Here is a 243,793-nt window from a genome sequence, read left to right as displayed (position 1 = left end):
TGGTCCTGCATTTTTAGAGGCCCCACAGTACACAGTTTCATTCCACTCACACCAGGTTTGGATCCAGTGCTTTCCTAGGGGAGACTGTTAGTAAAGTGCAAGGAGGGGTAAGTCAGGCAGATGAGAGGAGTCTGCTGGGGGAAGGATGGGAGAGCCCTCACAAAGCAAAGCTGCTGTGGGTGACAACCCTGGTAATGCACTTCCCTTCCTTGCACCTCAGTTCTATAAAGCAAGGTGGGCTTAAGAGCCCCCTATTTTTTGGGACAAAATTCCATCTTGATGGCCTTCAACAGTATCCAAAGGAGTACAGCTCTGCTCTGCCAGCATGAAGGCACGGAGCATTTCACCCATGAAAGACTGAGAAGGCTTCTGTTTCTCCCTTACCCCGTTTCACAGTGTGGGTGCTGTGTGAGGTGCTAGGGATCTAGCAACGGCACTGGGGAGGGAAAACTCGCCCAGAAAAGTTGAAGGCAGCTGGTGGAGGGGTGAGAGGGCACACTCGGAGCAGCGATGCTGTTAATGAAGCCGTATTTGTGATCCTGTTCTGCTGTTCAGGCACGCTGCCAGTAAACTGAAAGCGGTGTGTCCAATGACTACTGTGTACGTGAAATGCTGAACATGAAGCATTTATTTATGTGAGCAATACTTTAACAAGTGGCAAAGTTATACACTAAATTTATGTAGAAATATATTCCTCCCCCATTCCAGAACACCAGTCAACTGAATCTGGGCAAGAACTCTCAGTCCAAATACTGTTTAACAGCTACAGCATACCACGCACTAAAATAAACTTGCTTCCTTGCAACCTTCCTGAACCCTTGCTTGAAGGCCCTGATTTTAAGTACATAGTTAAAAATAATTAGCAGTGTTTCATTAATTACCTGCCGCAGCTACAGGTTACTAAAGACCTTTCCATCTGCAGCTTAAAGTGGACAGTGTTTTTCTCTCAAGAATTAAAGTGCATAGTAGCAGCTGTGTCTATTTGCTCAGCAGGAGGAGCTTGCCAACATCTAGGTGTTCCATTTTCTTAATAAAAATAGTTCTCCGTGCAGACTCTACCACCAGTACATCAACTGACTTAGAACCACCACTTCTGGTGCAGACATGTATGGGACTTGTTCTAACCTACATATTAAGGAAGCTTCTTACGCGTGTGAGGGGCTACGATTCATATGGCTGTTTACATATATACAAAATAAATTCAATTGTGTTGTCATTAGGGACTCGGGCCCGTCTGAGAGGTCTGTAGAATTTATCCAGCTTCCACTGAAGCTTGAGATGCAGTCATACTGCTGGACAATATCAGGGCTATTATTTTGTTTTTAGCAAAAAAGTAGATTAGTAACTGTACAATAGGTAAAAAGCAGTCTTTAAAAAAAATACAGAAATTACACAAAAGGCTGTAGTAAAGTGCCTAGCAAGAATATATAAAGAACAGGGGAATCAGTGCAAGCAGACAAACACTGCATCCTTCCTCCCCTTACCTCTTTGCAAATTCTCCTGCGTGCATTGTAACAGCATCAATGCTCAATGACAATATGTGAAAAAGACCCATTTTCACTTTGCTATATAAAGTATTAGAGAGCTTAAAGCCAAGAACATAGTAATATCAGAAATTATACTTTGGAGCACGATTAGCTCACTTTTGTCCATATTCTACACAGTCAGAACTGCAAGGAACCCTCAAAAGCCTGTCGACAGTGCTCTACACAGAGGCACGGCTCGTGACCACCCTGAGCACCGCTGCAGTTACAGCCCTCCGGCTCAGCTCTGCTAACATTTACTTCAGAGCTACTGTCATTTCTCTTTCCCCTTCTCCCTTCGTCAGTGTGTTTCCCATGCCTCCATCTGTCTTCTGCTAGAGGGACAGCCTCTGGCTGCATCGAAGCTGCAGATTATTTAGGGCTATTGTGCTTTCCAAGTGCTTTCTGAGACATGGAGAAGCCAGGCATTTCTTGATCCTTTATCCCTGCCCTTTCCCTACGTTGTCCCTAGCCTTACCCAGAGCTCTCAGAGCCCTGGACACAGCCAGGGAGCCTGACATCTGTACTGGAGGGATCCATTTCCATTACAAGTTTTGCTGGGGAAGAAACCTGTACTTTTTCTTTACATAAAAACATGGAGCAAGTAACACTGAAGCTGAATTTCAACTTTTTACTCAGTATTTTCACAGGCACGCTCCATGACAAACCACCCTGTGACTAACTGCTTAAAAAACAAGACTCTACAGATGATAGAGAACCTGAAGTGTTAAAAAAATATATTTTCCCTCTCCCCTGATTATCCCTTGACAAGTTAGCCTTTAAACAAACACTAATACCAGGTGTAGCTGACAGAACAATACTGAATAAATAGCTGCGAAAAACTTTTGGTTGCTAGATGTCTGCAGGCATCATGTAAACTGTATGCTACCTTCATGCTAGTTTAAAAAAGGTGTTCTATGTAAAGGGATCCACACTCTGGCACTTCTGGCAAGAAACACGTGTTTTCAGGCTGGTAAAATTTTGAGTTCTTTTTTTTTTAAAAAAAGTAAAATAAATACATTTTCCCTCACTAGGAAAAAAAGCCACATTTGTGCTCCAACAGCTATCACTTAAGTTGTAAACCCAGGAAAGACAAATTTTAAAGTTATCTGCCTGTAGAAGAGTTAATGGTAAGACGTTTGCTTTCTGAGATTGGTCACTTAGTCCTGCTGCCAGTTTTCTTAACAAACAATTGGCATCTTTACACTGCAAGCCAACCTGCTAAGTAACTCAGTTGATAACAGAAGTACTTTTCTGCTCCAACTGAACTAAGCTTAGTCTGAGAGGTTTTCACTTTTTTTTTTTTTTTGACTAGTCTCTATCTAGCCACCTAGAAAGCATAACAAAGTTCCTCCTAAAGTTGTTTCCAGAATAACAATTTGCATTTAAATGTAAACACTGATACCATAAATGTAGTGTATACGAAAGGCACAAGACAATTAGATTTGTGTTGCTGAAAATTCCTTGACTTTTAAAGTTGGTAATGCTATTTATTATCTGGCCATTAAACTCTGATCCTAAGAAAGCTGCTACTTCCTAACTTAACTGAAGGGGGTTTCCTGTGTGCAGCAGCTTGGCTTTTTGGTATTGCAATCAAACATCTGTTATCCTGTAAATGCAAATATCACAAGTTATAACAGTAAGTCTGCTTGATTTTACAGGATATTCATTAAGTTATGCAGTAAGAAAGGCAGTGTCTTAATAAGTGGAAAAAGAAATCTGAGACAACTACTGATTAATAAGAAACTAGGATTTTGAAAGACAGTGGCCCTCAGGAACATAGGTTGGTAAAAAGCCTTTTGGATCAAAGTTATGTGCCAACATTAATTTCCTGAATGTGTTAACGGCTCCAAATGAGACAAAAAAATCCCCGTTTCAGCACTTCCCTGTATAGATCCCATCAAAATCCCCAGCTCGCCAGCTTCATTTATATATTCCCTATCTGAATGCAGGCTTTTTATCGCTCCACTCACCAGTGACCCACTGTAGCATTCAATTAACAAAGGAGATTTTTTCCCCTCCACAGCTTTTCAAACTATCGATAGTGCAGATCTGAGGGAAAAATTGAGCTTTTGCAATGTTTTCCAAAAATGTTCCAAAAATAGTCAGACACTTCACTTGGGTGTTCTTATCTTCAAAAGTCACCTATCAAGCACTCCAAAGAAAATACAGTCCACTAAACCACTAAATTATTTCTGATCAACACTGGCATTCTCCCAGTTCATAAAGCCAGTAGTGCAAAAATTTGATTTTAAAGTAAACTACTTACAGCAATTTGAATTATCAGGTGAATTTTCAAAACCAAGGCAAGAACATGGACTGATACATAAGAAGGTCACATCTTGTGCTGAATGCTGAAGTAAAACCAGCCATTGAATTTTTACAACTGTAAACTCAGACTCCATTTCTTTGTTTTCATTTCCTAATACTCAGTCACCCTTCACCATTCAAAGTCAGTAACTTTAAGTTGAAACATTTTATATGGTTCAGAAATAGTATGTTTAGTTTCATGTTTCAAGCAGTGACATGGAGACAGCTAATCATCTGTCAGTTTGTTTTCTGAGCACATCCACACAGGAGCAGACAGGAGCAGCTGGCCAACAGGGCTGATATTTGGAAGAATCTGTTTTCCTCCAGCGACAGCTTTTTCTTGAACTGGAAGAGAAAGTTCGTCACAAAATAAGTTGTTAGAATTGAAGAACACTTAAAAATTAAGTTATTGTAATGAGTCTTATCAGCTCGAAGGGGAAAGTGAACAACAGCTGAATGAAGGGAAACACAGACCGTTCACAGTTAGGTTATTAATTCACCTCAGGATGACAGTGATTAAAAACCGACTACATAGCAAGCAGGCCACCGGTTTATAATATGAAGTGAGCTATTTTTACAGTGCTTCCAGGTACCAATATCATTAAAAATTAATTCTCAATTACATTAATGTAAACCACATCTGGCAATCTCAGTAATTAGTCCCCTGATTAACTATAAAGCATCGCAGGTTACAGAATGTTGAACATACCCTTAGCTGGGACAGAAATTCAAATTTCTAATACACTGGCAGGGGCTGTGGCCTGTGTTTTTCATGTCAAAGATTAAATTTGTTTGTTTTGTTGTTGTGACTTCAGCGTCTTTATTAAAGTATTCTATTCCCTCCCTAGGAACAAATATAACTCAAATACTGACAATAAAGTAATGAAGTTAAATGCAAAGTAGTTTAAAAAAAAAAGTAAACCAGTTTTTATATAAGGGCTCTTATTCCAGCGACTGTATGTCAGATATATATAGAAATATATATATGTATACATACAGTAATATAGGTTTTTTGTTACATCTCCAGAGTCTTTTAAGTGCCATATAGACAGAGCTAAGGGTACAACCAATCTCAAAGTTTCATTCGCTCGTCTGCTTAACTCTGTTCATTTGACTCCCACGTTTTCAACACTTTAACACTTCACACCATCATCAAGTTTGTAGATGTACCTATATCTGGAACCATCTGTGTCTTCATCCACCACTTAGCACAAAACCAGAAAGTAAGGCTCAAGAATTTTCTCTGATGAATCCAACTGAGCTTTTGGGACCTTTTTGGTCCAAGCTACAGGCCACCTGTTAGTATCTGCACACCTACTATTTTCATGATCTGCCTTGACAGTGCAATACCATGCCTGATGGGTCTCTAGTAATGATCACTGCAGTTCTCTGATGGCTTTCCACGCCTCCTAATTCCTCCAGGAGTGATCGAGAGCAACCTGAGAGCCATGACAGCATGTCCAGGAAGCAAGTCACACACAAATGAAGGACATCCACTTGAGACACTTTTTCAGGCTGACTGATAAGCGTGCTTCCAATAGCAAAGATGGAAATGACCTCGCTGGAGTAACTCCTCCAATGTTGTTGGAAAATAGTAAATTACTTGGTATGCTGAAACTCTTAGGGTTGGAGTAAAAGCTTTTATCCAGCTTTAAATATGAAATAATTGATTTCCATAAGCTTTGGAGGTGTTAGAAATCTTCAAATACTAAAGTGACTATGATGATCAATTGTGTTCATTGCCTGCAACCGAGTTAAGGTCTCCTCTTAGGTATGTTAACAGGATTTACTAGCTGCTTGTCAAACCTGCCTTCTATGAACTCTGTGCTGCAAAATATCAATGCAAGAAATCAAATCTCAGCTGGTTTTGACAATAGGTGACTAAATACTCAGCAAGTCATATGGACACATTTTGTCTTCAGTAGGCAACACTTTGTGATTATTAAATAGGATGCAGCCAAGTACCTGGCATAGAAGAACAAGCTTCTAATAGCTTATGTATTAGAATAAATCTTTTTTCTTTTTTCCTTCATCATCTGGTAGACCTTTACCTACTTTAGAAGGCTGAGTTATGACTGTTGTGTTAAGAACTAACATCATTTTCAGACTTTGCTTTATAAATATTTGCTGGACAGCTTGAATAGTCACAAATTCATTATTGTAAGGAAAGGAATAATAGTAATATTTTTGAATATTACCTAAAAGCAATGGGTATAAAGGTCAAACTATCTTGCAAGCATGACACATCAAGAAATAGGAGGTTTAGTTTAAAACTATGAATTCATCTGCTACTACTCATGGTAAAAAGAATTAAATAATAAATAAGAAAACAGGAGGTGCTTTAGTAATTTTCTTTTGTGCATTCTTCAAGTGGTAAGAAATCATGGAATAACATATTGGGTACAGAGAATATTAACATACCTTTCCTTACATATTCACATATTTCTTTTAAGGGAAATTAGGTTTCATTTTCCATGGTTAATGCAGGATTGCTCATACCTGTAAAGACAAACAACGATATTTCCACAGGAAAAGGTTCATGCCTAATTCAGCAAATAATGCACCCTAATTTAATTAACAATCCATCTTAATTTCATTCCACTATTACCGAGTCTATTCCTATCCTGTGTTCATTACACAGCTTTTCACTGTCACAACAAGGTGTCATCATATCCTGGTATATGCAGTTTGTCGCCAAAAGAACTATCAGACTCAGCCTAAAACGTAATCAGCGTCTACTGGTGTTAGTGTTCTCAGTATCTCTTGGTCAGGTTTAACTGGGAAGGGCACAGCAGCATGGTAACATGGAACTTCCTACAAACATGCGCTTAAAATAAGCTCCTATGAATTTTGGTTCATGAATGCAAGCCAAGTGACCTTGGTTGTTTTTATACTATATCCTCCAAAACTAGTTCATTACAAAAGTAATTATTGCAACATAAATCAATTCCTTACCAACTTTGCCCTTTTCAGCCTTCACACCAGTTTCTGACCAAGACGGTGTATCTGTAAGCAGGTGGCTCTGGGAATCACGCAATGGCTTTGCAGGGAACAGGTGGTTCTCACTGTAACGCCAATAAAAAGAACATCAGTAAACTACAGTAATTTTTCATTATCTTACCACACATTACAGTTTGTTGTACACAGCATTTTCCCCATCTTACCTTGCTTCTCTTCTGATGAATCACTACACTTTTATCATTACATACATCATTACACTGTAGTTGTCACAGATGCAAGCGCAATCTAAAAAGCAACTCCCTAGCTCAGAACAGGAAAACATTCTGATTTTTTTTTTTGGACAGCTATTATATAGTAATACATGTACTTCAGTTTGAAACGCACTCTATCCATATTCTCTCCCATTACAACAAACCTGACATAATAAATAGTGGAGAGAACATCTCCAAAATCTCTTGCCTAATATAAGTTATGGATGACTGAAGTGAGATTTAAAACATCAATAAAAAGCTAGCTGAAACATCATGTAATTCTCTTATGAAAAAAAGACTGTCAGCATGAGCCCATTATGATTTCTTAGTCACATATTCAAGTCTACTATACTTATCACACGTCATCACATAAATGTGGCAAAGTTGTTACAATATGAAATATTAAACTACTATATTTATTTATTTAAAGGTATCTGCATACTTTTTACACTAAAAATGTCATGTCCATAAAGAATAAGAATTGAGAAAATATGTCCTATTATCAGCAGAAACAACACACATGTATTTAACATGCAGCTTCCTGTGCTTTGGCACAAGTGCTGAGGCCTGGGATTCCCTCATGCAAAGCATCTTTCACCAGATATGACAAAGCCAGGCCTCCCCCGAAAGCCTTGCAAGGTGACACATGCATATCAGAGACACACTGACTAACTGCCTCTGATGCAGAACAGAATGTTGCTGATACTGAATGTTAGGCAGGTGTGGAAAATTCAGGTCCTGGGATGCCACTAAACTGAGGCAAAGCACATGGGGGGGATGGGGTGTGTGTGTGTGTGCATAAAACCCCCACCTTATTTCCATAACTTTAAATAGAAATCTGAGCATTAGCTGAATTACAGTCTAGCAGTTTAAAATCCGACAAATCTGACTTGTATTTATTAATAGTACACTCTTCATTTGCTTACCACTTTTAAGTAGCTTACACATAGTTCTATTTATATGTGCACAGGAAAAACCAGAGTATCGACTATTTAAAATGAGTAACAGAGAGCAGATTACTTTTTGGATGTTGAATTAAGACCAACAGGTGTGGAAGCTTGCTCAGGATCCTGATTAACAAGGCAAGTTGGGAAGGAGCAGCCATCCCCTAGACTGAAAAATTCAGAATTAGTGTCGTAATTAAAAAAAAAAAAAAATTTGAAGAACTTTTTTCTAAAGTGAATATTACTGTATTTCAAAAAACTAACACCCGCCCTCCCCCAAACCCTGCAGATCCTGATTGTTCAACAGTTTCAACAAATGAAGCATTAAAAACTGAGCGTACCTTGAAAACACAGGTAGCAACCAGTATTTCTTCTCATCACCAAACACCTGCCTTAGGTTTTTGCTGAAGCCCAAGCTAAAGCCATTCTTGTCTGTTCTGTGACGAAATATGGGAGCTCTGAATACCTCTTAAAAGCAAAAAAAAAAGATTAGAGCTCTTCGCAAGATGGCATGTTTAATTTTCACACTGATGTTTAGGCAATTGCATTGATGATACATACCATCATCCAAGAAAAAAGGCTGTACTGCCCAAATAACAGAATGCTAGTCTACTCATGAAAGCCAGTCAGTGCTCACAGTTACCATGCGTGCAGAGGAGGTGCTAAGGCTGAGGAAGGGTGGAAGCCTTCTTCAGCCTCCTCCCTAATCAAGGCAAGGAAAAGTGAGGAACTCAATTTTTAAGAAGGCTTGACATGTTATATGAAGATTTCAGCATGTGACTATACCACAGTGTTCAAGAAAGAAAAATCTACACAAAGGGTTTACTACAGAAAGAGTCGTGGAAAAGAAGAAAAGCTTAACCTACTTTAGTAGTAGGACTAGCTTATAACACCCTGGGGTATGAAAACATTGTGTGTTTTTACAGCTGCATAAAGAAAGCACTTTACTCGTAGACCCAGATTATTCCCCATGGACGCCCAACCTAAATTTCCGGAGAAGAGAGCTAAATATAGCTTCAAGTGTTGCAAAGTGCCTGAAGCAGAAAACTCATACACTTTCCACCAAGTGGCTGATTTAGTTCCCTTAACTGGATATATATAGTAGGCAAACCACGTCCTGATGTCCTGATAGTACAGCTCACACAAACCATGCTGGAACCATGCAGAAACTGTCCTTCTGAACTGCTAGAAATTACCTTTAACATGGATTATGCTTCATTTACAAGGTGTTTTAAAGAAGGGGGAAGGGAAAATAGCAATACCCTTTCAGATGCCCGTGTTAGGCTAGGAAAACAGGTCCCAGGATGATTTAAGCACTCCCACTTAAAGCTGTCATGGCTTCGTTACTAAACTACTGCATGTGCAATAGTTTAGAAGAAGAGAGGGTCAGGGGTGGGAAAGTAGTGCTGGAGGCACTGCCCTGATTGAGACACTGCATTAAGAGGACTCTGACCCGGGAGCTGAGAACGCCAATCAAGAAGCACTTGTGTGAGCATGCATTAATGTGTCAAACACTTATTACAAAGTGTCCTCAATTTTTTTTTTTTCCTGTTTATTCAGTTTCTGTTAACAAGCTGTGAATGGGAGGAAATGGAAGGAAGAGGCTAAGTTCATTAACAGCTCGGCCCCTTGGGGCAAGAGGAAAAGAGTCCAAATTTCCAGGGAGCAGCAGAACTAGGGAGTCAGTACTGGACATCGCCAGATCCGGGCACTTCTAACCAGGATCCAAGGAACTTATCTCTATAGGATTGCCTGCTTTTTCCATTACCCACATACATATAATATACCTTTATTATTTACTTTTTGCTGTCAAACACAGAAGCATCAAATCTATTTACCTAATGTAGACTTATTCTTGCTGACAAGCCAACAGTGATAGCCAAAGAGAGAGGACAGACTGACAGAAAACATTGCTGCAGCAAAGAATAAAAACATGATGTGGAACTTGGCTTGAGTATCAGGAAGACCATTCTAAAAATAAAATGAAAAAAAATCATGCCATTAGAATTGGGGAAATAGCTGTTTAGTTGCATTATTAATAACGCTGTATTCAGCCATATCAAATCAGTGGAGACACAAATGTACTACACGGCAAGAGTCTGAATAAATGATTTACACACCTTCTATGTACCTACGGCCACGCAATTAGGTTGGTGATAGCATCTAAGTTAAAGAAACAGGCCCTTTCTTGATGAAGTATAAATACTGGCAATAAGAATCTGAAATTTGGATCTGGTTTGAAGTGTCTTTTAGTGAAGAATAATTTACCTTTAAAAAACTGTCTTGTTTAATTAGCCTTTTCAGAATATTCATAGCAAAAATATTGCAAATCTAAGAAGGTAATATCCTAATGTGTAAACCCAGATAATCATAATCAAAATACTAGAAAATTTCTCTGAAGCTTTTTCATAGCATAGCATTAAACAAAGTTAACAAAACCTATCTATAATAAACATTCCCTTGTAAAATAATTGCATACTTGTTCTATGCAGCTTCAGAATAATGAAGAATCAAGTGAAATTTCATAAACCATGATAAATAAAAAAATAGACAGCTATGGTTATTAGATAAAATTTTGTACCTCATATTAGGAGATACTAGATTACAATGTATCAGGTTGTAGAATTCTTGCACTTTGGTAACTTCACACACTTAAAGACAGTATATAGAATAGGGTACTTACTGTCCAAAACTTGATAAAATACTGTAAATCTGTTGCAGCAATGAAAAGGCAATACAGTAGCGAATAAGCCAAGAAAAGAAGAAAAAATTTGTAATTGGAGAATCCTACACAGTTGTTCACCCTGATAACAAAAAAAAAAAAAAAAGGAAAAGTAAAAATGGAATGTAATGGAAGTTATTTTCTTTGCTTTCACTCAATGTAAAATTAAACTTAGTTACTCTAAAAATTTTAGTATCAGCATGTAAATCAATTTTTGCTTCCTATCTCTGGTGCCTCAAGCTACTGAAATGTATTTAGCTTCAACTCCCAAATTAGTAATTTTAGCCAAAACAAAAAAAACCAACAAAACCACCAAACCACCACCACCACCACAAAAACCCAGAGAACCCAGAGAACTCTATCAGGTAATATCACTTTCAACAGCTTACTGAAATTCAGTTTTCACTTATGGTATGAAATCTGTTCCCAGTACATCAGATGTAACCAGATTGCAGTTACAGTTCCTTTTTTAGTTTGTAGGTAAGTTTAAGTATCCATGTTTTACCATTCAGCACACTGCATATAACTGGACAGGTACAAGCCAAGAATTTGAATCTCAACTGAATTTGGTGAAAATAAAAGCAGTCTTATTTAATTCACATAATCCTTCATTAAGCGTACTACATACTAAAACTTCTCAGTAAGATTTTGAAGAGTATTCATAGGAGATTCCTTAAAATACTTACATTTACACAAAATAATGAGAGAAATACTACTGTTGAATAAACAGAACATACTCCATATCAATGGCAACATGACAGCAAATAAAAGAGATTAGCAACATGCAAATACACATCCAAATGTTAAAATAATTGTCATTTTATCATTTCTACTTATGGGCTTCAGGTTCACTTGTTTCCAATTTTTTAAAAATTTATACATGATAATGAGCAACTAGTATACACTCATCAGAAAGACGCGATTAAGGTCTATTTAGTACCATAGCATCTTCCCATTAGAGACAATACATTATGTATTGTGAACTTCAGAGCTCTATTAAACATGTAATTATATTACATCTACCAAATTAAAAATACTGGAGAACCGCCCACAAACAGATTATTGGTAAACAGCTTCCTCTTCCTTTTATTTGGTTGCATTAAGAAGCTAACCACAGTTATCACCACACGGCTAACTTTGACATAACTCTACATACGAATTAAAGAAAAATAATACTGTGAGCCCACAGCAGCCCTCCCAGCGCTGCGCTGGTGTTGGTAGCTGGGAAGGTGGTGATAACACACCGGTGGTTTGGCTGCTGCTGAGCAGCGCTCGCACAGCATCAGGGCTGGCTCTCCAGCCTCCCCACCAGCACCACCAGTAGGCTGGGGGTGGGCAAGACCTTGGGAGGGGACACAGCCAGGACAGCTGACCCAAAGTGACCAAAGGGATATCCCACACCATGTGACACCTGCCCAGATATAAAAGCTAAGAGAAAGGAGGAGGAAGGGGGGGCATTTGTTATTTATGAAGTTTGTCTTCCCGAGCAACCACTATGCGTACCGAAGCCCTGCTTCCCGGGAGGTGGCTGAACATCACCTGCTGATGGGAAGCAGAGAATAACATCTTTTGTTTTCCTTCACTTCCACACATGCAACTTTTGCTATTGCTTCATTAAACTGCCTTTATCTTGACCCATAAGGATGATTCTTACTGGAAAGTACATTCACAACTTTCCACAGTGAAGTGTTCTTTTTCATTAAGCATGTCAAAGTAAGCAAAGCCATGATAAGCTGCAAGCAATTCAGATTCAAAGTTTCTATGATAACCCTATTTTCCTTTCATGGTATTTATTTTAGGACAGTTTTTACTTTATGACACTGTTTAGTATGAGAAGTATGAAGTGAAATGTTATTCTCCAAAGATGAAACTTCTTGAATCAAAGACAGATTTCTTTCTCATTGTTCTTTCACACTACTGCATAGAGTACACATATTAAAATGAACTTTCATAAATTATTCTGCTCCCTTCAATTTTGAAAAAGCCCCAGACTGAGGAGTTGTTACTGGAAGAGAAGAGTTCATAGGTAATTGTAATTGCACTATTTGAACATACAGTATCAAATCATAAAACCCAAGAACAGTGGTTAGATTTGAAGTCTAACATTTTTGATGAAGAGTAAAATGGATAAATGTACTGAAAACTGACTAAATAACGGTGTGCTATTGCAGTGAAACATTCATACAGAAGAACAGTCCAGGTTAACAATATCGGTTACAGATAACATTTTAAACACTTAATTTTTAAGTAGAATAAGAAGAAATACCCTTTGTGTCTCAAGAGTTAGCTTACTGAAAATGCAGGCAAAGAAATAACTTGCAAGGCACTGACGGTGATGCAACTCAGTTAAAAAGCATCACAGAACTAAGGAGATGCTAAATTATTTTCAGATGACTCAAAAGACAAAGGAAAGATGTTTCAAATTATTCTTAAAGTGTTCCTAATGCACCTTGTTAGTATTAGAGTTGTTACACACAAATTATATTTTTGGTGATGTCTCAAGCCATCACATTCCTGTCTGCAGCTCCATCTATATTATAGTATGAGTAGCAGCAGCACTAGCATAGAAATCACTAATGCTTTTATTTCTGCATCACTTAAACATTTTAGTGTAGTTAGATGGCCGTTAGCAATAAGTATTTCCATTTATCACAGCACTTCCATTAGCACAGGCGCATAGCCAATACAAAGCCTCCTAAAAAGCAGAAGATAGCTGACCTGGGGCTAGGACATGACTACCAGCTTACTATATCTGCCTTCCCAATGTTTCACCTTACCTTCCTTAGCTTATTTTTACCCGTCCTCTCTCCAGAAATGCTTCTTCTAGCAGAATGTTAAAATAGTGTAATTCCCATTAATGTCTGCCTGCTCTCCCTAAGCATTATACGTTTTTTTTTTCCCACCAAACTTGCTCCAACCAAAAAATCCCAACACGAAAAGCAGAGGTGGACCTAATGATGTGGGGGTTTTTGTGTGTGTGTGTGCTGAAAACTACCTATTGTACAATTTTCACCCTTGCTTTTGTTGGCAAAAGAGCCATATGATATTTCCCAAAGAACCTCTGAACATGAGTCTTTATTAAAGGAAACTATAAAGGATCAGTTCTCCATCAAGAAGCATTACATGCGTTTCAAGTATCCTCTCAATTTCTGTTTTTTCTTTTTGCACCCATTGCTTATAAGATTAAAAACAATGAGCAATGTAAAACCTCCCTCAACTGGATATGTTTATGTTGTTTGGATACGAACAGTCTGTAAATACATAAAATAAGCAAATGCCACTGAGAGGAAAACTGGGTTTATTCTTCTAGAAGTCTATGCCCTAGTGAAATACCACTTCGCTGTCCCTTTACACAACACTGAAGTGCTCTGTTTATGATTTGTTATTTGATGCAAAGGTTTTTTTATTCTGAAATTGAAGTTTACTTCATGGGTATTTTCATGTAGTATCCTAAGGCTGGACAACCCAAAAAATCCTAAACAGACCATAAAGCTTGTAAGAAGTGTGTATAATAATGAATAATAAAAGTAATATTAAAACCTTTCACTGATATTTTATCAGGAATAGCCTGACAGCTATTTTTCTTGTAGCTTTCTACAAGATGGTTATAAGAGAGCCAAAAAAAGGGAACAGCTGTTTTTCTTCTAAAAAATTTGTTCTGCATTCAACAATTCAACAGTTTTTTATCTGTTTTGGGGTTGGGGGGAGGGGGGGGAAGTTGGGATGTGTGTGTTTTTTGGCTTTTTTAAGAAGCACACAACTAATACTAAGCATCATCAACTTTCACATGCCAATATCCCTACAGCAAAAAAATATGTAGGAAGGAACTCTGCCCTATATTGTTAAATATTTAATTTCAATTGTATCTGCCATGCAGCTGCCAAATAAAGGAAGATTCTTAAATCATATTGCATTATGTAAGAGGCTTTAGTCAGAACCAAGAAAAACAGGAGGAGCCCAGCAGCCTTTCCTCCTCACAGGACAGAGTCTCCTCTGCCCAGAAATTTGATTTAAGAAGGTGAAAACAGCTGCTTAGAACCATCTACTATTCAGTTTGACCAACACAGGAGATTATTCTTTTCTGATCAGTTTCATGTGGTGAAGAACTGCCATCTGCCACTTAGTCCTCTAAACTGGGACCTTACTAAACAATTGACTTTAATTATTTCTGTGAGATACCTGCCAAACTGACATAAAATGTCACTATGAGGGTGGTGAGGCACAGGAACAGGTTGCCCAGAGCAGCTGTGGATGCCCCATCCCTGGCAGTGTGCAAGGCCAGGCTGGATGGGGCTTTGAGCAACCTGGTCTAGTGGAAGGTGTCCCTGCCCATGGCAGGGGGGTTGGAACTGGATGATCTTTAAGGTCCCTTCCAACCCAAACCATTCTATGATTCTTTAAAAATTTATTACATATCCTGTCTACCCACAATGTCCAAGGGCTGCTGAGAATAGACAGGTAAACAAAACCACTGCGCAGGCTGACATAGCAGCAACATGAGGGAGGCTAGGAGGGAAAGGGGAGAAAAAAATGAAAGAAAACAAAGAACCCATAAAACCAAAAGAGCTAACCTGCTGTTTCCAGCAAGCTCACTCAAACTACCCTGGGAGCTTCAGTAAGGGGAACAAAGCACAGCCATTCCCTTGGGCTTTTAACATAGGACAGCATTTCAACATTCAATGCAACTAAGCCACAGTAATACTCAATTTCCATGAAGAAGAGATGCAATTCTTAAAAGAAGCTTTTTTATTGACCAGAAGTCTACCTCATCCTAAGTGTAAAAACAAGGAGTTATCTAACTCAAAGGTCTAAGAAAAATTATATATGAACTTCTTTCCACATCTCAATGCTAGGAAAAGAGGACATACAGTAAATAACTCGAGTGGTCCTGCAAGACCAGTACTTTCACATAATCTTCCAGCTTCACTTATCTAACTCTAGGAATAGAGAAGCATCACCTTCATAACAGGCTCATCAAGAGTTCATTTTACCAAATCAGAAAGTAGAGAAAAGAAAGCCAATAGTACACTCACCAAGGGCAATGATGATCCATTTTCAAAATGCATCTTAAAAACACCCCAACAGAATTCCAATCATTACAAAAGGGGAGAAAAAAAAAAGTCAGAAGCACAATTACGTGTCAGATTTAAATTATTCACATACAGATTAAGAATTACCCATATGTACTATTGGTTACCTAACCTATTTAACAACGTTGTCTATGTAAATTCACATAATACAATTTCCCTAAAGTAAACTGTAGGTAACCCAAAATCAAACATACTTGTTCTGTCAAGAACTTAGTGATTTAAGAAAACACAATCTATGACTTCAGCTTTAGGATTTGGTCCTCATTCTGTATAGGTTTTTCAACTATTGTTTATCCTCTGACATAGCCTTAGAAATTGGGCTATTTCAATTATTATATACTTAGTGATATAACTAAATATGTTTGCAAGTACATGGTTTGCTTTTATAGAAATACATACAGATGCACATAAAGTTTTTAAGAACTTACCTGATTTGAAAAATGCCCAAATATTTTTGCGATTAATGACTCTCCATTAATAAAACATGCACAAGAAAATCAGATATAATTGAAGCAAGGGAATATTAACAAGGTAATGACAAAATTAGGGTATTCTGCAAAATATATTAACTAATGGCATCCTGCAAATTTCACTCACATCTCATAGGATAACAGAGGTCACCCTTTTTCTCCACCCTCTTCAGACACAAGAATGTTCCTATCTTACATTGCAACCACCATCCCATACAACAAAACCGAGATCCTCTTTCTGCCTTAACTCAGTTACTCTTTCAGCGGCTCTGCTGTCTCCTGCCTCACAATCATGTTGGAAGGTTTGATCAGCTGAAGTGTATGTGGTACAGCATGAAAGCTAAGAATAAATCAGCCTTTGAGGAAGCCTATTCTCTTAATGTTTGAAATCTAAATCACTGAGGGCAAGAGCAGAGAAACATACAGACATCCAAGCTAGCTGGAGAAAGGTCAGAGAGAACAGCTGAAAGAAAGATGAAATTAGAAAGCAATTACACTTCTGGGGAATATGAATGTGGACTTCCTTTTGTGTTAGACAAACAAAAACTTTATTTTACAGCTTCAGTTAGAAACGGGGGATGCTTGATTGTTTCTTTCTTTGAACAAAAATAACCTGCAAGTTATCCAATGAAAAATAGGATATGAAGTTTATTACCTCAGATAAGATGTAAGTGACACCATGATTAGATTGAGATGGTTAGTGATCTTTATTCAGATTCTAACAAAAGAAGCACATTTTTGTTTATCAGCTATTTTTTATTATATTCTTAAGGAAATTCTTTACTAATATTCATAATTTTTAACCATTATAAAGAATGTATAAGACCATGTAATCCATGCTGGCATCAAGAAAGCCATCAAATGAATTAGAGTAAGTTACAGACTTCCTTACAAATAAGTAAATAAAAACTAAATCTGAAAAAATTCTAAGGGAAAAAACCCCACTTATCTGCCAAAACATTAAACCTGAAAAACCTATGCATAAAAAAATAAAAGCTTCTGTGTCAAGACAAAAATTCATTAAACAGAAAATCACTTATTTAAAATATTTTCTTACTTGTCGCATACAGAACAGTGATGGCAACGATCTGGTTTTACAAGATGGCATCTGTCACAGTATCTGATTGCTAAAGAAAAAAGTTCCAAGATTAGATCTCAATGTACAGTTACACATTTTGATTCCTGAAGTCTGCACAAAAGCAAATACCAGCAGCTCAGCCCAGCAGTACCCCCAGGAATGCATTTCAGCATGATCAGAAGTAGTTGCAAATATTGAAGCATTCTTAAAGTACTTGCAATGCTGAATCTAGCAGAGTGAACCCCAAAAGCTCAGTTTTTGCAATCTCTGCTAATTATGCTAATCAGGGTTTTTTCTTCCAAACCCCTCAGCTCTGCAGAACAACCAGTGAACCAACAAAACTCACAAAACCCTCACTAGACTGGAAAACCTTTAAAGACTGTTCAACAATATAGCTATTTTAAGCTATTATTCTAACAGATTTAATCTACTATATAAGATTATCTCTTGGATTTGCTTAGCTAGCCAGCATTCACAAATTTACAATATCAGTAGGTTAAGATTAACTCTTCGTTTGGAAGAATTTTTGGTCTTGCAACTGAACAACCAGCAAGTAAACCGATAAGTTTCTTACTGTGATCTATCTACCGATGCATGACATGCAGAGAGTGATTAATTTAATTTTTTTTCATATATAAGAAGAAATCTATGCAGTTAAACACTGCTAAGGCCTCTGCTGTAGTTTGTTAGTACTACAAGCTATCTGTTCATGTCAGTTTGCAAACATTTAGCAAGGCATTGTCACTGCATTTTGAAATCTTAAATTGTATGCAGCAATTTACTTTCCAACAATTTTTCAACTGAGTAAATGTAGCTGCATAAAACTACATTAAAGTTAAGTTCTTGGGTCACTTTGTTATTTTATGAAGTATAAAAAGCAATTCTTCCCTACAATCCAAACCCTTGAATTTTTTTATTTTATTAGTTTAGGTAGCACACCCTGTCTCTGATGGTCCCCTGAACACCTATTTACCTCCAGACATTGTCCGTGTATAGATAGGAAGATCCTTGGCTGCCCGTCTTAAGACTTCTTGCTGGGATTCACCTCTAGGCTCTCTCTCTAGGGACTCCTTGTCTGAGTATGATAGATGAAACTGGAATAATTTTAAAAATCAAAGATATGTTAGCAAATCTCAAGTTAAGTTAAGTAGCTATAGAGATGTAAAGAGACATAAATATTCATTATATAAAGATGGATTATTAGCATCTACAAGGTATTACAGCAAATAACCTGTGTTCCTAATACCACTAATTTGTTTATGGCAACTGAAGACAAAATTAAGATTATTTCTGATTTGGTATTGATGCAATGCTGAATGCTTCCAGAAGTAGTAAGTGACACTGTTTAAGGAGAGGATCAAGAGCTTACCATTACTTTGAAAGGTCAGTTGATTTAATTCTGTAATACTAAATATTAGCTAGTGAATATAAGTGAGGTATGTCAGTCTTTAACCGAAAGAAAATACGCTACTAGTAATAGCAGAAAAGATAGTTTTATTTCTCTTCTGGTGTCTGTCATCCTCCCTTTTATTCTTTGCCACTGGAGAGTTGCTGTTCTCCTCATGCAGGTCTTAGCGTGTGTTTTTACTTCAGAGATGGCTGAGAGAAGGAAGAGACGGGTGTCCTGTTTGACAGAATAACCATGGCTTAACATCTTCCTGAATAAAAGGACAATTTCTGTCACTGCCCAAAATGGCAACAACAAACATTGCTCTAGTAAGAGCTGAGAGGGTAAAAATTACTGAAAGAGATGCACGGTATAAATGAAGTAGTCCAAATTTCTTATACTCTGAAAGTCCTCTGCAACACAGCAACATAGTCAGCTTTGTCACTGTAGCTTCTAGAAACAGGCAGATACAGAAGTCTTTGGTATCTCCATCAGAGAAACAGGATACAAAATCACCTCTGAAAAGAACTTTGTATTTGGCAGGAAAAGTGCCTGTCTCTGACCTGTACTTGAAACAGAAGCCCTCTGTGTAGCATTTATGTCTACAGAAAGGCTAGTTATTACAATAATTTTTTTTTTTTTTCCTAAATGAAAGTGATGCATGTAAAACTGAGAAGAAACATACAGTTAGGAGCCTATTCTCACCTCCATAGAGGAGGCACCAGTCTGCCTTTCTGACAAAGTTCACAATCTTTCAGCAGAAGCTGGAGGTTCACTGTTTACTGTGAGTTTCTTAGGTCACCTTTCACTTTTTCCCCAGCAAGAACACACTCTTGCCAACATCTGAATTGATTTACATTAGGATACATAGGATTTCTCACTGCAGAAACTTAGTTCAGAATACTTTTTTTCCTTAATGTTTCCTGTTTGATGTACACAGAGCTATTGCTCCATCATTTTGTATTGGTTCTCAGAGTAGTCCTAAGTCTACAAAACCTTCCTGCCTGGGAAACCCATCTTCTCTCCCACCTTCATGCAATGCCTGTATATAGCTGGTACACACAGGTATAGAAAGGCACACACTAAAGTGAAGTCCCTCAAAGTCTTTTAAAGATAAACTGCAGCCAGAACTTTAGTGCTTTTCATACGTGAAAAAAGTTGAAATAAGAGAAAAAAAAATATACAGGCTATGTGGTTTTTACCAGCTGCAGTATTCATGAAAACAAAATGCAGAATATTTATCTGGTTTTCAGTCTTCAAACCAGTATTTGCTATAGTTGGTAAGTCAGTTCAGTTAAGCTGAAAATACATCCTTTTACATTTAGAGACTTCATTCTAGAACTGAAAGCCAAGCAGTAACTTAACATTACAAAATACCCTAATTAAATTTTAAAAATACTGCTTTAGTAGATTAGGAAAAAGACATGGAACAACAAAGATATGTCACTTACTGCCAGTAACATTGTGTAAATTCAAAGAACACAGAAACACTACACATTGCTTTCTATTACCCAACTTAAATACTTTTAATATCCCATTTCAAGTTCCTCAGTAGCATTGTATGATGGCTTTGGAATCCCACTATAATTACTAAGGATTTGTCAAAATGTTTTGGAAGTCTTTTATTGGCATCAGCCCCGTGATTTGAAAACCCTTCCAATTATCTTTTTATTTTGCTCCTCTCTTCCTCGAGCTGTATTAAAGACTGCAGTGTGAAATTCAAGGAAGCTGCCAATTACTTTGAATTATTTACTTGTTTCCACAATTACATATCTTATTAGTGAATGAAAACTATTCAGAAAAGAACCTGTGCACAACAGACAGTAGAAATCACAAGCTATTTATTTTGTTGTTGACATGGTAGTTACATGAGCTAGAGTTATGAGTCCATGTCAAAATAAGTATTGGCTTTGTGGATATTTCAAACTTCAGAGCAGCCATAGCATGATTCATTTTGACATCAGAGGTTGTGTAAATTTGCACCTACTGAGGATTGTGGGGTTTCTGTACAAAGACAGGATGGAAGAGGCCAAGAAGTTATGCTGGTTGTACCAAGCTGCATGGGGAGGATTTTCATCAAGGCTACTGACAGTTTTCTTTTTTTTTTTTTTTTTTTTAATATTAGAAAGAACGTGAAATTAAAATTAAAAATAAACAATACTGTACTAAAAGCAATTATCTTGAGGCTACATCATGTTGAACTTGGTTTTGTACCTTAATATTCTCCAAGGCAACTGGATCCTTCTTTAACACTTCTGTACAAGCTGGACTTAAGACTTGGGGTATACATTTACTCAGATCTCTTTTCCATGCAGCTGTACTATACTAGGTCTCATCGTGCTTAGCCATTTGTGGCTTCCCAGCATCAGCTTACCTGTTGTATGCTCATACCACAACCCCCAAGTTCCTTCATACCGAAACAGATGAGGAAGCTTTCATTCAGAGGACAATAGACAGATGCTGACAGGCAATATAAGTCTTAAACGCACAGAAATACATTTTTTCCCCCACACAAAAGTACTATATTCCCATGCAAAGATTTAAGCTGCTAGTTCAAGTAACTCATATTTTCAAGTGGAGAGGTTTTTTCTTCTTAATATCATGAATATTATCTAATTTTAAAATGCTATTAAAAAACCTTTAAAACTTTGAGAAGGTGTAATTTTTTTTGTCTTGGTCATTACACTGTTTGCAATCTGACTTACTTCTACTAAGAAGCTGTAACTACCATCTGTATTTTTCTACACAGTGTAAAACTACATGAGATCAGAGTCTAAGTTACTCAAATACTACAAAATCCGGCATTTGATTAGTCTATTTCAGAAACAAAATTTAAGTTTATCTTACTTCTTTTGAAGGATTCATTGGTAGCGTAAAGATTGTTTTCCAATATGACCAGACGAACAGCATGAAAAATATGTGGTAAGCAACCAGGCACACAACTAAAATCAAAAAGGAACAGAATTAATACAAACAGACCAGTGATATTATAGTACTTACAAACGGATGCTGTACATATCACAAATAGTTACTCCAACAGATGTAAAATACAGAGGCTCTGCAAAAGCTTTGCAACAAAAATACTGCACTGCAACTTTACATGAGACAAATACAGACTGTGTGGGGAAACTCATGATACAGGCTACATGTATTACAAAAGTTTGAAGGGAATGGTTAATAGCCTATTAGAGTCCCATAATCATTTAGCAAGCACTCTCCCTTTATGCATTTGTTAAATACTACTTAACTGATGCATCTCTGCTTTTTAGCTTTATAAGCCATGTAGGGAGACTGCTAGCCATGCAAAAACCCCCAAACAAACAAAAAACCCACCAACACCTCCACACACACCCCGACCCACCCCCACCTGAAAGAAGTATAGCTACCTAAAGAAATACTAGAGCCAGGGGAGCCTTTGAGTGGATATGCATACAACACCTAAGCAGTAACCATAACCAGTTAATTTGTTTTGCTGGATGCTTAAGAGGGAGGACAGTAAGTAGGGTGGTTTTTAAAAACCTGCAGGTTCTTTACATTCAAATGTTCATTCACCACTTTATATTCTTCACAGCCACTGATTTATTCTTAGACTTTTTAAAAATAGATGCCAATCAACATTTACCATGATGAGTAGTTTTACTAGAATATAGAAGGTAACATTAACTTTTCCAAACAGCCTGCCATGGATGGGTAGGTGTTTCCATTGAAAACCTCTTACTGTACTAAGCAATTCACCCCAGTAAATAGTGAATCCAAAACTCATATCCCCTGATTAACTTGCTCTAACGCACAAGGAAGAGTATTTCCTTGGATTTTTCTTCCTCAGTCAGGAAAGCAGCAAATAAAGGACAGCTAGGAAAGCAACAGTGAAAAATATTTCCCTGCTATACAGATGAACTCAGATCACAGACAATTCAAGATTATAAGGAAGCTACATGGTCAAATAGTCTTTATATAACTTAATTTGCAGGATAGTCAAAGAAATCATAAAGGGAAACGTGTACTTTCACTACACAATCTGATATACTGCCCTCATATTGTTAGTCCATGTTTTTATATATGTAATGCTATGCAGTGCTAGAGAATTTTCCATAGCACATGCATGATGGTGTGTATAAATACAGGAACAGTAGCTCAGCATGTTCTTATTTTTGGTAATTTTGCCTCAAAAGTAACGCTGAATAAATGTTCCTGGTGTTGAAGTTTGTTTACTCAAAAAAGCAGCAACGCAGTAAATATTTATTCTTAGTCACTAGGCAGTTAAAAAATTAATAAACAAAAGCTAACGAAATCTGAGGAGCGACACTGTACAAAGCTTTTGGGATGACAGGGGAAAAAAGCCATATGCCATGTCTATAAACTGAAAAAAATCTCATCAGTATAAGTGATAGAACTGGTCTCCACATCAAGCACAATACACTAAATGACCATGTTGCTATTGCAAGCGTCTGGCAGGAACAGTCTACATTTTAATGAGAATATTTCTGTCAACTCTAAAAAAAGCTGATTTACTCAAACTCAAAAATCGGTACTTTTAAAACAACAGTATATTCATGGCATAAAGTGAGGGCAAGCTAGGGCAAGTTACACCAGTTCTGTACACTACGCATTTACTAATCTGCATCTATATTTTATTGTTGTAAGAATAATGGTAACTGAGATTGATAAGAAAATTCCTTTTTCATATATTAAAATAAAAGACTACTGGAGGAAGAATTCTAGCCTAAAGACATTATCCCCTGTTTCCCCATTAAAGTCTGCACACAACTTAAGCTCTTCTTGCTTGCTCTTGCATCTGTCTTCCAACCTGGCGCAGGTCCCAACTGGTCACTTCTCCCAGGTTACCTACAAACCAGTTTCCCTGCACCACAATGGAAACCCTAGGTTCCCTAGCTGCTCCGCTGGGTCTGTGGGTGTTGAGAATCCAACATATGAACCTCAGTTCCCTTAAGACAGATAAATAAGAGCTATCCACAGCTCCTTAGGCAGAAATCCAGTTTTATACTTTTTCTGGAAAAAAAAACCCAGCCCCACCAAGCAACCAACCAACCAACCAACCAACCAACCACTGTATCCCTTGCTTGAAGGCAACCCATTTACAAATAGCTAGCGTAGCTAGAGTTGTCTGGAAGTTTGCAGCAACCTGTAGTAGGGCTGAGCCCCATTTGCTCAGTTTTCATCCCTGAAAACACTTAGGGCAGAAGTACAGCCAGGGTAAAATTCTCCTGACTGGCTGAAGCTCACCAAGGTTTGAGCAGCTAAAAATAAGGAAATTTACAGTTCCCCAATGCATTTTGCTGATCTCCCCCACACACTACGGAGCAGCAAGAAACTAGAATTATTTCTAAGCCTGCAGGTGATGAAGTTTGCAGATAAACTTATGCACTCATAAGGGGGAAGAGATCACTGAACTGAAAAAAGTTTTTCAATCAAGTATTTCCTAATTGGGAACTACTTTTTCTAAGTGAGGGAGTCGTAAATGACTTAATAAAACCTGATGGAATTACACAAGCATAGTTTGCCTCCTAACCCCCAACCCCTTCCCTCCAAAAGCTCCACAGCCTCACACTTCACATTTCCATGTTGTGCTGTAGTATTAAAATATTATCTGCAAAAGCAATCTAAACATGCTACAGTCTTGGGGTAGAAGCTCTCATAACAGCTAATCAGGTAGTTTTATTATTTTTGAAAAGGTTAGGTATCTGAAGGATTCTTCTGTTTCTTCAAAGATGCTGGTTAAAAAGAAACTGCAGAAAAAATTCACCTCCCAGTTAAGTTTGTGCAGAGTGCAACATGCACCTTGCTCACCTTTAGAAGTCCTGGTTTTACAAGAGTCTTCCTTGTTATGAAGAAAAATTTTTAAAACCAGAATATAAGGATTATTTTAATTGACACTTCAGAAAGCCAGTAAGAAGAGTACAAAGTTCTAATTTTTCTCATCTTTATTTGGAATGGTGAAAGCAATATTCAGGAACAGCAGGATAATAAAAGGAGCTGAGGAACACAAAATATACACTTATTTAAAACAGGTTAGGTCTGTATCTCAGTTCTACCAGTAAGCTACTATATTGCCCTGATATATAAATCCCACTTATAAACAGCTAATAAAAATCTTACCTTTTTCTCCAATATTTGCCATTGTCACTGAAAAATGAGAAAAAAGGAAAGCATAAAAATGATGTTTAAATAGCAAATGACATAACTGAATATCTTGAACTTTTGTTTTTCAACCAAAGACAGAAGGCCACACCATCAAGCTTTTATGCTGTGTACATTCATCACAAAAATAGGTAGACAATACCAATTGCTTACAAGGTATTTTAGCTCCCATTCCCAGGCTTGGTTCCTGAGAACTAGCACCTTCATCTATCTAATGCTGCCCAAGCTTAGCCCCAAGAAAAGCCACCTCTGAAGAACAGTAACTTCTTTAACTGAGGTTGTACAGGTTTTACTGTTCATTCTGTTCTTGAGGTGGAGGTGTCAGACTCCAGAACTGGTTTTGACAGCAGTACTTTTTGATACTTTAGATCGCTAAGGCATAAAAATTGAAAGTAGACAAAAGCTGCATTTCCTTTAAGAAACTGCCTACAGATTACAGGATTCAGGGATAGTAAGAGAGTAAGAAAGATGCAAATATGTCAGACATGGAGTACGCTGGTATCGTGTATCAGTCACTGCATTTATGAAAAATAATAAATCTTTTTCTTACACCTATATTCCACTCTTGGTTACATTATTTAAAAAAAAACTAACCACCCCACAACAGATATCTCTGAAAGATCAGAAACTCCGAAGTGATCAAAACCTCATGGTGCTCTTCCCTTTCCACCCAAACCACTCCACCACACATTTATCCATCCCAATTAAGAGGCCTAAAACCCATAATATGCTGGCACCTACGGCTGTGAGCGAGAGGAGAGTACCTATATGGATCTCTCATCCACTCTTGCTTTCCTAATAAAAATGGCTGCACAAGGCTGGTCTTCAAACAGCGGCCACAAGGCAACTCCTACTGAAAGGCCAAGCAGCCACGCCATCCTACTTTGATGTATTAAACTTAGGCCTTGTTGATAGAGTGAAAGTCACTAATGAGATCCAGCACAGTCCCAGAATGTACTGTGGGGCCAGCGCTGCTCAACACCTTAACTAATGCTCTGGAAGAGCAAACACTCATCAAGTTTATAGGTGACACCACCCAGGGGACACCAGCTGAAATGCTTGTGTGCAGGACTGCCATCTAGATGGACCCAGACAGGCTGGAGGAGTGGGCCAGCAGGACCCTTACAAAATTCAGCGAGGGCAAAGGCCAAATCCTGCACCTGTAAAGAAACAACCGCCTGCAACGATACAGCCTGGGCACTGCTGGGTGGAGCAGCTCCGTGGAAGAGGACGTGGGGGTGCTGGTGGGCAGCACCTGGGCAGCTGAGAGGGCCACCAGCCTCCTGGGCTGCATTAGCAGAGGCACAGCCTGGGAAAGGAAGGGCTTATCCCCCTCGACGCAGCATTCATTAGACCACAACCAGAACATCGTGGGGCTTTGGGCCCCCCAGCACAACATAAGTCCTGGGGAAAGCAACCAAGCTGGTAGGGACCAGATCACTCATCCTCTAAGCAGAGGCTGCATGGCCAGGGCTTGTTCAGCCTGCATAAGACATAACTTTGGGAGGACCTAACAGGACCTCCAGGGAGGCATCAAGGAGGTCGAGACAGTTGGGTTCTTCATAATGGCACAGGGTGGAAGGACAAGAGCCAGCATGTATAAGTTGAAACAAGAGGATCAGATTTGATACAAGGGAAAACTTTTCCACCATGAGAACAGTCCACCAGTGGAGCAAGCTGCCCAGCCATGTTGTACAGGCTCCATCCATCTCTGGAGCTTTTCAAGCCACAGCCAGACAAAACCCTGAACAACCTGGTCTGACCTCACATCTAACCCTGCTTTGATTAGGAGGTGGGACTAGATGAGCTAAGGTCCTCTCAAATACAAATGAATTATTCCACAACTATAATCCTAAAATAGGTCTAGTAAAATGGAGATCTGACTGTAGCTCTAGCAAAAAGAGCATCAACCTTACCTGAGGGAAGATGGTAAATAACTGTGTTTAGAAAGATCTTTACAAAAACCAGAAAGACGCCACAGAAGTTGCATAAACCACTGTAAAGAAAACTCTATTCTGCCCTCAGTTTTCTAGTTCAGCTAAGAGAAATCTTTAGAACTTGGTAAGCTGAATATCCATCTAGACAACTGCAGGAGAGAAGCTGATGGAACATGTATATACATTTGACTCAGAGAAGCAGAAATGCTGCAGTACAATAATGCACAAGAACTGTAAAATTGTAGATAAACAGTCATTCACCAGAAAAAAAAGAAGACATCTTGAGAGCTGATATGTAATCTAAAAGTGCTGGAGCTCTCAGATTAGGACAAACTAGCCACTACTCAAAATTCTGATTTTCTTCCTCCTTGTATGGTCAGCAAGGTGTGCAGAAATTTTGCCAGTCGTCTTGGAGTAACTACTCTCTGCTGATTACAAACCCATAGCCAAGCATACACTGCAGAATCACCAATTTCAAACTAAAATCTACCTAACCAACCTTTCACAACATTTTGGGGTATTTTTCTCTCCAAACATGGGAATGGCATAGAACATTGCTGTGAAAGCAGCTGTCATATTTCTTCCTCCTTAACGCTGGATAAAATTTCTTAATTAACGTGCTTGAGACTTTTAACTTTTCCACATGTCTGTAAGTGGACCAACACAACTAATAAATCCATGATTTAATAACTTCTAACTGACTGCAAGCCTACAGCTTTTCAAATCTTCTGTTCACCTCTGAGACAAATGCACTCTTTGGCATCTGCACCTGCATGGTGGACTGTCTTTTCAGCTTTTGCGGCGTCTGGCTTGGAAGCAAAGTGCTTCTGACAGTCAGGAGCTGCAGACCATGAAGGCTGAAACGCAAATGCCCAAAGATGTCCAGTTAATCCCAGCAGAGTGAGAACTAGGGTTTTTTGATATATCTTGTTGTCATTTTAATCTCTTTTACCACCTGAATATAACTTAGAGTTATTTCATAAGCTCCTGAGTTGCAACTGCTGTAAGACACCGAAGTAGAAGAGGCAAGGCTGAACAGAGATGTCAAGTATCTTCGATCTTATCATCTTTTTTTCTCCACATTTACTGCAGCTGGTGTTTACAAGGAGACTGGCTGCGCTGGTGACACAGGGGAACATCCAAGATATCCAACAACCTGCAGCTTTTCACAAAGTGAAGTACTACTCCTCCTGCTTGTGCCTTTTTAAATCACCTTTGATGAAGGCTCCATGAAGGAGGTATAATGTGTGGGAAACTATTGGACAGACATCTGCAATAACACAGGACCAGGGAGGAAATAAAGGGGGTTTTTTGGTTCACTTCGTTTGGTTTTGTTTTCTGTTTGTTTCTTTGTTTTTTCACAATTGTAGCAGAATTGACCAGCAGAAAACAAAATACGAAAAAGCAAACAAACAAAAAACCTCTTATAAATCATACTATCTCTTAAATTTCTCTTAAAAATTAAACTTTCTCTATTTATAGAATGACCATGATACAAAGACATTTTAGGATAACCACCATATGCTTATAATTCTAAAATCACACTATTTAAGTGCATGGAAAATAACTTTCTAACATAAAAAAAAAAAAATCCTTTAATTTTGGACTTGATCAAAGAAACGTTTCCCCACTTTCTGAACAGCACGTGATGTATTTATTTAAAACAAATTTTACATTTTTCAGTAGATTCAGTGATACAGCTTAGCTATATTATTCAATAGTATTTGATGATATAGTCTACTGTGAATCATTTATACCAGTCTTCCTGGCAGTTTTCTCATTTCTCTTCCAAGGGGTTATATTCACTGCTGGTAGTGCACAGAAAAGTAGGTCAGACTGTGCATCCTGTCATTAATAAATATCAGCTTACACGCTGCAAATTCACTTACTGGTAGTCCAATAGCATACAAATAATAAGGGTAAAAAGCATTTATGTCTATAATGACTAAAATAAACACCAAGGACACACCAATCCCAACTGTTAAGCAATTTCTATGATCAGGGAGAAAACAAGGTAAAACTGATTGAGAGAGGAATGGAATGATACTCCCATACATTTAGAGATGGAGATAATTATAAAACCATGACCTGTCTTCAAGAAATCATTAAAAAGTTACAGTTCTGTTTGCCTGAGCTACTGCAGGGACCAATTTCATTAAGAATCAGCCTTCCACTGCTAAAGCATCAGGATGCCATTTACAGTTATAGCCACTAGCAGACTATCACATAATTAGAGCCTCTCTGTTTCATCACACAGCTTGCAGACGGTGCTCATCAGAATCAGGGATCAGGCTGGGACATATGCGGGACTTCAGCCAATGTAGGTGCCAATTTCCTGAGCCAGAAACATCATTCCCTGCTTGCCCTGAGCTGCAGGCAGCCAGAATCAGGAACAGCACATTCAGTAGTCAATGCTGCTAAACTGCCTGCGCTTGCAAAAAACAACAGTGACTGAGGACAGAAAGTTGTGTTACAAAAGACAGGAAAAAATCCAGGATGGAAAGGACACCCAGAGAAGCTTGGGGGATTCATCCCACACTTGCTCGTAGTCTTCCTCACTGGGAGACAACCAATGCAGCACTAGGAATGCTGCCTTGGCAAGCAAAGAGGCACCACAATATCTCAAAACTGCCTGCTACCACTCCATCACCAAATCAGTTTGCCAAGAGGAGCTACATTGCTAGGCACCTTGCACTGGGTCAGACCTTAATTCAGTGACAGAAATGGATTTGCCACTTCTTTAACTATGGCTAATTTTCTCTAGAAATCTTTATTCTCACTCACCCATGGAAAAAATTAAGTAGGCATCTGTCTCCATGTAGCTACAGACGTGGTAAGACACATTGCTACCAAAAAAACCCAAAGATTCTGGAAGATAAAAATCCATGTAAAGAATTTGCATTCGTTTTCTAATATTAAATTTTGCTTGACTTTTAAACCCAAAATCAAAGTTCCTGAACAGTAAATGTAATGGTTAGATTGGGGGGGGGGGGGGGGGGGGGGAAGGGGGAATAAATAAAAAAATAAAAAAATTAAAAAAAAGAGAGAAAAAAGACTAGAGAAACGTTTTTTTTTAAAAGCAGCTTTGATGGAAGTGAATATAAAAATTCTTGCTTCCATATTTTATGCACATTTTTTAAGTACTTAAAACTTTGGAATGGGAACATAAGATACATCTGATTCAGAGACTCTGCAGCCACATCCATAAATAGCTGTTTCTCTCAAACTTTTACACAGTTTAATATCTTGGACCTGATTCACAAAACTAAGAGTGTATTTTATCTTTATAGCATATGTGAAGCTGTAAGCCACTGATCTATAGATGCCATTTAACTCAGCTCTCTACACATACAAATGTTTTATAGTTATAAGTGTTCTATTGTTGTCTGCAGTATCAGTGCTTGCAATAAACACCACCGAGACTTTGCCACCAGTGCTTCGCTTCAGAACAAAAGTAACAGAAGTATTTCTTGGAGATTTAAGGTTGGCATAAGTAGTCATCAATAACCCATACATTTGGATTTGACAATATTTGTGAATGTTTCAGTAAATTCATTTTAACCCTGTGCCCATCAAGCTACGTTACTGCCCACCTACTGAGCAGCAAGCTGCTATTTGGTACCTTTCAAGTTAAGCACACAAACCCACTCCTTTTGATTTGACTATGACTAAGAATTGAATAGTTCTTCTTTACGAACTTCCCGTTTACTTTTTAAGTCACAAGGACTAACTGCAGAGCAAAGACTACTTCTAGAGAAGCTGTATAACCAGATACTTTTTAGCAGACAGAGTACACCCTGACAAGAACATCTATTCTAGTCACTATGTATCAAGCAGTGTTTTAAATCTTTAACTGAAAACACAATCATATATAGTAAGTAATTGTATCTTCCTAACAGACCTTATGTTTTCAACTTAAAGCCATGGTTTAAATTTCAAGGCACAAAACCTATAGGTAGTACACTTGGCACTACACAGAGAGATAATCAGTCATACTTAACACAGGCTTCAATTCAATTTCAGAAGTGGAGAATGGCAGCCGCCTCTGGAAGTCTGAGAAAGAAATCAAATGAAATTTGGGAAACGCACAGGAGTACTGCTGGCTCAAATTCAGAAGCCAATTTTACTTCAGCAGTCAGTTTTGAAACTTTTCATAAAGTAACCAGGGATCTCAGAAAAGGAAAAAACATAGGGTTTGCAAAATACTGTATAAAAATACAAATTTGCTTTGACCAAAGTCCATTGCTGCCTTAGCAGCCAATTTAAAGACAGGGTATTTAACTGGTATTTGACAACAGCCAACTGCAATATTATATTTGGCTATAGAAATATAAGTACATTGTAAAAAACGTAGGTGATTACAAGACATGATCAGCAAGTACCATAAATCCTTTGATCCATTTGGAGAACATACTGAGCAAAGAGCTCAAAGCCAAAATCCAGCTGACCTAATCTTGGGCCTCATCTTTTTTTTGTTTTTTCTCCCTCTCTTTTTTTTCCCTCTATCAGCTTCTATCTTCACATTTTCTCCCATTTCTGATCCTCTGATGATACTGTGCCATGCCTACAGGGCATGCATTAATTCTGCCTCTACACTGTGATGAATTAAGCAGCTTTTTATCCTGCTTTAATTCCATTCCACTGATGTTACACAGACTCAAAAACTCAATTCAGCATTAATCAATCTGATCCTCCAGCAAAAATCTTCCATGACTATTAACATCTTTAGCAGCTGGATGTCATTCCATGTTTTTCTGTTCCATAATGAAGGTAGCTGTGGACAGATCCTCAAAAACAAATATGTGGTTTATAAGCTCTCCAGACTGTACTGTGAATGTCTTGTCGCCCTCTTCAACTGTGCTGAAGTCACTAACTCTTTCCCAAATGAGGCACATCACTCACCAGGTGGCAATGGTTCCTCCCTTTCCCTCCACTGAAGTAGTTCAGAAAATGCTTATTGCTCATTTCTATGTTCCACAGGAAATTTATTTTCCTTCTTCAAAATTATAAACTCAAGCTATATTTTCAGACAGGATTCCCTGAGCAAAACCTTAAAATTAAAATCAGTGACATGTAATTATGGATCAAAACTGAACATATACAACTAATTCCTATTTATTGGATAACCCTTTCATCAGCCCAGTTGGTATTTTCACTAAAAACATCTGTCACAGCACTGTCAGATTTTCACGCATTCCTTCTTACATGCAATTCCAAATCACAAACTGGCAGGAAAATAAAACAAACAGAACAAAACCCCCAAAAGGATCTCAACATCAAAGTTCATCAAGAACAGTTCTGACAAACAACTGTCAGAAACTGCAAATTACTACTGATTCTGCCTTTCCCAAAGCATGGAGTGGGTAGCTACTCCAAGTCCATTACAGTTCTACTAACCGGAGTTAGAGACACCCAAGAAGGAAGACGTAAGAATAATTATTTTCTTTGCATATAGTTTACTGAATTAAATTCATGTTTTCTGAGTACAGACATGTGGATGCCAAAGGAAAGAATTCCATTTGCACTTCAGGTTACTGTTGTTCCATATATCCTAGGTCAAAATTTGAATAGCTTCAGCTGTCAAAGTTCAATGTACTCACTGTACATTGCCTGTATTTCCTCATCTTTTTTAGAGGAAGAACAATAAATCTGTAACCCTCAGGTTTTGATAAACACATTAAAGATTAACACTTAAAGGCCCATTAATTTTAAACACAGAGGAAGTTATTTGGGTGAAAAAGACAATTACTACTGCCAGACAGGGGTTGTGAGATGACAGTACCATCAAAATCAAGATAATGGAACTAAATTAGAGAGAAGCAATTTGTAGTCAGGTGTTTTAAAACCAATTCATTTACACATTTAACTCCAGTATTCTACAACCAGCAGGAAGAAAACTGCTTGCTAGTGTTCAATAACTTTCTCTTTTTCCTTAAAAGGTTAAAGCAGCACAAGCACTTAACCGAATCCACTAATAAGAGACAGAACTCTAGACATAGTAACACTACAGTTAAAGTCTGTGAATTCCTTTTTCTGTTTCTAAAACCTTTTTGTTTCTAAAATGCTGCTCAGTATTGTAACTACTCGGCTTTAGGGAAGAAAGGAAACACCTTAGTACTTTTTCTTCCCTTCTAAAAAAAGATACAATGTCTCTCCTACAACACTCAGTTGAAATTGCAGAAAATATTCAAAATACTACATTTGAAACACTTTCTCATTACTAAAAGCTCAAATAGACCACCTGCGTTATAACTCTGTGGAGTCCCAATGCACAATGGTTAACGCTGTTTCCTGTACGTTGTCGTTAGCGTCAATGGTAGTAGATGCAGTAAAATAAGCAGCTATATACGTCCTCTTTAGCAGGCAGTGCTGCAGGAATAAAAGATGCACTGAGCAGACAGGCTGGCTTCAAAGCACTGAAATGCTTACAGTCTATTCCTGCCGTTGGCTTTCGTTCTCAGAGTTGTTAGCTATTCCTTCTGTTGTTTACACTAAATATTCATTAGTAAGACAAGACGTAATTTTATTTTATCTTAATATGCCAAAACCAAGGGAAAACATCCAGATATAAATAAAAGATGGAATTAGTGGAATTTGCGGACAACTGCTAAGCTGAATTCAAAAACTGGTGAGCCAGGCAGAATGGGGAAGGGGGGTGGGATGAAACAAACAAACAAAGAAACAAACCAAAAAATCACCTATGTCCATAGAAAGGAATTAACTAAAAGATGTTTTAGCAGAGCCCCAGGATTCCTTCTTCCTCCCCTCCCATTACAGGCCTTTTGCTTTGAGCAGTTCTCAAGGAATTACAGCACCACGGTTTATACTTTGAAGCCGGTTTCAAGCATGCCATTTCCTTAAGAGGTACTCACTTTCAGGTAAGCTAAAACTCAGAATTCTGTTATACAGAATCACACAGAAGAAATAATACAGTAGACCATTCAAACAGTAGTGCCCAAATCAAGCCTATTGTACTGTGTAAGCATCACAGCGCCATGTACGTTAGGACAGATGTTAACTATAGGGTCACTTTGACCCGGAACATCCTTGCCCTCCTCATGTCAGCTCACAGCTCCCCTTTCCAGGCTTGCTTTGTCAGTTTTTCCCACCACCTTCCAGAAAACTCACTTGCTTGTGCTGGAAGTAGACACTTTAGTCCTCTTCTCATGAAGGCACAGCAACTCAAGACCCAGCTTCTAGTTGAAAAGCAGCATTTAAAACTAACAGATCTGATTGCTGTTAGTGAAAAGAAGACATAAAAAGCCAACCTCCAATATAGAAACCACATCAAGTCTTCACAGCTCCCTCCAAAACAGAGGTGCTAGGCCTGGCAATCATTTTTTGCTTAATGTCTCAACTGCTCAGCCAAGCATCTGTGAGACAGAAATTTGATCACAGCCTTCTGTTAAAAAAACCCAACAAACAGTAGTCCAAAATTAGGTACCAGACTGCTGAGATTTTCGACACGAATAGCTGAAGTCTGGCCAAGTTATATTGGCACATAAATGCACTCAGCTTGACTTGGGTATTTTCCCCTCACCGCTGTTCCTTAAACAGATGCTAAATGACCAGTAGCCACAAAGAACCTCACCTACAGTAGAAGGGAAAGGGGAAACAACAGCTAACTCGTATTCCTTTGTGCCATTATTATAATACTGTTCATGAAACATCAGTATGCTGTGCATCAGCCTCTAAAATTCAAAGATTAAATTGTTTTTCTACCAGCTATATACCGCAACTGAACCTAAAATTAATTCCAGCGAGCCTAGTGAGCTGGTCATTTAATAACTCCTTCTGGCTCAACAGCTCAAGTTCACAGAAATACTCAGATCACAACCCATCTCCAGCACGTGATTCATTATTTGCCCGACACCGAGGACCCGCCAAGGTGCACAGTCAGGATGACTTCTGAATGAACGGCAGGCCGCTGATGCCAAGGAAGGACCACGAAGTTCTGGCAGCCGGGCATTTTCCAGAGGACTGAAGAGCGGCACGGGGAGAGACGAGGATTTCGTGTTACCTGTTCTGGCTTCCACACCAGCTGGCAGAGCACCCTGCGTGCGTGTATGTACATACGTGTATGCGTGTGTGTATGTACATACGTGTATGCGTGTGTGCCGTCACCCAGGGGAGGAAAGCCAAGGGGCGGCTAACTTCGCTCACGCCGACCTGCACCGGGAGCCCCTGCCCGGGATGGGACGGGACGGGACGGGACGGCGCACGCGCCGCGGAGGAAAACTCCCGCGCGAGAGCCCCCGTGCGCGCGGCTGCCTCCTCGCGTGGGGCTGGGGACCACGCGCGGCCGAGCGGCGGAGGGACAAGGCGGTGAGGAGGCCCAGCGTGACCCCGGCCACCTGCGGCCGACTGGGACGCGGGTCCCTCCGCCAGCCTCCAGCCCAGCCCAGCCTCGGCCGGCAGCGTGAGGCGGCGCAGCCGCGGACCCCGGCCCCGGCCCCAGCCCCAGCCCCAGCCCGGCCCGCGGGCGTGGCGGCCCCGGGCCAACGAACAACAGTAACCGCCGCCCCGCGGCCCCGTCCCGGCAGGAGCCCGGCTTCGCTCCGCCAGCAGGTGCAGGGGCGGCGGCGGCGGCGCCCACCCCCGTCCCGCCGGAGCCCGCCGCGCCCCCCGCCCGCCGCGGCGGCACTCACGCAGGCAGAGCTGGGTGACATAAGCGTAGTAGGACCAGCAGAGGATGCTGGAGATGAAGAGCACCGGCACCCAGTAGAGCAGCCGCTGGCAGCGCCGCCGCACGCCGCCCCAGTCGCCCGCCGCCCCGGCTGGCGGCGGCGCCGCCGCCATCTTCCCGCACCGCATCCCGGCCGCTCGCTCCGGGTGCCCGGGCTCCGGCCGCGCACCCCGCCGGAGCCCGCCCCGGTCCCTCCCTCCCGCGCTGACAGGGCTCTCCGGCAGGGCCGCTCCTCCCACCGCCCGCCCGCCCGCCGCTCCCCCCGGGCAGGGCAGGGCAGCGGTAGGCCGGGGGGAAGGGCCGCCCGAGCGGCCGCAGCGTCCCCTCGAGGTGGGGCCGCGGGGCAGGGGCGCTCCGGCAGCCTGCGCCGCCGTGAGAGGGGCCGCGCTCGCCCCCGCCGTGGCGGCCGTGAGAGGGGCCGCGCTCGCCTCCCCTGTGGCGGGGCTGAGGGGCCTGAGCAGCCGCCGCCGAGGGGCAGCGCCGCCCGCCACGGAGCGCCCCGAGGCACGTGCGGCAGCGCCGGTGCGTGGCGGGGCGGGAGCCGCCCGGTTCCTTCCCTCCGGCACGGGGCGGCGGCACCCAGCCGCCCCGGGAAAGGCCTCGGCACACTTGGCTAAGATAAGTGCTGCCCCGCCGGCAAACACTGCTTCAGGGCGACGGCGTAAGGCACCGAGAGCGCGGCGGGCCGCGGTGGCCGGGCCTGCGCCCCGCGGGTGTCGGGCCAAGGGACAGCGGCGTGGGGCTGTGCTGACTCACTCTTTCCCGAAAAGGCATTATGTTGCGGTAATGAAACTTTTGTGAAACGTAGTAAACCCAGAGCACGTTGCAGGATGTACACCAAAATTGTTGCTCAATTATCCTTCCAGAATTAGAAATGCCGAGCGCGGCCGCAGCATTGCTGCAATCTGCTCATCTCTGGGAGCAACAGCAGCGTGGCAGGTAGGACGGAGCTGGTTGATTAAAATGTGTTTGGACTTTGAAAAAAGGCTTGTGTAGTATCTCACATGGGAGACTACGCATGGAGCAAAGTAATCACAACCTGGAAGGCGTATGACTGCTGTTGGTTAAGAAACAAGCTGTGAGAGAGAGGAGAAAAAAAAACCAACAAACCGGAAAATATGACTAAAACGGTAGTAGGTGTGCTGCCAGGTTCCACAGTATGAAGCGGAGTTGCTAGCATGTTTATTGAAGAGAGGGAAAAAGAAGTTGACCATATGGCTGCAGCATTTTTCTGTAATGCAGAATCATGCACCCCTCATTATTGTAAGTTTAGGCTGAGGAATTTCCGTTAGCCACGGTGAACCGGGTGAATGAGCAATAGAGAGTGATGTATTGAGAGGAATATTACATAGCCCATGGCAGTAAATCATCTTCGCCTATGCAAGAAAATATATCACCGTGAATGGCTCAGTGAAACATCTCTGCAACGTATAGCTATTATAGAAGAGAAACGAATGAAATATGCCATAGAAAGATTGGACTATAATAGCTTAAGATTCTGCATAATGGGGAATTACATATTATACGTTAAAAAGGTGGAGATACTGTGAATGGTGCTTTAAAAAAGAGATCTGATGTTCCTGCATACTGTATTTCATAAAACAAGAGGAAAGGACCAAACCCAACATGACATAGACAATAAAAGCACTTTATTTTACCTGAATTAATTATGCAAGTCACTGCTAAGGCCAACATTTTAATAGACCATTTAAAGGTTATTCAAAACAGATTTTAAAAGTATAAGGAACAAGATTACTGCTGCCTGAATGCATACTCTGTGCTTTACTGGCAAAAGTGAAAAGAAATGAAGGCAATTGATTTCATTTGATGGCTTTTCTCACTTATTTGGAAACAGCTGACAGTGACTTCTCTCAGATACAAAGGATAACGCATCTAACTTGTTGTGTGTTTCCAGGGATACGTGGCTGTACCATGAGAAGTTAGCAGCTGGATGCTGTACATATAAGGATGTAGGTTTTGCATCGCACCTGGGGGCTATGAAAATCTTTCTCCTATAAACCATTTTAAAATGCTGTATGTGATACGGGGCTTATTAACAACTACACATGCCAGGTAAACATAGTAGAAGTTAGAGAAAACTCTTTAGTATAGTAATTAATTATTTGAAATAATAGCTATTATACAAATTATGTATATAGAGAGGTGGCAGTTTGCCAGAGAGGTGAGAATAAGAAAAAAAATCGTGTGTTACTAAGACCTCAAATTATATCATAAAATATCTGGTCAAATGAGCTTGAGTAGTCCAGCTTTCTAACTTTCCCATGACCACTACCACCTTCTTCTCACTGCTAAGATTTCACAATAATCAGAATTTTCTTATTTAGTATGCTAATAATTACATTAATGATAATTATAGCATACTGTTTACCAGAGTCCCCAAATCATTGTCATTCTGGTTCAAAATTAGCCTGTTTAGTGAACTAAACAGCCAAACCTCACTTTAATTTAGTTGGGACAAAAGAGCCTGCCTTGACTGATGCTCCCAATTACCTTGGAGCACCCCTTGGTCAGAGAGCTCTAAAGAATCCCTCTGTCCTCTTGAGCTTGTGGCTTTTCCCCATGGACATGGGCTCTCTAGCTCGCCTTCGTGCCCACAGTTCTTTGCTATTCCCTCCACGACTCTTATCACTGTCCAGATGGGTCATGAGAGACCCTTTCCTTCTGTGCCTTTCTTCCTCTCTCTGTGGTACCACCTGCAGAAATTTTACGTAACAGCAAAAAAACCTCAAGAGCAAGCATATTCAAAGGATCATCGCATTATGGCAGAAATAAATTCTGGGATGATCTAAACCATTCATGGACAGATTTCCCAAATGACTGTACTGGGGCAGCCTCTCTCAACAATGAGAGAGGTTATCTGGGGCACAGTTTATTGATGTTTGTATGAAATGTTCACAAGAAAAAGAGGAAACAAAGGTTATTTACAGGCTTTTCTTGTCAGAAGCTGGGCTAAAGGTAGCTGGGGTTTGAGGAGGAGGCTTGAGTGTTTGGCAAATCAAACCAAAATGTTCTTGTCATAAGCAGAACCACTCAGCTTTTCCCCTCAGACAAGGTATATGCAAGGTGTTGCTGGTGGATTTTATTTTTTAAGTGTCTTTCCTGGAATCCGTATGGGTACTTCTAACATTACCATGTCTGACTATTTTCTGTCTCGGGTTCTGTGACCTAGGTAGTGAGAAGGGATGTTACAAGAAGGGGCTGCCACCTGCAGCTCTGGGGCCAGGCATCCTCTTGCCAGGCAGCTGGAGCCCAGCCTGGGACCTGGTGTCTCCATCCCAGGCTGTTGGATGTGGCCGCTGCTTTCCTGCTCAACCAGTGGCAACTTGAACAGCACCTACATACAGGACTCACTCAAGTACCAACATCCAAGTCCCTTTCTCCCCTTCAGCTGTCAGGGCGGAGGTACACTAGTGAAACCACGCACACACACCCTCCTCTCTGTGCTCACAAGTACACATGCAGTTGCACATCCCCGAGTATAGGCACAGCCTCCTTGGCTGTCTGACACCTCTGCCTGAACCCCCGGCCCTCTTACCTGCTCAGTGGTCCCGTACTCACCAGCTGGTCCAGCTTGGTGCTCCCTGCATTTTGATAAGGTCTTTGTCCAGCTGATCTGGCTGAAACAAGCATCCTCCTGCTCCACATACCCTTATTGATCAGTCTGGCTGACCAGGGCTGTTCCCTGCTGTTGTCTCTCTGAGCATTGTTTGGTTGGGTTTGTGCCTCTGCATGTTTGGCTTCCTCCCTTCTCCTCATCATTCCACTTGACAAGGTTCTTGATCAGAAGCTGGTTAACAAAGCAGGTGCTCTCTCCTTCCACATGTACTGACAGTTAGATTCCAGCTGGGTTCAGATACAGAAGTGGAGAGTGGAAATAGCGCCTCTTTCTGAAGGAAAGCATCTCGGTACCCTAGCATGCAGTCCTAATTAAAAACTCCCCCTGTGCAAGTCCAGGGGGCTCTGCTTTGTTGAACTACCTTTAAATTGTAGTTCTAATTGCTGACATTAAAAGTTCTTTGCTACTTATAGTCAGATGCTGCTGCATTTCCACAGTGCTCACTGTATATGGGTAGCAGTTAAGAGCATTTTGGTGCATTTAAGAAGTAAGGAACTAATAGGAAATCTGATGTTAGTAAACAGTAGTAGAAGGTTCACACACGTCTAATGAAGTTACACAGATTTCTTGAATGTATTTTCTTAAGATGTGACAAACAGTTCCTGATAATCAACTTCATAAAATAACAGTTGCAAAATGGAAGGAAATTTAAAGCGAGGATGTTTAACATATGGCAGAGAAAAACTGTCTGTTACCTATAATCTAGCACAGTGAGTCTCTTTGGAGCTCAGTTTTGTACCAGTTTGAAAGGTCATAAAATTTCAAAACAGTAAGAATAAAAAAGTAAAATGAGTCACAAAAGAAACAAAAGAAAAGTGATTATGAAAATAGCAGTGTTCTCCTTAATGTGCAGCGAACTGAATACCACAGTACTGCAGTTAAGACAGCATTTGTCAAGGAATTACTTTAGCATTCATCTAGCCTCTTGTGGATTTAATATCCAAGGCTGGCCAGAAACGTTCACGTTTACCGTCCATTCATAGGTTATGATCAGTAACTGGAAATACTCTATGTGTATCTAGCTCATTACACTTCAGCTATAAAATTACACTCAGCTCATAAGGCTACCCTTACGGCAACTGACTGTGGAAAAGTAAGTCTTCATGTTGTTACATCATTTTAAGATGTCTTGGATTTACTGTACTAGAGTAGTTTGAAAATTATAAAGCATGATTCATTTTATACTATCATAATAACCTTCTGATCATTTTAAGCACAGTATTTCTTTCATTATTTGGACAATTAAAAAAATCCCGAAGTAAGTATATGCAGAATACAGTGAATGATAAATAAACACAAATGAAAAATGGTCTTAATTTAAGAACTATTTTTCAGACTAGGCACTTGGAACTTACAGATTCTGAACATCTCCTCTGCGCAGGCAATCTGATATGGTGGAATACTTTCTCCCCCACCACATCCCGCAAATTCAGTGGAGCAGCAAGAGGAGGAGGGACAGTACACCAGGAGTATAAATAGTTGCTCTCTCACACAAGGGCAATACACAGACCAGCAGCTAGAAACAAGCATACATGTAGACACAGACAAACAGGCATACGGCGCTAATTAGGTGAACCAGTGGCTCTAGAGGGATGCTCCCTGACCTTCACAGTGACCACACCGCTTGCTTCTCTCCAGAATGTTTGGATGTTGGACCACACTTACCACACACAGAAAAAGAAAACTCTGCAACAACTCTGGCGTGATACCACTTAGAAAATAGATGTTGTATCCCAGCTGGAGTCAAGTACCATCTGTGTATAGTTTGTGGCTCCCAGCTACATGAAAACAAGCAGCTTAGTACCATCTCCAGTCCCAGTCTAGCTGGCAGATGTATTTTGATTGAAGGGCTGGCCCAGCTATACTCATCCTTTTGCTCTCCCTTCACCCTAACTAGATACTTAATTATTTGCAACTGTTTGGATACCCAAACCTAACTGTTGTTGTATGCTTGTTTTTTGTTGTTGGTTTTTGGGGTATTTTTGTTTGTTTTTACTTTTCCACAGTATGGAAATTTGCCTGGTTCTCCACAGGAGAGGCTCATTTAGCTCCTCTTCAAGTAACAATGTCCTTGCCTGGAACTTTTTGGTTCCTACCCCTGGATTGATACAGCACTGTATTTATCAGTCTGCCTTCAGGGAAGCTGTTTAAAGTCCTATTTGGGCTCATTATCCACCCACTCTTCTGTCACTTTCAGCAGTAACTTTTTCATTGTGTTGTTTTTTCCCAGATATATTAATCTTAAGAGTTTTAATTCCACTGCTGCTTCCCCTTTTGTCACTTAAGGTGGGAAACATGGGAAATCAAACCAGTACTAGTTCTGGTGCAATGGAGATCTGTACAGTGCCCCAAGGCATGCCTCTGCTTAGGCAAAAAATCATGATCCCTGGAGCAGAAAGCCCCTAAAGAGCTGTATGTAAGAAACCTTATCTCACCTGGTGATGTCCCATGCTCTGTGCACCAATCCTGGGCTTTCTGCCCTTTGGTGCCGAAGTTATGTGGCTTAATGGTTGACTCCAAAAGCAGGCATCTAAATGTAAAACTCTCAGTCCAACAACCTGGGTGGTTTTTTAGATCACGTAAACCCTCTTTTACAGCTAATGCCTTGAAATGCCTCAACAGAGCTGAGCCACTCAGTGCCTTGGTCATACATCTAGGTTTGGCCATTGTCCAGGGATGATCTACCTGCCCATGTTCATGCTTTCTATTGCTGGGGATCCTCAGAGCATGTCTTTGCACAAAGTGCAGCAGCAGCAGTCACAGTTAATTTCTTTCCACTTCCCATGGAAGTGTTTTAATTGCCAATCTGTAAGCCAGTTCTGGAAATTTGTCCACTCTCATTATGAAATGATACAGAAAAGGATGCAAGATTCACAGTACCAGAGAAAGACGATGTATTTCCACCCCTTCTCATGCGCTGTCCACAGCACTTTTGTAATGGGGAGCTGTTTTCATTGAATCACATCTGTACTACGTGTGTGAGGTTTTTGGCTGTGTTCCTGTCTAACTGAGCCGTCTCACCCCCCTTCACAGACATGCTACTGGCCATGAAGGAAAGCACGTGAGAATGCACAGCTCCCAGGAGCAACGGCTTACGATGTCCTGGTTAACTTGCTAGTTTGCCAATTTAAAACAGTTTGTGGCATTTCTGGATCTCATGCAATTCTCTGCATGCATTTTTTTGGACAGCCCAGGTGATTAACTTCGTATTTTATTGCAGAGATTTGAATATAATTAAAGCTTATTTTTATAGCACTACGCTCATTTGAATCTAGATTGCAGCTTCTGAATCAGGGTTAGAGCAAGTTAAAGTTCATTGTTTTAAACCAGAACATACAACCTTAGGCAAATAACCTAAATGCACTTAACAGTAAAACTACTTATTGAAAAAAACATGGCATACAGGTATGGCTGCTTAAAAAGGAGAAGGATTATAAATGTATTGTCAGAAAAAAAGTGTAAATGAAAAGTTACTTGCAGTGGATAGCTATGAATCAGGAACTGGAAAAGTTCCTTTTCAATGATATTGATTTAATTTAATTTCATTTATGTTTAAATTATAGAGGACATATAAATAGGTAACTCAGCTCTATGTACTTCTAAAAAAACCCTCAGGAGTAATGGTTTATTTGATTATACTGAATAAACAGAAACATATTACTAAAATTAAAATACATTTAATATGTTGCTGTTTCTATGAACATGCATATATATCAAAATTAGGTATTTTATACTAATATTTTCAAGCAGGTACTAACATTTTTATGGAACACTCCTAGCTAATAATAATGTTCCTCTGTGGGAGGAATTTGTAAGTCAAACTAGTAGTAAAAATTAACATTACCCATTCAAGATTAAAGCACACCCTTATGTATTTAATTGTGTGTGTAGGAAAAAGAATGTAATATATCCAAGGGCACCATCTGCTGACAGTTTCAGGGTGCCAAATGCTTTCATGGATTTTCAGATACAGGGAAAAATACTGTACATTCAGACCTCACATATATTTAAAAATATTCGTATTATTTTGGCTTGGTTTTAAGGGGAGTCCAAACTTGGTATTGCTACAAATTTAGGTTCAGATTAATTTTTTAATAGTGAGCTTGTGGTCTGATTCTTTTCCTTCTGCAAATATTAGTCTGCTGTTCTTTAGCTAGAAACTGTCTTGAAAGTGGCCTCAGTGGGACAAGAGAGCAAGACACATTGTTACATAAAGGATATTATGCCATGTCTAATCGAAGTGATTAAATATATAATTCCTCTATAATTTTTTTTCCCATTTTATTTCAATGCATCCTTATCCTGATATTTAGGTGGAAGAGATCAAGTAACTATAGAAACCAGGCAGCATAACCATCAATATGTTGCAAGTCACTGTTAAATAGCATTCCTTTTTCTTCAGGCTGGTACATTTCCGTGTCATACAACACAAGAATCTGCAGTGGAAGTAATTTATATTGACTTACTGCCAAAATGTGTAAGGAGGGAAATTGCCACTGTGATCTTAAAAATCAGAAGAAGATTAGCAGGGAGCCACTTGCAGTACAGGATATTCTCCCAGGAACTAGTAATTCATCAGAGATCACACAAAAGTTCGTTAGTATCACGAAGTTACCCCAAGCTGTAGGTTTAATAGTTACCATTTTATCACAATTTACAGCTGGTCTGGGCATCAGTGGGCAGTTCCTAAGCATCCTCTGAGTATCTTCTTACATTATTAGAGTTTTGTTAACTTACAGAAGAGAACAAGAGACTATTTTTAAAAAATCCTTCATTTATGCAACTTTTTCACATAATTTAGGTGCAGCCCACACATTTTTTTTTTGTTACCAAGAATCTGGCAGATTTGGAATAAGGTTTTATTGAGCACAGTAACTGCTGCCTATCCGAGGGGTGCCTCTATAGCAGATGGCATGCCCCATTACCCTGCCTTGTTTTCACCTGTCTGTCCTTGCACTTCTAGCTCTTTTATGCAGAATTCTGTGGCAGAAAAGCAAAGCTATCTATAGAAATGACCAAAAGAAGCAAATGAGTCTATTTTTTTGTGATGGTGAGATGCTCTAATTCAAAGCGCTTGTACATTCATGTTATGCAAAAAAAGATTTTTATATGAAAAAACAGAATGAGTGACATACACTGCAAAGAAAACTAGTTTCAACTGCATTTATTTTGAAATAACAATATTATATGCATATATTCATATTTATATTAAATAACTTATTATTAAACATGAGAAAAATACTTTTAAAAACTAATCTGACACTTTCACATTCTATTTTATATTAAGTGACTACAGTTATGAAATATATAGAAAAATGATAAAATTGTCTCAAGCCAGCCATAAAAGCAAAGTGCACTATTGCCTAGGGCAGGGGAGGAGCAAAACGATGATGGTACTGCTTCCTCCCAGGACAGGATCACCATGAGTGGGCAGTAGCGAATGAAGAGGAAGGACAGGAACCCCTTCAGTAGTTCCCTAGCTTTTCTTCCCTTTTTTTGACCTTCATCACTGAAGTAGCAAACTGAGTTTTGCATATGCTGACAAGAAGCAGTGAGACAATTCTGCGTACCAAGACGATACATTAAATACAATTGATTCCCTAAATGATCACACAGGGATTGCAGCTTACCCATGTTCTGTTGTGTCAATTCAAGAACCTTTATCCCAATTTATTTGACTTTTCTTGTTGTCAGTCGTTTAAGGACATCAAGGTGGAAATTTCCTAAGTATTTATCATGAAGTATTAAACGAAGTAGCATCCTTCAAAAACTTTCTGAACTGGCTTTTTCTCAGATAAAAGCCACACATTTTTTCTAAAATTCCCAGTGTGGAATTTCTTAAAAAAGAGCTTCCTTCACGTTTTGTTTTTATTTGTTAGCAGAGATGAATCTCATTATAGATCAAGCATTTCTAAACTTAGGTGTACTTAGATACTATACATCTTTTCTGCTCACATGTGAAATAAGATGGTATTTGAGCATCATGTGCACTAAATACAATTTTGAAAAGTTTGCTTTCATGTATTTAGAGTAATAAAGATTTAAAGCTATTATTTTAGTTCCATTTTAATTGTCTGACTCCACCAAATATATGCCTTTCAGATAGTGATTTATTGACATTAGCGTGCATGTGTGTATTCAGCTATAAATATTTCAAGGCACAGCTTGTTCCTAAATAGATACAGACTTACTTAATGCCCAGTGAACCTTTCCAAGAAGGATACAAGAAGTATGTGTTCATGTTTGTTTGGGTTTAATTCATACCACCTAACAACAATCTTGCAACCGAGTAAGGAAAAACACTGCTACTGAACAGCAAAGAAAAAAATTAGAGGATATGAAAAATTAATGTAACAGTGTCCTTACCACTGTTGCAGTGACTCTGCATGGCATGAAAGGGCATAGTGGCTACTGATTGCCTGTAGTCTCCGAAACCTTTGCAACGCCTAACTTATGTCCACTACTTGATGTGTAATATTCAAATAATATTACTTAGTGAGTGTTGCTTTATACTGCTGCATGCATTTGTGTTTTGTTTTGCTTTTTTGTTTGACACAAACACGTTATTTAACTATTTTTCAGATACTACATTCCAGAGTAAAAAATTAGGCAACTATAGTTTCTACTCAGTGCCACTTCATATAAAAGTGCACTGTTCACAAGAAACACATGAAGTTTTATTCTACCAGAAACATATCAGTGAATTTATATGCATGGTGATAAAATTTATATTAAATATTACAAAGTGTGTTTTACTTAAAATGAATTCAAACATTTTGACTTTTCTTTGACATACTGCTTGTAAGACATCTTAAAATCTGTGCTATCCTCTTCAAAGAAAAATTAATAAACATAATAGTAAGACTTGGAGAATCTGAACTTTATAGTCCATACAGTACCTTTCCTAGGTAAACACCTATCATTCACATTATAACCTTAACAGCTTTATTCTTTTTAAAACAATGTTTCTAAGAGTTTAATTTGTCCATTGAACTTGTATATAATTGTTACGCTACTTAGTGTATTCTCATTCCCAATTTAGCACAAACTTTTATTAGTGCTCTTCTGAAAGCAAATTCACAGTTCTATTGATGATGCAGGCAGTTTCTCTTAATTGCCAAAATGTTTGCCTACTTAATAAATGTAAACCTAATTTTTGTTTTGCTTTAAATGACAAACATCTCGAAATAGTAAAAAATAATTTTCAAAATGTATTCTTAAAAAACCCCGCTTTTGCCAATCAGGTGATAATTAGTTTGTCATTTAAATAAAATACATACTGAAAAGCAGCTGTAAGAGTTGATGTTCACTACACTAAGTGGAAAAGAAGTCCCATGTTTTCTATTGCAGATGGAAGATACACAATTCACCTGGTTTAGTTTGTTCTTCATTAAGAATTCATAGGGATAAACAGTTCCCTCCAGTGCAGATAATCCTTCTTCCTTCATCTCAGTGTATCTCGTCTCCGAAATTGCTTCCATAGATCTCTGAGATGTTCACTGGTTACAGTCATCACACAAGAATAATATTCCTTCCAACCATACTTCGGAGTCTCCTGTTAAAAGTGAAAAACATACAATTGGAAAAAATACATCATTCACTAAATTCCTTAACACTACTTTAAATTTTACTCAGATTCATACACACTAGGTGTATGTTTTAGTATTAAAATCATGAAAGATCAAGTACTTCTATAGCTCAGAAATACTTTTGTAAAATGAAGGTTATAAATCCATACACAGGTTAAGTACGCAAAATGTATTTCACCTCATAGCACACAATTAGCATTCAACAAATAGCTTATTTATATTAAAAGCTGCAAGAAAGGATTTTATCTTTTTTTCAGGTATGTCCTGCTCTCTCTAGTTTTGTTTCTTGCCCCTTTGAGTTGACACTGTACTAAAAAGTTCACCTAAAACACGAAATAAAAAGCATAGAAATATTGATGTTCATGAAACTGAGGCTTTGGCAAAAGCCAAACTCAATAAGGGCAGATGATATGAAAGCTTCTTTATACCAGGTTACCTTAATTCTAAACTGCGCGGTAGTTCAGTGATGTTAGGAAGTGCCCCTTGAACGGAGAGGAATACTAACCACGGGCTGGCCTGGGAGATTCACTAGATTCATACTGGGAGATTCATTATCTGTAGTTACCACTGGATCTCATTATTTCTTCCACTGTTCCTAACTTCACAAGCCTATTTTGATAGTAAGTATAGAAAGATGGAGAGAGACTAAATATTAGAGCAGCTGGGGCAAGAAGCTAAGGGAGGAACTGGAATTATAATTTCAGAAGCATTTAGAAGTAATTTTAATTTCTAAGATGGATTACAACTGAAGTCCAGTACCTGGAGGCAAACAGTTACAGTGTCAAGGTGTTGTGGTTTAACCTGGCAGGCAGCTAAAGACCACGCAGCTGACTGCTCCCCCTCCCCCCCGCCCCCAGTGGGATAGGGGAGAGGATCAGGGAAGGAAAAAAAAGTAAAATTTGGGAGTTGAGATAAAAAGAGTTTAACAGGACAGAGAAAGAAGGGATAACAATAACAATAATAGCAATAACGATAAAAGAATTAAAATATACAAAAGAAGTGATGACGACCGATGCTCAACCAGTTCCTGAGGAACAGCCCACGGCCAGCTTTCCCCCTAATTTATATACTGAGCATGGCGCCTTATGGTATGGAATATCCCTTTGACATCTGGGGTCAGATGTCTCGGCTGTGCCCCCTCCCAGCTCCTTGTGCCCCCCCAGCCTGCTCGCTGCTGGGCTGAGGTGACGGGCAGAGAAGCCCTTGAGACTATGTGAGCACTGCTCAGTGACAACTAAAAACATCAGTGTCTTACCAACATTAATCTCAATCTAAATCCGATCCACAAGACTATACCAGCTACTAGGAAGAAAATGAACTCTATCCCAGCTGGAACCAGGACACAGGGTGAGAAATTGCCTGACAGCTTGTTTTGGTTGAATCGAGTGAGGATGTTAAAATACTGCAACACTGCAGTACATTAAACCCAACCATTAGTGAAGCCTACATCCATTTATTCTTATCACTCATCTTGTATAATTAAAAAGCACAGAATCTTATAGAGAGGTTGTAAATACTCAGAAAACAATCTAATCCACACCAGTATATAATACACACTTTAAATGAAGTACTAGAAACAATACTTACATGAATGCACAATTTGAGATTTATAGTCAATCTTACGAAAAAAACGCATTACTTGCAAAATGCATTGCATTATTTAGCTAAAGCACATTCAGTTGATTAACCAGTGCTTTAAGATATGCATTTCTTTTTTATGAAACACGTTGAGAGAAATGTTCATGAAAATCATTAAAAGAAAAACTGAAGTATATTAACTGTTCATCCACTTATTTCCAATGTATGCATTGTTGTATCTATTCTCAGTGTACCAAATCCATAGAAAGAACATTGTGTCCACAACTCCGCAACGCTTTCACATTTCACTGGAACATTTTCCTCTCACTGTATCCAGGCATGTTTTTAAGGTTCTAGACAGGTTTAGGATCAAAAGTCTGGGTTCTGTAATTTCCAATTATTTTTGTGAGTCACTAAGGCGTACCTGTCACACACTCCACACTTTATCTGCTTTAGAAGGCGAGGTAAGCAACAGTCTTTTCAACTAGTCAGCAACAGCCTCTGCTTTTTTTTTCAAAGCTATCTCTTATGATAGATGTATTCAACTGCTGTGAACTAAAGCTCACAGTATGGAAATTAAAAGCTTTCAAAATTATACTACATGACAAATTTACTCTCACATGGATGAATGAATGAAATATTTACAGAAGACAGCAACGTATTGCTGGAACATGGTTGGAAATGAGGTTCAGAATCTATGCCGGAGTCTTTCACGTCTTTCTCAAAATGAAATTTCCTTCCTCAATCAGTCCCAAGATACCGGTTTTAACTATTAACTATTACTTCCTAAAAACCTTTAATCAGAAATTTAGAAAACCCACAAACCTCAGAACACCTAGAAAACAGTTCTTTTAATGCAAAAATCGTATGATTTTCAAGAAATTACTGGGACATCCAACTTAAATCTCTAGATGTACATTTGTGACATAATAATTACACTTTAGAAGTCAACAAAATCAGACTCATAGCTTAATTATCTAACTCCTGTGCACACAAATAGTTTAGCAACCAGTACTTTCAGATGGACTCGAACCCCTCCTGAACTGGTCTCTAGGATCCCTTTTCAGAAATTAATTCTGGAAGGACTTTGTTAGACATTTCCTAGATAACCCTTCCACAAGGCTTTCGAAGCAGCGTTAGCTCTGCGAGGCGGCTCTCAAACGTGTGCTCTTTTCTCTTCTCCCCGCAGTGTGCGCAAAGCAGTACCTGCTGCTGCCGGGTCGGGCTGTGTGCCCTGCAGCTCCGGAGAGCCCTGCTGAAAGCCAAGCTCTCCAAGAACACTGCCAGCTGTTCGGACCACACACAGCTTGTACAGTTGTTCCCCAAGGACAGATTTTCGTTATTTATTATAAGGCTATAGTAAATTGCTTTAGTGCAATTTAGAGATAGGTAACATACAGCACGATGTGCTGTTTATCCCTTTTCAGGCCGCAGATTCAAAGTACGGTATAACCTGCGGTACGTATGCCAAGTATCTTAATCTCTTTCATCAGAGTTCTAAGTTCACCACAGAAAGCGTATCAAAGCACAATGATCTGTACATTCATATTTGGAACAAATAAAACCAATAGTAATTGTACTGCACCTAACTTTGGGATGTAGTTGCAGCAGATTTTTGCATTTCACGTACATTTCTGTGTTTGTACATCAGACTGAAATTTCACTACCCAACTGAAGTTGTTCAATTTCAGTTATCCAATTATTCAATTTTTATTATCTTTTCAATTTATAAACTAAGTGGAAAATAGTTATTTTTAGAATTATGTAAATCCACTTCTACTCCTCTCTGTATGGCAAAGACATAACTATTTCTGTTCTCCTCCACAGTAACTAACTCCAAATCACTTCACATGTATTTTGGCTAAAGTTTCCATTTCCATTAACCGACACTTGCAACAAACTTTAATAGAAGTTTACAACAAATCTGAAGAAATAATGTAAATAATTTTTTTGCACAAAAAGGAACTCTGAATAGCTAACAAAGGGATACGTCACTGTAATTCATGTCAAAGAAACAAGAGGCAGTTGCTCAGGTGAAGAGCAGCAGCTGACTAACGTGTTTGCAGGGAAAAGGGGAATTTTATATATATATCTATATGAGGCTTACACTGTATTTATTCTTCAGTGCACCGGAAACAGTTGACACAGACCTACACAAGCAAGTTTAGGTACAAGAAGCATTTCTGAAGTATTCAGGAGCTTCACGTGGAACGAAGAGCAGCGTAAATAACCAGCAACCTCTACGCTATGTCAGTGAGGCTGCCTGCAGCCAAGTCTACGCACTGAGGACTAACCTGGTTTCTCTGCCTCCCAGCACATGGTGTACACATACTTGAATTTAATTTTAATTTTTTTTCATTAGAAAGACTTTATTCAGAGTGAACAAAATCTTATTTTTTTTCCCAGTTTACACCATCTCAATATATGAATTAATTAATTTACTGCCTAAATTCAGATCTCTGCCAAGGCGTCGATGTGTGTCAACTTGATGGTTTTACCACAGTCTCTCTTTCTGCCACCAAGCTAATTTTATTAGGCTTGATAATTAGTTATTGGATTCTTTTGTGTCACTGCATTTTGTTTCACTTGATCACTTACCCTGCACTGAAATTATTAGGGAAGCATCATGACTGTGTGGCATTTTGCCAGTTTTCTGGAAGAGCTGTTCCGTATCTTGAAAAGTTTACGGTTTAAACAATATTTGATATGCAACCACAAAGTAGGTTGTGGCAGAATTGGTGGGGACAAAAAGACAAAGTACTGCTAAAAATGATTTTTAAAAAGACACAGGAAAAAAAAGAAAGGAAGCTTTAAGACGCAGAAGCTTCAAAGAGGTGAAGTTACATAAAATTGATCTAAAGCCGTGATTTTCCTCTTATGTGACTGGTGAGTTAGATTACTAAAATGTTGTTTAACTATTTCATTAACCATTAACACTTTCCACTAATCAAGTGGAGAAACCAGGTGCTTTGTTTGTTAAGATCAAATTACCTGTTCTGTTCCTCACACATTAGTATAATACTTCAGGATTTGGATTATACTTATAAAGTATAATTAAAAAAAAGTTAAGAGTTAATCAAAATAATAAATAAATAATCCTATGGCTGCTAAATGTTATATGTATGAGAAAATCATATGCAGATCAAACAGAACTCTTGTCTTCCTTCAGGGAGGACAAATCGGCTGCATAAGCCTGGACATGCCCTAAGCCATCTTTACTGCTAAATTTCAAAGAACCAGCCTGTTCAACAGATGTGACACTTCACTGAAAAAACACGGTCTGAAAAGTTCCAAAGAACACAGTTTGTGATACTTGACATGTTGTGCCACAGGAACAGGTCAATTGTTTAGATATATTCCCTCTCCCTTACTGGTCTTGCACAGGGGTCTACAAAAGAAAAACATCAGTCAGGATGAAGAGCTGGTGGGCTGCCACCCCTGGGGAAGGCACCCCACCTCTCTTCCTTACAGCCTTAGATTTCACACTGTTGCTGGAAGGCAGCCATCACTCCAGATAAACAGGATCCAAGTTTCTTCACTTTGCTTTCCTGCCAGGCTCTTTCAGAATTAGGGAAGAAAGATTAAAACCAGAGGCCCAGCATGCTCAGTGGCATACAAGTGCTCAAAGAAGCGTATGATAGGAAAGAGGAGGATTCAGAAGGTCAGAGGGCAATATGATAATGTAGGGAGGCATCGAGTTATTCAACAAAAAAATCTCAGCTTCATATTGTGCCTCAGAACTAAAAACAGTGGGGGAATGACAGTCAACCCTCCTGGCTCAGGAGCACGAGGTGTGCTGGCTGCCCCATGGAGTCCTCATACCAGACCACTGGCCATGGGGACTTGTTTGTCATGGTGTATATTTCTTTGTTCCTCCCCTCTGCAAAGTAATACACCTGGGACCTACATTAGCCATTAACAGCCTTTGTGGCAACCACTATATAAATATAAACAGGAAAAAAGTGCTGGCACCAAAACCTCAAATCGCAAGCTCTTGCCCTACGTAAGAACAGAAACATCTACGAACGCATTTCTGCTGTGTCCACCGTGTGACAAACAGTTCCACAATACGGCTACAGAATACGCACACCCCAGTTTTTACACTGAAACCCACAGTACGATCTAATTGTAAGAATGAATATTCATGTAGTGGATACACAGCAACAGCCATGGTAACATCGGCAACAGTGCCAATTTTTGAAAATTGCTGGTATAGCATTAATCAAGCAAAAAATGTGTTATTTTTTTCAAAACCGTAACTGTATAAATCAAAGTAGAATCAAGTTACGAACAGCATCTCAGGAAGAAAAATCTGCCTCTAGAGTCTTCATTGGCAAGTATTTACTAGCTATAGGTACCTGAGAAATTATCTGAAAAGTGGTCACAGGACAGACAGAAAACAGCAACAGAAACCATGAAAGAGAACTTTTCCTTGTTTCAAACACAGCACAAAATTGCAGCTGGCGTACAAAACAGTGACAGTGTGAGTCAGCCATTGCCAACTCCAGAATAAAATTCTACTGCTTGTCAAAATCACAACATGACACTTTGAGCTACTACGTTGCTCACAGTCAGGTAACCTATTGCTGAATCTTTGGAACGGGAAGCAAAGCAGCAACAATTTAACATTCAGCCATTCCTGTAAGCATGCCAGCACACTCAGACTGGGCAGCTAACACATACCGTCATTTATCTGCTATAGAGCTCCTTCCTCACGCAGGATTTGAAAGTAGTATACCTCTGTATAGGTTTGTAGCCCTGTGGAGCAGAAGATGGAGAAGTGCGCAGATGCAGACGACATGTGAAGGCAGCCAGAAGTACGCATAAGACAACAGTACCATGAAATTACAAAAAAATGGCTTTAAGTGACGAATAGCTAGAAGATACAGTATAGTGTGTACTAGGTAAAATGTTTATCATTTAGTCATTAAGTTCCAAATATTTCAGTTTAAAAATGGAATTTATATAGGAAAGGGAATGTTCTTTTATATATATATATATAATTTTTTTTTAAAAAAGGAAATAACTATTTTAAACCAAACAGCAAGCAATAATAAAGCTTTTCATGTCTGCACATTTTAGTAAGTTCATGGTAATACTCTGACTGACCACTTGATGGCAGCTTAATATACTAGTTGGTTTCAAATTATTAAAACCAAAAAAGGTTTCAGATTATAATACCATGTTCCAGAAGGAGACACATTCCATTTGACAAACTCTTTAGGACATTTACTTTTCCAAAACCATAACTAAAATAAAAGTTAAAAATTAATATTTTTATTACATTCCTCTAAGGGGCAGTACCTGCCCTACCTCAAGTTTCTGATTTTATAGCTAAGCTTTTAAATGGGACAGAGCTGGTAGGTACTGACCAACCTTTCAGAACTCATGTTTCACTGGAATTGTGTAATTCTTTGCTCTTAAATATGCTTGCTTTAGTCAGACTATATAACTACAAAATTCCCTTTTCTAAAATATACGGTCCTAGTACCAAGCTCTGTGATGCCCTAAAGATTCTTCTGGGCAAACATTTTAGTAAAACAACTTTTAAAAAAGCAGAATTACTAAGTATACGATGTTAATTTAAAAATCACACTTCAAATCATAGGCCTATTCTAAACTGTTATTTTTAGATGTTTTTAGAGTGATAATCAAGAGACTACATTTGATTTGGGCAGACATTAATTGTAGGATACTTAGCATTAAAATCAGGCATTTACACTTTATAAACAGGTTGAAATTTCTCACGGCAAAAATTTCCATATTGCTACAAAATACTGCATATAACGTTCTTTTATCTGTATAATGGAACTGACCAAATATTAATATGGATTCAAAACAGTAATTAACAAAAAAAAGATTAGTGATTTGTTAGTTTTGATTTAGCACAAGACAACATTTGAGCCTTCCACATTGTAGCAGGAAGAAGGTAAATTTTTACTTATTTCAGCCACACCAAATACTGTGTAACTTTTAAAGTACAAACATTAGAAAGCAATGAATGACACTTTCTGCCAATTTGTTCTGGGCAAAAAGTTCTTACGTGTTTTCTTGTGGTAATGTAATTGTCTTGGAATACTATTGATTAGTGAAGGGAATGCATTTTTCTGAATAATCTAAGAAGTCTGCATGTAGGCATGTCTGAATGTAACTGACTTATAGGATCAAATCATGACCATCTCCTATGCAATCCAGGAGACAGATCTAATTAAAACTAGATGTATCGTTTGTTAAGGATGGTGCTATTATTCTAAACATCCACGGCTATTCTCTATGGTTCTGTTACAGTCCACTGGCATATTTTATAGGGGCCTAGGCGAAAGAAACATACATGCCTAAGACTGAATAGTGGTGGATGATATAGATTCTTAAGGATTATATGAGATTTCTGTCATGCATTTTGTGAAATAGAAACATGTAATACATTTACAGGAATTACTTAGTAAGCAGACTGTTTTCTGGTTAAATTAACATACACTGCACACTTACAATTAGTAAACAATTAAAACATATAGCTGAACATCTTGAAACAGTTATGAAACAATCAAAATTCCCACACCATAATAAAAGGAACTGAGGACCAACAAGGAAATAAGTTGTTACAAATGCAGTGGTTGTTATCCACATTTTATGTTTGATCATAATACTACAAAAATAACAAGTAAACTATTAGACTCAACACCACTTAGTAGAAAGTTCTAAAATCATATATAGGAAGCTAACTAAAAATGACTAAAATTACATTACAGAAATAACATACTGAAATGTGAATTTAGGAACCATAATACACTTTAAGATTTATGTCTAAGTGATTAGGTTGTCAGTAAGAACACTATTTTACATTTAGTTAAATATGTTAACACCTGATGTATGAACAAAAAAATGTGTCTTTTATTGATTATGCTCTTCACTAAAACTTTTTCTGCTATTACAGAATTCCCCTGTACTACACAGAACCTGAAGAGGGCAGCAAGGCCTATACGTTCACCTAAAAGGCAAAGCGTGATTTACAAGCTTGTTCCCTATGAAAATTTTCTGCAAGTAATTTCCTGCCCTCTAGCTTACTGTAATTTAATATATTAGATACAGGGTTAAATTATCAAAAGCAGCTTTGAACTAGAACATAGCATTGTTCAGCACCACTTCACTAATTCTTTATTTGAAAATTAAAGCTATCTTCTGCTGCAACTCTTTTCAACAGTCCTTATCAATACTTGGTATTTTAAATAAGTTTTAGAAGAGCCAGTGGCTGACCTTTAACTAAACTGTCCGAGTTTGAGAGAGACAAACTCTCTTTTCCCTGCAAACAACCCGGACATAATTGCTACCCTTGTTAAAATTCTTAATGCCAAATCTATCAGTCACACAATACAGAAGAAATGACAGTATACAGAGGATTTCTCATCTCCATTTTGGTTTGTGTATTACAAAGGTACATTATGTCCTCTATGTATTAATTTCTAATTAAAAAATCAAGAATTTGAGAAGCAATTTATCTTACAGACTGCTTCAAGATTTCTGTAAAACATATTTCTTTAAACATATGCACTGATGGTTTGCAACCTACTCATGCTATAGGTGCTGAAGTAAGTAGTGGCAAGTAATAAAGTCAACTAAGATAACTATAAAAATTAGAATCCTTACCCTAAACCCTCGATTGAGTCTGTCTTTCATAATGCCGATAAATTCTTTATAACTCAATTGGTCATCTCTGTCAACATCAAAAATCTTGAACACTGTGTTCACCAGATGTGGTGAAAGCTTCACACCTGTGGCTACATACACAGCACGTTTGAATTCATCTGCATAAAAAGACACCAGAAGAAAAAATAAAATATAAAAATTTCATCCTACTTTGTAGACAACATATTATGAAATACAAGTCGACTTTTAACTTCAGTTTTCACATTTAAACACTAAATAAGAAAATGTGAAAATTAGGACTGTTTCACAGTTCTAAACCAAGTAGTTCTCAACTGATATAAAATGATACTGCTTAATTGCTGTCAACTCTTTTACACAACACAACAGTCCATATACTACACTACAATGACAGAATTAGAAAATCATATTATAATTAAAATTGTTATATATATACTGATGGACTCAATTGACACATAACAGAACCTAAGAAACAGAGCGCAGAGAAGCCAGCATACTGCTTCGGCAAGGCTATGTAAGGAAGCACTAGGCTGGTGTTACTGTGTCAGACCCATGATGGTGCTCCTTGAGGAGAGCACAGAAGTCTGACCACTTCACATATTGTTCACCTTGCAGCCCCCAAGCAACTCAACTGTTGTATTAAGGATTTTAGGCAGTACACACCTACCTAGTTCTTTCAGTACCCACTTACTGATTTGTTAAAAACAATCTGTCTAATCCCTCTTTGGACCTTCAGACACCGTTTCCTTCTTGCAGCCTTTGTAGCAGGCCAGATTCTATATGCCCACTGTGTAAATAAATGCTTTTGTTTGCTTTAAACTGATCTCTTATTGGTGTCATCTAGTGCCTCTTGACTCTTGTATGGTAGGATCTGGTGATCAACTATTCTGCATTCAGCTTATCCACGTCTTACGTGACTTTGTAAAGCTTTATTGTATCTCTGACAGTATGACCAAGCCTTCTCCTCTCAAAGCTGGAGCCCCAGGCTTTTTAGCATTTTACCTGAGGCATTAAAACTCCAAACTAGAATTACAAAATATTTTGTATTTTTGTCAACAGTTCTCTATCTTTATCAACAGATTTTTATAATAATATAAATACTTACCTTGACCTATGGAACGACTTGCAAAATTATACATTTGCATTGCAATTGTGAAGTCTTCTAGGTTGTTCAAGAATTGGAAAAATGATCTAAACTCATCAAACGTGATACCCTAAAAAACAGAAGAATACACACCGTAAGAATTATCAGCAGTGATGACAACTGAATAAATACACCTTGCAGTTACATATGTCTACTTCAATTAAGAATAGATACTGCACACATTGAAAAAATACAGATTTGTACTGAAAGTCAATAAAGTAAAGAACTGGGAGTCTCCTGAGGAATGCAAGATGTCTTCCCTCTTTGCCACTGCAATGGATAGCAATTCTTACCCAAAAAGCAGTCAAAAATATTGTTTCATTGCTTAAGGCAATCTTTAGGAATTCCAGGATTATTATGATACAGCAGTTAATATTGAGAGTAAGAGTCTAGGATTGCATGATTATTGGAGCATGCTTACTATTGAAAACCTGCAAACCACTATTATATATATGTGAGTATGTGCACTCACATAAATACATTGAATGAATTCATAAATATAAGTTATGACCTAACTTAAGTCCTCTACTTTAAGATGAAGTTTTTACATATCCAGATTTAGATACCTGTCTCTTCAGCTGATACTCCACGTATCAGGTATTGCAAGGTTTGTCCTGCTTTTTAAAAAAATCCTTTTGCATTTTAACCAGACTTCAGGGAATCTTGTGAGAAATTTTCTCTGAAAATGCTGTTGTTAAAAGGCCTTATTTTTTCTTCTTCCTTTAAAGATACTTACTTGTTCTGCTTTTCTCTCATCTTAGCTACAAATTCAAAGACCTGATAACTACCTCTAAATCAATTTTGAACGAGACCTTAAACAGAGACTTTGAATTAAGCCAGGACCACTGCCTGTATCTCATTCTCCATGGTCTGTCGGCCATTCTGAACATGGGATGGCACTCTTTTGTCAAACCTTGATCTCCCTGGCCTCCCTTAAGTATCATTCGTGGCTATTCTTGTGTCTGTTTTTATCCTTTTGTCCTATTGAATTATGTCTCTCTGAAAACAAACCTGAAGATAACAGAAAGGCCTGCAAGCCTTTCTGTTCAAACTGAAGTCTTGACCTATGTCTCTCCTCCAAGATATACACAGTCATCACAGTATGGCGGAATATACCGCAGGTTTGTGGCAGAGCAGAAAGTGGCAGAGGTTGGGCACAAACCCATATAAGACAGCAAGCAGTGTGGTAAATGTGGAGAGCAATATAATATTGTTAAAATAAAAGATTTTAATGGGCCTCCAGACACTTGAGGTGTAAACCACTGCTTAAGTGATCCTATCTAAGCTCTAGCTAAGATTTTTAAACAGTTTGATTGGAGAGCTTGACATATCTCCATCATGAATTGCTTTTCTCAACAAGCATATTTATTCTCTGTTTCACCCTTTGCAATTGGGAGGAAACTCTCATAGACACCAGCCAAACCACCGCCCTATTCTCTTTAAAATTTTTATCTTAACAGCTTAATTTACTAATATTAACCAACACTGTCTTCTTGTTTTGTTGCATTTGACATCTAATATGACATCAAACTTGTAAGTCCAAGTTCTGTTTCTTGCACTGTTTAGACTGAAAACTCGCTGGGGTTTTTGTAATATATTTGTGAAATACCAAGATCAGTGAAACTTCAGTCCCCTGGTGAGGACTCTCAGTACTATGGCAAAACAGCAATAACAGAAAACGGCCATCAAAGTCTTGAGCTGCCATTTTTAAGTTCACAATAATCTTTACAAATCCTTAATTTGCACCAATTTGTCTGTGAAGTTTCTGAATGTGAGAGATACTGTAAGAGGTCAGGCTACTGCAAAAATCCTGGCTCCTTCCCTGTAACTAGGCAGGAGATGACCAGTCTAGATGGAATGTAGCCCTTGTGTAGGAAAGGCTGAGAACTGCTGGTCTACAAACAAGCCGTTGTGCTTCAGTGTTTCTACTTGTGATGAAAACTGCTGCCACGAGTTTACGCTGGAGATGAAGCAGCAAAATAAAGGAGCCACACCTGCAGTCCATGGCTAAACGGTACAAATTCCAAAACATTTTAGCAATGAAAAAGATCTCTGGCTTAATTTTAGACTTCTACAGCTTCTGCTGAAATCATCTGTAACCATTTCCTCTCAAGGAAAGCCAGCAAAGGACACAAAAGAGGCAGAAGGGCAGACAAAATGACACTCAAAGAGAGTTGGGCATACAGCATTCTACTGTCCCTCTCCTTTCCTAGGGCCATATTCTGTTCAACTGGTAATTGTAAAAACATTTATCAATTTGCCATATGTTTTGCATTTTGACATAGGAAATTATCTATGTGTAGATAACCCAGAATTTTCCTACTGGAAACTATTTCTTTTCTATGTAAAAGGAAGCCAACTTTTATTTATTTGGACAGATTATATTTTACTACAGCGAATAAAACTGTTACATTAATGCACCAACACTGTTAGAATGCGTAGACTTTCTTTAGGAGCTGATATTTGTAGTAATTCAATGTGCCAGCTTAAATGAATCACTGCTTGGCATCTAGTTAGTAAAGGGAGGAAAACATCCTGTGAGCAGGCAGCCTGCCAGCTGAACATTTTAACGTGACTTCAGTACACCAAATGATCATCGTGTTGCTTTAGAGGCTTCTACATACAGCGCCAAAAAAGATTAACATTTTCAACTGCAAAAGTAGCTGCCTATTACTTGACAGGCTAGGCTAAATTTTCTTCTAAATGGAATCCTCTGATTCGTATTAGTATTGCAGCATATCACTGTAATAATGAGGTTTTGAATTATAATGTTATTACAAGTGTAACAAAGTGCAAACATATGAACACCACCTCCATGGCAATAAAGAGGCAAAATCCCATTCTCAAAAGCCTGGGGCCAGCACAAGAGACGTCACAGGGGTTTACTTTTTCCACTGACAGCACATTTACCAAGCCAGTGATACGGAGCTACAGAAAATGGCAATGTCTTGTTTTACTTAATGGAGGTATAGCATATGACATACAGCTATATGGCACTGGTCAAGTGCCAGGATAGTCCCCAAACACACCATAAGCAAACCAGTAACTGAGACTGCCTTCTATGTGGAAGTTTGCTTTAGCTGGTGGTCCCACCAGAGACCAAGAACTACTGTGGAAGACCTTGTATCCGAACAGTGGCATTGGAAGCCTTAAGAGAGGAACTTCAAAGAATACTTCTTTGTGTTTAAAAGAAAGTCTGTATTTATATTTACTTAATCGACTTCATTTTTGCCATTCAAAGAAGTATTTCTCTATACCTACAACTGTCATTATTTTTCAGTTACCCAAGTTATACTTGTGTCGTCGTTACACAAGCCTCAAAGTTTGTTGTGTTTTTTTCTTTTTCAGACTTACCCCTAAACAAAAAACATCTGGGAACCATGCCAAAAGGGCTTTATACCACTTCTGTTGCACTGTCTTGGCTTTGAATATTGAAAGCTACATATGCCTTTTAGAGTAGTTAGAACTGAGCGCCTCAGTGGCTCACCTGGGAACTCAGAAGGGGTCACTGCACAGGAACCCTGATCCCAGTTATTACCACTTCATCTTACACCTAAACTGGTGCAAAAAAGACAGCCCTGATTTCCCTTTCTACTCCACAGCTATGTTTATCTCTCAGTGGACCTAAATGCTGTACAACCATGGGAAGAATCAAATAATCCAGGTATTTTAAGAGAAAACTGTTGATTTTCGGAATGTGCTTCTATCGGGTCAGCTGATTTCTCTTACTTTGTAGACTAAAATGACAACGTAATTTCTCAAATAAAAAACCAACACAAAATCAAACAACAAAACAAAAAAAAACCCTGTCCAAACCAATCTATTACTTTTCTTCAAAACTCTGCTGCCAATGCTATTAAAATAAATAGCTATTGAAAAAGTTACGATTTCCAGGACAGATTAATCTGATCTCGTTCTGTAAACACAAACAGGAGTATATCCAAAACATCCCTTTCAACATTATCCTATTGATTTCCATTGATGCATAGTTGCCACGACATTTCTCTCAGATACACTTCTGACAACTCATTTGTTGTGAAACAAATGGACTATCTACCTCATGACGTTTACTGTTTTTATTATCTTTTCTATCTCTTCAGCCATTAATAATATACTATATACAAGTGATCTGTTCTTAAGACTATAAAACGACTCTGTAAGAGGTGTCAAGGTTATTTCTGAGGACGTGCTATTCCAGCGGCAGTGCAAAAGAGAAGAAAAATAGTTCTTTTAATGCTTCATTGTTAGAAAACTGTTCTTTATCAAGTCTTACAGTTTATGGTGTTTAAATTGAAATGCCATATAGTACAAAGCTTTGTCACCTAAACTTCAAAAATACTACTAGCTACATCCTATGGAACCTAAGTCCACGCTATTTACTCTTCTACCTCTATTCAGTAAGTAATCTGAAAAACGTGACAGACACAGCTTATGATCAGAATAAAATCCTGGTGGTAGTTAATTCAGTGACAGAATCTCATTCAGTCCAACAAGGCTATGTTCTCATCTTGATGACACTGGGACTGGATGCTGTGGCCCACTGCTGTTCTAGCTAAACAATTACCTTTTCTTCAGGAATCCTGCAGCGCATGTTTTCCAGGTAACTTGATGTATTTTCCACATTTGTATACCTCAAAAGAATATGGGCAAAGTCTTCCTCACTGATGGTGTTCATCCCATTAGAGTAGGAAAGAAATTCTATCTCTAGAACCTCAGTTTGTAGGTTATCCATAAATCTAAAACACAAACATAAATATGAATAAATAATAATACCTTGTATTTCTACTATTCATGTCCTTAAAAGAGTCGTAGAATATGAAGCCGAACAGCATTATGCAAGTTAGTTCCCTCTTCATAGCACTGATGGCAATTTTGGTAAATCTCTTATCTATGTTGACACATTTTCTAAACAATACATCAATCAACTCAAAGATGAAGTGTTTTATTAAGGATTAGAATGACTTACTACTTACATTTCTGATTTACTTCTAGTTTGTGTTTGCTTCATTTTCTTCTTCAGTGGGTCACTGATATTTACTTATGTCAAAAATTCCGTCATGGTACTAAATTAATTCCCAAAATTTACTCCCCATATAGCTACTTACAGATTGCAATCAAACCTTACCTTTCTCTTCTTAACAAGCTAAGTATGACGAAGTCTTGCAGCCTTTCTATCTAAACTATTATTTTTTTTTAATACTTCACTATTCTTGTGATTTTTCTATAAACTCTTCCCAACTTAGCAACATATTTAGTATCTTCTGGACACCAAAATTGGTTAAGAGGTATATATAAAGTATATATAAAACCAGCTACATATAAAAAGGAAATATAACTTCCCTGATTCTGCTTGATGTTCTAGTTATACAACCAAGGATGAAATAAGGTCTCCAGTCACAGTACTGCACCGGGAGCTCATGTTCATCTGATTGACAATCACAACCTGTGACATTTCCCTGTTACAGGTTCTCAAGAGTCCCCATCCTGTAGACATTGCCTGCAACACTCCCTCCTGATATATAACTTGACTTCTAAGAACTATGAGGAGCTCAAATCAAAGGGATGTCTAGGCAAACGTCTAAGTGCAAGGTAAATGTACAACCGCATTTCCCTCACCAGTCCATAGTTTAATGATCTTTTGAGCTGGTGAAGTAGTGAATAAAACTTGATGGATCCCTCTTTCATTAAACAACTGCTAGGTTTTGATCTCTTTAGCATTCACATCTTACAGCAATAGCTGTACATTTTAACTAGATGCCTTTTGAAAAAGTACCTTCTTTTCTGGTTCTTGTTTTGAACTCACATCATGATTTCACTTGATGAGATAGTTTACATATAATGTGAAATACTGAACACTTTTCATGACATAATTTTAAGGCAAAGTATTTTGCAAACATCTGATTTATTAGAATGCGTAGTTAGGTGGTAATTATAAAGACAATATGTATTGGGAGTATTTACTGAGGAAACAATAACCAAATACCATCTCTTTCAGTTACACAAAAACATACAGTTTTATGGCTCTGTTTCTATGGCACTCTCCCTATATTTTTGAATTCTATTTTAACTGGAGTAACGATTAAGCCAATGGCTTCCACTGTGTTTTCACTTTTTCCCAAAGAAGCTTGTTCTAGGGTGCCTACATGGTATCTTCAGAAAAATTGTTACATTTAAAGATGTCCCCAAGAGCAGAGATGCACGCACAAAATTTTTTTTAAAGCACTGACAAACAGGGGAAACAATAAAAATAATTCAAAACCAAGAAGAAATTCCTACATACCAGTAAGAACAGGGTTGGGGTATAACCTCTCCACCCCAAGCCAACTACGCACACAAGTGCTATCAAAAGTTGCCAATGCAGCAGCATTAGTACAGGACTTTTTCTTGCTGGTCCACTTACTGTTTTATTTTGCTCTTTGCATATAACACACACAAAGGGAACATAAACTATTATACATGCCTGCATAAACTATGTGTATAGTAATACAATACACATTAAGTGGAACAAGCATGCAAGTATTTTTTACAAGGAATTAAATAAAATTGAGACTCACCTATAAAAATCTTCAAAGTTCAGTTCAGCTTTTCCTCTCTTGCCGAAAAAGTGTACAAGCAGTGTAGTATCTGACAGTGAACTTGACATATCATCAGTACGCTTAAATATTAGAATAAAAGAAATTAAAGGCCATGATTGGATCAGTTACAGAACTATAATCTGAGAATGCCTATCCTCACAATAGACCTTTCTATTAGAAGAGTTCATTTTATGTTTGCAGTCTTAAGAAAAACTTCAGCATTAAAATCCTTTAAATTAATATAGTCATGCAATTTTCACACAAAATGGCATTAGGTTGTTAATTGCATTTAGTAGAAAACACTTACAACAACAATATAAAGGAAGCTGCAATGAAGGGGGGGAAGCATGAAAAATAAAACCAGAAACTCTTGAGAAAAAGAATTTCTAGTCATTTCTGAAAACCATAAAAATAACTCCATTCAGACAAAATCTCCTTTCCCTTCTAATGTGCAACTACAAAGAAACTAAGGGACATTACTTCATATACTTTTATTTTATATTTCAAAATTATTAATATGGGATTGTATTCCAAAACTACTCACATCAGTCAGGTGTACTTTGTATGATTCTCTTCTGTAAGCAGCAGATGTCTACAGTTTAAATTTTATTGCCCAAATATATGTAAAATAATAGAACTGAAAAAATTTTGAAATCACAAAGTAATATTTTGAGTCATTCTCTCAAGAACGTTCCTTATCCACTAGGTCTGTGGTCTATGCATCAAACAAGAATCTCTGAACATGTACTAATTCTCTTTCCTTAAAAAATATCGACTTTGAAGGCACAGAATTAGAGTAGTAACACCAACTAATTTTGAGCATATGTAATAGCTCAAATTGTAAATAGGAAGATATGCATATAAACAGAAGTAACTACCACCTGATTGTGCAACACTGTACTTTTTTACTACATATTCATTATCCATAAGTGTCACGTATGTGCATTGATTTAAGCTCTTTTACAAAGAGTCTCTTGATATACTGAAAAGCTAGAAAAATAATTCAGTAATATAAGGCTCCTAAGCAAGCCATAGTATTCCACCATGGCAATGTCCTTCTGGCATTAACATGCATCTGCCAACATTTGAAATTGAAAAAGTAACACATTTAGTCTCCCTGCTGCACATGCCTAGGGAGAACCTTCTGTCTGTGCTCTCATTTTTCTTGCAAAGACAAGATCCTACCAAAAGCAAAGAGTGGGAGCCAGTAGTTTTTGCTCTGCCTGTGCAAGCTACCACCCATCAGCAACACCATATTTTTGTGGAAGTGTGCCTGCCAACTCTACTGTGAAATGTACAGAACAGAATATACAGTACGGCAACCTAGTAAGTATACGGGAGATGTAGTAGTACTAATTTATCACCATAACGATAGTTTACAAACCTACGGGATTTATTCTAAGTATAGGAAACAGTTTATACAGATCTATAAAGATCTGCATATACAAACCTGCAAGCTGCACTCAAAGAGTCCTTTAGGTCTGACTTGATTTCATAACTGAAGAGGCTATAAATTTATAACAGATGGAGAAACTCTAAATGAAGAAACTAGGAAGACATTTTGAACACTATGCAGCAGTTCAACGTCATGTACCATGAAAAACCATTTCACAGCTACATTCTCTGCAATATACTCTATTAATTTCAAATGTACACACTGATTTGTAAAAAATATAAAATGCAATATCCATTAAAAGTATTTCTGTATCAACAACAAGGAAAAAATGAGGCAGTAAAAATACTGATCCTTTCAACATCCAAGAACTAAAGAAATGAGAGAGACTTTTCTGTACTTCAGTATAATCAGTTCAGGATTCTCAAGATTGTATTACGTGTGCTCTAGCTTCCTCTTTATTCTCATATTCTTCTCCAGGGAGAAATAAGATGACATAGTGTATATATAGGTAGAGAGATATTTCATGTCCTTCCATTAAGACAGCACTGCTCTTCGAGTGAGCAAACTAATTCAGAAAAGTAATCACTATTTGTCTTTTAATATTGTTACCCTCCACTACAGAACACAATATACTGAAATGCAGATACCCTGATTTCTTATGTCTTTTAAGCAATTAAATCCCTAAGCACATTCAAACAATTTCCCTCAAGTACACTGAAAAGATATCAAATGTTAAATTACAGCCTTTCATCTTGCAAAAACATTTCAAAACCTTAGACTTAGGTTGCATTCACCCATATCTAAAGAACCATTTAAAAAAAATACAATCTGTAAGTCTTTTCACAATTCCCATTTGGTCAGCCTCACTAAATGAAACAAACCCAAACAAAAACCTCACCCCAGAAACTCAACCCAGTATGCTTCTCGGCAGAACCGCAGGCAACTGAAAACTATTCCTGTGCTCCTTCTGCATTGATAGCATTAAAGACATTCTCTCTCTTAAGGGGTAAGGATAAAAATAAAAGCCTTAATAATTTAAAACTATTATTTACTGTTCATAATAAAGTGAATTTCGTATTTTAGATCAGTGAAAATGAAATGATCACACCTATTTACATATATAAAAATGTAAGCCTCTATTTTGATCTAATATATTCTGCAGTCATTTACATAAGAATAAAACCCTGCCTTATTTATCTTTACACTAACTCTTAATACAAATACAGGTAAAGTGTTTCAGTTGCATTACTGGCTTGCAGCATAATGGCAACATCTTTTCCTCTCAATTTCCTAACCTGAAGAGAAGGAAATCTATTTTTTTAATGTATTTTCTGCAAAATTAATTTCTAGCTTTTGATTAAAGAGGGTTGACTAAAAGGAAGTTATACTCAAGAACAATGGTCCACTTGAAGGAACATATTCTGAGAATAAAGTATGCATATAATGCGCTAAATTAAAAAGAACTTTCTTAGTGCAAGTCCCTGATTTTTCAATATTTATAGCAATAAATCTACTCATTTCCAGTTTCACTTAGTAATTTAAGAATAAACCCACAAACTGAATTCAGCAATAACTGGCATATTCCAACAGGATGGTGTAGTTGCTAAATGAGAAATAGCAGAAACAGCACTGTAAGCTGTCCTAGAAAGAAACTGGATGTGGTGAGTAACTTCTTTTCCCCCCAAAGAGACCTTGTAAGTTGATCCCCACAATAACAAACTTTATTTACTCTCCTTTTCAGTTTACACACGGCTTTCTCAAAAGGCTATGAAAAAACACAGACTTTAGTGTCACCTAGCTTTATGCCACTTTCTTAGTACAGATGGCTATATTATTATTCAGATGTGAGAGTACCTGGGAGAGATAAGAATATGGATGAAAGCCAGCTGGATCAAACTTAAACCAAGCATGATAATGATGATTATGGTGAGAAGTGAGAAATTGTCAGTGGAGCAAATGCAGGACATGATCTTTCTTCGTAAAATTATTTACAAGTGAGCAAAGAGACTTTTTATGCATTTTACAGACATTTTAAATCAATGCTTATTACAGCTGCTGTTAAACCTCCACTACATTGTAGTTACAGATACTAGTCTGAGGTATCAGATGTAAATTAAGACAGTTAATTCAGAAAACTCAGTGCCCCAAGCTCCTTAAACAGTCAATGAGAAGAGCAGCCCTGTCTCCCCTTTACATCTCCCTTAGATGACTAGACAGGAACACTGATGTCCTGGGGTTTAAAATCTGGTGGCATAAATAAGGACTGATAACTGGACTAGTAGTTTAGGAGCTCATCACTTTAAAAGCAAGGGAACAAAGGTTGGTTATACTGCTTTATTGCAAGATCACTACAAATGTATTATTACTGTGAATATTGCTACAAAACTCAATTCTGTAACACTACATTTTGTTTTGTTCAAAGGCAAATGAACTCGAGCTGAGAGGTACAGAGAAGGCCTATTTGATACCTGGGTTCTAACTTAAGAGAAAAATCAAAGACCTTGTTGTGTTCAGCCTATGAAAATTAAAACTGATAAACTGGGCTATGACTGCATTTATAAACACAACCGTAAGAAGATTAACACTAAAGAAGAAAAAGCCCTATGAGAATTAAGGGACAACAGACTGATATAAAGGGACTATGAGTAAATGTAGCCTGGAAATTAGAAAAAGCCCATCCAAGTCCTCAGGTTATTCAATAGCTTCTGCAGAACAACAGCAGGGACAAAATGCTAATTACTTTTAATATGGAGCACACATTGCTTATGAAGCAAAGAAAAAGACTGTTTTACCCCAGAGGTCGGTTTCAGTTCCTTGTTCTTTTTTCATTATGATCCTGCTTATGAAACATGGGACTTGAGACCAGAGTCAGTGGGGAGTTGCTGTATGTCCTTTAATGCCACAACCAGCAGAGCAATCACCCTCACTGTATGGGGCACAGAAAAGCCTCAATGATCTAGTTTTCTGACCCTCTTAAATGATCAATAAAAATAAATGTCTTAATTATCTGAAAGCAGATCATGAAACAAGAATCTTATCGGACTTTAAAGCACTATGGAAATCAATTTCACAGCTCAGTGATATTACTACTTCTCCATAATGATCATGTAATATTAAAAAAGGTTGATCAATGTTTTGGTTACTTTAAAATTCCTGATTTAATTCAAGAATTAAAACAATCTCTGCATGACACTGGTTTTGTGAAGATAAGCTCTGATAACATACATAAAAAGCACATTAAGGACCTAAAGCTTAAAGGGCTGCAACTCTCACTCAAGTTGTCATACCACTCGACCAAGCTTAAATTACAAAGGTTTCCTGAATTACTTCTCTAACTGTGAAATATTGTCACTACTAGCATTAGAAAAATGTTTCTTATGGTAAGGAGTGAAGAGGACTTGATCTTCCAACTCTTTCAAAATACAACTTTGCTTTTACTTGGAAATGACAACTTTCAATTATCACATTGCACAGAACCAAATCCATTTCATCTGAGAACTTTAAGGTTTAAAAAAATAATAGTTAAAAGAAAGAGAAGAAACAAAGTGCATAAAACAGGAAAATAATCAGAACATAAATAAATAAAATAGCAGTCTGTTTATGGACCAGAGACAGAGGTTGTCTTATACCTCCGCAAGGTCCGAAAAGAGTGCTTGGCTTGTGCTACGTCTCAAAGTATCCCAATAGCTTCTGGGGACAAGGTCCTCTCCTTCTGTTTTAAGAACCTGCAGAAGTTTCAAGAAGCACAATTGTTTGAAAACCAAAAAACAATAAAACAACCACTACAGACTTTAAAATCTTTTTCAACTGATCTTCAAAAGCATGCCTTGATTCTTCTGCTTCTACACAGAGAAATTTCTACCCAGCTACATGACACTTTGTACATGAAGGTAACACTGGACTATTACAGATACTTGCTTATCACTCATAACTTGGCTGTGCCAAAAGTATCACCAGACTCCACTCTCCCAAACAAAATAGAGAAAATGTAAACTGAAAATATTAAAAGTATATGTGAAAATGTCCATCTAAACTCAGTATATTGCTGTTGTTTTTTCTAACAATTCTGTTGCAAAAAAATATTAAATACTTATGAAATTTGTTTTCCCATTGGTCAAAATAGGTATCACCATACAACTAGTTATATAAAATTAATTTCATGCAATAATCAGGATGATATTCTTGCACCGATGCAGAAATGCAAAAACCCAAGCCTAATTAAGTCCAGCTTCAACTGTAATATACTTATCAAGGAAATGCTATGCCCACCAGATGATCAAACTTACCTTGTTTAGATAGAAAATATGTGTTTAATCTGTCCAAGGAAAATATGCTTACCTTTTTGCTCTGAAATGTTTCATTTTTTGAAGCCTAAAAAATTTTCCTTTTTAAAACAGGTCTTCCCTTATCTTGCAATTAGTCTTGGAAGAGATACACAATACTCCCCCACCACCCCGCCAAAGAATCTTGGGGAGGTGACGCTAAAGGCAGCAGAAGGCTATTTTAACTTGGGTAGGGTTATTGCAACTGAATGGATTTTCCCCTTTCTCTCCACAAGTTAATCTAAACTACAGCTACTTTCACAGCTCCCCTCCCATGTCCATCTGGGCAGGCAAGACAAAAAAATGAGTTTAATCTCCTAACTAGAAATTAAACCCATTTTTTTTAACTCAGCACATATTGTTCTCTCAGAAGATTTACACTGCAATGTGTAAAATCAGTTATCATAAAGAAGACTGTTCAGAGTTGAAGGTTTACTGTCTCTACGTATTTTACATTATGTCAACACATTGTATGTACTGCTTCTAGAAGTTCTGTTACATACTTCCTCACTAACTAATTCAACTCAGCTCTTTCTGTAAATTGCCATCACAGAAACATGATAAAACTACCAGGAATTATACCCACGCTTAATGTGTATTATACTTTTGTCTCACTTTTGAAAAATTCTGGTTTTATCTTTCTGTTCCTATGTCGTGGCCACTGTACTCCATACCATCCTAAATTGCTAAACTTAAACTTGTTTACTGGAGTGTGTGCAGGATTAGGTCCTTAGCAGTTTCTCTCTTAGACTTATTTATCCCATTGATGTTTACTGGGTCATGTGAATAAACACTACCTCATTCTTTTATGCATACAATTCTGCAATTATCTATTTTAAGTAGTCACTGAATTTGTTCTCTTACTGGAGATGTACTTTAGTCAATGAAATTAGTACTTCTGGGCGTGCACATTTCACTTTCCTTACATGCATCTCCCTATAACTATCATGTTCTGGTTGGCATTTGGCTAGTGAACGCACTCATGCAACACATGCTGAAGTAGCCTTAATACACAAATACACTATGCACCAGAACATGATTTGAAAGAATTAACCTATGCAAATAAAAATGCAAAAATATTTAACCTATTTAAAACATCACTGTATGCACTCTATGGCTTACAGACCTTGACACTTCTCAAAAAATTAGAGCTGTTCTGAAGGATGAAGTGAGGAGAGGGGCCCTCAGCATTTCAGATCACCCCAGACATTTTAGGGTTCCATCTCCTTGGTCTTGAGTATTTTCAACTCCCCAGGACATCAGGAGAAACTGAAAAGGCTGCTACACTTCTTGTTTCAGTAGGAGAAATAGAAATCCCAATTTTCCTGGGGTGGGGGATTTGCTGGATACTGTGAATTCCTAAACACCTGAGTCTCCTTTGCATGGAGATCTCCACTCAGGCAGCAGGAGGGCAGAAAAGGATGGTGCACACCTGGGCATCATTTTGACAAAAAGTCTGGATGCGGCTAGTCTAGAAGGTGAATTATTTACTTAAGCTGAGAATTACTGCATGAGCAGGAAAGCCTAACTAGTTTGGTTTCACTGTAAAACAGGTGGTAGCAGAGGAATATGGCAACCACTGCACAGCACCTTTCACTGCAGCAAAGCCTTACCTAAAATCCATTTAATCTTAAGGGCTCACACCTCCTACTACATGGTTCTCACAACATTGCAGCACCTACATTGTATCACTGCACCTTTTCATTCAACAGAATTCCTTTCTGCATACTGCCCAAATTGTGGGTGCTAACTTCACAGGAAACAAACCTGTGCGTTCCTGTGAACGACTATATAAAGAAACAGACTTTACAGCTGGAAACTCACTAGTCACTAATTCTCATAGGTTCCCTCCCCTCACTTTGAATATCACGACTATCATACCAAAACAAGTTTAATTCTTCTACTTTAACATAAAATCATCTTTTATTACCACAGTTTTACTTCTGCTGTGTCCCAAAAATTAATCAGGCCATGACGAAAACATAAAAAAAATGCAGAAGACCTCTCCCCTTGCTGATTCTCTCTTCCAATCCTTCAAAATGATTGAAAATAACTTTGCTGTCACCTACATAATACAGGGACTATTTTCTGTAAAATCCTATTCTAGGTCATTGCTGAAAGTTCTTACTTGTTCTGTAAGTGAAGCACCAAAATATAAAAGCTCTCTTCTGGTTTCTTTTTTTTGGGGTAGGGGGAAACAAAGAGGTGAAGGATTCCTTTCACTATTACTTCACATTATACACAAGGAGACAAGACAGACCTGGATCAAATGACTCATGCAGGTTGATTTAATTTACGTACATTAATTAAAAACAAGTCCGTAATTTTTTAAGATACATTTTGTCCTTTCCCTTAAAAATACTGTTTCCTTCATTTTATATAAATACAGCAATCTTTCCTCCTGGTAGGAATTCATGTTTCAGAATCCGTGCAACAAGCATGCACAATCTTTTATGCAAGTAAAAGATCCATCACATTTTTACTGAAGCAGAATTTACTTGATGAAAAAGATAAATATAGTAAATTTTCTTATAAAATATTGTTTCACCTCACTGGTTAAGACTGCATAAATTGAAAATAATTAGAGTACATACACTGTTAGTAGAAGTATGATATCCATAAAGTTGAAGACGCTGACATACAGCAAGAACAGGCCAAGCCAAGTATCACATGTCAGAGTGAAGTCAAAAGAGGGGGGGAAAAAGAAGACAACAGAATAAGTTACAATAAGCAAAGCTTTATTTTATATATTATTAGATTTTCTCATTTGCCTGGTTTTAAAAAGACAGTGAAGAAAAAAATGGTTTATCTTCAATCTCATTCTTCATATTTTCAAAAGAGAAGTACAGAGTTGCACAGATTACTCTGAGGAGAAATGTTCCATTTTGCAATCTTTACTTTTTCCAAAAGCTCCTCCTTTGGGTGTAAGTTCCCTTTGTTCAGCATAGTCAGGGTGTGAGAGGTTCAACAATTGACCTACAGTTTTGAAGAGTTGAGAAGGACAGGTCTCCGGGTGGGAAGAAAAGATCCCTTTTTATGTTTAGGGAAGGTTTAAAAAGTATTAATTCTTGAAATTCAAACTTCCTATGGTTTCAGGGATAAAGATCTGAGATCAAGCACGTATGGTCCCAAAAGGATAATGGGCACTATGAGAAGCTTTGCAAATGTGTCAAAAACAAAAAAAGAAAAAAAAGAGGAATTTTTGCTGTAAATACACAAATCACAAACAAACATATTTTTTTCCGTTGTGGGCTTGACAGGGACTTGTCCCTGATTTTTAGTTGTCCAACAGTAAAATAAGTTTCTGCTACTGCTGCCATCCTCCAGACAAACCATCACAGACTTGTCTAATTCTGACTTACCTTTCTTATACACATCAGAAATGCAAATTTAACATTATATGAGCATTCAATATTCCACAAAAATCTATTTAGAGAATATAAACAATAAAAACATTTTGCATTGATCATAAGCAGTATTTAATAAAAAAATTAAATCTGAACATAAAATTGAAGTCAACTTCTAACATTTCATCAGTTATTTTAAAACCACTATGTTAATAACAAGCATCAGGATCAGTATGTCTACATAAACAGCTTCAGTTAGTTATGAGGGCAGGATTATAGTTTGGTCTTGCCACTGAGATCTCTCACTCTTATAGACAATAATACTGGGTCATTACTATTCACTTTTTCCTAAATTTATAGCCTCCAAATGTTAATGTCATAATATGCAATACAGTATTCAAATGCTATTTTTTTCCTTTCTATAGACCACTTGACTATTTTTTTTTCAATAGCTGCAGTTTAGGCTAAATATTGCTTTTTTCTATATATAAAGTTACGAATATTTTGAATATTTTTTAATGATATGAATTTACTGTTTGAAGAAAACATTGAAAGTGAAATATATACACACACAATTTTGTCCTACATCGAAGAGGACAACCCAACTACCAGCTGCAACTATTCCGATTTTACTTACCAGCAGTGCACGTTTTTCTTCATCTCCTTTCCTTTCTCTCTTCTCATTTTTTTTCCTGAAAATCTCTTGTAGCTAAAAAACAAACCATTTTATTCTTACTTAGTTTTCAAGCTATTTCATATGCATAACAATCCTTCATCACGAGAAACACTGAAAACTATTAAAATTTAGTTTTTAATTAAATTATCAGTGTTTCAATGATGCTTTATTGCTCATATTCATGCCTGCATGTTCACTCTGTGACCTTAACCATCACACAGAAAAGAAAAAGGAAATATATCTTCCACAAAGTAAGGTTAATAATCCTAATTGGGAGCACAATAGTAAGAACATCATTATGTAGCTTTACATTTTAGCCAATCCAGCCTATACAAAAAGAAGGAGTTCCAGCATTTTTCACCACCTCTAGGCACATCATTTCTTGTAGGGTACTAATTAGTACCTGTGTGCCTATGTAGTCAGCTGGATCAATCTTTTTCATATTGTTAGTTTCCACTAGATCAGGTCTTACTCCTGCTGGTACAAGGGAGGGGTGGAAACACCTGGTGGGGGTGAAACATTCCCCTTCATCAGCAACAAACTACTACTCCAGAGTAATTTATCAAGCGCCCCTTTCTTTTTTCAAGTCTGTTCAAAGAATACCTCCAGGTCTTGTAAAACTTCTCTACGTTAAGAGCTTAAAACATGACTTCTGAGAAAACCTCAAATACGAGACCTAAAACATACAGATTCTTGAGCATATTTATTTTTTGAAATTATATAAACTCTTCAGAGTAAGGAGTGGTCTGGACTTATCTTTCTTTGTAAGTATCTGTTTTATCTAGATATTTTTATTTATAGTAATACTTATTAATATTCCAAACCATTAGAGAAAAGTGTGTTTACTCTTCACATAGTATTAACTATGGTGCCACCTGTATCTCTGCCAGTGGACTTCAGCTTTTCAAAAACTGCATGTGAAAAAATGTACTGCCACTTGCAGCATTTGCTAATCTCAAAGTAGGCTGCAAAAAAGAACAAACACCCTGGCTGACAAAACTGTCCTATCTAGAATACAGTATTTTCAGAACCAAACATCATGGTAGACAGACACAATTGTGGCAGTGGTTTCAAAGACCTGATTTTACCTACCAGAAGTCTGTAGATACTGTAGATATCCACAGATAAAGACCTGATACTCTAATGATACATACAGAACTCCCTGGGATTGGAATGTGAAAGGTAAAGTAAGTGTGATAAATTTTGCCAGCAAATTTTCCAAATTTAATTTCAGGGAAGGCAGATGACTAAGACAAAGGGATCAGGCCAGCTCTGCTGCAGGGGTATGACAACACTGAAGCAAATGAATACACTGTTTAGTGATTAAATAGCAAATGCATTTATAAATAACATTTTATGAATTTTCAAAATTTACTATTGTGTTCTAGAATTGCCTATACAGCAAATACAGACCAGAATATTGTGTGTCATTGTATCTATTTTTGAGTACGGGATCAATTTACAGACCTTGGTATGTTTTTTCTAATTCTTTGCAAACCTACAGGCACAAATTACTGTAACCTATGCCGACAAGGAAAAAGTCATGATAAGACATTTAGGTGGATGGTCTAGAGTACTACACAGTCTGCAATTCAAAACTGTGGAAAGAAAAAAGGTAAATGAAGAGAAGTAAAAAAAAAAAAACCCTTGTGAAAAGTGAAGTGACAAGCCATCAACTAGGAGAGAAGAGTGGCAGTAACTGAAAAACCAAAAAAAAAAAAAAAAAAACAAACACCAAACCAGTAAAAAGCAATGCATCCTTGGATGTATTTCCCCTGCCACAGAGGCAAAGGGAGTAAGATTCTGTTGCACTCATCATTAGAGCACTTGCTAAACTTATGGAAATGGATCTTTTGTTCAGAAGGAGTGCTATAGGATACCGGGGAGTAGAAAAGTGAATACAAAAAGGATTTAGGAATACTTTCATAGGAACACTGTTTGAAACAGGATAATGAGATTGACTGCTGAAAGCAGGAAAAACAAGATCTCCTGTAACAAGGCAACACAATCCTTCTGTTCCCTGACCTCACCCCTATGACATAAGCAAAGAGGAAAGCGCAAACACCATAGAATTAGGTTACAAAAACACTAAACCTGTTACCAGAAAAATTAAGTATTTTTTGACTCTTCACTACCCCTACTTCTCTCTACAAGAATCACATAACATGTGATCCCTACACCAATCTCTTCAAACTCTCTTTATTTGCAAAACTGAGTATTATTAACAATACTTCAAGTATTATGACAGCTGACTGTAATCAGTGGAGAAGTATTTTGCAAATGCTGGATATTGTTCAAATGGCAACACTTACAATCTCCTGCTTCCAGGCACACAGGAGATGATGTGTACCCAAGCAAGGTCACTCACTACAGATGCCAAATGTATGTTCTGGGCCTGGGTCTGTCACAGCTCCAGCATCACTGAATGAAATTTTATTTTCATATTTAGTTTTATTTACACAGACATTATCAATTTACCTATCTATCTATTTTAGTCTTTCTCAGTTCAGATCTACCATTCCAACTTATGGGATTTGACCTAATTTTTAAAGGTTCACTGACACAGTAATCAAGCAGTTAGGGTCAGGTTTAATCTATACAAATTTGTTAAATAAAATAGGTGGAGAACAGTATAGCTAGTGTTTGCAAATTCTCCTTTCTTTCTTCTATCCATCAAATCTGGTAACAGAAGAAGAATAAGAAGGAGAAATTTTTATCAGGGGCCATGACAGAGAACAAATAAAAAGTAGGATGTTATAAAAAAAACAAATAAAAAGAGGAATATAAAAGCATAATTAGAAAGAAAGATGCAATATCCATAGTTGAATATTGTCTTTGCTTCCTGCCTTATATACCTATTTGATTTCATCTGCAGCATCAGTTTTTGAAAGACAAAACCTCCTGCTTCAATTTCCTCACACTTAACTGTTGTAATGGAAGCCTTTTTTTTTTTTTCTAAAGTTGTCAGTCCACCACATTCCATTTTATTGACTCATAAAAGACTTTTTTTTTCCTTTTTTTTCTTTTTCCTCTAGTTTTCCTTTGGCCAATTAATCCAATCTTTGCTGGCTTTTTCCCCCAACTGTAGGACATAGTTATTAGGAATTAGCAAATATAAGGATCTGTACATTTAGTATTAGAACACAAAAAAAAAATGATCAGCATGCCACAATTTGCAAGTGGTTACAGTTTCCAAAATAAATCAGACCTGTTCTGCTTCAGCTATGCCACCAGAAAACAAGACCCCAGATCTCAGATCTCATTTCATTGAAAAGGAGACTTGAGGGAAGTTCACTGTGTTGAGGACAGTTTCTTTCACATTTCAGTTTTCTTTAGGTTAGCACAGCTTACCTAAATCAAGGCTTATAACTTGATTTGAAAACCATTAAGAAACAGCACACAGGAAATTAGGGTGTCTTTGTTTTAAATAAATTCTGGTCTGACATTTAAATCAGTGTCTGTTCCATGTGTCTGTTCATATGTATGTTTGATTCCTTATATTTTGCTCCATCTTCTTCTTCAGTAAGGCAGTGGGCTTTTTCTCATGTATTTACTGTATTTATTTATAAACTCAACAACACAAAAGACATATGAAGATAAAAATTGATGTCTCCTGCAAATACCTTTTTTTACAAACATCTGATTCAATTCTTATAATTTTTATTCAATTAGTCACCTGTACTTGATCAGTAGAAAATAAAGATCTTGTGCTGTCTTCAGAAAGCTTATCTAAACCAACAAACCACAAAATTTTAAATGTTCATTTCTAAAGATGCATCAAAACCTGTTTGCCATAACTGTGTGTTTCAGTGTAATCCCAGACATCTGCTGCATATGGACATCACTAATTTAGAAAATTCTTGATTTATACTGTATACTGCAGTTTGTTAATATAAAGCCACGTAGTCACTGTAAAATCAGAAGCCCTAATGTTGAGTGAGTGTCCTGGTTTTTGCTGGATAAAACTAGTTTTCTTCTCAGTAGCTGGTACGGTGCTGTGTTCTGGATTTAGTATGAGAATAATGTTGATAACACAGTGATGTTTTAGTTGTGGCTAAGTAGTGCTTACTTTAAGTCAAGGACTTTTCAACTTTCCCATGCTCTGCCAGTGAGCAGGTGCACAAAAAGCTGGGAGGGAGCAGAGCCAGGACAGCTGACCCGAACTAGCCAAAGGGATATTCCATACGCTAGAACATCATGCTCAGTATATAAACTGGGAGGGTTGGCCAGGGGCCACTGATCACGGCTGGGGGACTGGCTGAGCAGCTGGAAAAGATTCTTTTGCAAGTCCCTCCATCATTATGGTAATTAAATAATTCTGCTGACCATTGATACAGCAGTATTACTTTAATAGCCTAATTATCTTTGAATGCAGTAGCAACTAAAGAGATCCAGAATAAAAACTGGAATTAAGCTTCAAAAATCATAATATACGACACACCTACACATTGTAATAAGAAACTACTATTTACCATTTACATTACACTAAATTTACTATTTACACTAAATAAAGGAAATAAACAACTGCACTCAATGAAGAATAGCTTATGTTCTCATGATCATTGAAATCATCATGAGTCCCAATCAAGAAAAAAAGATTAATTTCCAAGATTACATCAAAATGTTCAAAGACTGAAAATTATACGTACCACTAAGAACTCCTTTTTGTCCACCATCTCATTGCCATCAGTGTCAAACATGTTGAAAGCAATTCTAAAACCTGCATGTGGCTCTGCCAAAAAGAAGCCCATTCAATTATTTATTTCCTTGGAAAGAAAGCAAATATAAATGTCTAAAAAGTTATTTAGTGTCTATTTATAAAAGGCATATCCACAAGTAATTTAAATTGGCATGTTTGTACACATAGTAAATGCAAATCATAACATCAGTAAAACAGTATTACCCATGTTACGAAAACAGAAGTCATGCTCACAAATTCATACATCAGGGGAAATAAGACAGTAGAAATAGAATATAAAATAACCAAGAAAAATATCTCACAGTAATGGCTGGTTGGGTAGTTAAGAGTGTTAGTTCATAACTAGAGTCCATGTTATGTTAAAAAATACAAATTTGTAGAAAATTTTCTATGAAAAGACTGTTTGAAAAGACACTTAAAAGTTTTGCAAAAAAAGTACAAGATGCAACTTCTGGTCAAAACAAATCATGTGTTGAAAGAGACCCAGATTTTTCTTGTTTAGATGCTTAGAATCATTGACATTTGAGATCAGGTTAGAACTTCAAATTATTTCTGAAACGTGGGGACTTTGAAGGTCACTGTAAGTGAAGCCTTTAGGAAACATTTTGGTGATACTCAGTGATTTGCAATATGGATGAATTATGGCCAAAAGTTAGTCAAGATAACAAAGAAATGATGGAAGAGTATCCATTGATCCAGCAGTTAGGGACTTAAGAGTTCACAGTCAAGCTCCTCCTCTGACTAAGAATCCAGATCATGTCTCAAAAAAACCCTCATGAATCCAACAGAAATGTTTTAATTACATACAAATTAAAGACAAGCAAAACACTTCACTCCTTCCCAAAAAACACCTCTTAAAATAACAAAACAAAGTCTGTATCAGGCTTAGTTTAAGTTATTCTACTTAGTTTTTATGGGTGGTAGAAGAATAAGTATTCAATTTTGTTAGTGTTTTCTAACATAATTAAACATTTACTTTAGTCTGACGGATTTTATATTCTGTATTTTATCATTGTCTCATTGGTGTCACGCATTATGCACTAACTGGTGAAACAAACCAGTAACAATGTCTATCTTTCTCTTCTCTATATTCAGCGTCCTCCATGAACTTCAGTAAATTCAGCTAGAAATTTTGTAGGAATTTCAAAGAAAAAAATAAATTTAAGCTCTTAACTAGGTTTTAGCTAAAGTGCATGGCTCAACTTTCTCAACAGTCAGTAAAAGGCGTTCTAGATAATAAAGCACTTAAAACATAACACAATATTCCAGTAGGGGAGTGGGACAGAAGAGGCTCAAATAGCCATAAGAGATGCATGACACATTTTTTTCCCCTGGGATAAGCAGGAGAGAGGGAAAAAAAAAAAAAAAGAAAAAGAAAACAAAGAGTATTGTAATCTACAGTAACACATTGTGATTAGAAACTTGTAAGGATGTTTTGGGTTTTTTTTCTCCAAAAATACTTACTTGTTAAAATACATAAGAGGAATAAATATTCTGTGTAAGATATCACACCTGAAGACAAAAAAAAAAGTTATGCCATATTAGTTGCACCTTGTCTTCACATCTGAAAATTGAAAACATTAAATCTATGTATAAGAAGGAGAATATTTGTACATGTGCATATGTACATTCATACTTGTGTACATGTGACTATTCAACCTGGTCAAGTAATTATTTGTCTAAAATATTGATCTATAGGGTGAGGAGTTTTTTTTTGGGGGGGGTGTGAGTATTTTAGGGGAGGAATACATTAAACATGGCAGATAACTACAATCAGCAGAGAATGGCTCATTAAAAGCTGGCTAAATTCTTAAAAACTAATATAATTTTTTTTTTCAAAAACCCAACCAATAATTCATGACAGCACTCTCTTAACAGTACGAGACCATTTACCCTAAGAACATTAATAGTGCTCCCTCCTGAAAGGTACCATTTGAATACAGTTCTTGACTTGTAATATGCGCATTGTAAGCGCATGTCCTATATTAATTGAAAACTTGTCCTCATGTTACTTATGAAAACAGATCTGGGCTTTTGAGTTGTTTTTATATGCACATTTTCATAACCTTCACCTGAAATTTATATTACAACCCCTACTAAATAAATGTGTAAATTTTGTTAAATATTTTTAAATCCTGTTAGAGACATTTGTGGTGTCTGTTCTTCTACATTCAGAAGATCTGTAAGGAATATATTCTAAGATTGCCAATTTTGGTTAGATGGCAAAAGGCGATCACATTCACAGAAGTGTCAACTGGCACTTCCTTTTCTCTTCAGAAGTGATCTTGGCAAAGTTTAAATTAGAACTGAAGTCAATATCCAAATAATATATCTGGTACGATAAGCTGCACTTCTGCTTTTCTAGCCCTGGGGTGAATAGGCAACCTTGCAGAACGCCCACAGTACCAATGGAAAGAAGCAGCTTACAGTTCAGTAAGAACGAAAAACAGTGACTTGCCGCTCTTCCAAAAGCCCTTAGCTCTAATGATCTTTGAGGCTGAACTAGCAAAACTGGTTCCTGATTTCTAGCAAGTTGATTTTGTCTGTCCTCCAAAACCTAAAGTGTTAAGTCTGTCCACAATATTAGACTATTTCAAGAGAGTAAAGAAAAAGTATTTAGATGCCTGAGAGTAAAGATGTCTATCAGCTGGGATTTTCAAAAGTTGCTGGCTGTCTCCTTGATTTCAGTCCAAGTCAGGTGCAAAAGTTTTTAGAAAAACAGCTCATCTTTGGATATTTAAATATCTTTTAAAACCTGACTTAACTGAATATGTGACAAACTATGTAAACAGTAATCTGATTTTTTTTTTTCACTGAAAAACCTGCAAACTCAAAACATCATTATTCATGTGGATTTTACAATTATTGAACACATTTAACATCAACACTTCCAACACTGCCAAAGCAAGAAACTTTGGCATTTTCAACTAGTATTTACAGCACAAAAAGTTCTAAATTAATTCTATTCTGAAATAATACTCAGGAGGGACTTTCTGTCCTTGTGAACAGCTGAGAGATAAAACTCTCAGCTATATTTCTCTTGGATCTGTCCAAATGCCTCCCCAAACCTTCGATCATACAAATTTCCTTCCTAAAAGCCAACTGTCCCGAAAGAGGAGCACCTTCAAGAGAATCAGGTCTCCTATCATTAAACACAACAGAAAAAAATAACCAGCCACAGAGATCTCCACAGATATCACAGAGACTGGAATATAAAGGCAATACAAAAGAAACAATGTTAACTAAATTGTCTTTGGAACCAAATGACATACTATAAAGAATCACTAAAACCCTCAACCTTTACCAGATGAAACGCTGCCTTCCCAACTTCCATTCCATTCATGGGGGAAAAAGAGGTATTTTTCCATCTTTTGATTCAAGAGCAAATTTAAATCTTCAGAACCTAGATTTTACTACTGCAAGTACATCTAGTTAGGAAGGCTACTAAGAATTTTTAATACCACCTATTCTTTTCCTCAATTTACACATAGCTCTACACTGAAGATTAGCAAAGATTAAATGCAGGCATTTAAGTAACACATGCTCTACGCTTTATCTTCTTGACTTCATACAGCAGCTTGCAGAAATTTTGTTTTCAAAGGCCTGCTTGAATCTGTTTGGACAAGCAGCTATCAAGAAATCAGATACCTCAAAGGTTCTTATTCAGTGATGTAAAATGTTCTTTAATAGCCAGTCAATAAATGTAAATATGTATTTTTGTTTGTTTGATGACACCTTCTTTGTTGTAAAATGGAGGAAGAAAGTGTGGTTGTCAAGTAGTCCATCACTGCTATGAAGACAGCAATATAAAAGGCCTTGAAAAAGGTCTCTCCTTTTGTTTGTACTGGTATATTGTAGCTGCAGACAGTTCTGGTTGATTGCTCTGAGTGTTATGGGAGAGAGGCTCCGAAAAGAGGACTGAATGGAAAGAAAAGCTTACCCCAAGACCAGAAAGAAGAGAGGGAGGTCACCCAAGGGTAAAAAATAAAAATAAAACTTAAGGACAACTGGCATAAATCTATGCGGCTCATCCGATTTAAATAAATCTACAGCAAAATAAATAGACGTAGCCTTTAGCTATTTGCTTCACATTAAAATGTGCATGTTTTAAAGAAAATGAGTCAATTAATAATAAAAAAAAGCTACTAGATTAGAATTAGGGACACCTGAATTCTATTCCCATTCCTTTTACTGGCTTACTGAATGATCTTATCAGCTTTAACATCCATCATGTTTTCTCATATTGCCTATAAAATGGGATAACAGAACTCACTTTCTAGTAAAGCATGCTGAAAATCTACATAAGTGCTAAAGTCTATTACTAATTTTACCAGCTTATTATACCGGTTTTGACTCCTCTTAATTCTATCAACTTCCGTAGAGTTTACTGGCAGAAAACTGGAGTAAGATACTGTTGAATCAAGACTGTACATGTTGCAGACATTTTCTTACAGACTTAATAAGCAACATCCAGGTTATATTTTTAAACCAATAATATATTGATTTAACAGATTCTGAAGCTGAATTTTTATATAATTTATCTTTCAAAAGTCAGCTGTTCTGACTATATATAGAGCAGCCTAGAGCAAAGATATACAAGGAAATAGAGTGCAAAGATGTGCCGGTTTCTGCCCCCATGCGCTGCAGATTTGAGCCCAGGACCCTCCTCTGACAGTAGACGCATACTTACTCCTTTAATAAATTTGAGATGCCTTTGAATTTGATTCATCAATTACATGCACATGTTTGCTTGGAATTTTGTTGCTGGCATGCTTATTTTAAACATTCATAAAATATCTTTATTTTATACCAAATTCTTGTGGCTGCTTTTAAACATATTTAAAATGCTCCATCACAACTTTGCCACTCTGAATATAAGCAAAGGAATATGTGGATTATTTATCATAAATAATATAGCTTTAAAATGTCTACATACAAGCCATCATAGGTGGGTTTTTCTGCGTTTTTTGTTTTTGAACTAATAGAACTTATTAAGGGGGAGGGAAATAAGAAAAAGGAGACCAGGAGTGGCTCTTGGCTCTTCCTTTACCAATAGTGTGAGTTTTACAAGCCTCATCTGCAGAACTTAAAGATATATATATCTAGATATATGTAGCGTTTCTGAAACCATCTCTTTGTGTTGTCAAGAAAATGCTTATTCAGTGATCTAAGATACAATTACTGTCTTTAAAAATAATCGCATCACTGAACGTATTAAAAAAGAGATAGTGTTTTTATTAGAATATTCTATCTATGGGCTATAGAGCTTTCTTCACTACAATAAACTGAACCTGAAACTTTCAAACATCAGTTTAACAAACTCTTAAGATACCAATTCACTTAAAAAGGCTAGCTCTAAGACGGCATGATTAAACACTGCAGAGACTAAAGGGAACTTTTCATGCTGCAAAATGTAAAAAGCAACAGACATTTTTTATCTTTTTGAAGATGTGACTAAGATTAAAGTACAACACCACTTTAGCCACAACAGGTTAATATAAGCAATAATTCAGTTTGGGAAAATAAATTTTTATCCCTCACCTTTCTCATTAAGGTTACGGAAAAGTTTGGATGATCCTTTCCAAACTGGTGGCGTCTCCATAAGGATCTGATTCAGTTCCTAGAATATAAGATTAAAAAAGATAAAAGTATATATTTAAATATTTAATGAAGCAGTTAACAGATTAAATGCTAGCATATCAATATAAAACACAAGGAACGGCATACAAATCTACCAGCTAATTTAACTTCAGTTTGCAACAATGACTTTGGAAGTCCTCAAGCACATATATAAATTTTGTACACGTAATTATTCCAAAAATTGCTCATCTGCATGAATGCTAAGTGTTTGCAGAGTCAGAGAGACACGTGTAACATATTTGTTGCTGAAATTATTCACCACTGCTCATACTCGCTGAAGCCAAGGATAAGTCACCCTGGATTTCAGCAAGGTTTTCATACAAGCTCCAAGCAACTGTTCTTTGAAATCTCTCAGTCTGAACTAAGGCAAACTTCACCCACGAATATGAATGTACTTCACTTAAAATACAGGGATACAGACACAGTTCTTTCGCAGTTGTACAAATGTTAAAAAAAAAAATAAAAAAAAGAGGTAAGAGGCACTTAAACATCACAAAAGGTAGACAGTGGGATAAGTATTCCAGGCAGCTTTAGATACACCTGTAGGCACTAAAGAAACTCAGATACAGGCTGAGGAAGGAACTGACAAAAGCTTGAAAAAGTCAGTAAATCCAACATAACAGGCAAAGCTGGTCAAGTATCTTTGAGATTCTGGATTCAGCTGAGTCTTAAGTGACAAAACGAAAGAAATTGAAGTCTGTCTTTTTTTTTTTTTTTTTTACTAAAGATGAAAAAATTCTCTGATTTCTCCCGTGACTAAGTTTACATCATGAAAGAAAGTTAACTATGGTTACAAGACAGTACAGGAACTATTGCCCACCTGCTTTGAAAGGGATCGCCACTTTTTAGCACCTGCAACCAAAGACAAAGTCATGAATTTAGTTATGTCAGTGTGGTGTCACAAAAATTTGACTGCATCTATACTGTGTTTTCTAGCCAAAGAAGAGGCATTTTCCCAACTTCATCAGGATAATCTTCAACCTGGTTCCAAAAAAATTCTCTTTACGTTATTAAAAAAACAATTAGCTTAATACATACCTAAACTCCTAACTTTAAAGAACCAATTGAGATGTACAGCTTTTAATCCAGCTCAGCTTCAGTGAGAGCAAAGACCTTCTTCCTCCAAAATACACCATTAAAACATTACACAGGAAACAGAGGGCATTCATGTTAACCTGTGGTTCAATATTCTGAAATGATTATTTCATAGCAGTAGCATTACCATGCAGATTGTAGGGAGACCTGGATTCTGACCCTTGCTTGAGGGACTACTAACACCTTTTTAAAGCAAATACAGAAAAAAAATACTTGAAACTACACTGGGTGCTAAGACTCCCTTCAGCCATTCCCAACAACTCAAGATTCATGCTTCCTTTTACAGCCGCTGTCAGGCTCACTTTTTTGTAAGTAGTTTTAACAGAGCAGCTGCAGAGGGCCTCCAGTTCAGAACCGGAACTGCTTGCTAACACTAAAAACTGATGAGCAAGGCTGAGCAGATGCTTTCTTCCTAACGCTTTACATGGCAGACTCCAGGAGCAGAGAAAGATACTCTCGTTCGACAACAGTTGTGCGCAACCATCCAAGAATTCAAAACCTGAGGTTCATTGCCACCCTCACAAGACAAACATTTGTACAGATTCACTATTAAGATAAAGCACTGTGAACATCAGAATTCACAAAGGTACAAAAAGTGGCACGGTATGTGGTCGCATCCCTAACTTTTTGGTTGGTAAAGGCTCCTTTTTATAGAGCAAAACACTCTGTGGTATTAGAAATCCCTTCCTCATTATGAAATCCATGCTCCATTAAATAATTGTCATGATACAGATGCTACTCACTATGCTCTTTCATTAGTTCATGTTAGAAACTCACTGAAATTTTACTTTTACATCTTGGTAAAGGTCAGCACCAAGACTGTCCGCAAATCCCACTCTAAGTATGGCGGAGTTCTATCAAGCAACATCATTACACGAGATAACACATTTTCATATACTTTTCAGTTTAATTTTTTAATGTCAGTTAAAGTATTGTCTCAAAATACTAAATGAACCCCCCGCCCAAACAACCTCATTTACTATACAAATTCATATATGTTTATGCCTATAATAAGAAATTTGGGGAATAAGTATTTCTAACTTTCCAATCAGGTAATTTTCCAGTCTCATCATTACATATAAGTTTTCCTTCTAGACAAGCAATTGAAGATTTATGCGTTTATACATACTTCTTACAGCTCAGTATTAGGCTAAAATTACTGCAGTTAGAGCTAAAGGGAACAACATCTATTTCCTCTTCTCTTAATTTGCTTTATAAATACATAAAAATATATTCAGGTATACTTATCAAGCATGACTGTTAAAAATATTGTACTTCTCCAAATGAAAGCCTGCAACATATGGAAAGCAGCAACAAGTTAATTATAGCATTTATTTTATATTTTTTATAATAACTGCCTGGAGTCAAAAGTTATATTTTATAGAAGAAAATATACTCCTACAGTATTAGTTAGTGTTTAATCAAAAAAAGGAAGTGAACACCCTCTTGACTTTTGTAGGGTTTACAAGATTTCCAAAGTAAATCAATCACAATAGACGCATTCACTCCATCACAAATCTCATTCAGGTCTAGTAGTATTAGCTTTTCTATAAAGCAGACATAAAGAGCTACTATTATTACCCTTCAAAGGGCATTTCTGCTTTTTACAAAACTCAAGACCTTTCTAATCTTCATCCATAAAAAAATACAGGTGTATGTTCTGGAGGTTTTTTTCTGCAAAAAAACAGATGCTCTAGTATGTCAGCCTGGATGGACCCAATTATTTACAACTTGCAACTTATTTACAAAATGATTCAAAAATACAAAATAAGATGTTTAGAATGTATCATTTCATTCAGAAAAATATCTTCCTTAAACTTACTACCTTCAACAGAGCAAACCAGAAAATTAAGACTTGCCTAAACAGGCAAAGCGGTACTTAGACAAAGCTGAAGTACAAAGGTTAAAATTAATATAGTCAGGGATCAGAAGCTGGAAGCGGTAATCTGCAGGTCAGCCACTTCACCTATTACTTCCTACTTGTTCAGCCTTCTGTCCAAATGTCCCAGACAATATGACTTTCAATATAATAACATCATCCACTTCTACTTCAGTTACAGCCTCTTAAAATAGTTATCTGAGTCATGCAATCTCTGATACTGTCTATAAAACTAAAGGACATCCAGGTTAGTTTTGCTTTCAGTCTCAGAGATGAACTGGATGCATGGGAAAGATTTTGAAACAGACAAGGTTTGCTGAACTGAACTCAGAAGTATGCCTCACTATTAAACCCCAGATCACTTCTCCTTCGGCATATGAACAGAATGTCCTTGTGAGCTTAGCGCTTTTTGGTTTGGACTTGTTTTTAAAATTTGAATACTCGCTGTGAGAGAGAAGGAAGCATACATTTCATTAGCACGGAAGTGTCTTAATAGCAAACCACATATACACTGTCCACAAACCAGTCAAACTGTCATAAAATGGAGTTAAAACAAAATGTTTAAGTCATGTCCAGTATGTGGCACGAATGCTTCACGGTGAAACCAAATTCCACAGTAACAAAAAAAGGAAGACCTGGAGATCTAGGCAGAGGAAGTAGCTATAAAGTGCTGATGTGTATTTGTATTAACTTCTGTGATAAGAAATCTGCTTCCTTTCTTTTTAACTGCAGAGCAAAAAGAGAATGAAGATTTGCTTTCTGGTAACAGTTTCAAAGTTTCGCAAGTTTTCACCACCTAAGCTCTATCTTCTGCCTTCACTGTTACAACAAGATTATATCTTTACTCAAAAGTTATAGAAGTTTTGATCACTGATATGCCATGGCTGAATTCTTTCCTCTTGTTTCATTACTGTTAAGAGAACAAAGGGGAAAAATCCAACATCTGCACAGAGCTTTAAGCTCTTCTCTGACTTCTGGCTGCTTTTGACTATTCTCTATACTAGCTTTGTGGGGTAGGCTTTAGGAAGAAAGACCTAAGGTGAGTTATTATACACATCACACCTGAGCAAAGATACTCACTTTCTCCAAAAGTTGTGCACTACTACAAATGCACTGCAAGCCTGAGGGCCAGGAAATCAAACCAGATCAGAAATGGATCACCTTACTATTTAGTCGCTCTTTGATACTTAAAGCAAAAATTTTACAGTAAGAGAACTAAAGTTGATAGTTTATTTTTCATTAATTTAATTAACACATAGTGCTAACTCTGGCAACTTTTAAGTGTAGAAAGTGTATCCCCTGGGGGACTGAAACTCTTACTCAAAGCATGTTATTTAGAAAGCCGTGGTATGGTTATAAAATCTCTGTAGGGCAAAAAAACCCCAACATGATAGCAAATGACAATTTAAGATGGCAAAAACTGCAAAAAAATCTTATCCTAAATTATTTAGAGAACTCATATCTTGCCTGCCAGCTTACACACAAACTATACAGAGGAGGAGGAGGAGGCAAGAGTTTTACAATACTGGCCTGCTTAGAAAGAAACCGTAACTGTAACTGTCGATGCAAATGGTACAAATGAACTCCTTCTCTTTCATGCCTGTTGAGCTGTCTATGACCTCTAAGACAAGAACATTTAAATAATTACTAGTATGCAGATATTTACAATCTAATAACAATCAGGATACTGATTGTATGCACTTGGATACCATTTAAAAAAAAATTCTGGAAGATGTAGTACGTTTTTACCACAATCAGGAACAGAAGGTAGTTATCAAAAGCAAATGGAAAAACAACATACACCACTGTTTTCCCTAGCGATTTTATCAATATAAAACTTCTGCTTACGTTTGGGTTCATCACTTGTGACAGCCTGAATGAAGTCATATGGAGTCATATATAGCTGTCCTTCAAACTCTAAACTGGCAAACCTACGAAACCGTTGCTCCCGAGGAGTTGCATAAAGGTGTAAATCTTCAAAGTCTGATCTGTTTTCTGTAACCTTCAAAGACAGAAGGAAACAATTTTAATGTATGAAAAAAGTTTTGGTTTACAATTGTCACTGCCATTCACCATAAATAAACTGTAAATGTAAAGGTGATAATTTGTGAAGTCAAATGCATCCAAATATTTTTGTGTGGTAAGATTGAAACTACAATCAGGATTTAATTTCATTTTCAGTCTTCTACAGTTTTAGCAATAAATCTTCATGCACTGAAATTGTTGACACTACCTGAGCTCAGGAAAAAAAAAAAAAAGTGGAACTCTAGGCTCTTGAACCACAGAAAAAGGGGCAGCTAACTCAAGGAAGTCCATGTAACTTCAGCAGTCAGGCTTTAAACAACTCTCCTAAAATTATTTCAGTTGTCTGACATTTCCAGAAGAGAATGGAATAACACTTTTCTTAATACTGCTTCTTAGTGTAGAACATAGCTGTTGACAGTAATAGGCAAAACACCTCTATAATATACTCCAGCGTAAATCCTCTATGTATACTGCTATTTCAAGTACGCAATGCAATTAAAGCTACCATACCTGGGGGAACACAAGAAAAGAAGAGCATAATTATCCTTCCAGAGCTACAGAACTACTACATGGCATTAAGTTCACACATCATGAGAGTTTATAGATGTCAGGATAATTCCTGGTATAATTACTATCCACCAGATTTACATGTAAACTCAGTAGTAGAAAACTGTGTTCTAAATTACTACATCTTTGTGTTACACTGTCAAACCTTCTAACAGAAAACATGCTACCACTATCTGAAAACATTTTTTAGCCTTTAATGAGGCAAGCTCCTCTGTGGAATCAGTACCTTGAAGAAAGTGTAAGTATCTTGAATTTTTTTCGGAGATGAAAAAACCAAACCCAAACTGTTTCATAAAAGGAAGATCAATGATATAGCTAACTTCTCCCAGTATGTTAAATTAGGAATGCAGCATCTTATCAATGAAATATCCCAAGCTGCCATGGTCCTCGCTATTCTTGTCATTTCATACAATATCCCTAAAATTCTTCAGGTGTCAAACTAAGAAAATGCATGTTTAACTAATGTTTATGTTTTCTTTTAACAACTAAGAAAACAAAACCGTTTTTTTTTCAGAGAGGCAACTAAACACAGAGTTGTGAGGTGTCTGCAGTTGCTGTCAGCTAAGAGGTAACAGTCCTCAACTACAAATGGAAATTGGTTTTCCAAAACCATTCTAAAAATAGGTTTCAGATTTCAGCAATCAGAAGCAAAGGCACATTTATATTGGGAAGTCAAAATTTTATGGCCTCAGTTGTAACTAGGAGATTAAATTATGCTTGTAAAATAGACACACCAAAACCCAATGTGTCTAGAAGAGGTCAAACGCTTTCTATTTGGAAAAAACAAAAAACCTCGTATGTATAATCACAGTGTAACAGAAGACTCGCAGTTTCTTGATTTTATGCATTTGGTGTTAGTACTTCAATGGTTTAGCTAGGATGCTTTAACCAGCTTTCTAGAAGGAAAGACTGTGTAGTTCTCTTTCTGGATGGTCTCTATAGTCTTTTTGAAATTATTGTTTCTATGAGTCTGTGAGAGAAAATGGTTTATTGCAGTGGAAAAAACTGACATAGAAAATAAGAGTAACAGAAATATTTATACGATCATTTCATTATCAGTAGACCGCTTTATATACAAGCATTCTGCACCTCTACCCGAGAAGCAGCTTTAAACCTAATCTTTGTGTTTTTAATCATTTTCAAATGATTATCAAATTAAATATGGGGAGAAAAAAATAAAATCTAACAGCCAGACCTACAAACTCACCTTAAAATGACAGAAAAAAGCTGAATTCTCTTCTGACATACTCACATGCAAGCCAAAATATTTCTGTCCTATCTCACAATTTAAGTATCGTGGTCCTTCTAATCCTTCAGCAGTCCAGTGGCATTCAAGCTATGCCTTCACGTGAGATTTACACAACTCAATTGTTTTGATAGAGCTTGTAGCTACATAACTGATTATCCCTGTATCTGAAGTTTAATAATCTATCGTATATTTGATACATATGTTATTTTATCACTATTACAAACGTGCTTTTGAATATATGCAGGTTGTAAGCATAAGTAATACAGCAGTATTTCTGCAAAGTCAATTTTCAGAAAATAAACTGCTTCAAGGCCATATTACACATGCAGTATGTATAATTGATAGTAGTCAGTCATAATCAATCATACCTAATCAGGAAAATCTGTGGATAATGTATCACTCCAGAAATATCATTGTAGTTTTGATCACTGTTAGTATTTGCAAAGCATGTTGAGATTCTTTGCTCTCTCAAGAAATTCATAGTATCTGGGGTACTACTGCTTAATGCTTTGCTTGAGACACTTGGAAAAGCATTTGCTAAATTCTCAGACACATATTTCAACATTATCTTAAGTACTCTATGCTACTATAAGCATAAAATATACTGCAAATATGGACTTCTCAATACATGCTTAAACTTAACTCATGTCAGTACTCAGGTCTGCAAAACCTTAATTTCTGCCTCATTTTAGTTTCTCTCTCATTATATAGCAATGCCAGCACTTCACGCTGTGGCTCAAAGTCATTGTAACCTGGTATGAATACAGCCTGCCACCAAAAAGAGCAGTACCTCCCTAACTCTCCATACCCTGCGTGCACTTGCTCTGGCACTTTTCATTTCTCCAAACATCAAACTGGATCAGGGAGCTGGTCTGACTGAGAACTTCTGTTTTGGTGGTTATTTTTTTACCCAGATAAATGCCTGATCTACAAAGAACAGTTATTTGTTTCAAAACCTAGGCCACCTGAAGGTGCAGCTTTGCAGCAGAAAAGAAAATGTCACCTGTTCCAACAGCAAGCTCCATCTACCTCAAGTTAAAGTGAAGGGGAAATGCAAACTTAAGCATAATTTTATTCCAAGAAATAAAAATACCACTTCATTTTGAACTTTGTTGTTTTATTTGAAAGAATCAAAATAAGTTGTTTCTGCTACTGATCCAACACGGTTTCAAACAAATGTACACAGAGCTTAACATGCATTAAATCACTGGTCCATTCACTGAATGTCCAAATAAAAGCAAGGTTTGGCTGCAGAAGACTGCAGGCACACACCTTAGCAAAGTGACAAATAATACCATCTCTGGGAATATTTTTTTTTCCCAAATTCCTGTTCAGAGCTTTTCTTCTTCTATTACTGCTAATCAATTTATGTAACATACAACAACTTTTAAGTATCTTGCATAAAAGCTGCAATTATTAGGAACTAATCAATATGCCGATTAAATGCCAAGCCAGTCTGAAGTATGACATCAATTCACATCTCTTCAGGCATTCATTTAAGAAATTTGTCTCCACACAACGATGAAATGTCTCCTGTTTTCCCCAGCATCAGCAGATCATAATCCAGAGAGGCAAGTATGAGAACCTTAGTGATGCCAATTGCTCTCAAGTGATTTATTTCATATTTATGCCCAGGTTAGGCAATCTTATTGTAGCAGCATCAGTATCAAATCCAATGGACACATAAACAAGACACAGAAAGTAGACGTTGAGTACCTCAGGGAAGGTACTGTTGGTGAAGGAGTGAACAGGATTCAGTAAGATTCCAATTTCTATTTGAAGTTTCAAGAGCTTATCCAGACTAAATCTCTCTGTAATTATCAACAATCTTCAAAAACTTTCATGAAAGTACATCTCTTTGACAAACAAAAGAGGGGAGATTTTTTTATGCTTCTGTTTACTAATCCTCTTGGCAACCCTGCCTACTAATTACTATGATGTTGTAACATGTTATGGTTCTCTGCCTTTTAAAAACTGGACACGGACATTTCCTTCAAGCAGAATGTCACAATTCTCCCAATGACAGTATTATCTTAATTTTAGGTGTAGCAGGTTAGCTCTGGTTTACCTACACATGTACACCAACCTACTTTGTTATTAGAATTTCTAGGGGGAAAAAAAAGAGCCCCACAGCTGAAATCAACAATCTAGCTGGTAGCCAGAACTTCCATCCTTCCAACCTCATGAAGTAAATAAAAAGAGGCAAGACTGAAGCCCATCAGCACTCATGAACAATGCCTTATCTTTTCCCTATTCTCAAAAAAATCTACATGTTAATAGTTCTAATCAAACAGCTCATGGTTATCATCCTTCTGCTCTTCCTCCCTCAAACTCTGGTACCTTGTTGCTATGCCTTTACCTTCCACCCCGTGCCTTCCTGTGTCATACCCTTGTAAAAGGCCTGCAGCAGGAGCACAGCAGCTTTCTGGGGCGCTGCTATGCGCGGTCTTGGCTTTCATCTGCCTTTTGCAAAATGAAGAACAGAGACTCTGTGGCTTGGATAAGCTAAGTTGAAATCAGCTGAAGAGAAAAAATTATCCTGACGTACTTTCTTGCTGTTCCCCAACACAGAAATATATACACACATGCCTAATTCTCACAGAGGAGAGACATTCTCACAGGGGAGACATTTCAAAGCAGTTTCTAAAATTAATTAAATGTATTCAGCATTGACATGCAAACCGTCACCAGGCAAAGGAAACAAGAGGGAAATATTTCCCATAAGAATGTCCATTTTAACATCAGCTTATAAAAAAAGGTAAGTAAAAATTAAATTGAAGACCAAATATTAACTTGGCAGGGTACTTCTCTGAATGCAGAGTATCACTCTTCAGTTCTGCGTGCTTCCTTTGTAAATCTACGCTACGCATATTCCAAATGGCCTAAAATATCTGGAAAAGGCCTCAAAATTTTCAAATTTACTATGCAAATGAAAATATGATGATAATTCTCTCTCACTCACATATTTCAAGGACTTAAGATAATTCCTGTTTTCTAGAAGTACTGTATTTAGAGGGGGCCATCTAAAGCAACAGTAATACCACAAAGTGTCTCATACAGCAGCAGTCCTTTAGATGAAGGTCTTTGTTAAGGACACTCAACATTTTTAGGTCAACTTTGACAGCATTCCTTGCAAAACCTCCTTTAAAGTGATACCCCTCTGTATTTTCTCCCTCTACTCACAGCAAAAACTTGAGTGAAGAAATCCTAGGCTTTTTATTAAGCAAAATTAGCGTCCAAAACCCATTCCCATTTTGGGTTCATCTCTCATGCACTGCATCTTCCAATGGACACAAGTCAAAATGCCCCGTAAACCTTGTGCTCTCACCAAAAGTTTCTCTAAATAGTACCTGAACTTCCTTGAAGCATGGGCTCATCTCCATTTCTGGTCCCATGTTTGTCTTACTGGCTCTCTTACCTCAGAGATATGGTCTGTCTGAATTTTGTATAGCATGGATCAACCTGTATGGCCTCCCAGTGAAATCCATGCAGTAACTCTACGTTGCCACAAGATGGTCTAACACAAGACAGAAGCTCAGAGTGACATCAAAATACTAAAATTTTGCAGTAGTTATGACCCCAAACTATCTGAAAATATCAACGATTGGTAATGATATATCCCAGGTTCAGTGGAACTGCAGAAGATTAAACTTGTCATCATTACCCTTTCTATTAAAAAACACAAAAGAAATGTACTTTGCCAAGTGTTAGTCTCATACTACGTTGTCAGTAATTCAGAAGTTTTATTCTGTGGCAAAAGATCTAGTTTTCCCATGGAGACAAGCTTAAATGCCAGATACAAGATTCTTCACTTGAAAATTAGAAAAACTGATGCCTACAAGCTCCTGAAGCTCTGCAGAAGCAATCTGCAAGTATCCATTATCAACACCCAGAACAATACTCCCAACTCCCAGATTCTGGGAGTATCTACCAATAGTGTAAAATATTTCACAAAACAAATAGGTAAAATATATACATGCTGTGGATGCATGTATGAGGCAAAAAGCTCCAACAATATCACACATAAACCCCACAACTCTGCTGTGTTCCAAGTCAAATCAGTGTTCTCTTGCTTTTTCCAACTTAGATAAAGGTGAGACTATTTTAACTAAAGAAGCCAACATTTACTACTAAAAGTGCCTTTTGCTCGCAGTCAAAAGTATGTTCTGTTACAGTAGTTTAATCTTTAACTAATTTATTTCAAGTGAGTGAGTTTCTTTGAATTTTTGCTTGCAAGGTAATCTGTCTTCCATCAATGAGAATCTGTGCAAATTATTAAAATAAAAAGGTTTTCAAAGCAACACTGTTCCTTACTTCCTTCATTTATATTTGACTTCAGGCTTATTTAATATGCTCCCATGTAGATAAAAGTAGCACAATTTTGTTTTCATGCTGGGTGGCCAAAAGGTTAAACGTCAAGTTCCCAGTGTGGGAAAATCCCAAAGTAGACAAAACTGTTTTGATGCTTACTGAAGTTGTATTTCTAGCAGACTACTTAGATGTAGTACAGCCAACAATTCTGTTAGTTGATCCTGCTTCACTAAGATAAGGATACTATTATAGTAAAATATTTACAAGCATAGGAAGCTGGAATGTGTTTAAAATGCTGTAAAAAGGGTCCTGTTCAATTCTGTTACAGGAAATCCTTGGGGTAACAACGTTTATCTGTAAGCACAGCTTTTCCAGAAATTTTCCAGAATAAGTATAATGCTAAAATATTCTCCAACAGTCGTTCTTACATTAGTTTCATGCAGAAGTTACTTAACTTCTAGCAGTTCTTCAAGAAGCGTATATCCTGCTATACATATCCATATGCTTCACCGCACGCAAGACTGAAACACACTAGTAGCTGGACCTGTCTGTCCCAAACATGTATCATCCTTTTTTAACATCTTGAGGAACACAGAACTAATGCCAAAAGGTAAACCCTCCTTTTTCTTCAGCTGGCTGGTAAGCAGCGTCCTCAGGATGATGACAGTGAGGAACTTCAGATGCCATCAGCCAAAGAGCAATCCATCTTCCTACATTTGGAATTGACCTATGACACGAAATGCACAACGCTTGTGAAAAAAAGGTTAGTTGCAAGTGGTTCTTGTAAAAATAATGCTTTATTTGTCTCTTGGAATGGCATTCCTCTTTGAGCAGGCAGGAGAATCTCCTCCCCAGGGGAGTTTGCCTTACTTTTTGGAGTTAAAAGTCTTGATTTTCATTTCACAGAGATGGAAATACATGATGTAATCCACTTAGAAATGTGCTGCTACAAATAAACTTGACCTTTCGAGTATTTTCACAAAGAGGGAGTTTGACAGTACCGCTGAGGTACTAGGAAAAAAACCTCTGGAAACATTCGAAGCATACAGCTTCCTTCTCCTGAAAATGACTGTGCCTTCAGAAAAACATGATAAAGTACATATTCTGGGTCTGTCTCTCCCTGACCCCCTTTTAATTCCAAATTCACCTCTAAAGGAAGTGATCCTCAGAGTATTTTATAAAAATAAAGAGACTCAGTGCTCACTACCTTTATACAATGACAATAGGATTAGAGAAGAGATCACTTTGGAGTGCAAAGAGGCATCATTAGTATTTCCAAGATCATTTTAATATGCTTTACAAATGACACTGGAATTTTGGAAGGAACATGGAAGCAAGGAACTAGAGGACAAGTATTAATTCCTCTAAGGAATTCTGACAGTGGATTATGTTTTTCTAAAACTGTTATATTTTGCTGCAAAAATACGATACACAGATGTTCCGGCAAGGTAAAATCTCCACAATCAGTATGTTGGAGCACAACTCTTCTTGGGTCAATACTGCTCTGAGCTGTCAGTACAGAGAATCTGTATCAAAATAACAGTGCTTTCAAACAGTTTGCTGCTCTGCATAAGCATCTCCTAAAGGAGCTGCTAGAAGAGTGCTCCCAGTCTTCACCAAAACCTTCAGACAAAAACTCAGCAGCTCTGAGTGCAGAATTTTACTTTGGTTCTGAAATGTTATGTGGCAGCAACGCTAGTCAGGACTGGGGATCATTCTCAGAAAGCCTCTTGGGAAAAGGGAATCCTGTAGGGAGCTTAGTTTCCTGCTGCTTCTGTAACAAATCTTACTCTCTATGAGAACACCTCCAATGATATGCTTGGTCAAGCACACATTTTTTAGTACTGACCACGTGAGATCTATCTGTTCAGAAAGTTTGCCACACCACTGACCTCATGTTGGTGACACATATCATAGCTTGACTTTTAACAAAGCACTTCTTAGTCACCTGTACATAAATTCACGAATTTGCTGCTCATCAGGTTTCACATTGTAGGAGTTTCACAGAACAGGGAGAAACACCTGCAGACCACTCTGACACTTGTTTCTCAGAGACTCATAGTTTTTTTTTCTGTTACTCTCAATGATGTACCTCATTTCTTAACTGGCCAAGAATGGGAAAGTGTCCCCTCAACATATGTGCGATCATCAGTGTTAGTCCTGGAATCTAAAACTTATTTGTTCTACAAATACTAGAGCATCAGTAAATACCAGATGACAGCAGTAGGACAAAGCAACTAATTACCAAGGTGTATATTATAAACTTATTCTTAAGCATTCCATCACCACTGCCAAGCATTATTTGAACTCAGTGATAGAATCTGAAGAAAAGTAACCTGTAGGGGTACTAACTGGAACCAGCACAACTCTCAAGATACTTTCACAGGTCATATGAACATTATCTGGAAGCAGGTGACCTGCAAGAAGAAAGTTGTTCTGTGAAAGTCAAGATGTAAGCTGGTTTAAACTCCCTGCCCACCTGCCTCCCGGTTTTTGTTTGGGTTGTTTTTGTTGTTTTTTTTTTTGGGGGGGTTAGCGTTTAGGTGGATCAGAAACCTATTCTGTTGTCTGCTGGAGCTGCCTGGATGAAACAAGGCCATTCCACTTATTACACTTTTATGAAAATTCATCTCAAGAAATAAGAAAGACATAGGAATTCAAGACTAGATATGTCTACTGGTTTTGGCTGGGATAGTTAACTTTCTTCACAGTAGCTGGTATGGTGCCAAGTTATGGATTTGTGACAAAACCAGTGTTGATAATTCAGGGATGTTTTCGTCACTGCTGAGCAGTGTTTACACAGTGTCAAGGCCTTTTCTGCTCCTTGCACCACCCCACAGCAAGCAGGCTGGGGCTGTGCAAGAAACTGGGAGGGAAAACAGCCGAGACATCTGGCTCCAGCTGGCCAGAGATATCCCATACCATATGGCATCATGCTCAGCAATAAAAAGCTGGTGGGGGACGGGACATTCAGAGAGTTAAGGTGTCTGTCTTCCAAAGTAACTGTTATGCGTGCTGGAGCCCTGCTTTCCTGGAGATGGCTGAACACCTGCCTGCCCATGGGAAGAAGTGAATTAATTCCTTGGTTTGCTTTGCTTGTGTGTGCGGCTTTTGCTTCACCTATTAAACCTGTCATTATCTCAACCCAGGAGTTTTCTCACTTTTGCCCTTCCACTTCTCCCCCCCATCTCCCTCTGGAGGTTAAGTGAGCGGCGGTGTGGGGCTGTGTGGTGGCTGCTGGCCAGGGTTAAACCCCAACAATAAGGATGAGACAGGCACAGCTATATTGAATAGTCTTGAACACTGACTATCTGAATACTTTGCCGTGTGATACTGTTTTCAGTTAAAAACTTACTACACATTAACCATTAAAAATTTAATTCTCCATTGTCCATTAATGTTTCAGGATGGATTTGTTAATGGAACCAAAAACTATGGGAGAAGATACATTTTGTTTTGCCCACATTAGAACATCGTAAAAAGAATCTCCAGCAATTCCACATTTTAAAGGAAAAGATTTCAGGTTTTGCAAGGGCTGGTCGCTTCAGTGTCAGGACTGGGGTTTTTTTAGTGGTTGTTCTGTTAAGAAGTAAGTTACGAGCCTACAGAAACCCTCACCCAGAAATATTCATTTATTATTAATTATTTATTATAATTATATATATATTATATATAATATATATATTCTATATATTATATATATATTATATAATTATTAATTAACATTAATATCATGTTAGCTAGGTCCTCCTGCAAAATTTCAACCTGCAAAATTTCAACTTGGTCATTTCTGGTAAGAGCCCCAGGGGTGATGCAAGAAACATTCAGTGTAACTGCTTCTACCAGCTGCTGTAGATCTCTAGAGCAAGACACAGAGTGCAGAGACACCACACCACCTGCTCCTTGCTTCTGATGATCCAAGTAAATAGCATCAGGGAAAAGTGTCCTGCTGAAGGCAAGATTAAGGAAGAAGCACGCAAATGGAACTATTAGGATGAAGTAGAAAAGTTTGGATTGGATGGAAGGGAAAAAAAAAAAAAAGATGTTGCATGATTTGCCTTGATAGAATGAAAAGCAGACTGAGACTGGATATGAAATGGGGAGCTAGGGAAATAGGAAAGCAGGGGAAAGACAAACCTAGAAAGCCCCAGAAAACAGTGTCAGACTCTGTGCATCAAGAATAAAGGAGAAACATCTCTGGCTACTCCTTGACCTTCCAAAAGCAGCTGGAGAGGGTCCCAAGATACTTGAGCCTCATCATTCTTTGCTGGTCAGTACATGACAGAATCATAAAAACCTCCTAGCAAAACATGCATCACATTTCCATCAAATTAATCTATACAGAAACTGCAGGTTACCATTCTCCAGCCACTACTCCTAAACACACTCTGCAGCAGATCAAGAGCTCCACCCTTGATCCTAGTAACACTGACACTTAAATGACTTTCCATGAAAGACTTTTTTACTTCAAATGTTAATACGTTTTTTAAACTGTTAAACACTACTAAGGTTGCAAGCTCAGCACTTATAATTGAGAATTGAGTTATTGTCACTCAGGCAAAATCAATTCAGCTTTCTAATAAAGGATGTTACAACACAATACCGTTGCCGAATACCATTAATACCATTCAATGCAATTTGAAAACAGCATTTGCATTCTTTTTTTCCCCTAGAAGACACCTCTGGAGGTGTTTTAGAAACCTGTAATGAAAGAGTTCGTGGTCACCACAAGTCTAGAGGGCGATCACAAATGAAGTACTGATCACCGATGGAGTTCATGGTCAAACTACTATGGTAGCTCAGCCGCTAGATCCGGCATTAAACTATGGTCTTTCCCCATTGCCACACAAGCCTTTCTGCAGCATGACAGTCAATAATAAAAAAAGCACAGGATCCCACCACCTCAGACCAAAAATTCCAGTTATTCGACCTCCATTTTGGGGGGTACTTCAACTGAAAAGGTATTTTTTTCAGGAATGCTGAGCACTCAGATCTGCTATTTGGAAATATACTATTTATATAATATATAAATATATATTTCATAGTATATATACTACAAAAATATTTGAAAATAATTATTAATAATAATTAATTTTTCAAACTTTCTGCTATGCAAATGGGAAACTGAATTAATTACAGCCCTTTTCCACATTGTAGCATGGTGTTTGTCTTTAAAAAACTGCCAGAATATACATAGAAGATATATTTTATACATTTTTTTATTTTACATTGATTCAAATATAACCTTAATTCTGACTTCACAACCCCAATGCTTTTATAGCAATGTGTGTGAAAATTGATTAATTACACATCACACTAAAATTCTTGACTTTTCAAAGGTGCAGCAACCATATTTCCCCCAAAGGAAGAGTGAAGATTAAGACTGGCTAAGTAAAACAATGCAAAGTTCTGTCAAATCAAAACAGTATGAAAAGCTGAAAGAGGTCCTCTGTGCCATAGTACCACACGCAAGACAACAAGTACATGAATAATGAAAAATACCTGGCTCAACTTCCTTTCATAAAGGATGCTGCCCACAGAATCTGCCTTTTGGCTCACAACCCTGGGCAAAAGGGCTAACAACGTCCACACTTAAGCCCAAGGACTCCACTGTAAAAATGCAGAACCTCTTCCCAAACAGATTGTAAGACAAATTTGATGTATAGAAAGCAGGACATTTGCACCACCGATTTCCAATCTTAGCAGATGTCATACTGACAAAGCACCTAATCACTGCTCTTGACGTTTTTAAAAATACCTAATTTTTTAATGAAAAAACATCTATCACTACCATACATTATATCAGGCACAGTGCAGGACTGTCTCCCCACCAAAGGAAACTTCATTTTCCAGGTTCATGTCAACTGTTTTTTGTTACCCATGGCTAGTCAACCAACGTTATCGCTGACCCTGTCCAACTGAAGCATTACTTACTTGCACCGAGTGCTATCACTTCTTATGAAGCTCTGCATAACCTTTCACTCCACAGAAAATTTTGTATTACAAAGGTAATTGCCCTAAATATGAAAAAGATGAACACAGGTTTTGCACTATCAACTGTGGTTCCATTTGCAAAATATTATTTTCTATTAAAGAAAAAGAAGGGCTTGAACAGGCCAGCTCCAGAGGCGACCAGCAGCGCAGCGGCACACGCAGGGTGCACATCCCGAGGCGCAGCGCCAGTGCTGCCGCCGGCCACCGCGCTGCAGTGACAGCTCTGGGCTCCCGACGGAGGCCGGGTTACAGCCCCTGCCTCTGCCCTCATCCGCCGCGGGCCCTGCTCGGCCGCCCGCCTCGCCTCCCGGCCCGGGGCCGGCTCCACGCAGGGTCACCTCTGCGACACTGCCCGAGCAGCGGCTCCGCCGCCGCCTCGCACGGACGTTTCCACAGCGAAAGGGCGGGAAGCGACGTTGCCCCATGCCCGCCGGCTGCGGCCGGTGCCCCAGGCAGCTGACGGCGCCCGGCGCGGCCCCGGCACCCCGAGCGGCCCCGCCGGGCGCGGCACGGAGCGAGGCCGCGGCGAGCGGCCGAGGCCGCCGGGCCGCCAGGCGGGAGGGGCGCGGCGCGCACACACCTACCGTCTCCTTGGCAGCGGCCGCCACGGGGATGGAGAGCAGCGCCCGGGCCCCGCCCGGCTCGGCGGCTGCCGGCTCCCGGGAGGCCTCCCGCCGCCGCTCGGACAGCCGGTACCCCACGTACCCGGCGAGAGCCCCCCCCGCCGCCCAGCCCAGCTCCCGCCGCCAGCGCCTCAGCCCCGCCGCCCCGGCCCCGCCGCCGGCCCAGAGCCGCCGCGCCGGCTGCGCAGCGGGCGCGGGGCCCAAGCGGCGGCGCCACCGCAGCAGGGCGCGCAAGGCGGCCATGACCGCCGCTCCGCCCCAGCGACCGGCGGACGGAGCCCCCGGCGCGCCGGCAGAAGCCTCGCGAGAAGCGGGGAAGGGGTGGGGAAGCCCGAGGCCCCCCGCAGTCCCCGCCCCGCGCCACCTGCCCCGCCGCGCCGCTCAGCAGCCCGGCCCGCCGCACCGCGCCGCGCCGCGCCTCCCGGCTGCGGGCACCGGCTGCGGGCGTGGTTGCGGCGAGCGGCGCCCCCGGCGCTCGGGGCAGGCGGCAGCAGGCCGCGGGCCGTTTCCAGCCTGCGCGGGCCGCAGCCGCGTTAGCGGGGGTGCGAGGTGCTCAGCCCGAGCCTGGAGAACGGGCGCGGGCGGGAGTGGGGGCGGCAGGAGCCGAAGTGCCGGGGGGGCGATGTGTGGAAACCGCCGCGAGTGCGGCCGCAGCTTGTGCGTGGCCTGGCTGCGGCTGGGCGTGCAGGCCGGGTGCTGCCTGTGGTCAGAACGGGCACCGGGGCCTGACCCAGCTCCCCGCGGCCTCACCCCCGCGAGCGTGCCCGCACGGCCCGGCAGTGTTGCTTGGCAGAAACCTGGAATCACTGGCTTCAGCAAAGCAAGAGCTTCCAGCCGTACCTCATTTGCCTGGTATCCCTGAAGGCTGGAGGTGGCTGTGGCGTCAAGATTGTTCAGTGGTTTACTGCCAAGGCTTTATTAAAAGCATCCAGTGATGCTAGTTATCTTTGTTACAATGAGAATTGCTGTGACTCCATTGTCCTGTAAAACCTAGTAATGTCCCAGCCTGTTTCCAAAGCCTTGGAAACTCCTGGTGCGTACCCGATACACAGCTGGAACTACATGCCCGAGGACTGTTTCAGTTAAAAGGAAATTAAACAGCAATGCCTGGAATACTAACATTTGGCATATTAAATCCTCGATTTTAAAATGCATTGGAAGCTGGCTAATAGTCTGGGAAGTTTTTCTATAATTTTTTGGACTGTACTGTAAAGTGTCCTTTGGTGTACCTGTGGGTGGCAGTTATCCTCACAATAAACAGTTTCTAGAAACTAAATGTGAAACAGGGAGCTAAACGATGTACCAACAGAGAGTAATGCTGTAGCCTGGAAACTTCTGCCTTCTCCAGGCCCATCTGGCCTCTCTCTCCAATACCTCTCCCTGTGCCTCAGGTTCTCAGAAATGGGGCATTCTCCTGGTCCCTATTTCAAGGGTATTTTCTGTTCATTTCAAAGTGACACCAGACTACGGTATCTCCTACCCTTTCATACTCTTTGTGTTATGAGGTCTTCTCATCAGGAAATGAGACACTTGCCATGTCAGCAGCCTCTCTGATAAATATTCTCGGCTGCAGGCAGCCTCCCTAGCATAACCAAGCACTAGTTAAAGATGAGCACATTCGTTTTGTCCCTGCCTGATGCTGATGGGTGACAGGCCTTGTCATGCATTTCACGTTAGGATGTTCTCCATGGTACAACCTGTGTCGCTGCCTACGCCACCTGTGTTACCTTGAAACTTCATAAACTGCATGCAATTTCAAGTCACAGCAAACTTTATGGCACTTTTTGCACTGGTCAAGTGCAGCCTCAGTCTTTGTCTTTTCTACATAAATATGTTATTCCAAAGTTTCAGCCAGTTTTACTTCCCCTTGCCTACTCCCCCCCCCCCCCAAAAAAAAAAAAAAAACTTTGATGTTTTTTTATATTATTATGAACAAGATTTCAGAAAATACACAAACTACAACTCGTTTCAATAAGTTCAAGACACTCTCATGCATTTTCCATTTCTAAGAAACATTGCAGTGGTTATGATACTGTATCAAGGGAGAATTGTGGCTGTGTTTGTCAATATGATGGATCATGCAACTGTAAGCATGGCTGAGGTTGAATTACCTCAGAGCTATGTCTGGAAAGGCAGGTATCTGGGGTGGATGGTAGTTACTGCATTTTTGTCAATGTTTTAGAATACCATACGCCAATTCACCCCTCAAGTAATTCCCTTGACTTCATTATTCCCATTTGTTAAAAACTAACACTTTTTTTTGTTAATTTTGTAATGTCTCCTGCTTTATGTTTCCCAAGAAAAAGTCTTTGTGTCCAAATCTGGGCTACATTTCTGTACTAAATTATAAAAGGCCGATGTAAAGGCCAATATTTAGGTGTCAAGACGGTAATAGTTTCAGGTGCTTAGCATGAATGAAACTCAAGTTATTTCTCCTGCAGTTACATGACTAAGCATCCAGTCTGGAAAACTTCGTAGAATGTGGGTCTTGGATCTTTTCAGTTCTAGCTGCCTCATTAGGAGACACCATTCACCAATACAATTAACTTTTAAAAATGTCCAGTTTTTCCATTTGACTGGAAAAGAAACCACTTGTGGTCAATGTAGTGTCCCAAAATAAACCTGTTTGCCGGATGACTCATCAATCACCTAAACCGTAGACATGAACCATGAGTTATCTCCCTGTTCACATTGTTTCCCTGAAATCAGTTAGCTGCATTTTAATGACTTTTCAATAACACCTTTAGGTTAATCTTTTTTTCACTTCAAAACATCCAATACACATCTGTAACTACTTATACTTGGGTATGTTAGTCAGAACTTCCCTGGTGAGGTGTTTGCTTAGGAACAAGAGCAGTTTATTTGTGCAGCAAGTCAAAACCCTTAAGCTGTCTGCACATCTTATGTGCACAGATTCAGAAACCATGTAATTAAAATAAATCAAGGTGGTTTAAATCCAATGATTCACTTACAGACTAATCTAAAAGCTGCCAAATGAGGCATTTGAGTGTTGATAAAAGTGGAAAAGATACATTCTCACTGCATGTAACTGGATGTGAATGTGTGCTTGCTACCTAACTTCTCTGTCCCATTCTGCTTTTACAGGAGTTATCCGTGCATGTCCACAAAAACACGGACAATAAAATCATGAATCTTAAAAAGCCCTATGAATTTCTGTCATCCTTTAAAGAAACAAAACAAAAAATGAAGGTGCAAGAAATGTAGAACTTCTTTTTCATAGGAAAAACATTGTTTTCATCATTACTTTACCCTCATCTGACTTTTTGTAAACAGGTAGATATATTTATATATACATGTATGTATACATGCATACATACCTGTAACTGTATCAGTTCAGAAGCAGCTCTGAGTGCGTTTAAAGTCTGTATGTATTACATTTAAAGGGCTTTAGACAATCAGATTATGACCCAATTTGTACATAGAACCTTGAAAATGATTCTGTCCTTTTCTTCCTAGTAAATCCTGCAGAAGAATACACCTTACTTCACTCAGATGTACCGTGCTCTGAAAGGTTCTCACTGTAACTTCTGCATGTTCTGCTCATCTTGTTGAAACCGTATTTTCTTGCTCAAATCTAGGAAGAATCTGGAACTGACCATGATACACAGTTATCTCCAGCTGGACATATTCCTTTATGCTCAGTTTCTGTTCCACCCGTGTCAGCTTTCTCATGTATTCATGAACTCCCTCTTCATTCTCCTAGCCAATATTTTATTATATCATTGAAAATTTTATGGCTGGCACAGCACAGTTGTGAGTTCTAAAATTTAGAAAGGTGCAATAAATTGCAGGACATAAAGTTTCACATAAATGAACAGCTTTTTTTTATTTAACCAACCTGATAGGTATATAGATCGATCTTTCTGTCTGTGTATACACATATATACCTATACATATATATACACACACACACACACACAATTTATCAATGATTTCAGCCCGCTGCTTTCTCCACTCCCTTGGTAGCCACCAGGTTTTGCCTATGATAATATGATATTCTTAGGAAATATACAGCAATTATACTGTCTATAAAAGCCCTGACTCCTTGCTATGGAAATAAAAATTCCACCACATATGTATTTGTTCAACGACGCTGAAAATGCAGTGTCTAGGAAGTATACATAGAGTGGATTAGATTGCACTGTATACTTTAAGTTGAATTATGTACTCTTGTAAAAAAACTCTTCAAAATTATTTAACTTCCCATGGTATAGTCTCAGAAAGTGAAAAAAAAAATATCTTTAGTGTTATCTTTTCCTGTCACATGACTAGTGCAAACACCAAAAAAAATCTTATCTTTTTGTTTCTTTTTTGGTACTTTATAAAACAGCACAACCGGTTTAGTGCCCAGACATTAAAGACTCCACTCGGAAAAGATCGATGTTATATATTCCACTCTACTTTAAATGTTTCCATTATATAACAGGAAAGATTTAGCCGTAAGTGTCGTCCAGTGTGTGATGGCTGAGGATTTTTATTTTAAAAAAACCCATGCTTCTCCACTGGAGACAGTGGTGCCATCTAACCAGAACAGCCCTCTACTCTTTGTAGGACTCAGAGAGTACTGCTTGGACCCAGCAGTGTTATCTGTACTGGAGCACCGTTAGGCTTAGGAAAATACACCTCCTCCATTTAGCTGCACCATCCCAGTGCATGTCCTGCAACTTAGCAGCTGTGATGAACAGCTTGATCTTGACCTGCCAGTCTTGTCAATAAAAATACTTGATGCGTGTTTCAAACATTTCAGGTACATTTGAGTAATCGGTGTGCAGGCTACTCGAGAAATAGGTGCCATATAGATTATTCAACTTTGATCTATTTCTTTGATTTAGCGTTGCAATTAAGTAGGTTCGGTTCAAAGAGAAAGCTCATTGGTTGATGTTTTACACTGATGTGATAATGTTTACACAGATGTGCTTTGAAATCTTGATTATGGTGGATTTTTGGGTCCCACCACATGACAGGCTCCTGTTATCTGAAAGGTAAAATAATATAACGATCTGTAACTGCCTTCAGAGCAGGTCTGCCTGTGCTCTCCTCAGGTGATTTATCTGATCATTGTATTTAGCACTAGTTTTTTCATTTTTAAATCCCTCCACAGTAAATCACTTGCTTTAAAGCAGCCTTTTTGTAATTCAGGTGCACACAGGGGCAGTACTTAGGACTGCAATGATGAAAAGGTGTAGCATTACCTGCTTTAAAGCACCTGCCAATTAATTAGCCCTATACTCTCCATGGCAAATAAAGCTAAGCAGTCAAATCCATTTGATCTCTCAGATTTAGACTGTGACTGAAAAGACCATGGAGCAAGACGGGAGAACTAATCTTTCATGATTCTCTGCAACTTTTTTGTTTAAATGAAACTTTAAACCACCAAGTGATTCTCTTGAACTTTTGAAAGAATTAACTATGAAAGATCCCTGCATTTTATACTCCAATACTGCGTTTTAATGCTGGCGAGGTACTGCATTGCCCATCTTGAAGGCTGAGATGGGTTGTGTCTTTTGAGCCCTAAAATCCATTGGCTGTTACAGAACAAGCAGTAAAGAAGGGAAAAGTCAAGCTCTTGGCTCCACGTGCCGTTGTTTTACCGGTGCTGATAATGAACACGTGTTCCACCAGCACGCTTGGATGCGTGAGCTGTTCCACTTTGGGGATGAAAAAACCACATATGCTCATCTGGAACAGAACGGCAAAGTCCTAAATGGATTCAAAACAGTGTAGAAAGACAAATGAGATCTTTCGGTAGGTGATTTTATTGCTAATTTGCAATGTTCACAGACCTTGGTTAAGGGCCCATTGCAAAACCGCAGAGAAGATGGATTAGATGAGCCATCTCTCAACCTTTCTTTCTTCTTCTCGGTGGGTTTTGAAAATATTTATCCCAAACCAGGAGCCTGCCCTTTATGTTTTTAAGACATCGTGTGGATACCCAAATGCTATAGATCGGTTTGATGTCAGGTTAATGATAAATTAAAAGAGAGGGAGACTTTGCAGAGGGGAAAACACCTCCCTGACTATGCCAATTTCTGTAGAAATCCCCCTCCTTGTAGCTGAGGCGATAAAAGGGAAGGGTAATGCATGTACATTTTATTAGCGTTTTAGAAACAGGGAGTAAAACTGTCAGATCTTTGGGTTTTTTTCTTTCATGTGTGTCTGGGCAGGTCTAACCCTCAGGTAACGCCCTTTCTCCCTCTCGCCTCCTGCCTCTCCTTGCACCTGTCCACGTAATGCCGCGGCAGCTCCCGCCCGGGCCCCGCTCCCGCCCCCACCCCGGCCCCGCCCCGCCCCGCCCCGCGCGGGGCTGCCCCGCCCCCCGCGCCCCTGGGTGACTGGCTGCGCGCGGCGGGGGCAGGGGGCGCGCCGGCAGCTCCCCACACCCCCCCCAGTCATCCCAGATCAGAGGAAGGTGCGAGGAGAGGGGGAGCCGGTTTACAATTTCAAACGCAGCCTCCCCGCAGAGGGCTTCATTAGCATATGTCAGCGGGACCGCCGTGTATATATATACACGCGCGGGGCGTATAACCACCACCCCGCCGCCTGGCTCACACTAGCTCGGCTCGGCTCGGCTCAGCACGGCTCGGCTCGGCCCTGCCGGCTCCCCATGCTTGGGGCCCCGCCGCGCACCCCCACATGCCCGCCGGGAGAGGCCGGCAGCCGCTCTCCGCCGCCGCGCCCTAGCCCGCTCGCCCCGCGCCCCCATGGCTCCGCTGGCCGAGGTGGGGGGCTTCCTGGGCGGCCTGGACGGCCTGGGGCAGCCGGTGGGCGCCCACTTCCTGCTGCCGCCCGCCGGGGAGCGCCCGGCGCTGCTCGGGGACCGCCGGGCCCCGGCGGAGCGGGCGGCCCGCGGCGGCGGGGCGGCGGCGGCGGCGGACCTGGCGCACTTGCAGGGCATCCTGCGGCGGCGGCAGCTGTACTGCCGCACCGGCTTCCACCTGCAGATCCTGCCCGACGGCACGGTGCGCGGCACCCGCCAGGACCACAGCCTCTTCGGTAGGCGGCGGCGCGCGACCGCGTGCGGGAGTGGCGGGGCTCCCCGCGCGCGCGCACCGGGCGGCGCGCGGCCCCGGTCGCGGATGGGGCGGGGCGGTGCGGGGCTGCCGGCGCAGGTGGCCGCGCTCGCAGTGCCGGCGGCGTTACCCCGCGGGGGCCGCTGCGGGGCGAGGTGCGGGCCGGGGGTGCGCCGGGCTGGGCTGGGGGCGGCGGCTGCCAGCGGTGCGTGTCCCCCGCCCGGTTCAGCGCGGAGGGGCGCACGGCAGAGCGGTGCGTGCCGTGTTCGCTGTCCGAGCTGGCAGTTCTTGAGTCTTTGCAGGGGAATACGGACGGTGGGCTCGGGCGTGCTGACCCTTGGGTCGCGCTGGCCCCCGCTCCCTTCGGAAAGCTGAAGCATTAGGCCCCTCTTCAAGAGCCTAAAATTCCGTTTTTCTCAAACAGTTAAAATGCTTCCCAGCCAAGTTTCTCTGCCGGTAAACCGAAAGGAGGTGAAGACCACCCCAAAGTGTAAATGTTTCCTGTGACACAGGAGTAAATCCTAAATAGTAGTTGTAGGAGCTGGATGTCTGAACAAACCTGCCCTTGTCAACTACATGTGTCTTCTTGTGTGTGGTGTGTTGGTTTAGCACTGTAAAAAGGCGGTTAAGGAGTTTCCTATCGTCCTCCCCATAGCCACAACAATCTGCCGGAATGGCTCTTAATTGCTTTTATAACACATGGATGTTTTCAGAAGTAAAGCAGCAGTAGTCAGACAGTTCTTCTCAGGGCGAAGATTTCCTACAGGGTGTAAACATGAAATAAATCTGCTTTAAAAGAAGGAAAAGTTAGCCTCAGATCAAACATTAACCGGGATTTTTAGAAATGTTCTTCCTTTATTCTACCACTATTCTCGGCAGGTTTGTCTGATGTGGTTGCTTTGTGGGTTGAATCACCTGCTTATTATAGTTTTGAAAAAGGGTGGCTTTGAAAATGATACCAGAAAGACAAAATACCTCCACCTCCTTTTATGGGACTTTGTGCTTTAGGAACTGGAAAACTAGGATGATTTACATGCAATAGGCGTTTTAATGTGTACTCTCTGTAAAGATTTTTTTTTTCTTTTTTTTGCTGCTTGGTAATAATAAATAAGAAACCTGCCAAAGCTCGATTAAAACTCAAAATATTTTAAATTATTGTAGAGCCCAGACAGTCCATCTGTTTGAGAGTGAAAAATGGTCCTGAATAAAAAAAAAAAGAGTAATCATAAATATAGCAAAAAGACAAAAAGTCATAATCAAAATCAAACACACTATTTAAAAGCACTTGCCTTAGATTCAGGTTTGTGGTTTTTTTTTTAACATGTTGTGGTTTTTCTGCTGCTCAGCAAAATCCTGCATATGATTCTAGAACAACTTCTTTTTGAGGCTTTGTTTATATTGTTAACAACTTCCAAAAAGCCAGTTCACACGTTCCCTTTCTTTCATGTTTTATATGTACTGTAATCTGTGCATATCAATTGGTTAAATATGTTGGCATATCCTTGCCAAATTCAGGCTTCAATTAGTGCCTCATCTCCTGAATACTTTATATTATTAATATATATTACATTTTTGGGGGGGCAAATGTAATATAAATAGTGCTATAATCCGAACATTAGCAAATAAACAGTATATTTCGTGCACATAAAAAGCCTGCATTGAAGATAGCAAGTTGTGTCAAGAGGTGTGGGCCCATATGCTAGATAAGATGTCTGGCAAATACTTTTTTTTTTTTTTTCCCCCCCCCCCCGTGGGTAGGTTCTGTTATATAAAATTCCCATCTGTACTTTGATTTCCATTCAAATGATATAATAATGGATGTGTTTTTTTAAAGATAATGCTGTAGAGAAGGTAAAGTGTGTTTTCAGGTGGTTCATACCTATCTTCCTATGTTTGAGTAGGCAGTTTAGCAAATAGTGTATAATCATTATAGATTCCAGCTGCATAGTACTGAAGGCTTTAGCCTCAGCGCTGAAGAAAATTCTTTCATATTCAGCATTATAAAAAAGTTTCTTAAATGGGGTAGGATTCTTGTTCCTAATGAGGTTTCTCAGACTGCTTTGCTGTGAATGTTATATACCTTTCCATATAGTATTTGACGTTTCAGAGAAACAAGGCCTCATTTATTATAATATGTAAATTTTTTACTTGTTTTCAACTGTGTTTTGGATACTATGTATTGTATGCTTACAAATTGAATTAAAGCAATTATTTTTTTCCCCCTTAGGTATCCTTGAATTCATCAGTGTGGCGGTGGGACTGGTCAGTATTAGAGGTGTGGACAGTGGCCTTTACCTTGGAATGAATGAGAAGGGAGAACTCTATGGCTCTGTAAGTACTACTCTCATGTCAGGTCACACATGTTGAGGTTTTGATTCACTTCTTAGTGCTATGCAAACCCCTCAAGCTGAGGTCACCTTAGCTTTCAAAACACTAACTACTTTTCCTGTTGAAGTGTATATTTGTAAAGTATATAGCAGTATAGCCTTTGATACTGAAGATTAATGGGAAAAGTTTCTCTGTCCTAGCTGAAGAGAACTGAAAAGAAATATTCCTCCTAAATTATGATGAAAATTGCTAAATTAAACCAGTTATTCAAACAACATTTAAGTTGCCTGCTATCTAATTTTCTTTTTGTCAATACTGAAATGTATCATAGTGCATACTCTAGCATTAAAAACATTGAATGCAACTGAAAAACGTTAAAAGGATAGTTATGGAACAAATAAACAACAATTAATATAGTACTCTGGCTTTATGTATAGCCTAATGCTCCTTTACAGATCGGCAAGTGGTACTTCCAGGTACCAGCTTCTTACCATACAAACATTCTTTCAAATGCTGGGAAAAAAAGAGGGTAATACCATCTGTCATGGTTAGGTACCACAGTTAATTGAAAAACCTGAATGGTGCAAGAGTGCTGGAAGTATCTGTAAATCCCGACTAAAATATTTTGAGTTTAAGAATGAAAATAAGATTGTACTCATTACATTTGATCTGTATCTGGTGAAAAACTTCAACTGTAAAATATGACTATAAAAATGTAATCTTTGATTTTTCCAATACTATCGGAGTTATAACAATCTTAGGCTGTTCTTTCAAGTCTTAAAACATCTTGAGATAAAATATTCTCTCTCCAGTTCCTTTGGTTGTGGTTAGTCCTGTTTGAAATATTTACAAAGAAGTGATGAACGCCACAAAGAAGACATGGAGATGTCTTTGTGGGCTGTTACATCGCACCTGAGTCCCTCTACCAAATCTCACTTCTAGAATGCCAGATACCCCAAGACAGACCTCTACGTAATATAGTTTCTGTAGGTCAAGTGAATTTTGGTTAAACCATAAATAATGCATTTCTAGAGGAAGTTACCTAATTTGTCTTTAAATCCAAAATTATATATGTACAGGTCTAATTTAAAAAAAAAAACACCAAGTAGGATTGCAAACTTGGTGTCAGGTCTTGGTTTGATTTGTTGAAGTTAAATGAACAGTAAGGCCACAAAAAGCCTAAAACATCTTGTTTATTTTAATCATATTTTTAAAGTGTGTGTTCAGATATCTAGCAACAGCTGAAGTTATTTTTCTTTCTGTAGGAGAAACTGACTTCTGAATGCATCTTCAGGGAACAATTTGAGGAAAACTGGTACAACACTTACTCATCCAATGTGTACAAACATGGAGATTCGGGGCGGCGATACTTCGTAGCACTTAACAAAGATGGTACTCCCAGAGATGGGGCAAGGTCCAAAAGACACCAGAAATTTACACATTTCTTGCCCAGGCCTGTGGATCCTGAAAGAGTTCCAGAACTGTACAAAGATGTGTTAGGATACAGCTGAGGAAGGAGGCAACTTGTGAAAAAAAACTCATATTGGAGCTGTTGCCCCTGCTTTCATGGCAATACCAGCACGCAGAACCTGCAGAGATCTAGGATGGTGGTTTGGAAGAAGGTGCTTTGTGGTAGGCAAGCCTCTTGTTTTGTGACCTTTGGATTTAGGAGACTAAGCCTTAAAGCTGAAAGTGGACCAGCCTCCTTCAAACTTGCTGAACTGTTTGGTAGCCAGTAACCAAAGGGAAGTTGGAGTGTGACTTTAACAGACTCCTGGCAATTTTGTCTGGATTAGCTATGGTCCATAAATTAGCAAAGAGCTACCTGCGTTATGTGGATGAGACAACATCTGGAAGAAATAGAAACAAATGGACTGTAAAAATAGTAAGAAATCCTGAGAACTGTGTATGAAGTTTTAGTGGCTCCACTTCAGTGATGGACCTTAGATGTCGATGCATCGTAGTCAGAGCTGGAACTTGTCTTCAGGATGGACCTATTTATACGTCTCCAGATAGCATATATTTATTTTATATATTTATTTATTGAAGAGTTTATTTTTTACTGGGATATGAAGAGAATACAAGCCCCTAACCCCAATGAGAAATCATTTACAGTGCCAATATTTGCTCTCAGTAGTGTTATGATAAAGAAATGACATTATGTTGCAATGGATCCAAAACCTGAACATTCATGTTTCATTGTTTATCAGTTACAGATAAGGCTATACCTTATGCACATACCATTGCCTTGTGACCATTCTTTCCAAAATAAGGATATTTGATTTCTTTTTTTGACCTATGAGAGTGCCTTACAGATCTGTATTGAATTCAAATGCACATTTAAAAAGGGAATTAAAAATTATTTCACTTTGAGTTTACTGTCATTTTTAAATTGAATCTTTTAGCACATTGTGTAATATTTCAAACCTGCAACAATTGTGAAGAGTGTATTGTAGTTACCTTGAAAGAAAAGGTAGTATTAGCTCTTGAAATCTTGATTCAAATCACAACATGCCTGATATTTTGTTTTGGTTTTTTTTGCCAAATGGTTCCTACTGTCTCTACTAACACACAAATGACTATTCTCTGTATTACTTTAAATTTTCATGTAGGATTCTCATCACTGTAAAAATATTGACAGGGAATAGAATTAAAATATCTTCTAAAGGGAAACGGTATCAGTAAGGTCTTTCTGATGCTGTGGAATGAAAAGCTTCTGAGTGAAGGTTGTTTCTCCACTGAGCACAGAGGAGCCAAAGGAGACTACTTTATCTTATTTCCTCCTTTAGGGGATTATATCAGCATAAGTGTTTCTGTGCAGACTCTCAGGACAAAGATGAACTATGTCTCTATGCCAGTTACAGCTATACAACAACTAATTGACTTTACACTAATTTAGTTGAGGACTGTTGGTTATGAAGCACAAACTCATCTGCATATTGACTAATGGGGAAGTCTTTGGTGTCTCTAAGAATACTAAGGGTTAAGGACAGACCTATATGAATTAGACCTAAACCTGCTGAAGCTTGCTTTCAGTTGGTGGCCACCTCCATGGGAAGGTCAGTCCAGGAGAAGGACTGCAGGAAAGGCAGTCCAGGAGAGGGCAGCAATATTTATGCTGTACCAGAGGTGGTCTCATGTTTTGGGTGCCAATGGGCTTTAGCTCAAGATAACTACATTGAATTTACTTTTGTGGAAACACACATGATTCAAATACTGCATGTGCATCATTTATATCAAATAAAGGTATTAACAACAAGCATTTTCCGGTATATAATGCACTTGCTAGAGCCATGGCTGTGATGGACTGTGAACAAAATAATTTTACTTTCTGTTGAATAGAATTTGAATACAGGCACACAAAAAGGTTTTCCAGTGCTTTGTGCTAGGAATATGTAACTGACTAAGGTTAAAGGCTTTATTAAAATTTTCTGGAAAGCAGGCAGTGGAAGATCTACAATGCCCTGAATACAGTTTAGTAAAATAATGTTGTAATGCACTTCAACTTAACATAAAATAATGATTTTTGTGGGTGACACTGAGTCCCATTAGTAATAGATCAATAACTGAAGACAAAAGTGTATGTTTTAACAGAAATTTTTTTTCCTCTGCATGTTAAAAAGTAATTTATTTCACATTGGTTGTGTAAATAACCAGTGACTGCTGCTCAGGACATTAATTCCCATGCACTTCTGGCACACTCAGTGTTTAAATCATACCAATAAGAGCTCTCTCTCTTTGGATTAGCAGTTTACTGTTAATCCAGCTACCTTAGAAGTACTTTGAAGATGGTAAGGGCTGTAATCATCCTTGTATGTCTTTTTCCACAGATATGCTACAGTCCAGAATGGTAACTAAGGATAGCTTTAAGTGGTGAAAAATCAGCTGAAACTTCTGGATCCTAACACCTAGCCAACATATAGATGAAGAAGAGTGATATATGCTTGTCATTTTCTTGCCCCATTCCCATTTTAGATATGTGCCAATAGTCCTTGAACAAAGTGTAATGGTGCAGGTACCAGTGGTGATGAACGACTGTAAAAAAACCCCAGAGCATTGAAAAGCTGTCACAGCCTCCTTTTTTAGTTCTGGAATATTGCCCCTGAAGAAAGATACCGTGTTTTCCTATCTCATTTTGCATGCAGCATTTATTTGTTCTTTGTTACATTCTATCCGTCATGGTCTTCAGATAATGTTAATGTTTTCCTAGTTTGAAAATGGCAGATGCAAAAGCAAAAGCAACACCTCAAAACAGCTATTTTCTTATGGCATTAGACTAATAGCTTTAGTTGTCAGTGGCTGAGGGTTTTTTTGTGTGATTTTCATTCCTGCCTTAGAAAGCTCAACTGGACAGACAGGGAGAGACTGGTTCTCTTTAACCAGTAGAATTAATGATCTAGTTTACTACCTGTTACATTTTGCATAACCCTATCAATCCGAAAGCTGTGGGCTGCTCTAACATCATGAAGAGGGTAATCTGAAGGAGACGACACTTGTTCAAGGTTCAGAGGAAATCTCTGAAGGCAGAGAAAACCTCACATCTTGAAATAAATCCCTGCATGACTGGCTGCCCTGTTTATGCCTTTATTCCTGGGAAGGAGAACCATTCAAGGTAGTTATGTGGTTTGTATAGCAGGTGCAGCTCCACTTTCTGCTTCTCACTGATTCTCCTAGTAGCTCTAACACTTGGCCCTTTGATCTCAGAGCTGGCTGGAAATTGAGTGCTCCATGCCAGTTCTGTACTTCTTCACATACTTTGTTTTCTGCTGCTCTCTTTTCCAAGTTGTGTCAGAAATAATATACTAGGCATACAGGAGATTTTCTGAAATCCAGGAGTAACCTTGACTTCTGAGCACATATGGAGTGAAATTGTTATTTTATTAATTTTTGTGCTCTTGGTCAGAATGCAAAGGTAGAATTTTTAAGAGTCTTCTGTGGAAGTCTTCCAGCTGTAATAGTTGCAGGATATAGGAGAAACCAAGTGCCTCTGAAAACGAATATTTTTTTATTAAACAAGCTGATATAATCAGAAGAAAGTGGACAGCTAGTCCAAAAGGCACAGTCCTTAAATTGGTGTGAACTGTTTGTGTTTCCGTGGAGCAGTTTTGTCCTGTCTATATGTTCCTGTTTTCTGTCCCAAGTTTATTGATGTTATCTTTCATGCTCAGGTATGACAGCCAGCTTCACTGCTTCTATCTGAAAGTTCAAATCCCTGCTATGGCCATGCACTCTGCTAGCATGCCACGGTGCGCAGAATTCACTTTCTGACATGTGAGAGTCATTTAACAAGTAGATTTTACTATTAGCTTTCATTTCCAGCTGTTTTAATTCCTTGATGTGCTTTGTTAACTCGTTTTTGTCATAGCCATCCAATCTTACTTCAGTAACTTTGTGAAGTTTTACTTAAACGTATGTCTTTACCAGCAGCTCTGGGTGTGGTTATTGTTTTTTTTTTTTTTTTTCTTCAGTATATGTAATCACACTAGTACCACTGTACGATGGCTCTAGTTATACTACTGCAAACAATGAGGTTTGCCTTATTCCTTTCCTGTACAGCAAAGAACTAAACAGAGGTAAGGAAGTTTTATACACCATGAATGCATCTTCCCTGTTGCCTTAATGCACTGGACCAAGCCTGTGTCATAAATAAATACTGAGAACACTGTGGTAAGTTTCTCTGGTTTGGCTCATCTTCCTCCATACTGCGTGGAGATGCTATCAGGAAGTAGGCCTTTTGGAAATCTCTGCATTTGCTCCTTTTGCTTTTCATGCGATAAAACCCGACTTCACTGCTGTTAATTTCTCTGCAATTATTTGGATACTCAAGTTACATGAACATGACAATGGCTGCATAAGATCAGACAGTACCGCATCTCCACTTCATGGGGAAGAAAGTAAGAATAATACAGGCATATATTCTGGGCATTCACTGTAGAACCTTGACTAGGATTAGGACCTGAAGTCAATTCTCCCTCTGTGTCATTCCTTGTATGAGGCAGAAAAGAGAAGTAAACATTTCACAACACTGAACATGACAGTGGCATTCTACGCTTCCTGGATATCTGCATCAACCTGCACTTTTTCAGACATTTATCTTAAAATAATTTCCTTTGCAGTAGTATATTCAGCTGTTGTGGTAAAATCATTGCTGTCAGTGTACTTGGTGCCAGTGTACATCTGGATGTACATGTGCTCATCTTAGTGCAAGGCAATAAATATATTGCTAGAGAGAAGGAGAACATTCTGAAGTTGTCGTGTACCATCAAAATGTTAATCAGGAAAGTCTGGTTTATGGCATTAGTTTTAATTAAGGTTTTGATACAAAGTTTTGCAGCACTTTTGACAATGCTGTACGGGTTCTTCACAGTCAGGGATTTGTGAGCAGAAAACCAGAAAGGTGTAAAAGCTTCTCAGGTGGAACATACTTAACCATGACATCTTTGCAAGTAAGTTGTGCGCAAATAGGAAGAAAAAAACAATCAAACAGGGAAGAGGTCAAAGAGTTACTTCTGTTGCCAGTTGGAGAGAGATTAAGTTTCAAACAGAAATTGCTTGGCAGCTTGTCAAAATAACTGTTTCATCTGCAACATGATCAGATGCTAGAACCATTTTGGAAGTTAAAGAAAAAGAGAAAATACTGAATTAAAGCAGTGGTGACAGTAGCTCTCTATTTTGAACATATCCAAAAAGCTATTCATATTGTTCTTATAGCAAATCTCTAGTAAATGCAATTCATAGGGAAAGGAGTAAGAATGTTAGAAAGGCAGTTTTTTGAAAGTGAGCTTAATAAAAGTCTTAGTGTGGTAAAGTCCTGGTTTATATATTTTGTCTAATTATGGGAAAATTGAATCATGCTTTATTCACACTTAAAATATCACAAACCACATAATAATACTTTGATGGATATCTTCAAGTCATGAGTGTTACTTGATTTATGAATAGAGCCCATGTTAAGTCACATTTGTCTCCCAAATGTCATCCTTATATATGCATATCTAAACTAGCATATATTTATGAAAGATGCTTTTCAAATTAGTTACAAGTGTTTCCTTTGTTCCTGGCAATAAGAGTCTCAGTGGCTGACGGTTTCAGGAAACATGTTTGTCTCTTTATTATTCATGAAAGATCTTCCATCCATCTCTAATTCCAGTGGCTATAAGGTGTCATAGACATGAACACAGGTCTCAAGGCGGGTAGATTTGCCTGGGGGTGGTTTCATCTGTACATGGCTGAGATATCAGAAGGTGGTGATAGGCAATTATGCTTACACCTAAGAGTTTTTAGCAGCTCACCCTTATTGTGCTGAAGCTTCTGGGTAGGAGCATGAAGTAATATTAACTACCCAGTCATTAATATCCTGATAATGCTAATTCTATGTCTTCTATTTTGTTGCAGCCAGAAAATACAATTTCCTTTTCTAGTAGAGGTATTGGTGGAAGCCAGTTGGCTGGAGGTTGGCATGAGCATGATGGAGGTGAAATGATAGGAAGGGGGATATTCTCAGGACTATTTGCAAACTGAGATGATTTTCACAATTAGTACAGAGCCTATGGATCAGGTGGGTTATCAGGTTTTGAACTCCAGTCAGAAACTATTTTTCCTTTCAGCTAGATGAAGATTGTGTCTTCACTGCCTAGATTTAGCAGCATTTTGGCTATCTACTCTTTCTTTTCTAAAAAGAAGCACAATCCGAAGACAGCGTGAAAAGTCAGAACTGCAATTTGCTGTTTGCTTTGTCTTTTCCTCTAGCTATTCAACTTTGGGACTATCTATTAAAATTTTTATATCTCAATTTTACCACCCATAAGGGGACAATATCTCTAATTAATCATTAAGCTGAACAAATGCAGTAAAGTCTTAAAGCACATGCAACTGCGAATTAGTCAAAAGATTTAACCTGCTGCAGAATGGGACTGTTAAAATGGTCTATACCTTTGGTAACTTTTAACACAAAGATATGGATGAATGCTTGTAGCCTACTGTGTTCTAGATATGATTTGGAGCATCTAGATATGATATAGATGTTTTGTTTTTTAAAATGTCAGATGGTAGCTTTTCCTGTTCAGGATCCTTGTCATGGTTCTACAACACTACATTGTGTTGCTGGCCCTCCAGTCAAACTTTCAGAACTGTAGATAAGAGGCATCTTTTTTTTTTTTTTTTTACAAGAACACTTTAGCTACCCTCTATAATTTAGTGTAGGGATCTGGATACTTGTTTGTTTTTTTTTTTTTTCTTATTGATCTTTTTCCAGCTAATCCACAAGAATCCCTACTCTTGCTATGGTCTTACTCATCTCTGATTAAACAAGACAGTAGATTTTTGATGTGAGAAGATTGCTTTGTCCAAATTTTCCTTAGTGAGATAGAATGCATTACTTAACTGTCACCAAATGGTCAGCAAATGCTCTTAATTCTATGCTGGACTAGAAACTAGAAACGGCTGAACACTAAAACCTAAACCCTGTGTGACATAGTACTTGTCACTCACACTTTCTCTTTTAAGTCATGGTGCCATGGGTATCTATTCCAAAATTTTAGAATCTCCTGAGGTGAGTTTTTTGCTTTGTGATTGCTGGACTCTGTAAGATGCGGTATGAAATTGTCTCACGTGACTAGAAATGTCTCATGGCTGTATTCAAGTAACATTGCAAACACCACATTGCATGTAATTTATTACTAAAAATTGGGTACAAGATACCCTCATTTGTGTAGAGGTTGTGGTTTTGTGGCTTATAACCTCAGTTAACTCCTCAAGTTTACTGTAATGAGAAGGTAAATTCTTTTATCTTGGAATGTGTCTGCTAATCTTAACTATGTAAAGTGTTCTCCATTCTGATGATGGTGCTAGAAAAAAAACCTGCATTAAGGAACACACAGATGTTTCTGTAGGTTTTCTTTGTGGCATATACATCTTGAAAAGCTCAATTTGTCTAATTCTAGGTTATTATCAGAGATTGCCTTAAGCCATTCTATCTGCTCTGTTGACAAATTTCATATGGTGAATCTGTATTTTCTTAATACTCTTACTTCCTCTCACCTCCTTTAGGTCACTCTTTAGGATGCATTTCTTATCCCTGAGCATCTCTGAGAACAGATCACTTGCAGCTCCTCAGTGCTTCTTCAAAGACTGTCGCAAGAGAGCAAAAATAAGGTACATCTCATAACCAGGTATTGCACAAGGTTTTTTGATATTTTGTTCCTGTTGCTTGGGGAGTTAGACTGTGTGTTCAGGGTCAAAAAACAAACCTACCTTGCTGTGTAGTGTACTACCCCTTGCTATCTTTACATATTTAGGCAGCCCATTGGCAGTGTTTTAAATGAAAAGGTGACAGATGATGAATAGCACTCTCATATGTTTTCATATTAAAAAAAGAAGTACTATTGTTTCAAAACAGCAAAACTCTTTTATCTCATGAAGAAACTTCAATAGTTCTGTGAAAGATTTGGTTGCTTAAAAAGTTGGTGAGTGTGCCCATATGTTTTCATATGATTCTTTTATGATGCTGGCCAGCAATGATGAAATTAGCATGTTTTGATCTGTATACAAGTTGTTCATAAAGAACTTGAAAGGAGTAGTTAGGAAAATCCAAGTGCTGAAACATTTAAGATATACTTTCTGGTCTCACTTTTGTGTGATTGTCAGCCAGGGACTATCATGATCAAGGTAGCTTGCCAATTGCCTGCCATAGATATAATATTTATTGCTGCAGTGGGGATTTCCTATCAGAGATCTGAAGACAGACTTTTATACATTGTTTCTCCTAGGTAACCTATTCAAATCAGCAGAAGAGATCTGATAGTAAAGGAGAAATTATCAAAAGACATATATTTTTGATCTTTGGGTTTATTTGAACTTCTTTTTTTGTTCACATTTCCCTTCACATAGCTGAAAAGAAGAGAAGTAAATTGGCTGGTGTTCTGCTTTTCTATATAAAATTCATAACTGTGTAATGATATTAAAATTAAGGTATTTTGCTACTGAATTATGAGGTGTAACATTTATTTTTCATGCTACCAGAAAGTAGATACAAACAGTTTAGCAGGAAGTTAATCTCTTTTAAGTCTGTTGAAAATATACGGGAATACTCAGCTAATCAAATCATAATTGGCTAGCATTTCTGCTTCTCTTTTCCTAAGACAGGATTAGACAGTGATCCAAAGCACTGAGAATGGCAGGATGGCGTTAACATATTATGAACAATTCCCAGTCCCATGTCCCTGACTCTTTGTGCAAGCTATGCTCTCCATGCAGTTGATTCCCTTCAAAAGTTGATGTCAGTCTATTCTTTTATTATTCATAGCCAGGCTCCTATCTTCCCTTCACAAGCCACATTCAGCTTCATGAGGAAATCAAGTCTTCCTAATTACCTGCACATTTTTAGAAACTATAGCCTGAACTCCTTGATCAACCAGTATCTCCTGCTGCATTGGAGAGAGCTGAGCTTCTCTGATGAAGGCTATGCCACAGATGCTTGTATTGTTTAGTGTTTGCTGTCAGAAGCAACTCTGGATTTTGAACAGCTGCCCCTCCTCTTACAAAGAGGCATCTCTTACCGCTCCCAAAGAAAGCATTGCCTTGCCTCCTGAGACATGCCAAATCCCTCACCCAGCGTGGCTACCTTAGCCTGCAGCACTAGCACCCGTGTGTTTCTGTGCGAAGAGGTGCAGCTGAGACTAATGAAGGAGCAAGACTAGGAAGCGTAGATAAGTGCCTTAGTGCAAGCAGTGCACTGAGGGATGTGAGTAGCAGCAAAAGAGTGTGCACAGGGAGGGGAGGCAAGAGCTGTCTGAGATCAAACTGCTTTGCTCACATTTAGCCCTTGGTTATATAGCTGGGAAGCAGGATCAGAAACTGTCTGGTCTGATGCAAATCTCCTTGGCTGTCTTTCCTTAAAAGGCAGATGAACTTTTTCCTTTTAAAAACATTCAGCAGAATAACACATCACTTTCCATTTACTCTGAACTATGGCAAATTAAGACTCTTGTGGTACAGGTTTTTATGTCCCTGCATTCTGTATTTTATTTACTAGCCAGATAGTCAAGCAAGGATGATTACTGGCAAACATAGTGGTGTTTTTCTCACACTCTAGAAACTGCACAGGGAGCATGAATTTATTTGATAGCAAATGCTGATCAAACTACGGTTTTATGGTAACACATTTTTTGTCACCAATGACTGATACAAAAATCTAAAGACTTTGGACTGCCTATTCTGTCCTGGTCCGACACATTCACTCATACATGAAACATGCCATTAGAGTTAAGTGCTCATATTCACCTCTGTAGTTTTTCATGACTACAATTTACGCTTAAAATTTCCTAAATTCTTTTGATGGCTCTGCAGCACATTAATGTTTTTCTAGTATTTTTTTTAAAAAAATCATGTTCCAAGAAATATTTTTTTTTCATTTGAAACATCAATATATTAGTAAACATGAAAGTAAGAATATTATGTTTCAAATCTGACCTAATATCTGATTGTGTCCAATGAGAAGAGAAATTTTGCCAGAAGGTATTTCAACACGAAGGCATGACGGGACATGTACTGCAGAGCCATTAGTGCATGCTTCAGCTTCACTGGGAACTCCAGCCATGTATGATGCATCTTAACGAACTCAAGACCCATGATCTGCAATATCTTTTTGCTATAATAATAACAATCATCATCATCGTCATCATCATCATCATCATCATCATGGATTTAATTTTTAAAGACCTCAGTTTAAAAGTTACATTTCTGCTTGCTAGGTTAAAGCTGTCATGGAAAAAACCCCACAGTTCCTATCTAGCCATTTAGATGGGAAAACAGGGAAAGACTGGAAAATAATATTATTTTCATATATTATCATTAAGATAACTGCTTTCTTCTTTTGCCTGTGTTCTTTCCTTCTATTTTTAGTAGACTTGTGTCATCTCATCACATTATGTGTAGTCTTCTTGCTTCCAAGGGACCAATGACCATTTCAATTTGTTGCTTTCCTATTTCCCAGAACTGAGTAACTTGCTGATAAAGTGAAACAGGAAATTAAATTAAGAGAATCTTATATTCCTAATGAAGTTTGAAAAGTAGGGGGCAAATAATCATGCTGTTTTAAATATAGCAAGAACAAAGACAGGGCACCAAAGAGACATTTTTATCACAGCACAAACTTGTGGCCAAATCTGTGATATGCTTATAATGGTGTACAGCACTGGCAATTAAAAAAAAAAAAAAAAAAAAGAGGAAAACATGTTAATTTCACACAGATGGGAATATCCAATCAGTTTGATAGGCTGCAAAAGTAGCAGCTAGCCTGGAGTAGGGATTTGCAACACACCCGTTGTAATTCTGTACCCTTGGAACTCCACCTTTCACAGAAATGCTTTCCTAGCCTTCAGGGTAAATGCCAGTAAAGGACATGGCATTTTGATAGCATGCCTTTCCATCAGAAAAGGTGGGATTTTAAAGAACCAGAGATTCTTAAAACGCTTGTCACATCAAGCTTTATTTGGAATATAGGAATCCCTCAAGGAATACCATGAGACAAAAGCAGTCCACTTTACACACTGCCTGTGACTTCTGCATATTGAAGGACAGTACAACACTGAGGAGGGTGCTGTCTCTTATCAAGGACCTGCAGTACTAGTTCTGTAACCTTAAAAAGTACAATCAAAAGAAACAGTAACTTTGTTGGCAGCATGTATATTGTGTAGGGGAAGAGATGTAAACCCCATTTTAAAACTGGGAATTATGTTTTCCCAGTGAAAGTTCTACTGCTATAAGAACAGCTGACAATAAAGAAATGCTGAAGAAGAACTAGAGTAGTTCTTGACTGTTATTTTCTTCCAGCAAGACTGAAACCCTGTTGACTCACAAAAAGTATAAAGTATAGATCTACACAGATGGAATGACTCAAAATGCTGAAAATACTTTGTCCTAATATCCCATCTACTGGCCAATGCCAGATGTGAGGGGCAGAGGACAGGACCAGGGTAAGCATAGTGATATTTCCCCAGCACAATTGTATCATCCTCCAAGTCCTTGCAACTCCGGGATTTCCTGAAGCAGATGCAAGGCCTTTGCATTTAAATGTTTCTGTTTACATGCTCTTTGTTTTCCATGAGTTTGTCTAAACCTCTCTGAGCTCATGTAAACTTTTAACACCTAAAACTGCCTGTGTCAATGAGTTCTACAGTATAATTACACAGCGAGGAAACATTTCTTTCTATTCTCTCCTTCTCTCTCTCTCTCTCTCTCTCTGTATCCTGTCTCATATTGAACACCCTTATTACCAGTTTCTAACTTCTTTTTGTCACTGATGATGAAACTGTCTACTAATTTCAAGATATATTATGGGTATGCAGTATTATGAAGGTGTTTTTTGTTTTGTGTTCTAAGAAGGAATTAATGTAAAATAAACCCTATCATTTTCCTTAGTGTTTTTTTTTTCTGGACTGCTCCTGAGAACAGAGCTGGGTTCTATTTTCAAAGAAGTATCTGTTCTAACACTAGGATCTTTCTTCTGAGTCTTAATTGCTAGTTCAGCATTCACTACTGTGTAAGATAGCCTCTTCCATGTGCTTTTTTCAGATTGAATTTCATATATCATTTCAGTTATCTGGCCACTAGGTAAAAAAAAGTACACTTCTGCACCTCTTTGCAAATGGCTTTTATATTTAATAACAGTTTTCCTTGCAAAAGAATGTTACTCAGTTGACTATAATGGAAGGCTGGCTTTCATCATATCAGGATAATACTTTTTTTCATGAATTCAAAATAAACCAATGTGTTCAAGGGAAGCTGTCTGGATCTTCTTCAGTGCTATGGATTGTCATGTATGAAGTTTTCAAGGTCCAAGGAATGCATCCTAGCACGCTGGAAATAAGTTATACATAATAAGATTTAGTCTAGGGCAGAGGTCTTATGCTTTTTACTAGTGTGAGGACTATTAAGTGATTGAATTTCAAGACAAGATTCTTCTTCAGAACCAGCAAGTTACCACTGGCCAGTCCTGCAAACCTGTTCCAGGACTGACTGCACTGGTAAACTTAAAAATGTAAATACAGAAGAATATGAAGCTTAATTAGATATTTTGAACTCTTTAATGTCATCTTCTTTAGTCTTAGTACCTTAATGAAGAAATTTTTTTTCTGTTTTAATACTTCTTCCTCCTTGATAGATATATCAAGGGAGGAAAGGAGTACAAAGGAATTAGGAAAGAAAAATAAATTTTCCTAAAAAGTAAGACAGCAAGTCTTTGCACTGTGGAGCAACACAAACCAGATTTTAGTGTAGGAAATGGGCAGCACAGACATCTATGATACAAGAGGAATAATTCCCTAATGGTATTTGGCATTGTAAAGGCTCATTCTACTGGGGACAAGATATTGAAGTAGTTCCAAACTTTTATCTGGCACTGACTTGATTCTCAGCTGGCCTAAGAATCAGAAAGATATAAAGATTGTTTAAAACTGTCATTCCTCTCAACACATTGATTTCTGCAACACAAATCTCTTGAGTAGACCCTAGGAGTTAAAGGTGACAGTAAATAATATTTATTAAAAGTTAAAACTTTTTTGCAAGAATAATATCTTGATTCAGTTATCAACATGTGGCATTTAATTTTAAGACACATTTCCTGATGTCAGATTTGAACGTTCCAAAATGTAAAAGTAAATATGTCTTTAGGAAAAGATTAGATTTATCACCTAACATAAAATCAACTGCTTTTTTGTGAATATGAAATACATATGTGTAAAAGTATGTAACATTTGTTTTGAATGTTACACTGCCATCTAATGAGATAACTGTAAATTACATGAAAACATTTCATGGTTTTGTCATATGTTTTTGGAAGTAGATGGTATAATACAGGATACAACTTCAATATTAATAGCATTTATAACAATAGGAAAATATGACCTTAATTAATTGAATTATACTGATAATATAATTGACTGACACTATGAGAAGCAGTTGGAAAAAAGCTCATCTTAGAGATGATATTTAAATAAACCTGCAAACTAAATGAATACAGTGAATAAAGTTTTCTCTGAAGAGACATGAAGAAAAAATAAGCAAAATTTCATTTCACATGTCACAGTAGTTTTTTTCCTGGATGTCAGACAATCCTGAACACAGTGTTTGCAGTGGCAACTAGTGCACATAAGGACCTAAATGAGTTTTGGGGATGAAGGTATAGAGCGTAGAAGCACCTGGGCTCTGTTTGCCGATATGCAGTGTAGTTCTTGAACGAACTTGATGAGTCACTGAGGGAAAATCCTGCCCTACATCTGTCTGCATAAAAGTACTCAGACACGGCAGCACTACTATGTGGATGCTGAGGCAGAATGAGGGGATCCCCTAAGGGCTTGTACTGCTTCATTTTCAGGGACTGTTGGAGGCCAGCTGGGATTCAGCGCTGTTTGGATTTCCCCTGGTGATTATGGGGATCTTACAGATCTCCTCAGTGGCTTGGTAGAAGCTCTGGGTGTAGGGCTCGGTGTCTCAGCAAGGAAAGACAATGTACAAGTCTGCTCTGCACTGTGCTATGGACTTACTCTGGATGTGTGCTTGGCGTGGGCTACTTTTCAGGTCTATCACAAGTAGCAGAAGGTCTGAGCACAGGTATTTTGTGTAGTCACACAAGTGGCAAGTGGGCTTTCAGTCTGAGTTTTATTTCATTGTTATGTATTTAAGTGAAACCTCCCCCCTACTCTCACACCACTTCCTACTATGGCAATGCTAATCTGAAGTAATCCTGTTGTCATGTTTGTGTAACAAACTCCATTGTGAAGAATACCTACAGATACTAAAATATTCCACTAAAGACAAACAAACAATATTATTGAGATGTGTACTAATTAACAGTGTTTTTTACTGCAGAGTATAACCATTAATATTTTATAGTCTCGGTTGATATTATCTAACATGGCTAAATGCTAGTTGGCTATGTCATAATAACAAAGGCTGATTTTTCACCAGTGTTGTTGGGGTCATCCTGCAACTGAAACGTGACACAAACAAAAAGGGAAAAGGCACATACAGTAACAAGTAGTATAGTCTCACCAATCACCAAGTCTGAGATCTGGCTTTTCAGTGAATGAGAGCATCTTGTTGATTTCATGGAAGATGAAGATCTTCACACAGGGAAGATCAAAGGGCTGCATTAAATTTCAATACATAACTTTATAGGACAGATGGAATCCACTCAGGGAGACCCATGACACTCAGGGCCAGATTATCAAAAGTTTCAGACACTAAAACCTATTAGTGTGTTCAAACCTTTATTCCAGCACTGTCAGCACTTTTTAGCTCTGTTTAAAGCATCAGTCTAAAATTTAACTACTGCAAAAGTTCAAATGGAGGTTAAAAGAATGAGCTAAAGGAAGTGTTAAGTCAAAAGAAATTTTGTTTTGTCTTTTCTTTGTTTCCACACAGATATTGTCAAACTTTTGTGTATAATTTTGTTTTGCAAGTGGAAATGTATGTTCTTGTGAAGCATACCAAAACTTGAAACATCTTTGGTTGAGTAATAAACATTAAAGTTGCACATGTCCTTGCCTCTGAGATCTTGGAGCATGAAAAATACTTTTTGCTTTATCACTGTTGAAAACATTTCAGGAGTTTCTATCAGATAAGCCAAATACACTCAGGAAGAAAGGAGGGGTTGATTTTACCATCTTAATAGCAGTCTCCCCACATTTCTTAAACTCCCACATTTGCCCATGTTTTACTTGATGATAGTTTGACTTCTAGAGCTTTGGTAAACTTGTCCCTTTTGGGGGGACGCTAACTAGGATTCCTGCTTTGAGTCCCAATATGCCAGACTCTTTGCTCTGGAGTTACCCTTGAGTGGGTTTTCACTCTGAACATTTATTTCCTTGACCACACTGGCAGATTGTACAAGTAGATGGTTATGCTCGGCTACCCTTTCAAAGGAGTGAGGTCTTGTATTGTAGTTCCTCGAAGTGATGCAACCTAAGAGGACTCTTTTCCTGATCCTCAACATTGTGCATGCTGCTTTTGTGGAGAAGAGACACAAAGTTGAAGCTGGCTAAGAATGATTTTGCAAAGTGTCTAAAATTCTTCCCTGTTTTAATGTAGCTAGCACAAGTATATGCAAATCTAGATCATGTGATAACAACCACATGGGTGTCCAGCCTCAGGTTCCTCATAATTTTGAACACTCCTAAAGCCCTATTTAGAGATCCTAGTGAAACTAGTCATCCTCTGCACCTCATTCATATGGCTTATATCCTGGAACAGTCAGCCTTTCTCAAATTGCTATTAAGGAACCCTCTGTATTTAGGACTTCCTGTGAATTGCTTCCTGAGCCATATCAAGTGATGACAATTGATCATCAAGCTATTCATTGCTTAATTTATTCCTCTCTGGGGTCCGGACTTGCAAAATAGGTTACCTTAAATGATAGCCAGCTCCTCATCTAACTGAAGTGTCATATGAATGAATAAAAGTTTAAGAGCTCTTGCTAAGTAGTTCTGTAGATTATTTTTTTTTTCATATGGAGACAAAGATGAAAAAATTGCAAATAAGCCTCACATTCAAACTAAGCAGAGTTCCTAGTATTGGATGGGATCACCTATTTTTAAACATGAACAATTTGTGTTAATCATTCCAACAAATTCACAGGTTCTGCTGCCGCTTCATAGATATGCTCATACACTGGTGTAACTGAGATGTGGGGAAAATACGTAGTGTGCACAACTGTGCAAAATCAAGTCCACCATTTTCCACCTCAACCCTGCTTTCTGCTGTAAGAAGCAGAACTGTCACCCATATACAATATCTCATGTTATTCCAGTATAAAATTATGGCATTTGAATTTATTTAGAACTTTCCAAGCAACAATGGAAGACACTCTGTGTTTTCTATGTGGAATGGTGAAGGAAGGAGAAAGCAACATCAACTTAAAATTATGTATTAACTTCCAGTTGCAAAAGTTTTTGCAGTTAGGTAAAAAAATACTTTTATTTACAATGGCAATTAGCCTGTACAGATTATGTTAAAAGTGACTGAGGACCTAATAATGTGACCTTCATTTTTAGTATTAATTATGACAGAAGAAAATCTGTCAAATATTATTATTTTTGAAGGACTGAAGAATGGTAGAGTATACGAACTGCTGTTACAGGAGCCCCTGTTCATGCATTTGTGACATTACCAGAAGTGCTCTGCACATCAACACGAATACTCAGTGCTTATGGACAGCAAAAGCAGAGCCAGTAGACACCTGGGCTCAGCTTCAGCTGGATGGCCTTTAATCATATCACTGCAGCCTCTGAAAAACAGGGAGAAAGATTACAACGCTCATGTTTTTTTAGCAGCATATGCCTGATCAGATACAACAATATGATGGCACAAACATTTTGATAGGCACAGAAAACAGTTCCCCACAGCCTGTATAGTTTTTTTCCATAATGTTGTAGCCGTAAATAATCCTTTCTAGTATTATTAAAAATCTGTCACGCTAAATAGCCTTTTAATACAAATAATACGATAATTTGGTAGTTTTTGACAAGGCAGAATGGAATCTCTATTTTAAAACTGTGCTTTAACATCCTTTGATTGCATCATTCTATTAGAATTCTCTCCTATTTTAAGTAAGGAATTTGAGAAAGAAGAGGAAAGGGTTAAAAACTGCACTTTCAAGCAGGTGTGTTGGTTAGCAAAAGATTTAGCTTACTTCTTGGCCCTCACGCAGTGCAGGTGTTGAACATCAGCATTTTCATCCTGTTTGATATCTAGGCTTTTGTGTTTGTCATCTGGGGACTTTTACACTAAATCTGTAGGAAACCCCCCCTTGCTTTGTTGTTTTGGCTGAATAGGATAAAACAGAATTTATTTCTTATTGGTCTTACGTTTAAAAAGACTAGTACAGCTATGTCTGTCAGTCTAAGAGGTGGAGGGTTTTTTTAACTTGATAGTTCATATCACTGTAGATCTTCCCCTACAAAAGAACAGCCACTAAGAGCTGACAATTAATAAAGTCTACAATTACTGATAAATAGCCAGAAAAATGTGGCAAAAAAAATGTATGCATTTAATGTCTATGGAACTTACAAATTTTATGTGTAAAATTGGCTGAAAAATCTGATAGTCATCCTGGTAAAATGGAGAACATTTCTGCTGTACAATAAAAATTAATTTTTAATTACATTAAGTATGTGGTATTAAAGAATAAATAGTGAAAAATATAAAAAACTCATGTAACTTTAAAACCTTTACATATGCAAAAGACATTTTATATATAAATATGCAGATTTAAATGACCTTGTTCCTTTAGACCAGCAGAAGTTGCATACCTTCAATGTAAATAGAATATGCACAGTGATTTCTTTTTCCCGTCTAAACAACACTTAAGATATACAAAAGCCTACTGCTGCCTCTTTCTGTAATCGTCTGTACAATCATGAACAATATATAATGAAACCCACCTGAATATTTACAAAACTTATGTAGCTACTGTTAAAGTCCCTTCCTATTAGGAGTGTGAAACTAATTTTGAACAGCTGGTCTCTCATATGGTTGTTATTCACAACTTTATTTTGTATGGACAACATACAGGGTGGAAACTTAAAGTAAGTTTAAGATATGTTTTTTTCCCTCAGGGATTGCCTGAAATTGCTTGAACTAGTTTGATAATTAGAATTGTTGGGCAAAAAAATAATAGAATCCCTTTCCATTTGTTTGCAAATCCATTTCTATGAAAATTTTATTTGTATTGCAGTTACTGGCTTGGTGGTGGAAAGGGTTTACAGGAGAGCATCCTAGTATTTCTGGGTGACATAGCAGTATCAAAAGTGAGGAACTGGTTCACTTTGTCTCAGGTATTTCAAGTAAAGCTGTCATTCTGCCTCTCTGATAACTATGGAATCCTCTTTTTCCAAGTGATTTCTAGATAGGTGGTTAACTTTGACCTTAGATATACACCAGCAGTTTTTGAAAGTATTAAGCAGTAATTACACTGTCCTATATTTTATCAGCAAGAAGAGAATAGTGATATTTTGCTGCCAGGTATTCTGTTCTTAAGCACGCAGGTACATTCCCCTTCTTGAATACTCAAGTAATGCTTGTAATAATATAGTGCAAGGTTTTGGAACTATTCCACACAACTGGTTTGTCTTTTTTTTTTTTTTTTTTTAATTCATCAAATGCTGTTTCAAATGCATTCAAAGGTAATGCTCCAAAAGTACTGCTATGTTTGAAAATAATAGACCAGAAATTTGTCACATCACTGTTTTTAAGTTGTTACTGCAAAACACAGGAAGATATTCTTATGCAAGGTCATGTTCTATAATTTCCTCTGAGCCGAACTGAAAACTACGTTATATATCTTACTGGAAATCTATAAAGCAATGCATTTGCTACTTGAAAAGACTTCTATGGTCTTGACAAACCTTCACACCAAAAGTTATTGTGTGTATGGAAGATTTTATCAGCTGTGTCATAAGCTCAAAGCACTTAGAGGGGTTAAACTTGACTTTCTGTCATTTTGTTGTGACATTTACTGCATTATCTCATCGTGCCAATTCTTGACTTGCACGTAGAAAGAGAGGGAATCTTATTTATGATTCATTTCCCTGTTTAAATCTTTTTAGCAGTTACTGTAATTCTATGTTTTCATAAGACACTTCACAGCTTAAATCAAGATGCATTTTATCATCAGGTCAATGACACTAAAAGGATCACTCTTTAAAACAGAGAAATTCTCTTGATACATCAGAGCGTGCCTAGAACCCATCCAGATGTCACTGGTACTTCATTATTCATTTTGGTAATGCTAACCAGCTGCCAGTTTAATGTCTGCCATTGGAGTCCATTTGGGAATCCTCCCTTTCCTGAGATAATCAGGCAAGTTTAACAATTGTTCTATATTAGCAAACTGTTTTATTGCCCTGTGAAACCTAAACTGAAAGTTGCACATGTTGTGCTTTGAATCACTTTCATGTCTGAACATGACTGATACAGAATGACTTCATTAACTTTCAGTAAAGTGCGTTAGAAAAAATGTAAGACTGAGCTCAGGTGCCAAAAGGGGAGTACTGTTTTACCTTATCATTAGAATAGCCCTGATTTCTGTGTCGATAGACATCAGTATTTCTATTTCTATTACACTATTAGTTAAGTATTTTCAAGATTATTTTGGCCAAAAAAAGTCTAAAAATATTATGTTACATACTCTTGATCATAAATATTTAAGAATATTTTCTAAATAGCTGAAGCTGAGAAACAACAAAGAAAGACATTCCAGATTTAAAGACTTGAGAAAATTCAGTATTTAAAAAAATAGGAAATTCAGCGTTGGAAAAAAGCACAAAGTAAAACTTGTATAGTTGCTAAAGTGGTCTGAGGGCTTCTAATACAACGCACAGCTTATCCATATAGGAAAACAATAAATAAATCTATTGAAATACAACAATAATGGTCTTTAAACATTATTTCTTCAAACAGAAATATTATCAAATGTGTAGTTTCATAAAAAGCAAATATCAACGATTAGGAAATGTTCCACTTAGGAAGGGTCTCAGAGGTATTCGAATGCATGGTTATCATACCCTAATTCTCAGATTCTACTTTCCTCCTTTCAAGTTCCCCCAGCAACATCCTGAAATCAGTCATAAGGTCTAAACCAACATACAAATTCATCTCACTAGTGATGAGGGGGAAAAAAAGCAAAGTAATGCTTTTAGTTACTGTGCCTAAAAATGAAGGTGGCTGCTGCAGTTTGTTCTCAGGATTTCAGTAAAACATATGTCTTTTCAAAAACAAGGACTATAATACTGTTTATACAAGTGCTCAAGATGATGCATAAACCAGCTGTGAGTATCTGCAGATGAGACCCTCTCACCCTCTACCCATCCCTTCTGCCCTAAAAACCTTTGCAAACACATTTTGTACATCGCCACATCTTAAATTTCTTGTGTGATCTGGTAGATTGTAATCTAGCATGAGGCTTTTTATATGAAATCTGAGGTGGATTAATCTGTTTTTGGTAAGTATTGTATTGAAGCTAAGCTAATACAGGGGCAGTCAATGTGGCCAAGTGTTTTTCCACATTATAGATTGCCTAAAGTAAGATCAATTGAGAACATGAAATTCAAGCAAAAGCAATTTCTGTTTAACAGAGCTAACAGTGAGAATATATGGTAAAAACTGTTTTCCTTTATACATGTGTAGATTTGCTTCAGACTACATTTTTAAAATGGGAAGCCTAAGTTTTCTGGCTTTGAAAACAGTCACTATTATTTTTCTAACAGCTGCCATGATGCTATACAAATCACTAAGATAGTATTATTTATGGCTCCAGGTCATACAAAATGAATTAATTAATTAAAAAAAAAGGAAAGAAATGGAGAAGTAGAGGAAAGCTTCACAGTAACTAAAGGATTAATGAAGAGAAAATAACAAACAGGATTTGTTTAAAAATTCCCCCAAACAAATTATTTTGTTCCAGCTGGCTAAAGGAAAATATAACTAATTTTCCCAAAGCCAAGGACAAGCTACTAGGGCAGAGAATAAATTTTCTGCCTTCCTGACAAAGTACGGGTCTCATGGTCGTTGGTATAAAATCTGTAACCTAATAGATTATCTGACTAAACCAAGTTTTACTTGCTTCAGGTATAGAAATATCATTCAGTTTTGTCAAATTGGCCAGAACATACAATATGGTTGGCTTTATGTACTTAACATTGCTGCAACATAACAAATATCTGATTTGGCTTACAGTTAGAAACACACAGGCATGTAATACTTGGTCCACCAGAAAGTTTCTCAGGAGAAGTATACCCATTTGCACTTTTGAAGGAATTAGCCTGAGAAAACAAACTTAAATGCTTCAGCCTTCTGTGTCACAAGGTAGCAAGGTTTCTGATTCAGTTGATGGAGTCCTAAACCTGGACTCGTATTTGCATTGAACTCAACAGTTAAAACAGCTGCTAGTCTGTCTGAATCAACAGGTGCTTCAGCAAGGAAGGAAGCTAAATGGCTTATATTTAGGATGGAGTGTTCATCCCTGGTGTACAGAAGTAGTAGTGCATCCATCAGTCATGCTTCTGAAAAAAGAAAGCTAGTGAAGGTGATGAGAATTTTAGTTTTAGACTAGTTTTAGACTTCATTAGAGAATACATATTATCTTTTTTCTTATTTTCAACATGACTAAAGCTTAAATTTGTATTCAGAAGGAATCCAGTTTTGGTTAATTATGAAGAATATAATGCAATAATGTTTTAATTAAGTTTTTGCACAGCGAGGTGCAACATGTAAGTTTTCTTGACATCAGCCAAATAACTGTGGTTGGATTTTCAGCGTCTGTTTATATTATATCTGTCTTGGCCCGATGCCAGTAATCAAGTGATGCAGACAGATTGGAAAAAAAGTTTACTCCAGACTTCCCTGTGTACATTCTGATATTCATGATAAAGATGACACTGGTGAAGTATTTCAAAGCCAAGAAAAGCTCAGAAAGTTTCTCTGGATTCCATTGAACTGAGAAGATCAAAGAGGAAATGGTAAGAAAACACGGAGGGTAGTGAGGAACTAAGAATTTCAGCTATCTAAGAATGCTGGTGAGCAGCAGGTTTCCCAGTGACTTAGTCTGCTGTGTTTTGCAATTCCTTCATCAAACATCATGGAGAAGAGAGACACATGCAATGTGTGGTTACAATACAAATGAAGCAGTGACAGGTGACCAGCTACATGAGTGTTCTGAACTCATTTATTTGGTGGAATAATATTCCTTTGTCTTTTTAACTGCAGAACAAAACAGTTTTTCCTTACAATGATAATACTAATTTTAATATTTTTTAAAAATTATTTCCATTTTCTATTCCGATGCAAAACTCATGAATGCTTCTCTATTCTAACAACATTTGAAATAGTAGGTCTCAAATTTTACAAGTCAGAAAAGAAGGACAGACAGGAATGAATATTTCCCGCTCAACCTTATTTGATTCTCTTGTTCATATGTGTAATGATATAAACTTTAATTACACAATCACATACAGTTTTTCTCCCAGGAGACCTCTGGCTTATAGAGTGAATAATAGTTATCCAACATTTCTCTTTATCCTGTTCTCTATGTGGTTTAGCCTCAGGCCTTATTTCTGTTACATCATCCAAAATCTTGACAGACTGCAGAATTACTAATTTATTTTCCTGGGAATTTCTCTGGTTCTCTTATCACACCAGCTAATTGCTTCATGGTTGCTCCTAACCCTATCTTTATTATCCCTTTGAAAGTGTATTATCAGTGTCTCATTTTTTTGCAGCCATAGAAAGCAAATGCAGAGATTAAGGCCAAATTTACTATGCCCGGTTTTTGGGTACCAAAGCTGAGACATGAAGAGTGATTTTCTTAAATTCCTCAGCTTTTGAAAGCCATTTGTACACAATTGCAGTGCACACTAACTTTATTTGCAGTCTCTCACAAGTATTAGACAACTCATTGAGATGTCTTATTGGGTATCTAACTGCATCATGTAAAACCTGAGTGGATTCAGCTTCATCAATGCTGTTTCTTTTCCTGAAATCCAACCTCTTTTAGTTCACATTTTCTAATACTTTCTAAAAGAAATTATTTTTTCTCTTGTTCTTCCTCAGTATATGTCTTTCCCAGCACAGTGGCTTCTGTGCATCTTTCTAAACTCCATTTATTTGTGTTTTCTATAGTCCCTGTGTTTCCCTAAGTCTGCAGCTCCTCCCTTTATTTTCTCTTTCTGCAAATACTTGCATACTTGCAGCCTGCCTCTCCATGCTTGTCACTCTTCTGCATTTGAGATAGGTAGTTTCCTCTTCTCTTGCACTGTGTGGGAGCCATCTGAAAGGTACTTGAGGACAGGAGAAATTGACATTTTGCTTTCAGCTCCAGGGTCCTGTGTCACATAATTTAGTAATTAGCTGGAGCAATTGTAAAAAAGTCCTATTTCATCTTTGCATCTTTGGGCAATAGTATGCTCAGTACAGATGGGATCATGGAAACCTTGACTGACCATGTGCAAACAGAAGTCTTTGAAATAATTCAACTGCTATGAAGTGATTTTTTCAGAGACAGCAGATAGTACATCTCACATCAGGGCCACTGCCTAGACAATTTTTAGATTTCTGGTCTTGAAAATACAAGCATGGAGCTTCTCAGTGCAAGAATTTTTAAGAGTGATAAGTGCCAAAATTTCATTCTCAGAAAAGCCTGTGCTGATGTGACTGAAATCTTCCTCAAACAGTTCATCTTGAGAAAGACAAATGGAAGTCTAACAAGAGATACAAAGTAGCTTCAAATCCATACCTAACGGTGAGCAATACCTCAAATGACAGTTTTATGATGCTAGTAGACTATAAAAATATTTTTTTTTCTATTACTAAGTCCTGATCATAGTAAGCAATACATTTTAACCAGTTATAGAGCTTTGCAGTCAAAGAATTCAAGAAACTTTTAGTATAAAGTAAAAAATGTTTCTAAGGCTAAATTTCACTGAAATGCTTTATTCACTTCGTAGTACAGTTATCTCAAACAAGCAATAGATTCATTATTATTATCAATACAATTAACTTTTAATTTTCTCATCCTGTTATTCTGATCATTATAAATCCTTTTCTTCTGTCTGGCTTTGGCATTCAAAATCAAATTTGCCATCATAATGGCCTTTTCTCCTCCTTGCTATTGCTTTTGACTCTGGTGTTGTCTTTTTCTTTCCTTCCCCTCCTGACTCTTTCTAGATCTTGGAAAATTGCTTAGTACTTTCCACTAGTAAAAGTGATTTTAATTTAATTAATATCTAGGATTAGGTAGAGGTGATAAGTACTAGAAGTACAGAAGATAAGTACAGAAACTGAACTTCCAAAAATCTGTCAATTAATAGACATATAGATATTCTGATGAGCAGAAACCAAACAAAATCGAAGGATTTGCCTAATCATTTTACTAGTAATATCAAGTAGCTTTAAAAATTTGAATTTCTGATGTTTGGCCACTTTTGACCTTCCCTCAATATACAGTTGTATTATTATATACTGATCACAGGGTTATAAGAAATAGCTATATAATAGTTCGCAAATCAGACTTTCTCTGAAAGTATTTATTCACGGCAATTTAAAGTGTTAAGAGCATAATGCTTTATATTTTGGAGTAATAGGTGCACATTTGCAAGGTACAAATCTTCCTGGTTTTGTTTGCACAAAAGGATTTCACATTCAACATAAATAAAAAATAATATTTAGTTGAAGATAATCTTCCAGCAAGAAATGAACTAGCTGAAAATGCATCAAAATATAGATACTTGGAAAGAAATTGAGAACAACATGATAACAAATGCATTGTTTTGAGGTGATAAGATTTTTTTGTATTCCAGGGGAATGATAAAGCCAAATTGTATTAGACGCAAGGAATAAACACTGCTCATTAACAGGCATTGTTTGAAGCGTTTTGATATCGTCAGTTAACTTTTGACACAGGTAGAGAAGTATGCATAGATAAGAGTGGAAGTAACACTTCCAAACAAGTAGAGGCACAAAGGAATTTGAGATGATATCCCTAATGAAACCCAGAGCTGCAGCACTGTGAGAAAATTAAAGCTTGGGCCAAGAATCAAAGAAAAGCTCAAAATGCTTCAGAAGGCTTTTTATAGTCTAAGATCAAGGAGGTTTCAGCTTTTAGTGTGCAAAGGGCTAATAATGATCTGCTAATCTATGTGCAGCATTTATATTGTTTTTGTTGTCATTTCTAATAGTCTATCAAAGCCTCCAAGTAAGGGTTGGCATGTTGGAAATCAGATGTGGCTATGGCTCCAGTGTATATAACCACATTGGCTTATAGGACGGTCAGGAGGATGTGGAATGCTTTTAGGACTGTCTAAAGGTTAAAGACTTTAAATGCTGCTACTCACTTCAGTCACATTCTGGGAACAGAGAGGAGACAGAGAGCAGAACAGAAGCACCTGGAGTGTATTTGCCTTACAATGAAACTCCAACAAGCAGCTAAATAGACCCCAGATCTATAGAATTTGCTTTTGACTTTGTCCTAAACTTTTAAATAAACTTCCAAAATAGCCAAGATGGCAGAATTCAAGGAACTTTGAAATTGACTTTGAAATACAATGTTTTTAATTGTGCGTATCTGAATAATGAGTTATAATAAAAGTTTCTGTTATAACTTTTAAGTCTTTTCATCTATTTCAGTCCAAGAGGTACCCTTTATGTCCTCAAATAAGCAAATTTCTCTAAAGTAGGTTGAAGTTCTGACCCAAATGAAACAGATAGTTTTCTGTTTATTTCTGTGATACAGGACTCTGCCTCCAGTTTTAAGATTTTATAGTAATCCTCAAAGCTAAGCAAACAACTTGCAATCAATAATCAGTTTCTGTTTATAAATTTCCTACAGCTAGATACTAAATATATTCAATGTACTGACAATTATAAACCACGTTGATTTCTTTACCAAATACTTGAAATTATGTAACAACTGATTTCCCAAAACAATCAGATATTTACCTTACACTGTAACACACACGTATGCACACACACATACAGTATCTGTGAGTTATCCGATATGTATATACAAGAAGCAATTTCTGTAGCTAGAATTTATGCTACTAATATCAGCCCCAGTTCTGCAATTCCGCAACATACTTTTGTTTCCTTACAGAGGTACGACAGTTTTCAAGAGTGTAAGTCATCCATCTGCAGTCCTTGTAAAAAACGGAAATTGCTTATTTAACTTTTAATTATAATATTTACCATGTATGCACAGCTAAAAGCATCTGGTGAATGAGCACAGAAACTATCACATTACTATAAACACAGAATCAGTTCTGAATTTCAAAGCTCATAATCATACTTTCAAACTTGTTTTCCAAGGATGAACCGTGCAGTTATTATGAGTTCAAATGATGCTAAGTTCCCAAATAATCACCTTATGCTATTGTTACCACCTTAATTTACATCATTGGTGTTATCATGAAGCTCAGCAATGAATTTTCTGAAGAATCTCTACTGGTAGAGTGTAAGCACTCAAATATCTGAAGGAAAATGTAGAGGAAAAAACTTAGGAGAAGGGGGAAACACACAGTAATTTGGATGGTGAATCTGTGGGACCAATATAGTAAATTTTCAGTGGTACTTTTTCAGCCCACATAGAGTAAGCATCCATGTTCTTGTATTGTCTGTTCTGAAGGCAGAGGCCTAAGTTATTTAACTTTCTGCTGTTAATTCTAACTGGTGGTTTTTGTGGTTGATCACTTCAGATTATTCTTGGCAGCTGTTTTGTTATACATGCAAAAAACCCCTTGGGATTTCTTTGTGGCACTTCAATGAGATTTATACATCCACATAAAATGATAACATCAAAAAATTAAAATATTGTCCAATTTGCTTGTCGGCCTGCTTTGCTACGTAAATGACTACAAACATAATATAGGTATGCATTTGTGGGTAAATACGATTGAGTGTATTGGAAAAACCTAATATCTTTCAAACAGAAAAATCATTTTGCAGAGCAAATTTGACACTGGGATAGAGGTGTAAAAAATCTATGAATTTTCATGAAAACAGGTTACCAGGCAGAAGAGGGACAGGCTACATTAATTGCCCTCCTACAGAAAAAAAAAAAAAAAAAAGTGTGATCTATACTGTTCATAGACATTAAAGAAATCACATTGGAAGGGAGAAGGAGATGCAGAGTTGGCAAGGGGGGCAGAGAGGTAGGAAGAGAATGAGAAAGTGAAAGAGGCTGTGAACACCTTGCTTTCTTGAGAATTTGTGACTTATGATATATTAACTTGTTAGACAAAAAAAAACCTGTTTGGGAGGAGTAACCTTGTCTGAGGACTGGATACTCTACTGTTTAAAAGGGTGTGAATATTTTTTTTTCAGACCATGAATTTATATATGCTTTTTCCACATGGCTTCTTGGCTTTCTTGTAATTGTTGAGCTCACATTTATGTTAATTCAGTTTAAATGTCAATCAGTCATGAAACACAAATTCACTGGAAACATTCACACAGATATATGAATTTCTAATACCTTTCACACTTGTCAAATCATTCCATCTTAACCTGGCTTGTTAATTATTTACTTTCAGATATTACAGCCATATTTAGAGACAGACTGTAGAACTGACCAGTTGAAATGTAGCCTCTGTTTAGGTCTATTGGAGATTACCACTGACTTCAAAGCGGAAATTCAGCCATAATGTTCACATTCATATTCTGGAATGTTATGTTTACTGGATGTAAATACCACATGTATTGATACTGATGTTCTGTTCAAATCATGAATGGTACGGTGTGTTCTGTTAGCCCAAGAATTCTTATCCAAGCAAGGCCATGTAAGCTGCTGCTGCTGAACCATTAGAAGAAAGACTAAGCCCAAAACTTTTATACCAGAAAAATGAAACCATATAAAGTATGGTATTTTTTGTAATCAAAGTAATAGTTTGTTTTATTAGGCAAGCTACTTTCTATATTTTGTTTCTGTAGACCACACATGTAGCAAAGCACCTAAATAATTTCATGTTTTGTGATACATCAGGTTGGCATGGTGAAAGTTCGCATTTTCAATTCGTTAATTAAACTGCTATCTAAGAATTTTATAAATACTGATATGATTTGGGTAGTGTGATACAGAGACTCTGTAGTGTGGTAATAAACTGGGACCAATTTCTTATTAGCTTGATGAAGCAATGGGATAGTGGTAGATAACCATCTTTCAGAAAACGGAATCTGTTAAAACATGGACTATGCTTACGTCCCAGCTGGAAACAGGACCAGAAGCACAGATACAAAAGGAATAAAATTTCCCACAAGAGAGAGAGGAAAAGCATGCTGTCATTGCTGACTTGAGAACAAATGAACATAAAGTGATATTGCCTAAAGAGTATTTGAAATTGTCTAGGGTCTCCCATTTCCTAGGGTCTGCAGAAATTTGGGGAAAGACAGCAAGATTTAAAGATTTGATTGTCCTAAAATGTGTTTTTAAGGCACTAAAAAAAAGGTGATAGCACATGGTGGGAAATACGGTAAATTTCATCACATAAATAATGAGTCAAGGTAAGGGCAAGAAAGACATGAGTCATGGTCACTTCAGTGATGTTCTATTCCTTTTGAAGCAGTAAAAAAGGTCTCCTAAATCCCTTTGAATCCTAGAAAAGGAGAATCTCAGACTTGATTTATAACCAAAATTTAAACCTGCTGTATATATGTACAAAACAACTCATGTATTAGGATAATCAATTATCCTAATAATCACAGCGCTGAAGAAAACGAGAGAAGAAAGTGCTACCTTGTCATGTTCTATTCGTATAAGCAAGAATATGTTCTCAGTTTGCTACAGAAAAGGCAAGTCCTTCATTTGGTACTGTGTTAGTTCGTTATTTCTTGGCTAAGGACGAGGTCAACTAATTGTCCTACTTTTTGTCACCCAGCTTGTTTTTGGTGCAAAAGGAATTAATTTCAAAAGTACATATTAGGCAATAGTCTTGCATACAGCAATCCTTCATAGACCTACGAATATAAAAGAATGAGAAGTCTTCATCACATGCTGAAAGTGTGTGCCACATGAGTAAGAAATGCCACTTTTTACTTAATAGTAAATTAATTATTTAATTTGAAGGATGAGTTGTGTATAGGGCCTTGAAACATGTTTTCTACCTAAAACTTTTCCATTGAAATAGATGAATTGGTAAGCCCCATAATTGAAATAACTTCTTGCCCTCTCTAGAGAGGGTGATTCCTACAGGTCAGAACAGGGGTTACGGGTAGGTCAGCTGAGATAGCCATTACTGCAGCTATCTGCACAGTGTTCAGGCTTTAAGTAAACCAGAGATGTTATAATGTGGAACTGCTGGTTCTTGGTCGTGCTTCCTAAGGTCATTAAGACAGCTTATTAAACCAGAAATCATTGACAAAAAACATCAGACCCTGTCTCTAAGCAGACGTTGTATCAGTTTAAGTAAAACTGGTTTTGATACTTTTCTAGTTATACTATAACAAACCTGTTTAGACACCAGTACCATTCAGAGACAGCATTTAACTGCTTTCTTGACCCAGTCACTGTTCTTTTGTGTATCTATCATATTTGACTTGATATTTTCATTAGCATACTATATCCAGGCCAGTGATGCTTTCCAGGTATGAAATTAATTCAATAAAAGCACAAATATTTACATCATGATGAGAATAAATGGCCACTAAACCCAGAATATGATTGGTTGACTAGAGCTTCTATATATGTTGTATAGTCTAGTGTGAATGCTCTTGAAAACCAAAGTTAATACTTTCTTTTCATGTATTTTAAAAAGTCAAAATGTATTCATTCAGTGAATTTTTTTGGTGTAACCTCTTTTAGTAAAATTGTTTGCATATAGTGCTATAAAGGGAATTGAAAATTGGAGAAAATGGTAGATGTTTTGTTTTCAGGCTTAGCTGTGAACAACAGGCAATGAAATTATTTATTATATGTAACAGCTATAGTTGTGAGTTGTCTTCTACTAGAACTTAATCTGTTGTAAATTCCAAAAACTTAGTACTTTTTTTTAATGTGAAAAGTGTTTAAACCTTAACTTCAGATGAGATAGATACACTACCTGCTTTCTGAATTTCATGAAAGAAAATACCAGTATGCTCCCAGCTAGGAGCTGCATATAATCTAAACAGTGTCTAACCTGGACATTTGGGGAATTGTAGCTCCAGTATAAACGGCAGCATGCCTCACCATGTAAGTGAGGATTCAGCCTGGAAGACGAACGTGAATCTGTATGTTAATTCTGAAATTTAGCTTACCTCAGTGCTCAATACTTTCCAACTCAGACCGATGTATGCTCCAGTTATCATGTATTTTGGCTAGCAAAGATCTTTGCTGATTTCCAAAGCTGGCTTTTCTATTTTGATGAGTTATCAGAACTCTATTTTATACAGCAACTCTCAGCTTCAGTTGGCTTGAGTTGATTGCATATTTATTATACATCACAGGAACTGCTGTCAAGAAAATACAAGAAAATAGCAACCGTCAAGAATCAATAATACTGCCAGGACCCTTGAAACACACCCTTTGGTTCCCAGCTATTTTAAGGTTAAGCTGCAGAACTGCTTGTATCTTTTTTAGGGAACCTACCATTCCTTGATGGCGGAATGGCTTTCTGGTTATTAGTTGCCCTCTTTTCCTTAATCAGATAAACTGGCCTGAAACACAGCCCTTTTCTTTTCACAGTGTCTCTATTTTCTACTCTCAAGGGCTTCTTTGCAACACGGCCATTTTTGATGTAAAAGAATAGAAACTTTGGCTGATTTGTTTTCCTTTACAACCATTCACAGAACAGACCCAAGGGGAAAGGAGGTAGAATATCTACAAATATGTAACAATCACAAAAAACCCCAATCTCATTCAAAAGTGTGTGAATAAAAACATGAAAGGTGTCTTGGTTAATTTCTATTATTTCTACCTTTATCTCAGAAGTCACAGGAAATGATTCAGGAAAGCCACAATTTTATGCTTAGGAAAAGCTACTGTACACTTGCTCGTCAAAATGTCATGTCTTTCCCCCTTCCCTCCCCTCTTCCCATTCCTCAGCTTGCCAATTACATCCTTGAAACTTGAGTGAAATTTTCTTGCTTAGGAGAACTAACATCTCTGCTGAAGAAGGTAGAAACAAATTTTTTAATTACAAGAGTAATAGAAATGTGATTCTTGGGAAACTACTGGGATGAATGATCCTCAGTAAAGCCATTTATTGATCAGATTATGATACATGTTCTGCTCTAGAGAAATACCTCACTTCTGGTTGTATGAGTTGAATAATAGTACTATAGTTAGAAATTGTGATTGTGAATTCTTCCTTCATTAACACTACCGTGACTTCACTGATACACACATATCATATTTCATTTCTATTTCATGAGATCACTTTTCCAGAAATTGTCTCTTGTAGTCAAATGAGTATTTTCTATGAATATAGAAAGAATTGAAAGCAGACATACTGAGGAGTATGTATATTAGGCAGTACAAAATTAAGAACTCTGGTTTTAAAGGATCTCTCAAAAGATGTAATAATGCCTAGTTAAAGTAACTTTGTCAGGCTTCTTGGATTTCACTCCACCTAAGAAAACAGACCAAAACAGACTTACTTGAAGCATAAACATTTCTATACCTTACGTTTATCTGGAGTAATTCACCAGCTCTAACTGGACTGTCCCAGAACAATATCTGGTTTTGTGCTACAGTATTACAAGTACACAACTATAATATTACAATGGAAAAGTCATAAAATTACTCCATTATGATTTTGTAAGTCTATGTTTCCTTCTCATGGATTACATTATGATTGTTCTTTGGTGTGATCAGTCAAATATGTGTGGGAGGATGAATGTATATACTTACATAACACTTTCCAGAGCCATACAGGGAACTCCATCGGTAAGCTCTGGTTAGTCTCTGTTATGTGAATCTGAATGCCACTAAAAGAGAATTTCAGCAAGGATATTTTATCTGTTCAGTTATGACCCAGCTTTGCTCCAGCTGGATCAGTGATTATATTAGAATTATCAGTCCTTTGTTATATTCATGGATAAATACAAAAATCAGACATTGACATTTCCTAGGATAGAAGGATAGTTCTGACTATATAAACAATGAATGTTGATTTGATTTGAAAAAGCGTCTAACTCAACAGGGAAGCTGAGAAATGGGAATGCTAGTAGGTGGGCAAAAAGTCACTGCACCTGTGAAAATGTATTTTAGCATAAAACATCACAGAAATATCCTCTCTCTCAAGATCTGGTACATAGTATGTGTGGGCTAAGAGTAATGTATTCCTCAGGATCTTTCAATAGAAGTCCAGTATATCATCTTTTTTTTTTTTTTTAAATTGTTATTAATTTCACCAAACAATAAAAAAAAACCCAAAACCTGTTCTTAATGATTGCCATCACTAATAACTGAACAAAAACCTGCAGCCATTATTAGCCCTCAGAAAGGTGTATCTTATATTGCTTGAGTATTTGTTACTACAGGTTTTAAACTGTTGTTTTTACACCATGAGGAACTGTGAAGTTAATTAAGAAGAATAAGTTACATCTGTCAGAGGGCTTATATTTTCCACCTAGAGTTTCAATGGAAAAAATAGAGGGTTACACATCTGCCTCCCTGCTCCCCTAAAGTGGAAACAATGCATGTTAAAAGGTGTATGTTAGTACTGTTAGGTCTGAATTAGCAAAGTGCTCGGCATGCCTGTATTGAATTACTGGAACTGAAGAGTATGCAGGGGTTTCATTTGAGTATCCAAACACCCAGTCACATAGAATGAGGACACTTGAAAGATATATATGTTCCTTAATGTACGTGATTCATTTCCTTGCTCTGTAAAACTAGGTTATTCTGTTGCTCAGGCTCTGAAGGTATTATATAATGAAGATCTGAAACAACAGGAAAAATTTTGAGGTTCTCAGCTAGGATTTGCTCTACATTTGCAAATTAGTATTAAATAAATTATTTGGAAAGCCACTATAGTATTACTTTAAAAATTTAAGAACCAGTAATATATTCACAAGAGTAGTATAAATTTTATGGATGTACTTTGGTGGGGTTGCTCCGATAGATCATTTTTCTGAAGTTAAAAAAGGTGCCAAAACCCCAGGCTTTAGTTAAATTTATCTCTAGCATAATTCCCCTGAAATTAGTGGTTTGTTTATAGATTTAGGGCCAGATTCCACGTTGATGCAAACCCTGTACAAATCTTTTGAAGTCACTGGGACTGTTTGGATGCAAGTTCGCTCGAAGCTTGAACTATATGTAGTTTTGTGCATAGGATTATCAGTGGTGACAGATACTGCTTATGAATTGTGAAAATGCTACACCTGGAGGACATACAGAGAATTGCAGAACGTTTTTATGATGGGTAACTGACAGCTGCTGAAAAATTTCTAAACAACTTCTAGAACTTCTGTTGAATTAATATCTTTGTAATAATTGAGGTCTTAATTGATATACTGTTTAACCTATTTCTTTAATAAAAACTATTCGTTGGAGCCATGAAACTATTATCCAAAAGAAAAAGAACCTTTGAGTAAACTGCTCAGCCTCTGGTAAAAGGAAACTGGGTTGAATATACAGTACAAGATAAGAGACAGTACAAATGATGCTTGCTTGAAGGGAGACAAAGTATAGTTCCGGTTTATTGTTCTGTTAAATGCAGTGTTTCCTAAGTTTACAGACTTCACACTTTTTTTAAAACTGAGTGGCATGCCACGGATTTAATGACACTTGCTGTCCTTTAGAAACTATTGAATAAAATGAAGTATCTTTGACTTCCCTTCAATATCAATTTTCCTAACCTAAATAACAGGCATAGAAGGATGTAATTGGATGATATCACACTGTAAAATTGGGAAAAAAAAAAAAAAAAAGTCATGCCTGTATAAATATTCATATCTGTGCAAATGAAGCACTAAGTTAGTTCTCTCACTAGAATGAAAATTCCTTGAAAGATGCCTTTGTGTAGGTCTGGGCAGGTGGATCTCTCCTATAAATTATTAGAAATATGTATGATGAGCAGAGTAAAAAGTCCATGTTAAGTTGAGAAGTTCTTGTTATACGGTAACAACTGACTTCAATAGGTGGGAGGAGGTCCTGGCGGCATGGCGCCCAGGGGAGGTTCAGCACTGGCTCCCCGCAGTCTGGCTGTAGGGGCAGCCTCCACGTGAGGACCCTGTGCCAATGTGCATGTGTCCGGTGGCCTGGGATCTTCTGCTTCTCTTCTGAGGATTTTATCCTATGATTTGCAATTTTGTACTGTGGAAATTTCCTCCGCCTTTTAGATTTGGTGAATAAAACACATCTCCAAGCTCTCTGTTATGTCAGGGCCCTGTCTGTAGCTCCCCACAGCCCAGCCCTGCCCAGCCGTGGGCCTTGCCCAGTCAGGCCCACCTGCAGGCCCGCAGCGCGGCCTGGCAGAGGCCCGTCCCCACCCGAGGTGCCTGAGGCCCGTCCCCACCAGAGGTGCCCGGTTCCCCAGGGCTGGGGCTACCCCTGCTGCCCTGCTCCAGCCTGGGGCAGCAGGGTGGCCTGTCTGCCAGCCCCTGCCCAGCTGGCCAGGTAACACAAGGGTCCCCAGCTTCGTGTCCCTAGTGCTGGCAGCACTTGTAACATGGCCGGCTCCAGCTCCTTGGTACCCTAAAGCAAGGGAGCTGCACACAGCTATGGAGCTCCTAGCCTTTCTTCTGCAGTACTGGCACTGGGGTGGCCTCCAGCTTCCACTGGCTGCCTCGGCAGCTGGGCAAGGGCAGGGACCGCGCTCACGGCACGCACAGTTAAAGCCTTAGCCTGCAAACCAGGCATTTTGCAATTATTTGAGAGAGACTATGATCATTTAAGTGTGTGAAAATTATATGTAAATACCAGTAGAATAACAGAGCAGCGCGAAACATTTTGGTCTCACAGGAAATTAATATAAAGCTTGTGACTTGGTTCACGACGTACAAATGGCATTCCTTTTGAATGGGAATAAGTTGCTACCTGTCTTTTGCTAGGTTGTACAAGCCCTAGTCATCTCCTTGTGAACTGAAAGATCAGCCCAGGAAATGGAATCATCCCAATTCACATTTGCCTTTTTCTATGAAAGCTCCCATTGATTTTGGTAAGTCAAATACGGAGGCATTTTTTTTTTAAATCACATGTACGAATTTGGAAACCAAAGGAAATGAAGGGGAAGATAAATGTTGCACATAAAAATCAGTACTTTGAACAGAACTAGGCACAGAACATCAGCAAAATGTCCATGAGGTTTAGGAACAGGGAAAATGAAGAATCTTTGCATGAGAATTAGATGTCAGTTCCGAATGTGGACAATCAACTTCAGAGCCTCTTGTATGTTTATGTTCATGAATGTTTCTCTGGGATAGAAAACCAGAGTTGTAATATGAAATCTGTAGAAATACCATTAGCTGATAAAAGCAAAGGCAAATTTTCTTTTTATTGGAGCATTGCCTACTTTTTCTTTGTACTTTCAATCATATCCCAAGATCCATTGCCAAAGCATGAAGGCTCAGGCTCATAAGGGTAGAAGCATTATCTTTCACTGCCTTTTATGCAGCATCCTCATCAGAGGCCAGAAAAAGTTAACTGAATTGTGCCCAGTTATGAATAGTGCTTGTGAAGTAATATTTTTGTAGCTACTCCCATGAAGCTGTCTTCATCCTAAATGCTACTTTATAAACCTCAACCTGTGAACTGAAACTGATGGCGACCAGAATGATCAGCATACATGCTGTATGGTAGGCAATAATCAATACAAAAGTAGCATCATATGGGCTATTGTGAAGAAAATTAACTTAATCCTACCCAGACACAGTACACCCTTCAGCCAAGCCTCATGAGAAAATTCAATCATAGAAGCACTTAATTTTCTACAAAAATATTGTATTGCATAATTACAAATCTGCTAAAGAACCACTAAACACTTCTAAGATGCATGTTCTTTGGAAAGAGAAGAAAGATAATTGTATTATTCACTGATCTCTGGAGAATGATTTCAAATGCATGGCTGCTTTTGTATTTGTAACGTGGGAATTGAGAATGAAAGGTGGAATTTGAAGTAAGAGGCCATTTCTGCATAATCAGGTACTCTTGTATCTAGAGTAATCACAAATTATGCATCAGACAGTAATTTTAGTTTATATTTGAGTTTAGTGACAGAACTATCGATTCAAATGAAGGTTAATCTCTGAGACGCTAGAAGAAGAATTGTCTTATTCTAAATCTGAAGTATTTGGTAATTTGTGAACCAGAGACTTCTCCAGGTAAATTTCCGTACATATTCATGGGTGTGGTGAGGAAATTTTATCTGCACAAGTTATTCTATAAGTATCCACTGTTTTATATTCTTGTTAAGTAGCAGTTAATGTTCACTTTTAGAGAAGAAAGTGGATTAGATAGTTCCTCTGCTTTGATCTAGTGTGGTCATATCTTTTAAAAGCAGAAATGTAGAGAAACATCTTCAGATCAATTGGAGGTGACACTGCTATCTCTTTTCTGCCCTGTATGAATCTGTTACTATTTATTGTTGTTCAATGAGCTGTGCAAACTTGAAGAAGGTTAATGGAAGAGTGAGAAAACATTAAAGCACACTGACACTACAAAATGAAACATGATGCAAAGATTGCCTGGTAAGCAGAAATATACTGCAGAAACCTGGCTAAAAATACTTATACATGTGGCAATAGTATGTGTAAAAATATCACCAAAAACCAGAGGGAGTAAGAAAACCTCCTACAGATTGGGGGGAAATTTAGTTTCCAATGGCAATAATACAGTAGATTGTAAACTAATCTTAAAGTAAATAAATACACTCTTTAATGCTACCTTGCATCTGCAAACTTATTGTATCAAAAATGGAGTAAGAGATCTTAAGTTGAAAAATCCTCCAATCAGTATAATGGGTTACTCTAGCTGGTTCCTGTGGTAGATTTCCTTGAGCTTAGAAAAATAAAGCAAAACGTCTTCCTTTATATTATTACTATAGTAATAAAAGTGATGCTTTCTATTTGAGTGTTTGTAAGTGAAGGCTATTTTTACGTGAAGTGAAGGCCTAACATATTCTTTATGGCAAGTGTTAACATAGTAGAGGTATGCTATCTGTTTGGCTACCTTTGACCTACACCAGTTTGACCTTTAACTCTTCAAGTACTTCTCTGAAATAACCCCCTCCAGCAGGGGATGGGTATGCACAGTTACCAGGGATGTTATTGTGAAGCCAAATAGAGCCCAAAGAAACTACAGGATTTTAGAGAACTTCCACATGACAGAGCCTCACAGACATCAAAGAAGAATGGTTAGCCAGTTAGAAAATACAGCAGCTTAAGCTAAAGCCCTGGCTGTGCAAGACTGTTGAGGTGTGCAAAATCTACCTGCCAACATTTGAAATGGAGGCAAATTACAAGTTGATAGGGTTACAGAAAAACTTGTTAACTTCAAAACCTCTCCACTGACAATTGTAAATCTTCAATAGATTTACATGTATTTCTTTTCAAAGGAAGGCAGCCTGAAAGGTGGTCTGAAATTCTAAAGCTTAGCGAAATGACAAGTATTTCAGTAGTATTTCTCTTTTTTGTAAGCTGCTTCTCACAGGAAAGTGATTGCTTATGGAAGTCAAAGAAGCAAATAAGGTGAATGATTAGTCCAGAAGACTGTATGCGATTTAAAAAGCCTTGTTTATTAGTAAAATGATTAAAAGAAACTCAGTGGTCAGCATATGTTGTGTCCTCTCTGTATTGAGTATGAGAATGTAACTTTTCCCATGAAGACTTTCCCCTGTCATTCAAGGTATAGAGATTGATGCACACAGCTCTGAATGTTTGTGAGCCTTTTAGCCTAGAAGGCCAAAATGTGTCACCTGAAGACTGCAAAATATAGAATGATCATGTGGCCATGTCAGAGATGAGTGGAACATACTTTTGCCCAGGTGTCTAACCAGAAAATGTTCAAATTACAGATTTAGCAAAAATGATCAGAGATAAAGCTAGAAAGCGTCGTCCAGACAAAAATAGCCAGAAGCCAACCTTTCTCTCCTTTCTACTTCTTTCTTGGGCTGAAATGTGACATTTTTGTTCTGCAAACTGAAGTCATACAAATATTTATCTTTTCTGATCTTTTTATAACTGAAAGCTTCAAAGGATGTAAGAATAGTCTAATGGAAGTGACATTCCTGCAGAGCATACATAATCCCGATCCATTGTCCCTATTTTCTCTGGTTTTAACTTGATAGACAAAAATCACAAATATTGCAGGCTACAGTTGTGTCTCCAAGGGGATTATTTGTAGAATTATATTCCTACCGTGGCAGATTTTCTAACTTCTACAGAAATCAGCGTTTATGGTTCTTAATAAACATAAATAAGTATCTTTAAAATATATTTTTCCTCACTAAAGAGAAAAATAGTTGGAAAAAATATTTGATTGTAAAAATAGGCATACTTTCTAGTGGAAATTAATATTATGAAGTACCTAGCCTTGACTTTTAAGTGTTTGATAATCATCTTGTCAAATGTCATTGAATGCCATGTTACACTATAAGGATGAATCACAAAAAGATGTTATTAGGAGAAGTACTTGGAAAGCACAAAAGATGTGAGTTAAAAATCATGGAGAATAGAGGTAACAGTGAGGTTATTAAAATATTGACTGTCTAAATACTATATTGAGATGACTGATAACATAAGCAGTTTCAGAATATGTAAAATCTCCATCACATTAAACTGAGTTTCAGTGTGAAGGGTGAAGTAAAAAAATCACAGACCATAATGGAAATGTGTTTAGGTGGTATGTGTAATGAAGCAAATGTTATGGCTGACTTGCTGCCTGATTCCCAGCATAATGCGTGTTATAAGGAGAATCCATTTAATCTGTTTCATTTCTTGTTATCTATTTGCTTTTTAAAAGAAATACAAATCTGTCATGCAGTGGCCTAGACTGTCACAGGAATAACTTTTCCAGTGTGTTTGACTACTGAAGAGAAATATCTAAATGTTTGCACAGACATCAGAATGCCTTAATTGCTACTGAATGTCAGAATTAGGAGGACTTGCAGCAATGAGTGGACAAGAATAAATTTCTGTGGGAAATCAGTAAGCCTAAGAAGTATGCTGCTAAAATCAGAAAATTAGTCTAGTACATGCCCTAATTCTGGTTCTTTTGCTAAAGGGTATTCTTGAAGAGCACTAATTGTCCTTGGAAAACTGGCTTTCAACAATGATTTAGTGGCAAATATATGCAGATGCTTGCAAAAGGACTAATTCAAGTACAGATTTGCTGTGTTATACATTTCTCACCTCATTCCTGTCGTACCTGATTTCATATTAAAACCTGATATTTATGTCTGCCTGAACAAAGTTAGTTACTTCTTGGTAATTCAAGCATTTACAGAACAAGAGCTAAAGTATTTTGGGGCTACTTATGCAAACAGCAGTTTCTCTGATTGCAATTTAAATTTAAAGCAATGTCTCAATCCCCCCCCCCCCCCCCCCCCCTCAGTTTTAATGAAAATAACTAAGAACTAATGTACGGCACTGTAAAATAATTTCTACATATCAAGAGATAAAAAACAAGCTGGAAAAGTTGTTTGGAAATATGTCTTTTTTGCAAGTTGGAAGTGTTGAATCTCTTTTGGAGAATTCAATTGTCGAAAGACAAGAGTAATGCAAAATATTAATGAAAAATAAAAAGATATCCACTCTCAGTATCAGTAATAATAAACAGTGTAATTTCCTGAACCTTACATCAACTACTTTACTGTGTGTATGGAGCACTCATTAAATTTATTGGAGTAATTAATGGATTTGATGAACAGAACTTTCTTTCAATCATCACAGTCAACAGTGCCTTACTTATTCATATATGTTACAAGCAACCTAGGAAATCACAAGAGCAATTCTTGTAAATATCACTGATTGAAGTACAAGCAGTTTTAAAAACATTTTGTTATATTGTCTTACTATTTATTCTGAAATTCATTATCCAAGCAAGTATAGGAAGATAAAGGTTTTATTTGCATTTCTTTGCAGACTGAGAGTATAAGTTAATTGTAATGGTAACTTTTCACTAAAGACATCCTGAAGAATCCCCAAATGTCAATTTATTATCTGCTGATCTTCCAAACAGAATATTTCTATCTTTTCCTTATTGCTAGCTACATGTTTCCACTTCACTCTACAGCAGTTTCAATGCTGAAGTTTGCTGTCTGTATTAATACCAATAAATTTATTGGAGTTATATGTTCATAGGACGAATTAGTTCAGTTCGGTGATCTGACAGAAAACCAAGATTTTTCATTTGTTTAGTTTTCTCTCAGATCAGTTGGTTGAGCTGAGACATCCTGAAGCCACACAGTCATTAACACAAAGGAATGGGCTAGAGCATACAAGTGGAGGCAGACATGAGGAGCAGAGATGCTCCTTTTGGTGGCCAGTAGATTTAATTTCAATGAGTCTGAAACTGCACCCTGTGACAGCCAAAATTAGAAGAAAAAAGATTAATTCTCTCACACCTCATATCACAGACTTGATTTGTTCAGGAGTCTTTTATGCAGAGATGTAAGATTTCTGTTGCTAATCAGCAGAAGACAAATTTATCTGTCTACAACTTATTCACTAGACTTGTGAAAAAATTATATTTGAGAGGTGACAGTCTAACTAGTCTGTTTTTCACCTTGCAGATATACAACAGTCAAGTACAAAGAGGAAAGACACTTTTTCCATTAGGAGCTGTTTCATCCATTCAGATGGTGGATTACAAAAGAAACACTATCAGGTAGGATTACAGAAAAGCCAGTGCTTACTGAAAGTTTCCTCCTAAATTCTATTAGAAGTTGATTGGCTTTTTGCAGAGCTGGAAGAGAATTTTTCTTCCACATACTGTTCCCATGTGTGACTGTGGCTGATCTTGCAAGCTCTGTATTTCCAGTATTTTAATAAACCTTACTGAACTTACGATCTGAAATATGTAATGTGGGAAATAATTAGAAGGATTAATTAATGTTATAATTATATGAGTTAAAAGATAAATCCACTACTTGATATAGCAAAGCTTCTGATCACCTGTAGGCCAGACATCAAAAGTGAGGAAATCCAACAATAAGCAGTTTGCAACCTGGGGCAAAACAACAGCAGCCAAGGAAAAAAAAAAAAAAAGCTATAGTTTGCATGGGTAATCAGTTTTTGGGAAAAGGACAAGAAGAGGACAAAGAGTTATCCTGCAAGCAAAAACCTTGTACCTGTAAGTACATAACAGTAGGGTAATAAGAATATTCTTCACTGAGACTGTATGCTATTGGAATGTACCACAGTGGACTCCTTAGCAGGGTCAGAGTAACTACTGCCTTTCTAAGCATTTTTATCAATATAGCAGAAGCAAGAACTGTGGAAGTTTTATGAGTTGTATCTATATTTGCTGGTAAACAAAGTTAATTATCATAAATTCAGAGAGCATCTTTCAAAGGTGCATTCACAGTTACCACATTTTATAGCCTCTCTAGCTTGTCAGGATGAGCATATATCAAATACTAAATGCTGCTAGCAGTAAGCTCTGGGCTTAATTACCTAATGACCTATACCTACCCTTCTGTTTTTCATGTGATTGAGGTCAAGATGAGTACACTGCTGTTCTGAACTGACAGCTTTACACACCATGCATGGTACTATCTTCTGCTACAAAATGGGCAAAGCAGTGATGAGCAGGACCTTCGGATCAGCCTGCAGCTAAGCAATGCATTAATAGCCTTTAAGAACACCTCACAAAATTCTCCCAATAAAGGGCTCAATATTATATTCAGAACATATTCACTAAACGTAATATATTTCACCTTGCTTAGTATTTAGGAGCCTAAATGATAGCTTATATTTAAACAGAACTTGTATCGCAAATGCTTTGTGTGCTATGCACTTTAATTCAAAGCATACACACCTGCATGGGTGGAGTTCAATAGGGTGTAAATGAGATAAAGATCTTTAAGCCATTCTCGTACCATGAGCTGGTCCTAACTTATGTGGCTTCTGGCAAGATAGCATTGGCCTGAACAATTCCAGAACATCTGTAGTGCTTTATACTGGGTGTACTTCTCATTTGTGCATATTGTGTTCCTTCAGTCTCCCTTCCTGCAGCGTGAGGGTTGTCCCTAGGCTTTTGAGAGCTGTGTTTTGGGTTGGCACAGCAAACCCATAGCGATGCTTGTGCTATGAGGCTTATGATCAGGCAGGGCTTTGAGGTGGGTATGCATAGATAATTCGCTTTGTAATGAGTTCTTGATTTTAAAAGTCTCTGAGTTTTCTTTTGAGGAGGCAATTTTTATTAACAGGAGAACAAGAATAACTGATTCTTTCGGTAGAAAGGGACAACCAGAAGGTGGCCAGTCTTTAACTCTCCTCTTGTTAACGATTTTTTTGATAGGTGATGGGTTTTTGCTTCAGCCATGTCTGTGGCTTTTCAGTTTTGTCAAACTCTGTGCAAACCTTTTTCTGCCCAGCAAGTACCTTTGATCTAGTAAGGCCTATTTGTTGTTTGCTTCTCTCACACTATGTTTCTATTGACAAGCAGCAAAGCAGAATGTAAACAGAACTGGAAAGAAAAACAATTGATTCTGAGGACCCAGAACCTATGCTGTTTATGTTTTGGAGGTTGTACTTCAGACTAGCTCTAGTCTGGCTCCCTGGTCTGCATGCCAATTAGTGGCTGGAGCACCTTGACCCAGGTTTATAATGGCTTTAACAAGATGCACATCTCCTGGTTTAGTTTCATCTAAAGGGATCCATTTTGTGTGGTCTGAGACTACGCTGTGGTGCAAATCAAAGTATGTTAACTGAGGAATATTGGGTGATTTGTACTGAAAGTGCATTCCCAATCCAAGCAAAAATGCTAATGCAGACTCAGTTTTTTGCATGAGCTACAGGTTCTCGCCTCCTTTATCTAAAATATTTATTCACCTACTGTACCTATGATATTTTCTCTCCTGTGAGAATGAAGAAAGTTGTTCCTCACAGTAGAGAAATCTCTGTCTCTTTTTAGAGGGTTCTGCCCAACTTGTGAAATCTTGCAGAGAGCTGAACATATATCTGAGAATACAAAACAAAAATCGGAGAATGTGTTTCACAGGAATTGATTGGCCTTTGTAATTATTTTTGTTTTTATGAACTTAATGTGAGGTTAGAGGTGATGAAGCAGGCCCTTTCTGTAATGGGATAGATTGAAGAGAGTGTATGAAATAGGCAAAAATAATTCTGAAGAGCTTTCCTTTAACAATTCAGGGGGATCAAGCCAAGGGAAACTCACAGGGTGGGGATTTCTCATTAACAACCAGAATGAATAAAAGCAGCTCAATAGTGTTTTAGAAATGTCTGGAAATAACCTGGATATTGTTGCTGAAATAAAGTGTGGGGATAGCTCAAGCAAACTAAAGCCATTCAGTTTACTGTTATAGCTATGTTTCTAAAAAGACTAGATTTGGCTTAGACACCTAATTCCATTTAAAAATGTTTCGAAATCATTATCACGTATCTCAAGATCTTAAATACAGAGTCGCAATGTTTCTTAGCCTGTGCAAGGAAAGTTTCATTCAGTAAAATATCTTCCATAAAAAACCCCAAACCCTTAAAGTCAGTCTGGAGAGAAGCTCATTGTATTGCCTTATACGTTTTGTTCTGGGCACCTGAGCAGGGAACAATGCACCACTTTTCAGTGGAACAAAAGATTCCTTCATTGCCCAAATGCTGGGAAAGATGACAGCTGCAAAATTGGAGCCTCAGAGGACAGGTAGCTTGCATGAGTCCTAATAGGAAATGGACTATTCATGCAGACTTTAATGTCTAACCCTATCTACTTCAAACTGAAGTAAGATTAGCCTCCTTTAAAAACATGTGCATGTTTAGTGGTAATCCTAGATGATTATGGTTGTGAGAGATCAGATGCAAAATAGAGAAAGCAGTGTGTCATACGCTGATGTATGTGACAAAACTTTTCAGGTTTTAATATTAAAAATAGAAATCATGATTCTCTTTGTATATGAATTTGTGCTTTTTTGCCTCAAACTATCTCAAGCAAATTCTGTTAAACAAGATATTAACAGCATGTCAGCACATTTTAATTCCTTAGTTCTAGACCTTATATAATTTAAAAATGAGACTTAGGATGAATGTTGTTAATTGTCTGATGTTTTCATTTACACTCTCATGTTAAATGGAAGCCATAAGTATTTTATTTCTTTTTGTCAGAAATATATTACTAGGGCATAACTTTATTTCAGGCTTCCTGACGCTTGTAGTGGAAGAAGGTGACATAAAGGATGATGAATGATGACTAGGCACTAAATTGCAATACTAGGAATGTTCAAAGGTGGGGACCTGACTTTTGCACCTGCCATTTGCCACAGATGTAGGCAGGTTTGCCATTGTTTTGCTCTCCCTATGTTCATGAGTCATGCAAAATTTATGGAAACTATGATTATGCAAAAAATATGAAGTTATTTCTGCTCAGTTATATAATTTTTTTCTAGGAGTTTTTTATTGTAAATTCAAGCTGAAGTTTGAACCTGTAGGAAGGCCTTTTAGGAAAATGTGTAACAACTGATTATGACAGATTCTGTAAGTTCTTCACAATTTCTGTTAAGGCAGTGGTTTTATGCTAGATTTACACTGATTTAAATATGAATAGGATGTGCCTTCTCATTAAAAACTTTTTCTCTCACTGGCTAAACCCAAAGAGATTTAGAAATTGGATGAATATATTCATATTCCCTTTTTCACGTTTTCTAAGGTGTGCATGTAGAGATGCTGTGATAGGTGACTATAATATTCACAACATCTTTGCCAAACAGTTTGAGAAAAGAAGTTGAGCTGAACTGTTACACTCACCTTCTCAGTTCCTACCTATTGGTTTTGGCATGTTTTTATACACGCTGTTTAACTTTAGACTGCAATTGTTGCAAAGGGAGTTGTTTTCATGTGTATAAAACAGGTGGGACATGGAAGAGCTATCAGTTTTGCAGCTGTCATCGTGGAGCTGGGCTTCCTGTGTATGAGCAGTGTTGCAACACCTTATGAAAGGGGATTAAACCGGAGGCAGAGGAGGGAATGGACAGAGGAGAAGAAATATTTCAACAGCCCCAAAGGCAGACAAAAGTAATTTTCATGAATTACATCAGTGTTCTTCAAATTCAAAACATCTAAACCCATGTTGTCCCCACCTACTCTGTGTTGTAATTTCTGATGGTACAATGATGATGATATTTACCACAAAACCATGTGATTCTCTTAGTTTCCTTCAACAATCCTTCGTGTGCCATTTCTTCTTCAGTTACAACAGTCCCATATTGTCAATTCCTTAGAATAGGGATTGTCATTAGTTCTTTTTTTTTCTTTCTCTTTTTATCTTTTCCCTGGTGAGAGATCTAGTACATATTTGAATGCAAAAAATAATTGTATTAATCATAAAATGTCCTGTTGCATGCTATGCAAAGGACTCTAGGTAGTGAAGAACTTGTATTGAATGATGAACCTTTAAATTTAGTGATGATTCTAACATATAAGATTTCTGAATACTTATATGTATTTGTTTACATTCCCTTATGAAACTTGCCTGTCTCTGCTGCCTATGGGAAATACCCTTGAATTACAATATATATATATATCACCATCCGCCTGAATGACAATATGTCTAGAATTCAAAACATTATTACCCAGAAATGGCCAGAGGAGCCACAGCAACAACGGCAGATAGTCAGGAACAGACTACCTGTTCTTGCAGATGCCTCCTGTGAGTCACAGTATACACTGTGTGTTACTGGACCTTTGTACTACCTCTGAAGCTGAGATTCTTCAGTTCATACAATTAATTTTTGAGTTTAGTGTCTCAGAGATTCTGTTTGTTCCCTTTTTTATTGCATATGGGCTAAACTGGGAATTTTTTAATTCTTAAAGACATGGCATGCTATTAATTGTAAGTCCATAATACTCTGTTCTTAATTATGACTTTTCTAGTATTGTTTTTATACTTCTTCTGGCAGGCACCTGACAAAATAGTAAAGGCAATCTCATTTTCAAGGAAATTGTGAAGTAGATTGTTAAGATTTATGCAATTTAAGACTGAGTTAGAACGGGTGATAATGGATGAAGAGAAGGAACACTATGATAGTAGGAAACATCAGCTTGGACTCACTATTTTTTTTTTTTTGGTGGGGTTAATTAGAGTTGTAATGAAGTAAAATAAATGTGAAAAAAATAATGTGGAATAGAAGGAAACAGAGTAGGGCAAGAGAAGATGAATAGGTGTGAAGTTCAAGAAACTGTTAAAGAGAGAGACTAAACGGCGAGTAGAAGTGCAGTCCAAACTACAGATAGTCCTCTGACTATTATGTAGTCCCAGTTGAGCTGTTCCTGTTCATGCTGCTACTCTTTTAAATAGCCTGATTCTCAATGGTCTGATGTGATTTTTGTTTATTTTTACTGTGTGCTGTTTCCTCAGTTATGAGTGACAGAGGAGTTTTATCTGCAGACACATCAGCTTAAAAGGGGCGAGGTGTTGACAGGCTGCTCTTTGTGTGTGGTCCTCTTACTCTGGTGTTCAGTTGGCTATTTGATCTGGCAGGGCATGGTGCAAGAATTGTCCATTTTCTAGGTTGTGAAGGGGGTTGGCATGTTCCCAAGGTAGACCTGGACCTAAAGTCTGTTTATTGGTAGGCCTGTAGGAAGGATGTGGGAATGGCTTTGAATGGTCACTGAGTTAATGCATTTAGGAAATACTTGAAAGTTGTGTCTATGGTTTTTATTCCATATGTTCATCAAAACTCATTCAGTAAAAACGGGAGAAGGAGTGAAAGCTAACAGAAAGACCACAAGACTTATTTCTTCTAAATGTATTTCTGTAGCAGCTTTACTCTGTGGTTCAGTGGTTCTTCAGACTTCAACCTTTGTTCATTCACAAACTGCCTCATCAGAAGCTGTAAATCTTGCCCTGAGCATAAAACTATCAGTGTCATCTGCCTGTAAACTCAGACAAGAAATGCAGTGTGGTTTAGTGGGAAAGAAAAGAACGTACTTCCATAAAACCTAATGTTTCATAGAACTGCTCTGTAACTGGTCGCTCTTTTTTTGGTAAGTATAAAACTGGTAACTTCTTTATGAAAAAGGGTTACCATAACATACCTATGAGAAAACAGAAGTATTTTATGTAAGGAGGAGTCTGAAGCAAGTAAGGCTTTTTTAGCTAGTTTCAGAAATTCCTTAATTCTACTTTAAATCTTATACCACTGCTCACCACTGATGTTTCATGTGCAGGGGCAAAAAGGACAAGAAACTCATTAATACTTCTCTTGTGATCTGTGTTTGTAACTTAAATGTATCTTCTGGGAGGGTGTAAAACAGGGGTCCTCAAACTTTTTAACCAGGGGGCCAGTGCGTGGATGAAGTGGCAGGCAGCCATCTGCGGCTGCTTGGTTCCCCTCCCCCCCCGCCCCTCAACCCCCAGGGCGGGGGTTCTGTAAATACCGGGGGCTGGATTAAGGACCCTGGGGGGCCATATCCCGCCTGCAGGCTTTAGTTTGAGGACTCCTGGTATAGAGGAATGAAGGCAGTGGGTTGATTATCATTGATAACATGCAGCTGTGGCCTTGCCTCAGAGGCAGTGGGTTGATTGACATGGATGATGTGCAGGTGTAGCTCGTTCCTGTTAAGTGGTTAAATAGCCCTGAGGATTGGGGGGTGGGTGTGTGTGTAGTGTGGTCTGATCTCTGGAGGAAGAAGAAGCAAGAGAGGAGGGAACGCATGCCTTGGGTGAAGTGACATGAGGGGAAGGCAGCAGAGGGATTGTATGAAGAGTATGCTGGTATGAGATGGTAAAGGACCTTGTTGCAGTTTGCTAGTTTGGAGAGTGCTGTGACAAGTGTTCCTCTGAAACATCCAGTAGGCTACACTTTTAAACCAGTAGTATTGTTTGCATGTGGATTTGGACAATTTCATCTTCTGAATCGCTGGAAGTTAATGGGTTAAGTTTAATGGCTTAGAAAGAGAAACCCGATGAGATCTTATAGGGACAATTCTTGACTGCTATGAAGTCAATACTTTTTTTACTCGTGGAGTTCAGTGCCCCTTCAAAATGTAGTATTGTAGGACTCCACATCTGATAAGGAGACTAGGCTTTGAGTGAGGTGCTTCCTTTTCACTTGTTTTTGACTTCGTAGAAAGTATTACGCGTATTATGGAAAGTCTAGTAGTCCAGGAAATTTATTATCTAATAGTCTAGGGAAGTCACTCCTTGCCTTGAGAACAGAAGTGATAGTGATAGCAACTGAAAGCTACTGCCCCACCCTGTGAGTCAGTGGTTTTATCACTGTGGGTAGTACCCCTTTGCAGAGGCAAGGAGGAGCCTTGCTGTCTCAGGAGAAGGATCTCTCATCCCTTCAGGAACTCTGGTGGGCCGAAGCAGGAGTGCCTGTCAGGGCAGGGTTTGAGCCAGTTGCTTAGGGAATTGTGATCATCCTATATTTTCAGATTTGCACAGTGTCTGTTCTGTGATTGACATATGGTCTCTGTCATGATAAATCTAACCTAGTTTGTAGCCAAAGTCCATCAATTTTTTTCTATGTTACAAGCTTCTTAAAAAAATTACTTCTTTACATTAGCCCTTTCAAGACAGGAATAAACAGTCTACTGAGAAAGCATGACTTTCTTTTAACCTTTCTAAGAGAAAGAATGAACCTTTCTCTTTCAATCATAGATTCTTCTGCATTTCAATAACATGTAATTACATTACGGAGAAAAGAAAAGAGGAACACTGGTCCTGCATTATGTCCAATTTCACACTTAAGTATGTGATCATCATTACATAGAGCTTTTCTGTTGTGGCTTATACAATCAGGAATGTAAGGCTTACACAGAGTATATCATGTACATTGTACTACTTCCTGACAGTCTAAAATATCACAGAGTGCAATAGTAGTGCTTCTCTCAGAATGACTGCTGACTTTCTTTTGTCAAACCCATGAAGATAAATCACATAAGCTTCTTAAAGTTGGAATAATAATCTTTGGTGATTAAAACAGCTGATGAAAGCTTTACAAGTTGGCTTGTTGCCATGTACTGATTTCCTGTCATGCCAGGTAATGTTGTTTGGCCAGTTACTGGCAAAGTTTCCTTCTCAAGACTTTGCTTTTGTTGATTCTTTGAAATAAGAATTCTCAACACTTCAAATTTAAGGAGCATATTAGATATTTCAGTCCCTCCTTAGCTGTTAATGGTTCCCTGCAATGTTAAATTTAGTTTCTGAGTGAACAAAATGCCTATTTGTTGCAACATTCTTAAAGACAAGGTAATTCTAAGATTTTAAACCAGAACTTTACAGTAAACCTGCATTTTTGCAATACTGTTCATTGTCTATGATGAAGCCCAAATCATTATTATTTCTACAGCACTATTTTCAAACTACATCTTGTAAGACAAAGAACAGAAATCAGTATTGATATTAATGTTGCAGAGTTACCATTGGTGAGTAGTAAGAAAAAGCAGACACATTTCTTGTGGATGGATTTAGTTCTATGATTGAACTGTAACTACATATCATAACAAATCTGGATAATTTACATCAATTTCAGAAAAATAGGGGAAAACAGATTTTAAAGTGAAGCATGAAAAATAACATCTTTGCAGTAGCCCTTGTACTGCTTAATTTGATTTTTGTTTATTTTACCTTATGCTCCTTCTTCTAAATTGTCAGTATTAAAATAATTGTATTTGACAAAAAATTATTTGTAACAGTTGTAAGGCTTTGAAACCTTAGGAAAAAAAACCTGTGGGTGATTTCCTAATATGTAGGATTTTTAAATAAAATAATTAAACCTAGAATTATGTTAAAATAATACTCAGTTAATAGTTATTGTATTCAGGCCACCTCTCTTGCAAGGAGTGTTAACAATATTGAGCTTATAAGGTATCAGTTTCAGGGTGGTATCTTTAGGTTACTACAGATAGGTTTCACAGTTATCATATTAGATGAATGGAGCAATTCACACCTTTCCAAATTTTTTCATACTCTTTGCCAACTCCAGTGAATGTGCATCTGTCTTCACCATGCTCATGTTTAATATTTTCTTTTTACTAGTCAAGGCAGATTTTGTAGGTGCAGAATTGCAAAATATTTGCTTTGAAGGCCTTAGTTTCCGAATTTCCTAATGTGACTGGTTTTCTGATGCTAGACTAAGTTCTTCAATTTTTTCTTACTACTTTGTGTCCAGATTTAGCTTTTCTAAAGTAATTTTCCTATTTTAGAACACTTTTGTGCCAGAATGCCCCTATTATACTGTATTATACTATAGAAGTATTTATCTACTTGCATTCATGTTTTTTTCTGCCTTTTCTGAACCTTTAAATTCTCGTATTCTCTTGGAATTGATCAAAACTTAATACATTTTTCGTCCAGTGGCTTTTCTGTGTTTTAATTTCTCTGTCTATCTACATATGTATGTTGAAAGCTTCAGTTCTGTGAATTAGACTTCTGCAAGAGCATTTTCTGTACTTGCACAGATTAGTTTATAATTACTCTATCATATACAATATTTGAAAATCAAAATTTACCTGAATGCATATGAACATAAGAATGCAAAAAAAAAAATATCAACAGGGAAATGAATGATAAGCAGATTTTACAGTAGATATGTTTCTGAAAGACTTCATTTTGTTTGCAGGATTCCCTGGGGTAGTAACGACTAAATCAGGACGAAATGGTGTTACCACTCACAATAGAGGAATTATTAGGAAGCTATAAATAAAAGCACTTTCCTTCAGCCTGAGATATAGTCATCCATTTTTAGATTTCCCCATCATGTCAGTAGAATTAATAGATTACAGGTGGATATGTTTTTGTTTTTAAGAACTACTGCAAAACACCTGAGGGAGAAAGCAGTAATATTTTTCTGTTGGCAACTCCTGAAATGAAATTTAATGTAGGTATGGCAATACAAGCCACTGAAAGGAACTCTATTCTTCAATATTTGGACTTCATCTCTAAGATGTATGAGGCTCAGCTTTTGTGGATTGGAAGCTAGAATTAAATTAATTTCATTTTGGAGAAAGAGAATTCAGTATTCAATATAACACTCACTCTGTAATATAATGCACTACTCATCATAGTATGACTCCATTTTAGCACAAATCCAGAGGTTTTGCTTCCTATTTTTCTTCAACAGACAGGCCTTCCAGGTTATATTTGGAATTCTTCTGAGATGAAAATATTTACCGATTGACTGAATAAATATGTATTATTCCTCAACTGAGCCACAATTCCTCAAGTGTGGTGGCAAAATTATACTCCCCCGCAGTGTAATTATACTGGTGCTCTTGTTTCACATTACTGAGTGCTACAGTGATAAAGAATTATTCTAAGGTATAATAAATACACTATCTATCTGCCTTAATATATTTTTAATGATATTTGCACACTTGTAGGAAGTGTGACATCAGAGAAAGAGGTTTGTCTCAGATGATCTTGAGTTTCAGACGATTTTATTTTGTTTGCACATGTAGCAGCTGCTTTCTGGGCCAGATTCTTTCTTGTTCTGGACTTTGTTATAATTTGTACTGAAGCAAAGGGAATGATAATGTTAAAAAATCCTGAATAATGCTGACACTTGTAAATTTAAGTAGAATTTGTTTAACTAGAATCTATTGAAAATTTGAACCCTTCAGGCTTGTACCTGTTATGTTGTGCTCTTTATTGACCAAGTAATCCAAGATGCTATCATAGTAACATAGATAATTATCTCCTACGTGAAAAGACAAAGGCAGCAGAGTATCGGAGACTTTGGCTTTTCCACCTGCAAAACCTAACCAATAATAATTCCCCTCTTAGAGGGCAATAGCCCTTAAAAGGTAATCCAAGCATTAGTCTAAATGTTGAGTTGGGCTGTTTCATGGAGGGCAAGAGTTGGTACCTCACCTTCTTATTGTGTGGAAGCAAAATGGAGAGGTTAGTAGGCGATCTACCTCTTCCATATGTATTTAAAACCAACAGCAATGACAGTATGCATTAAGGACAGGAGAATGAGGTCTGTTGTCATGAAATAAGATATTGGAAGAAGAAACACAGCTAACGTATCTGACAAAACTAGGATGATGTGTATTAATGAAGTCAAGTGGATTTTTTTCTTTAGGAATCTTTAGATGCCTGATACCTTCTTGATTTGTTTCTATATATTTCAAATATTAGCATAAAATTTTTGGAATCTTCCTTGGAACAAAGAATTCAGATTGCACTTTTAAGGAAATCCCTTGTTAATTGTTAATAGCTGTGATTCAAGTAAGATTTTAATTATTGTTTCTAAATATGTTTTGATAAGAAATAGGACATGGGTGTAAAAAGATAGGATGCAACTTAATTTTAGAGGTCAGCGCTTAAGATAGACTTAATCTTGGTGTTAAAATCCTACACATATATCTGTATCTTGAGATATGGTTTCAGCTAGCACATTTCAGGCTGCCATTTAAAAGAATTGTACTTCGGTTCTTCCTACTTTAAGCTGCACATGCCTGCCACCACCTACTTGAAGTCAGAGGATGTCTGAGACCTAATTTTTTTGTTATTGCTGTTGAAAGGTTAATTTTCAGATGAATTGGAGAGATGACCTGACACATATTGCCTATTGTTATCTACTGTCACAAGGACAGCAGCAGGAATATGCATCTATGGGCATTACAGAGGGCACTCTATACCTTCTGGTCACAGACTGAAAGGTGACTGCAAAAGCTGAATAGGAAGTAATAGCAGAAGTATTTACATGACTTTGATAAATACACTATTTTATTTTAAATAAATTCTTATTCATTAAGCATCAGGTTTCAAATAAGGGATATCCATTAAAACAAAGGTGATTGCCCATCCTGTGTTTTAATTCTCAGACATGCAGAGTCAGTTTAACAGGAACTTGTAGGCTAGAACTTGCTTAGTTCAAGACAGAGCTTGGAGGCCAGGTGCTTATTTTTAAGTTCAAGATACTAATTCAGCACATCTTTGAGTGTTTAAATTTACATTCAGAGCTTTGGTCACTGGTGCAGTTTGACTTTCAAGGGCATGAGAAAGTAATAGCCAATCTGACATTTAGCTACAAACGTTAATGGCAATGCCAGAAATACTAATTTGAGTCTGAAAAGTTTTAATGGGGCCTTGTTTACTTGAACTCTTTTGAGTTGCTTGTTTTACCCCACACTTCACTGCCACTTATTACCTAACCGTAATCCACTACACACCCTTTAAAATACATCATTTACCAGAAGCAAATCTGTTTTACAGCAGACATCTTTAAAATAATTTAGGAAAAGACTATAGGCTGCAATTATTCAACTTTATTACGCTACCAGTTTCAGCATTTTAGCTTTAACTGTCTGCCAGACTATACAAAGAGAAGTGTTATGGCATGACAAGAAAAAAGAGAATACACTGAGAATTTGGAAAAAAGACCCCAAACCCTTTCCCTCTGGACACAACAAATAGTCTGCTTATTTTTTTGTCTGTGCTAAAAGTTGTGATTAGCAATTTTGGCAGTCTTCAATGCTTGACAATATGCGGCATGGAACATATTGGATAGAAGAGACTTAGCTGATAAAATGCAAATCTATGATTTATATAGTACAACTTCCTTAAGAAATGCTGAGTTGTTAATGAGTGAATAAAGACCTGCCTGTGTTTTCTGTGGTCCTCTACTGCAAACAATCAGTTAATACTTTCATAATATGCATAATTAAAAAAATGCATTACATCAGTAATATAGCATTATCTATTTCTCAATCTGTTTTCGTTAAGTATTTTATTACTAGAGATTGCATCACAGTAAGTGACACTGAATGATAAGAATAATCTGATATGGCAGAAAATAAAGTTATAAAGTGAAATCAAGTCAGCAAAAGCAGGCAGCTAAGACAAAATTATAGAATAGAATCATAGAACGTTTTTTTGGATTGGAAGGGACCTTAAAGATCACCTAGTTCCAACCCCGCTGCCATGGGCAGGGACACCTTCCACTAGACCAGGTTGCTCAAAGTCCCATCCAGCCTGGCCTGGAACACTGCCAGGGATGGGGCATCCACAGTTGCTCTGGGTAACCTGTTCCTGTGCCTCACCGCCCTCACAGGAATGAAGTTCTTCCTAATATCTAATCTAAATGTATTTTCTTCCAGCTCAAAACCATTCCCTCTTGTCCTGTCACTGCCTGCCCTTGTAAAAAGTCCCTCTCCAGCTTTCTTGTAGGCCCCATTGAGGTACTGGAAGGCCTTCTCTTCTCCAGTGTGAAAAACCCCAACTCTCTCAGCTTGCCTTCATGGAAGAGGTGCTCCAGCCCTTTGATCATCTTCATGGTTCTCCTCTGGACTTGCTCCAACAGAAGCATGTCCTTTTTCTGTTGGGGAACCCAAAGCTGAACGCAGTACTCCAGGTGGGGGTCTCAACAAAGTGGAGTAAAAGAAGAGAATAACCTTCCTTGGCCTGCTGGCCATGCTTCCTTTGATGCAGCCCAGGATTTGGTTGGCTTTCTGGGCTGCAAGTGCACATTGCTGGTTGTGTTTGCTTCTCATCCACCAATAACCCTCAAGTCTTTCTCCTCAGGGCTGCACTCCACTCATCCATTCTCCAACCAGCCTGTATTTGTGCCCGGGATTGTCTCAACCCACATGCAGGACCTTGTGCTTGGCCTTGTTGAGCTTCATAAGGTTTGCACAGACCCACCTCTCAAGCCTGTCAAGGTCCCTCTGGATGGCATCACTTCCCTCCAGGACATTGACCACACCACTTGGCTTGGTGTTGTTGGCAAATTTGCTGAGGGTGTGTGCAGTTCCACTGTCCATGTCACTGACAAAGATATTGAACAGCACTGGTCCCCATAGGGACCCTTGAGGAATGCCACTTGTCACAGTCTACAATTGGACATTAAGTCATTGACCACAATTCTTTGAATGTGACTACCTAGCCAATTCCTTTTGCACTGAGTCATCCACCCATCAAATCAGTCTCTCCTGTTTAGAGACGAGGATGTTGTGTGGGACAGTATCGAAAACTTTGTACAAGTCCAGCTAAATGGTGTCAGTTGCTTTTCCCCTCATCTGTCAATGCTGTAACCCTGTCATACAAGGCCACCAAATTTTTCAGGCAGGACTTGCCCTTAGTGAAGCCATGTTTGCTGTCACTAATCACTTCCTTATTTTCCATGTGCCTATGGAAAACTATTTCCTTAGCATGGGGATCTGCTCCATGATCTTGTCAGGCACAGAGGTAAGACTGACTGGCCTGTAGTTCCCCGGGTCTTCCTTATTTCCCTTCTTAAAAATAGGGATTATGTTTCCATGATTGCCACAACTTCTCAAATACGATGGGTATAAGTGGCTTAACCACTTGATCTGCCAGTTCCCTCAGGACTTATGGATGCATTTCAACAAGTCCCATCAACCTGTGTGCCTTCAGGTTCCTTAGATGGTCTCCAACCTGATCTTCTCCTACCATGGGTGATTCTTCATTCTCCCAGTCCCTGCCTTTGTCTTTGGTGACATGGGTGGTGTGGCTGGAGCACTTGCCAGGGAAGACTGAGTAAAAAATTTAGTGAGCACCTCGGCGTTCTACAGGCCCGGGGTAACCAGGTCTCCCATTTCCTTCTGGAGAGGGCCCATGTTTTCCCTAGTCTTCCTTTTATCACTGACATACCTATAGAAGTTCTTGTTGCCCTTGATGTTCCTGACCAGATGGAATTCTATTAGGGCTTTAGATTTCCTAATGTGATCCCTGGCTGCTCAGACAGTTTCTCTGTATTCTTCCCAGGCTATCTGTCCTTGCTTCCACCCCCTGTAGGCTTCCTGTTTGTGTCTGAGTTTGTCCAGCAGCTCCTTGTTCATCCATGCAGGCCTCCTGGTGTTTTTGTCTGACTTCCTCTTTGTTGGGACATATTGCTCCTGAGCTTGCAGGAGGTGATCCTTGAATATTAACCAGATTTCTTGGGCCCCTTTTCCCTCCAGGGCTTTATCCCTTGGTACTCTACCAAGCAGATCCCTGAAGAGACCAAAGTTATTTCTTCTGAAGTCCAGGGTAATGATGTTGTTTGCCTTCCTCACTGTCCTAAAGATCCTGAACTCCACTATTTCATGGGCACTGCAGCAAAGGTTGCCCTTGAGCTTCACATTCTCCATGAGCCCCTCCTTGTTGGTGAGGTCCAGCATAGCACCTCTCCTCACTGGTTCCCCTATCACTTGGAGAAGGAAGTTCCTGTCAATGCATTCCAAGAACCTTCTGCATTGCTTGTGCCCACTGTTGTTGCCCCTCTAACAGCTATTGGGGTGGCTGTAATCCCCCATGAGGACTGGGGCTTGTGAATGTGAGGCTGCTCCTGTCTGTCTGTAGAGGGTCTCATTCGCTTGGTCTTCCTGGTCAGGTGGCCTGTGACAGACCCATACTACAATCTCACCTGTCCCTGCCCTGCCTTTAAACCCAACCCATAAGCTTTTGGTCAGCTCCTTATCTGTCCCCAAGCAAAGCTTCATGCACTCCAGCTGGTCATTGATGTAGAGGGTGACACCTCCTCCTCATCTCCACTGCCTGTCCTTCCTAAAGAACCTGTATCCTCCCACCACAACGAGCCATCCCACCACATCTCCGTGATGCCAATAAGATCACAGCCCTGCAGGCATGTGCCCATCTCTTAATTCCTCTTGTTTATTCCCCATGCTACCTGTGTTTGCATAGAGGCATTTAAGTTGGGCCCCCAGTGAGGCTGACCTACTGGTGGAGTGGCTGGATTTCCTTTGTGCTGCTCTTCTGCTGACCTATGATCCCTCTCCAGGCTCTGGGCATTCTTGCTGGCACTGGCATCAGACTGGTAGGAATGGTGTGGTTTGAGGTTCTCCTCCCCAGATGACTTTAGTTTAAAGCCCGACTCAGCAGCTTAGCAAGCCTATGACCAACTTATCTTCCCCATCTTTGTCAAACGGAGCCCATCAACCCCCAGTAGACCAGGTTTCTCAAAGTAAGTCCTATGATCTCCTATGGTCTAGGTAGCTGAACTCTTTGCTGTGGCACCAGTCCCAAAGGTGACTTCGTTAAGTCATCATTAAGATGACTTAATACTTGAGGGTATGAGGAATAGGGAGCAGGCTTGTGCACAATAATGAAGCAAGGAAAAAGAAGCTAAGAAGTTGAGCTGCCAGGTAAGTTTGAACTGGAAAGGTGGTCAGGGATTTAATCACCACGAGAATGTTAGTTGAAAAAAATTGGTTTTAAGAACTGGGAGAAATGTAAATCTGCCCAGGATGACTAACACAGCTATTTTCAGTGAGCGTGTAGCGTTCAAAAATGGAGTGGCAATTATCAGGGTTTCATTATTAGAGTGCTGTCTAGTGATACAAACCTTTAAGAACAGATAATCTCTAACTTGAATCTTTTACTCTACACAAAATGTCTGTGGACTAAGAGCAGTTACAGGTGTCTGGAATAGATTCATAAGATCATTTATAAGGTTCTTCATCAATTCTTTTGTATTCCACATATGATGTCTTCAAAGATGCGTTTGAACTTAAACCTTACTATTTTTATACATAAAAAATTAAGACCACTCAATATGGAGAAATGTTTTGGAGCTGGCTTTGCTCTGTTTTCATATAAGCTGCACGGTAAGCCTATACTTTTCTTTATCCTGCTCTCTAAGTACATTAAATAAGAGTTTTGCCAGGCATTAGTGAACCTACTGTGCTGCCAATTCAATAAATCAAAACTCAGCTAGAATTTATAGCATAATTAAACTGCTTTATTTCATAGACCAGATGGAAAGGAACACCTATGATTATGCTTGGCTTCTTATGAGTCTTAAACGTGTGCCCTAAGATACCATAACACGTAGATACCATATTTTGTTTCTCCTCCTTATGCCTTTGCACCTGGGTTATGCTCCTCATGTGACTTTCTTCTGGGTCTAGGCAGTGACACAGAGGACACATGGCAAAGCCACGAGGAATTGGTTGTTGCTGCTGATCTCTGTTCTCTGGTAGATGCGTTCGCATTTGCAGGAAAACACAGAGCTGTTGCAGGAGGTGAAGGAAAGGGAGAGGGATCTATGTTTATATACTTGTAAGTTATTTATTTGCCCTCCATCCTGAACAGTGACAAAAATAATTTGTTTGGGAATCACTACCCTTCTTTTCTGATCCTTATGTGTCCCTCTAAAACAAGCTGTTGTGTACCAGGCATCTAATGATGAAACAAAGTTTTTGAGTTAAAAATGCAAACTTAGCCAACTCTTAGTCTGAATATCTAGCCACCTGACCTTCTGAAATCAACAAAGCATTTCTGCTTCCCACAACATGGTACCAGTGAGTCTCTGTCCTTTCTTTTTGTTCCTTTTCTTTTTTTTCCTCTGTCCTGTATGTCTTCTCATAAACAGATTCTACTTACCTGGTTTCAAGGGGGAATTTATTGATAAAGATTAGCACTCAGTAGGTGGGACTCCCATGTGCCTAGAAAGGGGTTTTGTGTGGTTATTTTTCCATGCAATTTTTGAAAGTCCATTTTATTCTAGTCAATTTGATCTGACAAAATTATGTTGCCTTTTCTCTTATGCTGAGACTTTAACATAAACAGGGGATGCAACATCTGGGAATTGAATGCTTCCATAGTTATCTTGAAGATATGACAGAACACTTCCCTATTTGCTACAAGAAACATGAAAAATTGTAATCTGAAGGCCTTTTTTTGTGTGTGGAAGTAACTAAATGAAGTGTGCTATCGGGCCATGGTTCTTCATGAGCACTGTGGAGAAAACAGCATCCAGTATTGTCTCCTGATCAGTGTTCTCAGTTGAAACTCCAAGAGACCTTATGTTATTTGTCCTATTAATTTTTCCAAATCCTGCCGGTTCAAAGTTGTCTTTTTTTGAACTGAAATCCCAGGACCAGAAATCAGAAAAATCTGGTTTCCAATGTCCACTGTATAGCACCCAGGGAATTATTATTGAGACCAACCCTGTGGAGAAGGACTTGGGACGACTGGTGGAAGAAAAGCTGGATATGAGCCAGCAATGTACACTCGCAGCCCAGAAAGCAAACTGTATCCTGGGCTGCTTCAAAAGAAGTGTGTCCAGCAGGTAGAGGGAGGCAATTCATCCCCTCTACTCTGGTGAGATCCCACCTGGAGTACTGCATTCAGCTCTGGGTCCCCCACATAAGAAGGGCATGCTCCTGTTGGAGTGAGTCCAGAGGAGGGCCACAAAGATGAGCAGAGGGCTGACACTCCTTCCATGAAGACAGGCTGGGAGAGATGGGGCTGTTCAGCCTGGAGAAGAGAAGGCTGTGGGGAGACCTTATTGTGGCCTTTCGGTACTTAGAAGGAGGCTTATAAAAAGATGCGGACAGACTTCTTGGTAGGGCCTGTAGTGATAGCACCAAGGGGTAATGGTTTAAAACTAAAAGAGGGTAGGTTTAGGTTAAGTATTAGGAAGACATTTTTTACAGTGAGGGTGGTGAAACACTGGAACAGGTTGCCTAGAGAGGTGGTTGATGCCTCATCCCTGGAAACATTTAGGGTCAAGTTGGATGGGGCTCTGAGCAACCTGATGCAGTTGAAGATTTCGCTGCTCATTGGAGAGGGGTTGGATTAGATGACCTTTAAAGTTCCCTTCCAACCCAAACTATTCTATGATGTGACCTGTGATTGCTTCAGATATTACAGGTAAGCTAAGCTTAATTCGGTGAAGCTCTCTGACACTTTATTTAGTTACAAATTCGAATGTTGTAAAAATTGATAATAGAGCAGTTCTGCCTTGATATTTTGCAATGGAAACACCAGCTAGAAATGACAGACTAAGAAGAGTTATGTATAAATACAGTTATGATTTACGCTAGTAAAACAGAATTCAGATGTCACAGGGGATTTTGTTTGGGCGGTATGTAACCTCTCCTGCCTTGATATCTCTCCTAGTCTGATTCTGCAAGTGATAAAAATCTCTTGCTTCCTGAAGCAATGCAGTCCTCTAATCTGGCACTTTACCCATCTACTCTCAGCCATTGTCCCTACTCTCCTATAGGGGCAGTACATTCCTTTGAGCAGGGTTTATCTCTTCCTGTTTTTGTTTTGATTTTTTAATCTACTTTTGTATTGTTGCTGCTATAATCTACTTTTGTATTGTTGCTGCTATAAAGGTTCCTAGGAACTCACAGATGTGATGGTAATTCAGAATAAGTAAGAACACATTGCACATACATTCTTCCCACACAAAGTTACTGATATTTTGTCAATAGAGTGTAAGTGTTCAATTGTCCACATACATTTTTTTTAAGTCACACCTTTTTTGAAAATTAATACTCTGCTAGAAGAAAAAAGCTGATCACAATCTCAGAAAGCTTGCCATGTCAGATGTTGGCATTGCAGAGAAATGAAAGAATTCAGGTTGCATTCTTCACTCTATCACAATGTATGAGTCTGGCTTTTAGATGCCGACTGTGCAAGAGGCCTCTGTGAGTCCTAATGATTTTTATCGTTTCCTTTTAACTTTCTGTCTGTCAGTGCTGACTTACAGTATCTGTTCACATGCTCTGGATCTTGTTTGCTAACATGCTATGAGGCTGAATACAATGCACCTGCCCTTTTGGCTTCAGAAGCCACATTAAAACAGGAAAGCAGATGAAAAAGATCTTACAGTGACTTACTAACATTTATATCTGAATCGTATTAAATCATAGTAGATGATTTTTTTTGAGAGTTCTTATTATCCAGTATTATTTGAATGAAAAAGGGGGAGGAGACTGCACTGGACTATATGTGTAGGGTCTCTCCTGCATGGTGGTTTGGCAGTTCTGCGGTCCTTTTTCCTTTGTCGGTCTCATCAAGTTTTGCTATTTTCTTTTAAAGTAAACTTAACATGTCCATCACCTATCAGTGTTTGATTTCCACCTGTGAAATTTTTTGGCCTTCTATGAAGCATTAAACATTAGTGCAGGCAGTGCTCTAGTTGGCATCATTGATAGTTTTGGGGGACAGGCCTTACCTGCACTGCCCAGCGCCAACCTGAACCTGTGGACCCATGGGCCTGGGGCTCCAGGTGAGCATGGGCCTCGGCTCTTGCGTAAGCAGAGCTGTGGGCAGACCTGTATCTTGTCCTGCTCCTGCTGGTCCCAACTGGATTTTCTAGGCTGACCTCAGACCTGACTTGTCACCTTGCCTGTATTTGCTAATTACCACCCCTGCCCTGCTCAGGTCCCAGGACTGTGCCCCAACAGTGAGGGCACTTCCCTGCTTTCTTCTGGGGCCACCCTGGTGACCTAATCTTTTGGAACAACCCAATTCTTTCTGTCTAGCATGGCATACAATAATGTAGCTAATAATTATGTCTTAATAATCCAGAAGGATATATAACAAAAAATAAGTATTGTAGAAACACTCCCCTATCCCTCAAATGTTGGACGTTGGCTAATGTTTTCTAAATGATACAAAAAAGACCTTAAAGCTGTGATTATTTAAGTATTTGAGTCATGACTTTATGAATAATTTATGATCTTTTTTCAGCATACAAGCCCTCAATTAGAAGCCTGTATGCTTCAAAACTTGTGTATTTTTGCTGTTTTGCCTGGGCCAGCAGGAGTGTGTATAGGTTCTCTTACTTGCTCCAAGCTGTAAGTGGCACAGAGGAAGCCAGAATTGCCTTACGGTTTCCTGCTGAAGAACTGACCTGTTGGTAGTGGGAAATATAAACTGGCTGCTTACACCAGTTACCTTTCCCTACATATTTAAAAGGTACTGCAGTATAAAATATGAGAGCCCGGTCTTGATTCCATCCCTTTGCATTGTGATGAAGCCCTTGCTCCTTGGGACACGTGACAGGTGGTAACTGAAGCAAAAAACAGACTGCTAAAGTATTTTAATAGGGGCAACAATCATTTGGGTAGACAGGGACAGAATTAGTTAAAACCTCTCTTCTATCTGATAATACTTGGACTAAGTAATTGCTTTGACTTCTAAGTCAGATTTCATTGTTCTAGACTTGGTTATATTTAAAAATTCATATGCTTTCTTCCCATGTTTGGTGGATGGATCAAAGTAGGGATTGCTCAGCAGCTTCTTACTGGACCTTATGGCAGTAAGGAGATTGCAGAATTTTTCATGTTGGCACAGCAAGTTCAGCACATTAGTTGCAAATGGATTTGAAATTACAGCCTTTCCACCTACAGAGGAAATCTTTTAGTATACAGGACCTGCTGAAGTAGTGGATGTGAAATGGATCCTTCCTGTTGCACAATTCCTTCAGCAAGAAACAGTTAAATGTTTCTGCTGCATAGGCTCTGAGGCTCCTGAAAGAGAGTATCTCACAGTGTTTCTATCTGTATCCAACATGGGGAATTGAGGCCAGCCATCCAATCTTTCCATCATCACTACCATCACTCACATACTGAGATGAAACAAAACTAGAACAACGAAGAAGTAGTATAAAAGACTTGAACTGCATGTGAGACTTATGTCAAAAATGTTTCAGTCCTCAGGTAATTTGCTCAGTTCTGGCTCCTTTCGTATTTACTTCAAAGCTTCAGTGAAAATGAAAGGATAGAAAATGGCATTTAGGTTTGCAGATAGCTGTAGTCACATTCTTGTGACTTGATCTTGCCTTGTTGAAGGGTGTCTTCCCCTTAAAGGTCAGGAGCTGTCTACACATCTTGAGGAAATGTCTTACATCAGGGCTAGTCAAGGATACAACAAACCTAGTAAGTTGTGGGATTTATATCTATTTTCCTATGATATACTGCACTGCAAATCAATATAAAGCCATAAATTAAATTGGTTTTCCTAGAAGCAGAATCTGCTCTTATTGGAAAATAATTTATTTGATCAAATAAAAAGTCCATGCACAGATTTAAAATCAATGGAAAAAAAATATAATTTTCAGGATGCATCAAATAAAGCTTCATGTTTCTTATGTGTCAGTAATGTCAGTTTGCACAGGCAATCTTTTTCTAACACACTGTAGCCCTGTTCTAAGCCTGTAATTAATTTTAAAAAGAGTGATTGAGTTGCAGTATTCTGAAATGAGATCATAAATGTGAAATGCAGAAAAAGACAATCCAAAATCTATGTCTCCTACTGTCAGTGTGGGGTAACTCTTACGGGGACCTCTATCTTGTTCAGTACAGAGCAGACATCTTTGTTTCACGTCCTCAGTCTCATTTTTCATTTGTCTCCATTTCATAGTCAGCAAGAATGGGATACTTAGCTGATTCAATGCTACTTTGTTGTGTATAAGCTGGCTTATTTAGCTCTCTTGTATAGCTTTCTGGTACTGCCTGTAGTAGCTGAATGGTAACAAGCATGTGTTGTGGACAACCAAAATGATTTCTCTGGTCTTGTAAGTTGGCAAAGTGTGGATGAATTTTCATTGATATGACTGAAAAGATTTGCATGACTTAAGAGGATGTTCCATACAATTTTATAGTGTTTGTGACAAAGTCCAGGGGTGATAGAATATCTGAACAAAATGTCACATGTGTGGGAAACATACTTTTAACCATGAAGACAGACATGTAAATGTCTTTATATATACATGTGTGTGTGGAGAGAGAGAGAGAAAGAAAACATTTTTATATTATCATGATTGGATGGCTTTAACTGATGTAGATGAAACTTTAGAAAAGTACCCATCCTGAGGCAGGCACAGGTGGCATTTGCTCAAATGTTTTAACGGGCGAATGTTATTTAATCTTTACTACATGTCACTTTGTCATAAATTGTTTGGGGAATGTCAAAGCATTGAGTGGTGTAAGGCAATGCCTAACATTCTGAAAACTCAATTTTAGCTTAAAAGCTCACTTTATACTCAAGAATGGCTACCCACACTTTATAGCTTAGTTTGAAAGGACAGTTGAGAAAAGTTGAAATATTGCATAAAATATCAGCAATACTTCACCTGATTTATCAGATTAATAAATGGTTAGTAATCTTACCTCAATCAGTAACTTGAGATGTAAGGTGAGGAACACGGAATGTCTTTAGCGTACAGTTTGCATTGTACTTGGTACTGGGAGTGCTTATTGAGGGTTTGACCTCTGGGAGTTTTGGTCAAAATGTTACATGCCTTTCCAATTAATAATGTTGTTCATATCTTTTGCTAGGAGAAATAAGGATGCAGATGGAAGTTTCTTTCTCTCACTGTCATCTGTCATAGATTTGTGAAGGGACTTTCACACTTCCCTTTCAGCCCTGGCAATAACAGTTTCAGGGATGAATGATCTCACTCCTCCTTGACTCTTCCTATAGTGTTAAACGAAAATACTTTGTAGAAAATTAGTGGCTTTGTTGTGTGCTTATATCAAGTGGCAGATGGTGTACATGCTTCGTGATTTTCATGCTTTACTACAGCACAAAAGTAAATTACTCCATGTCATCTCTGAGTTGAAAGAATATTCTGACAGAGTAGAGAAAGCAGGGCTCCTGTTTTTGGGCAGAGTCCTCAGAAACTAGGAGGTTGTATGGCATGGGACATCACACCTTCATTGAACCAAAATAAAGTCTGGGACAAAATGTCTGATGATTATGGGGAAAGTCATTATGTTGTTGTTGGTGTTAGCTCCAAAGTTTCCCACCCTAGCCAGGGCACATTACTAGTGTCAGTGAATCCTTGTATTAGGAGTAGTTAAATTGTTCCTTTTTGCTCTTGGAATGGGCAAAATCTGGGTATTGATTTTATTCTGTCTATAGTTGTATCTAGTGGAGCCTTTTTCTGTGACTCTTAAGTGCCTAAACTGTTGTAGAATAAAAATAGGTTAACTGAGTCCTAGAAGTCTGCCTGTCCTGGGCGCTCTTTTGCTATTCCATCATTAGCGAAAGGCAATGAAATCTGCACCACCACCCCTTCACACACCCCCCACCCCCCACCGTCTCTTGAAATCCTGTTTTAATCAACTGATCAACTGGACATCTCTTATGGGCTTCTATGAAAACAGAATCGGGACCACTATAAAGCTAGATTACCATTTTTTGAGAAAGAGGAATTACCAAAATGTTTTATATTTCATGCTGAAAAATCAAATGCAGAGACTTCAGTTCTGCAAACATCTAGTCTCTCCTTAACACGAGAGTACACATATGCATCTATATGGAGATTTTTCTTTTAGAATTTAACAGTTCTTGCTAACTTTGCCACAGTAATATTTTATTTAAGAAACAATCTAAATGCCCCTTCTCATCAAGATAAATAGTTGAGTGATGTGAGCTGCAGGGCTGCTTGTCCAGGGAATCACTCAGTTAGCATTTGTACGTCAACCTGCATCCTTTGTATCCATCACTTTGAACTGAACGCGAAATGAAACTGTCTCACCCTTGGACCGAGGTAGACAGTTTTTTCTCTTTTACCATCCCTAAGACAAATTAGGAATGTAGGAAACCTTTCACTCGGAACAAAACGATGATTATAGCAGGTAACAGGACCTCACATTAATCAGTGCTTTCAAAGAAAAGGCCTCGACCTGTGCCCTTTGTCTAGCCTACTGGTAGGTACATTTTTTTTCCCAGTTTCTTTCAGTGTCAGGGCATTCTCTTTCTGTGTAATACATTCTCTTGGAAAATGTTTCTCTTTTCAGGCAGTCCTTTTGCATTGATCAAAACCCCTCCAAAAAGCCACTGCAGAAATCTGAACTTATAATGATGTTCTTTTATATTTTCTTACAATGAACAATGGCGCTCTCAATACTAATGGCAACAGTACATAGATAGAGGCAACAGCGCAAAGAGTTGGGGGGAAATAGCCATTATTTGCAAGAGTTGCTGTTTCATGTCCTAAAAAAAAAAAAAAATCCTGTCTTCTGCAGCCAAATCTTTACTACCTCTTGTTGAAAACATTCAAGGCCTTTGCAAACCAATGCTGAGATGAGGAAAGATAAGAGTGGATTAACATTTTTCTTTTTTTCGGAAGAAAACATTAGTGACAATTAGATGGCAAAAGATCTTAGTTCTCTATCCCTCCTGATAAAAAAAGAAAGGGAAAACATTCTGCTTGATCTCCTTTTTTTGCTTTGCTGGCCTTGACCTTTAAATCAATTATCCCCCAAACATCAGGCTTGAGAGTAAATGAATGGAACTGAAGGTAGGTGCGCTGTATAAAAGACTCCCTCTACTGACCGAAATACAGATTGCCAGATGAAATGCAGAGTGAGATATCACTGCTTTGTCAGTCTGGTCATATTTTTGCCATCTTTAAAGTTTGTGGGTTTTAAAATTAATTAAAAATCTAAGGAATCCAGAAAGTGAAGGAAAAGGTATTAGGCAAATGATGCAATGCCGTCCTTTATCAAACATTTAGAAACAAAACTGCCAATAAGCTTACCTGTTTTACTTAGCGTTCATGAATGCTAGACTGTCTGATGCTTAGCTTCAGTTGATACTCAGCAAGAAACAGACTTCAGTTTCATAGTGAAAAGAACGTTTTACTAGGAAGACAAAGAAGCATTACATGTGATTTTGTTGGGGAGTAAATGGGTGCAACTACTTAGAAAGTACAACCACAAAATAGTCTGCTGCAAGAAAGCATGGAAAACTTTGAGTTCTAGAAAGGAACTTTAAATCTAGCCCTGGAGTGAGATACCCAAAGCTCCTTCACTGGGTTTACATTTAAATTCTGTCATTTCCATGTGTTAGGTATTTTTACTGCATTGAATGGTATGACGCATATTCTCAGAACTGTGAGTCGGTAGAGGGAGATGATGGATATATCATTGTTGCAATTTAAATTGTAAGCTTGCTTGTGGAACAACAAACATGACAAATCAATTCTGCCTTTATACAAAGATGAATATCAAAGTGTATATTTGGCTCTAATATTTTTGTTGCCTCAGTACTTTGCCTTTTTAGAGCTACAAAAAAGCAGTTCTTGGAATGCATAAAAAATTTTAGGCAATTTTAATAGAGATGTAGAGAGTAGAAAAAAGAAGATAAATAATAAATAATTGATCTTTAGCCAAGTAAAACCTAATGGGCTCTTTGCTGATGTTGATATATTAATAATGTAGTCCAGAATGCAAGTAAGGGCAATGATGGAGCATTAAGCAACTGATAATATTGTCAATTTAAACCTTCTGAAGCTGTTTATTAGGCCATAGTAGAACGTGAGGCCAAAGTGAGCAGGAGGGGAAACATATGGCAGGCTTGCACAGATGGAAAAACACAGATGGAGTCATTCAAGAAAATCAGCTGATACAGCTATTCTGGCAGGAAGGCCTACTTCAGAAAGGGGGAGCCAGCTAAGTGATCAGAATTTCTCAGTATTTATGACATTGTGCTCTCCTCAGCAGACACCACAAAAAATCCTTGACTTCTTGTGGCAGGCAAAACCAGTCTTGGGGAATTTCATTTAATGTAGTTATTGCTAATCAATGCAAACTTTTAATCACTGAGTCGGTTAGCGAAGAAAAAAAAGTAGATATAAACAATTGAATGAACACTTAAGGAATCACCTTTCCTCCTCCTTTCCCAGACCCAACTTCAGACAAAACCTCTCCTTCACCTTCACAGTCTCTCAACTCTCCTTGTTTTTGGAGCACCTAATCTGTCCCAATCTGTTTGGTGAGGTGATGGGCAGTGCAAAAGGCTGAAGTTAGTCTATAATTATTTCTTTCTGTTGCTCCTCGCTTCTTGTTTTCCTCCACTGCTCCTTGCTGCTTAAGCATTTTCATTTGCTCTGGCATAGGCTGCCTGCTGCGGGCAACAGTCGCTGGGACGATGCCTCTGCCCTAGTATGTGTTGCTTGTGAGCCACCGCTCCTTGAAGGCATCCTTCTGCTGGCATGTAGCAACTCCTTCCAACAGCATGTCTCCAGGCTTATTCCTCACAATGTCTCCTTCCATGTGTCTCCTTTGTTTCTCCTCCACTGTTTTCCCCCCACAATTCTCTAAACACATCTTTTCATATATCTTCTTACACGTGTCCTCTTGTTCTCCTCTCACATGTCTCCTGCCCCTTGTGGCTGCCATTTTCTTAAATACATTTGAGCAGAGGCACTATGTGCTCCCAGTTGGTGGAAGTTTTAGCACACAATGGGTTGTTTCTGTATGTTCCAGGGTTGTCTGGAGACGGTGAGATCAGCACTGGGCAGGTTGTAGCCTCCTCCCACATGGTGCACCTTGCAGCCTACTGCTGTCTAGACACTGCCAGATATGCCCAACACACTCCTTGGTCAGGATTTCCTGGGCACATGTATTATTTTTGGAATGGCAATCAAGGAATAAGGCTTCATGTATGAATAATAAAACATATCATGATGATATGTTTTACGCATTTAGATTTATATAGAACTAGCTGTCCTCAGATCTGGTAGCTCATAGTATTATCTGATATATTAAAACATCTTAAGAAGTTGCCTTGCATAACAATTCAGTTATTAGTTATAGTGAGCAAGCAAGCATATATTGACTATTTTGAACTTGCACAGTTTGCACCTTTCCATTCCATTTTCTGGCAAGCAAAAGAAATACAGACTTACTGGAAAGCTAAGATTCAGATATGATTCTAGAAACATAAAATAATCCTAAATATGGAAACAGTGTTTTGAAACATGGCAATGGCCAACATTGTTTAAAGCATTTCTTGCCTTCTCATTTGTGTTCTCTTTCATTCTTTTAAAGAATCTTACAGACAAAAGAGTTCTGTACTATTCTGAATTTAAGACTCTCTTTCTTCAAATACAGTATAGAAAATTACTTTCTGGTTATTTACAGGATAAGCCTTGAATTGACAGTTTGTCCTCAATATTCCTCAGGCACTCTCCTAAGTGGCCTTTTAGGAATCTTATCTATGCATACCCACTCTCCTCTTCTTGAACTCACAATCCCTTCTCATCTCTCTTGCTCCTCCTGCTCTGTTACTTTTTGTTGCTACTCTTCCTGCAGATCTTTCTGCCAGATGCCCATTTCTTTTGTGTTCATATGCAGAAGAATTAAAAAGATTGTGTGTGATTTTGAATATAGCCATGGATGTGAGAGTTATAAACATTTCACCTTCTTCAGTGCAAAGTCAACTGTCTTCAGGAGTTTGTTTTGGTTTCTATGTTTAAATTTTTATGAAATACGATTTAGGAAAAAACCAAAATGTAAGAAGGCATTTCAAACTGGGGCCATGACAGATAGCCTTCTGTTCAGGTTCTCAATATCTGCAAAGTTCTGCATTTGTATGGGAAAAATCTGAGGGCAGCAGGGGGTCGTGGATCAATGCTAAGGGAACGGGCCTCAAGCCGAGATGAATTGCCTGAATTGCAAACCTCATACAGATATATTTAGCATTTCTAGTGGCAAGACAGAGACTAGCTGAACTGCTTGAACAGTTTGATTACTGCCTTGTGGTTATATGGATTTAGCATAAGTATATTTAGTAAATTGCTGATGTAACATTTAGCAGGCCATAAGATAAATAATGTGACAACGTTGCAGTTAAGACAGCTGCACAAAGTGAGCAGTTATCTCTGGATCAGTTTTGGAGCTGACTCACCAGGAACACTGAACAGTTAGCTTGGACGGAGTAAGAAAGTGCAAAAGGTGTGATTTGAAAGGCATCTCAAAGACTAAGAGGTGAGATCAGCAGAAAAGGACCAACCTTGGAGTTTGAGCATCAATGGCTACAGAGGCCAACATTGTTTTCCTGGCCACCTTGCCACATCAAGTGGGATGTCTGCAACCTCATGCTGTGACTATGGACTCCAATGGCCAACAGAGGGATCTCATCTCTTTTGTTTTACCTCAAATTAAATGAGTCAATTTCAGGTATGTTAGCTTTCCAGGACAAAGTTGTACAATAATGGACACTGATGTCAACTTTAGCTTTGAATCATGCAATTGAATAAAAATCCATAAACATAATACTGGATGATGAATTCATGTTTAAAAAGTAAGCTGACTTTCCAAAATTCCAGTCCTTCAAACTTTATCTGCATAACAAGGCTAAATGACAATAGAAATGTGAATTTTATGATCTGCTCCTTTACATTTATTAAGCATATATTTTGATGTCAGAGCAAAACAACACAGCATAATTGCTCTGATTTTCCTCTGATTTTTCCTGTATTTCTTTAATGCTGTTTTGTCTTTTCATAGATGTTTAGTATGATTTCTTCTTTATGCTTTTGATAAATTAGTAGATTCTTCCAAAAAAATCTTTATGACCATGAACCAATGCCAGAATCATAAGCTGAGAAAGATAGTTTATTTCCTGCCCTGCTGTTGAGAAATTTCATGGACTACAGAAATTTGTTTCTGATGATTTCATAGATTCCTCAAACTTAACATACAGTTTCTCAGATTCTTATTTTCTGCAGTGAGGAAACAGCACAGGATGAAGTTTCTTCCATAAAAATCTGTGAAGAAAATAGTATTATAACTGGGCTTATGCCTTGAATCAGAATCCAAATGTAAATATTCGTAAGGTTACAGGTGTGTTTCAGTTAAAGGTTTTAAAATCAGTGTATCCCATACTAAATTATCTTTTCCTTGGAGCTGCCTGCCTGTAGGCATTGTTTGAGTTTCACATGTGAAATGTAAATCTATAGAGTCCATCAGACTTTCCCGCTAGCTGTGATTTGTCTGAGTGGCCATTACTGCAACTGCGTCTATTTGGTTTTGCAACTTACATCAATCCCTGATTGGGGAAACTGATCTGGGAAAAAGCGAAGTCAAACTTTCTTCAGAAGCGGTTAGTAAGGAACTGTTAGGGGATTCAATAGTTGCTGTTGCCTGCCAAGCTTGGCATCAAGGACGAGTGCTTGAGGAATACAGGAAATAAATTTGTGTGTCCAAAGATTCTTAGCATCTCTGACTAAACAGGTCCCTCTGTAGCTATGCAGACTTAAGTGGTTTCCCTGGTTTATATGTACTCCTTTGAAATGTCTTTAACATTCTGGGAAAGGATACACCTTGAGTAGCATTTTCCTGCAAAGCATGAGGACATTGGAATATTTTGCTCGCATTTATTTTCTATTTTAAAATAAAAAGAATGGCTAAGGAGAAAATGGCACATCTGTAAGTCAAGTCATCAGAATTGAAGGAGTAAGCTTATTTGCAGTGTAACTGGATATTAAAGCTATAGATTTTAAGCTTAGATCAGTAAAGCTTAGCTTTTTTATTGCTTTTGCATGCTTTGAACAAAGTGTGAATGCAACAGTGTCTCATGTGGCCATTATATCAGCTGGCTTCCCATTACCCTTACTATTTTACTCAAAGGAATCAAGTTTCTCATTCATGGGAAGGAAAAAAAAACCCATCAAGTAGCTGTTTTTAATTAAAACACCCTTTTTTTTTTTTCTATACAGACACAAATGATAGAGAAAAACATAGCTATGGCTAGTAAATGCCATTTCCACAAAAAACAAAGGATGACTTTCTGACTGAATAAGAGTTTTTTGTCTCTGGGAATACATTTTTTTTCATTAAAATGTTTGTGTTATCTTGACAGACAGTGAGTGTGTTCAGTGAAAGACCAAGATGAACAGTGTCTAAAATTTGCAGTTTCATTTAGGGAATAAGTCTGAAAAGCTTTTATTCTGGTCGTACTTTTCAAATCCTGGCAGATGCAGTTCTTCTAACATTCTCATCTGGCTTGGCCTTACACAGTGACACAGATAACCCGATACTACTAATGGGAATTATTTTGTAGGTATAATTGTTTCCAAGAAAGTCTATGCAGTTAAAAACTTTCATATAAAGTCTACAAGATATTTTATATAAGTACCTTAACAAATGACTTGTCAACATGAAGTGTAAAATGTTCTTTACTCCAAAGCAATCACTGGTTCAGTTATACATTTTCAATAATCTCATGAAGAGGAGAGCTTAAAAAACCAGCCACACGTAAGCAGAATATGAAACTAAACTAAGCACAAAAATGAGGAATTTTCACATTTGGTAATATGTACAATTAAACTCTGGAGATCTTATCTGTATTCTAGTTTGCTACTTAGAACTGTCTTATGGGATAATAGAATGATGGTAACAAACTGACCTGCATGGCAGAACATGCTGTGGGTATGAACTAGTCTGCGTCTTGCTCAGTGCAGGGCTATGAACTCCAAAGTAATCTCTAGTGGGTCTTTACCAAGTTATTCACTGACTGTAATAACAGGTAATAAGAGGCCAAGAGAGCAGGTCTAATGCCTTGTCATGGTCCAGTCTTAATTTAAACACCCTATCTTTTAATTTTTGTCTGTCTTTGTGACAAATAAATATTCTTTTTTTTTCCTGCTTTATATTTTTTCTGTAGCCACTTCCCTTTGAGTTTAGTAATTCTGATTTCCAACAGCCCTTAACAATCCTGGTAAGACCATAATTACTCATTGTACACTAAAAATTTAACTAACACTCCCTATTAGTATACTGACTTGCTTTTAAAGTCAAAACAGGACTCTGTGGAAAGTCTGAATTTTCTCCATTAGGGGGAATCCTTGCTCTATCTTCTTCTGAAGGTTTTCATTTCTCCCAAAGCACTTGTAAGTTATTTTTCTCCTTAAGAAATGCTGAAGTCTGTAGTTCTGTTTCTGAAATCTGTGTTTAAAGTAGTGGTCAGATCACTGATGCTTTGAGTGTAACAATTCAGTGTGTGCAAGAAGAAGACTGACTTCTGTTGATCTCTGTAGAGCATGGAGTTCTCTTCTGTACATAATTAGCTGTTGCATAGAAAGCACAGTCCTGGCACAGAAATGTCAAACAGTTTAAAGACTGAGTCAACAGATTTCTTTCAGAATCTTTCACTTTTTGAGAAAGTCAACCTAGTGACGAGTTCAGTGGCAGCTACTATAGAAGTTCGTGTTTTTTTTTTTTTTTTTTTTTACCACAGGCTTTCATTTTTAGCTGAATCTGGTCCCATCACTCGAGCTGTTGAAAATATTCTGCCAGCAAAGCAATATTCATATGGAACTAATTTGCTTAGCCAGTTTGAAAAATATAATAATTTCTGAAAAGTCCATCTAAAATAACTGTGATGATGTTGAATCTTAAGAGGGATACCAAAATGTAGCCTTGACTAAAGATTTTCACTTTGTACAAATCTGAAACCATTAAAAAGGCCTGGGGCGAAATCTCTACTTTTGGATAACTGTAAGGTTTGGTTTTTTTTTTTTTTTTTTTGTTTTTTTTTTTTTGTTCCAAACAGCAAAACATCATTCACTGCTTCATGCTGTATTCTTTTGCAAATGTTGTATTATGGGAACTGGGAAACCTTTGCAGTGCGCAGTGTTGGGTTTTTTTGTGAGTTTTGGGAGATATTTGAGATTTAAATACATGTGTGTAGCAAAACTGGTTTCATGAGGAGAAAGTGAGCAAAAAAGGACAGAGAACACCACTTGTGGAGATTAATCATTGTATCTTTGAATGAGAAGTGCTGTTTTTTGGGGACAGAGTCTTTCATCTTCCTCAAATACCAAGCAATACAAAGCTACTACCTTGCTTCTACTAAAAAAAAAAAAAAAGAGAGAGAGAGAGAGAGGAAAAGGAAGAAGAATAAAAATAGAATATAGTTATTTCTCAGGTGAAAGGAAATAAAGGTAGTTTTTCTGCTGGTAGAACATGTAGTCAGAACAAGTTCGCAGTGACTATAATGATTACGATAGCACTGTCAGACAAACAACAAAGTAATAGTAATACCTCTTTGTAATGGCTATAGTCAGTGTCTCCACACAATCCCGATGCCTGTACTCGAGGCTGAAAGAAGCAGCAAGAATGAAAAAAGAACTAAGCTCCTAAACACACCTTCTCCTTTAATCAAAACACTGAATGCTGGATTTGGCAGTACCCTGAAAAGCTGCCAAAAGAAGCTGGTACTGCCCTTTAGCATCCCCTTCAGGTTTGATCTAAGCCATGCAGTTTTCACTTTGGGAGCATCCACCTGCAATAAGTGATATTCGTCACAGGCTCATTCAAAGGCAAAATGTGTTACTATTTGTAGTATTTCATTTCAACTGAAACTAAAATAGTTGTAGGAGCTGTTGAGGAAATCTGTTCCTGGAATCTGAAGTGCTAAAGTAAGAGTTACCCCGTGATGCCAAGGAAGATTTCAGAACCTTTCAAATAAACAAAAATGTGATGCAGTATCAGTGATGTGATATATAAAAAAATCTTCAGCTAAGTTCTGAAATTTAAAAAGTGCATTGAGACCAAACTTGTAACAATTCAGACAAAGCAGAAGAATTCAACGACAGCAATAACAAAGCCTTAAGAATGAATAGCTCAATCAAGCTGGCAGTTCTCTAAAGACGGCAACGGTAGACTCAGGGCCCCACAGCTTTTGTTTTTTTACCTCAGGCAGCATTGGTTTTCAAAATTAGAAAGGTCAAACGAAATCAAAGTCTTCTATTCAGTCTGCTTACTGAGTACAAGTAGTTTCAGACAAAATAGGAATTGATCCTATCTACACTTTTACAGAAGTCAAGTTATTCTCAAAGAACAACAGGGAATAGCAACATAGTAGTATTGCACCAGACAATGATTTAATTAACTGACTCCACCTTATGTGGAAAATTGGGGTATGTGGGGCTGAGACAACAAGTGGGCCAAAATTTGAAGTAAATTCTTTAGTGGCTTGTCTTTTATAGCTCTTTAGCTGCTGTGTGCTTGTGTAGTCTGCATGACTTCTAAACTGTAAGTGTAAAAGAATATCTTTTGGGCTGTTATTTTATTTTCATGTTCCAATAACTGCATTTATTTTTGTTTACATGTCATACGGTGGTGGCTTAATATAGCAGACTAAAGAAAACACATTGCAAAACAAATGGTAGCAGTGGATTTCAGATTCTCCATTGTTCAGGGTATAAAATCAGAAGAATAAATATTCTGTTTATGTGAAAGATGCATAGGATAATTACCAGCCAGAATATTTTTTGGACTTATACGATCATTTAAATGACAAAGGTAATATTATACTCAAACCAGTCTAACATGTAGTTTATTATGTGATTGTAGAAGATCACATGGTTGTATAATGTGCCTAAAAGAACTGACATGAAATGTCATCAACAGAGGATGAAATTCAAGCCTTATACTGAAGCCTTGCAGGGTACAGAGAGTATCTGCATTAGATCAGATTTTACCTTCACAAGAAATGGTAGAAATTTATGATTCTGTACATCTTTACAGCTTATTCAAGTGCTCGCATTTCATTTCAGTTGAAACTAAATATTCCAAGACTCTCTATGTCTTGGAACAGCCTTTAAAAAACAGTACATAAGACACATTTATAACCAAAGAACAGTGGAAAAACCCTAACTTCATCCAAAAATGGACTTGACTCTGGTGCTAGAGTTTTTCAATGTACTGTGTTTTACTGTAAGAGATACAGGGTGTAGATTGAGGTGCTAGAAATGCAATTCACAGAGCTAAAATATTTCCCAGATAAACACAAGAAAACCTTTTCATGGAGTTCTGTTGTTTGTTGTGTTGATAGGAACTGAGGACTTCTGTCTGCTGGGGGAGGACCCAGTTAAAACATTAGAAAAGCAATTCTTGCTGACCTTGCTTCCAGTTATCAGATACTTTTTCATCTTCCATTTTCAGCATGGCTTCTGCCATTGAGTGATTTTTTTAATAAGGAAATCATAAAAGGTGCAGAAGGAGTCTGATCAAACCAGAAGCTGTGGCCAGAGGCAGGAAAGACATGTGAAGAAAGAGGGTCTGGCAGCAGATAAGAGGTAATCATAATGAGTGGAGTTCAGTGCAGAGGTGAACAGACACGAGTTTATTGGAAATCTAGGAGTACCTAACAGACCGACTGAGGTCTTGTTTGGTCCAGGGGAATTCATTAGAGGTGATGGTAGAAAGTAAGGGTGAGGAAAAAGTGAGGGCCAAGTACCCCGCACAAGCAAAAAGCCGCAGACTATGCTTTTTTTTTTTTAGATAGTCAGGCATCCTCTTTCAAAACAGGAAGCTACATGTAAAGAAAATAGTGCTATTGTGGGGTCTAAAAGTTGTAAGAGAAAGAGCATTAACAACTGCTTCAGCCAAAGAATTTGACATGTCTTGAAATAAGAGATCCTGGACCCTGACAAAACAGCGATACCATTAGAAATAATGTATCAACAACATTATTTAAACACAGGTATGGTATAAAAAAAATAAACAAACTTTAGGGACTACATGGTAGAATAGTGGTCCTTCCAGAATTATAAGCTAAATCTTGGCTGCATTATAAGCTATGTGACGTCAGAGTTTTTATACTTATATAAGTGAGTCCATATTAATTTTTTAAACTGGTACAGAGCAATGTAATTCAAGGAGTGACACTTTCAAGAGTACAAAAGGAGAGTGTGGCAGCAAATTTGTATTTCTGTACAAATCATTGTAATGGTACCGCCATGATGTATATGAAATAGATATGGTAGTGAGGGTAGTAAGACACTATTTCTGGTGGAAGAAAAAGAATCACACTGTTTCACTATTTCAGTCAAAACAGATTTTAATTTTAGACAGATGTATTTATTTTTATTTTCTGGTTTGCTGTTTCTTATATTTCTTTTATTTTTCCTACAGCATCTCCAGAACAAATGCCAACCGCATTAACAGCTCATATCTTCTCTTTTTACTAGCTGTTCTCTCCATCAGTCATTAGTCTTTTCCAAGTAAATGGATCTTTGGTGATTCAGTGTATGGAAATGCGTACCTCTGAGCCAATATTGAATCATTCTCCCTGTGTGCTGACATGGTGCCTGAATCTGGTTAATGACACAGCACACAGGTCAGTACTTAATAATAAATCATGGTGTACAGGGGCAACGTGCTGATATAGGCAGTGTGTAGCTCAGATGAGATGTGTGAAATTGAGATCTTGCATTCCATTTGACAAATCCTTATGATTCCAAACTGAAATATAGGCAGTAGTGCATTCTCCCACTGATGTCAGGGACGCCTGTTCTTGATCTGAGTTCCCAAATGTTCAAAAGTCTGGATGTAAACACCTTTGAACAATTTAATCCCCTTTTCATTTGGCACTTCTCTGGTTACTTGTAAAATGCAGATGAAGAATGTTTAGCCAGTGCTAAGATTAAACGTCAAAATTTTCTCACTGTGTATTTAGTGGAATCTAAAAAAGACATTTATTGAAGTGATTACTGAAGTGTTACAGGAATTTATTTTAATAGTCATTTTAATGGACTCTAGTTTCAGCTACACTCCCCATTATCTTTTTTCTAGTTTCTAAATATCCTTTCAGAAACTGCTGTTTACCCTTATGTTTACCGTTACTTTGACTTTTTCTACAGCCAGGAAGCTTCTCTGAGTTTTTCTCTATACACTCACTTGACCTGTCACTCTGAGCACCCTCCCTCTTGGTGGCAGTCCTCCGGAGAGAGCATTCACAAATGAACACTCATTAGCTCTGCTATAAGTATGCAAAGCTCTGCAGAAAGGGTAATGTTGCCTAGAGATTGTGACCATTTATTAATTTATATATTTATTTTTAGAATGGTTTAAACTTTTTTTAAAAATTTTAGATCCAGTATACACACTGGATATTGATTCTGGCATTATGAAAACAAGCAGCTGCCAAGCAGGAGACTCAGCTGTTGCCTTAACTGATGCCTAGAAATTCTGCTGAAGTGTAGGGGCTTGGTCAGTAGCGATCCCAAGGGAGGTTTCTGGAATTAAAGATAGCTGAAATTTAGTATAGGCCATCTCCTTAGCATTCAAACAAAATAACATCAATGATGATGCAGTGACTCAAAATCAAAAAATCACATAAAAAGATAATATTTAGAATCAGGAGTATATCTATGAAGAGAAAGAACAGATACTTCCTTTGAGGCTTTGATTGCACTTTTTAATGGCCTTAGTATAAAAGCCAGGGAAGGCCTTCCTCAAGTTTGTAATGGATCAATTTACTTGTAATATGGGAGGAAGTTTTGTTTATTGATTGCATTTAAATAGGAAGCCTTTCATTGTTTTGCTGGGGGTAATTGGTTGGTAGCATTGAAATGGAAAACTCCCAGACAGGTAGTACTACAGAAAACAGATATATTTCTCTGTGTGTGTGTGTGTCTGTCTCTCTCTACATACATGCAGTAGATGGTGTTTTCATGAATAGTATACAGGCACAACCAATACATGCTTTCAGAATTTGATGATCTTGCTTTTTGAAGCATATATGTACTGCTTTTATGAAATACAAACCCAAGAAAATGGGAGGTTAAAAGTCAGGAGAACTATTCTTGTCTCTTTTCACATCACTGGCAGAGTCCTGATTTCCTGCCTTCTTTTCTAAATTACTTTTTCTTGCTCTATTCTACAGCTTTTAATTAAGTGTATAGTTGCTTAGAAATTAATTGCTAACAGCTGATTATAGTATTATTCATCAGAAGGACAAATCCTTCTGACCTGATGACATATTTGTTCTTGTCTTCCATAGATTTATATTCACAATTTTGTCCCCTTGTAAATGTGTTGTGTCCATATCTGACACTAGATATACATATTTGAATGCAAAACATCTGTGGTGCATAAACAACGCAGAAAAACACATTCCCTTCATTAATCCTCCTTTACAACTATTATTTATGATATTTCAGTCAACCTGAATGGGTAATTGTTTATCAGTTGATATTTATTAGTTACAGGTCTGATTAAATGTGCTTACATCTAGACAACAGATATTGCAGTAAAAAAATCTCCATCTCTTAGAACAGACTTTTTTGGACAGTACTTAATTCTAAATTTAAAGTAGCCAAATAGGAACAATAATTCTTGTTGACAGATGTTGACGTATCATTCTAATTTTTATGCTCTTTCCTTAGCCATGATTAAACAACTGACTATAATGCAAAATTTAGGCTGACTTACATTTCTCATCTGCCAAATGCCCTGAAATATTTAAATGTGCCTCAAATATATTCTTAAATGCCAGTATTGAAGTTTTTTGAACTGAGGAGAGGAAATAGTGAAGTTTATTTTTTGTTTTTTAACTTTAAACTCTAAACATTAAACAGCTAAAAGGTCTTAATTATAGTATCAAACAGCAGACATGCTTCTAAACCTAGATTTCATTAGTTTTTTATGTCCTCATTCGACTCTGTTATCTATTAAGGTGTAGGGATCACATACAGAAGTAGTTACTGATATTCAAAAGTATTTGGTCACCACAAAGGCCTGCATATATGACTAGGTAGACTGTAAAGAAGTTACTCATAATACCTGCACAATAATTAAATGATAATTGTGAAGAGACATTTTTCCTTTTAAATCAATTAATAACTTTTTACTTGCTTATGTAGTGAGTATGGATGTACAAAAAGTGTGTGACTGTAAAAGATGCAGACCCAATACTTTTGAGATATCTTGAGCATTGATGGTTCCTGCCGATATGGTCTTCTGCATTGTCTTCCTGGTAATACCTTGTTTTGCTTTTCTCTGGCTTTGTTTTTCCAGTCTGAGTTATGATGAAGAAAGACTATCGTCCCTTTTATCAACACAATTTTGAAGCATAGCACTTGAATTTCCCTGAAAACCTCTCCTGCTACAGACTGAATCCAATTCATGCAGCAGTTTAGGATATTTGGATTAGTAATAAATATATGGGAAAATATTAACTTCTACTTTTCAGCCCTTTATGAAAAAGAAATCTAAAAGTCCAAAATTTTGAGTGAGGTCATCTCAATAAATCCTTATAATTATGCACCAGATACAGGCTATGTACATGTTAATAGTGTTTTGGTATTTGACAGTAATTAATACTTTATTCAATGGGGCATAAATGTGACTTTGATTCAAAGAACTGGGATATCATGTTGACAAGCAAAATTATGGGTGGTGTAAATATAGACTTTATGCTGTATCAATAATCTTGACAGAGGTACTTTGTTGAAATGTATCTGATACTTGAACCAGTACCTGTATTCAGAGGAAAAAGAGGGTCAGAGTGCATTCTTGGCACACAACACCCCAGTTCTTTTGGCTGTAAGGAAAAAAAATCTGTTGCTTGTCTTCAGACTAATTTCCTGTGATGGTTTATTTTGTGTTTTATTCCATTTTGCTCTATGACTGTGGGGTTGTATTGGTTCTTTCTGTCACTGTGTATCTGCAAATATGTCTTTGGATTAATCCTCTGGATTAAACATCTTTGCTTATATTTTTGATTGTGTCTAGCAACTGTCCTGTTGCTGGATTCAGTGATCATTGCATAGGGAGGGAAAACAGCGATATACTTTCAACATGCTCTCTGTAGTTTTCTGTAGCCTAAAATAAATTAATAGCTATTTTTCTTTGATACTTTAGTTTTTTTTTTATAGTGAGTTGATTACTAAAGAGAACTCTTTCAAAAAAACCAATAATTTGACACTTTAATTGGAACTCTGGAGAGAAACACTTCTGTAATCTTAGCTACAAAAAAGAGGAGCCATCCTCTCCAGTTAAAAACCCTTTTGCCTTAAAGGATACAGCATCACTTTTTAAGAGCTTATTCCAAACCCTGGTGAATTCAAGAGATGTCATGTCTTTTAGTATTGGCTTTTGACTTCTACCACAGAAAGAGCACAGGAGGTATACTGTGCAGCTATTTGTTTTATGACACCTCCAAGGGAAGTTTCTGGCTTTCGCAGATCATGATCTTAATGTTGGGTCTCATTGAACAGGTCAATTTGGATGAGTTTAGTATGTGAGAATTTTAATTTTCATTAACTTGACTTTTCTGGCAAGTTAATCAATAATTATACTCTCAGTCTAAATACTTAGATAAAATCAGATCATGCACATTGTGAATTTCAGTTTAAGCTCAAAGTTATTATAACCACAGGTTTTCTTTTCAAACTGAGAGGCTAGTTCCTCAGTTTTTACTTAATTTATTTAGTTTGGATTGTCTATTTTTTTAAGATTTAAATCCAAAGTTTGTTGAAATCAATGGAATTCTGTCTTGATTTTTTTAATATTTTTTTTTTCAATTTAGATTTACTCTAAATTAAAGTTCTGCAGGATTTTTGTTTCCTACTGGTTTGATTTTTACTTGAAGCAGAATTGTTTGTGGTATATCTTCAATTCCCTTGAAGCTGGGATGCTTTTTAAAACCTAAGGATTTGGACTCCCCTTGTGTTCAAAATCCTGCTGAAGGAGAAAGAGAGAGAGAGAATTAATGGATTACTGTTCTGTTGTGTACAAAACTTCACCTGAAATGCATCCGCTGCTGACAAGGTTAAAAACTGCTGAAACGGAATCACTGCCTATTCCTCTTCCATTTGTTCCTTATCCTGTCCCATAAAGCAATCAAATCCTGCTTTTCAAGTCTATCTTGACATGCCAAATGTGGCACCTTGTGCTTTGCCATATCTTCCATTGTTACCTCTTTGACATAATCTTTGCACTCTATCGCTTGAAAGTAATGTAAAGACTGAGAGAGGCTGAAAAATTTTGTTCTATTCTGCCTAAGAATTGATAAAAATGCATTGTATAGAGTTTTCTCTCATCTGTTTTATTCTAAAATAGAATGGTGCGTGGGTGTTTTAAAGATTAATATTGTTAGAAGCTCATGTGCAATAATGATGATGATTTCAGAAAAAAGGAAAAGAAAAATTAAGTACTCTGATATCAGAGCAAGGCTTGCATGGAACTATGTTGAGCACATAGGCATGAAGCTAAGTAGTAATTAGCTGCTGATTTCACTTGTGTATTCAGTGAGGTGGGACAATACATGATCATGTTAAGTGATATACCATAATTCTTGTGTCTGTTCCATTAGAGCGGAAGGGAAGAGAAAATTTAGCTTCTGTACTCCAGTTTTTGCAGCAGTGTCCATTTAGTATCTTGGCTCTGTATAATCTACTCAATCCTAAATAAATACTGAGCTAGTATTACACTAGGCTAGGTCCTCAGAACTATGTTGTCATTTCCTACTAAACTGTACAGTAGATAGGCTGATAAATGTATTATATCCACAGAGAAATAGTGAATTTCAGGAATCTGGGGTTCTTTCCAAGCTTGCGAATGGAAGGAGCTCTGGAGAGGGTGGACTCTTTTGTTTGTTTCCATCCAGGAGGGGCAGATTTGTTTAGTCCTTCTCTTCCAGTCTAATTCCTATTGCTGTCAAGCTCCAGGCTTCCTGAACATGACTGCTTGGGAACTTTAATCTAAAGCTGATCCTGTTGCTCTTACGTCCTTCATTTCATCTCATTTCCTGCCAGCAGCCCCAGATTCTTTCCACAGATAACCTTGTTTTGCTGATCTGATGCTTTACTCACAGCCTTGTTTTTCTCCCTATTTTTTTCTAGCAGCTGTGTGACTCAAGTTATTGCTTACAAGGATCCTCAACCTCCTTTTCCAGTGTCCTTTTCCCAGCTTTCCCTAGGTTTGTCTTGTCTCAGCCTTATTGTTCAGTTGCTATGCCATAGCTATGCCAGGGATGATCTTTGATCTCTCAGGCCTATTAGCTTGTGGGTAATAGAAGAACCTTACAAATGTCCCTCTGTTTCTTTGCTTCACTAAAACCCCGGGAAGATTCACACAGAGTTGAATGCCAGAGCCCCGTTTACTCACATTAGTTCACTGGGACTGAAGGGAATCATCCCTGAGGAAGCACTGATGCGCAGGAATGGGCTTACTTGATGACATGTCTGTTATCCTGTGTTTAGAGCTGCAAATGCAAAACTTATATTAGCAGTGATATACCTTATCACATTTCCTTGTAGGATGTGTTTATTACTTTCCCTGTTTTCTTATAAGCTCAAAGCCCCCTCATGTTTGCCAGTGTGCTTGTATGCTCATCAGCAGTAGTTTCCACAGTGCCTAGTGTATTCCTCAAGGGTTTTCTCCCCATCCATACAGCCAGAGCCTATTGAGTTCTTTGAAATGTGTGGCACTTTAGACCTTCTTGGTAAAACTTTTATTGTATGTTTTCTTACATTTACAAAGGTCATATGTCAGTGTTATCTTCAAAATGAATTTATTATTTTTTTAAAATTTAAAAACACAGTGAGCATAGTTTGACATGTCTTTTCTGCCATGGTTGGCAGTAATGAGCACTAAAAACACTCCACCAGCTTCTTGTGATGAAGGGTGTCTGTTGGGTTCTTAGCCAGTCTTGAATTTTCCATTTTATTCCAAAATTAGTAAATATCTGCCTGGCACTCTGATGACAAATTGAACGGAACATAACCCTATTTGCAGGTTTTCAGACTTCATGTAGCAGTGAGGAACTCTCTTAAGAATACTAAAAGGTTTACTGATAAACTATGGTTAATTTATTTTCTATTCTTATTGACTCTTTTGGAATTATTTCTTTTTGTTTTAGAGCCAGTGCAGAATTTAATATCATAGACTACAAATTTTCACAGGATTGATTCATGAGCTGGAGTTGTATCTCTTATATTAAATAGCTGAGCTCTGACGAAAAAACTAATTTTCTTCAAATCACCCTTTTTTATATAACCCATAACCATTTCTGCTTTTAAAATCACTGCTATTGGTTGATCTAGTTTTTCAGGAAGATGAAGAATTGTACATCATACTATATAACCAGCACTTATACTGTGTCCTATCTTCAATATACCTTCTAAATATTAATCTATAATTACACTAACTTTATAGTTTAATAACTGCTGATTTCCTTGACTGCCTTTTGGGGGGTGGGTCAACAAACACAAAGAAGCTCAGATGCTGTTCATTTGTATGTCTTTCCTTCAGAAGCTTTTATTTTTCCTGAATAATGTTCAGTGTTCTTTCTTTTACCACCTGTCCTTATATATGTGGATATGTTCCAACACACTTTCCAAAACAATCAGGTATTGTACTTGTAAACATGCAAACATATCTTTTCTCTGTCTTTGTGAAAAGAGTATTCACTGTGATTCTGCCCTATCTTTTCCTTTGTATTAAGCAAAGGGTAGATAGAAAGCTTACATATTACTATTAAATATAACTAGACAAGTTCTACAATATTATGCTGAAGTGATTAAGGGCTTAAGGAAACGAGTAATTGCTGGAAATATGGGAATGTAGAATGGGCCCTGAAGATAAGCAATTTCTGAGATTTAGAACAGAAGTGGTTCTACTTTATTTTAGTATTTAGCTTAGTTCTTAAGGTACATCATTGCAGTGAAGATAATATTAAATGTTAACTTCCTGCCTCATTTGGGATTGACTGAGTTTTTTTAATTACCTTTAAAAAAATCCCATCTGCCTAAGACTGTGTTTATTTTGGGATCCTAAGAGTGTATCCTAAAAATGATTGGACTATTTGAGATATCAATCTTCTTTATCACAAAACATCCACCAAATGCTATTGCACTTTTTAATGATCCATGAAGACCATGAAAAGACTGCTATAAATCATACAGAAAGGAAAAAAAAGTTGTTCTTATGGATGGAGACAACAAAGGTTTAAACCCAGCTATGTGGTGCCCTTAGATAACTCTTCATCTTCTCAAGAAGGTATGCTGCATTTTCAGATTCCTTCTGCTAAAACTCTGTCCACATTGGCTGGAAAACCCCAGGTTGGTTGAAGTCCTAAAAAATACATAAATGGCATTGTGTTTTGCTGACTTATTGTTACGCAGAAGGCTTGTTAAAATACTTGAGGTGCAAATGTGTCCTTACAGAAGGAAAGTAAAAAAAAAAGTTAGTCTTTGCATTCACTTTGAGCTCTAAACCAAGCCTCAGAAATGGGCTGGGTTTCAAACCACTGTAACTGCTGTGGGCTCCAGCCCAGGGAGTCATTTGCTCGTGATCCTTTACATACAGCATGTCTTCACTGCATGTTCAGGTAGGCTGCTTCTTGGAGTTTTACAGCTCATGTGCTACTTGACCTTACTGTGAGATTCCCAGTATAACAGTTCTATGTGCCCCTTTTACAGTTTTGACTCTAACATATGAGTAAAGAGGAAAAATATTACACAGTCAATTTCCCAGCATTACTAGGCCCTTCTATTTATTGCATATGAGCTATGAATAAGTGAAGAATGGATTTTTGCTGATTAAAAAAATAAAAATATTTGTCTCGATGTTGTAAAAGGCTTGGATGACATTTCTAAAAGTTATTCTCAGTGTGTTTTGGACGTGGGACCAAGACCACTTATGCATGTATTTCCATGTGAAGTCTCTTTATTTAGTTTCACTGGGAGATTTCCTTATGGGAACATGAGTCAGCCTGATCAGGGTGCAGTGGGCAGTGTAAAGTGCTGCGTTCTAAGGCATGCCAAGTAATGAAACATTTTCTGAAGTTAGTGCAAATGAGAAATAGCTACTCAGGTGTTGGCAAGCAGTGCTTTCAGATGCTTCTGGGGGCAGGTCTGAGCTTTTTAAAGACCTTTTCAGCTCTATTGGACGTACCTTTAGGTTCTGGAACAGGGTTCTGGGATCAGACTTTACTGATCAGAGTTAAAATTTTGTATCTTATTATTTGTTAGCACATCTTGATGAGAAGTAGTAAGCTAATATTTAGAACCTCTTTTCTGTCCTTATGTTGTCTCTAACATAAATACCTGACAAACCTGCCTGCCTGTTTTAAAATGTATGTTATGTAAGTATTGAATTGTAACAAGTCCCTTTAAAAGTACTCTGAAACTGGTGGGAAGTTTTGCTATTTGCAGTTCTGGGATTTTACTTAGCTGCCTGTATCTGGAGAACCAACTGGGAAGAATGATCTGGAGAGCAGTATGTACAAGAATTGTAAATCAGTGCTGGGCCTCGCAGCAGAAGGTTGGGGAAGGTGGGACTATGGGATCAGGGGGACTGTCATTTGCAAACAGTTTAACATCTGCCTGTGAGAAACAGGATGATAGCAGCTATTTTGCTGAGTGATTTTTACGTGAGGAAAGCATGATTAGCACTTGAGACCTTGCTGGTTTTCACATCTGCGGTCTGAAGTGTTTAGGCTTTATTCTTATGAGTTGGCCTGGTGTTTCTAGAAAGCAAGAACTTAAATATTGGTCTAAGGTTTTGAATGAGCCAGAGTGCATTTTGTGTGGACACAGTATCATTTAAAGCACTTGGTTTTAATCAGGAAGCAAGTTACACTGCCATAGAGACATAGCATTGGTTACTCGGTGGAAAAAAATAGCTATCATAGGTGATAGGGCTTAAACAGTAGATGTTAACTTTATGATAATCGAAAGGCTATTCATCGAACAGGTGACATACTGATCTATGTCACCAATGGCAAAAGCAGTTTGTAACTCAGTGTGCCATTATGATGGAATATTCCTTGAAAGGAAAGATAGTTATATGGAGATGAAAATGCACGTATTGTGCACAGGCTGTGATAAAACATTAACTAGTGTTCACCAAGATGTAGGTGCAGGGCACTGAATAACATGCAGTTCATTTCTCCAGTTGGAAAGCTGGTTTATGCCGGAAGCCAGTGCTGGCCTGCCATGTTTCTGAAGCACTCAGAACTGTGCTGCTACTTGCCTTACCAATCTTGATAATAAATTGCTGGGGAAGATTGAGCTATTGCCAGCTATAGCAGCCTCTAGCACTTACTGATACTGTCACATTCACTTTTCATCTCAATTTTTTCCACCTCCTATAAGCATAGAGAATTCAAGTTTTTGTGAAAAAAGCAACTTACTACCCTGGTATTTTACCAAAATGAGTAAATAACATAAATGAGATGAAGTCACTGAAAGTGAGTAGAAGCATCATCCAATGGCATTTTTTTTGATAAGAAAAGGACCAGAGATAATACGAGAACATGTCTATCAAGAAAACGGGGAGAAAAACCAGAACCTATGTGGAAAGGCAGAGACTAGAGCACATAGATGGAAAACAGGAGATGCTGGTGGCTGAATCTCAGAGGACTGGGCAAAAGAGAGGCCTCTGATATGAAGGAATGAGAAGTAGATGGGAAGGAAATCAAGACTTTTCCATTAAGGGGTTGGCCTGAAGGTGGCTGCTTTTTACTTGCTAGCCTTGCACTGTGAATGAGCAAACCCATCTAATGATATCACACAAGATGGGATTATTCAGGTATATCATAATAATTTTCCTATCTCTTGCTTCATCTGCTACTCAAGGTTGCCCATTTACTGTAAAATCTAAATATCTTAGGTAGGGCTGTTAAAAACTTTCAAGCTTAACTGAGAACCTAATTTGCCCTGCAACACCTTTATGAGAGATGATGATGCGTGAGACTGAAAGAACCCAGCATGAAAAAAGTTGCATTTCATATGAACATCCAATAGCAGTCTATAAACTTAGGTCCTACCTTTTCCATTTTACCAAGCCATCCTAAACCTAACTGCATCTTGGTAGAACAGCTCAAGTTAACTTATACCTTTCTGTGATTTTTTTTTTTTTTTTTAACTTCAGTTTTAGAAGAAAAGTTGTACCTGGCTTTAAAATTCAGCATGTATGTTCATTGTAAGGTTCAATGGAACTGAAGAGATCAGCGGATATATTCCTTCTAAATGTGCACTTTGAAATAAAAAAAATGTTTTTCGGTCAGATTGAAAAATGGCATTTTATTTAATTTTAAAACTGATATTAGGTATACTGTTATGGCCTTTATAGTAATATGACCTTTCACCAGCTGGAAATGTTGGTCAGCAAGACTTTGATTCAGCAAAAATAACTCGTATTGTAAATAACAAATGAATAGTTTGTGCTAATTAGAAGAAGAAAATTAACAGATGATCAAATGAGACTTGGCTGTGTAAGCATATTTTGGAAAACCTTTTTTGTGAGAGATGTTCTGGGAATCAATGTTGATATTTTCAGTGCTTTTTATTTCATGATAAAAAAATTAAAGTTCATTACCCCAAGTGCATTTTTACCCTTAAGGCAGACCTGGTAGAACTTTAATGATATTTGATAATGTGGAATTCTTTGTCTTTATAAATGCTGAGTAGTAAATGAGAATCAGAGTGATGATACATTAAAGAAGTGTTCTTCATTTTCCAGCACTGTGCATGCACAAATAGCATTCTAATAGCTCATTCCACAGCTGTAATTTAATATATTTTAATGAGTCTTTGATCTTTGACATCTGGGGACTCCATGTATTGGAAATAGCTTATAAGCACATTTTTTTATGTGAATGAAAGCCAACTATTTCTGCAGCATATTTGCAAGGCCAGAAATCGTGATGTGCTAATCACTTCTGCATCAGTATCTGCAAGTTACATTTAGCAGAAAACTGATAAACACACATTTCATGTTGAAGTAAACATTAAAACTCAGGTTTGGGAAAACAAGTTGCAGTCTGTTTTTCTGAGTGATCTGGGCCATTACTGTGCTGAACATGGCACAGAAAACAATGCCATTCATAGAACTACAAAGATGAGAGGCCTCTCAGAACATCTAAGCTTATGCCTAAGCTGATAGTTCTTATTTTATTATTAATGAGGAGTACTCAACATCCTGAAGTCCTAAAAATGTTGAAATAATAACCTACAGTTGTTTCAGGGTCCTGCCCTGTTGAGTATTAAATGCTTTCCCTCTTCATTCCTTGGCTGTTGTCAACGGAAATCCCTGGTATATCCCACTTTTCTGTTGAAAGTGTATTGTACATTTGTTTATAATGCACATTTAAAACCTTTAGACATTTTTGAATATTGAGCCTTATTTTTCCCCTTGATTGGTAATAAACTTGGACAGCATGAGGTAGAACTTGTAAGAGACATGAAGCATGTAGCATTTACTCCAGATACCTGAATTTTGTTGCATTTTCTGAAGTAGGTCCCACATGATTCCTCTTCCCTTACGTTCGTCCTTAATAGCTTCAAAGTTCATCTCTGTACTGATTTACAGAGTTTTTGTTCTTTGTAGGTATTTGGGCATTGCATCCGCATAAAATAGCGCACCTTTTAATGACCTTGTGTAACTTCAGGGTTTTTTTCAGCATTATTTAGAGTTGCAAACTATCTCTAGGGAGAAGTATTAGGCATTCCTACATACTGACCCAATTTGATTTTCTTCCATGTTATGTACTGCAGTAACCATTAATCCTCCTAGATATCTTAACTGAGTGACATATTTGTGTGCTGATATCCTGGTCCTATTCTTTTTAATAGTTTATTGTCTTCTATTTCATTTTAGCATTGTTAATGTTAAGTCTGATTTTCTTTCCATTTCCTTCAAATTTCCAACCATCCTTTTTATTGTTCTCCTACAACTATCAAATCATCCACATACTGAATTGTGACTCACCTAATTTTAATACCTTCTATAATGTAATGTGATTACAGTGGTACCTTTGTTTTCATAGCTTCTTTAAAGAATAAAAGCTTTAATCTTATGGTGACATGAAATGGGGCAGGGCTTTCACTCCCTAAATATAGTTGTAACTTAGAGATGTGCCACACTATTAATGTAAATTGAGGGTGCTTTATTATCTTACAGCCATTCAAAAGATAGCTCTTGGTAAACTATTCCATGCTTTCTTAAAAGCTATACAATCTGTATGAGTGTCATGATTATATTCTGATGATGATGTTCTTCAGTAGACTACGGAGAGTCTCACATTTCATAGCTCTAGTATTCTTCGTTGCACATACATGCTTTGAATGCCTGTTTCACTTCATTTTCCTAGTCTGGAAGACCTTATAGATAGCAAAGTCAGTATATTCCTTGGACTGAAGGAAGGCCATTACCCTTCTTTCACATCAGAAGCTAGATGTTGTCCTGTACTCTGTAAACTTCTAGGTCCTGATCCTCACTAGTGCAAAGCTGCAGTTTATGAATATACATGTCCACCTTTGGTTTAAAGAGATGTGAATTTCCATGTGATGAACATGAATAAAAGCAGGGTAGTTCTGCTCTTTATGATTGTTTTACTCTATGTACCTTGCAATGAACAAACATTACTGTAGGGAAGGGGTGCCAGTACTGGTTTTTCATGAGTTCATCCTTCACTTCAGTGGGTCACAAAAGCCTTTTGGTTCAGATTGTGCTGGTTTCCCAAAACATGAGAGCTATCAGACCAGTAATAATAAAAGTAGCACTTTTTAGTTTTCTTTCCCCAAGGTTTGTTCACGTGTTTATGTTATTTGACAATCTCACCTTCCAGTTTTGTTGCCGAAGGCCAGAGCTGTGCTACACTCTTTAGTGACAATCTCCATCACTCTTGAAGATTTTTGTGTGAAAGAATACCAAAAGATTTTCTTACTGCTGGTAGTCTCAGATGAAGTTATATTCCCAGTGAATTAAGTAGATGCAGGTGGAGGTCTCTCTGATAGCGCTCTAGCAGGGAAATGAATCATAAAAAATAATGTCATGCAATTGAGACAAAGATGTGTCTGTTGCCTTTAAAAAGATCTTGTACAAATATACCCTCTTTCAATCAGGGCAGAATGTTTTTACACTGCTTCATAAAATTAGACTTTTAAAAATGGTTTATCATGCTAAGTAAATGTTATGAATTTAATATCCCTTTGACTACAATAAATATTTAATGTGTTATTATGAGAAGTATGAGTTACTGTCTATATATCTGAGTTCTTGCTCTAAGTCAGGTTTGAGTATTTCTCATACAACAGGTAAGCTATTCCACTGCATATTTAATTCCATATTTCACAGAAAATTTCAAAATACTTGTGCTCATCTTCATGGACCTGCATATCATCGACTCTTGATTATATATAAAATCTTGATCCATTTCCTCCTTCACCAAGGCCTGTGCTTTATAATATTCCACAATTAATGCCCCCTCTCCTCCCTGTCCCTTCATATTGTAGCATTGATTGTAAGGTCCTTTCACACTGTTATGCTTAGAAGCAGTAGTTTATCCTTCTCTGAAGCCAAGTAGTCACCTTAGAACAGATTTTAAATAAAGCCATCTCCACTAGTTACTCTTTATACTTGAAGTTCAATCTTTCTTTAAAAAAAAAATAAAATAATTCAATTAAAAAGTGACCCAGTTAAATAAAGCTCTGTACTTTGTTTGCTTTAAAAATAATACTTTCTTGACCTGTGTGTCAGATGTGGTATTTCTATGTCTCTGTGCATGCCTGGTTAAGGAAGCTCAATCTGTTTCATTTAAGAGAGGTGTTTAAAAAATGTCTGATTAACATCTAAAACTACTTTCATAAGAACCAGATTTCTGATACTGGAGAGCTATATATCAGGTAGAGACATAATGTTATCTAATGACTTGTAATGAAACCTGTGCAAATTCAGGTTAATGTGTCTTTTTCTCTAGGAAGAATGATGAACTAACCATTGGAGTAATTTGTACAAGATATGGTGGACTTTTTATCTCTTTGTTTGGACGTCTTTCTGAAAGATGTCTTGAGCTTTTTTAAACTTGTAGTTACTTGCTTGAAGAATTATGGTCTGGATGAATCACTGGGTGAACCTTTATATTTATTAATCTGCCAAACAGTCCTGCAAAAAGAAGCAGATGACAATGCTAGCTAGTCTTATAAAATACTTAATCTTAAAGTGGAATTTTAATCTGTGCCAGGACACAGTAGGGTTAGGTAGGCTTAAAGTATCCATGTTCTCTCCAGTTATCAGAAAATATTTGATCTTCTGAAAGGTGATCTGAAATCAGTGTTCTCTAATTCTTTGTTACTGCCATGGCAATGGTTGTGGCACACAAAGGAAAAGTGTATGAACATGGTTCATTTTATAGAGAAGCAATGATTCAGACTTTAAGACTTATCCTATGCTTTCTCCAGAACTATTGTATTCCATTAAAAATATATTATTCCTACAGGGCACTCCAAATGTTGAACTAAATTATTGAAAAAAGATCAGTGCTTCAGAAGCCCACAGAATGTTTCTACACCAAATAAATATCATTCAAGCTCTAAAACCAGGTTGAAACCCATGCTTTAAAGGAGGGAACTAAGCTATAAAACCACTGTTAAAAGCAAATCAAAGGTGCAGTGGTTAGGCTGCAGCTGGTCTCACCAAACTTTTTGCCTGGCTGTACTAAAAACGTTGAGTTCTTTGGAACAGGCTTAGCAACTGCATCTATGAAAGGTAAGGATGGACACTGAAGGTGCCTAAGAAAAATTAACTCATAATGGCTAAGGAAAAATATTTCTACCATTAATCACTCAGTTGTGGAGGTAATATTTAAGGGATACCTTCACAAGCATTTAATTCAAATGAAAAGCTGAATAAAAAGTCATAGAATCTAATTGTTAGTGACACAGGATTCTTTTTGTTAAAATCCCAGTTGCCTTTTGAAGCATCACATCAACATGTATTTTCTTCTTGCAAGATCCTCTTAAAATTGGTTATGAGAAGTGTACATTTTGGATGACGTAAGTTGTGGGATGGCTTTCATTACGTTCGTTAGTTCTCAGGATAGTTGTGTTCATCGTGAGTTTTAATAGTGACTATGTCCTCTATATAGTCTTTCTTGAGCATCTCGTTTCAGCCAATGCCAGATACTGTGTCGTCATAGGGACACGCAAAGTATCTCTTGTCTTTAGCTCGGAACTGTTAGTTGCTCTAGCCCCACATTTTCCTTTGTGCTCTTCCCTCACCCAAAAAAGTGCCACCTGGTTTGACTTCAAGGCAAGTAATTCAGACAACAGTAACTAGAAGTGACACTGACAGCTTTCATATGCAATGCTAAAATTTATTATATAGCATATAGAGTTCTCAGCACATCACGTAGAAACTAATCTGAAGTCAGGGTCCATGCTGAAAAGCTTTGTTCAGCAGCTGGATTCATGTCAGTGTAGGAAGTAAAACAAATTATTCTGATTTGCAGTGACAGTTTTAGCAGACTAGAAATGAGAACGTTTTTCATAGTGTAAAAATTCATTTAGTTACTCAATTTTCTTAACATTTTAATTTAAACTTTAAAATAGCCCTTTGGGCTGAGACTAAGTATGAGAAATTTCAGCCTGACAGGGATCGTTTCAAAGTTAAAAGGTAGTGAAAATAGTGCTAAGGATGGAATTACTTCTGTGGAACATTAACTGTGACTCTGTATTATAATTATCTTTCTTAGATGAAACTGCAACATTTCTGTTTTGGAAATATCTTTACCCTTTGAAGTTATCTCTCAATTAAGATGAATTCTCTGCTGCTTCACTGTCTCCGGCTGAACAGCAAATAGGGGAGTGCCTTCATTTTTGTAATGAAGGCTATCCAAATCTATGAGATAGTTTTTCCTCCAAAAATAAACCCTATATGATCTTAACCGTAAGTGTATACTTTTAATTCCCATCTATATGATCTGGTATTTAGCTCTGCAGATTTTACATATGTCACTGCACTCTGCTAACCAAGAAATCCAGATGCCCCTGTAAAATTTTAATGTTATTCTTGTTATTTATCCCACTTGTAATTTTTATCAATTTCGTACTAAAAGCTATGAAAAAGCTAAGAAACTTTTGAAGTATGAATATAAAGGTGTATATAGCAACATATTTTAATGAAATTATTAGTTATAGTTATTAGCCAATTTCCTAGAAATAAATGTGCAGTAGTTAATATAATAACACTTTGATTTTAATATGTTGTTGTTCTCAAAATAAGGAGAGGAAAATGCAGCAGAATCTTCATGAATACTTGAGCATTTTCTAACAGGGCAAATCCATTATACAGACGTACAGTATAACAATGAGAACAGAAAAAACACTGAAGTTTTAGTATCAGGAAAATGCAAGATGATTTCATTAATTGTTTTGCTAAAGTGTTTAATCAGATTCAGCATGCTAAAAACATAAAGCAGGATCAATTGCGTCTTAAACATTCATATAAACTTCCTGTAAGAACCAAGAGCGGCGTCAGTACTTTGAATGAATCTTTAACGTATTTTTTTACTTTTTATAGAGAAACAGGACAACAAAAAAATGAGTAATGTTATTGGCAAATGTCTTCTTCAGGCCGGCCATTGTAACATGCTATGCTCCCTGCAAGAGAAGCTGTTGAGTCTTTTATCACATGCATACATTTTGTATAATCTATACTCCTGGCAGTTCATGCATTCTGAACAAACATAAACAAAGTCTCTAAACAACTTTGTTTCTGGTCCCAAAAAGTTTTATATCACATGATGGTACAACTCCTTGAGCACAAATGTCTCATCTAAGGAAAATTAGGTTATTTTATAACAATGGATCATAAATATTTTTTTTTGCAAGTTCCCAGTCATGGTGTTAATAGCGCTTATGCAGCATCAGAAATAGGTCCTTGTTTGAATATTTATTTCTTCGTCAATGACTTGATGGTCATGTACAGCTTAAAAATCTGCAGTTGTATACAGGAATAATAATTTTTAAATTTTCTTGGTTAAGAACTGCCCTGAACACTGATATTGTGAAAAACACTCAGAGAATGTTTGCCCAGATTTCTTGAGCTTTACGTAGGCTACAGTTATCTCTGTAGGTGCAGAAGCAGGCTATATTTGCCCATGCTCTATACACTTTCTTACAAGAGGTATGTTTTACTAATTTCACATTCTAAGTATTTAATTGTCTTTATAATAGTTCAATCAGCCATATGCCTCAGAGGTTATACTGAGAACTTGTTTGATCCCTAGCCAATGTTTACTTTCAGATTATAACGAGCAGTTAGTGAAGTACCTACCATCTGTTCAGGAGAAAAGAGAAATCTTTGTTTGAGTGGACAAGTGGGAAAATAATTCAGAAAGCTGATAATTATTTCATGTAAGTAGATAATGGGCCAAATTTTGTTAAGAAAACTGAGAAAAAGCAAAATTCCTAATGCTGGTATAAAGACCAGCCTTGTGTATCAGTACAGGTAGAGGACCAGCTGCCTAGAAAATAGGTCAGCAGTAAAGGTCCTGGGGCTTCTACTGGATAGCAAGTCTGAATAAGTACTGGATAACAAATTCTGGTTAGATATATGGATTTTTTTTTTTTTTCATCATGAGGATGATCAAACACTAGAATATGTAGCCCAGGGAGGTTTGACTGTCCAACCTTGGTAGTCAAAGCTTGGCTTGACATGGTCCTGAGCAATCTGATTTAATGTGGTCCTGCTCTGAATAGAAATGTGACCAGCTGATGACCAAAGGTCCTGTTCAACCTAAATTATCCAATTTTATGATTTAGTTATGTGATATCATCCCTCTAAATTATGTCTGTATATTATGTTCATTATATAACTCAACCACTGGAATGGCTGTCTTATTCTGAGGTGAAGTAAATCCAATATGTTATTTTTTTTTTTTATTGCTGCTCTGGTCTTCATTATTCCTTGAAACTGAAATGTATTGAAAAAAGTAATGTGAGATTCTGTGGTAAAAGCTACATTCTTATTTCATTTAGAAGCTGAAAAATGAGATATTTGTCTTGGGTAATGTTAGATTTGAAAGTTTAGAGCTTAAGTTGGAACTCCAGTCTCCATAGGGGGTTCTACTGTCAGTGAAAGGTTGAATTTGAGAAGCTAAATGCTCTGAATCATCTGTTAGAAGAACATATTTCGCCTTGACTATGTACTGAACTTGAGGGAACTAGCCACTCCTATGCCAACATTTATATGATACAACTATCTCCCTTTTTTGATCTCTATGATCTTTAATATGCTTTTTGTAGAGAAGAAGGAATATAGTGGTAGGTTTTGGATAGCACTGAAGTAGTTAAAATTGGTCTTAAATTAAAATATATGTTGTTTTGCAGTATAAACCACCATATATATGTCATCAGACGCCTTATTTACCCATATAAAAAGTCTGGCTATTTATACCTCTAAAAATTCAGTCCAGACTCGGACACTAAGTTATTGACTTTCTTGTATATTGTAAGCTTGGAAACAACATAACGTATACATGTTTTTTGTATACATAGTCAAATATATAGTCACAAATGCTGGGCTTCCATTAGTATAAAATATTATAATTATTTATAACAATTTGTTAAAAAGAAAAGATTTTAAAGATCATGTTTTGACTCCCCAGTAAAACGTTATTGAATTCCTTATATGCTTATGTTTTGATATTGGCAAAATCTAATTCATAAAGTATATGCAAGAACTGCAGATATGTGTGTGTGTCATTAGAGATTTTCTAATTGCCTTGGGCTGCAACAGTTGTTTACCGCTTTCTGCTGAGATAATAATACACCTTCATGAAAACTTCCAGAGCTACTTGCTTTGGAGTGAAGGACTTCCAAGAAGTATTCTAGTATGTGAGTATCTGTGTATCACATGGATGATCTAGGAGCAGCTGTAAGAGCACAGTCTGGTGGAAGAAGTTCCATTACAGGAAGAATGTCTTTTTTTCCCTCCTGCTCAGAAAAGCAGTGGGTTAGTGTCCAGTATCATGGATCGACTTGTGTTTCTGTGTTTTAGTTTCTGGAAATGTAACTTGCTCTATGGAAAGGGACGTTGTGTCAACTGTAATGAAGACATTTATCTTTTTTTTTTTTTCTGAAGAATCTATTTGCTGGCTTATATTGTGTTTAGGAAAATAGCTAATGATGTGACTATTTGCTCCAAAGGGCTCCCTTTGAGGGCTTATGGAATAGGACTAGCACACAGCATATGATACTCTTGTACTTTAGGGATATTCACAAGCATACAGAGAACATGTATCTGTTTGCAGTCTGGAAAGGAATGCAGTGAGAAGGGTTTCAAACTAAATTATGTGTTTGCATTATATACATGATACACAGGTGACCTCTCTGCAGAAGAAAAATCTCTTTTTTACTTGTCAGAGAGAGGTGGTGTGTCAGACTTGGCTTTTGAGTGTCGATTTGTCTGTTGCCAGCATGGTAGCAGATGGTAGTAACATAGGCAATGGATGTTTCTGAAATCGCTTTTCCTAAGACTTCATTTCTTTCTTTATGAATAGAAGTTGTTTGTGACTTCTGAAAATTTGGAGAGATATTCTTATGTTGACTTGCATTTCAGCCACTAGAGAACAGAATATACTGTTTTTCATAAATCGCTCCTCTGTCACATTGGTTGCACAATCCCTTCTTTTTAGATTTGTACTGAACTTTCATTTTTCATTTTCTACTTCTAAGGTACTCTGTACTTGTTGCTATTTCTATTTTGTGAACTATATTTATCTGTAGTATATGATTCTGAAAGTAAAATAGTGCTGCAATCATTTGGACCACAGTTCTTACAGTTTCTAGTTATAAGAATATGGTCACACTCAGCTCCCACATCCTGAATTTTTTGTCATATTGGAAAAGTTATCCAACCAATTTGTGGCTGCCTTGAACCAAGTATTGACAAGTAGAGAGAATACTTCAGGTGCACATCAGGATTTCTATGGATCTATACTGCCTGGTCTTGCATTGGGTATTATTACTCTAAATCCAGACAAACCTCTTTTGAAATGGGGAAATTATTGCTGAACAGAAGACTTAAAATGCAAGTGGTTCACTAAGATATGTGTTTCTTCATAGGCTTTGAGCATTTTACAAAATTGTAAATGGCAAAACACTTGTACATTTTTGTGTCAAACTTTCACCTAGATTGATACTTACTAGCCGTAAATAGACATTATATGTTAAGGGCGGGTTATTTGAGCCTGGAATATGAGGGAAAGAACACAGCAGAAGGGTTCATCTGCAGCTTGTATACTAAAAAGGAGGAGAGGAAGGAATTGCTCAGCTGATTTTTTGCTCTGTAACTGCAAAAACAGAATAGTTATAACCAGCTGAGGTTCCTCTCCAATAACTCCTCACACATTGCATTTGCTTGTTAAGTAGAATTCTTGCTGGGCTTAGACATCACAGGTTTATTAGGGTAGAGCTAAAAGTACTAAAGCTTTTATGAATTCTGGAGAAAGAGAGTGGCATACCCTGTTTGCAGCTTCTCCTCTGACCTGAGCATTATCGCTGTCCAACAAACCAAACTACCCTGCCCTCAGGGCTAGCGTTGCCCTTGAAGACGCCTGTATAACTATTCCTTAAGTCAGCTCATGTAGTTGTCAGGAGCCTGCCAGTCTGCGGAAACCTGGGGGAATAACACTAGGGTGATGAATTCTGTAAAGATGCAATACTGGGCTAGCTGTCAGAACACTCAAAAACATAGCTTTATGACAAGGTAAAGAGTTAAGGAGTGTGTTGCTTTTTTTTAAAAAAAAAAACACATGGATTTGCAATATTCAAACAGAATGTTGTACAAAGAGATAAAATAGCAAAAAGCAGGATGAGCATACTGAAACAATGACCTTTGTCTGTTCTACCACCTCAGGTAGTTATTATAGTTAATTAATTAGGATCTACAAGAACTCTGCTGGCACAACATGGCCAGAACTGGGAAAACTATTTGCTTGCTTGCTTATCTGCCCTTAACCTGTCTTGTTTTTTCTATGGCTGTGCACTGGGACCCCACATGGCAATGTACAGACTAGGTGATTTCTTTCCTTCCTCCTCATTAAAGTCTCTTGATTAACGTTTCTATTTCATACCTTAGTACGCTTTGTCCTTACTGCTGTAACAGCCTTCTAAATGTGCCTTAGAAAACTTGCACATGCTATGAGTTACACTATATAATTGCCATTGTATTAGATTCATAACAATTCAATGTGTTATATAAACACTAACCCTAGTAAAACTGGGTAACTTTAGCAACGGATACTAGGATTGTTTTCCCCCTTACACATGGTTAATTTCAGATTCCTTTCTGGGATAATGTCTGTGTGCATATATACTGAAAGGGAGTGTTTCTGGTCTCATGACATAAGTCTACCAAACACTGCCATTTTATTTTATGATAAGGGAGCTGTTTCTATGATTAAGCTTTTGAATAAAATTGGAGCCATATTTGAATATAGTTGTCAGAGACATATCGCATGACTCAATATCTGTATTATGCTGCATATAAAAACTTCTCATAACTACATTGCCTATGAAGATAGTTCAGGCCATTCCTATCATATTTGCAGGCAATCTGCTGGGAGTAGAAGGGGAATAATCCTGTAACTCAAAGACTGGAGACATTTGGTCAAACTGATACTCATTAGAACTAACTGTGCATTTTTTGACACTGTTTACTTTCTAAAATATTTATCTATTGTCATCTAGATTTTAAGAAGAATTAATACATTTTCACAAAAATTTTAATAAAGGAAAATATCACAAAATAAGAAAAGTTTCTGTCTCAGAAAGAAACAAAGAGGGGGGAAAAAAGATGCACCCTGAAATGATAAAATTTTACAATGTTCATCTTTTTGAAGGAAGAACTATATTAAAATTCCTGATCTGTATTGTTCAGTGAGGGGACCTGAAGGTTAGCTTTCTGAAATGTGGTCCAAACATCAGTTATTGGCTACTTCTGTTGAGTGTTCATTGACTATTTTTGACAGGAGAGGTAATGTCAGACCTGCTATGCTTTATATAGAAACCCATCTACCCACTGAAAAAAAAGTTAGAGTATCTTGGATAGGTGAAAATATGCAAAGGTTTTGCTTGAGGGTGTTCAAACATAAAATGGAATATTTTTGAAATGTCAGAAATATTCTTTTCCCTCCAAAGTTAAGCTTCATGAAAAAGACTGGCTGGAAGAGAGAACAAGCTGGGAACATCTGCTTTTTAGATATTTGCATGTAGATGTTATTGGTAAAGGGATTCCATATTGAGCGCTTGTGCTGACTTCTACTCAGCTGTTGGATTAGGCAGAGGGTTTACTCCTAAATCAAGTGAGATTCCTCTTGAAGCATCCTCCATCTTTTCAGAGCATCATAAACAGCTGAGCAGTTCCAGTTTTGAAGTGTACATTACTTAAAGCAGTTAAGTACTTTTTGAGAACATTTGTCTAGAACACTAATTCCAGATGCAATATTATATACATAGTTTTACTTGCTATATATTGGAAGTATGATTTAGTAGGAAGATGATACATTTTAATGAAAACAGCAGAGTCCTTATAAATGAAACTATGAAAGAAAACTCAAACAGCTACAGAAAAACTGGATCTTCTTTATAAAGCAAATGCCTATTTTTTAAAAAATAATAATAATTTAGTATAATACTATGAATTTTAAATTTCATATTTGTATTGGTGAAAACACTGTGAAGGACAAAGAGGAGTCTGATAAACTCTACTTCATATACCTGATAAATGAGATGTTTGAAGTGACTCAGCTAAGGCAAGCCAGTAAGTCAAGGTCAGGCACCATATTTTAACCTGGATCACTTTATAAACAATTTGCTTACAGGTACCAATTGCATCCAGCCACCAGTAGGAAAATGAGTATCTTGCACTTCTCATGGTGGAAGGATGGCATAAACAGACTGTGAATTCTACAGTGCAAGGATCACTTAGATGAAGTCAGTAAATGTGTAATTGTGTAGGAAATACCTAGGCACCAGCATATTGTTTAGGCTTTTATTTTCTGCTGCTTGCCAATTATCACTTTGTCTTTAATAGTTTGATTTAATGATATTAATCACTTTAGCATTTCCTGTCGTTTTCTTCATGTGATCTTTTTAGATCCTTCTAAGATGCTGTAAACTGAAAAAGGACCATTTAAAAATATATATAGTGACTTCCTTTTTTTCAACTCAAGTAAAACACTTTGTGAAGTGACTCAAGTAAAGTATCTTTACTTTTCTATTGACTTCCATAAAACATGCTTTAGGCGTCATGAATTAGTTTCTATGGGGCTATTTTAATCTTTTTTTTTTTTTTATTTAGAACACAGAAAAAGTGCTATGAACTATATGTTTATCTGTTATAAATCTTGAAATATTGTTTAGTTTGTAGTACTGTCAGCTTAAAACGCGGTAATGTTTAAATGTGTAACACCATCCAATTAGTCTACACTTTAAGTGACAGGACAATACAATAACCACACTTCTAATGTTTCCACTTTGAAGAAATAATGTTTCAGCTTTATGCATTTGAGAGGAAAATGATCCAGCTTAAACCAATTAAGGTTTGTCTTTTTTTAATTTCCTTGAAGTCCAATTTTATATATCTAATATAAACAAAATCCAATTTAGGACATTGGTTGGCTTGCAAACTCCTGGCAAAAGAATGTGGATTGGCTAAGCAAATAGGCTTTCTAATTTTCATATTGATTCTTAGCCATTGAAAATCTAATTTGAAAACTCAGGGTCTTTTTCATACCTCGTACAGCACTTGTAGTGGGAGATACAGACTGAGAATTAACTCTGAGAGAACGTGATGCTATACAGGACAATTTCCTAATAAGACGATAACTTATACTCAACATTTTGTGAAGTGCAAAGCAAAGAATGATATTTCTCTTTATTAGGATTACTGTAAGAGCTTTGCAGTTTTCAGAATATAGTCCAATAATTACTGGTTAGGATGTATTCTCTCTGCATACCTTATCATAACATTCTGACTTTCAGTGGAATTTTTTTGTCAATAAATTTACTCATTTCTAGCACAAAAAATTGTGGTTCAATGGAATATTTGCTATTTTACTGTGAGCTACTTTCAGCTTTGCTTTATTCTATGTGTTTGTGGAGTTGATGTGTACAAAAATTACAGTGATACACTGCTGTTATTGGAAAGGGTGAAAAAAAAAAAAAAAAGCACTTAGGAAAGTTTGCAGCAAGAAACAGTGCACATTTCCTGCAGGAAAGAAATTCTGTTGCTGGGAGAGAGGCATCTCTGATGACCGTGGGGAGAAGAAGCATCCTTGCTCTCCTGTTGGGCCATACCCATATAGTGAATGTGTGGCAACACTGGGTCTTTAGTGGAGGCATGGCTGGAAATGTGACATGCTAGTGCTTCTAGCTGCTGCATGTGAAGCATCTCCCTGGATTTGAAGGAAATGAGCACTAGGTAGCAGGAAGGCACTAGTGAGACTTGTCACAGGGCCAGGGGGACAGAAGTCTTCAGAAGTCCCTGTGATATATCTAAGCATGTAACTATATTTATTCCTCTGCAGTTTCTTCCACAAAATCATGTTCCTTTGCATTCATTACCATGTGAGACTACCTTTCTGATTTTGATGTAGAAGGGTAGACCAAATTAGCTTCAAAATAACTGTATAAATATATACACCAAATAGATGACTGAGTACCAGTGTGCCTGTAATCACTGTTTCCATTGCTCTCCTGTTCTTTTCTCCCCTTCTCTGCTGTGATCTAAAAAGTAGAATTGTAGAACATTTTTGATGCTAACTTGTGTAGATAATGAGCTCTGCTCTGTCATCAGCACAGAAGGCTGCATATTGTGTTTCTTTAACTACAAGATACCTTACCTGCTACCAACCTGATCTTTGCGAATTGGAGTTATTGGGTACGTACTTGTGTTGGAATCTGTGATTTATACACACAACTAATTGTATAATCATTGTATCTTTGATGATGTAGTAGAAAATTTCATGTAACCTGTGATGCCACATTTTACATAAGTAAACTATGAAAATGTTACATTTTTGATGTCATTCTTATTAGTATAATTCTTATGGAACAACAGTTTAAATTGTTTCTTACTCTCCTAAGTCATTTACATGGAATATTTCAGGATTTTTGAGGGAAAACTGCTTCTCATATTGTTCTATAGGTGGATCTTGTCATCCCAATTACTGATCCCGAATGATCAGGCTAGTACAACGGAGAAACACAAAGAAGAAAAAAATTTCCTAAAGAGATGGCACAGAAAGACTATTTTCATTCCTGTAATATTTGGCTTGGTTTGCCTTTGAAAATGTGGATAAAACCTCAAAGAAAATCTATAATTGAGGAAAAAGATGAAACATTTACTGGAAGTTGTAATGATTATCTGATGCTGTTGTAGGAGTATTGAGACAAGTTATTGTGCATAGGGATCACACGATCAATATCTAACACAATATATTTGTTTTAAGACATGGGTTTCTCTTTTCTATAAAAGATCTCAGCATTGTCATATTACTGAAGAGTCAGTGTGGTTTATATTACTTAAAATTTACACCACCTTTAATTGGGGAGAGAATTTTATACCACTTCTGGCAAAGTATACTGTTTTCTAAAAGGGTTTTCTTCATAGAACATAGCCATCTGTGAGCTGCATGGTAATGCAAACATATTTAAACAAAACTGTGAAATCCTAAAATGAGATTTTTTTTTTTCCACAGAAAAAGAAAGGCATTTCTTCTGGCTTTTATTTGAATATTCCATTTTATATGGAGCCACTGGGACAGACATTTAGGGTCATATTTTAACTCTGATGCAAAATTCTGGTGTGACTTTGTGTTTGTTTCCATCTATAAAACTATGGTAATATTTATTTACTTTCACCTTTGATCTAGTTATCTCTATGACTTGTAAGATTTTCAAGGCTGCCCCTTATTTTATGTTTATAAAACAAGGAGTACAAGCGAACCCCAGTCATGTGTGGGATCTCTAGCTTCAACTCTTCTTTCTTCTGTTACCCCTTACTGTATCACTTCTCTAATGCCTCTTTATGTATTTTTTTTCTCATCAAAATGATGATCAAAAGGATTAAAAAAAAAGAACATGAGAAAAAATGAGTAACAATTCTGTATAGAGGAACATGGAAGATTACTTTGCTCTATTTCATATTCACAGTTTGAGCAGGAGTAAGATTAAAAAGACTGTGCTTAATAAAAGATTGTTAAAGCTTTTTTTTTTTCTCCTTTTGCTTTGCCTGAAGTAGCTGTATGCTGGTAGTGGATGAAGATGTTTTACTTTCCTTAGGCATATTTTAATTCAAGCATTTTCCCACTGTATAATTCGACACCTGTTGGCATCAGCCGAACAGCAGGTATATAAAAGTATTAATTCTCTTCTTTTACAGTGAAAGTCCCCGTTGCAAAGGAGCAGCGTGTCCAGTCCACTTTGGAGATAATGACATGGTTTGGCACTGAGTAAATTATTGCTAGAAGTTACTGTGGTTTTACAAGAGCCTTGTTAGCAAGCAGTACAGCAGTTTGTCTATTACAAAGCTCATATTACTCTGCTTTTTTTAGCATGAGAAACACTTTTTATTTTGTTCTTTTGTCCTGCTTTGCATAATTAGCAAACATAAAGGGAAAAGGTAAGGGTGGAAAGCAGAAAGTGTCCCTTTGTGACCTGGGAATCCCATAGCGCTCCCTGTTGTGGGAGAGCTGCTGTGAAGATTGCTCATGCAGGGAAGGAAGCAGAACTGTGCTTAGCTGCACACTGGAGAAAGAACAGGGCATGCTTACACCTTTCTATATGGATAGCTGAACTGATCTTTGCTTTATATTTGTGTGTACTTTTCTAATGAAATTATGTGAGGCAAGTGGACTTCCAGAAATGGTAATTTGGCAAATAATTTGAACCTACTTTTATCTAGAAGACAACGTATAAAACCAGAGAGGTTTGATTGCTTAACTTGCCCTGATAGCTTATGATTTGTAGCAGACCACAGGCAGACTATTGCGTTTTGAACATGTTATGTCTAAACTTCTTGTGTTTTATTTATTTGTTTACTTTCTGGTAGAAAAATATTGTAACTGAATCAAAGTGTGCTAAGAAACTTTTTCAGTGATGTTAACATTCTCAGAAGACCTTTAGTGTAAATATTCCACAAATCATCATTTATTACAAGTTATCTTTAAATAACGAAAGCAATTGTCCCTTAAGTAAAAATCTGTGTTTTGGGAATTTATCTTTGTTGTAAAACTGAATGCCCGTTCATAAAATCTTGAATGAAATTGTTTTGAGAAATGTACAATTACTTTTACAGAATATAATATTCTGCTATTACAAAAGTTATATCCATATTCTTATGTGACCAAATATCAGGTAAGTGAGTATTACAAGTTTTAATCTTGTCTTTCATATAGGGTTTTGTGTCCACTTCACAATGAAAGAAATTAAAATCTTTCTACTTTTTAATCTCATTTCTAGATAGACTCACAAGTCATCGTTTAAAACATCTACATGTCTAGTTATTTGGCTTGCAGAAAAAATAAGTAGTTCCTATGTAAATATCAGTCTTGTGTTAAACTTCAGAAAACTTGAGGTCACTTGAAACATTTGCAGGGTTTCCCATTTAAAGATGAGTTTAATCTGAATTGATAACACTGGTACATAATTTGACAATTCCTGACTCATGCAGTTAATGTTCTCATTTAGTAATGGATAAAATTAAGTTTTCCTTTGTGCACATGTATACACATGGATAACAATGTAGGTAATACATAACTAGGAGAAACTCCTTATGTATATGAGATTTGCCAATATCCTACATAGTAGCAGCTGCTATTTTTCTTTATGAAATCAGACTTGAGAAACACTGCTTTCAGTTTTATGCATCAGAGGAAATTATCAACCTCCAGATACTCATTGTGATTTTTGCATAAAGATGAAGCATATTAAGGTTAATCTACTTGACGTAAAGATGCATTCATTAGTTTGTGTTTAACATAATGCTTTTTAAAGTGGCATCTAATTATTGCCCTTGTGTAGCAGAAATACCTCTGAGGAAATGTGTGTCAGCTGTTTAAGAAATATATCTGCCTATTCTTCTTTAAGAACATGCTAATTGTTCTATGGGGCTTTAATATAGAATTATTTTTAAATTTTTTCTTCATTTTTAAAGGCAATCTTTCCTTAAAAAGAAAATAAATTGTTCTGACTGCTGTGCTAGTGGTCATTTAAAAATGCCTCTGCTTATGAAAAATGCATAACATTAGGGAGCAAGCCACATCTCAGTGAGATACTCAGAATACACATTTTGTTGGACTCCTCAGATGTGCTTAAAGAGATCCCAACACATGCCAGCATGTTAGAATCTAGAGTGGGTTATTGGGGTTTTCCAGTTTTCCTATAAAGTATGGTTGGAGATTAGATAAAATAAAAAATGTGTAGAAAGTTTTTAGCACTGTAAAACAAAACAATGCTAGTGCTACTCTATGCAGTCTATTTTCTTTAGTGTCTCTTCAGTCTACAGATGCATATAATTGAAGAAAGCACAGGGGAACAATATCTAAACGTTGGGTCACAAGGTCAAGGCCAACATGTATCTCCTGGGTTTTACAGCATGTGTTGGCTTTTTCTCATTTCGGTTCATTGCTCTATTTGTTCCACACCTCTGGTTTTGCATCTTTTCCTTCCTGTTGTATGGAAAAGTGGACAGTAGAACATATCTCTACTCTTATTCTTGACTTTTCTTCAGTAATGCCTTCATAGAATAAAGAAGAGATACCCTAAGCAAAGTTTTTTGTGCTCACATAAATGCAAATGATGTGCTGTAGCTACATAGCTTTTAACTGCTGATTATTTTAGTACATTTTTTTTTGCTCTGTAGTGTTTTTATGAATCCACAATCTCCTTGTTTCTTTTAACATCTGTGCTTACATCATTATAGTAATCTTCAAACTTTTTGCTAATCAGTACTTCAGGTGACAACTCCCAGTTTCCAAAGTGCTACCCTACAATTTACTAATATTCTTTAGCCTTCCCAAGTGTCTTTTAATACTGGATACTGTTTGCCACAAGACTACTATTTAATGGTGGATACCCTACACTTACTGTGCTTGAAGGCATGCTCTCATGAAAAATGTGTAAGTAAATAATGGTCAGCTGTGATCTACCATGATCTTTTGGGGTTGCTTTATTGTCATATGAATTTTATGAAGGATATAACATCTTTGGCAGTCGTATCTCTAACATGAGTTAATGAATACTGGCAGTAACAATCTAGGACTGATTTGTTTTTGAGTTCTTTGAAGAGGCAAATCGATCTCAATTTTGGATAATATCTAAACTTCTATTAATATTTACATATGTAATGTAATTTACATATGTTAATATTTTTTGCAAAAAAAAAAAATTGAAGAGGTGTATCTCCATTTGGTTTGTTGTGTGAAACCCACAAGTTCTCTTTTCTAGAAGGGCAGTATTCTGTAAATCTGAATGCTGACAGTCTTATGAAACTAAACGTAAATAAAGTCAGAAGTATTTAAAAAATAGCTAACACATCTTTCTCCTTCTTTCCTGTAGCTCCGCTTTCTCAATAAGAAGATATAACTTTATATCTGAATTTGTTTTATTTTTCTAATAGACATATGGAGAATTTGACCTGTGGTGGCATCCTCAGGTTGGGAATGTTTTGTAGTTCACTTCCGTTCTTACACTCACTTGTTTCTTTGTCTACTCTTGGAACCATGTAAATGCCAAGATGATTAAGGAGGTCTGATTCAGAACTTTTAAATAAGATACAAGTTTAATATAACAAAACATAAATTAATAAATGAATTAGGATGGCATTAGGCTTCTAGCTCCTGTGACAGGAACAGCATCTTTTTCAATGTAGATGTGCTGTTTTGTTCAGCTCCAGTTATCTCTGTGCTTCTCCCTGCTTGGTTTTCCAGATGCAGTCTCAGACGTTTCCATTTCATTCCACCTTAAAAGTTTTATTTCTCAGCCCCTGTGGAGATATGGCAACCCCCCTTTTTCCCTTGTTAGTGCTTTGCAGTTTTCTCTCAATAATCCTATGTAATCTTAGCTAATATTATTCTCTATGATGTTTCTTTTTCCTTGGAAGCCATAAACAGAACTACTGGGGTTAAAGTGACTGAAAAAACGAAAGCAGAAATTGCATACAATTTTCAAATTTATCTTTGATATTTTAGCATTTCTGTATTTTTTGCACATTCACAAACAACATGAGTGTGACTTGGTCATTTGGGTTGCATACAAAGCGGACTGTACAAGCCTTCATTCAGTCCTTATGAGCTAAAATTATTTACCTGTATTTTGCTTAAAGTAAACATACTGTTAACCATTAGGTAAATATTGTTAACCATTAGGATTTCTTGAATCCATGTCTCTATACTGAATTTAATAGCTAAAAAGCAGATGTTTTTGTTAAACTAGGGCTGAATCAGAGACTGTTGATGTCACTGGGAAACAGCAGATCGTCTACGTGTTTGCTCCTTTTGTGGTTGTGCTGTGTTCAGCATCCTATGCTGTTTACTTCACAAAACAAATGGTGATTGGCTTGCACAGTTTACAGTGTCTTCTGAATTTTCCAGAGTTTTCACTTCCTATATTTACAGATGCTTTTTGCTTTGCACAGCTTGTGAACATGAAGACTATTCAGGCAAAAAGATCTGCTTACACAGAAATTAAGTTTTAATAAGATGCTTTGCCCACAGGAGAGCCCCCTGCATGGACCCCATTACAAGATAGGAGCAACAGCTGGTTTTTGCAAATGCAGGTTCTGTGAGCTGGCAAATGTGCAGGTAAGCCAGTTTAAATGATTTCACCATGTACACAAAGCTAGTGAACTGCTTACTATCATATTTCACAAAGTACTGCGTATGTTCCTTTACCTCTTTTTCAGGTCAAGCAAAAGAACAGCTGATTTTTGATTCTGATGATAGAGAAAGAAAAAAATGGTGAAGAATGGATTTAGAGAACAGTTTTATTCACTTAATTCACATGTGAGCTACCTGGCTTGGTCACACCGTCCCGCACAATGCAGCGCTTTGTTCTCTCTTCAGTTCTTTCCCCTGGTGAAAGTTACCCTTGCCCTCACTCATCCTGGCTTTAGCCTGCTGCTGCATCTCTACCTGTTTCTTCCTAGAAGACTGAGCAGCTTGTGATAAGGAGATATTTTTTTGTATTTTTCTGTGAGTTCTAAGTGTCTCAGATACTTTGAATGATGCTGCTCTTTATATTCACTTCCCACTCCATGAAGCAGGGAAGTAAGCTCCTTTAATTGCAAAGCTTGAATCTTAGTTTCCTTTTCTTCCTGTCAGGTCCTGAGCTGAAGATTTAAGGGGAATCCATTGAAAGATCTGTGTTAGCTGAGAGCTTTACAGTCTGTCTTTACTTAGTACTAGCTAGACTATTTAGGAATGGATGACTTTCATCATTGTCATCATCATGAAAGAAACAGTTCAACAGGGGTTCCCTTCATGCCAGTACAGACAGTGTATTGCTATATAGAAATAATTAATAGAGGAGTGTTAAATTTTAGGTTAGCAAGGTTAGGGTTCCTTTGAGCACTGGCCCATAGATTTCGTCTTCTGAAGAGAAAAAGCTTACATGTGTGAATTACTTCTGCTTAGTGTATCAGTAAAGTGCTTGAAGCATATTTTATTTATTTTTTTTTAGAAATACAATGACTTCTTGCCCTGCTTGAAGGGATTTCAAAATGGTGTTTCCATGTTCTCAGAGAGCAACCCAACTGCTAGGCTTCGTAGTATGGCATGAAGGTGCAAAGGAAGGGATACCACTCCCTAACTCGTCTGGAGAAGTTTAGCTCTTTTTTGGAAAACACTGTGAGAGGAAGTGTGACCGCAGCTTAGTGACTGGGGGAAACATGATTTAGACACGAGTCTCACAACTCTTCATGTATTTTCCTCTGATACCTATCAATGACCATTAATAGAGAAGTCATCTGTACAGTAATGTGAAAAGCTTGTTCCTAGACTTGTTCCCAAATTTTACAAGGATCTATTCTAGGGTTTGATAACTGATGATGTATAAGACAGATATTTGAAACAGTTTTAACTTTGCTTGTGATGATTTCTTTGATGCTAAATTTGCAGAGAAAAATCCTGAACTGAAGGCAACTCTTATGTACCCACTTAAGACAGTTTTCTTAACACAATCTGTCTCAAAGTGTCTGCTGGCCATGCTGTGTTAGTTTCTTTGCCTTGGGGAAGTGAAGGCAGATGCACTTTTTTTGTTTTATTTTCATTGCAGTTTGAGCACACTGAATATTACTGGTGCTGGTAAAACTTCTAAGTACAGTCTAGAGAGCTACTGTGAATTGCATAATACAGTACAATAAATATGTAAAGTATATGGGTTTTCTTTTTTTGTTTTTTACTTAGGAGGGAGACACCTTTTTTAATTTTAATAATTTCCTTGCTTATTTGTTTTTATTTGGGACACAAGAAAGTGGGATAAGGAGAGCAATTTGTCTAGCAGGTAGGGGGCATGTAATGTGTTCGCTATCAAATGTCAAGAGTTCAAACTAAATCCTCAGGTTTGAAATATGTCTACCTGAAATGTTTGAAGACATTTTTCTACTTGCCTGAAAGCTTACCTTGTTCCTGGGTGTCCAGTTCTGTCTAATCAGCATTCTTTCAGATGAGCTAGAAGTACTAACAGCCTGACTGAACAAGGTCCATGTGCAATACCTCTGATATAGTTTGACAGAAAAGGAGAATGGTGGTTATGGGAAAGAGCCTGTAAGAAAATGTGAAAACCAAAGTTGTTTGGTTTTTTCCTTCCAGCATCGTACACAGTGTTCACAGGGCTTTGGTGAGATTTGACTGCTGATGGTCTTCAGTCCTTTCCTTGTCTCTTCTCTTGATTTTGCATTGACAGTAAGATGTGAAGATTATGAATCCCACTGTCTCCCTTCTGAATCCAAATTCACTTGGTCTTGTGTCTGTGGATCTCTTTAACTTTAGTGTAGAGATCTTCTGGCAGAAAAATTTCCTTAAAAAGCAAGCAATGACAAAATGTTAAAAAAAAAAAAGGGCAAAAAGAAAAACTGCTAAGTGCTTCTGTACTACTAATTTCCTATTCCTGTGATTTATTGTTCCTCTTATTTTTGTGAGCTATATTGTAAAGGAAATAATGAGATGATAAATTATGAAAAATGGTAATTACTCATGGATTTCTATTGCTGGTAAACAGCCCTTGAAAAGAGATACAACAGTAATAAAAAACTAGTGTTTGCTCTAAAGAAAACCAAATTCAATTGATAATTTTGGATTTCATGCCGTAAGTACTGGATACACACAAAGTCTACCTTGTATGTTTTGTTTAGATCCTGAAAGGCAGAAAGTATAGGCAAGAGGTGCAGAACCAAATCTTCAGAATTATGTGAGACTTTGTTGAACACTGTCAATAAAACTAAAATATTTGATGAAGAATTTTAAGTCTTACAAAGCACTGACATGAGAAAGAACACCTGATTATAAAGTAGCTGTGAAAAACTGATTATGGGGTGGTTAGATTTAAGCCAGAGGGTTTCAGAGTGCAGATTTGTGAACTGTCCTGCTAGAGAGCAAAATTTTTCATTGCCTTTGATTACCAAGTTCTTGCTCATTTTCAGTTTCATGCACTGTTCAACACTGTCACATAGTTCACAGAAAAGCACATTATCCCCCACTGGAAAATTAATTCCTTGCGATATAAGGTGTATAAAATTTCTGAATCTCTTGGCCTGGGACTGTGTAAATATGGAAAGGTGATTTGTTCGTCTCCTCAAAATCATGAGATTTTGTTGAATGTTTTGCAGTTGTATTTAAATAATTTTTTGAAGTAAGCTGTAAGCTTGAGCTCTTTGAAGAATGTGATTATACTTATATTTGACTTCTACTAGTAGAAATGAAATATTAAAGCCCTTTGAATGATGTGAGTTAAAACTTGAAAAGCTTTAGTGATGGAGACTGAACTGGACTCAACAGAATGCTGTATTGGATCTTTCATGAGACTCTTCTCATGTAGATTACTAGGAATTAACATGACAACAAATTGCGATTAATGGCATAATAAAAAAAAAAAAAGAAAAAAAAAGACCCGTCTTGTCACTCTGCTATCTCATGTTTTCCTGTGGAAACAAGAAAATATGACAGATGCTGAAGATAGAATAAAGATAGTTCCTTCTATCGTTTCAGGAACTTGTATTAGCTGACTATGATAGAAATTCAGAGCTGACAGTAAAGACTGAACAAGAATTAGCTAAAAAAGCATGAAGATTTGTGTTTTTTTTCCTGTGCAAGCTAAATTTGTTTAGTTTTAAATAACTATTAATGTTGAACACTGCGATAATGTTAAATATTATGTTTTCATGTTCCGTATCTTAACCTTTCTTCCTAAAGTAGAATAAACACATGCCAGTGGCAAAATGTGCCAGTAAGCATGAACTCTTCCACTTATATGAAGGGGTGCAAAGATCAATAATGAAGTCAGCTGCCTCTTGTTTCTTTAAGATTGCTACAGTGTTGTTTAGGTTGTGCTTTTGTGGGAAGGACAAACTGTCATAACTTTGTAACTGTAGCTATTGGACTATGAGCAGAACTCATAGGTAAAGGAACCAGCAGAAATTGTTGGTTTTTAAGAAAAAACACACTTCATCTTAATCACTGTATTGGAACTTCACAAATAAAACATTTGGATTCATATGAAAGCTTCCTGTAGAGTCAGTTAATTCTATCCCTCTTTTATTTTTAAATAAGCAACTAAATATATAAATAATGGTAGTAAACTTACTTTCTGGCCTGCAGTCTGTTTTTCTAAAAATAGGGAAAATAAGATGCACAGAAGTGAAGAGCTGGATCTCTAACCTATCATTCCTGCATGCAGTCAGGCCCTGGGAGGTTTGCTATAAACAAACTATTGTTTAGTGATTTGGGCTTTGACTTCAGGATGAAGTAAAGTGTTTTCTCATTAGTTTGTGCCTCTTGAGTTATCTTTTTGTTAAGTCGGGTGTGGCAACTAGTGTCTGAGTTGGAGCATCTTCATTAACCTAATCTAGAGATAAGCTACCATACTGCAAAACTGCCTATGCTGGCATCAAGCAGGATCACAAATATTTCTTGGTGGTAGTGGTGGAAATGTGTCACAGATCTTAATGCTAGAATAGGTAAAATAGTACTAAGGTATTTTTCCCTGTGTTGTACAGGTTAATTCTCCAGCAGCTAACTTCACTGGCATAACATAGACAGCAACCTGATCCTGCACTTCCATTTTCACTGAATATGTGAATTGCCTGCATTGGTGCTTCTCTTAGGAGCTTTAATTGGGAAAATTTAAAATTACAAAAAATTTAATCCAGAAATAATTTATTAATACTAGTCTTAAAGATTGCAATTTCTCTGGATAGTCAAGCAAAGCTTCTATCATGCCTAACTAATTTACTAAAACTTTGAGGCTAGATTTCGACAGCTGAAAACTCAAAACTTTAGCTAAAGCTGTCTTGACCAGATGTGTGGCTTAACAATAAAAATATTATATCTCACAAACTAAATTGCCCTTTTGGTTTAATTTTATATGTCTTATGCTTTCTTGCCAAAGTCTGGAAAGGTCTTGAGTACTTGCTTCTGTCTTTGGGCAATTTGCATGGTGGACAAAATTGCAGGACCACTTTCATGATTGATGTGTAACTACATGAACTGAAGTGATAACTTCGAGAATCCAGTAGGCAAATTTTTGGCATCCCAGTATGATTTATCTGTGCCTGTGTGTATGCAAATACATGTACATACATGCTTTCTTTCAAATGTAAACTAGAATTTGGAGAAAATCTGGAAATTTCTATTAACTTCTTTTTCTTTAATGAATGTCTGTGACATTTTCATATACAGATTACTTGTTAGGTAATGTAAAATAATGGTCTTACACAGCTATTAAACGTGGACATCAAAAGAAAGTAACTGTGCTGTGCCCAAAGTATTGGCTAAACCACTCATCTGCAGAAAACAGCTGTGAGCTCTGCAGCTACTCTGTGGATGTTGCTTAGTAATGTTGGAGGAAACATTCTTGTTCGTGTTTTGGAATAAGTCAGTTAAAGATGTGAAATGACATTAAGACTGACAAATTTAGGGCTGTCTTCGAGGTATGTAAAAGCTGCTTGTGATGCAGCTGGATAGGTTTATGAGGATCTTGGAGAATGTTGTACAATCTTTTTTTTTAATTTTATTATTTGTGTTATTCTCTTGGCCCTAATTAATGGATTATGCATAGAAAATGTACGGGTGCTGCAACCACAAATAGATCAACTGAGAGAACACCCTTTGCCTGAAGTGTCTTTAAAACTGTGAATGTGAAGTTGGATGATTAATTGAATAGTCTGCTTCAAAGGACAGATATATAGCATCTGAATATGAAAAAGCATAAGTGCATGAGAGCATGTCACACAACCATATGCAGTGCTGGCTGCTCTCAGTGATAAAACAGTTTACTATTGTCTTTGCCACCAATGAAGTATGCCAATTCAGGGTCTGATGCAGCTTCTGCCTTATTTATTAGAGTCTGCATACAGTATAACATTTTGCGATGCCTATTGCTAAAAAATAAAACCCCCAAATTCATCTTTGTCTTTATTAAAAGAAAATCTATTTCCTTCAGCTCACCTTTCCCCCCAGAGCGGTTGCAGACTTTATTTGCTGCTTGCCTCTTTCACTTCTTTCTGAAATGTATAAAACTTGCAGTTGGAGGGCTGAATAGTTTCATTAGCATAAGTGTTTAATGGTGACAGGATTTAATATTCCTCAGAAAACAATAGATTTATGTTTAGGTAAGCTTCAAATAAAAGCAAAAGCTTAAGTGTCTGGCTCCTGTTTTTTGGATTAAGACTGACTTGTATCTCTGCTTTCTGACCCAGACTGGGGAAAAAGTAAATAAAAGCAAGCTTATGCTAGATAAGAAATGGTCTTCTAAAATATCAGTTTATAACACCCCAGAACCAGATTCATTACATAAGCAGGACAAAGCCTGCTTTTAAGAAATAACGGACCTTGCTTGACCTTGTGTAAACCATGATTCTTCCAGTAATGTTCAATCTTTCCTCACAGTACCTCGATGTAACTTTCCACTCTCCTGTTTCTTTATTTTTTAATGTTCTTTATCTAACCTTTCTTTGTTTCTCCCTGCCAGACACCCCTCCCCTCCCCCCTTCATTGTCTCTGGGGATTAAAATGTGTGGGTATTAAAACACACTTCTATTTTCTTCAGTTTGTATGCTTCTCTGCTGTGTCCTGCCCCTTTGCCATACTCTGCTCTTGATGTTTCATGGTTTTATCACAAATAGTTCAGACTGAATCCTCTAAGAGCAGTAAGATGGAATAAGGAAGCTTGTTCTTGCCTGCTGCATGGTAATTCCATTTAAACAAGCCTAAACTAACACCAGATGATGACTGGCAAATCACTTACTGAGAAGCATCTTTAAATTTAAGCTGAAATACCAAAGGGAAAGAAAGAGAATTTTTTTCTGATCTTGGAAATACTAAGTACTTTACTTTTTCAGGCCTGATTCTCTAGAAGGTTTGAATGCTCTTAATGCCCTAAATGCTCTAAAGGCAAATTTGGAGAAGACAGCAAAGATCTTTTTCTTTCCCATTTCTAACAGTTCAGTAGTCAGGATATTTGCTTGGGGTAAAAGCAAGCATTCAAATCTTTTCTGTGATTCTGACAATATTTTTAGGAAACTCTGCTAAACGATTACGCATTCATAGCCACTCTAGCCCTTGTAACTCTTCCTATTACTCTGGGACAGTTTAGCTGCCACTGTGTGGTCAAAGGAAGGCTTAAGATATTTTGTCTGCCGTTCTGTGTAACGGTCTGTGTGTTTACTGCAGCATAGACAGCACTCTATCTTGTGATGCTACTACAATTGTGAAGACAAAAGGGTGTTTCAGGATGTTGTTCCCTTCCAGACATGCCCCAAACCAATACCAGGATTCCACAATCTTGATTGATCTGAGCTTGGTGCCTGACCATGGGTGTTGTTGCTTCTTAAATATAGAGACCCCTAGAAATATACAGATATATGTAAGAAGCATTGTAATTGTCCCTTATGTCAAATATTCCTTTCATGAAAAGGTAAGGGTCCATAAGATGTCGGTTGGGTGAATCGCCACAAAATTTAAAGATATATTGATTTAATTTTTTTCTCAATGTAAATGTGTTTAGTTACAACTAGCTATTACGTTGATTTTTTTGGATGGTGGTTATAGGATGGAGATGATTCATCATTTGAAATACGTCTTTAAGAGAACTAGCTGCATCTTTGATGAGTTTTAGGCTTTTTGACAACTCCAAGCTTTACCAAAGCAAAAGAAAATCAAGCAAGATATTTGAATTCAGAAGTATCAAACAGGCAAGCAGAATATTCTGTTTCAAACGTTCAGTATACTTTCAGGAAGCAAATAGTAAGCTGTGTACACAAAGATAAACATTTGAAAATTTGGAGTAATAGAATGTTGCTTAATGAATTGTTTGTTAGTTCACTGAAAGGATTTGTATATTTTTCTTTGAATATGTCAGGAATGAATGCTAGGAAAAAGAAAGTCAAAACTTGCTTAAAATGTTTGTATGAGGGAATGCTCTAAATTCAACTATCTAGATCATGTAAACGAGAAAGCTTGCCTTGAGATTCCTGCAAAAAAGAGTGTTTTGAAATATTACTGTCTTCAGTAGTAATAATAGAAGATTTACATAAAGATTCTGAAATGCACGATATGACGTTAGCTGTGAAAGGTGAAAGACCAGGCAAGTACTCTCTTATAACCTTTGGCAGCAGTCAAGCAATTAAAGGCCTTTCGGACAGCAATTCATTGTATTCATGAACATAGCCTTAAAAGACAGCGTTTGTATGTGTAGATAATTAAATTTATGATTATGATAATTGAAATATTTTGCTTTGTAATTGTCTGTAAATGTACTAGCTGAATAGCTAGGGTGAATGGTGTTCTTTCTGTGGACCACGGGTGCTTGTCTCTTGGTCTGAAGTCTTGGTGAATAAATTGATACACCACCTTCGACAAACAAGGGGAGGGAAAAAAGTCAAGTCAGTCCTTTTTACTTCTCTGGGATGGGTGTAAACAGGGTCTTTGGCTAGTTATTGGAAAAGAACACAAGTGAAGAACTTCCCAAAAGCTCTGACATCTTAGAGGAACAGGTCTGCTCTCACTGCTTCTCTGCTCAAAGTCATCCTTTACATCTTAAGGCTTCTTCTTTCAATGGATACTTGCTGTCTTCCTGCAATAAGATGAACTTTTCTTAATACTTAAAGGTTGCTTATGCTTTTCCAGACAAGTCAAAATAAAGAAATAAAGATCATTATTTTGTGGACCTCTGACTGGAAATATGTCTTTGCTAATACCTCATTCACACTTGCAGGAAGCAAATATCCTTTAAATAAAAGCTAAAGACAGTGAATCAGAAATGTCTAGTATACAATACTGACTCATCTACTTGTAAGAATTTTATTTAGGAATATCTTCACAAATTTGTGTCATTTTGTAATTATATAAATTACAGAGCCATGGTTCTACAGTAACACCGATACAGTAACTAAAGTACTGTTAATTATTTATTTGATTTACATTTTTAGTACCTTTGACATTATTCATATTAACATTGCTCATAAAGGCTTTATAATGATTACCACATTCCTTTAAAAAGGGAAAGAACATTGTGGTTTTATTTCCTATATGACAGGAAGGTCAGATAATAGCTACGCAAGTAACATCTCCCGTGTTTACAGCAAGGCTGTATTTCCTACAGAAAACATATTATTTCTGCAAGAAGATGCAGTAAAAAAAGTTACTCTCTTACTGTTGGAAGTAGTGAAGTACATCTCAAATTTACAAGAACATTCGAAAATCTTTGAATTTAATAGGGGAACTTGCCTGATTCAGTAGGGATCAAAACCCATCAAGGTAGATAGTTTGGCATATCTTCTAATACATAAAAATAATTTATTTGAACCAAAGACTTGTGTTGTGGGACATGTTTCTGTCAACATATTAAAAAAAAAAAAAAAAAGATGTTGCAAAGAGAGCTGCAGGTTTTAACTGGATTGTTAGCATGCTTTTTTTTTTTTAATAGCCTTGTCTGATTTGCTTGGGGATATTTTTTTTCTCTTTCCTCTTCGTTTCTTCAAATGGTCTACCACACTATTTTTTTATTAATTAGTATTTCAGTATCGGTATTTGGAAGAAATAGAAACAATGGTAAAATAACATACTGCAGGCAACATTCAAAGTGAATACAAATGCACTTTTTTTTCTTTCCTAGAGTTTATAATTCCTTCAGTTGGTGCCAGAAAATCTTTTTCTTCCCAATTACTACAAACTCAGTAACTTTTTGACCTTTATAATTTTTTTTCACTGACCAACAGTCTGTCATGAGAGTTGGAAGCTTTTGTTTACCATCTGAGCAGGTTTCTGTTCTGTATTTTGGATGGCTGCAGGCTCCATCTGTCCTCGATACCAGAATTCAGACACTTCTACTGTTTCTTGCCACTCTTAGGCCCACTATGTCTTTGTGGTCTGCTGTTATACCTTCATCCACAAATTCTGAGGAGGATTTCTTCATTTTTATTCCTTACCTTCAAGGTTTCCCATTAACAAATATTTTGAGAAAGCTTGGTAGTGTATAGCACAAGCTTTCTAGTATGGGAACAGATTTCAGTTTGGTGGATTGTAAGCTTTGAGCTGTCATAACACAGGAACCTAATAATGTTTTGGTTGGTGTAAAAAGTTGTGAATATATTTTATTTGCTGTTTTCCCTGTTCTGCCTTGATACTGCTGGAACAAAAAAAGGACCAAATATTGCTACATCATGCTGGAAATATTCCTACTTATTGCTGTCTGTTTAGTTGTGTTTCTCTTCCTAAATTAACTTTTTTAAATAGATTAAAACCTGTGTATATCCCTGAAACATTAGAGTTGCTATTAGAGCAAGCAAATCCATTTTATATGTGTTTTCTGGAAGACGATTTTTAGTTCTGTGGTAGGTTGACCTTAGCTGGATGCCAGGTGCCCACCAAGCTACTCTATCACTCCCCTCCTCAGCAGAACAGGGGGAAGAAAATAAGATGGAAAATAATGAATGCCCCCCCTGCCTCCTTTCTCTTAGCTTTTATATCTGGGCAGATGTCACATGGTGTGGAATGTCACTTTGGGTCAGTTGTCCTGGCTGTGTCCCCTCCCAAGATCTTGCCCACCCCCAGCCTACTGGTGGGGAGGCTGGAGAGCCAGCCCTGATGCTGTGTGAGCGCTGCTCAGCAGCAGCCAAACCACCGGTGTGTTATCACCACCTTCCCAGCTACCAACACCAGTGCAGCGCTGGGAGGGCTGCTGTGGGCTCAGCCAGGCCCACGTTCTAAGTGTTCAAGTTTTTGAAATTATAGTGCTAGTGAGTGTTGCAAATACTGGCTCTCTTTAGTGTATGAATGGTTGTTAATATTTTTTATTATTTTTAAACAGAATTTTTAGTGTTCTTGGGATTCATCGGTATTAGTTTATTTTTTATGCTAAATGTATAGAAATATTATCTATATGGTTTTAGTTTGTGATGCAAAAGAGGTATTGGGAGACATTTCAGAGCAAAACAAAGGCATGGCAACCTGTTTCTGATTACAAATTTTCTATAGACAAAAATAAATGGGCAAGTAATGTTATTTTTTATAAGTCATTTGATGTAGAATTTTTTTTACATACTCATAAGTATAAAATATACCAAGAAGAGTAAAATATGATTTCATCTTGTAGAAATTATGCAGTGACTTATAGAAGCAGAACCCAGATTTAATTGTGTTGATGACATCAGGCCAAGTTATGGAGTAGTGGAAGCAGATATTGTTTCACTGTCACTGAGCAGACCTGAATATGGTCTGTGATCATCTTGGTGCTGATCAATCACTTCTTATTTACTCAAACATAAAATTTAATTTCTCTGTTTTGTGAGGTTGAAATAGATTGAGGGTTTACAAAACAATGTATCTTGATAAAATAACCTTTGGCTTAATCAATGTAATAAGAAAAATAGTTAGTTGGAAAAGCCAAACATCAAGTATTTGTTAGTCAGTTCCAGTGCTATTGAAGATTAAACCTAGCTGATTTTTGAGTCCTGCTTTTTTTTTTCTCCACCTAAACAAAGACCTTTTTAATGCTAGTACTATTTAAGCCATATTTACTGACAAATACATTATGTAATTTTGTAATTGGATCATGTTCTTCAAAGGATAATGGTCATAATCTGACGCCTGCTAAACATGGTGAACAAAGAACAGTATTAAATGTCATGCACATACGTACAATGATTAATTAATTGAGGAAAGGAAACATCTGCGTGTGGTTTTTTGTTTATTAGTGCCATTTTGTGAACAAATACAAATATTAAATAAGCAATAAATGCAGAATTCTAAAGTGACTTCCTTGAAAGCTCAGCACTTTACTAATTAGTCTTTACAGCACTGTGCAGATCACACGCTTGCTTCTTGGGTGGGTATCAGCGGCTTAGTACCACATAGCACAGCTACGCTGGGAGACAGTTCTGGGCAGTAAGTGAAGAGAATAAGGGAACTAAAACTAGCTTGGGTAGTGGAGGTAGGAAGAACGCAATTAACCTGATTGACTCAGACTTCGTTTGAAAGTTTCTCTTATGCCAGGGCCAAAATGTCTGTTGTATACTGATGAAAGAAGCAACCCCCAGCACAACTCTTTATATCAAAGCAGGAAGCTCTTCCTGTGCCTCTGCTCCATTGCTCCCCAGCATGCCAGGCTTTTCTCACACCCTCTAGAAAAATATGAAGTAGTTTTAGTTATGCAAGTAGCATTTCATAGCAGTGCTTAACTGAACAGGTAATTTTACCTTTTTGAAGGTAAATGTTTTATTCGGATCTTTGAATGGCAATTTCAAACATGACCAATGCTTGCCATAAGTTGATGTTTGTGCTCAGATATTTGCAAGTTTTTTAAAGCAATTTTTGCAACAAAAAACCGATTGTGTTTGTCTTCAGTTGGTCTCGTCTTCCTGTGTAACATTTGTCAGTGGAGTATCATAGCCACAAGAGTGATGCTGTTCAAATTCCATTTCTGAACCGTGTAGAAATACATATTAATAGAAAGATTAATATTTAAAAATCCCACTCCTTTCTCTCCAGGAGAACTTTTACTTTGCAAAACAAATGAGTTCTCTGTTGCAGATCTTTCTCTAAATAACATCACATTTCAAAAAGAAAAATAAAACCTGAAAATACTGGTTACTGAAAGCTTTACCCATAAAATAATCACCTATATTTTCTTAAACTATAGGCTAATCTTTTCTCAGGACAAATAGGTGTTTCTTACTTTTATTGATACCCACCATAATATATATGCTTATTAAAATCACATTTTATGTTGAACATGCAGGATTAGTTTAGTAAAGAAAAACTTGCTTTTCAAAGAAAAGTTTACTTAATTAAAACTGCAAAGTGTTTTGAAAACAGAAATAGACAAAAAGTATATATTGGAAAAAGTTTTGATCGTGATAACTTTGTTATTAACTTTGTCAAGTTTTGATCCTAATAACAGGAAAAACAGGCTGTGCTAGAGACAATTCATTATTTTTCTGGAAGCAGTTATATTTTTAAAGGAAATATCTTCTCTTTCGCTTTCAGGGTGAAGAATGCAACCCAAAGTATTTTTACATATCAAATAATCCTGAATATCTTAAAAAAGGGAACATATAGGGAGAATGTGCTCTATTTAAATTCACTATGTTAGATGTGAAAGTATGAAAGGGAAATGTTATTTTTTGAGCTTGCCAGCACTTTTAGCAAGAATTTAATCTTTAAGTTCAAGTAAATAATAAACTGAGAACCAGTGACATTCCTCCCCCCCTTTCTTTTTTAATATTATTACTGTTTTATAATCTCTGCTGCGCAGCCGAGGCTATATCTTCTTTTCTGCTTTATGCAACTAGTTCTACTGCTTGTGTTCAGTTGGAAAGTTCAGAGCCAGCCTTCATAGTCTATTCCTTTGGTTCCTTCCTCTTACACAAATTACAGGCTGTGACAGTGACAAATGTTTGGTGGTTGTGTTCACTGGCCAAAGAATATACCGACATCAGACGCTTTAATGAGTCATGTAGCTGTGCTTCTCACACTTCTGCTGCAGGGAGCCCAGATTTCAAGAAGTTCATAGGAAAGGGACCATATGCTCTTGTAGTGCAAATGTGGCTCTGGCAGTCTTGCATAATGGCATGAGGATGCTTATTTTTTATACCAGCTCCTGTGTTGTTACTACTGCTGAGATGAGTAATAATAGAACAGGCTATTGCAAGACAAAACAGTTTACATTGAAGAAAACCAGTTTCTTTTAGCGTTGTGCAGTGCTGACACTTGCAGAGCTTTTATGTAGATTGTTATTACATTTACATAGTATCATGGTCATGCTTATAGGATCTGTCTGACTGGTTTTCCTTGTCACCCCATAGTCGTTATCCTCCTCTTGACTGTGAAGCTGGCAACCATACAGTACAAATAATCTTTTAATGTATGTCTGTGTAGGACAGTGACAAGCAGTAGATGCTTAGAGAAATTGTAAAGAAAAATGTTATTTTTGGAATGATCCTACTGTTAGCGTATCCTTGCTCTTTCTGGCAGTTTGTGAATTAGGAATTTCCTGAGTTGATGGTGGAAGGCCAACTGTGCGTAACATATAATAACCTCCTACAAACCTGCATCCATGAATCTGTGGATCTTTCAGATCTCTTTTAAGTTTTTCTCATCCTGTGTCCTGTTGATATGTGTCTTGTAAATCAGTTAGGTATTGTGTGGGAGGGAGTACTGCTTCCTTTTGTTTTAAACCAAAGATAAGCTGAGTCCTACTCCCAGCTCTACATACTTTTCTGTGTGACCTCGACAAACCAATGTGAATATTAGATAAAAAATAGAACTTGAACGGCTTAGTTGTAGACACCATAGTGTTTGAATGTCTGGCTTCTCTGTGTCAGGTTGATCTAAAGCCATGTGTAAAGTCCTTGCGCTTCCAGGACATGACCATTCTTCAAACCGGTGAAACTAAAAAAAGTGAAAAAATCATATAAGAGTTGATGGTGTGTCTCCAGCTGTCTAGGGAGGAATTTTTCATTTAGAAATATAAATGTTCTGGCAGCAGAATATTTCCTGTTTCTAGACTGAAGTGTTTTACAAATCCAGCTGTACTAAAATGTTCTTGGATTCTCCTCCTGATTTGGAATTCCAAATTCTAAAAACTGGAATGAGCCTTAGACACTTGATTTCTGATCACCAGCATACTACAAAATGTTTGAAGCATGCAGTATCCCTTTCCTTGCAGGCATGATATTTATATAGAGCACCCAAGTCAGCTGTAGTTTTAGTTGGCGTCCTCCAAAGACTTCAATAGTCCACCAAAACATTTATTTCCACTTGTTCTTTACAATTGGAAGCAGTCTTACAAGCTTAGTGTAACTTTAGTATAAAATTAACAGTCTGTGGTATGAACCTGGTATGTCTGATTGAAATTTTCCTTTTATTATTGAAAAAGTATGGGGATTCTATTCCTCAGAAAGTCCCAGGCTTTCCAATCCAGCAAATCGTATGTGTAAAGAGGCTTGTCCCTCTGCCCTTGCTTTAACTGCACTCAAATCTCAAATTGTCTTCACTTGATTTTTTTTGGTTTGGAATTTTTTTCACCAATCTTTGTGCTCTGGTTTTTGCAGTTTATGAAACCTCTTCATTGACATGGTTCTGCTGAGACCCGCCATGTAAGTGCACAGCTTTGGGTGCTCTCTCTGTCTTCTGTAGCTGTATTGACTACCAAAAAGAGCTCAGTCACTCTGTCTCCTAGGTCTGCAAGATGAGTCTCATTAGGACTTGAGAAGGGGTTTGCATCCAGTGCTGGCTTGCTGGCAGCCATTTGTACTTTGCCACACAGCAATAAATCACATCAGAAAACTAAAAAGGTGGTGAGGCCTGGACAGCAATATTCTCAAGTCTGAACAGCTTTGACAGACCAGGGTGGGCCTCTCTGTAAATGTCAGGCTTTAGCTGATGCCAGTTTTGTTTTGTTTTTTTTTTTTCCTATAATTTTTTTCCTAACCGTGTATAACAGGGAGTAAAACAATTAGGAATGAGTCTGTCATGGACAAGTATCATTCCACAGATAGTAGATTGCTGTTGCTATGAAAGAGATTTTTTTTTTTTTCTCCTCAGTACCTAGTGCTGATGGGAATGTCACCACCAAAACTATGAGTAAAGAAGAGTGAGGAGAAAGGAAATATTCATTTGATAAAGATGGACTGTGACAATTTCAGCTGCCTTATGAGTAGAAACAGATGATGAAATGATTTCCTTTTTATTGTCAGTGTTCTGAGCTTCTCCCCAGACTCAGGGTTGTTATCTTCTGTGTTTCGCTTTTTTTCCTTGCCCCCCTCTAGCTATTGTAACAGTTAGCTTTGATTCAGGGTCTTCTACTTATTAAATGACCTAACATTTTGATCAAATGCATTGTAGTAGGGAGGTGGCACTCGGAAACATTTCTGTGGCAGGAACAGTTTCCAGGAGTTGCACAGTTCTAGGATTCTGGTAGGGAAACCTGGAAAGTAAAAATAGACCAGAAATCTATAATGCTGTTTTTATGCAATTAATTTTTGTAACTGTTAACTCCACATCCTCAATTCTTGCTTTTTAATCCCAGTAGGTAACTGGCTGAATTTCAGTATGAATAATGTAACTTCTTGTTTGCTGTCATATGTTTCTGGTACTTATTTAAATCTGTGTGCCAGTTCTTCTCTTTTGCTTGAATTTTACAGAGGCAGAGGACAGAAAAGTCTCAAAACACTTGGAGAATTTCCTGTTAGACATAATTGCCTGTTAGACACCATCCGCATCTGCCAGGCTGTACTTCATAATTACACAGTAGTGTGTACAGGTTTAACCCTATAAGACATTTTCTGAACAATCAGTATTCTTAATGACTTCTGAGCTACAGGAATGCCATATCTGTTCATGTATGGCTCTGCTGGTGACCAAAGAGGCAATGTGTTATTAGTTCCTGAAGGTCGTTATGTAGATGTCACAATGATACACCTTCTTTTTTACATTGCTCATATGTGACAGATGTTTGACTTCACCTTGAAACAAGATTTCAAGCTGACAGAATAGGTCACCTTAGGAAAGTGGGCCACCTCTGTTTTATTTCAAATTATGCCTGTTGCAGTTTAGACCTATCCATATTTGTGTATAAGAAAAGTCAAGAAATTCATCAACAATGAGTTACACTGGATATTATTTTTTATTTAAAATTATTTCACTTGGAAAAAAAAATCATTCCAAACATTGTTCTAACTTTTCTGTTTTATTAGTAAAGCTGTGTACTGCATCATGAACTCAGTTTCATGTTGAACAAATTAATTGCAATTTCTGTCTTCTAACTGAAATATCTTACACAAATAAATAAATAATGAACTGCCGCGATAGCAGCCAGGCTAGTCCTCCTCCCTATTTACCACATTTTAGAGACAAGGCTTCTTCATAACTTAACAATTATAACTAATTCATGGAATACTGTGAGTCTTTAAAGGACAGAGGTTTTGATGGGAAACAGTGGGAGACTCAAACTTTTTTTAAGAAAATAAATTAAATCGGAAGGCATATTCTGATTAAGAAGCAATGCAATTAATTGCAAATGTATTTGTAGGTGATATGACCTTGGAGAAGGGAAAAGAAGATTTTATTCTCAGTGATTACTCAGATTTTTCAAAAATATGGAAGAGTTACTCAGTTGCTGTTAAAAGTGTAGTAGGGTTAGTGCCTGTCCATTGCTATACTGTTTCTGAAAATCAGACCTGCTGTTCATTTGTACCCATAAGCTTTGAACCCTATGCAGCACATTTGCACACTTTCACTTCAGAAAGCAGCTTTGCATTCAGTGTAATTCAGTCACATGATGAAAGATTTTATTGGGTCTTATTTAACTAGTTATGTTTGGAAAAACATTGATGATGTAATAGTATTTGAAGATACTTACCCAAAGGCACAATACAGTGTTCTGTCTTTCTGCCATCCTTATTCACTTCCATTGAGCATATAGGGAGCACTGTGGATTCCACTTTAGTGGAAGTGCAGAGCTTTTACCAAACTCTTTTGAATAACAAAGTATAACTGAAGCTTAGCTGTTTTAAAATCACAGATTATTAGCAGTAATTAGTTTTAGGGGAAAAAGCTAGACATACTCCCTTTCTCCCCATGTGTATATAAATACACACATGCTCTATTATTTTCCCCCAGGAAACTTTTAAAATATTTTGTTCTTTTCTGCAGGAAACCAGGATAAGCAGCAGTGAAGAATTCTAAACAGTGAAGGTGAGAAATCTCAATACCGTATCATGTTCATGTCCTCCCCTGGCAGTTCTCTCCCTTTTTTTTCTTCCTGTCTTCCCTTTTTCCTCTTCCTTCCCAACATAAGTCAACATCTGAATAATTTAAGAACTTCTAATAATAATGTAAACCTGTGGTGTTGTGTATTTTCTGTTCTCTGAAATGTTACAGATACTGCTCAGGATGCCGTTCTTTTTCGACCATTTTGTTATATGTATTTATCAGACACCCTGAACATGTTAAAGCCATGTTGGCAAGCCATGTGTACAGAACAAGGCAGTGAAATGATTTCTGTAACATGATTATATCCAAACATTCACAATATTCAAGGCTGTGGTATAAGAGGTGGTTTTTTTCTGGGGCCATTTATTACTGATTTATGATAAAACATAAGCTCCCATTGCTAAACTGCTTTTAAAACAAATAATTGTGTATAGGAAACTATGCTGAGAAATTGTGAAGAAGTGGAGAGTAAGGACTCCAAATTTAATTCTTGGTCTCACTTTCATTTTTCTCCCCTTCCTGAAGAGTATAATGATAATGCCAATGTGTGTCAGTGGAGGGACCAAAATAACTTTCACCTTTCTTGAGTTAATTTTTATATTTATTTGGAATCCATATGTATTTTTTTCTGTAGTGTATTTGAAAATATTGCAAGTCAAGTCTAGGTTGGCTAACTAGGCGTATTCATTATCTTGCATGTGCTGGTAATGAGCGGGCCATTTGTAATAATGATTTTCCAACCTTTGTATTTTGCTTAAAAAATCCTGCTTCATAGCAGTGTGTTCTCTGTTTCCCTGCTAGATGGAATGCCAGTCTTTTCTCTGATATATTGGTTAAATTGTGTATTTATTTTGAACCAGCTGCTTCTTTTCTTCTTTAGTTATGAAATACAATTTAGTAAAGCAAATCAGGAGAGAAAAGAACTTGCAAGACACCACGGTATACTTGGGAACAATGTGTTTTCTAAAGTCTGTTTCATTCAAGCTGCTGTTGTGTGTGATTTCTTTGTTTAACTATTAGAGACTCAACAAATTCTCCATTAATGAAAGTTAAAGCTTCCTGGACACTTAATTCCAAAGCTAAAACCTCTATAGTTTCAAGGAATTTCTAAGGACCAGACTCTTTTGTCTTCGGTATCTCTCCATCTGTGCTAATCGTGCTGTAATTCTGAAGTACCCCCAAACAAGTAGGTCTGGATTTAAGTGTAGAACTGAAGTTGACTAAGCATCATAAAAATCTTAAAGGAAGAGTCCTATCTGCTGAGATGGTAATTTGGATCTCCATTGTCTGTTTGTCCCTAAGCAGTTTCACTATCAGCAATTAGATTAGCAAAATACAGTAACTAAAGGTTATAGAAAGCAAGCCTGTCTTTTCAGTGGTTTAGGGATAAAGATTTCACCTAGAGAAAATGTCCTTAAAGAAGCTGCAGTCAGATTGGGTTTGTGTTGGAAAATACACACTCACAAGGGAAAATGATTATTTCATTCCTGAGAGAGGAAGGAGAAGAAAAGGCTATGATCTAGGTTGTTGATGAGTATGAGTTTGCAATTTAAGATAATGGAAGTTATCTTGTTGTTTTTGACTTTTTGAAAGTCTTTTAGTGTACAGAAATATAATGTTAGTTATGTAACAGTCCTCTGGTTTTGCTCCTTAAAACTGGGGGCTTGCATCTTCTACTACATTTTTTAGTTTTTATCTCTGATGCAGCTTATTTAGCAGATGCAAGGGGCAAAAAATCCGTAAGTGACAGGAAGGATAATACAAACAGCAGCTAAAGACAATGTGTCACCTATTTCTGAAATAGTTTATAAGAAAATTTCACTAGAAACCTTGAAAACTTGCATATAATCTTTTTTTGTTGTTTGACTTTCCATTAGCTTTAGAGTTTCTTTCAGAAAAAGGGTTCCAGGGGTTACAATGCTATTTAAAGGTTTTTTTCAGGTGTTTATTTCAGGGAAAAGAAAAATAATTCATTAAAAGAAATTGCCCAATCTGTCCAATAATGTGATGAAGGAAAATGCTTTACAATTATGGTGTTATTACTAAAATGTGTCTAGTCCAGTAGAGGGAGTCAGAATGCTATTCTACTTTTTCTCTGCTTGTACTAGAGATAAATGTTTATCTAATGTAACTATATTTAATTTCAGTACGATTTCTATCTCCAAATTATTTTTATAGGAATTGTGCTTTAGAACAGCTAGACAACCACCATTGTTTTTCTTTTACCTTTTCCGACTTTTCTATATCCTTCAGTACTAATTTTCCTATGTAAGTAATTCTTTGTGTCCCTTCACAAGGATTATGAAACAAAAACTATAAGGATTAGCTTACAAAATTGATCCCTAATCTCTGTATTTAATTCATGGGTACAAGTACACAGTATACTTGTAGAAGAAAATATACTGAGTAGAACAGCTCTAAAAACAAGTATAAAGCCAGTGACAGAAATGACATACTGGTAGGTATGCTGTATCACAAATTTGAGACTAATATATTCTTTTTATTATGTTCAAGTGTTGTGGTTTGTCAGTATTTCTTTCTGTTTTTTGTTTGGTTTTGTGGCTTGGCAAATTATCCACTTACATAGATTGGTTTACTGTTTACAAAATCCTTTACTAAAGGATTTGGATCTAGTCTTTAGTCTAAACGTCCAACACTGCTAAAGATTGAAGTTTTCAATACTAATATATGTACTTTGGTTACTTCCCCTCCTCAAAAAAAAAATATATATATTTTTATTGCTACAGGCTGTTTTGGCTTGCAGCTTGGGATGGGAGGAAAAAAATCCATACCCTTCTTAAAGCTGCAAAATCCTTTTGGATAATGTCTTGATGAAAAGTATTTAAATTATAACTAAAATTATAATGAAAACATACTTCTGCATTTTCACTATCAAAATGGGTCAGGAATGTTTTGGATGCTGTTGTGGAGAGTACCAATCACAGAATAGATGAGGTTGGAAGGGATCTCTGGAGGCCCTCTGGTACAGCCCTTCTACTCAGGCAGGGTCACCTAGATCAAGCTGTGCATTGCCCAGGATTGTGTCCAGATGACTTTTCAATATTTCCAAGGATGGAGCCTCCATTTCCTCTCTGGGCAATCTGTGCCAGTGCTTAGTCTCCCTCACACTAAAAAAAGTGTTCCCCGATGTTCAGACAGAACCTCCTGTGCTTCATTTTTGGCCCATTGCCTCTGGTCCTGTCACTGGACACCACTGAAAAGGACCTGGCTCTTTTGTGGATTTTTTTGGTTGTTGTTGTTGGCTTTTTTTGTCGTGGGGGGGTCTCTTTGTGGGTTTGTTTTTGTGTTTGTTTTTGAATGAAGGTTTACCTGAAACAGCCCTGGAGTTCTGAGGAAAAAAACCAAAAAGCAATCAGGGTTACAATAGTGATTGTCAGGTTTTGGAAAGGGTTTTGTCCTTGTACTATGTATACTATTCGCTGGTTTTATCAAAATTTTGTCCCAGTTTGGTCAGTTTGTTCGTGATGGTGGTTTCAGTTGCACATAGCAAGTAGAGTTTTTTGAGAAGGTGGAAGGAAAAATCCATACCTAAAGGAAGTAAAAACCAGGAACTTAATTGCAAGTTTCCTGGGGAGCTTATGCAGTGTCAATGACCTTCTGAACCTTCAGGTTTTTTCTTCTTTCTTTGTGACCATAGTCCTCACAAACTTGCCTCCCTGTCTGTCTTATTTCTAGCCACATTCTGCCAACTTCTGCTCAGTTTTTCATCTACCATTATCCCCTTGTTGTTCTTCCCTCATTGGTACCTGAGCATCACCCTTTACCACCCATTCTTATCCTTCCTTTTTCCTGAACAGCCATGCTTTTTTTCCTGTCTTTGTATTTTCCCTTGCACACCTGAGTCCTGCTCATTTGAGTAAGCCTGTTCTCCTTTCACTGTCTGTGACTCATGTTGACCCTTTGACATGTACTGGGAATCCGGAGACTTCAGGGAACCAGAAAAAAATGCATAGGTATTCTGGATTTTTAAAGCATTTAAAGAAATTTGCTATATTCTATTCACATTATATATATATATTTTTTTTTTAGAAAATGAACACACAAAACTCCGCGTGCAATATATGTATATAGGCTGCATATTTTTTTTTTAAATTAAGCAGAAAGAAAAGAATACTAACACTCTTATGCTTTAAGACTTTAGGAAAATAATTGGTTGCCAAAATAACTTTAAAAAATTTAGAGGCTGCATTGTGAGAAAATGAAGATCTCATTTCACTGGCAGGTAGTAACATCAGCAGAAACATAATTCAACGCAACAGGAGAACTGCTTCAGGGAAAATTCTCACTTTATTGTATAATCGCTAATATAAAGCTGCATTATTACAAATATAAGTAGATGTACTTAAATCTGTCACCTGGTTTCCAGACAGAGCACATAAAATCTTTAGCTTGAGGGGTTTTCACAGTCCTTGGCTACAAATATTAATTAGGATTTTTTTGGTGGTCATTTCTAGCTAAGAAGACAAAAAATTCATTCCCTCTACCATCTCCTGTCCATTCCTATTGCCATTATTCCCTGTATATCTCCTTTTCATCTCACATACACTCAAATCCTAATTTATAAAGCTTTAACTTACAGAGCTTTCACAAAAGGAAAAATCATTTACATATAGATGTCAAACATATACAGATATAAACCCAAAACAACCAGGAAAGATCTCACTTAATCGTAGCATCCTTATATTGATGTACACCCCACTGATTCTGTGAAGAGGATGCGTTTATAACACCTGCTCAATATAAGAGCAAGGGCAACAGATGACCCTGAATGCAAACAAGATCTTTAGAAAACTTCCCTTCCAGCTTCTCAAAAAACTCTACTTGCTATGTGCAACTGAAACCACCATCACGAACAAACTGACCAAACTGGGACAAAATTTTGATAAAACCAGCGAATAGTATACATAGTACAAGGACAAAACCCTTTCCAAAACCTGACAATCACTATTGTAACCCTGATTGCTTTTTGGTTTTTTTCCTCAGAACTCCAGGGCTGTTTCAGGTAAACCTTCATTCAAAAACAAACACAAAAACAAACCCACAAAGAGACCCCCCCACGACAAAAAAAGCCAACAACAACAACCAAAAAAATCCACAAAAGAGCCAGGTCCTTTTCAGTGGTGTCCAGTGACAGGACCAGAGGCAATGGGCCAAAAATGAAGCACAGGAGGTTCTGTCTGAACATCGGGGAACACTTTTTTTAGTGTGAGGGAGACTAAGCACTGGCACAGATTGCCCAGAGAGGAAATGGAGGCTCCATCCTTGGAAATATTGAAAAGTCATCTGGACACAATCCTGGGCAATGCACAGCTTGATCTAGGTGACCCTGCCTGAGTAGAAGGGCTGTACCAGAGGGCCTCCAGAGATCCCTTCCAACCTCATCTATTCTGTGATTGGTACTCTCCACAACAGCATCCAAAACATTCCTGACCCATTTTGATAGTGAAAATGCAGAAGTATGTTTTCATTATAATTTTAGTTATAATTTAAATACTTTTCATCAAGACATTATCCAAAAGGATTTTGCAGCTTTAAGAAGGGTATGGATTTTTTTCCTCCCATCCCAAGCTGCAAGCCAAAACAGCCTGTAGCAATAAAAATATATATATTTTTTTTTTGAGGAGGGGAAGTAACCAAAGTACATATATTAGTATTGAAAACTTCAATCTTTAGCAGTGTTGGACGTTTAGACTAAAGACTAGATCCAAATCCTTTAGTAAAGGATTTTGTAAACAGTAAACCAATCTATGTAAGTGGATAATTTGCCAAGCCACAAAACCAAACAAAAAAC

At 37.6% G+C, this 243,793-nt stretch overlaps 3 protein-coding genes across 10 annotated transcripts; 1 reads left to right on the top strand and 2 right to left on the bottom strand.

Moving 5' to 3' along the window:
* Positions 1-473: 473 nt before the first annotated feature.
* On the bottom strand, positions 474-35,742 carry ZDHHC2 (zDHHC palmitoyltransferase 2). Its single transcript, XM_080391751.1, has 13 exons — positions 35,481-35,742; positions 24,854-24,880; positions 21,584-21,678; positions 18,323-18,443; positions 17,329-17,398; positions 15,745-15,777; positions 10,673-10,793; positions 9,828-9,960; positions 8,331-8,457; positions 8,066-8,158; positions 6,789-6,898; positions 6,255-6,332; positions 474-4,178 (listed from the first exon to the last, which is right to left on the bottom strand). Exons 1-12 carry the CDS (start codon positions 35,644-35,646, stop codon positions 6,292-6,294), a joined length of 1,137 nt encoding a protein of 378 aa, XP_080247877.1. The 5' UTR covers positions 35,647-35,742; the 3' UTR covers positions 474-4,178; positions 6,255-6,291.
* An 8,256-nt stretch (positions 35,743-43,998) lies between these two features.
* Positions 43,999-101,865, bottom strand: MICU3 (mitochondrial calcium uptake family member 3). Of its 8 annotated transcripts, XM_080390259.1 has the most exons (15): positions 101,488-101,865; positions 88,606-88,759; positions 84,604-84,635; positions 83,685-83,763; positions 79,608-79,655; positions 78,094-78,176; positions 73,406-73,477; positions 72,016-72,054; positions 68,729-68,824; positions 63,683-63,783; positions 61,693-61,864; positions 57,090-57,198; positions 55,967-56,124; positions 53,006-53,080; positions 43,999-46,710 (listed from the first exon to the last, which is right to left on the bottom strand). In XM_080390259.1, exons 1-14 carry the CDS (start codon positions 101,767-101,769, stop codon positions 53,012-53,014), a joined length of 1,494 nt encoding a protein of 497 aa, XP_080246385.1. In that variant the 5' UTR covers positions 101,770-101,865; the 3' UTR covers positions 43,999-46,710; positions 53,006-53,011. The 8 variants fall into 8 exon arrangements, with proteins under 8 accessions (XP_080246385.1, XP_080246383.1, XP_080246389.1 ...); XM_080390257.1 differs by lacking the exon at positions 53,006-53,080; XM_080390263.1 differs by lacking the exon at positions 68,729-68,824.
* A 168-nt stretch (positions 101,866-102,033) lies between these two features.
* On the top strand, positions 102,034-116,727 carry FGF20 (fibroblast growth factor 20). Its single transcript, XM_080392766.1, has 3 exons — positions 102,034-108,540; positions 110,785-110,888; positions 112,151-116,727. Exons 1-3 carry the CDS (start codon positions 108,249-108,251, stop codon positions 112,394-112,396), a joined length of 642 nt encoding a protein of 213 aa, XP_080248892.1. The 5' UTR covers positions 102,034-108,248; the 3' UTR covers positions 112,397-116,727.
* The last annotated feature ends 127,066 nt before the right edge of the window (positions 116,728-243,793 follow it).

The sequence above is a fragment of the Falco punctatus genome (genome assembly GCF_963210335.1).
Source record: "Falco punctatus genome assembly, chromosome: 1".
Taxonomy (NCBI): domain Eukaryota; kingdom Metazoa; phylum Chordata; class Aves; order Falconiformes; family Falconidae; genus Falco; species Falco punctatus.
Note: the sequence above shows the minus strand (reverse complement) of the source record. Positions and strands in the feature narration are given on the sequence as shown.

Coding starts and splice junctions, on each gene's coding strand:
- ZDHHC2 (XM_080391751.1), bottom strand. CDS start 35,646: ATGCGGTGCGGGAAGATGGCGGCGGCGCCGCCGCCAGCCGGGGCGGCG. Junction 18,444..21,583: donor CAATGAATCCTTCAAAAGAA/GTAAGATAAACT, acceptor AAATTATTCCAG/TTTCATCTATCATACTCAGA. Junction 9,961..10,672: donor ATTTTATCAAGTTTTGGACA/GTAAGTACCCTA, acceptor TTTTATTTTTAG/AATGGTCTTCCTGATACTCA.
- MICU3 (XM_080390257.1), bottom strand. CDS start 101,769: ATGGCCGCCTTGCGCGCCCTGCTGCGGTGGCGCCGCCGCTTGGGCCCC. Junction 79,656..83,684: donor CCGTAACCTTAATGAGAAAG/GTGAGGGATAAA, acceptor TTTTGTCTTCAG/GTGTGATATCTTACACAGAA. Junction 46,711..55,966: donor GACTCAATCGAGGGTTTAGG/GTAAGGATTCTA, acceptor CACTTTTAACAG/GAGACTCCGAAGTATGGTTG.
- FGF20 (XM_080392766.1), top strand. CDS start 108,249: ATGGCTCCGCTGGCCGAGGTGGGGGGCTTCCTGGGCGGCCTGGACGGC. Junction 108,541..110,784: donor CCAGGACCACAGCCTCTTCG/GTAGGCGGCGGC, acceptor TTTCCCCCTTAG/GTATCCTTGAATTCATCAGT. Junction 110,889..112,150: donor AGGGAGAACTCTATGGCTCT/GTAAGTACTACT, acceptor TTCTTTCTGTAG/GAGAAACTGACTTCTGAATG.